At 42.5% G+C, this 235,879-nt stretch overlaps 4 protein-coding genes across 11 annotated transcripts; 2 read left to right on the top strand and 2 right to left on the bottom strand.

Moving 5' to 3' along the window:
- Nucleotides 1–201: 201 nt before the first annotated feature.
- On the top strand, nt 202–55,544 carry TMEM181 (transmembrane protein 181). Of its 2 annotated transcripts, none has more exons than XM_050949707.1 (17): nt 202–358; nt 21,063–21,166; nt 26,156–26,208; nt 28,374–28,464; nt 29,063–29,184; nt 37,061–37,180; nt 39,346–39,426; nt 40,337–40,436; nt 41,791–41,921; nt 44,307–44,398; nt 45,357–45,414; nt 46,341–46,443; nt 46,559–46,610; nt 50,713–50,795; nt 52,242–52,331; nt 53,592–53,658; nt 55,121–55,544. In XM_050949707.1, exons 1-17 carry the CDS (start codon nt 228–230, stop codon nt 55,197–55,199), a joined length of 1,557 nt encoding a protein of 518 aa, XP_050805664.1. In that variant the 5' UTR covers nt 202–227; the 3' UTR covers nt 55,200–55,544. The 2 variants fall into 2 exon arrangements, with proteins under 2 accessions (XP_050805664.1, XP_050805665.1); XM_050949708.1 differs by lacking the exon at nt 202–358 and adding an exon at nt 11,940–12,081.
- Nucleotides 55,545–64,266: 8,722 nt separating this feature from the next.
- DYNLT1 (dynein light chain Tctex-type 1) lies at nt 64,267–75,082 on the bottom strand. 4 transcript variants are annotated; one of them, XM_050949971.1, is made up of 5 exons: nt 74,986–75,082; nt 68,073–68,114; nt 66,336–66,459; nt 65,131–65,208; nt 64,267–64,703 (listed from the first exon to the last, which is right to left on the bottom strand). In XM_050949971.1, exons 2-5 carry the CDS (start codon nt 68,079–68,081, stop codon nt 64,633–64,635), a joined length of 282 nt encoding a protein of 93 aa, XP_050805928.1. In that variant the 5' UTR covers nt 68,082–68,114; nt 74,986–75,082; the 3' UTR covers nt 64,267–64,632. The 4 variants fall into 4 exon arrangements, with proteins under 4 accessions (XP_050805928.1, XP_050805927.1, XP_050805929.1 ...); XM_050949970.1 differs by having other exon boundaries at nt 74,925–75,064; XM_050949972.1 differs by lacking the exon at nt 74,986–75,082 and adding an exon at nt 74,825–74,902.
- Nucleotides 75,083–76,684: 1,602 nt separating this feature from the next.
- Nucleotides 76,685–153,673, top strand: SYTL3 (synaptotagmin like 3). 3 transcript variants are annotated; one of them, XM_050949638.1, is made up of 17 exons: nt 76,685–76,803; nt 77,194–77,418; nt 95,394–95,992; nt 97,751–97,966; nt 107,705–107,769; nt 124,497–124,548; nt 126,549–126,615; nt 127,539–127,611; nt 130,794–130,921; nt 135,496–135,639; nt 138,359–138,537; nt 143,317–143,419; nt 146,299–146,469; nt 146,741–146,855; nt 148,208–148,316; nt 149,721–149,926; nt 153,317–153,673. In XM_050949638.1, exons 3-17 carry the CDS (start codon nt 95,883–95,885, stop codon nt 153,436–153,438), a joined length of 1,860 nt encoding a protein of 619 aa, XP_050805595.1. In that variant the 5' UTR covers nt 76,685–76,803; nt 77,194–77,418; nt 95,394–95,882; the 3' UTR covers nt 153,439–153,673. The 3 variants fall into 3 exon arrangements, with proteins under 3 accessions (XP_050805595.1, XP_050805596.1, XP_050805597.1); XM_050949639.1 differs by lacking the exons at nt 76,685–76,803; nt 77,194–77,418 and adding an exon at nt 94,943–95,190; XM_050949640.1 differs by lacking the exons at nt 76,685–76,803; nt 77,194–77,418 and adding an exon at nt 95,194–95,280.
- A 1,559-nt stretch (nt 153,674–155,232) lies between these two features.
- Nucleotides 155,233–208,948, bottom strand: EZR (ezrin). 2 transcript variants are annotated; one of them, XM_050949664.1, is made up of 14 exons: nt 208,900–208,948; nt 207,229–207,324; nt 185,411–185,494; nt 174,397–174,492; nt 172,444–172,718; nt 171,474–171,557; nt 170,566–170,712; nt 166,878–166,974; nt 161,781–161,944; nt 160,287–160,417; nt 159,367–159,527; nt 158,928–159,020; nt 157,321–157,572; nt 155,233–156,675 (listed from the first exon to the last, which is right to left on the bottom strand). In XM_050949664.1, exons 2-14 carry the CDS (start codon nt 207,238–207,240, stop codon nt 156,511–156,513), a joined length of 1,761 nt encoding a protein of 586 aa, XP_050805621.1. In that variant the 5' UTR covers nt 207,241–207,324; nt 208,900–208,948; the 3' UTR covers nt 155,233–156,510. The 2 variants fall into 2 exon arrangements, with proteins under 2 accessions (XP_050805621.1, XP_050805622.1); XM_050949665.1 differs by lacking the exon at nt 208,900–208,948 and adding an exon at nt 208,131–208,201.
- Nucleotides 208,949–235,879: the final 26,931 nt, after the last annotated feature.

Here is a 235,879-nt window from a genome sequence, read left to right as displayed (position 1 = left end):
ATTCCCGGCTGCCGGGGGTATCGCAGCGCTGTCCCTGTCCCACTGACTCACCTCAGCAGCGCGTGTGAGGAGGTGGTGAGGCGGGAAGCAGAGCGCCCGGCCTCGCAGCTCCTCCCCCCGGCCGGCAGCGCCAGCCACCGCCTCGGCCCCGGAGCCGGAGGGCGCTCGCTCAGGGGGACTGGCTCGCCGGTGTCGCTGGCTGAGCGTGGGGCTGAAGGGGCGGCGGGATGGACGCCGATTACCCCGCCTTCGAGACCCCGCTCTGCGGCGAGCTCAAGCGCTTCTGCCGCACGGTCAAGGAGACCTACAAGGAGATCAGCGAGGACCTGACCCCCTACAAGGATGATCGCTACTACCGGTAAGGGCTGGGGAGCGGCCAGCGCTGCGCCCACCCCCCGCAGGGAAGCACGGAGGGGCTGGGGCCGGGGCCGGGCTCCGGGGGCGGCCAGGCTCTTGCCGAGCTGCTTTGCAGCTGCAGCCCCCCGGGGGTGGGGAGTGTTTGTTCTGCTTAGCGGGGGAACCCGGACGCAAGCCCAAATTGCCTTCAGCTGGTTAAATACGTGCCCGCCCCCCGCCAGCTGGCCTGCCCGGGCGGGGCCTGGAAAGACGTTTGCAGGCAGCTTGGCTAGGAGGAGAGGGGCTGTTAGGAGCGCCAGGCTCTGCCGTGGCTGTGTTATGGCAGGAAGGCTGTCGGGCCTCTACTGCCACATCTGCGTCGGGAGTTGATGGGGCTGGGTGATGTTTAGTCAGGAATCATGGCGGCGGGAACCTCCTAGGCTACGTTGCTTAGTGGCTGTTTGGTCCGGGCAGCTGAAGGAGAAAAGGCCATTTTAAATAGAGCACTGGAAAGTTGGGAGGGGTTTGCAAAGAAGCTCATCCTCTTGCAATTCCATAGGGTGAATAGGCTGACAGGAAAGATGCCGCCTCTCCAGGATCTCTCTGGTTCTACTGTATATGAATGAGTTCCTTCTACCTTCCTTCCAAAAAGGTCCCAGGCCATTTTATTTCCTTGATTGCTGTGGAATAATTTATTTTCCATGACATGGAAGCACCCGATAAAGACCTTTGGTGATTGTGGGGGAAAAAGCATAGGTCAGGTTTCTTCACTGAGCCCAAAATAAATTAATCATCCCCTAATATGGAACCGTCTGCAGTAAGAGTCTATCTACCAGAACCACCCAAGAATTGGCCTTTGTCTAAAACTACCAATGCTGTAATCTCACTAATAAAACCTAAACAGAGATTTCCATAACACAGAAAGATGGATCCAAGCCTCCCAGGATCTTGAGCACTCTGGACAAGGTAAAAGAGGTTCCCTACTATTTGTGAACTAGTCCGTTATCTCTCCTTGAAAAGTGCTTTCTAGGAAAACCTCTGTGCAGAAGTTCCATCACCTGCTTCTCTGCTTTAAGTAGTATAAACTATTATATAATAGCTCTTTCTAGCCTATGCTTATCCCTATTGTATCTGAGCACAGTATGTGACTACATCCATTTAAATATTTGTACACAATGCACCAGATCCTCAGCTGGAGGTAAATCAGCATGGATCCTTTGACTTCAGTGGTACTGCACCCATTTTCACCAGCCAAGGATCAGGCCCATTCTATTTAAATTGTCACTACATCCACAGCAGCAGGAGCTGTTGAAAGCAGTACCAATGTCTGATAACTTGGCACCATCGATGCAGCCTGGCAGGATTTCATATCGCTGCATTTTTCCCCAACAAAACAGTGGCTCGTTGTTCCAAAACTTGGTTGTGGGAAATAATTAGAAATGGGGCAGAGGAAGGGGGGCAAACATGTCAACACTATAATTGTTATGTTAGTGTGTTGTCTGTGGCAATATAGTGCATATATGTAGACTCCAACTGCTGGTTCTGCTAGGTTTTTGGATGTGAGGCTCCTGATGGTCACTGTCTTGCAACATGTGTGATCACTTTTACTTGTGCAGAGTGAATACAATGTGGCTGTAAAAAGCTACCAGGCTGATTTGCAAAGGGGTAGATGAATATAGAATGTATGAGACAATGGGGATTTGGGCCTAGGGATAACAAACGTGATATGAATAGAGCCTGAGAGATGGCTGCATCCATCCAGCAGCTGTGCTGCTTTGTTTTCAGTAGGAAACAACAGCTCTCCAATATAAACTCTCTTTAACCCCGTTTTGACCAACAGTATGTAGTAAGAGGCTTTCAATACTACATGGCAGAGACTATATTGGAATGGCCCAAATGTAGTTGTAGAGTTAATCCTGGGCTGCCATTTTCCAGTGCTATAATCTCCTGACAGTAGCAGCTGTAAATGCTTGCACTGCTTGCTGTAGAACCAGTGGGATGAAAGATGCTATAGCAATGTAAAATGTTATGCTGTTACCTTTGTGGTTGACAGGGATATAGCTTTCTGAATCAAGAATGATGCTCTGGGTTCTGCTGGTATTAGCTCTTCCAGAATAACGCAGCTGTACATTGCCTCTGAGGAAGCTGGGGCTTTAGTTCATTCAGGGCTCCTAGCCACATAAGTCTGCAGATCAAGAATACCTGTCAATTTCAAATCTTCCATGTAGAAATATATTCCACTTGGTAAATATGGAAGGGGAGGCAGCATGGTCCAGTGTACATGGCACTGCACTAAGGACCTGGCTCTGTCACTGACCTACTGTGTGACTTTAGGCAAGTCACTTTACCCCATCTGTGTTTCAGTTTCCCCATCTGTAAAATATGGATAATTATACTTTGTCTCCTTTGCAAAGGATGGTGAGACCTATGGATGACTTGGGCTAAGTATTGTTACATTTATTGCTGAACCACTGGTTTTACATATGCTGTTTTTATCCACTATATATCTAGCAGTCCATTGTGCATGGCACTTTTCTCTTTTAGTTTCTTTAGACACAGCTTGCTTAATGAACTTTCATGAAACTCTTGTCCCCCAGACTAATTGGGGGAGGGGGAGGAAATTCAGAAGTCTTAAGCCTAGGTTTCTATATCATGCTGCATGGGGCTAAAAATGTAAATGTTAGCAAGTTAGTTTTGCCCAACTAATATGTATTTTGATTGTGCAACTGCATGGAGCCACTGACCACTGTGACCTAAGTCACTTGCACCATACTGGGGTGGAGACAAAACAATCAGCCATCTCCCAGGGCAATGAAGTTACAGCTATGTCTAGACTGGAAGCTCTTGAGGGCAAGCAATGCATTTTACTATATGCTTGTAATGCACCATGTACATTCACAACATTATGTATGTGATACTTAATAATATTGTAAATAATATAATTGGTGTCACCTCTCATGGTATTTATAGAGACCTACTATACCTAGGCAGGGGTGGCTGTAGGTATTTTGCCGCCCCAATCAACGCAGGCAAGGTGCCTTTGGCAGCTTGCCTATCGGAGGTCCCCGGTCCTGCGGATTCTGCGGCAGCCTGCGGGAGGTCCGCCGAAGCCACGGGACCAGCAGACTCTCTGCAGGCATGCCGCCAAAGGCAGCCTGCCTGCCGCCCTTGCGGTGACCAGCAGAGTGCCCCCCGCGGCTTGCCGCCCCAAGCATGCACTTGGTGTGCTGGTGCCTGGAGCTGCCCCTGTACCTAGGGCCAGGTTTGCCAGAGAATGCTCAGTGCACTGGGGGAAGGAGGAGAAGATTGGTGGCTTACCATCATGTTTCCTTCCTCTCAATCTTGGAGACTGATGTGAGCCATACTGGCCTCCACACACGTTAGAGCAGCTTTAGGGTTGCTCTAACTGATGCCAATGAATAATGGCTCTCAAGAAGCCATTCCCCCTTCCACCCTGGCATGCTCCTTCTTGACCTTGGAATACCTCTGATGCCAGGTAGGAAGGCAGGAGCATAGCAACTGATGTACAGCTGGTAGTTGAAGATTCCCCTATACTAGGAGGACCCTCTGCTGCTAACTAAAGGCAGCTTTAGGGCTTCCCATAATGCACTGGGGATTTAGTAGAGGCTCTACATTTGTGCCCACTTAGAAAATCTCAACCATTATGTATGTTCAAAGCCAACTAGGAGACTTAGCCTCACAACAGAACTTATGTTAATTTCAGTGGGTGTTGAACAGCTAAATCCCATAGATGGTTTTGAAAATCCCAACTTTCATGACTAAATTTTGGAAGGGAATTTATAAATTAACTTGCACAGCTGTTTGGAGGAAATGGGAGAACCACCGTGCTTCAGATGGTAGTGTAGTGTCCAAATTATGCAACTCCACTGATGTCACAGCAGATCTATAACTAAAAGTAGCATTTGGCTTGATACTGAAAATCAATAATTCTAGGCGACATGCACTCATCATTATTGCCTAACCACCTTAGAAAGAGAAGTTCTGTATGCCAAGTGCTCTCCCGATGCTGAGCTTTGTAATAATACCCAGAGATTAAGATAAATGACCTACAGTGAGACTGCAATATTTTTTTCTCTTTTAAATAAGACATCATTCTGTCCATCAAAAAGCAGTAGGCTCGTATGTGACAGTTGTAGTTCATTCATTATTTTACTTAATGTAAAATGTCTCTTGTATGTGTAATGAAATAAAGAATGAACTATAGTTAGACTTGGACCACTGCTTATTGTTAAGGTTGTGCAACACTTCCCAGTATAAGAACCTATTTTCAGTTGCTTATAACTTGCCAAATATCAACCATTTGGGAAAATCTCAGTCAAAATGATTCAGGTGTTTTTGAGAGTAAGGTTAGGCTCATCTATGACAAAAAGGCTCCCCCTTGGCAAATTTCAAGTCCCTATTCCAAAGTGTGGAGGTGCTAGAACTTCTCAAAGTAAAGGTGACTGGGTTGGGTTCCCAGCTATGTGACATACTTCTTCTGTGACCTTATGGAAATCACTTAATCTGTCTGTGATTTATCCCCTTCTATAAAATAACAATAACATTTCTCTGTCTTTCAGGGGTATTGCAAGTATAAATCAATTAATGTTTGTGTGATACTGAAGGTGTACATAAATGAATCATAAAAGCTAGGACTGTGGAGCTTCTCTTCCCAACACAGTGAAAATGTTCACAGATATTTTAAACATATTGTTCCATCACTTTCTCATCTCCAAGGTAGAAGGACTTGTTGAAAAACCTCAAAGGGAGTGGGAGCTGCTAGGCTGCATATTCCTGACCTAGTTACCTGAAAGTGTTATTTAGCAGTGCCATCCCAACAAAGGCCTATTGTGGGTCAGAAATAGTCTCCTAGATCATTCTGAGTCCTCAGGTCCTTATTCTGTGTTCTGGACTATCTATTTTTGTCCATTAAAATTCACAAAGGTGTTCCCTCGCTTATTTTGTGTTCCCAAATACTTATTCTGGGTAAAATTGAATCACTTCTTTTAATTGTATTCAAAATTATATCAACAGCAGAAGACAACTAAATAATCAACAGTGCCATAAATCATAGTTCTAATTGCCTGTACAAATATCTACATTATTGGTCAAATTCATCCCTGGTATATTTCCGCTGAGTTCAGTAGAGTTACAGTAGGGATGAACTGGGTCCCACATGTCTGTAATAATCTAAATCACACAGGCAGACAACTTAATATATAATGCTATCAATGATAAGGATGACCATAACATAAACACTACACTGTGTAAATAAACTGGCACAGGAAGTACTGGGCTTGTTTAAAAGATGTGATAAGCCTTTATTATACACTAGCTTGTGCTGCCTGAACCATCATGAATTGTTGGTGTAATGCCCGGGGTTCATCCTGAGATGAACTATCCTATGTAGATGATAAACCTCAAAGCCGGGGAGTACTTTGAACTTTATCCTGCATAGACAGCAGGTTGACATTTTATTAATATATTACTAGATACTTGCTATTATTAAAAGCAAAGAGTAGTACGAAACATAGTTTATCAAGTCCCTAAACTCACCCGACCTACCCCCATGCCTCTCTGCTCAGTGGGTCTTTGACAGCCTTTGCCGTCCAGTCTCTCAGAAGACTCAACAGATAAGCATTGACATTTGTGCAAATGATTGTTCATAAAGCAATAGTATATGCAATATTGTTATATTTTTAGTAGTGTGTTTAAAGCAATAGATAGGCTTTAATTTGCAACTACGTGTAATCTGACTAGATTCTCTGTAACATGGCACATTAAAAACATTTTCACCTCCTGTACACCAAAGCTGGTCCCAATGTGACAACAGTGTTGACACTATCTTACTATTGAAAGAGCTATTCAAAACTCATTCAAAAAACAGGATGCTGTCTCTAAGGTGAAGTGATGCTTCCATGAACTAAACACACAATGACTCAAAATATAAGATGTGTCAGTCCTATACCTTAGATCAGAGGTGGGAAAACTATGGCCCGCAGGCCACATCCGGCCTGCAGGACCATCCTGCCCAGCCTCTGAGCTTCCGGCCAGGGATGCTAGCCCCCAGCCTCTCCCCTGCTGTCCCTCGTCCCCTGCAGCCTCAGACTGCTGCACTACCAGTGCTCTGGTCTGCTGCTCCTGCTGGGCAATGCGGCGGTGTGGCTGTGAGCACTTGCTCCTCTGAGTGGCATGGTAAGGGGGCAGGGGATCCCAGGGGGCAGTCAGGGGACAGGGAGCAGGGGGGGTTGAATGGGGTGGAGGTTCTAGGGGGGCGATCAGGGGTTGGATAGGCGTGGGAGTCCTGGGGGGGCCTTCCAGGGGGTGGGGGTGTGGATAGGGGTTGGGGCAGTCAGGGGACAGGGAGCAGGGGGGCTGGATAGGGGTGGGGTTACGGGGGGCGGTTAGGGATGTGAGGTCCCAGGAGGTCAGGGGACAAGGATTGGTGGGGGAGTTGGATGGGTCAGGGGCTATGAGGGGGGCGGGAAGTGGGAGGGGGAGCCTTCGCTACCCGGCCTTCCATACAGTTTCACAACCTCAGTGTGGCCCTCGTCCCAAAAAGTTTGCCCACCCCTGCCTTAGATGAATAGGTTTGATTAAACCTCGAAAACACTTCGCTTTTTGCTTTCTAAATATATCGTTAATTTTAATGCAATAGCTCGTGCCATTAATCCCTAACTTTCACCAGCAATACAAGTGGATGCTACTTGAAAGCTGATAGGCAAAACTCAACAGGTGTGTTCAGTGCCAGTTTGCAGCAGCAGATAAAGATTATACAGAATCTGACTCAAAAGATGGTAGGTAAATCTTATCCTGCCAGTTCTAAGGAATGATGATGATGAAGGCTGCATCACATGACTTGTTCAATATATCTCTGTCCTGACCTTCAAGACTCTCTGTTACTACAGTTCTGTGCCTCTCCTGAAAACACAAAGCCTATGATGTTAGATTGCTGTGTAATTTTGTGATATGGAAAATGTCCCCTCGCAACCAGAATGAGATAATCAAACTCATTTTACTTGTGGCCCCAGCCAGTTTCAAACCCAGATTTTTACAGTAGAAAAGCAAGTGCATTTAATGTACTTCGTCACCTAGCCTGCACTCAGTTACCCTATTTTAAAAAGGGTGTGCATGGGCAACTCTCATTCCCTAGTGTTCTATAGTGCATATGGGAGATCTGGTTTTTACTTCCAGTCCTGGCCACGTTTGCTTAAATGGCAAAACTTCCATTGTTTTCTACAGGATCAGGATTTCACTTGTAGTCTTTAATTTGCTAGCCAGTTAGGGTATATCTACATGGCAAGCAGAAACCCGCAACAGCAAGTCTCAGAGCCTGGTCTACAAACTCAGGCTGGTGCTATTGCACTAAAAATAGCAGTGTAGATGTTTGGACTCCGGCTGGAGTTCAGGCTCTGAAGCTCACCCTCTCTCCTTAAGCTTCAAAACCTGAGCTTCACCAGAGATTGAATGTCTACACTGCTATTTTTAGTGCCATAGTGTGAGGCCAGGTCTGTAGACAGCTCTCTGAGACTTGACGCCATAAGTTTTTGCTTGCTGCGTAGATGTACCCTTAAGGTCTTGGAGTTCTGTCAAGATCCTGGAGAGGTAGGAATGTCTCATATCATTTAAACACAAGTGACTCAATCCTCAGTTGTTCTGTTTGGTGCATCTGGGAAAGAGGACTGCCCGTATAAATGAAACAGGCACATGATTATTTGCAGAATTGGGGCTTTAGTCTGTAAAATCAGTCCTGCCAGATGTAGTAGGAATTCCTGATGTTACTTTGGTACTCGCTTCAATAAAAAAATTTTTTTTAAGAAGCAAAGTAGCTTCAGAAAGGTGTAAGAATAAGGAGTCCTTCTGCTGGCTTAGTTCCTGACAGATCCAAGTGCAGGAGCAATTTCAAAAGCTAGAGGAGGCTTAGTGTGTCTTATATGTGACACTCTTAATTCTGGAGAGGTGGTAGGCTCAGCTTGCATCACTCTGCAGTGCCTCCAGCAGCCAGTTCCTGGAGCGGAATTTAGAGCAGTTACAAGAAGCTCTTTGTCCTGTAGAACAGCTTTGGCAACTTTCTAACATATAGTGCATAGCAGTGTAGGGAGTATGATAAAAAGAGGCATGTGGTGTTTTAAGTAAGTTATATAACATCAAAGTGTGCAGTATGCCAGGTCTTGATCCAATTCCCATTGATGTTACTCCTCTACTTGGGTCTGCCACTGACAAACCATCTAAGCAGTGAGCTCTTAGATATTACTACTGACATGCCTCAGGTGCCTTGTGAGACATGATGCTTAAGCTCAAAGGCCGTTGACTTTCCACTGACTTCACTGAGGCAAGCTCAGGCTCTTAAGCAGCTAAACCTTTTCTAGTGTATTTTATAGATAGCACAGATCTAAATCATCATTGTATTACTCCAGTTGTCAGCTGATGTAACTCCCTAAAAATCAATGAATTTCCACTGGTATGAGCCTGGAGTAACATAATGCTGAGTCAAGCCCTACATATTTAATAATGGCTAAACTATTCTCTTCTAACCTATTTTTAAAATAACATTGGAGCAGAGATAATTAGGAACATACATGTGGAAATATAAATGATTAAGAATTCTGTTTGAGTGAGTACTTTAAACAGCCCTGTTGTTTTATTCTAAAACGTCATTACTCTGTGCAGTTAACAGTTTAAAATAGGATCATGAGCCGGGAGGGGGAAATCTTAGAGGTCAACTAACAGACCAATACACCTTCTCCTGTACTGCAACTGTTTAGTTGCATTCCTTGTGGTTATGTTTACTTAACACGCTTAAGGACTTGTCTGTGCTTACAGTGCTACCTGCATGCTTTAGTGCAGGGGTCGGCAACCTTTCAGAAGTGGTATGCCGAGTCTTCATTTATTCACTCTAACTTAAGGTTTCGCGTGCCAGTCATACATTTTAACCTTTTTTAGTAGGCCTCTTTCTAGAAGTCTATAATATATAACTAAACTATTGTTGTATGTAAAGTAAATAAGGTTTCAAAACGTTGAAGCTAAATTTAATTTTAAATAAAGCTTCAACATTTAAAATGCAGAGCCCCCAGACCAGTGGCCAGGACCCAGATAGTGTGAGTGCCTCTGAAAAATCAGCTCGCATGCCACCTTCAGCACCTGTGCCATAGGTTGCCTACCCCTGCTCTAGTGCTTAGTGAAGATGCTACATATACTGACAGAAAAGCTTCTCCCGTGGTCAGCATAGGCACTCCATCTCCCCCACAGGCGGTAGCTATGTCAATGGGCAAAGCCCTCCTGTCAACATAGCGCTGTTTACGCCAGAAGTTAGGGTGGTATAACTGGATCACTCAAGGGTGTGGATTTTCCACAGCCCTGAGCGACGTAATTATACTGACATATGTTTGCAGTACAAACCATGGCTGAGTATATATAGATATCACTATTAGCCAGGTCTACACTACTAACTTACATTAGTATAACTACATAGCTTAGGGATGTGAACAATTCACACTCCTGGGCCACGCAGTCATAATGACCTAATCCCCTATGTAAACAGCACTAGGTTGATGGGAGGGCTTCTCCTGGAGGTGGATTAACTACACTGAGGAGAGAAGCTCCCTCATGGGCATAGTAGCATCTGTGCTAACACTGTGCAGCTGCATTGCTGCAGCTTTAAGTGTAGGTCTGCTCTCAGCTTTGTTCTGGAGTTACAATTTGAGGCTTGGCCCTGATATACCAGCATAAGTTTGTAGCATAGAACTATGTTGCTTGGGGTGTGGAAAATCTGCAGTGCTGTAAGTGTAGACAACCCCAGCACTTGCTCCTGCTGGTAGGTCAGCATTACTGACAGGATGCTGTTAGCCCCCTGACAGCTGCTAGAAGAGGAGAGTATCCCTTGATCATTAATGCTAATGTATGCAACCCCCACCACCATGCCTGGTACCCCAGGCACACATAGACAGTGGCGGTACCCACCCTGGGACAGGTTGAACTGTGTGTGCTGCCGCTGAGCCCACAGGTTCTGCTCTCAATGCTGGCCTGTCTCTGTGCCCCCCACTCTGCAGCCCCGTTCTGCTGCGTGCCCCGGAGTCCTGCTGCTGCTCACGCTGTGTGGACACCAGAGGCCCAGCCTGGCTGCAGCTCTAGGGGCTGCCACAGTACCAAGGCTGAGTGTGGCCCTGAGGCCATGGCGCGAGTCACAGCAGCTGAGGGCGAGGCGGCGCAAGTCCTGGCGCTGCAGGAGGCTGGAGTCATATCCAGGAGGTTGCTGCGTGTGGGCACATGGTGGGGGCAGGGAAGCAATGGATATGGTTGCGGGTGAACAGGAACTTGCCCTTCTGTGCCTGGAGCCCCTGGGTGCGGGCGGAGCTGCAGCCACACTAGGGTGACCAAATGTCCCAATTTTATAGGGACAGTCCCAATATTTGAGCTTTGTCTTATATAAGTGTTACCCCCACTTGAGCATCGCCAGGTGTCCAGTTTTTGACCAGAATGCCCAGTCGAAAAGTGACCCTGGTGGCTCTAGTCAGCATTGCTGACTGGGCTGTTAAAGGTCCAGTTGGCATGGCTGGTAGGCTCCTTACCTGGCTTTGCATGGCTCCCCAGAAACAGCAACATGTCCCTCCGCTGCCCTGAACACTGGCTCCGCAGCTCCCATTGGCCAGGGACTGTGGCCAATGGGAGCTGCGGGGGTGGTGCCTGCGGGCAGAGATAGCGTGCACCACACGGAGCCGCCCCTATGCCTAGGACCCAAGGGACATGTCACTGCTTCTGGGGAGCCCCCTGAGGGGTAAGCACTGCCTGAAGCCCTCTCCCTGTACCCTCCTGTACCCCAATACCAGCCCTGAGCCCCCTCTCGCACTCTGAACCCCATTCCTGGCCCCACTCTGGAACCCATGCCCCAGCCAGAGCCTTTGCCCCTCCTGCACTCCCAACCCCTTGCCCCAGCCCAGTGAAAATGAATGAGTGGGGTTGGGGAGAGCAAGCGACAGAGGATAAATGGGGGGGGCGCGAGGTGTTCAGTTTTGTGCCATCCTGATTAGAATCATAGATTATTAGGGTTGGAAGGGACTTCAGGAGATCATCTAGCCCAACCCCCTGCTCAAAGCAAGACCAATCCCCAAATGGCCCCCTGAAGGATTGAGCTCACAACCCTGGGTTTAGCAGGCCAGTGCTCAAACCACTGAGCTAGCCCTCCCCCTTAGAAAGTTGGAAACCTACCACCTGCCCATGCCCCTGATTTTTCACACTTATCTGGTCACCCTAGTCCACACTAGGCCTAAGGCGCCGAGTTAAGTGGACCCGGTTTCCTACCCTTTAGTTCAAGTAGTGCCAACACCCGTGTGGCCCTGAGGTGATGGCGTGCGGCTCGCTGATTGCCGCTCACATGGGCGGGCCAGGCCGGCGTCCCATAGTCCGGGGGCGGGGGCGCATGGCTGGATGGCGTGAAGTAATCACGGTGTAGTTTCCTGTCCCCGTCCGCCCCCCGTAGCGCCTCACTACCCCAGCAGGTGCGCACAGAGGACCTGTTCCCCCTCCCCTAGGAATAAGAGTTGGGCAAGAGCCTCGGGGCTGTGGCGCTGTTACGTCTCGCTGTCACGTGACAGATCCCAGCGTGACGTGGCGGTTGGATGACGCATACGGAAGCGCTGCGGCTGGCGCTGATTCTGCCACGGGCGGTTGTGCGGCTGCGGCGGGCGCCCGAGTCTGTTACGGGAGGAGGAGGCACCACCAGTGCGCATGCGGCTCGGAGATGGAGCTGTGAGTGGGGGGCGCGGGGAGGGGGTGTCTCGGGCTCCGGGCTGTGCCCAAGGCGGGGCGGTCCCTCTGCCTCCCCCCCACAGTTCCCCCCTCCTGGTCCTTACACTGGGCGCTGGGTCCAGGTGTTGCCCCCCGCCCCGTGAATGACCCCTCCCCTTGCCGCACCGGTAGGCAGCGTTCCCGAATCTGCGCAGAGCCCGTCCCCCCCAGCACACGGGGGTGGGGGACTCGGGCAGGCCTGTCCTCGGCCTGTGCCCTACGCAGGCCAGAGTAAATGTTCCCCACGGTCCCTTCTGGCCTTGTGCTCTGTGACCCTCCCTGTGGTGTGTCGTTTTCCCCCCCAAGCCAGCCAGCCGGAGCGCGTAGCGGGGAAGCCAGGTGACCAGTCGGCTCCCCGCGGGCTGTGGGGCAGGAAAGGAGTGTAGCCTTGGAAACGCTGCTTTAGCGCATTGCCTGCTTCAGTGCGAGTTCCCTCCTTAATGTGTGTCCCCAGACATCCCTCTGGAGGCTGTTGCGACCTTGGGTGGGGGTGGCTCTTGTTCAGTGGGGCTGTGTGGTTGAGGAGAAGTTTTAGTCCTGTTGGCCTGCTTGACAGGCAGTGAGAGGAGGTGTGATTGGGTGGGAGAAGGAGAAAAGCTGTTGTGTTGGATGATTTAAGTTGTCCCTTTAGCATTGTGTTTTTAAGTGTCTTGAAAGGTGTCCAGAGCCTTGGATGGGTGCCCTTTTGGTGTGGGGCTGTTTTTAGATAGAAATGAAAGGAAAAGGCATAGGAAACATCATCTAAATCAGATCAGGCATTGGACCTAACTTCTAGTTAAATAGTAACTTGATCCTCGAGGTCAGTGTTTCTCAGCCTTTTTGATATCAGGGACTGGCTTGCTGCCTTCCTAAACTGTGTAGTTTCATGTCCCCGTCCACCCCCCCATAGCCCGCTCGAGCCTCGGGGACTGGTGCTGGTCCACGGACTGGTGGCTGAGAAGCACTGTCCAGGTGAACGCGGATCTCTTAGGAAGGCTGCTTTGGTTGAAGGGCCTGCCAAAGTGTTTGAAGATGTATTAGATGTGCAGTTATAGCTTAGTTTGCTGTTAAATTCTAAGGCGGTTCTGATTTTTGTGTTTACCTGCATATGCTGTTTTCTGTGTGCAGACTTTATTCGGGAATTAAGAGTAGAATGTTTGCTACTCTAAGCAAACTTGGAATGTCACAATCATGAATTGTCAGGTTTGTATTAGAGGCGGTATAATGTTTAGCATTACTCGCTCATTTGGAGACAGGTCTTGATTTTGACAGTCATATAACAAACATAGTGTTGAAAGCCTCTTTCCTTTGTTGAAGGATTTTTCATTATGTGTTTCAGGCTAGGTCTATGCTATAAACTTATATTGGTATAACTATCGCTCAGGGATGTGAAAAATCCTACTACCACCGACTCCGCAGCTCCCATTCGCTGGGAATTATGGCTAATGGCAACTGTGGGGTCAGGCAGCATGCAGAGACTCACTGCTCCCCGGCCCGGGACCGCAGAGACATGCCAGCTGCTTCTGGAGTGGTGTGGGGTCAGGACAGTCGGGAGGGGAGCCTGCCTTAGCTCTGCTGCACCTCTGAACTTTTAGCGGCTGGAGATCGCAATCGACTGGCAGAAACTCTGGGATCGACCAGTCAATCACGATCCATTCAGCAGTGCAGAGAAACTACACAATGGTTTGGGGGGAAGGTGAAGAACTCTGTACCCAATTAAAGTTCTAGAAATTATTGTAGACTGTAACTTGTGTTAATTTGAATTTAGCTGAGGAGGAGGAGTTATTTCTACTCTTTTGAAAAATGCTGTAGAATGTTATTGATTTACAAGTGACTAGGATGTCTATTTTTACCCCTTAAAGGAAAAATGGTACCTCCAAAGCTAATGTCTGCTAGCACTATGCTGAGCTAGCTGTAAGTTCAACATTAATTTAAATTCCACAATGTAAACTTCTGAATTGCCACCACCACTTCCTGTCAGCATGTAGGTACTCCTTAGCGTGTTAATACTATTCAGCTACTAACATAGCCTGACTCTACTTGAGCTCCAGCAGCTTTACAGCAAATGTCTTTAGAGCTGGTTGCTAGTGTTTATTATTAGATAATACATGTTTAGAAGGTGCCCCATGACCAAAGGCCTCTGGACCTCCAACTCACAGAATATACAAAATAAGCAGCCAAAGTAAATTACACTTTTGTGGCAATGCAGAAAAGTAATTTTGAGCCCCATAACCTGCAAAGTTTTTCAGATATCCTCCCCTCCACTTGTCTGGCAGGTTGATCTTAATGACAGTTGCCTGTTAGTATACATAATCTGCTGCATTATTATCCATAAATTCACTATAACCATATTACAGTATCTTGGATTTTCCATTGAAATCTGCAACTTGGGACAAGACTTTCAGTGGCTTGGTGACTGGCCGTAGTTGGATAATTATATTTTTTATACTCAAATATTCCCAAAAATTGATCTATTAAGAGAACCTTTGTTGACTGCCCAAACTGTAAGTATCACTCTCTGTTCTAGAAGTTAAAATAGAGTAACACAGAAAAGGAGATATGGTGGAGAGTTGCTGTAGTCTTGTATCTGTCAGTGACCAGATAACAAGGATAGGTTGGCCTGCTGGAAGTAAGTAGGGATCCTTATTAAAATGCCTTCCTCAGACTACTCAAGTTGTGGACACTGATAGAAACTTTACGGCAGGAATAATGTGAGATCACAGCTGCTCTTTCATGGAATTGGAAAGATTATTGGTAATGTTTCCTCCCAAGATGATAGTACCAAATCCACTACTAATTTCATGGTGGGCAGTTTAGGCAAGTATTAAGCACCTCTATACTGACTTTGATATTTACCTTGTTGCCTCAATCTAACTTTATCACATTTATAGGCTCCTTTTTGTCCTTCTCCTTCATTTAACTCTGAGCTACTCTTGGTTGGCCTTAGTTCTTCCTTCAGCCCCAGTGAAAAAACACACCCCTGAGTGCTGCAAATTTCAGCACTGTAAAGTGGCAGTGTAGACGGTGCACCAGTGCTGGGAGCTACTCCTCTCATGGGCATGGGTGGTTTTTTACAGCACTGGGAGAGCTCTCTCTCAGCCCTTTGCCACGACTACACAGCCTCATTATAACGTTGCTAGTGAAGACATATCCATAGTCTCCGTTAGTGACCAAGACTTTAATAACTTCCTTTCCTCCTTCCCAGCCTTTTTTTTTAACTTTGTCTTACTGATAGATACAACCATTTCAAAAGCTGTTTCCTCCTTTGTGATTTTGATGTCCTCATTTAACATGTGATGCCAATCCCTGTTTGATTTATTTTATTATCCTTTATCCACCTGAATGTTTTTGTACATTTATAAAATTCTATTTGTTATTTGCAACATGCCCAGAATCAATGGTGATACCTTTAGTATATGAAACAGCCATTAACTGATCGTGGAATAAGACCAGTTATTCTTAGTTGGGGAGAACTGAAACCCTTAAAAGAAGGAAGGAATGAAAAAGTGATTGAAATGGATAGTCCAAAGTTCATATTTTGTGTACAAAGGCTAAGTGGACTGAGTCTAGAAAAATTAGAAATTCTAAAGTATATTGATTAATAATGTTGCCAGCTAGGACAAGAAAAAAACAATGGAAGAGGACCTGATACAAGTGAATAGAAATGCATAGAGTATCATTGTATGTGGTCAAACTAATTTACCAAACAGCTTCTAACCAAGGCCAGTACGAAAGTGGGTGATGAGGGCAGTTAGGTCCAGGCTCAGCATTCTGCTGAAAAGCCAAGTGTGCATCTCCTATTAGCCCTCCCTGGCTGTTGCTGTGGTGAAAGGCAGCATAGACATGCATGCCTTAGTATTTCCCGCAGTGTGCTGCCACTGGGCTTGAGGATATGCGAGCATCTTTCTTTATAGGGTTTGACTGGGAGGTGTATGATTTTAAAAATAGAGCTCCCCTTCCCTTTCTTGGCCTCAGTGTGTGTCATTTTTACTTGAACACGCAAGTTCCTGGCTGCTCTGAAAGATGGGAATCACCATTCTCGTGAGACTTGGTAGATCTCTGCTCTCCTGGTGGGAGACGGGTTTTGTTCATTGGTCTGCCCTTTATGAAGCATCTAGACAGGTAAAATACTGGCTACAGCTGTACTTTCCTGAACAATTTCAGTTGCGATTGGTGAGAAAGCAGGTATTTCTGAGCTTTGTTCGTGACAGTGTGTAGACTTAGTAGATTGGTATGGGAATACAGAGCATCTCACCTCCAGATCATCTCTCTTAAATCTGACCCAGCCTGGGTTGTCCTGTTCAGTTTGTGGTGAACAGATGCAGTATTACCTAATCCATCTGCTTAAAAATCCTGAGACTTTTAAAAAGTGGATTGTTTGCTTCTGATTTTGCATCTTTAGGACTTCACATTTTTAAACTCTTCTCTGTAACCATAAGAGCAAGAAATTTAGTTTACATTAAAATATCAGCTTTCGTTCTTTTTGTCACAGGAGCCAGGAGCTGGAGCTTTAAAGAAAAACACAAAATATTGTGAGACTTTTGGTAAAATCACGAGAACTGGTAGCAATGTAGGTCTCTGCTTCACAGTTTGATGCTCTTTTTAGATGTATTATCAGAGGCCTATGATTGAGTCTGTATGTTGCTCAGATTTCTTCATCCTGAATTCAAGGCTCTGAACAACTTTTTTCTGCTCTCATTTTCTCCTCATCTCACTCCTTTCACAGAAGTCCCCATTTACATGTTTCCTTTATTTCCACCTTCTGTTCTCATCTTCATGTCTTTTTCTATGCTTCCCCTTTTGCTTAGAACAGTCTTTCTTGTGTTTCAACCCCACTTCACTGAAATACTTCCTTATGTACAGAACATTTATTTTCAAAGCCTTTCAGTGATAACTCACTTGTAACGGAAGTTTAAATTATTTTCAATAAACGTATTGGTGAAAGATGTGAAAACCGCTCACACTGTATGCTTAATGCCCTGTGCTCCCCAAGAGAAGTAGCCCCCTTCTCAGTATTTGCTGTGTCTCACAGTATGTGCAGTGTTCCTCTTTCTCCCCAAGTAGTTTTTTGTCATTTTGTTGTATTTTTAGTACAAGATTGTAAGTTCCTCTCTTCTCAGCAAAGCCCATGTTGCCTTATTCATCTGTAAAATACTTTGTACACCTATGACACCATCTAATAATGAGTGAACATAAAAATTGAGCTATCATTTGTAGAAGTGGTTTCTGCAGGGCAGGGCGAGGAAACGTGCACTGTTGCTGCCTACATTATCCCTGTCCTATGAGTAAATAAAGGACCTACATGTCCTTGGTTGTCAAGCCAGCTCCATGACTATTGTGAGTGAAGAGTCTTGTTATTTTACCTGAGGATTGTGGATACTCAGAAGAATGTAAGTTTTAGCTGCATTTTGCATCCATGTTAAATGCTTTGAAATCTCTGCTGAAATGGAGATAAAAGTATGCATATGAAGAAATGATAAAACAATGTTTTCTGTGATCCTGATATTACCTGCTTCAAGGTATTCTGCAACTGTCTAAGTAGCTACCTGATATGATGCATGTTTATTTCTTTCCCAATACAGTCTAAGAAATATCCAGTGTAGGACATTCCTAATTATGCAAGAAATTCTGGGCAACTTGTAGAACTGAAAGCCCTTGGAAAATTACAAATAGCACAACATTGTGTCGTATCTATTCATATCAATTCAATATACACCCGTATAAACAGCTTTAAACCAGTATAAGTGTGTTCATACAAAAATTTGTTCTGACTTAGCTAAACTGGTCAAGTTAAATCAGTGCAAAAACTGTATGTAGTTTAAATGAGAAACTTAAACAGTTCTAACTTAAAAGGACATTGTCAATTTAAAAACCACACTTGTCTAAGAAACTTGTGACTATTGTTGCAAGTGAAGATTTATGTATCTGAAAGGTCAGAGAAATATTTTTCTTAGGTACTTTTATTGTTTGTGCATTTGACAACTTCCTATGGATAGTTAGTTTTCACTCTTTTCCCTGTATAGTCAGCTAGTCAGTCAGTTTCTCCTGAATAGCAACAGGAGAGACAGACACGCTTAATGGGCTTTGGACTGCCAGTGCAAAGTGCTACCACAAGAATCTCGTAAAGCCAGTTTGTGCAAACTTACAGTGTGGACAGTGACTCATTTGCATCCCTCCTTACACCTGCATCTTTGTTCTAAACCTGACTAATTCTTGATTTTCCCTGTAAGTGAACTAAAACGAGCAGATAAGTTTCAGCCGTTTAAAACATCACATCTCAGAAAGCATTTTATTAAATACAGTATCTGCATTACAGTTGGAATTGCAAGAGTTAAGACATCTTTTCCAGGAAGTGCTTTGTGGACTAATGATGTCCACAGAACACAGTTTGAGTATACTGTATTCCTCATGATTAAAGTGCCTTAATATTCTTAAAATTTATTAAGCCCAAATCTGTGATTCATGTTGCTGTGACATGAACACTTACATACTATTTTGAGTCAAATAGTATTTCCTTAGCATATTGGATCAAATTGTAGAAGTAGTTGCCAGTGCACATATACTGTACATAAGCCTGAGCATCCTTAAGCTGGATGCAGCCCTGAATAGGGCCTGAATTGAAATACACATCTGAATTGCAGATTGAACCCATCTTTCTAATAGGCTGAACACTCCAAACTTTGGGAAAGATCAGATTTGGATCCAGAATCTGAACCTACACATCTAGCAGCATCCAGGTCTGGGGTTTGTCTCATCCCATTATATAGATGAAGTTCCAGGGTCATATTAATACAAAAGAGGTGGCAAGCTGACTATTTACACGTATCTCAGTTAAGCGATACAGGTCATCAGCATCAGCTTTCACTCTTATGGTTAAAAATATGGTATCCTCACAATACCATGTGTGTGTCTGTATATCAGATAGTTGAGCTCAAATATAGAACTTTTTTCTGTCTGGGAGGAGTTGAGGAGGAGACTCTTTCTCACACTTACATCCTAGGATAGCAGAAAATGCTTTTGGTGTGAAAGGAATGGTAACTGCTGTTTAAAGTACTGGAATAAGAAAAACTGGAGAAAGGAGTAAAAAGTGAGGTGGAAAAGTGTGCAGATGATAGTAAACTGCTCAAGATAGTTAAGACCAACGCAGACGGTGAAGAACTTCAAAAAGATCTCACAAAACTAAGTGATTGGGCAACAAAATGGCAAATGAAATTTAATGTGGATAAATGTAAAGTAATGCACATTTGAAAAAATAACCCCAACTATACATAGAATATGATGGGGGCTAATTTAGCTACAGAAAATCAGGAAAAAGATCTTGGCATCATTGTGGATAGTTCTCTAAAGACGTCCAAGCAGTGTGCAGAGGCTGCCAAAAAAGCAAACAGGATTAACAGGTGTGTTGTAAACAAGACACGAGAAGTCATTCTTCCGCTTTACTCTGCGCTGGTTAGGCCTCAACTGGAGTATTGTGTCCAGTTCTGGGCACCGCATTTCAAGAAAGATGTGGAGAAATTGGAGAGGGTCCAGAGAAGAGCAACAAGAATGATTAAAGGTCTTGAGAACATGACCTATGAAGGAAGGCTGAAGGAATTGCGTTTGTTTAGTTTGGAAAAGAGAAGACTGAGAGGGGACATGATAGCAGTTTTCAGGTATCTAAAAGGGTGTCATCAGGAGGAGGGAGAAAACTTGTTCACCTTAGCCTCCAATGATAGAACAAGAAGCAATGGGCTTAAACTGCAGCAAGGGAGATTTAGGTTGGACATTAGGAAAAAGTTCCTAACTGTCAGGGTAGTTAAACACTGGAATAGATTGCCTAGGGAAGTTATGGAATCTCCATCTCTGGAGATATTTAAGAGTAGGTTAGATAAATGTCTATCAGGGATGGTCTAGACAGTATTTGGTCCTGCCATGAGGGCAGGGGACTGGACTCGATGACCTCTCGAGGTCCCTTCCAGTCCTAGAGTCTGAGTCTATGTTAGGAGTCATTGAAAAGGGAATAGAGAATAAGAAGGAAAATATATTATTACCGTTATATAAATCGATGGTACGCTCACATCTTGAATACTGTGTACAGATGTGGTCTCCTCATTTGAAAAAAGCTATATTGGCACTAGAAAAGGTTCAGAGAAATGCAACTAAAATGATTAGGGGTTTGGAACGGGTCCCATAGGAGGAGAGATTAAAGAGGCTAGGACTTTTCAGCTTGGAAAAGAGGAGACTAAGGGGGGATATGGTAGAGGTATATAAAATCATGAGCGATGTGGAGGAAGTAGATAAGGAAAAGTTATTTACTTATTCCCATAATACAAGAACTATGAGTCACCAAATGAAATTAATAGGCAGCAGGTTTAAAACAAATAAAAGGACGTTCTTCTTCACACAGCACACAGTCAACTTGTGGAACTCCTTACCTGAGGAGGTTGTGAAGGTTAGGACTATAACAGCGTTTAAAAGAGAACTGGATAAATTCATGGAGGTTAAATCCATTAATGGCTATTAGCCAGGATGGGGTAAGGAATGGTGTCCCTAGCCTCTGTTTGTCAGAGGGTGGAGATGGATGGCAGGAGAGACATCACTTGATCATTACCTGTTAGGTTCAGTCCCTCTAGGGTACCGGGCATTGACCACCGTCGGTAGAAAGGATACTGGGCTAGATGGACCTTTGGTCTGACCCAGTACGGCGTTGTTATGTTCATGTTCTTTAGTGTGCAGTATTTTCAACCTCTAACCACTTAGAAAAAAATTCATGAGAGTTGGTGACACTGAGTGTGCATGGCTGGAAGGAAACTGTTATGCTTGCTCTGTAAAAGTGCATCGTTGATGGATTCTTCTTGGTATTCCACATTGCCACAGAAATTGTTTTAATTTTTTTTATTATAAGTGAGGACTGGCTGATGCAGTCTCTTTTTACAAGTGCCATTACTGAGTGCTAATTCTGGGCTTTCTTTTGCTTCCTGCAGGTTAGCACCAATGCGATTGTATACACTGTCCAAACGACACTTTGTCTTGGTCTTTGTTGTATTCTTCATTTGTTTTGGTTTGACAGTCTTCATAGGAATTGCAGGTAAGATTATTAATGTCTTTTTTTAAAACTAAGGCTGTTTCTATACCTTAACTTGTGTAAATAACTAAGGGCTGGTCTACACTGGGGTGGGGGATCATCTAAGATATGCAACTTCAGCTACGCTATTCGCTATTCGCGTAGCTGAAGTCCAAGTATCTTAGTTTAATTTACCTGGTCATTCTCACGGTGGCAAGTCGACTGCAGCGGCTCCTCCGTCTACTCCACTTACTCCTCCTGCCGAGGTGGAGTACGGGCATTGATTCGGGAAATGATTTATTGCGTCTAGATGAGACGCAATAATTCGATCCCCGATAGATCGATTACTGTCCGGCAGGTAGAATAGATGTACCCTTATTGTCCACAGATTTGCTCCATTATTAATGAGACTAGTGCCTTGAGATCTCTGGAGCTGTACATAGCTGCAAGTCTGCATCTGGTGTTTACAGGTTTTTTCTTACATATGTATTGAATAGATTTCCTTGCTTAGTTGTACAGTTTCTGTACTGAAGTAGATGCTAATTAAGCAAATGGTACATTTAAGATTAGCTAAATGGAAGATCGATTTGTCTAAGAAACCTTGGTCTGCTGATTACAGGTGGCTAATACCTGCATACATTTGGGATAGAAAAGCAACATATTAAGAGGAAGTATGGTGATTAAAGCACAGGACTGGGTGTTAGAAATCTGGATACCGTTCATGGCTGTGGTATTACTCAAAGTGGCTCTGTGAAAAATGGCATCATGTGGTGTTCCACCTCCCGTCTCAATGACTCCATCTCAAATGTGCTCAGTTTACAAGTAAAAGGAGAGGCTTTCTAGTTGTATGAGTGTGTGTGTAACTGTCAGCCCTGCAACTGCAAATCCAGCTTGAGAATCAAACTGCATTATTTAACTTGTGCAGCTTCAATAGTATAAACAATTTACCACTCATTTATACTAATTCAGCCCTGTTGTCTCAGATTATTCCCTTAGTTACAGCTGTCAAACCTTATTGCCTTCAGTGAGGATTACACAAGTGTAGCAAAGGAAAATAGCTGACTCTAATTAGAATACTGTGAATTGTTCTGATGCACAGGCCAGAAAATAATCCAGTTTATTCTTCCAGAGGTATGTGCCTTCTGCAGAGCTGGCAGTAGTAAATACTTTGCAATAGTAGATGAGTAGACATGAGCAGATCTCTTGAATAAGAAGATGTAGCTTTTTACTTAGAATCACACTTTATGTTCTCTCTGCCTCAGTCTTCCATCTGTAAAATGGTGGGGATAATACTCTGCTTCCCCATAAGAGTGTTGAGAATTAATTAATTGTAATGCATTGGATGGGAGGTGCCATAGAAATGCAAAATATTTTTGATAATACTATAAAGTGGGCAAACAGCTTTTCATTAATAAATAGTAACTGAGTCTCCAGTTTAAAATGTGGCTGAAGATCTATGTTACTCTGTGGGGGCCATGTTATGTTCCAGGATTTTGGAAGTGAGGGTCACTAGTGAAATGGTGGTGGTCTTGAGAGTAGGGTCGGGGGTATCTATATCACAGAATCATAGAATATCGGGATTGGAAGGTACCTCTGGAGGTCATCTAGTCCAACCCCCTGCTCAGAACAGGACCAATCCCCAACTATTATTTTTGCCCCAGATTCCTAAATGGTCTCCTCAAGGGTTGAACTCACAACCCTGGGTTTAGTAGGCCAGTGCTCAAACCACTGAGCTGTCCCTTCCTTTGGCCATTTAAACCTGTAACCAACTCATTGGGCTGCTGCTTGTGTACTAACAGGAGCTGCCTTATCAGCATTTCTAATCAGCATTGCTGGAGTCTGCTGCAGACTATGAGACTGTGTAGGAGAGTGTTCCTTTGAGCTCAGATGTTATGGTGTTATTTTGGTAACATACTAGACAAGAATTCTAAATTCATTCTGTCCATCCTGCAAATGATGAGCATGGAAACATTTTTCTGTTCAGTGCTGCTGAACTTCGCCACACTCAAAAGCTGCTTTAAAAAAATGAACAAAAAATAACAATAGCAAAAATCAACCATAAAATAGAACCGTCTTCGATGCTGTTAGTTTCTCTTAAAATTTCAGAACCAAACTAACTGCCATCATCTTCAAATGTAAGAGAGTGACGTTACTGGGAGGTGCCTGGGGGCAAATTAGGGCAATGCATGGTCCTTACTGTGATTTTATGTAAATGTAGTTTTCAGATTACATCTCTTATGAACTATTAAGCAAGAAATGGGAATGGCTTCACTAGAGCTGTTTCTGACTCAGCTAAATAATTGGGCCATATTCTTCTGTTATGTGTGCTACATTCAATTCTAATTATTTGATTGGGACTTGCAGGCATGTGACAGCTGGCTTTGACTAATAATGGGAAAAGCAGTGCTCTCGTAAAAGCCGTTCAGGCCTAATGAATGATCGTTCTCAGTATGGAATTTTGTCAGTATGGAATTGCATTTACTTGCATGTAGCTCTGATAATGTGGACGCCCTTGTCCCATGTAACTCTGCTGTTGTAAGGAATTCATGGTTCTTTGTACCTTGTTGGAAGTGTGGTCCGACCTTTGATTTTCTTCAGGAATTGGCGGTGCTGTGGGATTCTTATCCTCATGAGATTTCTTTAGCAGCCAGGTATGTTGACAGGACATGGACTCAACTCATCAAATCATTGATTGATTTTTTGCTTTTAAAAGAACTTACTTGACTTTGTGAGGAAAAACATTTGATCTACCTTTTTATTATGCTCACTTGCAGAGTCCATATCATTCTTTAAAAAAGTACATTCTGAGTGTATTTTGGTTTTAAAAACTAAACATCTAGCTGCACATTCCTGAGCAACTGTACAGAAAAAATCTGGTCTGTCTGTAAGAGTTTTTTTTTCTTTTCTTTTAAGAAAGTAAACGTTTCAGTTTGTTTGTTATTTAAGGGAAACTGGGGAGAAAATACTTCGGCGGGGAGAGGTGTTGTAAATTCTTGGTAAGCCCCCAACTATTTTTTCAAAGTGCACCAGAAAAATACTATTCTTGATGATAAGATGCATAGTTCATATGCTGGTCATAACAAACACTTAGCTACTTGTGTGAATACCTACCCTTGAAAAGAGAATATACAGCATTATGGGACCCTAAGATGTGATATAGTTTTTCAGTAGTTGGTAGCACTAGATTTGTTTTACTCCATTATTAACAACCTCATGTTCTCTGTATGGGGGAGGGGCATGCACAGTGTAGTGCTCACCAGTTAAAGTTGTATGGTATTAGTGAATCTCACACACACGTGCGCACACACACACCTGAGCAGACTTAAAGAAGCAAGAGGGGGCGTGGTGGGAGGGACTTGATGGTATGTCTGCTGTCTCTCACTTGTACATTCCATTCCACACATCTAGTGTATATACCTGCAGTACTGGGAGCTGAGCAGGAGCCTTATTGCTATGTGAAAGCAGGTGTTCCTTTAATTAAAGATGTCTGCTGCTCTGATCTTTGTAACCCAGGATCTGGTTCAGATCTCTTGTCTCTAAGAGGCATCCATTCTCCTTCCTGTTGCATGGTTCTTTCATGCTAGTTCTGGGGAGTAAAGAATGCAGAAAAGATGCAAGTTGGCCTATGAAGATGCTGACCTTGTTTTCTGTGCTGGTACAGTTTTTCTGCTCACCTACCTAAGTACTCCTTAATTCTGTAAAGGTTCATTTTCACTGTTTCTGTGAGGCTGAGTGTATAATAGTTTGTTCATTATTCTTTAGTTCCATGACCAGAAGAGCCATTCAGTCTGCTGCTTTAACAAATCAATTTAAATATCACTTGTTGAAAACAACATCCATATCTGCAGTAGAACCTCAATGAAACCATTCATATTTTTTAATATCTATAAGGATCAATTTATGTAAGATTACGTTTATGTCATGGAGGTCATGAAAGTCACGGAATCGGTGATTTCCAGAGACCTCTGTGACATTCTCTGCTTGCTTCAGTGCCAGGGGCTGCGGGACTCTGGAGCTGGCAGCCAGTGGGGCCCTGGCAGGGTTCCAGTGACAGGGGGCCCCCTGCAAGGTTCCAGCGATGGGGGACAGCCTCATGAACAGGGTGGAGGGACTGCCTCAGGTGAGCAGCTGGGGGTTTCCCATTTTCTCTTTGGGAAATATGATCGCCCTGCAGCTTCTAGTTCCCATGGATGCAGAGGGGGAACCCCACAGCTCCCAGCCACCATAGTGGTGGGAGAAACCATGGAACGGCAGCAGCAAAAGTTAGACAGGTCACGGCTTCCATGAATTTTTTTTTATTGCCTTTGACATGTCCGATTTTACTAAAAATCTTAGCCTTAATAATATGTAACCTAGACACAAACATAGGTAATTCCGTTCAACAGGCCAAGATGGTCAAAATCCAGTACTCATTCCACAAAATATCATTACTATAACCACAAGGCATGCAAATGGTGTACTGGGTACTCTAATGCTGTAGGACAACTTAAATAGATCCCCTTTTCCTAATAATGCCTCCTCACTTCTACCTCTGGACCTACCTCTAGGTATTAACCACAGCACCAGTCTTTATTGGACAGTTACAAAAATTTATTAATCAGAAACATAGCAGAGTCAATTTATTAGTCGGGGTGGGCTGTGAATTTTTAATAGGATTGTAAAATAAAAAAATTGTAGTTGGAAGGAAATATCTAGTGTCTTATTTGAATGCATTTGTAGCATGTGGCAGAGTAGAGATCTGGGACTTGGCACTCCTGACTTCTAGTCCCTGTTCTGCTACTTAATTGTTAAGTGACCTTGCATGGCTATCAAGGGACTTGCCCCTCAGTTTACACATCAATAACCTGGTGTAATATTTGCCTGCTTCACTGGGGTATTGCATAACTAATATTTGCAAAGTGCTCTGAATCCTGAGATTAAAGAGACTTCAGACTTGTATAATTTTCTTACTATGATGTCATTATTTATGGCTTTACTTCAGTACAGTCTTCTCTCCTTTTGACTATCATTTAGGTCCTAGTGTAATTGAATCCACTGCAGTAACAGCTACATTGAGTAACATAAAGGTAAGAACTACATTATATTGTTACGTGGCAGGCACTGATGACTTTATTTGGTAAAAAGTATTTTATTAATTTACACACATGCTTAAGAAGTCAGATTTTAAATGGAAAATTATATCTGTGTTGTTGTTGTGCTTTCCAACTTGCACGAGAATTCAGAATTTTCTTGGATTAGTTCTTTATGCTGCCTCATGAGTAAAGCTCTGTGTTTGTCACAGAGGTCATGGATTCCGTGACCTCTGTGACTTTTGCAGTGGCTGGTGGGTCTGGCCCAGGGGCTGCCTGAGGAACTTGAGCAGCCCCTGAACCCCCCAGCAGCAGGAGTTTGGGTGTAGGGGGGCTCAGGGCTGAGGATTGGGGTGCTGGGCAGTGCTTACCTGGGGGTGGCTCCCTTCCCTCAGCTCTTACCTCCATGTGCTGCCTCTGCTGCCAGGCACTGTCCCTGTAGTTCCCTTTGGCTGCGGTTCCTAGCCAATGGGAGCTGTAGAACTGGGGCTTGGGGTGGAGCGGAGGCAGCAAGTGGAGCTCAGGAACCAGGTAGGGAGCCTTCTCTGACGCCCCCCCCCACCCACTGTGCCCCCTGGCCACCACCCGAGCACCCACAATGCCATCCCTGAGCACCCGCTGTACCCCCTGGCCCTCCCCACCCAGCACCTGCTGCGCCGCCCCCCACCCCCAGGCTGTCTCCCTGAGCTCCCTCCCCCCCCCCCCAGTTTTAGTCAGGGGTGTATAGGTCACAGGCCGTGAATTTTTGTTTACGGCCTGTGACCTGTCCGTGACATTACTAATAATACCCGTGACTAAAACAGAGCCTTACTCATGAGTACCCAGCATCGGTTTCTAGTCTCAGTTAGTTCTTCTCCAGACTGGTAAATTAGGGAGACCTGTGATAGGGCAGAGTTGCTCTGCAGCTGACACTGTGGCCAACCAAAGTGTGGGATTTCCTTGAGAACCCATGCATCCCTCTTTAGCCAAGAAAGACAACCACAATGTGCATCCTTAAGGGAGTGAGGTGGAGAGGAAATTGAAAGCAGAGAATTTAAGAAGTCCTCAATGAGGACTAACACCCCCACATCCATTTTCAATTCTGTCAACTGGAAGGAATTTTTTTTTTCTTGGCAGTTGTTCATTGGTAAGTGAAAGGTATGAAATAAACACCAGAGATCTGGTATCCTAAAAGCAACCTTCACATCCTCACTTTCAAGGCTCTGCACTTCTGCTGCATTTTAGCTCTTGTTTTTTTCCTACACCCACTCCAGTTTTACCTTTGGCAGTAGTATGATGGGGGATTGGGGACAGTACTTAAATTGCTTTGAAATAATAAAGTTATGTATTCAATTTGTTGAGTTCTAAATGTTGTACTTGTGCTCTCTATATTTAACTTGCCACCTAATGTGTATTTGGTTTCTGTTCTCTAAAACATTCTTATACACTTATTGTACCCAGATGAGCAGAGGTATGGCAAGGAAAAGCCAACCCTTTCTCTTCTACCACTGCTCCTTGTAAACTGTGAATCTAGACTAGAAGGGACCATTATGATCATCTAGTCTGACCTCCTGTATAAAACACAGGTAGTAAGACTTCCCTAAATTAATTCCTGTTTGAATTAGAGTATATCTTTTAGAAAAACATCCATTCAGAATTTGTCCTACTTCTGCTTGCAGCTCGTACCTATTCATTTCTTGTTTCGTGGTTTTAAAAGGAATATGAAAGTTTTAGAACATCCAAGGGGAAATGGCTGCCATTTTGATACACAAAGTTGAATAAGCCTGACGTAGCAATTTGATGACCAAAACTCTGACTTTTGAAGTGTAGAGCTAGAAATAAACTACTTTTGGTACTTGATTTGAAAGTATAAAACTGTATTTCCTTTCTGTACTTGCATTCTCTTTAACTGTTTGCTGCTGCTTTTATTTCTTTAAATACTTCTGTCTCTTAATTCAAAGTTACACAAACTGTGTGCTGATAAAATGAAATGTATTCAAGGGTGGTGTTCACACTGCCAGCGTTGTACCGACGATTGATCATTTAATGGATTAAAAAAAAAACCCATGCTTTTCTGTCACAAGTGTAGAATGGTAACAGAAGTATTTATTCATTGCATGTCCAAATGGCTAGTGCAGTAGGATGAATGTGAATTACCTCAAATGCTTCTTGTTTTCTTCCAGATGAGGCCATTTAAATTAAATTCAAAACCATTGTCTACTTATAATCAGCAGCTGTGGCTGACATGTATGATTCAGCTGGATCAGCCTGACGGTAAGCACCTTGTCCAAGTTATTATTTCAGAAAACTGATGTTATCCTGGAATTTTATTACAGTAGGTATAACAAATCAATTACTGTTATAGTAGCTGACCTGTATTTCACTTAGCTGTCATGTATATCATCATGTAGTTTTACTTGGATCTAAAATGCATGGAAAAAACCCACCCAGCACAATAAATATGCAGAACTTGACTTGTTAGCTAATAATCTAAGGAAATGGCTGCAGGGAAATTTCAAAGTTGTTTGTTTTTTATACTTTTTGCTAAAGCAGTAGTGTTGTGTGTTTGTCTCTCTTTATCTTCCTCTTTTTGGGATTAGACTAGTTGATGTAACAAGATATTGACTATAGATTAACATTCAGATTCTCAGATCACATTATCAGGTATTGCTAATTGCACTGAATACCACACTGACTTCAATGGGAATTCTTGCCCAAGTCAGGAATGCAAGATTTTTCCTCTCTACTGTAACAATGCATACCTGAATCGGCTTCAGTAAGATGAGTATTGCTGCACCTAGTAACTCTATTTGAGATTTTATTTCTGCATTTGTTTTGGACAACAACTTAATATTTGTCTCTTTAATTACAGAATCCAGCTTCAAAACAAATGTTACTATAACAGTTAAAATACGTGGTGTAGAAGAAAATGGAAGTTCATCCTTCATTAAGAAACAAGTTTACAATCGGACGAGAATGCTGAACTGTGCACAAGTAAGTATTTTTTTGAAACACTGATTGTAAACGTTATCCTTTTAAAACTACTTGTGTGTTGTAGCTGTGGGGGGAGTATCTGATAAGGAGGCCACAGGGAAAAACTTGCAGTAAGAGTTTGTCTACCTTATGCTTGCAGTTGTGCTAGTAATGCTGTTTCTTGGATTTTGCTAGCAAGGTTGTAATATGGCTTCCTCCAGCTGTGTGGCATGACTTCTTTTGAGATCCATAGTAACCAGGCTGTAATATAGAATACTTTTCAGGTTGTCAACAACATGAATGGAACTGAATTACAGGAAAAAAAAAATCCTTTCCACACTGGGAAAATGGTAAAACTCAGCTAGACATGACTGTGTTTAAACGCAGTTGCTGCTGGCACTGTTTTAGTATTAATGTGAACAGATCCTAAATGGAAGCATCAGAATGCTGTAACATAGTCACTGCCTTGAGTCTAAGACACAACATTATTTAAGTGTAGTCATTTAAGGTTTTAAAGTTCTCGCATACCTTTTCTTCAGCATCTAAGATTTGAGTTAGTTTAACTTGAAGAGCCATGAAACTACAGCTCCTCATGAGTGAGACTTTCTTTAGAAGACTGATCTTAATTACACAGTGAGGACCATATATCATAATTAGTGTCCTACCAAATTCACCATCCATTTTGGTCAATTTCATGGTCATAGGATTTTAAAAATCATAAATTTCATGATTTCAGCTATTTAAATCTGAACTGTCATAGTGTTGTAATTGTAGGAGTCCTGACCCAAAAAGGAGTTATTGGGGAGTCTCAAGGTTATTGTAGGGTGGGTTTTGGTACTGCTACCCTTACTTCTGTGCTGCAACTGGTGGCAGCGCTGCCTTCAGAGCTGGGCAGCTGGAGAGCAGTGGCTGAGCCAAACTCTGAAGGCAGAGCCAATCGCCAGCAGCAACACAGAAGTAATCTCAGTATTTAAGCAGATGGAGTAGGTAATACTGCATCTGTTCACCATAAACTGAACAGGACAACTAATTTCACAGAGGTTACCAAACAGTTACAATGATGATCTCTTTCAAATCCGACTCCCAGGCTGGGTCAGATTTGAAAGAGATGATCTGGAGGTGAGATGCTCTGTATTCCCATACCAATCTCCTGAGCTATTAAGTCTCCACACAGTCACAAACAAAGCTCAGAAACACCTGCTTTCTCACCAATGGCAACTGAAATTGTTTAGGAGAGTACAGCTGTAGCCAGTATTTTACCTGGCTAGATGCTTCATAAAGGGCAGACCACTGAACAAAACCCCTGTCTCCCACTAGGAGGGCAGAGATCTACCAAGTCTCATGAGAATGGCACTGCTGCCTGCAGAGCTGGGTCCTCAGTCAGCAGATGCCACTCTCTGACTGCCCAGCTCTGAAGGCAGCATCACAGAAGTAAGGGTGTGTCATAAACAGATAGTTAAGGGTTAATGTGTCTCTTACCTGTAAAGGGTTAACAAACAGGGACCCCAAACACCTGACTAGAGGACCAATCAGAAGACAAGATACTTTCAAATCTCATGGGAGGGAAGCCTTTGTTTGTGGGTTTTGGGTTTGGTTTTGTTCTTTCTGGCTCCTGGACGGGACTAGAGGTGCAACCAGGTTTCTGCTAATCTCCCTGCTACAGTCTCTTATCTATTCAGAATTGTGAGTAAGAAAAGGCGGTCATAGTCTTTTAATTTGTTTTTTTTTTCCATTTACATATGTGTACTTGCTGGAAGTAGCTTAAATTGTGTTTCTGCTGGAGAAAGTTTCTTTTTATTGTTCATAGTTGAAAGACCCTATAACTTTTTACCATCTAAAGTGCAGAGATAAACCTTTTACTTTTTCTTTCTTTCTTATTTAAAGTTTTGCTTTTAAGACCGGTTTAATTTTTTTCTCCTAGTTAAGGTTCAAGGGAATTGGTGGGGAGAAGGGAAGGATAAATTCTCTTTGTGTTATATTCATGCAGCTTGTATTGCCTCTGGGTGAGGTGGAAGGTAACAGTCCTCTCGGTGTGGTGATTCAACAAGTTGAATCAGGCGATCTCCTAGTGTTCCCAGGGCGGGAAGGAGCTGGGAGGAAGAAGGGAGGGGGAAGGGAATGGCTTATTTCCCTTTGTTGAGAGACTCAAGGAATCTGGGTCTTGGGGTCCCCTGGGAAGGTTTTGGGGGGACCAGAGGGTATCAGGCCCAGAATTGGGAATTATACTTGACAGGGTGGCAGTACCATACCAAGCCATCCTTTTGCGCTGCTGCTGACGGTTCACTGCCTTCAGAACTGGGTGCCCGGCCACCAGCTCTGAAGGTACTGCAGATGTAAGGGTGGCAATATCATGCCTCCCTTCTAAAATAACCTTGTGACTCCGCCCCCACCCCTTCACCACAACTCCCTTTTGAGTTAGGGACTCCAATTTGAGAAATGCTGGTCTCCCCCGTGAAATCTGTATAGTATAGGGTAAAAGCACACAAAAGACCAGATTTCGTGGTGGGAGATCAGATTTCATGGTCCGGGATGTGTTTTTTCATGGCCATGAATTTGGTAGGGCCCTGATCATAAGTCAGATATTCTGGACTTGACATTTTTTCCTATCTCTGCTGGATTCATTTTTTTTTTCTTTTTAAAGTCCCCAAGCATTAGTTAGCCTTTAGGCTGACTCAAGACAGTTGAATCTTGCAAGAGGAAGGGGGAAATGGAGTGTGCAATCCTTCATGACTGATGGTGTTTCTTTAAGGATTTCAATATAGAAGGGTTTTAGAGGAGTGTGAGACCCACTCTGTCCTGCCAACCTGTGACCCAAAAATTCCCCCAAATTCTCCTCTGTGCCATCAGGCTATTTGGAAGGCTTAGTGAAATATTTCAAATATTTATAACAGGTGAGTGTGTTAAGAGATGCTCTATCTCTGCTTGGTCACTTTGTCTCACTCATACGTGGGCATTCTGAATGTTTTGAATGTCTTAAGTCAGTCTAGATGCTGCTTCTAGTTTTCTGGCTTGTGATCCCCTCTACAAGATGTAAAAAAGAAAATAATAAAAAGATTAGGTAAAATGTTCAAAAGTGCCTAAATGACTTACGAACCCAAATCCTATTGACATTCAGTGGTTAGGCTCCTAGTCATTTAAGTGCGTATGAAAGTTTCATGCATTATCACAGCAGTATTGTGCACCTTCTTTTTCTCTTGGTTCTGTTGACTCGCTTTGACAGCAACGGAGACTGGAGGACAGTCTGGCATCTTTCAGAGATTCTGTGGCCAGAAGGGACAACTATGATAATCTAGTCTGACCTGCATAACCCAGGGGCTAGTACGTCCCCGAAATAATTCCTGTTTGAACTAGAGCATATCTTTTAGGAGAACATCCAATCTTCATTTAAAATTGCCAGTGATGAAGAATTTTCCACAACCCTTGGTAAAAATTGTTCCAAAGATTTATTTCTCTCTCTCAAGAGTAGTCTCTTCCAAAAACCAGTAGAGTATCTATACTATATACATGTTGAAAGTTAGATTAATCGGGGTCTTACCTCAGTAACATTGAACTCTGGATGACTAGTGTGACAAAGTTCCTCCTCTACCTTGGTGGGTCCTGCGCTTATTGGCAGATTAGTTCACTACAGTGATCTTCCCCACAGTCTGGGTCAACTCCTCCTGTGTCTGGTCAGGAGTTGGGAGGTTTAGGGGGAACCCAGGCCCGCCCTCTACTCTGGGTTCCAGCACAGGGCCCTGTGGATTGCAGCTGTCTATAGTGCCTCCTGTAACAGCTGCATGACAGTTACAACTCCCTGGGCTACTTCCCCATGGCCTCCTCCAAACACCTTCTTTATCCTCACCACAGGACCTTCCTCCTGGTGTCTGAAAACGCTTGTACTCCTTAGTCCTCCAGCAGCACACTCTCAGCTCCTCACACGCGCTTCCTCTCCTCTGGCTCCCCTTGGCCTGACTGCAGTGAGCTCCTTTTTAAACCCAGGTGCCTTGATTAGCCTGCCTTGATTGGCTGCAGGTGTTCTAACCAGCCTGTCTGCCTTAATTTGTTCTAGCAGGTTCCTGATTACTTTAGTGCAGCCCCTGCTCTGGTCACTCAGGGAACAGAAAACTACTCATCCAGTGACCAGTATATTTGCCCTCTACCAGACTCTTGTACCCCACAGTTTGGGTCTGTCACACTAGTCAGGACCAGTGGGAAAGATAATAAATGTCATTCACCTGACCAGTGTCTGAAAATTAGTTTCTTTCTACCTAGACTTTCATTACTAGTTTTGAAAGGAATTGAAGTACCAGTGTTTTCTCTTCCCCTGCATTCTTCCAGTTCCCAGCACTGTCCTGGGAGATATCCACTGAAAAGTTACAGCTGTTGGAGTTAGAAACTTGAACTGGGTGCAAAGGTATATTTGCAGGGCTGTTCCTAGTAATTCTGGGGCCCTGCGCAGCCCCCCCCGTGGGGGGTGTTGGGGCCCCAGGCCTCTGCGGGGGGGATGGGGCTGGCTTGGGGGCAGCGGGGAACCACTCCCCAGCACTCACTGGCAGCGCGGTTAGGGCTGGGTCGCTGCACTTCCTGCCGCTGGTGGGTGCAGGCCCGGCCCTGCTGCAGAGCTCAGAGGAGTGGGGATGGGGCTGAGGCGGGGCTGGGGCAGGGAATGGGCGGAGCAGGGAAGAGCCGGAGGAAGCTGGGGAAGAGCCAGAGAAGCGGCTGGAACAGGATGCAGCTGCACAGGGCATCAGGAAATTTGGTGCCCCAAATTCCTGGTGCCCTATGCAGCTGCATACTTTACATATGGATGAACATGGCCTTGTGTATTTGTACTGCAATCTTGTTGGTTGAAATGGAGACTGCTTACAAATGGGCAGACTTAAGAACATAAACCATGTCCCTTTCTTACTAGGTATAGATAGGGCCCTACCAAATTCACGGTCATGAAAAACGCATTATGGACTGTGAAATCTGGTATCCCACCATGAAATCTGGTCTTTTGTGTGCATTTACCCTATGTTTTAGGTGATAAATCTGAGGAAGTGTCATTGAGATGTCATTAGAGGAAGTTTTGGAACAAATTGATAAACTAAACAGTAATAAGTCACCAGGACCAGATGATATTCACCCAAGAGTTCTGAAGGAACTCAAATGTGAAATTGCACAATTTCTAATTGTAGTCTGTAACCTATCCTTTAAATCAGCTTCAGTACCAAATGACTGGAGGAAAACTAATGTGATGCCAATTCTTAAAAAGAGCTCCAGAAGTGATCCTGGCGATTTACAGGTCGGTAAACCTGACTTCAGTACCGGCAAACTAGTTGAAATCATAGTAAAGAACAAAACTGTCAGACACACATAGATGAACATAATTTGTTGGGGAAGAGTCAACATGATTTTTGTAAAGGAAAATCATGCCTCACCAATCTACTAGAATTCTTTGAGGTGGTCAACAAGCATGTGGATAAGGGGGATCCAGTGGAGATAATGTACTTAAATTTTCTGAAAGACTTTGACAAGGTCCCTCACCAAAGACTCTTCAGTATAGTAAGCTGTCATGGGGTGAGAGGGAAGGTCCTCTCAGGGATTGGTAACTGGTTAAAAGATAGGAAACAAAGGGTAGGAATAAATGGTCAGTTTTCAGAATGAAGAGAGGTAAAATAGTGGTGTCCCTCAGAGGTCTGTACTGGGCCCAGTTCTATTCAATATATTCATAAATGATCTGGTAAAAGTGAGGTGGCAAAATTTGCCGATGATACTAAATTGCTCAAAATTAAGTTCCAGACAGATCGCGAAGAGCTACAAAAGGATCCCTCAAAACTGGGTGACCAGGCAACAAAATGGCAGATGAAATTCAATTTTGAAAATGCAAAAAAATGCAAAAAAATCCCAACTATACATATAAAATGTCTAAGTTAGCTGTTACAACTCAAGAAAGAGATCTTGGAGTCATTATGAATAGTGTTCTGACTCAGTGTGCAGTGCCAGTCAAAAAAGCGAACAGAATGTTGCGAATCATTGAGAAAGAGAGAGATAATAAGACAGAAAATACCATATTGTCTCTATATAAATCCATGGTATGCCCACATCTTGAATACTGCATGCAGAAGTGGTCGCCCCATCTCAAAAAAAATATATTGGAATTGGAAAAGGTTCATAAAAGGGCAACAAAGATGATTAGAGGTATGGAACAGCTGCCATATGAGGAGAGATTAAGACTGTGTGACTTTTCAGCTTGGAAAAGAGATGACTGAAGAGGGATATGATAGAGGTCTATAAAATCATGACTGGTGTGGAGAAAGTAAACAAGGAAGTGTTGTTTATTCCTTCTCATAACACAAGAACTAAGGTCACCAAATGAAATTAATAGGCAGCAGGGTTAAAACAAACAAAAGGAAGTATTTCTTCACACCACACACAGTCAACCCATGAAACTCCTTGCCAGAGGATGTTGTGAAGGTCAAGACTATAATAGGGTTCAAAAAAGAACTAAATAAGTTCATGGAGGATAGGTCCATCAATGGCTGTTAGCTAGGATGGACAGGGATGGTGTCGCTAACCTGTGTTTGCAGGAAGCTTGGAATGTGCTGCAGCGGATGAATCGCTTGTTTACATGTTTTGTTCATTCCCTCTGGGGCCACCTGGCATTGGCCACTGTCGGAAAACAGGATTCTGGGCTAGGTGGACCTTTGGTCTGACCCAGTATGGCCATTATGTTGTTATACTATACAGATTTCAGAGGTAGTAGTTCTGCAAACCTCCCTACAATAACCTTGCGACTCCTGTACAACTCCTTTTTGGGTCAGGACCTCTACAATTACAACACTGTGAAAATTCATATTTAAATAGGCAAAATCATGAAATTTATGATTTTTAAATTCCTCTGACCATGAAATTGACCAAAATGAACCATGAATTTGGTAGGGCCCTAGGTATAGATGATATATTGCACAATTACTTGAAAATTACCACAGCATGGCGAACTAATCTGCTGGATAATCGGGGGGAAATAGTGGATTGAGCAAAGATAGCCTAGGGCAGTTCTGCTGCTGCTGAGTTGTTGGAGCATTTAATTGCTCATGTGTTTACAGTTTTTGGTTTCATAGTTACCAAGGCATATAAATATCCTTCACTGAGTGCTAACCTTCTTTGGAAAATTAGAATTTTTCTGATGTTCTCCTTAGCTCTCTGACACTGAAAGAAAGAATAGCACACAGACAAATCTAAAACTAACGTCACTTTTTTGGGGGCCCCTCCACTCCTCAAAAAACCATTGTTGGTGATTATGTACATTTTTAGTTGGCTATGGAGGATGTGATTTCCTTGTGCTGTATATTAATGTGGGTTAAGAAGTGACCCACATTAACATTTTTAAAAAAGTCGGTATAAAGCTCTCTGATCCTTTGCCTTGATGTCCTCAGCAGAACCTCATACCACTTCAGAGCCAGACAGTTTTTTAGTGTGTTTAATCCATAACTATCTCAAAGTGAAAGATAACACAACAGAAGACATCAAAGATCAGAAATTTATAATATAAAAGAAAAAGCAGCCATTTCTTAAAGAAAGCTTTCAAGTTTTATTCATACATCAAAGAAAAAAAGACCCCTTTTTGTCTTTTGCAGGTCATCTTTAAAAAAAATAAATACAAATTAATGGTACCAGGAGATCTTATACTTAGATACTGAGAAATATAGCTGTATTTTGACTGATGGGCAGTTGACATCCATTGAACTTGTACTTTGAGTGCCGTAAATAAATTCCTTTGGAATCTCTCTCCATCTCCTTATTTGTTTATCCATTATAACTTCTCTGTTAGTCATTTTTTGTAATTGAATTGTTATGAGGTGTAAGCCCTTAAATATAAATTACAGCATAAAGCTCTTATGAGATATTCTGACTCTACTGTGTGTTTTCATAGAAATGTGCCGAAATCATTGTGGTTCACCTTGGCTACCTGACTTACACTCAGTACGAAGTCATTGTTGGTTTTGAGAATCTGAATAAGCTGATGTACCCCATCAAGAATGTGAATTTCACAGTAAGTGAACAGTATCATGCTAGCAAAAAAAAAAAAAATCTTCAGTTTTAATTATTGTTGTGGAAGGCTACTTTAACCTTAGTAAAATGTACGTCATTTCCCTTTTTAAGGTGAAACACTTGCACAGAGAACATGTGGAGGCTAAGGCCCTATCCTCACTGAGATTGTAAACATACTTTATTTGCCATTGTCAAAGTTCTAGCGCAATTTCCCTGACTAGTGTGGAGAAGAACTCTTCTGTCAGAACTGTTACGAACTTGTGCTTACCTAGAGTGGTAGTCTATAGTGCTGTTCTCTAGAAATCTTTATTAGCCCTTGGAAATCCATACTAACACCCAGCTAGCAACAGCTGTTCAAACATGATTACAGCTAGAACAGTTCTGATTAGTGTGGATAAGGAAAGCCTGTTCAGAAGGCCATTCTATATTCTCTTACAAAGCACACCATTGAAAAAAACTTGAATGCACATGTGAAACTCTTGTCTTGTTCTTACAGCTCTGAACTCAAGCACTGCTAAGAAATAACTGTAAAACGGAAAAGCCTCCTGGCTATTATCATACAAATAGGCAATCCAAAAATTGCATTTCTGTTATTCCCATGTTCAACTGATTGCAGTGTTGGGATCTGAGCTCACAAGAAATGTCTTGTTTAGACAAGTTAATGTGTGAATTCAAATCTTACATCCCAAACATATACTGGCCTTTTACAACTGTTATGGTAGGTGTATTGAGATTAGTAGGATTTCTCCAGACTTTCCAGAAGCATATGGGGTTGTATAAGGCCCAACTCCGGGGCTGGAGCTTCAGGCACCAACTTACCAATGTGCCAGGGAGTGCTCACTGCTCAACCCCTGGCTCTGCCACAGGCCCTGCCCCCACTCCACCCCTTCCCACGCCCTCCCCTGCACCTGCCATGCCCTTGCTCCTCTCAGAGCCTCTGCACTCCATGAAACAGCTGATCGGGAGGTGCAGGGAGAGAGGGGGAGGTGCTAATCGGTGGGGCTGCCAGTGGGCGGGAGACGCTGGGAATGGGGTAGAGGAGCGGATGTGCAGGTGCTGACGTATTACTGTGGCTCTTTGACAATGTACATTAGTAAATTCTGGTTTCTTCTCAGGGATGGCCAACTTGAGCCTGCGATAGACTTTATCATCTTGCTTTGCACATGACCTTGAAGGCAGCTTTGCAAAACTTGGCTTGCCCAGAGTGTCTAGTATCCCCACCTGAGATTGCACAGTGTGTAGCGTAGTAGGGCTCTGTACATGTAGTGCAGAATAAATGGTGCCTGATCTAAAGAGCTTGCAGTCCAAATAGTCAAGACAGACAAAGAGGGAAATCAGTGACATACAGAGGTGAAGTGACTTACCCAAAGTCACACAGGGGCCAGAGAATGTTGCTGAGTAGATTTTTGTGCCTAGGCTTGTACATTTGTATAACCGTTTTTATAACCGTTTTCCAAGTCTCCTTTAAAGTCTGATATGTGGACCACAGAATAACTTAAATCCTGATCCTTTGCAAAAGTTTATATAAGCTACATTTTATCCATAATATCTGTTATGGGGGAGGAAATGAAGTTAGTTGCGCGTTTTTAGAACTTGCTTTCCTTTTTCCTGAGGCAAAAACCAGGTGAAGGAGAAATAAATGAGCTAATTAGCAATCGTTAATCTCTTCTTAATTTAGCAAGTTTAGTCAGCTACAAACATGCATAGTCTTCAAAAATAAGGAAGCTTGCAGTGAATTGAGTCAATTGATGAATTTACTGTAAAGCCTTAAACAAAGGGAAGTTAACCTATGTTGGTTTCATCCTCTTTTATTTTTTTGCCTTAGTGTGTGGTTTGTCATGTATGATCACACTTTGAGAATGTATCATTCTTCTTTTATCTTGTAACTTAGTACCAAGCATGAGGAACAGTAGGCTGCTTTAGCTCTATTTTTATTTATTGAAATTTTCATAACAATATCGAGGTTGGAGGAGGCAGCGAGGCATGAATTAGCCTTAATCTTTCTAAGGTGGTGCAGTGGAATTTGCAATGGCTTGGCCATTAAACTTGAAAAAGCCAATGGATTCATCTGTAAGACTTTTATGCAATATTGTGTCTGCAAGTACTAGTAATTTATGTTATGCAAATTCTGTCAGCTTCCTCTTAATATGCTAATTTATCTTGTAGTGGAAAACCTACAACCCATCTTTTTCACAAGTGGAAATCTGGTTCCGGTTTGTCTTTGTAGTTCTTACTTTCATGGTCACTGTGAGTACAGTCTCTTACTTAACTTTTTTGGAGGGCTGGGGATAGGTGTTCAAGTGGCTAATTCAACTGCTACCCAGTCCTGTGTTTGGTATCCTAGCTCTCAACATTAGCAAAGCCTCCTACTGTGCATGTGCAAAACCATTTTAAAAAATACTTATAATTCAGTTTGTGTTTTAAAATTTCTGCCAACAATGGAAAGGTTTTAGTTGAACCTGAATTTTCAAGTCCAGCCGTGTTTGAGTGTTTTTTGGATTGGGTGGTATTGCAAATGGGGAAAATCATATACTTTGTACAGTTCAAAATGGTTGAAAGAATATTGCTCAGACTTTCAAGAAAAAACTCACTTCGGGGTTGAGACCAAGTAATGAAATATTTCTGAAAAACTGGAGTGGAAAATTTCTGACAAGGAATGAAAACACTGGGTTATAATGAAAGTCCTAATGTAATTTTGAATGTAGTGGGTGCTGCTACACACTTTCTAGAAGTGTGTGGGTGTGTGTACACACCTCTTTTATCAAGTAACAATGGAATGTGGTACATGACCTGACCCCTCAGTGAAGTTTGTTGGCTAGCTTAGGCAGATATCGGTATGTTGTTATAGTCTATATAGTAATATCAAACAGTAAGTTGTCAGCATCACACAAATGATGCTGGTTTCCATTTCAGGCTGTCCCAGAAGTTAAATGACTTGCTCAAGGTCACACAAGTATCAGAATGACAAATAGAACCTTGGAGACCTGACTCCCAGTGATAAAATCTTAATCAAAAGGAAGTGTGCTCTGTTGAGTACATTGTTAGTGTATTAGTCTCTGTTAGCTCTGCTAAGGCTAGAAAGGACAAGATAGATGAAGGTTGATGTATGTAATATAGTAACTGGCAGTTGCCAATAAATTTTTTTATTTTTTTGCAGTGTCTGTTTGCACATTCTCTCCGGAAATTTTCCATGAGGGACTGGGGAATTGAACAGAAATGGATGTCCATCCTCCTTCCCCTGTTGCTGCTTTATAATGGTATTTGTGTGTATATATAAAATGCCATTTTTGTAGGGTTCTCTTACAGTCAGCTTGGCCCCTTTAAAATATGTGACTGCTTATAAAAATTCAGCCATGTACTCATTGAATTTCTTTAAAAACATACAAATAAATCCCTTTTTTCAATAGGCCGGACGCCATGATAATCAGATGGATTTCATTTCCTTTCGGTCTTTCAAATAAATGTTGTTCCTGATTGTTTAAAATTCTGAATCAGATAAATGTTGTATTATCTGTTTTAAAGGTGGTAGTATTATCCAGCTTCTGCATTTAACTGAGCATCTCTCTGAAGGCACTGAGATACCAGTGGCTCCTCAATTAAGCATGGAGGCTGCTTTTAGTCTCTAGCTTGTAAACCAAGCCAAATTGCTAGAGAGATCCAAAATAGCATTTGGCCCTGTAATGAGGTGTACTGGCCCTTTTAAGAGAGGGCCCAGAGGACCCTGTTCCAAGGAATTTGAATGAACCAAGGCCCAGGAAGTGGCATGGTGGCAGAAGAGAGGAGACAGTCCCAGGGAATTAGAAGTTGTGTGGGAGGAAAGCACCAGGACACTGTTCCTTTAAGGTCCCAGACCTTGTATTGTAGGGTGAGGCAGGGCTCTTCTCACTTCCAGGCAGTTAGGAGGAGCTCTTCACAGGAGGCCAGTGAATAGACTGCCTTCTCGCTCAGAACAGGGGAAAGATGTTGACAGGAGAAGGAAGCCAGAGCTGGAAAGCTAAAATCTAGGGAGAGACAGTTATGAGAAGCAACCTTGTGAAGAGCAGGCTATGGATGGCAGAAGAGCCAGAGAGAAGTATGAACCTTTGGATTGCAGTGATAGACTTTATTGCTGCGACTGTTTGTGGGCATTAAACCAGCCACAGCTGGAGTCTGTGGGGAGTCTGTAAGTGGTCCTGATGAGAGAGAACAGAGGGGGCTTGCTGCAAAGGGAACTCAGGCCATAAGGGACTGCTCAGGCAGCAGCAGCTGTGTTACATGTCCCCAGAACTTTAACACTAGAACTACACTTAGACCTGACTTTAGGCAACCAGCAAGAAACAGTTGTGGAGTAGGTGCCCTCTAACTAAAGGGGCTAACAAAACACAACTCTACGGGAAATCTTGGGGAAAATCTTAATGTGATTGCTTAGCACAGGGAGGAATACGTGTTGGAGGTGCCTTGTATTTGTTATGAACTTTCAGATTCAGCCAACTTCAGTGCCACTTACTTGTTAAGATTTTGAAAAATCTGCTTGTTTTCTGAAGACCCTCTGGGTATTTTTCCCCCTTTGATTAATGGATAAAATTGAAAAAGAAAATAAAATTCTGTGATTTTTCTTCCATTCTGTTACAGATCCATTTTTCCCCCTCTCATTTTTGGTGAATAGTTGGTTTCCTGGAATGCTTGATGACCTCTTTCAGTCTGTGTTTCTGTGTGCATTGCTGCTGTTCTGGCTCTGTGTCTACCACGGGATACGAGTGCAGGTAAGGAGAGGACAATTACTCAGTACTTGCTGCAGAGATACTAGTATTAATTCAGTTTTGCATTATGTAGTTTTAATTTTTCTCCCTGATTTATGTGGTACACTTCTTCCAAGCTGTTAACAAAATGAAATCATGCCTCATATGAAAGTGTTCACAAAACTCATTCTATACACAGTGTATTGTGACTTTTTATTCTGTCCCATATGCTAAACTCATTTCTTCCATTTTATTTCAGATCAGTTGTTTTATATATTCTAGCTCATTGTTTAATGGAGTCACAGAGTGACAAAGCCTGATGTTGTGTTGTACTGTTTGCATTATGACTTGAATATGTGATTTGTGGTTAGCCATTTGGGTGCTTTTGTCTCTTGTGCTAGGGAAGAGACAGGGCTCTGTTATAGAGCAGTGTTTCTCCACTTCTTTGATACCAAAGATTGGCTTGCTGCCTTCCTTAAACTGTGTCAGGAAGATCTCTGGGACCGGCGTAGAGAATGCTGTCATGTGACTGAGGCTAAAATGATTAGCAGTGAAATACTGAGCTATTCTGGCACAGCCTTATTGGCGTGGTTCACACCTCTCAGCTCTTATTCTAAAGACTAGTTGCAGAGCAACACTGTGGTATTTTCCACTTGATTCATGTTTGGAAAGCTATTTTTTTGCAACCATACATATTATAATCTTAAAAATAAAAAAGGAAGGAGAACTCAAATTCTGGAGCACAATTTTATGGAAAAAAGTGGATTTTGCAGCTGCAGAATCAATGAAGTGCATCAGATCTTGTAATATCCTTACTTTGTTTTAACATGCATGTGATTATAACATAGTTTTTATGCACTCTCTAGTGAGCTTTGGATCTTGCTAAATAAATTGCAGATGCTGCTTTTTTAAAAAACACTTCGGGAGTGAACCCGAAGTATAACTTGTAGCAAATGTCCTTAGGCAGGACACTACTGAGAGTATCAATTCAGGAACAATTGCTTAGAGCAGGGCAGTTACAGCCCAGGGTTGAGGTTCCTTCGCTGCTGAGGGACACCAAACCAGTCAAACAGAGAGGACTTCGGTTTTACCCCACTGGCCAACCAGAAGTCATGCAAGCAATTCCTCAGACACTCCAGTTCCCAGTGTCACCACCAGCGCCACTCCTTGTGGGGATGAATGGTTATGAAAACCAATATCCCAGTAAAAGAAAAAAGGTTCTCCTGATCCCAAAGGACCAAGCTCCAGACCTCGGTCAATATACCAGTCAGATCTTACCCAAAATCACGCTGTTGCCAATCCTTTAGAATCTAAAGGTTTATTCATAAAAAGAAAGAAATGTAGATGAAAGTAAAATTGGTTAAATGGAATTAATTACATACAGTAATGGCAAAGTTCTTGGTTCAGGCTTGTAGCAGTGATGGAATAAATTGCTACCTTAACTAAAGTCTCTGGAGCACATCCACAGCTTGGGTGGGTCATTCAGTCCATTGTTCAGAGCTTCAGTTTGTAGCAAAGTTCTTACCTCTGGAGGAAGCAGGATTGAAGACAAAATGGGGAAGATGCAGCTGCCTTTTATAGTCTCTTGCCATGCGGCTTGTGCTTCCTTTGTTCCAAAAACAAGCTGCCCAGCACATGGCCTGAAAGCCTTAGGGCTGGTCCACACTAGGGGGCGGAAATCGATCTTAGATACGCAACTTCAGCTACGTGAATAACGTAGCTGAAGTCGAATATCTAAGATCGGATTACTCACCCGTCCACACTGCGCGGGATCGATGTTCGCGGCTCTCCGTGTCGATTCCGGAACTCCGTTGGGGTTGATGGAGTTCTGGAATCGATATAAGCGCGCTCGGGGATCGATATATCGCGTCTAGATTAGATGTGATATATCGATCCCCGAGCAATCGATTTTAACCCGCTGATACGGCGGGTAGTCTGGACGTGGCCTTAGTCCTCTCTGTAGGCATATCCCAGCATGCCTTGCTGAGTCATAAGGTGTATCTTCCATTTCTCAATGGGTCAGTTGTATAGCTGATGGTCCTTAATGGGCCATCAAGCAGGCTAGGCAGTGCTGATGCCAAACTGTCTGGGGTGTCACCCAGAAGCACAGCAGAAATTTGAAATACAGATAGTATAGAGCCAATAGTCGTAACTTTAAATACAAAAATGATACATGCATACAGATAGCATAATCATAACCACCAAATCATAACCTTTTCATAGACACCTTGACCTCCTTTGTACAAGATTTGGTGCCACTCTAGGATCTTGGTTGCAACAATGATCTATACCGTCACAGTTCATGTAAATAACATCACATGGCTGTTCCTATTTTAACGTGTTGAGAACTAACATTCTTTCTGAGGTGAATTCACATGTTCTTAACCTGTCTCCTTGTTTCCCCAACAGGGAGAAAGGAAATGCTTAACGTTCTATTTTCCCAAATTCTTTATCGTTGGGCTTCTGTGGTTGGCCTGTGTTACATTAGGAATATGGCAAACGTAAGTAATTTCCCTTTGTACTAAGTTTTAATGAGAAAAAGCTGTTCAGGAAATAGGTGGTTTACAATTAGTGACGTCTGTCTTCTGATGTTTTGATTGTGGTCCAGAAATTGAGCTACACCAGTTCTGTCAGATCTTCCCATTTTGTAAACTGAGACTAAATCTCTAATGGCTGCCCTAATAAAACACAGCCAGTGCATAATGACTCCCTACAATACATTCTCCAGTATTTTGTTCAATTTAGAATAGGATTCTAAGTAGAATTTTTCCTCTTATCAGTCCCTCTGACAGTTGAATAATTTGTGTTGCTCTTTTCTGAATTCCTTCCCATTTGATAAACTAACAAAGATAGAAACATCCTGCTCTCAGACAACTACCCCACCATTTGAGTGATGTGGCTTTCTAAGGCACATTACTCACAATTGTGTCCCTCTTATATAATTTGGGGGGCGGGAGGGGGGCGGAAGTAAACGGTGGGGTGGTTAAGGTGGAAGGCTTGGCAGCTTCAAGAAAATGCTATTAAAATCAGAGACTGCCCTTCTGTCCTATAAGGGATACATACTTGATAATGAGTGAAGAGTCTGATCCTGCATTTTTTCCATTGCTCCAATCAAACTCCAATAAATCTGTGAAACCCAAGTTTTGTAGGAAATTACTATGTTTTAAAGTAACCAAAAATAAACACGGAAAATGAATAAAGAATAGCGGAAAACCCAGAATCCACACATACATGACAAGTAAAATCAATGGGTCAGATCCTCAGCTGGTATAAATCCATGTGTCTCAATTTAAAATCAGTATAACTACCAGTTTACACCAGCTGAGGATCTGGCCCAGTATCCATAATCTCAGTAGAACAAGACTAGAATTCCAATAGTGTCTTTCGTCAATGCATGTTTCTGGTTTAACCTGACACCATTAGAACTGTGATTACTTCCTGATCTTTGATCTTTTCTAGTGTTAATGAACTACATGATCCAACATACCAGTTCAGGGTTGACACAGGTAATTTTCAGGTAAGTTTGAATCAAACTTTTTTGACACTTCGATATGGATTTTGTACGTCTATTCAGGTAAGACTAGGGAAGAAGTGTGTGAAGAGGTCAGTCAGGTATTTAGTATTACATTATATTATATTCTTCAGACTGAAATGTAACGTTTTTTTTGCTGTAAAACTTTAAAGAATGCCAAGTGCTGAAAAGAAGATCCGAAGACTAAAAATATATTATTCAGATTTTTTGTTTGGCTAATGCAAATGTCTTTAAAATGGACTTGTGTGTTTTTATAGAAAGATGCTCCCTCCATTGCGTATTCTGTACTGGAGACATGGAATGTTTCCTTTTGGATGAAGAGGCGTGTGTCTGTAGGCCTACTGCTCTATTAAGAAAGAAGGCCATAGTGTGAATGTTGAGCTGTCACCCCAGGGAAGACCATTTGGACTGTTGCAATTGAGTAGTTAGAAATCACCCAGGGCATCTTGAATCTCATCAGGAATATATTCATTACCTTTCAGAGAGCCAAAAATGAGCTCCTTGTTAGGCCTCCTAGTTCTCCGCATCTTCTATTCTCAGAACATTTGGCCTTCTCAGTAAATCTCCACTTTTCCCTTCTGTAGGAGAAATCAGTTCTGTACAGCCTCCTGTTGCTTCTCAGAGCTGTGTGGCCATTTTCAAAAAACTTCCGAGATTTCAACCATTCAGCTGAAAGAAGTGGCCTTTGCTAATGAAACACCCTCTCCACCCAATCCCAAAATTGACAAAACTACTACAGCCACTTTTGCTACAGACAAGGGAGTATCATGCTTCCTTCCTCCAGCCTAATTGCCCTGAACAAATGGATCATGCTCTTGGAGATGGTTGTTTCTGTCTCTGGGATGGATTTGAAGTAAGAAAGAATAGGATAACTCTTGTTCAGTAAAATATTATATTTTTTTCTGTTACAGGGAATGAAAATCTTCTTCCTTGTGGTGGCAACTGTATATATTTTGTACCTTTTGTTCCTGATAGTGAGGGCATGTTCAGAGCTTCGCAACATGCCTTATGTTGGTAAGCAGTACTTTCTTCATGTTTCCTTCAAATGGGTTTCCCCCCAGGATGGCTAGATATTTGGGGCAGGGGTGTAAGCTCTCAAATGACTGACAATTGTTCTTAATCCTTCCAGATCTCAGGTTAAAATTCTTGACTGCATTGACCTTTGTAGTTCTTGTCATTAGGTAAGACTTCTTTAAAGTACGTATTCTCTGCATTGTAATATTTATAGCTTTGTAAAACTTTCTTAAAGAAAAATTATTCTTGGCAATCAAATTATCAGTAAAATGGTGAACCCTTAGAGCAGGTTATCCATTCACAACTTTCTCTGGGTTCATTCTTAAAAATGCCACTGCATCCAAACTACACATTAAAATCTTGCACACTACTGGCACTCACCAAATAATAAATTCCATCACTCAGTTCCATAATCGATAGATCTTTGTGTTCTTATTTTTCAAAAAAATTCCTACTGATATCCCAATAGAGCAGTGCTGTGGATCTTGGAAAGTGCATGACCTTCTGTTTATAAAATATAAAGAGCCTTTTTTAAAAGCAAATGCACTGACTCAGCTAGGACTGTGATGCACTGTTGCTGTCCAGGCAGACTGTCTGAGACAGATTTCATAATTTGTTTCTCAGAACAGTAGAGCTCAACAAGCTTGTGAGATGGTCACAAGGCTTGCAAACTTTCTTTTGAAAGTCTGCCATTAAATTCTGTCTTTAGCCCAGGAAAGCCAATGGGGCACCAACAATGCCTGTTTTTAAGGGATGCAGGGAATTTAGTTAACCTAGACTCTGGGGCAAATGGCCTCTATAAGAGGGGAAGGAGAAAGGGGAAAAAACATTGATAACCCAAAATGAAGACATTCCACTCTGACCTGTTTAATGTCTTGAATCAATGAGGCCAAGATGAGATTGGTGAACTGGCAGCGAAACTCTTGGGTAAGTAGAATGATGAGTGACTAAAAACCTGCTCTGTATGCCTGCATTAAAAAAATACAATTGTGCTGATCATCTGGGAGAGCTGAGCAATCTGTAAATGCTCAAACTTCTGCTGTGATTTGTGGAGTCCAACACCTGACTCTCCATGACATGAAAATGGTTTCCCTTTTGGAAAAAATTTAGATTGACTTTTTTTATGGCAACCTTAAAACGTTGCTAAAGGGGAATGTGTATAAGAACTATAACCATATGGGATTGATCCATTCAGCTAATGGGATTGATGGTGTCATTATGAACGGTATTTGAAAGCAACAGGCTATTACTCTAAACTTAAGTGGTTTATCTAGAATATTCTTATCAAAGGGAAAACTGTTTCCATCTAGAACAGACTAAACAAATGTGGTTTACAGCATCAACAACTAAGAGGAGACTGAACCTGTTTTGGGACAGATTTGGCGTTAGACCTTGAAAAGAGATGGTATCCACTCTGATTAAATCTGAGGCAGCCAAGGGCTAAATATAGCTCACAGATTTCTATACTATTGCTTGTGGCTGCATTTATTTTCATCTTGGAGATGCAGCTCTCACCGGTGAGAAGACCTGGTATGCATTAGTCTGTGAGGGTCATCAGAACAAGATTGAGCATTTCATGTTTGGACTTACAATATCCTTGAGGTACACCTCCATATTAAAGATGGGGGCAGCTGCAATCTACTTCACTCTTATGTAAATTAGGTAAAACCTTTGGGGTCCTGGCAAGCTGCCAGTGCAGCCCACATTGTGGTTGCCCCTGTAAATCAATTTTTTCTGAAACAGTATTGTGGTCGCTGCCTATAACTGGGAGTGGTTTGCTAATCTGTCCTCTGGTGAGCACCTCTTGCTCTGTAACCTCTTTTCATGAGATATTTAGAGTGAACTGTCCACTACTGCCACCATCACATTGATCAGACTGTAGTTATGGACATGTATCTACCAGAGAGAAGTCCACCCTGCGGAGTTGTCTGCAAGGCAGCATTCACATGTGGAGTTTCATGTGCTGAACATAAGAATGACCATACTGCGTCAGACCAAAGGTCCACCTAGCCCAGTATCCTGTCTTCTGACAGTAGCCAATGCCAGGTGCCCCAGAGGGAATGAACAGCTAATCATCAACTGATTCATTCCCAGCTTCTGGCAAACAGAAGCTAGGGACACCATCCCTGCCCATCCTGGCTAATAGCCATTGATAGACCTATCCTCAGTGAACTTACCTAGTTCTTTTTTGAACCCTGTAGAAGGGTGGGACCAGGGCTCAACCCTCCCTGAGGGCGGAGGGGAGCCACACCGGCTCACCACACTGTCGGCCCGGGTCCTGCCCTTTGCTTCCGGGCTGAGCGACAATGCCCAGTCACTTGGGGGCTCAGGCCCTCTGCCGCAGGGCTGAGCAACAACACACAGTTAGCTGGGAGCTCAAGCCCTCTGCTGCAGGGCTGAGCAACAATACACAGTCAATTAGGGTCCCAGCCCTAGGTTTGGGCGGGGCACCAAACGCAGTGGCAAAGCTCAGGCCCTTTTGGCTCAGGGCTGAGCAATCAGGCAGTCTAGAAGCCCAGGCCCTGGGGCAGGGCGGGGCAACAAGCGACTCAGGGCTCAGGCCCTTCAGGAGGGGCTGAGCAAACAACCAGTCTGAATGGCCTCCTCTGGCTAGAGGAAGGGGGAGTCTGCCAGCCTTGGAAGGGTGGCAGGGGGAATGCAGGCCCTCCCACTCCACTGCGTTCCAGCCCGGGGCCCTAGTAGCGGCTGTCACCACTGACGGTCAGTAGGGATCCTGACCGCAACACACTGACATAGGCTCAAGTGAATCTGCAGCCTGACTGGGGTCGGCTGCCCCCGGACTACTTCCAATCTCCCCCTCACTGGGTACCTGCCATCCGCCGGCGCTGTCCAGTGGGTCCCAGACCATGGGCTCCTCAGGATACCGGGCGTCAGGAACTCCAGGCCATTCCTCTGTGTACCAGGTGTGGGGTGGCTCAGGCAGCGTCTCTAGGTGCCGGGCGTCGGGACTCAGGCAGCTCCTCCGGGTACGGGGCAGGTCAGGCCAGCGCTCCTCTTGGTACCGAGCATGGGGCAGGTCAGGACAGCGCTCCTCCGGGTACCGGGCACGGGGCAGGCTGGGCCCAGCAGGAGCTCGGGCACCAGCGTCTGTCCTCTCCAGCAGCCTCCTTCTAACTGAGGGCCGGGCCTTTATACTTCCTGTCCCGCCCCTTGACTTTCAGAGGGTGGGGACAGGCGGGGTGACTCCGCCCACTGCTGCGCCTGTTCTGGCTTGTCCCTCTCAGGCGCGATGGGCAGTGAGGCCTCCTCACTGCAAACCCTGTTATAGTCTTGGCCTTCACAACATCCTCTGGCAAAGAGTTCCACAGGTTGACTGTGTGTTGTGTGAAGAAATACTTCCATTTGTTTGTTTTAAACCTGCTGCCTATTATTTTCATTTGGTGACCCGTACTTCTTGCATTATAAAGAGGAGCAAATAACACTTCCTTATTTACTTTCTTCACACTAGTCATGATTTTATAGACCTCTATCATATCCCTGCTTAGTCATCTCTTCTCCAAGCTGAAAAGTCCCAGTCTTATTAATCTCTCCTCAGACAAAAGCTGTTCCATACCTCTAATCATTTTTGTTGCCCTTTTCTGAACCTTTTCCAATTCCAAGATATCTTTTTGAGATGGAGTGACCACATCTGTTCACAGTATTCAAGATGTGGGTGTGCCATGGATTTATATAGAGGCAATATGGTATTTTCTGTCTTATCTATCCTTTTCTTAATGATTCCCAACATTCTGTTCACTTTTTTGACTGCCGCTGCATATTGAGTGGATGTTTTCAGACAACTATCCACAATGAATCCAAGATAGCTTTCTGAGTGGTAACAGCTAATTTAGACCCCATTATTTTATATGTATAATTGGGATCCTGACAGAATGTGAAAATCAGAGGTTGGGGTGAGTTGCTAATGTTTTTTTCTAAACTAGGTTCTAATACACACCTTCCATCAATGTAGGGTCAAATCACTGCTGACTTTCCTGGATTGTGCTTTATGGGAAACCCAGGAAAAAATAGGCTAAATTTTCCCATCCTTCAACTGACTGACTTCTAATTCAGAATGATTGTTTTTTGAAATTAAGAGTGTGAAATCAGCATCTTTTAGAGTAAGCAGCTGAATAGATCTGTCACACTAGTCTAAGACAAGGTGCCATTTTTTCTTTTAACTCTGTTCTTACCCCTCTCCCATTACCCACCTCATCAAATGTTGTTACAGTTCAGTGGATATAGCCACAGTGTCTGTCTTGTCTCCCACAGCATTGTTATACTTTATCTACGCTTTGGAGCACGAGTTCTACAGGACAACTTTGTAGCTGAGCTGTCAACTCATTATCAGAATTATATCCTTCCATTGTGGCTTCCAGTCATTTAGGAATATTGGTAACTTATTTCAGTTAAGTGAATGTATGGAGACGATGACTCAGGAGTTGTGCCTTTCACCGCTAGAGCACCAGTTCAAATCCAACCCAGGTTGGTAGTGACTGCAAATTGTTATTTTCTGATGGTTATTCATGTTGACTGCCAAATTAATGTGTTGGTTTCAATCCAACTCTCTGAAGAGCTGTCCACGTCACAAAATCCACAGCCATAATTGGCACTCTTGAATGTGTATGAAGACAGGACAAGTTTTTCCCATATATATGTAGTAGGCTATCCCTTCAGAGCAGGGCCAAGTCAGTTGGAAGGACACTGTGGGGTAATTTACGTGGATGCTGCCTATGCTGACCATATTCTGTAGCTAGCAGATGTCTGCAAATTGGCATAGATATTAAATTCACTTAAACAAAAGTGTCCTGGGCTGCGTAATTGGAGGAGGCAGGAAGTAGTTCTGCAAACTGCCATCTTACATTTTCCAGTTCAGGGCTGAGTTTCCAATACAGAAGGAAAATATTATTGCGGGATCATGGTACAACTGGAGAGTGTTCACGCATATCTTGCTACAGTTCAATCTTGTCTACACTGGCAGTTTTGGGGAAATCTCCCTTTGTTGTGGTACAGCTCCTCTGATGTGGTGACAGCTGGAGTATTATTAAAGACTTGTCACTAGCATGTTTACTACTGTGTTGTTTAGACCCATTCAGTGCAGGTCTAGATAACAGAGAGAGGGCATGTGGGGGCAAGGTTGGGTGGGGAAGGTGGAAGCAAAGCTAGTCTACTCTAGATATTCCCAAAACTGCTGGTTTAGAAACAGCATTTGCACAGTACTAATTTGATAGTCAAGCAGTTGGCTCCATCTCATTCATTATAAAGTACAGTTTTTTAGATACACTAAATTTTACAGATGGGGAAGCCAATTTGCCAGATGTTGCCAGCTGGTGTCTCTGTTGGAACCAGGATTAGACTTGTATTTCTGGATCCGCAACTCAAACACTAGAGTACAGTTCTCTCTAGATTCTGAAACTGGCTGTGGGACCGGAAGTGCCCAATACCCTCTAGAAAATGACTGCTGAACTTTTCTATAACTAGTGGAAACTAAAATAGAGAGCTTTAATGAGGTACCTTAAAAGCAAGGGGAATAGCCCCACCATGTTTTAGTGTTCTATCTGATTGCAGTCACTCCTCCCTTCCACCCAGTTAACTTAATCTAAGACAATGCCAAACTAAACATCAGTGTCCCAAAACTTTAACAGTGCACAGTTAACACTCTTCATACTTTGGAAGTGCTGGGCAAAAGTCATCAAGCTTTCCCAAAAATGTTGTTGCGGGGAGAATCCTACCTAATGTTTGGTTTATTCAAAATTAATATGTACTTAGCTGTATTGTGTAAAATCCTTGACTATTATTACCAGCAGAATTCTTATCATTCTATGGTTTACTCAACTTCTATCTCTACACTTTAGCCTTTGTGTATTCCCCATCAAAGAATGCACTGTATGGTAAGTGACTTACTGTAAAATTTGCCAGATTGCTGCTGAGATCTGGCATGCCAATAGAGCTCATCAAATCTTCACATGTTGGCTGTTTCATTAGCACTTTATTTTGTTCTGTGTATATGAGCAGCTTAAGGTGGCTTCAAATAGCCAGTAACAATAGAAATATGTGTTGATCTAATCCATGAAAATTTTACATTTATTGTATGTGCCTCTTAATATTGTGTAGCTGTAGGATACTCAGTAATAAATATGGCTACTGGATGTCTTCTGCTTTAACCATTGAATGTAAGTATGCTGGGCAGCTAGCATGTACTACATGCATGGGGAGGGCCTTATTTATTGGGGCAGGGCAGTTTGTCACTAAACTGATTTTGGCACTAAGATGAATGGAGCTGCTTCAGGAATCCCATACTTCCATTATAGGAGATGCAACTAGCTAGCTAGCTGGTTGGCTGGGAACAAATATTTGCATCTGTACCTGGGTTAGAAGAATTAAAAAGCATGCAGAAGGTATTGGATCTTGTGGCAAACCATTAGGGCCAGATTTCACTCTGTAAGTCTGCTGACTTCAGTGGAGTTGTCACCTTACACCAGGGATATACTTAGCCCTAAGACTTCACAGGCCTATGCCGGGAAACCTGGAGAGGTGGTATTGTAGACAGCTAGTAGAAAGAGAGTGTGCATCCTTCCATTCCAGCATGAAGTTACAGCAGTACCTTCCTCCTCCCCATGTGAAAGTGAAAAATATATGCCCTAAGTTATAACACCTTAGATAGATGACCAGTATAACACCTTATAACACCTTAGATAATGACCAATTATTAGATTTCATTACTTTTGGAACTTTAGTCATAAATAAGGGAAAGGGACTGAAATGTCACATAAAATCTGCCTATTCTTTTCAACCAGATTCTTTATTGACTAGTATGTTCTAAAATATCAGGTATCAGTAATGTGGACAGGTGAAATTATACCTGGGAAGAAATGATGCTAATACAATATAGAGACTACCCACCTCCTGGGGTTTTTAGACAACTTCAGCTGTTATGAATGCTGACAATCTGTGAGACGGGAGTTGAAGAGTTTAAATCACAGATGTCAATCCATTCCTTGCCAGGGTAAAACACCAGGCTGAATCCCAATTATAACTTCCTTGGAAACTACAAAGTCTCTCTCTTCAGTTCTGGATAAAAGTCTAATCTAAAAGTTTGAAGTCAGGAATGCAATTTTCTGGTTAAATGAAACCATATCTATATTTTTCAGAGTCACAGTTGAAAGACAATCCTGCCTTTTCTATGCTGAATGATTCAGATGATGATGTGATTTATGGGTAAGTAACACAATTGTGAAAAATCTGTTGGTGATTCAGGCGGTGTGGAGTTGCTGTATTTGATATAAAAAGTTTAAGGACCTAGTGGGTTATTCTTAGTGAAAATCCAAACATTCTGACTACAGAATGGAAGACAGCTGTAGCTTGAGTCTTCTATTTTGAGTCACTTTACTCCAAAATATAATTGTAATGAGGTTTCTTACTATCTTGGTTTCTTTTTTTCCTGTTGAAAAAGGGACTGTCATGACACTGATACGAAAAGATACATTCCCTACTTGTAGGTGTGAGGACAGTGGCAGGCTGCCGTAAGAGGGTGTATGTGGATAGCAGGGTTTGGGAAGAGAATACACTGGCAGAAGGGAGTAGATGGGGAAACAAGTGCTGGAGTCTGGTTGGCAGGATGCAGGTTGCAGTAGGAGGGAATAGATTGAGAGCTGGGCCATACTTAAAATGGCCACTGCTGTAGGGCAGGACAATTGCTATTTTAGATACCCAATATTCATTAAAAATATTAATAATCAAATCCAATGCAATTGCCTGAGTTCAGATTCTGAATTTGACAGTAGTATTAGTATTTACATAGCATCTAGAGGCCCAGGCAGGGTCCCGTTGTGCTTGGTGCTGGACAAACACACAGTAAAAAACAGTTCCTACCCTTGAGGGCTTACAGACTTTGTATAAAAATAAAAATAAATAAATAAATACAGGAAAAACAAAAGCCACACAACAGGTAGGTGAAAGAGTGAGGACATGGTAACTTGTTTCACATAGATTAGTTATGTGCAGCTTGTAGTGATAGCTTTTTTGTCTTTGCTTTTGTGTGTGTTTAATTTTGATCAGTAGCAGTAGTCCCAGCTTGCCTCCTCATTAGCTGTTGTCTTTACTGTGACACCTATGGGACTGCTGACAAGTCTACACTTACAGTGGCATGTAAAGTAACACATTGCACACCCAGCTAGCACAGGTATAAGTAGCGGTGTAGATGGTGAGATGTGGCTTATGCAAGTAGAATTCTGTACATGCCTGAACCCCTAGGGGGTATGTACCCTATACGGCTCTCTGCATGCCCAAGCAGTGCCTTCCACATCTACACTTCTATTTTTAGCAGTGTCCCACTGCCTCCCTGCATTACGTGCTGCAGTGACGAAGCCTGTCTTTCACTCTGGCATGTAGCTCCATGGGTTGTGCCTGTATTTTACATGCTGCTGCAAGTGTAGACAAGGCATAGAAGCAAACCTTGAGAGAGAATTTGGAGACTAGGATCATGTATTGCTCACATTTCTTAACTGAAATGCATTCTTTTGGATTAGTGAATCCTTGTGAATGATGATGTACTTGTATCAGTTGTGAATTGATGGCCCAAATTATTGTAGAACTGGTTTAGTATCTTTTCTCTGTTTACATGAAATTAAGTAGCTGGCCATTGTGTTCAGGATGTTTACAAATATCTATTTGTTAACAGGAGTGACTATGAAGAAATGCCACTTCAGAATGGTCAAGCTATTAGAGCCAAGTACAAGGAAGAATCAGACAGTGATTGAGTTCATGTGGAAGAGACTTGCTTATGAAAATGAAAGTGATCTTGAGGTTTTTCCTAGATGACCACTTCCTTGACTTTCTTATGAGTCTGCTTTCAACTGAACACTGTCTCCTTGGGAAGGACTTCCTATTTATTTCTGTTTACAGAGTTAAAACAAAACTGAAGGAAAAATGGAAATGCTTGAAAAGATTGTGGTGGAGGCTTCTAAGAAACCAAATTCGTTCTTTACACTAGGTTTAGAAAATGTCACATACAGGATTTCTGTGGAAAACAGACTGCTAAAACAATGAGGTTTTCAGAGTCTGGTTCCAACTAAGTGTGTCACTGATTATATGCTGATTTAAAATTGCTTCCTTGCTGTCTGTTTTTAGAGGATTATGTACATCATCTTCACTCCTGATGCAGCTTGTGTTAGCTATTGTGTACAGTGTCCACTGGTGATGGTGCCTCTCTTTCTTCTTCCCTTCCTCACCCTGCCCATCTGAGTTGGAGGTACGAAATGGCAGGTATTTCCATTGATATCTGAGAAACCACAAGCTTTATTGCTTCTGCTTTGAAGGGACAGCATTCACAGTTCAGTGGTCAGCTCTGTAATTGACTGGAGTTCATAAAATGGAAGTTTGCCAAATATCTACAGTTATGAATGTGAGACAGGTACAAATATTCCAGTTCTCTTAAGGCCAAAATTTATAATCAGCCGTGCAAAATAATTTGCAAGGGTTTCTTTTAGAATGATCAAAACAAAATAAGATAAAAATAAGTTAAAACGTCTATTTTAAACTGTTGCAAACCTTGGGAAATCCATCTGTGGTGGGGGTGGAGGAGGGAGAAAATTGTTACATTTCCTACAAAGGGTACAATATACAACTTAATATTTTTAACACAAACATTCTTTTAATTGCTAGATCCTTTCCTAAATTAGGATTTTTCATGCAGTCTTCTCATAGCTGTTTAAAAAAAAAGTAGTTTATATTATAAGAACAATCACTTTTGATGCCATGTTGAACAAATGTACAAAAGTGTGTTCTTCAGCATGTTCTGTAGATAGCTCAACCTCTTCATCTTTAGACACACCTAAATAGCTATACTTAAAATGCCTGCTGCTTACAAGTATCTTTCTTTTTTACTGTTCCTTTTCAGGCTATGCTAGAACAGTGTGCTAAAGAACTTCAGAGTATTTACTGGAATATTGCTCATCATGATATTTAAATGTGTGTTTCAGTTTCCCTACCATAGTATAGCTTTGTTTTTAAAGGGAGGCTGTCAATTTCTATTAACTTTTTTAAAAGTTTAGTATTTTCAGGTATGCCACCTATCCCTGGAGTCTTTCTGTGGGTTTTTCTGTGGTTTCTCAAGAACCATTTTCTTACTGTTTCATACAGCAACAGAGAAGATAAATACCCAAACTAACAAATGGGAAACTGACAGCATATAGAGAACAAACAGTGATTTTTGATCTATATGCAAAGACCTGTCTACACTAGGGAATTGAACTGGTTTAATCATAAAACTTCACTGTGTCCACAGTGAACATGCTGAATTGCATTGGGAACCACTGCAGGTTTGTCTTACATTCACATTAGAACTGTCCTAAACCACTTCATCTGCAATAACCTCTGGGTATCTGTTTCACAGTTCAGGAGCAGTGCATTCTGGGAGACTTGACCAGGGTGCTATGGGAGGACTAGTTGAACTACTACAGCTAGTCTGTATTCTCAATGGCATTTAAAATGGTTCTGGCAAAACTAGCGTTTAGTTCTGCTGAAAGGAAGTGGAATACAAAATATATTTAGCATGCTTATGTAAACCATTTTGTGGCTATGAAATTTAACAAACATACTAGGAAGTTGAAATGATATCTAGCACAGTAAATGTCTTTCGTGTAGACCAAAGCCAAGAGAAGGCCAAACTACTGTCATGTGCACAAAGTAAAAAAATAGAACAAACAGATTTCCTCTTGGCATGGTAGGTGTTACAAGTAACAAGATGTGGAAAAATTCTGAGAGGGTTAAGTTGTCTTTGTAAACTGCAGTAGTTGTTGCACCTTTAACAACTCTTTTAGCTAACTTAGCCTTTTTTTAATACACGGTTGTGTTTTTAGATGCTTTTTTAATCCAATGGAAAAACGGACTGGCTTCTCTTTTTCTAAAACAAGAAAGCAAGAATAATCCAGGGCTTGCTTGTACTTGAGTTTGACTTTGTAAAGTCAAGCTCAGGATCCAATCACTGATATTCCCTGTACACCCAAAATTTCCATGGACTTTCATGAGAGTTGGGGGAGTGGGAGGTGGTGACACAAGGATCAGGCCTTTATGTTTATGCAGATTTTTACTTGTGCATTCAAAGCTTTTTGGCACTTTAATACTATTTTATTCCTATTATAAGTCATTTTTTGATTTGCTAAAATATTTTTCCGTGTAGGATATTTGAGTTTTACTAATGCTGCTTACTATAATCCAGGTTGCTTGTGATACAGTATATTAAGTCTGACTTAATTAAATTTTTTTTTATTCCATTAACTAAAGAAAACTTTTTTTTTTTTAATTCATCTTCAAGAAATCATGGTATTTAGAATTTGTGAAATTTTCCTAGGCTGTTTTTTGTCCCTTTATTATTCTTTGTTTTGTTATTACACTGCTTGTTAGAGGAACAAAAATAGGAATAGAATGGGGAAATGTGTACTTTAAAAAAGTTATTTATCTTGTTAATGAATTATTTTGTAGAAATCCTGCATTGAACTGCCTTCCCCCATACATAGAGCCCTGCACAGATACAAAATTTGTATCCATATCCAAGCTGCAAAAATGATCTGTGGATATTCACACCCGCAGATATAAAGCGGATATCTGCAGATTTGCAGGGCTTTAGAAATAAAATTTGGATCCACATCCACCCTCGATCTGCAAAAAATTATCCACAGATGTAGATATCTGCGGATATAAAGCAGTATCTGCGGATTTGCTGGGCTCTACTCCTGCATACCGTATTTTATACTCAAAAAATGTTACGTTGTAACTTAGCAAGTTTTTGGCTAAAGCAGCACAGCATTAACTTCACTACCTACCCAGTAAATAGGCAGAAGCAATAAAGCTGTCTCCCTGGCAAGAGATCACATATTTCATGCTTTGTGGCAATGAATATTGAAAACTGCCCAAAGATACAATTTGGAACCAAAGATTACTCTGAGGAATTCTCCTGGAGCAACAAGATGGATTGTAAATATTTTGTGAGGAGTTTTATTCATGTCTCTACGCAGTGTGGTGTGCTATTATGACCCAAGAATCAAATGAAAGGTGTCTATAAGAAATTCACTTGGCTAGCTGTGTATTTTCCATATGACCAGCGGAAAAGTCAATAAGGGAAGTATATTTTGTAAAGCTGAATTTTTTTCTTCCCAAGAACCACATTTAGGTCAAAGTGCATTGTGCTAGGCTGTTAAAACACAACTAATAAAAACAAGTGGGGTGGATTCCTTCCTCCCGCCCGCCATTTCAAGCTTTCATCTAATAATTCCAGATTAAATCTTTTCAAGAATGATGATTAAAACATAGGAAAATGAGTAATGTATACAAAATAAATCCACAATGTGCTGCTTCTTTTTCCAATACTGAGGATTTTTTACTTGTAAAAATATTTCTTATGCACTATGTGGAAGCCAAATACCACTAGCCCTGGTGTTACCTGCTCAGTTTAGGGCACCCCATCAATATCCTATGAAGGGCTCAAGGTGTGACCCAGTCAGTTTAGGCACCTCCACCCTTTCCCTTCCAAGGGCTCAGGGTGTAAGGCACCTATCCTTACCCACAAGGCTCAGGATGAAACCTGGTCAATTTAAGAGCCCTTTCCCTCAAGGTTAAGGGCTCTATGAGTAACTTTTTCCCAGGGAAAGAGCCTTACACAGTTGTGCTTTAAACATCTATTTATTAGCAACATGCACAGAATATATATACCAAGCAAATCTCTTTTGCCCACCACTCCTACAAATTTCACGCGATGGCCAGTTAGGATTCATTCAGCTGGGGGTTCCCTGCAATGCCTCTGCCTATCAGGGTTGTACAGATGGGTCAGAGTTCCAGCAGCTTGATGTTGAACTGCAGTCTGGAAATGGTTCCCAAAGAGCATTGTTTTTCATTTACAGTAGATAGGTTTAGTACATTTGAAGGAAGGAGCTAGTTTTACCTATCACATTATCCCACCCTCCTCAGTAACAAAATTTTTAACCAATTATACACTGGCATCTATGTGTCCTCCTTGATGCCCATGTTTTTTACATTTTATCTTTCATACCCTAATTGCAATCTTCTCTATTTGTGCAGATAATCAGTGCTTATCTTACTATTTGTTGAGTCTCTTTCTAGATCCTCCCTAATTTCCCAGCATCTTTACAACTTGGTTTTAACCAAGTGGTTATAATGGTTAGGGACATTCCTGAGGTGGGGGTGCTTTAGCAGCAGCAGAACCTCTCTTTCTTTTTTTTCAAGTTTAGTGGTGAACAACCTGAGTTTCACCCAAGGCAGGTCAAGTATGTGGGAGTGTTTATCCGGTCTCAGGCCTATACTGGTGATTCAGGTATTGTTAGCTCCTGAACTCTCATGCACATTGTTGCTGTTGTATTGGCTTTAAGACATCATCAGTGGTAAGGCTGGCTGGGAAACAAATATCCTGTTCTCTATGGCCAAGAAAGGGAAGCATAACCCAGAGGAATACATTAGGGAAGAGAAATCTTTGCTACCTTTGGTTAAGAATGAAAATCCAGTTTAACAGAGAGCATGAACTGCTTTGAGAAGAGTGTTTTGAAATGAAAGGATTCTTGACTGGATAGCTTTCTTGACTCTAAAAGGCAGTTATTGTAATAAGAATTATAAACCTGCTTATTCCCTTTTTGCCATATGTTCTGACTATGCCAGTAATTGCCATACACCACACAAAATCCTCATGCTACTGTAAAACAATGTTTTTTAAAGTTTATAAGTATATGTAAAATGAAGCAACTGTGGTATACCAAAATGGTATAGAATGTGTAAGAAATATTCTGTTAATGAGAAGCTGTAAATATGGTGCTGCTTTGAGAAGGTATGCATGGGATGCATTAGTAGTGTGTTATAAGGAAACTTGTTAATCATCTATTTACACTGGAACTCTTTCTGGTATAGAATACAAAGCAAACCTGATCACTTACCTTCAGCAAAAATTGGGTGCTGATACATGGAAGACTTCATGTGCATTAAATATGTTAATAAATAGTTTTCATACTGTATCTTTACACCTACGTTTAGGTTTCATTTTCCTTCCATTAGGGATGATGATCTAGCACTATTTTTCTTTACAGGTACAAAAGACAGCCTTGTGTGCATATGTGTTAAACTGATACTGTCTTAACAGCAGAAAACTTTAAATATTTCTATTAGTTAACAGTAGGGTATACCAGGAGAGATTCTTTTTTACTATCTAGTATTAGAGATGGTTGTTTATTAGTGCTGTTAGGAAAATAACCAGATACACATGCTAACCAGTGCTCACATGGGGTGTCCTGTTGAGCTGCTTCATGTGGTGTGGACCTGCTTTGACATTACTTTTGATTCTTAATTAAGTTTCTCACCATTAAGATTGCAACTAAACCTTTACAAACATGAGCTGTAACAAGGTCCTCTAAGGAAGCAGAGGAAAAAACTGGGGTGGGGCTAGCTTTTGTCTATCTCAATGTTAACTCTAGAAGCTAATGGCACGTATTTCAAGATGCTTTATTTTAGAAATACTCACCTTTAATGCAAGATATAGTGTATCAATACCATCTCATCAAATGCCTTCCAATCCCCACTGGTCAGGAAAAACAGTTTTAAACTACCTCAGCCTAGTGTCAGCTATATAATGTAGAAAGAAGCCTGGTAGCATGGCTGAGGGTTTCAGGCTTGGAACTGGTTTTTGGTTACTGTGACAGGCATTACTCAGCTGTCAGGCTAGATTACATTCTGATTAAATGCCCTGAGCAGGTATTTGCAAGTACCACACTAACTTGTCAAATGCCTTTTTTTAGTTATCTCTGCTTAAACTAAAATGGTCTAGGCCTCAGTCAAGATTACTAAAGACCTGTGTATGCACAACAGATCAACCTCAAAGCTGATTAGTCTTTATCTACCCCATTAGTTGTGCTTAATCTTACTATTGAAATGTGGGTACAGTATATTATAGATGTTCTTATCTTAAGCACTTTACAGTCTAGGGTCATAATCCTGGAAATACATGTGGTTAATGAGTATTCACAGTTAACTTTATCAATGGGACTAGTCTACTTAAGCATGTGTGTTTGCACAACTCAGTCTTAAATTAGATCCAACATGACAAAGGGAGAGAAGATGTCAATTTGGTCAGCAAATGCATTTCTTCCTCTCCCAATCTCTTACAAATAGGACTGAGAATTGTGTTCCTTTCTATACTGCACACTCAGAAAACACATTACTATGTGGCCACACAAAAAGCTTTACTTAGCCTATAAACATTTAATCAGCATAGGAAGTACTGGAAGTGTATCCTATGCACTTAAGATAAAAAGAACTGCAATATCAATCATAGCATTGAAACTTCAGTTCACTTGAATTCTGAAAACTGAAATGTGATGTTCCCAGAGTGAGAGTACCAGCTTCAGGGTAGACTGTTAAAACAACTAGGTCACAAACCCCAAATTGATCAGAAGTTCAAGGGCAAACTCCAGGCATACCAATAGCCTTAAATAGTCACAGATAAACCAGCCTATCCAAGGACTGTCTTGGCAATGAGGTGAATATCTGTGAGATAGATGGTACTTGAGAAATAGCGAGACTCAGTAATATTCAGGGTACTTCTAGTCCCCAAGGACCAGTCACTTACCTCAGATCAATTGCACCTTAAAGTTCACACCAAGGACAATGCTTGTATATAATTTTATTACAGAGGAAAAAGGAAACTAGTTATTTACAAGGCTAAAGCAAGCAAATATAAGCCAGGTCTATACTACAGACTTACATAGATGACTACATTGCTCAGTGTTGTGAAAACTCCATATCCCTGTGCAATACAGTTATACTAACCCAACCCCTGATGTTACATAGGGCTGGTCTACACTAGGGGAGGGGATCGAGCTAAGATACGCAACTTCAGCTACATGAATAACCTAGCTGAAGTCGAAGTATCTTAGATCGAGTTACCTACCGTCCTCACAGCGCAGGATCGATGTCCACGGCTCCCTGTTGACTCCACTACTGCTGTTCGCATCGGTCGAGTTCCGGAGTCGACAGGAGCGCATTTGGGGATCGATATATTGCATCTAGATGAGACGCAATATATCGATCTCGAAGAAATCGATTGCTACCCGCTGATACGGCCAGTAGTGAAGATGTACCCATAGAAACATAGGAAGCCTGGGTTATGCCTACATTGCACTTAAAAACCAACAGTTGGCCTGTCAGCTGACTTCAGCTAAGAGGCTGCTTATTTGGAGAGGAGACATTAGGGCTCAGGCTTAAGTCTGGGGTCTAGGACCCTGTGAGATGAGAGGGTCCTAGAGCTTAGACTGCAGCACAAGCCAATGTCTACACTACAATTAAACAGCCCCTGAGCCCTGTGACCGTGAGTCAGTTGATGTCTAATTGCAGTGCAGACATACCTTCCATTCCTTTTCTTTGGGGTTCTTATTCCCCCCACCATGTGTGCTCAGTTGGTAACTCAGGAGGCCATGTCCATGATCCATCTTCACAGGGGCAAACAGAATACCAATGTCTCTTTAGGCCATTTGTTGCATTATTCCTCAATCTAGATCAGGGGTAGGCAACCTATGGCACACGTGCCAAAGGCAGCACACAAGCTGATTTTCAGTGGCACTCATTGCCTGGGTCCTGGCCATTGGCCCTGAGGGCTCTGTATTTTAATTTTAAATGAAGCTTCTTAAACATTTTTAAAATGTTATTTACTTTACATACAATATAGAAAGGCCTTCTAACAACATTAAAATGTATTACTGGCACTTTAAACCTTAAATTAGAGGTGAATAAATGAAGACTCAGCACACCACTTCTGAAAGGTTGCTGGCCCCTGATCTAGATATAGGCAGGGGGCTGAACAATTTCTGTAGAAGAGCAGCTCTTCACACTGGTAAATACCCCTCTCCTCCACAGTGACTAACATAGTCAAAGGCTCACATTGCACCTGCTCAATGATTATATTCCATATTGTAATATAGACATTACAAGTACATTTGAGGACACTAGAGCAAGTGAACTAATGGTTAAAAACACGATTCTGTTGTTACTATTTTAGAAGGCAAGATTGACATCTTGAAGAATAATATAGGTGTATGATACACATTTCTTCTGGTTTGTGTCCATTTTTTTCCCCACTGGGAAATGGAAGTTTCACACACACAAACCCCCACACAACCCCAGGTCCCACAAACATTCAGACAGGAAACAGCATTCCCCTTTATTTTTTTCAAGTTTTCTGCCTTCCAAATCTCAGATAGTTAAGGCAGAGGTTTTCAGAGAACCAGACACACTATAATTCCACTTATCTGCATTTGCTTTATCTGAGAATTCTAGTTATCCAACTCCCTTATGTCCCCCATATAACCCAATGTTATTTAATAGCACTTCAATTTAACCCATGTTTCAGATGTCTGCTAGGCCATTTGGATGAGACAGGACTGGACCATATTAGATGCCTCATCTCTCCTTGATCCTGCCTGTTTAACACAGATGGTGCAGAAGAGGCTCACAAAATTACTGAATTACTATATGGAAGAAACGCATTCTTGGGACCAGTGTTAAATGCAGCAGAGATAAGACCAGAGAATCTCTTTAGACTGTGCCTTTGCTCATTTAGTCTTTACCATGGTAGTATTTCAATAGTATTGTCTCAAATAAGATTTTTGCAATTCTGCATACACTTCAGTGTAGGCAGACTGTCTACATCAGAGATTTAGTATACACCCTGAAAACAAGTAGAATTAAAAGCTATTCCTTCAATTTACCCTACCAAAAAAACCCCAAACAAAACAAAACCCACAAAACAGTTGAATTAAATAGAAGAGTCACACAAAGTTATGAACTTCAATAATTTAATGCTAACCAAGAGTACAAAGTGTGAAAATTCTTATTTAAATTAGTTTCAGAGAGTAAAGCTAAAGAAACCTTTACATTGCAGCAGGTTTCAGGGTTGTTTTTTTTTTATTAGCACCTTGGGAAGTCCTTGAAATGCTAAGACAGTCTGGCAACACTGGTGCAATAAAGATCAAATGTATAGTCCTTGTAACAGCATATGACTAGTATTTTCACATTTCTACATTTGAAAGAACTAAAAAAGTTCATAAAAAAGTACATAAAAACAAATGTATTCAAATTTGAACAGATTATGAAATGGAAGTGCTGAAGAAGAAATCAGTAGAAGGCTGAGCAGTTCCAAGGCAATTATATTGCAAGTCCAAAGGCACTGACAATACAGTACATAGTCTTATTCTCCCATCTCACAGTGCAGTTTCCTACAGCAGAAGAGAAAGTATTTAAAACCAAGAAGTTTGTCATTACATACTCCAAGTTACGCATGCTTCCCCATATCATGATCAGACATCTATATTAAAAAACTTAATTAAAAAGTGAAACTTTCAAATCCTTAGACTGAAGCTGTCACAGTAGTTAAACTTTGCATTTTTAAAAAAAAGAAATTAGCTGCTAACTTCACATGTATTGAAATCAAATTAAGAGGCTCATAAGTTTGAGACTTTGCCCCTCCTTTCCCCCAGAGGCAGTTTAATCTGTACCACGCTGCTCCAAAATAGTAGTTTAAGATTAAGTGTCAGTCTTATTTAAAGTAAGGCAACAGAATCTTGACAAGAAAAGCAGGTTCTAGCATGAGAATTTTTATGTAAAGTTGCTATTTTAAGAAAGAAAATTAAGTCACTTCTGTACCATCACTGGTGTTGTCCCAGAAACAAGAGCTTGCTGTATGAAGGCCAGCACCATTTTTTTGCATAATCACACAGGTCACTGTTAACACACAAAAGAAGCTTCCATTAGAGAACCAAACTGACCATTACTATCAACACACTTAGCATTAATGCTAAAAAATAGGCACTGATGTACCATCCCCTATGTCTATGAACTCAAATTCACCACATGCAATATGGTGGGGGAGGGATAGCTCAGTGCTTTTGAGCATTGGCCTCCTAAACCCACAGTTGTGAGTTCAGTCATTGAGAGGGTCACTTAGCGATCTGGGGCAACAATCAGTACTTTGTCCTGCTAGTGAAGGCAGGGGGCTGGACTCGACCTTTCTGGGTCCTTTCCAGCTCTATGAGATATACCTGTCTCCATATATTAATATCCACCACATGAATGCAATTTACTGTAAAAACTTCTTAGCAAAAAGATGCAGACCCCTACAGTTCAAATAGACAACAGAATAAATACAAAAAGCACTAAAAAAATAATCAACATAAGAAAAAGCTAAGGTGCTAACATGGATACTTCAAAGGTGTCCCAAATAAATCAGCTCTGGCCATCACCTACATAAAACCTCAAGACAGGCTAAGATCTTTGGGACAAGGAAAGGCTTCCGCGCCCCCCTCCCCACCCCATTCGTACAGCATCTGGGTCAATAGGGTTATGGTCCAGGACTGGGACTCATAGGCACTATGGTAACACAAATAAAGAAGTCTATAACCTGTAACAGGAAGGATGGTCTTGTGTTTAAGGCAGTGAAATGTGACAAGAGATGGGGATTCTTTCCCAAGTTCTGCCACATATTTTGTGTGGGATGCTGGGCAAGTCACTTAATTTCTATGTCTCACTCCTCCCAACCCCCCTCATGAAGGGGGAACAATATTCCTACCTCCTGGGGGCAAGGGGAACAAAACCAACAGCGTGCAACATACCAGTGCCAGACTCTTTAATCTTCTACAGACTGACACTAGATACTTGGCAAGTAAATAAAGCTGATTTTATAGTTTGACTGTATATTCATAGTTTATAACTAAAATATAATGTATTGTTCTAGTTTAGGAGACAAGTTTCTATGAAAAGTTTTGCATTCATCTTTAAATAAATCTCACTGATTATTGACTATACCAAAAGACTGAAATGTAAGCAAAGCCAATACAGCAGCACAAACTTACCAATATACTTGAAAGGTTTCCCCAGCTTTGTCAGTTGACTTAAAGTTTGTTCTACCACACTTGTAGTCCACTGGTTCACTTTGCTGTGTTGATAGGCATTGCCACCTATTGCACTTTCTATAGCCTAAAAATGACAAAACGTAGAAAGATATGTGGCCACTATCCAGCTTAGACCTTTAATTTTAACTAAGTACTTCATGTTTTTAACACATTGAACATTCAGTTTACGGAGAACCCTAAGTTTAGCACTGAAGATGCCAGAGTCTGTAGTAGTGGTATGTAGTAGAAATACTTTTACCACACATCTACTATTTAAGACCAAAGCTCTCCAAATGATTTGCTCTTTGTTAGCATGGTGATGTCAATGGTTTTACTTAAGCCTTTGATTTTAATTTGATTCCTGCTTTTCTCAAACCCCTACTGCAGAATCCCAAATACGCATTATGAACTACAAATGTTACTTGCATTTGCAACAGAACTAGAGTGACTGGAAACATTTTGATTCACAACCACAGATATTCACATATACACGTGTTTGGTATTGCTGTATGACTGTGCAAAGAGCTGGGTCTGAAAGTAGAATTTCAACTGTTTGTGCTTAACTTTTGAAATAGTCTTGAGAAGAATATTTTTTTTAAAAAATCCTGTTACTTCTGGCTATTGGTGTAGTAAAATAAGACAGACCAAATGGCTGAAGATTTAAGAAACCAAGTATAAAAAAATTCCACTACTTATGGGTACTGATTCTCACTTGTACCCAATGGTGTACATTTTCAAAGTAAGCAGGCACACTTTTTTATGGATGAACAGCAAATGTGTAATTTTAGGTCATGCACTTTTCTTACAGAAGCTTTAGTTTGCTTCCTTAAAAAAAATAAAATCAAAGAACTAATTCACTTAGTGTGTAGAAAAAAAATGTACAGTATATGAATGGGGCCTTCCAAATTCCTAAGAGACAATTCATTGACAGTAACTCCACAGTAACTGCAACTTTGGAGAGTTTATTTGGTTACTGTACAACAAAATGTGTCATAATCCCATCTACTTGCCATTCCATTGAATTTCTACAACAGGAAAGGTGGTTGCCACAAACAAACACCTCTGTAGACAAGATGCAAGTTTCTTAGCAACTTGCAACTACAGGGCATTTATCTCAAATAGACTTTAAAGTGTCTAAATCAAATACGTAGCTCATAGATTATCTTTGAGGAAAAAATCCTGAAAGGTGAGACATTTATAAGTGAAATTTATGTTTGTGCAGAGGGGCTGTGCAAAGCTCTTCACGTCAAGAGTTTTAAATAGAGTTTAAGCCCCTCTGCATACATTTCACCTTATTCATATAATTTCCATTGTTTAGGAATTATATATGAAGAAAGACAGGTTCACACTAGAAGAGGAACACACTCTAAATGAATATATTTTAAGTTCATAACAATATTTAAATAGATTTTTCAAACAGACAACTATTAACTGGTATCAGTCTTACTAGAAAACTGAATGATAACCTAGGTAATATCTATTTCTAATACTAATCAATGTATTGGTTGGAAGATATAGGGGTTTTTTTTGGTTTTGTTTGTTGTTTTTTTTTTTTTTTTTTTTTTTTTACACACACACACACACACACACACACACACACACACACACACTATTGAGAGAAAATAGTACAGCACAAATATAGAGCATACAAGGTTACATTTTCACATAACAACCTGAAGACATTTGGTAACTTCTTACCTCTTTCATGATGTTACTCACTTCTTCAACAACAAAAGAAGTCTACAGAAAAATTCAGAAATAGAATTTTAAATAAATGAATACTTTTAAATGTTTCAGAGCCAGTTTCTAGTTGCGAGTACAAGTCTCACCAGTGGAAATTTAGCTAGTAAGAGTACATTTTTTAGGATAATTTAGACTGAGTCTGTCAGACTTAAATAAAGAGGTACCTAATCTTCCCTGTTTTCATTTAATTAGGCGCCTCACTGGATTTAATCAGTACTTTGCCTACATTGCTAAGAAATACTTTATTTATTTAGCTGACATACTTTACAATAAAATTCAGTATATTAACTCTATTTTGAGCAGTTCTGTTCTTTTTGGAGGACAGTGGCATGATACTATTAGGGTGACCAGACAGCAAGTGAAAAATCAGGATGGAGGTTGCGGGGGTAACAGGCGCCTATATAAGACAAAGTCCCAAACATCAGGACTGTCACTATAAAATCAGGACCCTACTAACTATGCCTATACAATGCAAGAATCAAGACTTTCAACAAGCCAGGAGAGTGAGTTATGACTTCTCGGCAACAGTTAACTCAGTCCTTGAGTACATACATACCCAAATCTAAGACTACAATTGACAGACACAAAGGTTAAAAGCAGACAGCCCAGATGCAACCTTAGGGAGAAGGGGACATGTCCATCCCCACTCCACTTTTACTATTCCCTTCCACACAAGTAGCTGTCTCTTGGCTCCCCACTGCCTTTTAAACATGTTTGCAGTTTTGCTTGGAAGTCCATGTTTTTTATATTGTGGTAGCATCAACGCTCCTATCAGGGCACAAGTAATGCTAGACTCCATATACACATGAAATAACCTCTGCTCCAAACATCTTACAATCTGATGAAGCTTACAATCAGATGTGACTACTGATGGAGAAAACAGAAAAATTGGAAAGAAGATACTTAGGGCATGGCTATACTTGCAGATGTAGAGTGCTCTGAGTTAAACCTGCCTTTGTAAAGTGCAGTAGGGAAAGCGCTGCAAGCTGTCCACTCTGACAGCTGAAAGTAGTGCATTGTGGTAGCTATCTCAGCATGCAAGTGGCTGCAACATGCTTTTCAAATGGGGGTGGGTGGGGTGGAATGTGACAGGGAGTGTGTTGGGTGTATGTGGGGGGAGAGAGTGGGTTTTTGGGGAGCTGAGAGCATGTCAGTTCAGACAGCAGCAGACCCTCACACACACACACAGTCTGCTTTGTCCCAGGGCAGATAAGCATGCCGGCTGTCAGAAACAGAGCATTTAAAAGGGCATATCCACATTCCGGCGGAGATTCCAAAACAAAGACAAAAGTGGCCACTTGACTTAAGGGGATTATGGGATGCTTCTGGAGGCTGATCAGAGCGCAATAATGCAACACCTCATTCACACTGATGCCTGGGCATTTCAGCCACGGCGCACCAAGCGTTAATCTTCTCACCGAGGTGGAGTACCAGGAGCGCTCTAGCCATGGAGTCAGAGTGCACTACATGCCTTGCCAGTGTGAACAGGTAGTGAGCTAGGGCTCCTGGGGCTCCTTTAATACGCTCGAACTCGCAAGTGTAGCCAAGCCCTAAGGGTAATAGTAAAATGATTGAGCTTGGTAAAATTGAAGTTTTGCCTGAGAAAGAACATCAGGATCAAGCTTGCTGAGTGGGCACTAAGAAGGAAAGTGATACAGTCAAACTGGCAATCTGTGTGTGTATATTCAAGTATAACTGTATAATGTGTTTCTCCTTGATGCAGTTCTATTTTAAGTGTCTTTATTCCTTACATGTTACAGTATTAAGTGTTTTATTTTGCAAGGGTCAGGTGGAATATCTTTAGAGACCAAAGAGCCTGTAGTCAACCCTTGATGTGAGATTATGTTTTATGAACAAAGTAAGAGAGATCAGTTCCTCTGTCTTGAATAATTAATAAAATCTTAGGGAAGGAGGGGAAGAAGAAAAGGGGGAATGGTGGCAATGTAATCTTCATTAAAAAATAAGAAAGCAAGCTTTCTGATTGACAGATTCTGCTAACAATGTTGTGTTCAACAGAAAACGGTGCTAAATTTGTACCTTTGTGTATGTGTAATGTCAGTAAGTTACTTCTGCTGTAAAATCCATAATTTTGACCTTCTTGACTTGTGCATTTAGATTCTCAGTCTTATCATTAACTCTTCCATACTGGATTTCCTTGGGCATTTGAAAAAAGAAAAGGTGCTAGAATATTTTCACAAATATGACCATTATGTCAGTCACATTTGTTGACATTGGAGGCTTATAAAATTATATGTTTCTCCCATTTGAACTGGTAAAGGGGAAGACAATTGACAACCTGTGTGTACTAATCGTCACAGAATCACTACTTTTTAAAAAACCAAGTCTTGGTAACAAATACAGTTTACTAAACTGGTGGTCTCTTGGGCACTGCTAACATGTTTGATTGTTTGGTGATTCGAGTATGGTAGTCACAAGTTTTAATACAGTAAACTTAATATGTATGACAATTCCATTTGTTCATTTTTACCTACTGAACTAGTACTGGTAATTACAGGCTGCCCATAACCACAAAGAGAAAAGTTGAGGACTGTCTTCTACTGGACCAACTTCTGTTGGTGAAAGAGACAAGAGTTCTTCTTCTGGTCTGGGAAATGAACACAGTATCACAGCTAAATGCAAGATGGAACATATTGTTTAGCATAAGCAGATAACACATTCTAAGGGACCATTCCAAATGAAGTGGCCTATTAACACCTGAGCAGTCATAGGACAAAAAAAAGTGAGTTGCAGATTGTTGTAGTGAGCCAACACACCCTTCAAGATCAAAGGATTCTACACATGCCTATCACAACATGTGGCGTACCTCATCCAGGGCACTAAATGCCCCAATAACAATATGGGTGAAACCAGACAATCACAACAATTTCAAATGAACTCAAACACAAATGATGAGGGGAAAAAAAACCACTATCACCCATGGGAACACACTTTCACAAAGCTATCAGACCATATCAGACCTTTCAGGCCTTATCCTCAAAGGAAACACATAACACCTTCAAAAGACAAGCCTGGGAGATTAAATTCATAACTTCATTAAGATCATGATTTTTAGTGTCTAGCAAAGACATGGGATTTGTAGCTTATTACAACAATCTGTGACCAACTAACCCCCCTTTTTCATCCTATGACTGCAGATGTATTAATAGGCCTCATCTTGAACGGTCCCTTAAAAAATGTATTAACTACGTACACTAAATCTGTTTCACCTTGTATTTAGCTGTGACACGGTGTACCTTTCCCACACCAGAAATACAGCTCTGTGTAGCTTGAAAGCTTGGCCATGTCTACATCTAAAGTTTTGCAGCGCTGGTTGTTACAGCTGTATTAGTACAGCTGTATAGGGCCAGCGCTGCAGAGTGGCCACACTTACAGCAACCAGCGCTGCAAGTGGTGTTAGATGTGGCCACACTGCAGCGCTGTTGGGCGGCTTCAAGGGGGGTTCCGGGAACGCGAGAGCAAACCGGGAAAGGAGACCCGCTTCGCCGCGGTTTGCTCTCTCGTTCCCGGAGCCACCCAGCAAACCGCAGGGAAGGAGACCTGCTTGCTCTGGGCTCCGGGAACGCGAGAGCAAACCGGGAAAGGAGACCCGCTTCGCCGCGGTTTGCTCTCTCGTTCCCGGAGCCACCCAGCAAACCGCAGGGAAGGAGACCTGCTTGCTCTGGGCTCCGGGAACGAGAGAGCAAACCGGGAAAGGAGACCCGCTTCGCCGCGGTTTGCTCTCTCGTTCCCGGAGCCACCCAGCAAACCGCAGGGAAGGAGACCTGCTTGCTCTGGGCTCCGGGAACGAGAGAGCAAACCGGGAAAGGAGACCCGCTTCGCCGCGGTTTGCTCTCTCGTTCCCGGAGCCACCCAGCAAACCGCAGGGAAGGAGACCTGCTTGCTCTGGGCTCCGGGAACGAGAGAGCAAACCGGGAAAGGAGACCCGCTTCGCCGCGGTTTGCTCTCGCGTTCCCGGAGCCACCCAGCAAACCCCAGGGAAGGAGACCTGCTTGCGCTGGGCTCCGGGAACGAGAGAGCAAACCGGGAAAGGAGACCCGCTTCGCCACGGTTTGCTCTCTCGTTCCCGGAGCCACCCAGCAAACCGCAGGGAAGGAGACCTGCTTGCTCTGGGCTCCGGGAACGAGAGAGCAAACCGGGAAAGGAGACCAGCTTGATTACCAGAGGCTTCCTCCTTCCACGGAGGTCAAGAAAAGCGCTGGTAAGTGTCTACATTGGATTACCAGCGCTGGATCACCAGCGCTGGATCCTCTACACCCGAGACAAAACGGGAGTACGGCCAGCGCTGCAAACAGGGAGTTGCAGCGCTGGTGGTGCCCTGCAGATGTGTACACCTTCAAAGTTGCAGCGCTGTAACTCCCTCACCAGCGCTGCAACTTTCTGATGTAGACAAGCCCCTTGTCTCTTTCACCAACAGAGTTTGGTCGGATAAGAGATTTAAAAGTTTATTAGAGAATATTTAAATAAAGATGATACAAAGAGTTCAAAGCGTCAGTTGTTGGTCATTGGGGGCAACATACAGAGTATAGGGGGATGCTGGTATTTGGGAATTGGTTAGCACATAACATATACAGTCTGTAAGGTCCCCCAATGCGGGGTGTATGGGATCAAGAAGCAGTAGGGAAGCAGTGAAGATACATTGCTCATACAGTGGGTTATAGGCAGTCATGGGTATAAGTAAGCGGGCCGGGTAATGGGGACAGGATGACCCTCGCATGGTGGAATCTAGTTCGGTGGGTTTAGGGGATATGGTTCAGTAGGGGGGGTTTATAGGCCTCCCCCCCCATGGGTGCACAGAGCCACGTCGGCTCACTCTTGGTATTGGCGGTGGCCGGTGATGTGCTCTGTGTAAATGTCCCTAGACCACCTATTACCTCACCTTCCTTGTCCATCTTATTAGCATTTAAGCAGTACATACATTTTGAGTTTGATGAAAACTAGATTTAAGCCCTCAAAATCCATCTGAGCTATTCCTCCTACTGGTATGAGGAACTTTCTCAAGAGTATTCCCTCCACTCTGTACTAATGTGCTTGAAAAAGTCACATCAGGGTATGGAAGGTTAGGGGAAAAAACACGCAACAAAGAGCAAAGTAAATACTTCTGACCTAGCTCCCCACTCCAGGTGGAGAAATGGCAGCCCAAGTTACCAAGCCTTCATCTCTCCTTACAGAGCAGGGTGCTAGCTCCAGGAAATTCTGACACTTTTTTTTTTTTAAAAAAGGACTTGAGCACTAATTTATGCATTAACTGCTTTAATAGACAGCCTTTCATTTACACTTAGACTAATTTAACAAACACAGCTAATTTAACATACTGGGTTTTCTTAATCAGCATTTGTGTACTTGAATTAAAAAAATCAGTAACAAATAGCTTCTGTAAAAATTATTTTGGTAAAAGTTAAATATGTATGGCCTTGGGGGTATGTGCCTGTGAAATATGAAGAAAACATCTTTGTGTGCTGCAAAACTGAGGCACAATTAAGAGGTTTATCTGGCTTAATTCAGCATGCTCTTGCTTTTGTGCTCAAGCCTCTATGCTATGTGACATTTTTCTGCACTTAATTTTAATGCAATAGTTAACTTTCATACAATGAAAGGTGTGTATTGTTCAGTAGTGAGGTCAGGAAAATGTCTACTATGATATTTCTCTATCATAGCCTACAAAAAAATTTTGAAAGAGAAACTTTCAGGATAGAAGAAAACAAGAGGGGCATAGAAGAAGGGTGAAAGATAAGTGGTCACCCAAGATAGAGAAACACAAGAGAGACCTAGGGACAGGATGTGGGAATATTGCTTAGTGAGATATTTCAATGACCACTAATGTACAAAGTTAAAACTTGAATTCTATGTTAGGATTTAGATTAATCAAGCTTCATTTACTTGGTTTGTGATGTTATCAAACCCGCACCGCGGATACGCAGTTCTGGGAGACATTATTCCTTGGTGACAGGCTGATGCAGTGGGTTTTAGCCCACGAAAGCTTATGCCAAAATAAATGCGTTAGTCACTAAGGTGCCACAAGGACTCCTCGTTATTATTCCTTGGATATGTTGTACTCATTGATCAAATGGCATCCTGCTCCTGCAAGTAAACAGCAGCAGCCCCAGCACTGCGCTGCCACATGGAGAAGACAAAGGCTGGGCTCCCCTCCCCCTGCCCGGGATTCACAAGCACGAGGAGGGGGCACCGGGCGTTACTCCCAGGGGCTGCAGCCGCCCCCCCGGGCAATGCAGGAGGCAGAGGAAGCCCGTTCGGAGCTCGGGCACGCTCCGGCCGTTGGGGATTGCGGGGCAGCGCGAGGCTCCCCCTGCCCCCGGACACTCAGCTCGCCCCCACTCCCGGAACATCCCGGGAGATGGCGAGTCTCCTAGCAACCCCCGTGTGTGTCGGGGAGGGGCGGCAGCAATGTTAACGGGGGATTCCTGCGCCCCCAGCAAGCTCCTCGCCGGGATCCCTGCCTCGCTGCCCGAGCCGTTACCTCCTCCCCTGACTGGAACTCGTCCATCTTTCCTCCGGCTCGGACCGCAGCCGCTCACGCCGCCACCCTGTAGCGAACACTCCAACCCCGCCCCGCCCCCTAATAACTCCTCCGCCAACAGAGGACTGCTCGCGCCCCATCGCGCCTGCGCACCCATCCTGCCCACTGACGTCCCAGCCGCTCGAACTGCGCCTGCGCAATACTCTGCTACCTCACATCCCTCTGCGGCTCGGAACGGTGCCTACAGTGCGCCTGCGCGTTCAAACATTCTGTCATCCGACATATTCCTCCGCTATTCTCGAGGGTCTCACTTTGCGCCGGCGCATCCGCCCCCTCCCCGTTTGCAGGTCGTACTGCGCCTGCGTAATCTACCTTGCTCCATTAGCCGCCTGTTCCCGGCTTTAGCAACAGGCAGAGCGGTGCATTCTGGGATACGCCGGTGCCGGGAAAGGCGCAGTTTCGTCCCTACCCAGCCCCCCACAGTCTAATCTCGTGACTGCAGCCAGTCAGCGCTGGGCCCCGCCCAATGTCTCCCTCGTGACAAAGGCGGTAGTTGTCTGTTTCCACGGTAACCTGGACGTCCTCCCGAGTTACCCATGGGCCCGGCAGCGAGTGGGCCTAGCTGGGCTGGGTTTGCCTAGGCGTGGCACGGGACTCGCCGCCCGCTCCTGGGACCTGCTGGCCATGGGCGCAGTCTGGCCGCGCAGCCCCTGTGGGGATGGTGCGTGATCAGCAGGACGCTGCATGGCCGGGCCCCGGTTGCAGGTGTGGGGCGGTAACGTGCGGCCTGTCCTGGGAGATGCTTTCATGCCACGTGGCTCCGCCGGAGTGGTGCCACGGAGAAATTTGGTCGTTCTCTCTAGCGTGCTCGGAGGTGGGGGGCTCCCCAGCCGGCAAGCTGGAGCCCTTAGCCCGGTCCTGTGACTGCTACCCTGGTCCGGAGCAGGGAATAGTAACAGACAGGTGGTAACTTTGCCTTAATGAAAAGTTAAAAAAAAAAATCAGTGAGCACTGCTGGCAAGGTTGGTCTTAGTGAGCTGGTGCCAAGTCGCACCCATGGGAAGAGCTGGCCCCATTGTGACTTAGAATTGTAGATTATCTGGGTTGGGAGAGGCCTCAGGAGGTCATCTAGTTCAACCCCCTGCTCAAAGCAGGGCCAACACCAATTAAATCATCCCCAAACACATCTGTGCTGATTGTTCTCTGGTTTACACCGTAAGCAACTTGGCCCTTTGTGTCTGGCCTCAAATCCTGCCACAGATGCCCAAGTAGATTTTCCCCTAGAAATGTGAGTTTTTATGTTGATAAAGCACATCAGAGGCCTTGGATGGAAGATGCTGAAAGATGATGGAATCACTAACAGATCCAGAGATGTCAACTGGTGATTTCATCTCAAGTCTCCCACTATTTGTTGTTTTTGTTAAAGCAGCAGCTTCTGGGTATGTGATTACATGAGAATCTCAGTTTTCATTAAAAACAAAAACAAAAACAAAAAAAAAACCGGGGGCGGGGATGTGTCTGGTCTTTATGGCTGTTGAGAAAATCTTGAAAACATGACCAGAGTGGATCTTACAGGCTCAAAAAACAAACGACAAAAATAATCCAAAATTTGTCTTAAAAATTGTGAGATTTAAAATAACAAACTCATTTTTTAATGTTTACGGTTGGTTGGCAAGACTACCAATAAGCCTTTATTCCAATAAGAATGTCACTTGGGTAAAGACAAAAGGCCCAGATCCTGCAAATAGTTCCTCATGGGCTTATCTTTACGCACAAGAGCAGTTCTTGTTACTTAAGTGAGACTACTGACATGTTTAAAGTTAAACACATGCTGTTTGAAGCTATTGAGTTAGTAGAGCTATGCATTAAAGAGTCACACAAGCTGATGCATTTTGCCATGTGGATGGCAATGCTTATAGACTTTGTACTGATATATGCCACTTCTCAAAACATCAAAGAAATAAAAAGAACCATGTTGTCTTATTTTATATATAGTGTTTGACCCAGAAATAATTGATCCTTTAAACTAGAGATTTGCTTGACCTGGAAAAAGAGGCTCAATACCCCCTCCAGAATCTGAAGAAGTTTGAATGCAGATACTCAGCGTATCTCTGTAACAGGTTGGACTGGAATCCCCAATCCAGACATCCATGAATTTTGGATTTGCATCTGATTCTAGACTCATACTCGGTGAGTTAGGTTCATTTCTACTTTTAATAGGTGTTCATTCAGGAAAGTTCATAGTGTCTTCTATGTGTCATGCTTTGTGATATGCAGCTGACTGGAAACCAGGGTATCTTGTTTCCAGTAAAGGACCTGCTCAGTTTACCAGTGTTTTTCAGTCTCTCTGAGGAGGTTGTGGTTTGCAATTTTTGCAAATCTATTACTTCAGAAAGCGAAAGCATTCGGAAGTTAAGAAAGCATAGCCCCTGTGCTTCCTGTGGGTGGCTTGTGGGGGCCATAAGCACATTTTGATTAATTCAGCATTGCATTTTCTCACGGTGAAACCTCTTTTTAAAATGTTAAAGAAGATAATAACTTCCGTTTGATCACTAGTCTCTGCTTTGCTCCCACGAACAGCAGTGTTTTGGAGCCTGTTGCAGCAGTAGCAACCATCCCCTGAGCCAGGTCCCTGTTGGCTGCCACGGGGTCACCGTCTACAGATGTTTTACTCCAACTTTGGCCCCTGCAGGAAGGAAGGAAGTGGGGAGAAAATCAGTTTTTTTCAGTAAAGAAGAAGTGAACTCCTCAATCTCCAATGAACAGTTCACTTCCACATCTCTTCCTTCTGTGGCAGCTGAAAAGGTAAGGCATATTTTCAATCTGTTTTATCTAACACAGCAAGGAGGAATGGATTTTTGCTTAAACAATGTTGCTTAATTTTTAAAGGATTTGTGGAAAGACTTGGAGCTGGATCTTGAACTGGAAATGGTTTGTTGTGAAGTAATCACTTTTACTGGATAAACTTGGATAGGATGATATTAATGCTACAAGAGAGAAGTGCAAGCAACATATTTCATTTTACAACACAAAAGACATTGTTATGAGAAAACATTCTATATCTACATGAAAATTAAAATGTTTTTTCATAATTCTGTTTGTCAAGTGAGTTCTGATTGATTAATTTGATTGATATTTGTATGAGAGGCAACTACCATGAAGTCTATTAGCATTTGTGATTTGCATGGTTTTTTTCCCAGGAAATAGCATTACTCTGAGTCTCTATTGTAGATATGCCACGTTTCTCTTTTGAATTAATGGAGCAGATGGTCAAATTATCTCAAATCAGGACCTGACTTTCACAGATCATTTTGTATGTATTTGATTCAGTGTCACTACCAAAACCAAAAAATACATATGGCTATAGGAATTGGAAATGTTATTCATAGATCTCACAATGAAAATATCTGAGTAATTTAAAAAGAAACAAAAACGTTCATGTACAATCATATACTATTATTCCATATATCACCACAATATTTGGGTATTTATTATTATAAATAATAATAAAGAAAGATGATAAAAGTAATACTTTGCCTTTCATCTGAGGATTTCAATTTAGAAAGACCCCAATTTTTACTCCCTACTGAGCTTGTCTGAGTTCAGACTGGTGACCTATTAGCAAAAAGATCTCTGATTTATTGGCAATGCCTTGAGGCATCCAGCCCCCAAACAAGTACTAATTTAAGAGAGAGTCTTTATTATATATTACATGTAAATGAGCAACCTTAAGAGAAGGATAAAGTTGCAAAGTTAAATACTGAAAGATTAAGAAATGCCAGAAATAAAATTACTCATGCAAACTTAATCCTGCCCACTTGTATGTGTATATTATGCTATAACCTGTAATTATGTGACCATATATTATATTTTACTGCATGGCTGGTCATTGGCAAAGGTTGTACTCAGAAATTCCAGATCCACATTGCAGGCCTCTTGTGCTAATAGAGTAATGTAGCAGAACTAAGTTGTTATCTTTTTGGTGGACCAGCCCATAGACAGGAACATGATACACCGTTTGCCAGTGACAAAATGGCAACTATATGTGGTAGAGCAGTGGAATATTGGGAATCAATATTTCTGGATCTGTTCCTGACTTTGTGATCAGAATGTGATTTAGTTGTTAGAGCGATGGGTACAGACAGCATAGTCAAGTTCATAGGGCACATGCGTTCCAAAAAGCATTCTGTCAAAGCGGATGAGACCTAGCTCTATCATATTATAGACATTTGGTCCTCCTGAATTCTGGGCAGCTCTAACTTGTGAAAGCTTCCCTACTGCTACCAATGTGCTGCTCTCCAGCTCAAAATTGCCAGAGCCCAGAGTGCTCCAAAGATTCCGCAATCTGAACCCAGCACCGGCTGTCGCAAAGGAGAGAGCTGTGCACAATGGCCCTGTACCATTCCCTCACACAAGTTTAGGAATGCCCCATGAAAGTCCCCGTGGCCTCAAAACTAATAAATCAAACAAACAAAAACATAACCCTATCTTAATCAAAGTGTTTATACCCTAAAGAGGGAGAGGAACTATGAAGTTCATTAGGAACCTTGCTATTGCTACTGATTTTACACAGAAGGTGCTCAAGCATTGTAATGATGAGTGGCAGTATAAAACTCTAAGCTAGCTAGATGGACTTTACCAGCAGGCATGTATAGAAGGAAGGTATCTGAAGGTTTTGTGAGATTTCCCACCTCCACCCTCCGTGAATCCTGAGGAACAGTCGTTATTAAAAATATCATTTCTTGATTTCTCCTAAGAATAGGTCTGATGCAGGTAACTTCAGTGATTCAAAAGTTCTTCTCTACTGTTACATAGACAGCTGCAGTGGCACAGGAGCCAGCAAACAGAGCTGTAAACCGGGGAGTTTCAGTGGGAGTTCTATTGGAGGAGAAAGTTTTTGTATTTTAGGTATTGTATTTTGTAGTTATATGTGTAGGGGCTGGTAGGGGCAGTGTGCTGGGAGAGAAGCTGAGCCCTGATTAGGGGGCGGGTCTTCTCTGCTTAGGGGTCCTATAAAGGTAGCCAGCCAGTCAGGCAGTGACATAGACAGCTGCAGTGGCACAGGAGCCAGCAAACAGAGCTGTAAATGGGAGTTTACAAGGGGAGTTTGCGGGGGAGACCTAGAGACCTAGGCAGAGGAGCTGACAGATTAGTGAAGGGAGTGGGTGGTGTTCTGCTGGTGTTCTGAGTGCCTGTTTGGGGTTTGTTTTGGTTTGTGTTTCCTGGACTAACAGGTTTTGGGTGGGAAGGCTATGATCAATACAGAGGCAGCAGTGAAAGACAGAATGAGGATGACTGGATGTGGAAGCTGCGGCATGTACATGATCCTGGAGGGGGTACCTGAAAAGAGTTTTGTCTGCATGAAGTGCCGACTGATAGAGCTGAGGAAAGAAAAGATCCGAGGACTGGAGATGCAGGTGGAAACTCTGGTAGAGTTTAGAAGGGGGTCCGAGCAGATGGTGGAGCAAAGATATGAGGAGGCTGAAGGGATAAGCTCACACTTGCAGATGGAAGCAGGACCAAAGAATTCTGAGGGGAGACTGCTGGGTGAGGAAAGTGGACGGTGGAAGCATGTGACTAAGAGAACCAGGCTGAGGAAAAGACAGGCTAGTGAAGGAGAAATAGAGCTCAGGAACAGGTTTGCAGAGTTGGAAAATGAAGAAGGGGCACAGCAGGTGGTTGCTGAAGGTGAGAGGGCAAGGAAGAAGAGAAGAGCAGCTAGTTGTATAGGAAGAGGGGAAGAGTCAGTGGAGACAGCACCAAATATGAGCCCCAGGAGGATATGAGATGGGTTGTGGAGGATTGCAAGGGACAATAGAAATCGAGAGGACTTGCCGCCAGAAGGAACAGGGGATGGACCAGAGAATCACAGTCACCAGGAAAAGGCAGGTCTACGTGATTGGGGACTCCTTACTGAGAATAATAGACAGGCCTGTGACTAGAGCTAATCCGGAGAACAGAAGGGTATGCTGTCTGTCGGGTGCTAAGATACGGGATGTGGACCAGAGGCTGAAAAGGATCCTAACGGGAGCGGGAAAGAATCCACTGATTGTCCTTGTGGGAACAAATGATACAGCTAGATTCTCGCTGGAATGTATCAAGGGAGACTGTGCCAGACTGGAGAAGACGCTTAAGGAAACTAAGGCTCATGTGATCTTCAGTGGGATTCTGCCTGTTCCTAGAGAAGGGCAACAAAGATCTGACAAGATTATGGCAATCAACAGATGGCTCAGGCAGCAGTGCTATAAGGAGGGCTTTGGGATGTACAGCCACTGGGAAGCATTCATGGACAGAGGACTGTTCTCTCGGGATGGACTTCACCTGAATAAGGAGGGAAATAGACTTCTAGGATGGAGGCTGGCACAACTGATTAAGAGAGCTTTCAACTAGGAATTTGGGGGAGATGGTTGGGAGATGTCCAGGTAATCTCCACGCCGGAATTTAACATTGACAGGGAAGAAAACAAAGAGAGGATACAGCCGTGGGCAGGAGAATGGAGATAAGGAGGAAGGGTAGTGTAGATACCAGTCTAACAGGTGATACTGGTGGTAGAATGTCTGTGCCTAACTGGGTAAAGAATGGCAGTGAAGCCAAATGGCAAAAATTAAGATGTTTGTACACTAATGCGAGGAGCCTGGGTAACAAAATGGAGGAACTAGAGCTGCTGGTGCAGGAAGTGAAACTGGATATTCTAGGGATAATAGAAACATGGTGGAATAGTAGTCATGACTGGAGTACAGGTATTGAAGGCTATGTGTTGTTTAGGAAAGACAGAAATAAAGGCAAAGGTGGTGGACTAGCATTGTATATCAATGATGAGGTTAACTGTAAAGAAATAAGAAGTGATGGAATGGATAAGACAGAGTCTGTCTGGACAAAAATCACACTGGGAAAGAAAGCTACTAGAGCCTCCCCTGAGATAGTGCTTGGGGTGTGCTACAGATCGCCGGGATCCGATTTGGATATGGATAGAGACTTCTTTAATGTTTTTAATGAAGTAAACACTAATGGGAATTGTGTGATCATTGGAGACTTTGGGTATGGCTACATTTGGAATTTCAAAGCGCTGCCCCAGCAGCGCTGCGAAGTGTGAGTGTAGTCAGAGCGGCAGCGCTGGGAGAGAGTTCTCCCAGCGCTGCATGTAAACCACATTCCTTACGGGTGTAGCATGCAGCGCTGGGAGCCGCGCTCCCAGCGCTGCTGCCCTGATTACACTGACGCTTTACAGCGCTGTATCTTGCAGCGCTCAAGGGGGTGTTTTTCACACCCCAGTTGCAGCGCTGTAAAGTGTGAGTGTAGCCAAGGCCTTTAACTTTCCAGATATAGACTTGAGGACCAGTGCTAGTAATAATAATAGGGCTCGGATTTTTCTGGATGTGATAGCTGATGAATTCCTTCGCCAAGTAGTTGTTGAACCAACAAGAGGAGATGCCATTTTAGATTTGGTTTTGGTGAATAGTGAGGACCTCATAGAACAAATGGTTGTAGGGGACAACCTTGGTTCAGGTGATCGTGAACTAATTCAGTTCAAACTAGATGGAAGGATGAACAAAAATAGATCTAGGACTAGGGTTTTTGATTTCAAAAGGGCTAAATTTAAAGAATGAAGGAAATTAGTTAGGGAAGTGGATTGGACTGAAGAACTTGTGGATCTAAAGGCGGAGGAGGCCTGGAATTACTTCAAGTCAAAGTTGCAGAAACTATCAGAAGCCTGCATCCCAAGAAAGGGGGGAAAAAATCGTAGGCAGGAGTTGTAGACCAAGCTGGATGAGCAAGCATCTTAGAGAGGTGATTAAGAAAAAGCAGAAAGCCTACAAGGCCTGGAAGATGGGAGGGATTAGCAAGGAAGTGTACCTTATTGAGGTCAGAACATGTAGGGATAAAGTGAGAGAGGCCAAAAACCATGTAGAGTTGGACCTTGCAAAGGGAATTAAAACCAATAGTAAAAGGTTCTATAGCCTTATAAATAAAAAGAAAGAAGAAGTGGTACCGTTAAACACTGAGGATGGAATGGAGGTTAAGAATAATCTAGGCATGGCCCAATATCTAAACAAATACTTTTCCTCAGTCTTTAATGAGGAGCTTAGGGATAATGGTAGGATGACAAATGGGAATGAGGATATGGAGGTAGATATTACCACTTCTGAGGTAGAAGCCAAACTCGAACAGCTTAGTGGGACAAAATCGGAGGGCCCAGATAATCTTCATCCAAGAATATTAAAGGAACTGGCACATGAAATTTCAAGCCCATTAGCAAGAATTTTAAACTTAAAGGTTGTACCGTATGACTGGAAAATTGCTAACATAGTTCCTATTTTTAAGAAAGGGAAAAAAAGTGATCCGAGTCACTATAGGCCTGTTAGTTTCACATCTGTAGTATGTAAGGTCTTGGAAAAAATTTTGAAGGAGAAAGTAGTTAAGGACATTGAGGTCAATGGTAATTCGGACAAAATGCAACATGGTTTTACAAAAGGTAGATTGTGCCAAACCAACCTGATCTCCTTTTTTGAGAAGGTACCGGATTTTTTAGACAAAGGAAACGCAATGGATCTAATTTACCTCGATTTCAGTAAGCATTTGATACGGTTCCACATGGGGAATTATTAGTTAAATTGGAAAAGATGGGGATCAATATGAAAATTGAAAGTTGGATAAGGAATTGGTTGAAGGGGAGACTACAATGGGTCGTACTGGAAAGGTGAACTGTCAGGCTGGAAGGAGGTTACTAGTGGAGTTCCTCAGGCATCGGTTTTGGGACCAATCTTATTTAATCTTTTTATTACTGACCTTGGCACAAAAAGTGGGAATGTGCTAATAAAGTTTACGGATGACACAAAGCTGGGAGGTATTGCTAACACAGAGAAGGACCGGGATATCATACAGGAAGATCTGGATGACCTTGTAAACTGGAGTAATAGTAATAGGATGAAATTTAATAGTGAAAAGTGCAAGGTCGTGCATTTAGGAGTTAATAACAAGAATTTTAGTTATAAACTGGGGACACATCACTTGGAAGTAACAGAGGAGGAGAAGGACCTCGGAGTATTGGTTGATCACAGGATGACTATGAGCCGCCAATGTGATATGGCTGTTAAAGAAGCTAATGCGGTTTTAGGATGCATCAGGCGAGGTATTTCCAGCAAAGATAAGGAGATGTTAGTACCGTTATACAAGGCACTGGTGAGTCCTCATCTGGAATACTGTGTGCAGTTCTGGTCTCCCATGTTTAAGAAGGATGAATTCAAACTGGAAAAGGTACAGAGAAGGGCTACTAGGATGATCCGAGGAATGGAAAACCTATCTTATGAAAGGAGACTCAAAGAGCTTGGCTTGTTTAGCCTAACCAAAAGAAGGTTGAGGGGGGATATGATTGCTCTTTATAAATATATCAGAGGGATAAATATTAGGGAAGGAGAAGAATTATTTAAGCTTAGTACCAATGTGGACACAAGAACAAATGGATATAAACTGGACACTAGGAAGTTTAGACTTGAAATTAGATGAAGGTTTCTAACTATTAGAGGAGTGAAGTTCTGGAGCAGCCTTCCATGGAGAGTAGTGGGGGCAAAAGACATATCTGGCTTCAAGACTAAGCTTGATAAGTTTATGGAGGGGATGGTATGATGGGATAGCCTAATTTTGGCAATTGATCTTTGATTATCAGCAGGTAAGTATGCCCAGTGGTCTGTGATGGGATGTTAGATGGAGTGGGATCTGAGTTACTACAGAGAATTCTTTCCTGGGTGCTGGCTGGTGAGTCTTGCCCACATGCTCAGGGTTTAACTGATCGCCATATTTGGAGTTGGGAAGGAATTTTCCTCCAGGGCAGATTGGCAGAGGCCCTGGAGTTTTTCGCCTTCCTCTGCAGCATGGGGCACGGGTCACTTGCTGGAGGATTCTCTGCAGCTTGAGGTCTTCAAACCACGATTTGAGGACTTCAGTAACTCAGACATAGGTTAGGGGTTTGTTACAGGATTGGGTGGGTGAGATTCTGTGGCCTGCATTGTGCAGGTCAGACTAGATGATCATAATGGTCCCCTCTGACCTTAAAGTCTATGAGTCTAAAAGCAATCACCTGTTCCATCCAGTTTGACCACATCTGCAAAATAATTTCAAGCTCAAGTGATTGTGAGGCATGAGGCTTTGCCCTCATAACGGCACTTTGTTTATCCTATAAACTCCCTAACTGTGATTCTAAATTAGCTTAGAACATTTATAGAAAATTAGGTATGTAACTGTTCTTCCAGGTGGAATTGGCGGTCATAAGGCCAGGTTCAATATCTAGGGCAGCGGTTCTCAAACTGTGGTTTGGGACCCCAAAGTAGGTCATAACCCCATTTTAATGGGGTTGCCAGGGTGGTATTAGACTTGCTGAGGCCTGGGGCTTCAATTTTGGTTTCTCCCACCCAGGGTGGCAGGATTTGGGCAGGCTCAGGCTTTGGTCTCCCCTCCTGGGGTCGTGTAGTAATTTTTGTTGTCAGAAGGGGGTTACAGTACAACAAAGTTTGAGAACGGCTGATCTAGGGGTTCCTTTTTAACAATACAACACAAAACTTGCTCACGCCCCAACCCAATAACCTGGGAAAAGTACACACCATGCCTTGGGCACCTCTACGAGGCAGTACTTCCCCTCTAACAAGCACAAAGCCTGTGGGTAGATTAGATAAGAAACTTTTAATAGAAAGGGGGGAAAGTAACCCAGCATTATCTTGGGGAAAACGCCACAAGCAGGATTCATAAGCATAAGACTATGAGAAAAACGCCCATCCCAGGGTACATTGGGCAGTATATTCAGTCTCAGGTTCTTAAGTCCAACAACCAAAAGTTCCTTTGATGTCCCCCACCCTCGGTCACACTCCACTCACAGTTGTTGTCCGTGGTCAGTGGAGACCCAGCGTTCAGAGATGATTTTGCATAAGTTCACCTTCCACCTTTGCGGGTGCAGGAGGGAGGGAGAAGACAACTTGATTGTTCCTGCAGCCACTTGCTCACTGCTCCACCATACCCTCTGAGATGTCTTGAGGTCCCACCACTTAACACAGCTTTCAGTGCTCAGTGATTTCAGCTCCTAGGAGGGGAGCCTAACTGCTAGTGCAGGCTCAGCAGTTTCTTTCACCAGAGACACTGTCCCATAGCAGATCTAACACTCAGACCTGGTTATCAGTGATTTCAGCTCTACTGATGTGCAACAAAGACTTTTGTAATGAGGTTACCCAGGGCTCATCTCTCTAGGGTGGTGGGGACCTCCACCGCCTCACTAAGTTCGGGAGGAGGTCCAGAAGGGAATTAGTCTGGCTGCAGCAGTCTTCCTCTGTGGCCTTTGTGAGGGCAGAAACAACTCAGTCAGTCATCAGCCTAAGCCCTAGGTCAGGGCAGGGTAATGGTGAGCCCGGGGCTCAGGCAGGGACTGAGCAATAACAGTATATACACAGTGGGCCCAGGCTCTGGGTCGCGGTGGAGCAATGGTGAGTCAGGGGCTCAGGCAGGGACTGAGCAATAACAGTATATACACAGTGGGCCTAGGCCCTGGGTCAGGGTGGGGCAGTAGTGAGTCAGGGGCTCAGGCCCTCAGGCAGGGATTGAGCAACAACAGTATATCAACAGTGAGTCCAGATCCTGGGTCCGAAGGCCTGGGAGAGGGGAGACTACCACCCACAGGTTGGGTGGCAGGGGGGACGCAGGCCCTCCCACTCCATTGCCTCCCAGCCCAGGGCCCCAGCAGCAGCAGAAGACCCGCTGCTGCGTCAGTGGGGATCCTGGCTGCAACATACCTGGCATGCATTCTGGCAGTGTTGCAGACAGACTAGGGTTGGCTGTCCCCAGGCTACTTCCGGACTCCCACTCTTGAGGTTCCTGGGTCAGAGTGGTGTCCTCAGGGGGGTCCAACACTATAGGTTCCTTGGGATCACTGGTGCAGGGTAGGCTTGGCCACTTCTCCGAGTAGCTGGCCTGGGGCAGGCCTGGCCAGCCCTTGGGTCTGCTGGAGCTCGCTGGGGCTTTCCAACTGGGAGGTAGGCCAGAGTCGTCTGGTCTCCCTGGTGGCTACTCTCCCAGTGAATTCTGGGGTCAGGCCTTTATATTTCCCGTGCCATCCCTGACCCTCTGAGGGGCAGGCTCAGAGCTCCCAGGCTATACCCACACTGGTGTCCATAGGGGCTCATCTGTCTCTGGGGTAGTGGGGACCCATACCGCCTCACTAGAACTCTCAATTGAGTCTTAATCAGCTGTGTCAGTACACGGTGGAGAAGGGGCAGGTGAAGTGATCTCTAGGACCTTTAGGCCAGTGTTTTTTAAACCGCAGGTTGCAACCCAACACTGGGTTGCGGAATGTAAGGCATTGGATCGTGATGGCTCTGGTCAGCACCGCTGACTGGGCTGTTAAAAGTCCTGTCATCAGTGCTGCCTGGCTAAGGCAGGCTAGTCCCTACCTGTTCTGACACCACGCTGCAGAAGTGGCCAGCAGCGGGTCTGGCTCCTCCACAGGGGTGGGCCACGGGGCTCTGCGCACTGCCTTCACCCCGAGCACCGGCTCTGCACTTCCATTGGCTGGGAACCAGCCATTGGGAGCCTCGGGGGGAGGAGAGGGAGGATGCCTGCTGGTGACAGCCATGCAGAGCTGCTTGCGTACCTCCACCTGGGAGCTGGACCTGCTGCTGGCATAGGGAGGAAAATGATTCCGGTCCCTTTCTTCTCTGTTTGATTCCCATGCAGACCTAGCCATAGTTTGGTTCTGTATGTTTTAAATATTGTCAGATGTTATAATTTATATCTCGGGAGATCAGAACTGAATGTGCAATTGCCCCATTTTTTTTTTTTTTTATTTTTACTGTGCACGGAATTTGAATAGCAGCAGCAAATCCATTGTTTCTGAATGGTAGTATTCTAAGTACTCATTTTGGGCCATCTCCGAATGTCTTTATTTAAGTGTCTGCTGAGGCTCAGATCCACAAAGATATCTAGGCTCCCAACTTGCATGGAACTCAGTGGAAAAATTAGGAGCCTAAATACCTCTGAGGATCTGGGCCTCAGTCTTTGTTCAGGCTAAACTCCCATGTACTTAAAGGATAATTTAGCCAGAATTTGTCCCATTATTATTTTATATTTGTACAAATACAAATCCTTGAAAATATCACTATTTGTGTACAAATAAATTATTCCGTGAATCTCTAAAAAGGATTCTCTCTGCTCCCCATTACCAGCTTGTTATGTACTGGTCAGAAATTGCTGCTGTCAAAAAGCTGTTTCACAAAATGAGCCTGAAATCTTTAATTCTGTGTGTGGCGTCTTGTAGACCAGGCGGGAAACCCTTTTGTTTTTAAGGATATGGAGGCACTGGGAAATAACATAATTATTCATTTATTTATTTGATAACTGTAGGTGTTGCTGTTATTAGCAGTGTATTAATATTAACCCTCTGAGATGAGTTTTGCTTGGTCCCACTGATAATTACTTCTGTGGAATTTGCTAGTCTCCAAATGACATGCCTCAGAATTTTTACCTTCAGATTTATTGAGGACATTGTAACAATATTAGCTTTTCAAATCAATCCTAGAGAAACAGAAGGCACTGCTCACAGATTCTCTGGGGGCCTGATACTGTGTGGTGCTGCATCCCTCCTGTAGAGTGCCTGCTGACTTAAGTGGGAGTTGAGGGCTCTCAGCACCGCTCAAGAGGGATTCAGTACCTGACAGGATCAGACTCCAAAAGAGAAGAGCCTTAAAGAAATGACTGTAGTGAAAGATCAACTTGAGCAGTGGTAATGCATGTCTTTGAAAATAGCCTATGTTGTGAGAATGCACAATTGCTGTGGCTTTAAATGTGTTTTAGTAACTTCCTGTAAAATGCAATTGATGAGGAAATAAAATATGATATCTTTGCCTCCTCTGTTTCCACCGGAAATTCATGTTATATCTTTTTTTTTTCTTCAACAGTTTTCTATGTGAAAATCTGTCAGTTTTTTGTCATCAGAGAATTTTATCAAAAGAATGCAAAAGGAGGAGCATATACACAGCCACTGTCTGGATATAAAAAGCTGCATCTCCTGCCTTCTTTTGCAATATTAAGTGGATAAAGTTGAACTAGCCTGACAGCATGGGTGATGCGTGGACTGCTGGCTGGGGGAGGTTAGTCCCCAGCCCCGTCCCTTCCACCTAAGGCCCCGCCTCTTCTGCACCCCCCCACCACAGCCACCGGCCCTCATCCCAGGCTAGCTCCCCTCCCCACCCCCCAGCTCCGTAGCATCGGGAGGGCGCTGTGACCCAACCCCTTCCCCAGAGGGAGACTGTACTCCAGCCACGGCAGTGGAGCGGGAAGCAGGAGGGAGGGGCTGGGGGCAGAGCATGGGTGGGGCCATGCCTTGCTGTTTGGGGAGGCACAGCCTCCCCCAGCCTATGATACCTACTGCGCATCCTTGACAGTCTGGATGTAAAATACTCATATAAAACAATAAAATAGCTGTAGATATCTGCAAGTAAATTGGCAATGTGGAGTCTCTGGTACTTAAAACAAAACATACAGATAATGACTCAGATCTTCAGCTGGTGTAAATCAGTGTAATTTCAATGACTTCAATAAAGCTACACTCATCTATACTAGTGAAAGATCTGGCCCTGTATATTTAATACCTGTAGAAATATGTTTGTAGAACATGATAATTTAAAGACACTCCCTCATAAGGGATATTATTGTGAACGTCGGAATTTGGAGATGTGCCTTGGAGGTGAGGGTTGAGAGTATCGCATAGCATGGCTGCGTGCTGCAGTTCACCAGTTATGCTCTCTAGTTTGCTTTGTTAAAGTTTTATTCTTTTCTCATTCATTTGGTTTGCTGTTTAATGAACCTCAAGATAGTTACAATGTGTCAGAAGTGTTGAAAAAAAGGAAATGCAGTGATTTTGAAGTTAACTTCTGTTTTTGCAACTGAAAGCAGAAACAAAGGGAGGCACAAGAGAAGCACGTGGAGCACCAGGCACAGAGGCGTTTGCATATATTTGGTGAGCACAATAGAAGCTTGACTACCTGAAGAAGGGGGAAAAAAGCCAAAAATGAATGTGTTGCAACCTCCAGCCAGTCTGCAATTGTCAGGCAGTGTTGCAGAGAAGTGAAAAAAATACCAGAGATTTGAATTGTATTTAGCAGCCTTCGGGGCAAAGAAAAAAAGTGATAAAGTGAAACCGTCAATCTTTTTGTATGTTGTGGGGGAGAAAACATTGGATATTTATAGCAACTGTGCTTGAAGAAGATGAAAGCATGAAGTTGAGCAAGATACTGACTAAACTTTAGATATGTTGCATGCCAGAAAGGAATGAAACATTTAAGAGATACACATTTCTTTACATGCATGAAAAAAAAATGATGACACCATAGAGCAATATGTCACAAAATTAAGGAAACTCAGTAAAACATGTGACTTTAGTGAGCTGACAGAGTCTCTCATCAGAAATAACACATTGTCTTTAATGCTACTAATAAGTCTAAGAGAGAGACTTCTATGTGAAGGAGACTTAATGTCAGAAAAAACTCTCCAAATATGCAGGGCAGCAGAAACTGTGAAACAACATGCCAAAAAGCTGAATTCACCAGAAAGGGTATTCATATACTAAGTACAAAAGAATATAACCAGAACAGGTCAAATCAAAGAGTGGAACCACCTATGAAAACCGTTGCTAGGGGAACGACTGGTTACACATGCTCATGTGGAAGCTGTAGATCATAGCATGGCCCCAAACAATGTATTGCCTTTAAGATATTGCCATGAATGTGGGGGAAATAGTCATTTTGAAAAATGCTGCAGATCCCAAATGCAGAAAAGTCAAATGCATCCAGTTCCACAAAGGCCTTATTAGAAGGTTGGTACTAACTTATTTATCTGACAATCAAAGGATTATTTAATAGTCACAGATTATTATTCTCTGTATCCAGAAATGTGCACACTGCACAGTACTAATAATAAGTCAGTAATAGCCGGCTTGAAGAGGATCTTCTCTAAACATGGAATTCCAGATGAAGCCTTTAGCAATAATGGGCTGCAATTTTCCAGTGCAGATTTTAGGCAATTTGCCAGAGATTGGGATTTTCATCACAAAACATCAAGTCCAAATTATCCCCAATCAAATGGACTTTAGGAAATGTTTATACAGACAGTAAAGAATCTTATGAAAAAGACTTTTTGACAGTGGGGGTGATTTGTATAAAGTATTATTGGTTACCAAAGTACATCCCTGGAGAATGGCTTTTCTCTAGTTCTGTTGTTAATGGGAAGAAAGATCAGATCTAATTTACCAATTACTGATGACCTGTTGAAATCTCATAACAGTGCAACCATAAAAAAGATGAAATGAAATCAGAAGTGGAAGAAGAAATATTTTGACAAAAGGGCCTGTGATATCCCATCTCTTAACCCAGGTGATCAGACCTCTAATACTTGGGGCCAAAGGGGTGCCATTAAAGAACAGCTGCATCCAAGGTTTTATGTAGTCCAGACAGACCAGATGGACACATTTTGACATAATTGAAGGGATGTATGATTAATCCAAGAAGGTTCCAACACATTGACAACTGATGTGGATTCTGACATTTCCCATGTGACTGATCCTTTATCATCAACTCACAAAAGAGCAAGTGTCAAGGAACAAGGGAACAACTCAGACTCTAATGAAAGGCTGATCCTCAGAAGATCAGAATGTGAGATTAAACATCTGGAAGATGCATAGAGACTTGCTAACCTGCCTGGAGAAAGGGTATTTGAGGAAATTGAGTGGTAAAAACTCACTGGAGAGTGATGTGCTAGTAGTCTGTCCTCTCTAGGTAGTTGACACACTGGATTTATGGAAATGTACTAGATGGTTTTAGAATTTAATGCATGTGTTATTGGATAGTTGTTAGCTGTTATATATGAGTTAATTTGTTTTTCTTTAACAGGGAAGATAGAGATTTGTTTGTAGAAGATTATAATTTAGAGACCATCCCTCATAAGGGACAGTGTTATGAACATAGGAATTTGGTGATGTGCCCTCGAGGCAATGGTTGGGAACACCACAGGGCAGTGTGCAGTTCTTCAGAGATTCTTTCCAGTTGGTTTTAATAAAGTTCTGTTCCTTTATCATTCATTTGGTTTGTTGTTTAATGACCCCCAAGATTGTTATAATACTTAGATTAAACACTCAAGACTTTATCTCAAAACTAATTTTTATTTTATCGCCTTTTAATAATAGAGGTGTGTCAAAACTGGTCTGCTTTTAACTCTCCTGAATAGGTCATACCAACCCAAATATCAACTTTATAACCTAATTTGTAAGAGATGCAAACATTCTGAATGTGATTCAATAACTCTTTTCCTCCTTCAAGTGCTACAGTAATATCCATTATTATTAAAAAAAACCCCACTTTTTCTTTGGTTCAGTTTTTTGAAAGCTATACATGTAGAGCCAGTTTCTGCAGTTTCATCAAGTAAATGCCTTTTGATTTCAGTGGGAGTTTTGTACAAGTAAGTACCACAGAATTTGTCCCATAGATATAAAGCAGTTCTTGCATGTTTTTATTTAAACTTCGTTGTCATAGTTCTTGAGGTTCTCAGAACTGTGAATCATCTTGTTGCCCTCCACCTCCAGCAAGAGGAAGTCTTGCTTGTGGTCGCTGGATGTTAGCTTCCTGACCGTGCCAGCCCTTCAGCCACTCAAGCATTCTACTCTGGGCTATGCCAGCCCTAGTTTAGCAGGTTAGCAGTAGGTGCACCCAAGTCCCTTTGAAGTGTTCCCCTGCAATATCCAGCCCCTGACACTGATTACTCTCAGCAATTTCCAATCCTCTGCACCCAAAGATGCAGCATACGCCAACTTATCAGTTGTACCTTAAACCACTGCTCCTGTAAACCAGACAACACTTGAAAGCACTTATAAAACAGAAGATTTATTAAAGTAAGAAGAGTATCAAGGTAGCTATGTTAGTCTGTGTCCACAAAAATAACAAGGAGTCCGGTGGCACCTTAAAGACTAACAGATTTATTTGGGCTTTCATGGGCAAAAAACCCACTTCTTCAGATGCACGGAGTGGACAAATAAATCTGTTAGTCTTTAAGGTGCCACCGGACTCCTTGTTGTTAAAGTAAGAATAAGGATTTAAGTAGAAATGAGAGAGTGGCAGAAAAAGTGGTTACAATATGAAACAAAATCATAAAATGTGAACTTGGGTCTTCACTTATTAATAGTTACTTTTCTTAGCTAATAAGTAGATTTCACCCCCCAAAGTTTAGTCAGTTGCAGAGCTGACGAGTTTCGGAAGAGCCAGCATTCAAATGCTCCTGAAAGCACTCTTCTTTGCCAGGAGTTTTCCTCAATAAATGGATACAGAGTGCTTTCCCCTACACTCTGGTTATCTCTATGTACAGCACTGCAGTGGCACATCTGGTGAAGACGCTTTATGTCAACGGGGGAAAGCTCTCCTGTCAGCATAAAAAAAACAACCTCCAAGTGCGGCCAAAGCTATGTCGGGGAGAGAAGCTCTCCCCTTGACATAGCGTTGTGGGCATGAGTGCTTATGCCTCCCTAACTTATGTCGCTCAGGGGGGAGTCGTGGATTCCACCCCTACCCCCGCCCGAGTGACATAAATTTTGCTGACATAGGCTATAGTATAGACATTGCTTCTCTTAAAGTAAAGCAATCTTTTGTTTTTATTCATACCCACAGTGATTTCCTGCCTCCTATAATGTTCATTTTCACCTCCAGGTGGTTCCAGTCATTTGCAGTTGTCTTTGATGGTTTTCTATTGATCTGGGGCAGGGATGGGCAAACTTTTTGGCCTGAGGGCCGCATTGGGTTTTGGAAATTTTATGGAGGGCCAGTTAGAGGAGGCTGTGCCTCCCCAAACAGCCAGGCATGGCTCAGCTACCACCCCCTATCCACCTCCCCCACACTTCTTGCCCCCTGACGGCCTCCCCAGGACTCCTGTCCCATCCAACCACCCCTTCTCCCTGTCCCCTGACCATCCCTGGAATACCTGCCCCTTACCAGGGCTGGCTCTACCATTTTTGCCGCCCCAAGCAAAAAAAAAACAGCTCGGACTGCTGTCACCTGAACTGATGAAGTGCAAAAAAAAAAAAAAGTGCTTGGACTGCTGTGCCCGAACTGTCGAAGCGAAAAAAAAGCCGCCCAGACTCTACCACCCTAAAAATGGATGGAATGCTGCCCCTTAGCATGCGCTGTCCCAGACACGGGCTTGCTCCGCTGGTGCCTGGAGCCAGTCCTGTCTCTGACTGCCCCCTGCCACCCCATCCAACCCCCCCTCCTTCCTGACTGCCCCCCTGCCCCCATTCAACCCCCCTTTTCCCCACCCTCTGACCGCCCTGACCCCTATCCACAGCTCCGCCCACGACCACCACCTTGAACTCCCCTGCCCTCTATTCAACCCTCCTTGCTCCTTTACTAAACTGCCTAGAGGACCGGTGGCTGGCAGTGCTACAGCTGTGCTGCCCAGAGCACCAGGACAAGCAGCCGCGCCGCCTGGCTGGAGCCAACCATGCAGCACAGAGCACCGAGTCAGGCTGGGCTCTGCAGCTGCACTGCCTCAGGAGCTCCCAGCGCTGCCGCCCAGAGCATGGTGCAGTGAGCTGAGGCTGCGGAGGAGGGGCTGGGAGCTAGCCTCCCTGGCCAGGAGCTCAGGGGCCAGGCAGGAGGCTCCCACAGGCCACATCCAGCCCGTGGGCTGTAGTTTGCCCACCTCTGTTCTGGGGTGTGGCAAGGGTAGACAATAGAACCTTGCATTACCTCGATGGCTGACTAAGGAGGGGTGATAACTCTCTCTTGCTTGAATGGGTCAGCATATTACCCCTGGTGACTAATTTTTACTCAAAGTCTATAAAGCCTATTTTCCATATAAATACATTATTCCATAAATATTACCTGTACATACGTATTACAATGAGATTATGAGTCTTGACAAATTAGGAGCTTTCTTTAGATACCTTACATACTACTTTTTAATGAATAAGACATGTAAGACACATCTTTGGTGTAGTGAGTTTGTCTGGTCTGAGGTGAGAAAAAAGGGTCTATGTGTCACATTCATCTATATCTCTTTTTGTATTTTCCTGCTTCTTGTATGTTTGCACATAAGTAACTCATCAGTTTGGGATGAGGAACTGTTTGTGCACAGTGCTAGAAATAAAACTGTATCCTCTTGACTTTTTATGTTTGTGTGTGTTTAACAAAGATAGCAGCGCTGCTGTGCACAAAACCTTTTATCTAGCCTCTACAGAAAGAAGCTAGATGTGATTCAGATGGCAGGCCTATTAGCTATTAAAACCTATAAATAATTGGTAGAGCAACCCCTTAGAGTTGTTTCTTTCTCCTTTTATTACAAGTTTTTAATGCTTTGTCACTTCTAGAAGATGATTAGTACAGCTACTAATCAGCTAAGGAGCACATATCATAACCAATATGTCTTCGAGTCATGAGGCCAGCCTCTGAATTTTCTTGGCAGCTACTTTGATTGATTGATTTTTTTTGTATTATCAGCACAACACAAAAATTATTCTTCTCCAAGCTATTAATGCAGATGGCTAAGCATTAATGGAGCATGTGGGTATGTATGATGGTAATGTTGACGGAAGAATGATCTGTCTTATTCAGTACCTCCAGGCTACTCCAGCATATCCGAATCAGTGTGTGAAAGGTATATTTGTATACAATAGAGTTAGATTTTCACAGAGTAATGCCTAGATGCTAGCAGAGAGATGTTGAAGAAGAAATGAGGGAAAATAACACTTTATCTTTGTTTTTCTCTAGGTCCTGAACAAGATACTATTTTTATTCTAGTCACTTCCTACCGTGAAATTTCTGAAGCAAGAGGTCAAGTAAGACAAGCTCCTTTCCTCTCCTTGCCCATTTTCTGTGTGAAGGCTCCCTCAACTTGGTGATTACAAATAAAACCTTACTTTGGGCTATTGTCAGTTTTGGAGCCACTCTCATCAAAAAAAGAACTGTCATATGAAAGGCAGCAGACTGTTGTGATCCTGCTAAATGACCGTGTTCATCGAGGGCAGAGACACTCTGGAAATAATGATTTGCATGGAGATCAACATTCTCATTTTTTTTCTTCAAGAGTATGACACAGTAGAAGTGTATCACCAATGAAATAAGAGCACAGGCACTTAAAAGAACTCATAAACCTCCTGAGTGCTACATTATACTCCAGACAACAGTATTATCTGTCAGCTTGGATACAGTAGAACTGTGTAGTGCCGGGGTCTCCAAAGGAAGTGAAGTGTGGGGAAAATGACCTGTGAACTGAATCTGAACTTCCTTAAGGAATTGGAACGAGAGACAGTTTTACAGGTCCTGTACCGTGACCAGATGGTGAGAAAAGTGGATGAGGAAAGGATAAGGTATTTGCCTTTTTTGTACTATGCCACCATTTCTCTTTGCTTTCCTCTCTAATCTTATTCCTTCTCTTGTCTGCTGTTAACTAGTATCTTTTTTCCAGTTGGGAGAACTAAGAGGTATCCAGTGTGTCATGGCTTTAACATGCTAGTGCAGGGGTTCTCAAACTGGGGGTTGGGACCCCTCAGGGGTCGCGAGGTTATTACACGGGGGGTGTTTGCGAGGTTATTACATGGGGGGGTCGCGAGCTGTCACCCTCCACCCCAAATCCTGCTTTGCCTCCAGCATTTATAATGGTGTTAAATATATAAAAAAGTGTTTTTAATGCATAAGGGGGGTCACAATCAGAGGCTTGCTTTGTGAAAGAGGTCACCAGTACAAAAGGTTGAGAACCCCTGTGCTAGTGGCTCACTATCCATTAAAGCTGAACAAATACCATGCATTGAATAAACTACTGAATGAATTTAGTTTCTAGCATTCCTAAAAAAAAATCAGGCTATCATAAGGTTTACTCCCTCAGTGAAGAGTTTATAGTTAATTCTCTCTCATCACATTCACAGGTGCACATGCATTGTTCCAGTTACAAAGAATGAGTTCAGGTCTTTGACTGATTTATGTCAATTCATCTGTTCCAGGATTCTCACAAGGGATTTTGGGAACCTCTTCCCAATGCTGAGTGAAGCAGTGTCTCATCCCATATAAATGTTATGCCAAGTGCATTGCATTTACTAGTGTGCAATTTCCTGTCATCACCAGAGGGTTTTATTGGCTGAATGAAGAGTTTAAATTTAATTCTCTCTCAGCACCTTCACACAGATACTTGATTTATAAAGGGTGAGGTCAAATCTTTGTCTGGCTTATTTTGTTTCCTGTATACTAAGGCTCCGACAAGGGGTTTTTTTGGAACCTTGCAACCTACTTTGTCAAGCAATAACCCATCCCATAAAAAACATATCATTTGGGTTGCTAATATTTACACCTCCAAGTTTAAAATTCTCTGTGTTTGCACAGTTGAATGTAGGGCCCTGCAGTTTGTTTTCTGCAAGTATTTGCATGATTAAAACTTAAATGTCTGTGGAAAGCAAATGCTAATAGGTTGTCAGCAAAGCTGAAATAAATTCATTTTTAAATTTGAGCAACTACAGTAACCTTTTTGGTATTTACTCAGTTCAACTTTGTATAGTCAGAATAGTCTCCTGCAGAAGCGTTATGACGTAACCAAATAGTGCAGAGAACAGGATTCTTAATGTTACTGATTCCTGTCAGAGAAACACTGAACTAAGGTTATGTCAGGTAAGTGAAAGCAACAATTTTCAATTTTTTTGGTTTAAAATATATTTTTTTTGTAATTTTAAGTCTACACACAATTCAGTTAAATTCACCTTTAGCTGATTCCTGTATTTGATGAAGATGTTTTTGCAATTCTCACTCATGAATCAAATTTGCAAAGGGAACCAAATCCAACTTCTATTTGCATGTGCACAGCTTTGAACACATGATCACTTGCATACATACTTTTTGGCTCCCTATTACGTGTGTATAATTTTGCATGTGCAGAGCACCATTTGTACTAGATTAGAACTCCATTATGCACATGAGCGATACAAGTGATAATACAAAAAAATACTGTATGCAAGTGATTTCAGGCAACGTAAAAATAGAGACCACAATTTCAAGATATGACCCACAGAATATTATCACTATTGGATACAAACATTATCAGCTTGTGATTGTACGTATTTTTATTTGCTTCTTGGGGACAGGAAATTGAAAATGCAGTTGCAGCAGCTTCAGTGGAAGGGGACAAAAAGTGAAAGCCATGAATACCAGGAAAGATCCTGTGCTCGCTGTCAGAAATCCTTGGGCCTGGTGATGAATAGAGGTGCAGTGTGCAATGGATGCAGTCATCGTGTGTGCTCCGAGTGCCGTGTCTGCCTGAATCCCTACCTGTGGAAATGCACCATCTGTTATGCTCATGGGTGAGAAATATGACTAGTTTTGTTAAGCCATCTCTGTTATTTGTGGTGTTGTAAGTAATAATAGAGAAGCAAATAAAATGCTCAAATTGTTATAATGAAGATAGCATTGACAAGAGTTGAAAGCCTGGGGTGAAATCCTCACCCCACTGACGTTGATGGGAATTTTGCCATTGACTTCAGTGGAGCTGAAATTTCATCCCTTGTGTTTAGCAAAATGGACAGGTCACAGAGACTCAAAGATGCATCACTATTTCCTGGGGCTGTGATAGTGTTAGATCTCATAAAGTAGGGCAGGATTTGGTATAGTCGGTTCTTGCATAGAAATTATCTGAAGAAAACTCAGTTACTGCAGTAAGTGACACTGTGATTCCCACAGATGGCTCTCTTCCCTCTGAGTCAGAACTGAACCAGTGCATTCTTTCAGAGTATTGGGCAGGGGTGAAAGTAACTGAAAGGACTTACTGGTACGCTGGAGTCCTGAATAGAGGCATGGCTTCAATCGGAAGAGGCAGGGCCTTTAAATGTTTAAAGGCCCTGGGGCTCCAGCTGTGGCTGGGAGCCTCAGGGCCTTTAAATCACCCCAGAGCTACCAGCTGCAGAGGCGGCTGGGAGCCCCAGGGCTGTGGGGCAAAATAAAGGGCACGGGGCTCCTGCCACTGCGGAGCTCTGGGCCCTTTAAAGCGCTGCTCGAGCCCCGCTACTGGAGCTCTGGCGGTGATTTAAAGGGCCAGGGCTACCCACAGTGGCAGGAGCCCCAGGCCTTTTACATTCCCGCCCGAGCGCGGCAGCTGGGCTCTGGTGATGATTTAAAGGGCTCAGTGCTCCTGCTGCTCCGGGGAGTCCTGGGCTCTTTAAAACGCCACCTGTGGTTAGGTCGTTACACTAATTGAATCTATTTCCCCATGTTAACTTCTCCTCAGACCTTCTATGGGTCATCTCAATTATCACTTCAAAAGTTTTTTTCTCCTGTTGATGATAGCTCATCTCAATTGATTAGACTCTTCCTGTTGGTATGCATACTTCCACCTTTTCATGTTCTCTGTATGTATAAATATCTCCTGTCTGTGTGTTCCATCTGTCAAAGTTAGACTCAGGACTCACAGTTTGTAAGACCACTCTGTTTTATTAGCACAGCGCTCTGCTAATAACACCCAGATAATGTGAGCACCATGCAAGACACAAACTATCTTATTTATACAGATAAAAGGGCGAGCACTTAACAAGATTACAAAGGAAGCAGAATCTGATAAGTTTACCTGGGCTAGGCATGCATATCTTATTTCCTTACTAACTATTACCGATCTTCTGTTAATGTTTTGCCATTAGCACCCTTGTTTATGCCTAATGTTTCTTTTTCTGGCACCTGTATTTCAGCATTTCTTATTTCTGCTTAAAGGTACATACAACATTTCTTTAATCCGTTCTTATTTTTACAATATAATTCATTCTACTCTCACACATTCTATGCATCTGAAGAAGTGGGCTGTAGCCCACGAAAGTTTGTGCTGAAATAAATTTGTTAGTCTCTAAGGTGCCACAAGTACTCCTGTTCTTTTTGCGGTTACAGACTAACATGGCTGCTACTCTGAAACCTGTCATTCTCTGTACTATTATGTTAAATACCTCCACTGAATACACTCTTATTCATAACATCCTGTCTAAGTTGAATACTCCAAACAGGATATTCTGATACATTTCTGCCTTTGATGAGAAACATTCTGATACTTTATCCGCAAAAACAGAGTTGCCTACACACACAAAGAGTTATGAATCCTTCCCCTTTTTACTAAAAAGAAAAGCATTTTGGAGGTGGAGATGATGGTTCTGGAACTCATATAATTCAAAAGCTGCTCTTCCCTCCTCTCCCCTCCACCCCAAAAAACAACCCCATAATTATTTAGCCCCAAATGTGGAGCAAACTGCTTTGCCCGTTTTGTGATAAATGCATTTCAAAATACATTGTTTAAAAATCACAGTTTACATGAAAAGAGATTCATTGTGCAATCTTAAAGTCTGCATTGTCACCTAAGAATCACAAACTGACTTTAAACTGGCAACCATACAGATAGTCAACCCTGTTCAAAGAGCTAGTACAAGACCTATGCACCACTTGAATTCTTATTTAATCTTAAATTTGAGGTTTAACGATTTAAGTGGTGCTCAGCCCTTATACTGACCCTCATAGTGATGAATTTTATTTAAAGTACTCACCCTACGCACACGGATGAATTTCACCTTCGGAACTGCTGGTTTGTTTTCAAAACCATAAGTTTCCTACACACTAATGGACCACATTTTTTCTAATTTGTTTTTTAAGACTGTTATTCAGAGGCTGTTTCAAGTTTTAACATGGAAAAACTCTTTTTATCCTAAAGCAATTAAAATAGAGGCTTATAATAAAAGTGTCATTTCAGCCATATAAGATCACATCATATCACATTGTCAGGGACTCTAACCCAGACGGCAAAGTTCGTTGTCTGACCGCGAGAGAGACAGGCAACACCAGCAAGGTCCAATCAAAAGCTCTTTATTGACAAGTGCACGCATCAATAGAGAGCAGCTCGTCTCCAGAGAGAACCAGCCTGCTCTTTACATCTTAGTATAAGCCTATATAGACAGTTCCGTCGCGTCATAAATTATTCACTGGAGCAACCCACCCCCTTCTTCTAACAACTAGAAACTAGACACCTTTAGTATACATGCATGCCTAAAGTTAGAAATGTAGGAGAGTTAAAAACAAACAAAGAACAAAACGAGGGAGTGAAAACAAGGAGGCTGGGAAACTAGGACTCTTAGCAGTTCTTCGAAGGAGCTGCCCGAACACAGCACATCTGGTACTATGCCAGAAATGCAGCTTCTCTCTTATCTCACTTTTTCCCAGCGCTTGTAAGACATGCTGCTGCTTCTCAGTGTTTTCCACTCAGGGATTACCCACAAACCTCTGTTAGCCTGACTTTGGTCAGGTTGGCATACCTGGTTTTGTCTGCTATATCTTTATTCAGGCCTAACAACATCTCATATCATCACTTATCTTGTTATTTATTCGTGGATGCAGCAAGACACACACACATAAACAGGCCCAAGGAGATCTATTTTTCTGTCTATTGTAGATGCTGAAAAATGATGCATCTTCAGTGAGTGGAGATCTTGAGGAGAGGGCCAGCACGAGGCCCTATCTGCACTTAAGCCTCATTTGAGCTCATCACTTGGGGCCTGATCCAAAGCCCATTGGAATTATTGGGAGTTTTCTTATTGACTTAATGGGCTTTGGTTCAGGACTATAAAGCTGAAGAGATGGATAGGGCTATGTGTGGACCCTCTGGATTGGGGTAGTTCCACTCAGTGCCCTATATTTTATGGGAAGAGGAAAGATGTAGAAATTTAGAGTCTGATTTTCAGAGGTACTGAGCACTCATGCCTTCTGTTGAAGTCAAGAAAAGCATGTTGACCTCTGAAAATCAGCATCTGAATGACTTCTTGCAGAATCTAGGCCAACGGAGGCTCTGTGTGTCTTTGTGATTACAAGTAGAGTGACTGCTAATAAATGATCAAATACAAAACTGGTGTACATTTGATAGGCAGTATAATTTCATTATCTTCATCTTGATTTTTTTTACTCCTGATACTATTATCTAGCTCTCAGTTGCTGTTAAAATGTTTTTTCCCCAACAGAACGTTGGTATCAGCAACATCACTGATGTTCTTCCTTCCCCACCCTGCTCTTTGATACTAGTCTTAGATATTAGATTATCTGTGGAGACAAACTTCATGTATCAAACTGAGCATCAGCAATGACAAAAAGGCTACCATAGAACACCAGTTCTGACATTTCAAAGACAAAATAAATGTATTTCCTGTGTGTTGTATCTAGATGATTCTAGGTATTACTGTGAGTCACACATAAGTGAAAAGATATCAGTCATCATTCTCTGTTCTTGGTCTTGCTCTGATAAGTTCATAAATGTGAGTAGAAACATCTTTTAACTTCTCAAGTGCTCTTTCTCTGTGCATGACTGAGGGCAAATATCTCTAAAGCAGTCCCATTATACCCTTAGTTATGATTTATCACAGGATTGCATACATGTCCCCATTTGCTAGATGAACATTGTCAGCCAAATTCAACTCTTAAGTGCTTAGATCCCACCTGTCCAAAGAAAATAAATGTTTAACTGAGGTCGGTGTTTGGTTTGCTACATCGTGAGTAGAAAGAGAGCAAACTGCAATGTTCCAATTGGGATCTTAACCTCAGAAAGTTTGGGGATGTTCAGATCAGGGATTTTGGGGCTGATCATATTGTTAGTCATGTAATGTATTCAGACTAAATAAATCTGGATTGCATGAATGCTAGAAGTAAAGTAACATTTAAATATGTACATCCTGTGGTAGGTAGGAAGTGGTGAACAAGGATAAAGTTACTTATAATGTTGTTTGTCTTTCTAAATCAGTGGGCCCCAAACTTTTCAGGGTTGTGTCCCCCTTACCCCTGTCCATGTCCCCCATAAAAGCATGATTTTATGGAAAATAAGTCTTGTTCAAGAAATTTTATATAATTTTTTGATTTTGTTGAGATTACAGGTATGGTTGATAAAGGTAACTGTATTGGCATAGAGTCAGGGGGTAGTCATGTTAGTCTGTATCCACGAAAACAACAAGGAGTCCAGTGGCACCTTAAAGACTAACAGATTTATTTGGGCATAAGCTTTCATGAGTAAAAGGCCATGCATCTGAAGAAGTGAGGTCATTTACCCAAATAAATTTGTTAGTCTTTAAGGTGCCACTGGACTCCTTGTTGTATTGGCATAGTATGGATTTAGACTTCTGTAAGGTGTTTGATTTAGTTTCGCATAACATTCTGATTAAAAAATTAGCATTATACAAATCAATTTATCACATATTAAATGGATTAAAAACTGGCTAATCGATAAACCTCAAAAATAATTGTAAATGGGGAATTATCATCCAAAGCAGGTGTTTCTAGTGGGCTCCCACAGGGATCTGTTCTTGGAGTAATGCTATTTTGTATGTTTATCAGTGATCTAGAAGAAAATATTATATCTTTGCTGGCAAAGTGTGCAGTGATATGAAAATAGGTAAAGTGGTAAATAATAATAAGGATAGGTCAAGTATACAGAGCAGTCTAGATCACTTAGTAAGATGAGTTCATTTGAACAACATACAATGCATATAGCTCAGTTACAGTATTGGGGACTCTGTTTTGGAAGCGAGGACTCTGAAATGGACCTAGGGGGTCCTGATGAATAACTAATAGAATATGAGCTTCCTGTGTCTTACTTTGGCTAAACTGGCTAATGCAATTCCTGGATGTATAACCAGGGGAAAATCAAATAGAAAGTTGATATAACTTATGTATACGTACGTTTGCCAGAAGCTGGGAATGAGCGACAGGGGATGGATCACTTGATTATCTATTCTGTTCATTCCCTCTGGAGCATTGGCCACTGTCGGGTAATGGGCTAGCTGGATCTTTGGTCTGAACCAGTATGGCCTTTCTTATGTACAGCACCGATGAGACTGCTACTAGAATAGTCTGTCCAGGTCTGGTCTCCACACTCCAAAAGGGTGCTGAAAAATTGGAAATGTTCAGAAAAGAGCTGCAAGAATGATTTAAGGTCTGAAAAACTTGCCTTACAGTGGAAGACTTAAGAAGTTCACTCTATTTATCTAATTTGTGGTTTATATATAGCTACATGGCGAGAAGTTCTGATAGCATGGGGCTCTTAAATGTGATAAAGGCATAACAATGCCCAGTGGTTGGAAGCTGAAGCTAGATAAATACAGGCTAGAAATAAGGTGCATATTTAGAACAGTGAATGTATTTAACCACTGGATCAAGTTACCCAGTGTTGTGATGGATTCACCACCACTTGACGTCTTTAAGTCTAGATTGGATGTCTTTTTAACAAGTATGCTCTAGTCCAACCACGAGATATAGGCTTGAGGCAGGAATTACTGGGTGAAGATCACTGGCCTGTGGTGTGTAGGTCAGACTAGATTGGGGTGGGGAACCTGCGGCTGGATCTGGCCTCTGCTTCATTTTATCTGGCCCATGGCAAGTCTCCATGCTGCAGGCTGGAAGCCCCGAGCCTTGGCGCCCTTTTCCCCCCACCCTCCACAGGGCTTGAGTCGCCAGCACCAGCTCGCCGGATTGCCAGAAGTCTGGTTGGCTCTGTGCCACTCCCAGCATGTCCCTGTGGCCCCTAGGAGCAGGGGCGATCAGGGAAGCTCTGCACGCTGCCCCCGTCCCCAGCGCTGGCTCTGCAGCTCCCATTGGCCAGGAATCGTGACCAATGGGACCTGTGGAGGAGTGCCTGTGGGCGCAGGCAGCATGCACCATGCAGAGCCCTCTCGCCCCTCTGCCTAGGCGCTGAACATGGCAGCCACTTCTGGGAGCAGAGTGGAGCCCCAGCAGGCAGGGAGCCTGCCTTAGCCCCTCTGTGCCACTGACCAGGAGCCGGCTGAGATAAGCATCACCCACACACCAACCCCAGTGCCCCAAGTCGGAACCCCCTCCTGCACCGTAACTCCCTCCCAGACCCCGCACGCCATACCTTCTCCCACACCCCAACCTCCTGCCCCAACCCTGAGCACGTTCCTGCACTCCAAATCCCTTGGCCTCAGTTTGGAGCCTCTTTCTGAACCCCAGACCCTCATTCCTGGCCCCACACCAGGGCCCGCAACCCCAGTCAGAGCCCTCACCCCTCCCACACCTCAACCCCCTGCCCCAGCTTGTAGCCCCCTCCCACACACTGAACCCTGCATTTCTGTCTCCACCCTGGAGCCTAGGGGAAGCCTCGAGCATCCTCCCTGCCCAGTACAGGGCTGTGTGTGGCCCATGACTGATTTTTTATGTGGGTCAGTGGTCCCTGATAGAAAAAAGGTTCCCCATCCCTGGACTAGATGGTCATAAGGCCTTCTGGCCTTAAAATGTATGAATCTAAGAAAATTTAAACATTACACTTTGAATATTTTTACCTGCTAAAGTTACAAATAATAGAATGAGATTAGAGAAAATATATTTATTTTTGTCTGGTTTTCTTTGATTGCTTTATGCATTTGATTGCACTTTGTATCTGATCCACAGCCCAGTTAAGTTAATGGTAACCTATGTGACTTTGGGAATGTCACTTAGCCTCAGTGTGCCTCAATTCCCCATCTGTAAAATAGGGATAATAGCACTGCCCTACCTCACAGGGATTTTGTGAGAATAAATACATTAAAAATTATCAAGCCCTCCAACACTATGATGATGGAGCCTTATAAGGACCTAAGATGGATAGATAAGACTCTTAGTGGCTTCAGTAGCTTTGCAGTAGGTCTCTCTCTGGGTGAATTCTGTTCTACTGTTTCCCCTCTATAGTCAGTCAGTTTCCCTATTTGTATGGATCATTCACACAACTAGGGAGAGAAAGATGTTTTGGAAAATGCAATATTAAAACCAGAAGCAGTTGTATGATCTGAAACAACTTGAAACCTATTGTTTGGAAGAAAGAAGTTCAGATTTCATGTTGATTGCATCCATTTAAAGCAATCTGAACATTACAGATCAGTATTCCTTTCTCCAGAACTATGGAACCACTGTAACAGGATGCTTACTTTCTTGTAGAAAAAAAGCACTTTCTTAACAAGCAACAGACAGTAGGATGCATAGGTAAAATAAAACTGGATCCTGGCCAGACACTATTAGTTCAGTGTTTGCAAACTGTAATAAATTCTGGGTTGTTTTGCTTTAATAGCCATCTAATAGTGATGAAGACCAAAATGAAAGCCATACATTATTGAAAGCAAGCAGGAAAACAAATTATTTAAGATACAAAGGGATGACTCACTATAGTTAGGCTTAGACGCATTAGCACTGTTCAAAACTTTAGTTAGGCTTGGCAGAATTTGCTTTTTACTTTTTTATAATTTCAATGGATAATATAGGTGTTTATTTTTAAGCATTTTTTCTATTTTTATCTGATTAAATTTTCACAGTCGCACAAAATTATGAGTTTTAAGCATCTTTTTCTTCATTTATAGATTTACATTTTCACAGCTGTGGGAAATTATGGGGGGAGTTCACACAATGGGGGGCAGACAATAATTATTTCTTGATAGTAGACGTTGAGGTTCAAAAAACTAAAGCTTTATAACCGTCAAAATACAAATTGTCTACATCACATGTCAAAATATACAAAGTAAATATCCTCAAATCAAACTTTAATAAGTTCTCAAGCAGTACTTTTCTTACTGTGTCTATCTACAAATTTTGATTATTATTGATGGAAAATACTTTTCTTCAGTTTGTGTGTGTATGGTGAAGTAGATGTTTACCTTCATTTACTGATACAAATCTAATCCTTTCACGCCTAATCATTATATTGGGTTTAAAGCAGTGTCCATTACAGTTGTGTCAGAACCTCTACTGCCAAATTTTCAGATTCCATTGTCTTAAGTTAAATACCAAAATCTGTGGTTAGACAGCTAAATAAATGGCCTGATTTCAAGAGGAGCTGAACATACTCCATTTCCAATAGAGTAAGTGAAAGTTGCAGGTGTTCAGCTCCTCTGAATACAAAGACACTTATTTAGGTGCCTAAAAATAGAACCTAAAACCAAGCTGCAACAAAAGCACACAGCATCCTAAACATTGTACCATATTTTAAAAGGGAATGAGATGAGAACCAGAGTAGCAGCCCAATTGCTGCATTTCCTGGCCTTTGTGAATTTCAGTCAGAATTATATATAGTCTTTTGGTTTTGAATTTTTCTCAAGGATCTGTCCTTATATGCAGTTCATACTCATTAAACATCACCTATTTGATCTCATGATCTGATGCATGCAGGTACTGTGCATGACAGTTGCCACTAGTGGCACTAGCTTCTTGAAAGAGGAGCGGAGTAAGGTTCGGGTTAGGCCAGGGGTCAGCAACCTTTCAAAAGTGCTGTGCCGAGTCTTCATTAATTCGCTCTAAATTAAAGTTTTGCATGCCAGTAATACATTTTAACGTTTGTAGAAGGTCTCTTTCTCTAAGTCTATAATATATAACTAAACTATTGTTGTATGTAAAGTAAATAATGTTTTTAAAATGTTTAAGAAGCTTCATTTAAAATTAAATTAAAATGCAGAGCCCCCGGACTGGTGGCCAGGACCCAGGCAGTGTGAGTGCCACTGAAAATCAGCTCGCATGCCGCCTTCGGCACATGGACCATAGGTTGCCTACCCCTGGGTTAGGCCATGGCACCACCACACTGTCCACATCAATGAGGAGAGAGTGTGTTGCACCTTCTTCTAGGGTTATGACACTGCAGCATGTGCTGCTCTTATTTAGCCATTCTGACTTACACCTCGGAGTGCACACTACAGTATCTTTACGCTATGGCAGTAAACAGCAAGCCAGCCCTAAGGGTCTTATCTGAGGTCACAGAGCGGGTCAGGTGCAGAGCTCCAAATAGAATCAAGGACTCTTGACTTCCAGCGTGTTGCTCTAAACACTAGATAATACTTACGTCAGCACAGAACAGCTCTTACAGGGAGAACAAAGCTGATCCTTTTGCCCTCAAACTCAGGGTCAGATTGTAGCCATCTCCCATTAGTTATACTGTACAATTAAGAAGGTTCACTCTGTAGCCTTTGACCGTTAAACAGATTTTTGTCTTAAGTCCACATGTATATGGTCATGAAAATTCATCTTGGAAATTGTGTAAAAGGTTCATATGTGTGTTGTTTGTTTTTCAGAGACATGAAAGTAAAGACTGGGGAATGGTTCTTTGAGGAACGTGCCAAGAAATTCCCAGCTGAAGGTAATTACTGGAGCAGGCAACAAACTGCTTTGCCGTATATAGTCCTCATCTAAGCAATATACAATATAAAGTCTTGATACGCTACTTTGTTTCATTTTTAGCCCATTTAGTAGGTCTGAAATAAAGACTAGATCTTGTGGTATGTGTCTCTACAGTGGGTGTAAGACAGCAGAATGCCTGCCTTTTTGCCTTAAGCATAAACCAGAAGAAGGCCTTTAAAGGGCAAAGTACTTTGGCTGGGTAATATGAAAATATGATAACCATTTTAATTTGAACAATGTGACTGAAATTGTGAGCACCAAATAAGTATGCACCTTAAGGCGAATAAGAAATACAAAGGTCTGAAATAAATATATATGCAGTAGGGTATGTGGACTGCAAGGCAATGTCTTGCAGCCTTTTAAGTTAATGGCAAAGTTCCCATTGCTTTCAGTGGTGCAGGTTCAAAGCCTATAAAGAGGACAGGATGGAATAGGCAATAAAAAGGAGAAATTTACAAACCTACTGTGAGACAGTGTTCAGCATATACTAATCTATGGGAACCTAAACCACAACCCATTTGGAGCCCAATTATGCCATCCCCCTTGTGTAGTGCCCTCCTATGCCACTGGGGACACAAAGTAGCCAACAGCTGTGTGGAGGTGGCAGATCCATCCCCATCCACAGCACTGGCACCCAAAGCAGGTCAGGTGAGTGAGGAACATACTGCATCACCCAAAGGGCTGCTGCAGTGTGCGCTCTATCCCTGCATTCTGGGGAAAGGATTGTGTTTTATGAGTCATAGTCCTTTCTTGAGCTCCCCTGGGAATCGTGTAGCTTCCCACTTCCCCTAACTGAGACCTGTGTTTAAATGACACAACCTGGGCCAAAGTATCCCTGTTTTATGACTTTAGATGTAGAAGGAGAAGCCAGTAGGCACTGGTCCTTAAAATACCACCTCAGGGAGCTCTGTTTATCTGGGAAAACATTAGCAATATAAGAGAAAAAGGATGTTATACATTAAATAAGCAAGCAGTCTTTGAAACAACAGGCATTCACTGAAAGCTGGCATCAAAACAAAGTGAGAAGCTGAGTAATGATACACTTCCTTGCTAAAAATCAGATAACAGCAGTTATTTATAGACTTCACTGAATCCCCTTCTAGATAGAACACACTTCCCAATTTAATAATGTTGGTTGATTCACCTTCTTACGGGCAGTGGAGTTCCAAAGGTTGTCATATGAGCTCATCTCACTCTCTCTTCAGAGGTGGTTGGTGAGTTTAAAGATGTAAATCTAAACAACCTCTCACAAATACAGAAAAGTGATCTTTTGTTATTCTTCTTCGAGTGCTCGTTCATGTCCATTCCAATCAGGTGTGTGTGAGCGCATGTGCATGTTGGCCGGAAGATTTTTCTCCTAGCAGCATCCATCGGGTCAGCTTGGGTGCCCCCTGGTCGTGCCCTCATGGCGCCTAATATATAGCCCTGCCGACCTGCCACCCCTTCAGTTCCTTCTTACCTCCAATGACCGTGGCTGGAACTTCCCTTAGCTCTTGCTCAGCAAGTTCATTCTTTATCTGCTTTTATATAGTTAGTTCATTAGTGTTATTAGAGTTATTAGTGTGTTAGTATAGAGTTTGTTGCCCCCCGTACTCTGCTTCCTGGAGCCGTGGTATGCCGTGGTCCCCCTGTTTCAAAAATTGTGTGGCCCACGCCAAGCACATGCCAAAGAGTGACCCTCACTTGTCGTGTCTATGGTGCCTGGGGGAGACCCATCAGAAAGATGGTTGTAAGATCTGCTGCGAGTTCTGTACGAAAACTCTTAAGGAAAGAGAACAGTGGCTCAAGGTGATCCTCATGGAGGCAGCTGTATGCCCCCACTCAAACCCAGGCTTGGGAGACCCGACCCCTACTGCGTCGTCCTTGACGCAGAGCGCCCCAGTGCCATCGGCGAGCTCGGTACCAAGAAACGGGGCCCATCTGATAGTAGGCACCGTTCCCACTCGCCAGTGCCTCAGAAGAAGAAGAAGCCGGATGACCATTCTCCTCCAGCCAAGTGACAAGACGTGCGACCCTAGGTGGGTCATTCCTCAGGATCCCCTGCAGGAGCCGAGGGATTTCCTGCCCAAGTGTGGCAGTCAAGTCTGGCCCCTCCTCAATCATTGGCACCTACACAGCAGCTGCAGCTCCTGTCGACGCTGGAACCGTACCAGGCTGCTCGGACCTCTTCCATCTCACAGCACCGTTCTCGCCTGCCAGGGAGGAACCCTCAGTGCCAGCGGATCCGCATCCTCTGGTGCATTCGAAGGGGAAGCTGGCTATGATGTCAAGACGATCTCGCTTGCCATGTCCCTTGGCGCCTACCACTTGGACAGAGAGCTCTCAATGTTAAAGACACTGAGGATCAGCTCCTCCATGGTCTTCAGTGTCTGAGACCTCGGAGTCAGAGTCTGCCTCCTGTTGCTCTGGGAGGAGCAGAAGCTGCAGATCGAGGTCCGGTAGAGACAGGAGAGAGCCCCAGGCATGGCCTCTGCAATGGCAGAACCTGCCTCAGTGGCCCTTCTAGACCCCCTGGGCTTTTCACCAGGGCCAGAGAGGAACCCAGGTCCACTGTCTGTGATGTCTTCCATGGCCTCTACCACCTTCGTGCCACTTTCCGCTGCACATCTGCCCTTGGTGCTTACAGTCCTGACGCCTCTGCCTCGGGCTCCGTCATCGACTCTGGCACCGTGCTTGGCTCCGACCTCGCACTGCCCTTCACGGCGTTGACACACCCATCTTCCACGCCTGCACCATTGTCAACATTGACCTTGATGCAGGCACTGGCGGACCCAGTGCCGATGTCGGCACTGGCCCCCTGCTTCCAGTGGCTCCTATGAGCATGCTCATAGACTCATAGACTCATAGACTCTAGGACTGGAAGGGACCTCGAGAGGTCATCGAGTCCAGTCCCCTGCCCTCATGGCAGGACCAAATACTGTCTAGACCATCCCTGATAGACATTTATCTAACCTACTCTTAAATATCTCCAGAGATGGAGATTCCACAACTTCCCTAGGCAATCTATTCCAGTGTTTAACTACCCTGACAGTTAGGAACTTTTTCCTAATGTCCAACCTAAATCTCCCTTGCTGCAGTTTAAGCCCATTGCTTCTTGTTCTATCATTGGAGGCTAAGGTGAACAAGTTTTCTCCCTCCTCCTGATGACACCCTTTTAGATACCTGAAAACTGCTATCATGTCCCCTCTCAGTCTTCTCTTTTCCAAACTAAACAAACCCAATTCCTTCAGCCTTCCTTCATAGGTCATGTTCTCAAGACCTTTAATCATTCTTGTTGCTCTTCTCTGGACCCTCTCCAATTTCTCCACATCTTTCTTGAAATGCGGTGCCCAGAACTGGACACAATACTCCAGTTGGGGCCTAACCAGCGCAGAGTAAAGCGGAAGAATGACTTCTCGTGTCTTGTTTACAACACACCTGTTAATGCATCCCAGAATCACGTTTGCTTTTTTTGCAACAGTATCACACTGTTGACTCATATTAAGCTTGTGGTCCACTATGACCCCTAGATCTCTTTCTGCCATACTCCTTCCTAGACAGTCTCCTCCCATTCTGTATGTGTGAAACTGATTGTTCCTTCCTAAGTGGAGCACTTTGCATTTATCTTTATTGAACTTCATCCTGTTTACCTCAGACCATTTCTCCAACTTGTCCAGATCATTTTGAATTTTGACCCTGTCCTCCAAAGCAGTTGCAATCCCTCCCAGTTTGGTATCATCTGCAAACTTAATAAGCGTACTTTCTATGCCAACATCTAAATCGTTGATGAAGATATTGAACAGAACCGGTCCCAAAACAGAACCCTGCGGAACCCCACTTGTTATACCTTTCCAGCAGGATTGGGAGCCATTAACAACTACTCTCTGAGTACGGTTATCCAGCCAGTTATGCACCCACCTTATAGTAGCCCCATCTAAATTGTACTTTCCTAGCTTATCTATAAGAATATCATGCGAGACTGTATCAAATGCCTTACTGAAGTCTAGATATATCACATCCACTGCTTCTCCCTTATCCACAAGGCTCGTTATCCTATCAAAGAATGTTATCAGATTAGTTTGACATGATTTGTTCTTTACAAATCCATGCTGGCTATTCCCGATCACCTTACCACCTTCCAAGTGTTTGCAGATGATTTCTTTGATTACCTGCTCCATTATCTTCCCTGGCACAGAAGTTAAACTAACTGGTCTGTAGTTTCCTGGGTTGTTTTTATTTCCCTTTTTATAGATGGGCACTATATTTGCCCCCTTCCAGTCTTCTGGAATCTCCCCCGTCTCCCATGATTTCCCAAAGATAATAGCTAGAGGCTCAGATACCTCTTCTATTAACTCCTTCAGTATTCTAGGATGCATTTCATCAGGCCCTGGTGACTTGCAGGCATCTAACTTTTCTAAGTGATTTTTTACTTGCTCTTTGCTTATTTTCTCTTCTAAATCAACCCTCTTCCCGTAAGCATTCACTATACTAGACATTCCTTCAGACTTCTCAGTGAAGACCGAAACAAAGAAGTCATTAAGCATCTCTGCCATTTCCAAGTCTCCCGTTACTGTTACCCCCTCCTCATTGAGCAGTGGGCCTACCCTGTCCTTAGTCTTCCTCTTGCTTCGAATGTATTGATAAAAAGTCTTCTTGTTTCCCTTTATTCCCATAGCTAGTTTGAGTTCATTTTGTGCTTTTGCTTTTCTAATCTTGCCTCTGCATTCCTGTGTTATTTGCCTATATTCATCCTTCGTGATCTGCCCTAGTTTCCATTTTTTATATGATGCCTTTTTATTTTGTAGGTCACGCAAGATCTCAAGGGTAAGCCAAGGTGGTCTTTTGCCACATTTTCTATCTTTCCTAACCATTGGAATAACTTGCTTTTGGGCCCTTAATAGCGTCCCTTTGAAAAACTGCCAACTTTCCTCAGTTGTTTTTCCCCTCAGTCTTAATTCCCATGGGACCTTGCCTATCAGCTCTCTGAGCTTACCAAAATCCGCCTTCCTGAAATCCATTGTCTCTATTCTGCTGTACTCCCTTCTACCCTTACTTAGAATTGCAAATTCTATGATTTCATGATCACTTTCACCCAAGCTTCCTTCTACTTTCAAATTCTCAACAAGTTCCTCCCTATTTGTTAAAATCAAGTCTAGAACAGCTTCCCCCCTAGTAGCTTTTTCAACTTTCTGAAATAAAAAGTTGTCTGCAATGCAGTCCAGGAACTTATTGGATAGTCTGTGCCCCGCGGTGTTATTGTCCCAACATATATCTGGATAGTTGAAGTCCCCCATCACCACCAAATCTTGGGCTTTGGATGATTTTGTTAGTTGTTTGAAAAAAGCCTCATCCACCTCTTCCGCCTGATTAGGTGGCCTGTAGTAGACTCCCAGCACGACATCACCTGTGTTTTTTACCCCTTTTAGCCTAACCCAGAGACTCTCCACCCTTCCGTCTCCTATGTCCATCTCCACCTCAGTCCAAGTGTGTACATTTTTAATATATAAGGCAACACCTCCTCCCTTTTTCCCCTGTCTATCCTTCCTGAGCAAACTATACCCATCCACACCAACATTCCAGTCGTGTGTATTATCCCACCAAGTTTCAGTAATGCCAATTATGTCATAGTTGTATTTGTTTATTAGCACTTCCAGTTCTTCCTGCTTATTACCCATACTTCTTGCATTTGTATAAAGGCATCTAAGATACTTGTTTGATTTTGCCTCCCAGCTTTGCCCTGACCCTCCTTCCTCTCTGCCATTATAGCCCGTGCTCCCTCCTGCTTCCAACCCATCTCCCAGGTCTTGTTCCCCACTTTCCTGTGGGCTTTGCTCACCTGTCCCCGTCGAACCTAGTTTAAAGCCCTCCTTACCAGGTTAGCCAGTCTGTGCGCGAATAAGGCCTTTCCTCTCTTCGAAAGGTGAACGCCATCTGTTCCTAGCAGTCCTTCCTCAAGTAGCATCCCGTGGTCGAGGAAGCCAAAGCCCTCCTGGCGACACCATCTTCGCAGCCAGGCATTCACCTCCACAATGCATCTGTCTCTGCCCGGACCCCTACCTTCAACAGGAAGAATCGAAGAGAATACCACCTGCGCTCCAAACTCCTTAACCCGTACTCCCAGAGCCCTGTAGTCACTCTTGATCTGCTCAGCATCACACCTCGCAGTATCATTTGTGCCCACATGGATGAGTAGCATGGGATAGTAGTCAGAAGGCCGGATAATCCTCGACAAAGCCTCTGTAACGTCTCGGATACGGGCCCCTGGCAGGCAGCATACCTCCCGGGATGAACGGTCAGGGCGACAGATGGGTGTCTCCGTCCCCCTCAGCAGAGAGTCTCCAACCACCACTACCCTACGTTTCTTATCAGTGGTGGCAGCAGACCTCCCAGCCTTAGGGGTACGAGACTTCACCCCCTTAACTGTTGGGGGTGATTTCTTCTCTGCTGTATCTTTTACCACAACAGGAGGGTTCGCAGCAGCGGTGGAGCACTGCCCGCTGCTAGAAGTAACCAGCTGGCCGTGTCCACCCTGAGCCTCCTCCTCCACTGGTGTGTCAGGTACACCCTGAGGCATCTCCTCTTCCACTGCAGTGTCAGTAGTCCCGTCAACTGGGACAGCACCATCAGCTGTCTCCACATGGATACTGTCCAGGAATTGCTCATGGACATAGATGTTCCTCAGCCAGGCCACCTCCTCCTGTAGCTCTCCCACCTGCTGCCTGAGAGATTCCACCAGTAGGCACCTTTCACATTGGATGCCACCCCCAGCCTGGATATCAGTAAGTGGAAATTGCAAATTACAGTCTTTGCAAGCCCACACCAGAATCTGGGTAAAAGCATCCATGCTTTGGTGCTCTGTCTGGCTACAGGCGCAGGTGGAGGAGATGTAGCTCCCTCCAGTTGGGATGATGGCAGCGCTGATGTGTCTTCGACATCCACAACCCCGGCACCGTCGATGGCACCACTACCTCCAATGCTGCCATGAGAGTCACATGACCACTCAAGGGTAGATGGTAGGGAGCTTCCACTCTTGGCACATGCTTCCTCCTCTTCATCACTGGATGAAGCATTGGTGGGGACAGCCATAGCCCCTGCATCAGAGGACAACAGAGTGCTACAGCAGTTGCTGCGTAGGGCCCCCCAAGGTCTGGGCATCAAGGCTGAGGAGGTGGTGGAGGAGGCTGATCCCATGGTGGACGTCCTAGCACCCTCGGGACTGTCACGTATAGCCTTGCCACTTATAAAGACCATTGTGGACACCACTAAGACCCTGTGGCAGATGCCAGCATCCCTGCCTCCTACTGCCAAACGCAACGAGTGGCAGTATTTTGTTCCCTCCAGAGGGTTCGAGCATTGATACTCTCACCCGTCTCCTGACTCCCTGGTGGTTGATGTGGCTAACCAGCATGAGAGACAGGGCTTCCAAGGACCCTCCCCAAAGAACAGGGATGCTAAACACCTAGACCTTGTGGGTAGAAATTTGGAGCTGCAAACCACTCGACAGGTGGTTTGCAGCTCCGTATTGCTAACCAATGGCCATTGTGAGCGGGTACTCGTACAACACCTGTGCAGCAATGACAAAGTTCATGGAACTCATCCCTTCAGATTCACAAGCGGAGTTCACAGCCTTGGTAGAGGAAGGAAAGCTAGTCTCCCAGGCTTCCCTGCAGGCTGTATTAGACGCTGCAGATGCTGCCACAAGAGTGATGGTGACGGAGGTAGCTATGTGGCGCAGTGCTTGGTTCCAACTCTCAGGGTTACCCTACGAGGTCCAGCAAACCATTCAGGATCTCCCATTTGAGGGCGAGACTCTGTTTTCTGAAAAGACAAACAAGTAGCTGCACAGCCTGAAAGACTCCTGAGCCACCCTCAAATCCTTGGGCCTGAACACCCCCGCCATGCAGCAGAGACACTTCTGCCCACAACCTCCTCAAAGGTTCCAGCAGCAGAGCCGACAGGACGGTTCTTGGAGGAAGAACAGGAGTGGCAGGAGGAGGCAACACCCTTCCTCAACTTAGGGCTCTGGCCAGCCCAAACCGGCCTCTGGCCCTAAACCAGCCTTTTGAAGGTGCGGTTGAGGATGGCACACCGATCACAGACTGGATCTAACCCGCTTTACCTTTTCCTCCCGTCTATCTCCTTTCTACTGTGCATGGTCCCATATCCCCTCAGACCACTGGGTGCTTCACTGGGTGGAGAGGGGGTACTCCATCCAATTCTGTGCCCTCCTGCCCTTCCACCCTCCTTCCCTGTCCCTCTTCAGGGACCCTTATTACGAGCAACTTCTCATTCAGGAAGTGCAGTCACTCCTATCACTAGGGGCAGTGGAGGAGGTTCCTCTGGAGCGCAGGGGTGAGGGCTTCTATGCCTGGTATTTCCTAATACCGAAAGTCAAAGGCAGCTTCAGGCCTATCCTGGATCTGCATGAGCTCGACAAGTCTCTCTGGCCTCCATCATCCCTTCACTAGATCCAGCAGACTGGTATGCTGCCCTCGGCTTGAGGGACACATATTTTCACATCGCAGTCGCTCAGAACCACAGGAAGTTCCTCAAGTTTGTGGTCAGTGGTTCCCACTACCAGTTTACTGTCCTCCCATTCGTCCTGTCAGCATCACCTCGAGTATTCACCAAATGCATGGCAGTTGTTGCTGCTTTTCTGCAGAGACATCAGGTACAGGTATTTCTGTACCTCAGTGACTGGCTGATCAAAGCTCGGGCACATGGCAGCTTGTACATATGTGATATGACACGGCAGACTCAGGCTTCGGCCACTACAGATGTGGCTAGCATCTGTCTATCAACCAGCCAAGGACAGCTTGGACAGGATCGTGACCCTGCCTCACCCTTCTTTCCTCCTGAAGGTTGTGTCGCAGTTCCACATCAATCAGGATATTTTCCTTCCAGTTTTCTACCCTAAACCTCATTCTAACAACAGGGAGCAGAGACTCCACACTCTGGATGTCCGCAGAGCTCTCACTTTCTGCATCAAGAGAACGAAGCCATTCAAGAAGTCGGTCCAGCTCTTCGTGGCAGTTGCGGACAGGATGAAAGACCAGGTGGTTTCGCCGCAGCCCATTTCATCATGGATCGTGGCCTGTATCAGCAAGTGCTACAGCCTGGCAGGGGTTCCCATGCCTTCAATCACAGTGCACTGTACCAGGGCACAGATTTCATAGATGGTGTGCCTGGCTCAAGTTCCCGCCCAGGGAATCTGCAGAGCAGCCATACACACAGGGCCAGCCTTAGGATTGATGGTGCCCTAGGCGAGATTATTAAACTGGTGCCCCTGTGCCTGATCTGCTCTTAGCAACACAAACATAAGCTTACAGTATTGGAAAACTTGCCACATTCACGTTATTAAAACCAGTTTAATTTAATTAAGCACACTGTAATGCTGATGGACTAGCACTAAAGAAGCAGCACTATAGAAAAAATTCTGATGACAGAATGATGCAATTTTTTTTTAATTTATCAAAATTTTATTGGAAATTTATATGAAGAGGTATTGAAACAAAGATTTGTTTTTAATTAAAAGCAATCTTTCTGGCTTTTTTGGCTGCAAAATCAGTAATAATGTCATCGTATGACAAAGACAAAGTCGTGTCTTGTTCGATTGCAAGAATAGCAAGACCAGTTAAGCGTTCCTGACTCATTGTAGAGCGGAGATAGTTTTTAATGAGCTTTAGTTTTGAGAAACGCTGTTCTCCTGACGCTACCGTTAAAGGAATTGTCAGTAGAATACGAGTGGCAATGTACACATTAGGATATATGTCAACAAGTTTACGGGTATGAATAAACTGTACAATGTCCATCACCGATTTTGCATGTGGCAACATTGATGACAGTGTACTCAATTCTTCGTACAGTTCAAGTCCATTTAAATCAAAACTATCACTGTGCTTCAGGAGGCTCTCTAGGTTCTTGCACTTTGTCATTAGTTGCTCTTGTTTTCCTATTTCGTTGAATTTAGTTATGTCATACAAAAATTCCAAACTGTTCATGGTGTACTTGCAAGGTATTAATTAAACCTTTCATCAACAGCAGATACTGCTTTATCCATCACAACATTAAAAAATTCAACCTCAAATTTCTTTTCTGGATCGTCTATGGGCATGATCTGCTGTACAGATTCTTCACAAAGAAGAGTCCCTGGCCTTTTTAACTCATATTAACTATGTATTTACTTTATGAAAGTTGGAGAAAACATTGTGAAAACGTAAAACATTGGCTGCCCAACTTCTGTGCTGGCAAAAGTTATACTGACTCACAGGGAAAAAAAAAAAGCAGGAGAATCTTAGTACAACATATGGTCACTCTATACCAGGGATCGGGTCGGCAACCTTTCAGAAGTGGTGTGCCAAGTTCACTGTAATTTAAGGTTTCTCGTGCCAGTAATACATTTTAATGTTTGTAGAAGGTTTGTCTCTATGTCTATATTATATAAATAAACGATTGTTATTATCTGAGGTCTTGGCCACCGGTCCTGCTCAGGCCACTGCCAACTGAGTAAATGAAACCCCAAACCGGCAGCGGGCTGGTGGCTGGAACCCTAGACAAGGATCCCAGGCCCTGTTCAGCCCGCTGCTGGTCTGGTGTTCTGACCACCAACTCCTGCCAGCCAGGATCCCGGCCGCCAATCCCCCCTCAGCCCGCTACCAGCCTGGGATTCTGCTCACTCAGGCTGGCAGGAGGCAGAGTGGGGCTGGCGGCTGAGCTCCTGACTGGTAAGGGGCCGGCAGCCGGAACCCTGGAGTAGCAGTAGGCTGAGTGCTGCTGGCACCCCAGACTGGCAGCAGACTGAGCCACTCAACCCCCCATTGGCCCTGCTCAGCCCGCCACCAGCCCACTCAGCCCGCTGCCAGCTGAGTGAATGGAACCCCAGGCTGACAGCAGGTTGAGTGGTTCAGCTGGCCTGCTCAGCCCACTGCCAGCCTGGGGTTCCTTGGGGGTCCCCAGGCCAGCAGCAGGTGCTAAGTGGGGCCGATGGCTGGTATCCCAGCTGGCAATAGGGCAGCAGCCGGAACCCCAGAGCAGTGATGGGCTGAGCCGCTCAGCCTGCTGCTGCATACCATCAAAAATCAGCTCACCTGCCACCTTTGACAGGTGTGCCGTAGGTTTCCGACCCCTGCTTTATACACTAGTAAGGAGATGAGCATATTACAGTTGTTGGAGGGCTCTTATCAGGAGTAACAGGCTATCGGAAAGTCAGTCAACATTTTTTGTTTCTCTGATGAAAACTGGCCCACTCCCTGCCTCAAACCAAACCTGTCACTAATAATTGTCAACAACTTAATTTTCTGTTTTTGGCTAAGATATTGATTTTTTTTTAAATAATATTGGAATTGGATTCAGGATTGTTAGCAAGAATTTTTGGCAAACAAAGTTGTTAAATGACAATCTAAATGGCAACACAGTACTGCTTTCATGCTTGGCTCACCCCCCAGCCCGCTGGTCCAACAGCTGCAGTAGAGGAGGAGATAGGTGGAAAACTGGAGGACCCCAAAATCCACCTCTCGGGGTGCAGAGTGGCAACAGCAGCAGCAAACTTTCAGGTCCAATCACACGCCAATGGGCACCACCACCAGCCTTATGGACCATGGTGAAGTTAGCACAGCATCTGATCTCAGGGACAGGGCACCCATTGGAGCCACAGCAGCTCATCCTGCCCTGTGCAGCTCCCCCCGGATGAGATGGATCGCTGGCAGCTGCCAGCCCGGGGGAGAGGCGCTCCCCAGCTAGGGTGGCCAGATCCAGATGTCCTGATTATATAGGGCCAGTCCCGATATTTGGGGCTTTGTCTTATATAGGCACCAATTACCCCCACCTAGAGTGACCAGACAGAAAGTGTGTAAAATCAGGACAGGGATGGGGGGGGGGAGTGGGGGGGTAAAAGGAGCCTATATAAGAAAAAGACCCCAAAATTGGGACTGTCCCTATAAAATAGGGATATCTGCTCACCCTACCCCAATCCCGATTTGTCACACATCTGGCTAACCCCATCCAAACCCTGTGTGACATTCCAATCCTGGCTGCCTGCCGAGGAAGTGAGTTACTTTCACTTTCATTCCTCAGCAAGCAGCCAGCCTCCCCTCCCCCCCCACCTACCCCCAGCACCTCACCCAACCCAGCCCTGACGGAGGGGAGGGAGGAGAGAGAAATGGGTGCTCCTGGGGAGGAGGGAGAAAGGAGGGGGTGCTCCGTGGGGCAGGGGGGAGAAGAATGGATGTTATGGGAGACAACAAAGGATACTGGTTCCAGAGCCACAGAGCCTGCCTCACCTGACCTCAGCCGGGGGGAAAGAGTCACACTCACAAGTGAGCTCCTTTCCCAACCCCCACCCCCTCCCCTTCCCAGAGACCCCAGCAGCCAATCCCGTCCCTCAGACTGTGCTGCATTCGGCTCTCTCTAGGACCCAGCAGCCCTGCTTCTACACTGTCTGGGCTGCCTGCAGAGTGGTGCCCCCAGGCAGTGTGAGGCCCTACACCGTTGCCTATTCTGCCTATGCCTAAGGACGGCCCTGCATACACACTTTCGCCGCACACTATGCAGTCACCTGCCAGGTCAGAGACAATACAGCCTTCAGAAGAGCAGTACTCCAATCAGTGGACAGCTCCAATCCCTCCTTCTGAATTTGGCTTGAGAGTCACCTGATTGAAATGGACATGAACAAGCACTTGAAGAAGAAAAAACGGTTACTCACTTCTCGTAACTGTTGTTCTTCGAGATCTGTTGTTCATGTCCATTCCAATAACCAACCTCCTACCCTTCGGTTGGAGTAGCCGGCAAGAAGGAACTGAAGGGGTGGCAGGTTGGCAGGGATATATATTAAGCACCTTGAGGGTGCAACTCCAGGGGGCGCCGAGGCTGACCCGATGGATGCTGCTAGGGGAAAAATCTTCCAGCCAACATGCACGTGCACGCGCACACACCTGATTGGCATGGACATGAACAACACTTCTCAAAGAACAAGTTACGAGAAGTGAGTAATCATTTTTTCTCAGACATTGGGCCTGGTCCTACAGCGTGCTGAGTGCTCTCAATTCCCAATGCAGTAAACCGTGGTTGATGACATTCATCACCCTTCAGGATCAGGTCTCTGTGGATAGATAACTGCAACACTTCGTTGTGCTTAGTTATGCATCCTCCAAGAGTGTAGGAACAGAGCCCTCTTTTGGCTTGATAGCGTAATGCAAGATTAGCTGTTCACTATATAAAGTTAATTTACTAGCATATACTATGACAGAATTCAGAGTAGCAGCCGTGTTAGTCTGTATCCGCAAAAAGAACAGGAGTACTTGTGGCAATTTAGAGACTAACAAATTTATTTTAGCATAAGCTTTCGTGGGCTACAGCTCACTTCTTCGGATGCATAAAATGCAACACACATAGCATATATTATGGCTAACGTTTTTATTCTTTCCGTGTTATAGGCTTTAAAAAAATGAAATGCTATACTGGTATGCCACTTCTCCTGTCAATATTTTAGCAACTTAAACAACTAACCTTCATAAAAACAATTAGCTGCTTTTACTAAATAGTAAATTACAGTAGAACCTCAGAGTTACAAACGCCTCGGGAATGGAGGTTGTTTGTAGCTCTGAAATGTTTGTTATTCTGAACAAAACATTACGGTTGTTCTTTCAAAAGTTTACAACTGAACGTTGACTCAATACAGCTTTGAAACTTTACTATGCAGGACTAAAACATTGCTTTTAACCATCTTAATTTAAATGAAACAAGCACAGAAACAGGTTTCAGAGCTGTAGCCATGTTAGTCTGTATCAGCAAAAAGAACGAGGAGTATTTGTGGCACCTTAGAGACTAACAAATTTATTTGAGCATAAGCTTTCATGAGCTAAAACCCACTTCATCGGATGCATGCAGTGGAATATACAGTAGGAAAATATATATACACAGAGAACATATATATTCCTACTGTATCTTCCACTGCATGCATCCAGTGAAATGGGTTTTAGCCCACAAAAGCTTATGCTCAAATAAATTTGTTAGTCTCTAAGGTGCCACAAGCACAGAAACAGTTTCTTTACTTTGTCAAATCTTTTATTTAAAACTTTCCCTTTATTTTTTTGAGTAGGTTATGTCTAACGCAGTACTGTACTGTATTTGTTTTTTTGTCTCTGTTGCTGCCTGATTGTGTATTTCCGTTCCAAATGAAGTGTGTGGGTGACTGGTCAGGTTGTAACTCCGGTGTTCTTAACTCTGAAGTTCTACTGTAATAGGCTAAAGAGGCATTTAAAGCTGCAATAAACCAAGATACCGGACATTACTCACTGTAAATTGTCTTTACAGTCAACTGAGCATCAAATTCAGGACCCTTGGTAAACTTTATAACATTTAGAAAAAATTATTATTACCACCAAACCCAACTGTTAAAAGGTGTGACCTCCTCTATTGTTATAGTTAATGATGTCTTCTGCAACAGACCACAATACCCACATTGCTCTTAAAGCAATATTACTAGCGGCATGCTGACATTGCTAACAGTGACTTAGCAATGAGCCAGTTACTTGTTATTTTCCATTTATTAAATGAATTTAGTTTACAACTTTTGTCTGTTTGTGATTTTTATTACTCTAATTGTTCATGATTGATAAAGCATGTATGATTGTTGTTCTTAATGCCTTATGATTGGTCATCTAAGTCATGTGGCATTGTTTCTGCTCCCTGATTGGATGACCCAAGCTTTATACACAGTCTCTTTTTTGTTTGTGAGTCATTGGTATATATTCATAATTGTTCAAATGTATTGTGTGAAAAATGAAAAGACCTTTTCAAAATCACATTGAAAGTGCTTTCATGGGTATTACTTTTCTGCATGTTCATTTGCACTACTTTTCACAGTGCTTATGTTTTATAGGTCATATTTACTTCTGTGCATTGGTCAGCACAAGGCCTATGCACTAATCAGGTCCCATTTATGTCCACTTAGCACCCTAGAGAGGAAGGATGGTTTAGTAGTGGTTAGCCTCGGACTTGGAGACTGGTTCAATTCCCTGCTCTGCCACAGACTTCCTGTGTGACCTTTGGCAAGTCACTTAGATCTGTACCTCAGGCAAGTTCTACACTATAGACCTATGTCAATATAACTCCATTGCTTAGAGGTGTGACATAACTAGTGCCTCTCGGAGAGGTGGATTAATTACACTGATGAGAGAGCTCTCTCCCATTGGTGAAGGAGCATCTTCACTTAAGCGCTGATCCTGCATTTTAAGTGTAGACCTGCCCTCAGTTCCCCATCCTTAAAATGGGGATAATAGTACCTCCCTACCATGCAAGAGTGTGAGGATAAATACATTAAAATGTTGTGAAGTACTCAGATACTATGGTGATGGGGACCATATAAGTATCTTAGATAGATAGGCCCAGTATCTGGGAATAAGATAAGATTACTTTTCTGTATTTATGAGCAGTTTTTCTCAGTCAAGCTGGAAATGCATCTCAAGTGGGGTCCTGCAGGGGTCAGTCTGGGGTCTGGTTCAGTTCAATATCTTCATAAATGATTTAGATAATGGGCATAGAGCATACACTTATAAAATTTGCGGATGATATCAAGCTGGGATGGGTTGCAAATGCTTTGCAGGATAGGATGAATATTCAAAATGATCTGGACAAACTGGAGAAATGTCCTGAAGTAAATAGGCTGAAATTTAATAAGGACAAATGTATTTAGGAAGAAACAATCAATTGCACATGTACAAAATGGGAAATAACTGCCTAGGAAGGAGTACCATGGAAAGGGATCTGGGAGTTGTAGTGGATCACAAGCTAAATATGAGTCAACAGTGTCACAGTTGCAAAAAAGCAAACATCATTCTGGGATGTATTAGCAGGAGTGTTGTAAGCAAGGCATGAGAATTAATTATTCCACACTACTTTGTGCTGATAAGGCCTCAATTGGAATATTGTGTCCAGTTCTGGGCCCAACATTTCAGAAAAGATCTAGACAAATTGGAGAAAGTTCAGAGAAGAGCAACAAAAATGATTAAAGGTCTAGAAAACATGACTTGTGAGGGAAGATTGAAAAACTTGGGTTTGGTTAGTCTGGAGAAGAGAAGATTGAGAGAAGACATGATAACAGTTTCCAAGTACATAAAAGGTTGTTACAAGGAGGAAGGAGAAAAATTGTTCTTGTTAACCTCTGAGGATAGAACAAGAAGCCCTGGGCTTAAATTGCACCAAGAGAGGTTTAGGTTTGGCATTAGGAAAAACTTCTTGTCTGGGTAATTAAGCAATGGAACAAATTGCCTACAGAGATTGTGGAATCTACGCCATTGGAGGGTTTAAAGAACAGATTAGACGATCACCTGTCAGGAATGGTCTAGTTATTACACAGTCCTTCCTTGAGTGCAGGAAACTGGACTAGATGACATCTTGAGGCCCCTTACAGTCCTACACTTCTGTGATTAACATCTTTAGTCTTGCCAAACTACCTCTGAAGAGAGGGTGAGGTAAGCTAATAAAACAGTTTTTGGCTTAGGTGGGATTTAAATGGTGCTTAGGGCTTGTGGTGGCCTGTTGCACAGGGTTTAATTTCATCTATAGTGATTTACATCCTCAGGAGCTTTTATATATTTAGTCTATATTTATATTTAGTCTGAAAGCACTTTGATTCTGAAAAGTGTTATCTAAGTGCTAATTATTATTATTGCTACAAAATGACCTTTACATTATTTTCTTGCTTCATAGGTAGACACGAAACAGCTGGCGCAAAGCTCTTGAAATCTTATCAAAAACTGAGGTAAGACTTGTAGAAGGACAAATTGTCCTAGGGCACTGAGACTACAATACAATGAACTTATTTTCTAATACAAAACAGCTTGCTGCTTAAGTTTTCTGATTACCAAGATGGCAAATCTCAAGATTTAAAAAAGTTTGGAATGCAATTAGTAGTACTATAAAAGGATTGCCACTCTTTTTGGCTTTGTGCATTCTATAGAAAGAGGTTGGAGTACAGTAGAAAGAATCCTACTTTTAGTTGAACAGTTTCCTTGCTTTAATTTATTGGAAATTCAGGGAAGCATACGGTATTTTGCTGTGATCTTTTTCTCCAGTGCTTTTCACATTTACAGGCTCTATTTAAATGATCTGGGTTGAAAATCATTGCAGAAAAAATAGTAGTGGTACAAACATGCAGTAAACTGACTGGAGATTTTGCCTATTGTTATTTTTTAAGTAAATGTAAGACAGGAAGGTCCCTGTTTGTCAAGGTGCACCTAAGTGTATGCAGTATATATTCTGTTAAAGGAATCTTGTTCCTTTAAAAATGAGTAAATAAGAATAGATACAAATCATAGGGCAAACTGAGGCTTTCTGGTGGGGCATAGGTGCATCACCAGAGAACCCGTGGAAGGTCAGATACAATGGTGAGGATGACCATATAAGTACCTAGATAGAACAGAGTAGAACAGGGATTGGCAACCTTTCAGAAGTGGTGTGCCAAATTCACTGTAATTTAAGGTTTTCCATACCTTAACATTTGTAGAAGGTCTCTCTCTCTCTCTCTCTCTCTCTCTCTCTCTCTCTCTCTGTCTATATTATATAAATAAACTATTGTTATGTTTAAAGTAAATAAGGTTTTAAAAATATTTAACAAGCTTCATTTAAAATAAAATTAAAATGCAGATCTTATCAATTTATTGTGATCCTTCCCTGGGATCGTTGTCTGGGGTTCCAGCCACCAACCCCGCTCAGCCCGCTGGCTGGTCTGGGGTCCAGCCGCTGGTCCTGCTCAGCCCGCTGCCGGTCTGGGGTTCCATTTACTCAGCCAGCAGCGGGCTGAGTGGGCCGGTGGCAGGCTGCGCAGAGCCAGCGGAGGGCTGAGTGGCTCAGTCTGCTGCCAGTGTGGGGTGCCAATAGCACTCAGCCTGCTGCTGGTCTAGGGTTCCGGCTGCCGGCCCCTTGACAGTTGGGTCCCAGCTGCCAGCCCCGCTCAGTCTCCTGCAGGCCTCGGTGAGCAGAACCCCAGGCCGGTAGCAGGCTGAGGGGGGCCAGCGGCCGGGACCCCGGCTGGCAACAGGGCAGCAGCCGGAACCCCAGAGCAGCACGTGCCATCAAAAATCGGCTTGCGTTCCACCTTTGGCAAATGTGCCATAGGTTGCCGACCCCGGAGTAGAAGCACAAGGGAAGTGCATTGTCTGCATTGGGGGTTTTGATTGTGTTGGGAGTACAGGATCAAGGGGCAGATAATTGCTCCTGGTCTGGCCTCTTTATGCTGCATGAAGGGGCTGGGCTGGAATAAAAGTCCAAAATTCTAAAAGCCCCAATTCCAGCCAGGGGTGGATCTCTCCTGCACAGGAACCATGGAAGATGGCCATAAGGCTGATTTCTTAGGATCCTCTCACAACCTGTGGCATAGATGGCAGGAAGATGCATGCATGATGGAGTCAGCAGGGGTGTGTCTGGGTGGAGGCAGGGATACAGTATGCACTGGTGATCATAGAGCAGCCCAAGGAGGCTACAGTGACTTAAATAGGCCCTCAGGTCTGTCTAAATTATACTGGCTGGAGCAGCTGAGTATCAGGAGGGTGCAAAGCCACTTTAGCCCCCACTCCTGTTGCTGCAAGTTCTTTGCTGAAACTGTAAGAAGCGTAGTACAGACTCACCCAAGATCTTTAGGTTGCAGGAGAGAGGTGGCTCCTTTGAGGAAAGAGGAGAAACGAAGAAAGAGATTGGGAAAGCTGTAAATATTAGAGTCTTGTGAAAAATACGTTAATTGTTTCTTTTCTCCTAACTTCCTAGTAAAATTTCTGTGGTTCCTCCTACTCCCCCTCCTTTCACTGAAACCACCGGGAGAAACACCGCAATGGTAATGTTTATATATGCAGATATCTAAAAGCTCTTTCAGTGGAAACGGCCAGCCACAGAAGTGTAGCACATAGCAACAACTCATAATATTGTTTAGGAGTTTGTTGCAATATAAATTATGCTTTTATTTCCTTTGTCTTGTTCCTTTTTCTGAGGAGTTGGTCTCTTAGGGACATATTAGATTAGTCACCAATTTTTTAGTGCACATTATGTAGCCATTTGTAATGAAAACTTTGCATGTGTTGTTTGTATAAATGAGCAAAGAGCAGAATGATTTTGATGTTTGCAATTTCATCACAGTTTCTAGCAGGTGGTTTATTAGGACCAGATCCAAAATCCATTGAAATCAATTGGAAGACTACCATTGACTTCATAGGGCTCTGGATTGGGTCCTGGTGCCCTAATTCAGCAGCCCTTCCCTGCTCAGGAGAGTACTTAAGCACATGTTTAATTTTATACACATGCTTAAATCCCATTGATTTTGATGAAAAATTCTGACTAGCTCTACTTCCAATCCTTGTGAGGATCCTCTGAATCCGGACTGCCAGAAGCATTACAGCAGCTCTAAGATTAATAAGACTCTTTCTTACCTTAATTTAAATGCAAACAATATTATAAAAAATTAATTAGCTATGTCATTTGTTTAGATTTATGAAAGCAATTTGGAAATTGCCTGCAGAGTTTTCTGCTGGTAGTTGCAAAAGAACTCAGTTGAAAGAGCCACCTCATTCCCCAGCCAAACACTTTGGTGCTAATATTTACATGTAGTGCAAAAATATGTGCTTATAAATGCTACAGAAATGATAGCTCTGTGCAATCTTACACACATGCTGTTTTTGCAATTTCTAAAGGCGTGTGACATGGGAAGCTTTGAAAACACAGTTCTTTGTTTTCTCCCTTAATATTTTTTTCTCTCAATTGCAGGAAATCAGCCAATCTAAAAGCTTTAATAAGTCTGTGGAAAACTTGTTTCTGTCTCTTGCCACACATATGAAAAGTAAGTGTCCTTCAGTGCTTTGCCATTTAAATTTGAGCCACAAGTGGTTACATGTGAAGGGTCTGTTAGTGACTGCTGCTAGGACCAACAAATAGTTACAAGGCATGTCTAATTTTCCATCAGAATTGCCTCTAATTATTTAACAAGCTGAGCACTCTCTTTTCTTGCTAAGTCACAAAAAGACTATATATTAAGGTGTTTTGTTTTTTTTTAAACAACTGTAATAGTTCAGATATGTGCTGATAAAACCTGAAAATACTACAACAAACTCAACTATTGTGGTGTGGAATATGCCAACTTTCTATTGTGGTAATGGCTGTATTATCCATCTTTCCCAAGTGAACTTGTCACAGATTGCCCTTCTTTGATCACTCTCAGAAGGAAGGTTTTAGTATTGTCTTTCTCTTTCCTATCAGTTTTTTTTTAAAAAACCTCTCCCTTCTCTTTCTCCCTCATTCTAACTTCCTGTCAGTGTATGTGTTTTTAAAAGTCATCCTCACCTGTCAGTTCATCTTTAATCCTGATATCCTTTGTCCTCCTCATTTTCCTCTTTCACTTATTGCTATTCTGTTCTTCAGTAACTTTAGAGGGCAAGTTTAGGCTTTGGATACATATATGGAACAACCTGCACCTACTGGAGGGCAGACTTTGGCCCTATGTGCATAACAAAAGGGAGCAGTAGCCAGAAGAGAACAAGCTCTGACCCTTATGAAGACCAGAGACCCCACAATTAGCATATATTTTTACTAATCTGCTGCCTGCTGCAGAGACTGGGGCAGTTGTAAATGTTGTCCCTCATGGCTAGAGTAGTATCCTTATCCCAAGGATTATAAAATGAGACTAGATCTGAGTAACTTGGCACTAGTCTCTTCCCTCCTCTCTGTCGTCTTTCTTCTTAACCACTCCTTTCTAATGAGGAGTCCTCATTGTTTTTGCTGATACAGACTAACAAGGCTACCACTCTGAATCCTTTCTAATGAGACTTCTCCCTCCTCCCTAGCCAGTCCCCTCTGCTTGTTCTCACCAAATGTAATCCAGTTTGCCCATGTGACCCAAGAACACTGAGAAGCATAACAGCCTGTATATATATAGACACTATGATTGTTAGTGTGGATTGAACCTGGAATATACAACAACAAAAGCACAAGCTGCTACAATTTGAACTAGGGCAGGAATCTCTTTAGCTGTAAGAACGTATAGTAGGCTGTTGTTATCTGTGAAGTCAGCTACCAAAGAAAGACATGATCACTCACCTTAAGCCAGCATGTAACCCAAATACTATGTGCGGAAGCTTGACTTTTCCTTGCTGATCAGGGCAGAGCATGGAGGAAGCGAGGCCAGGGAAGAAAGGGGTGTTCCCTAGAAGGAAGGATTGGCTAGCTAGGAGTCACTGTAGCTAAGAGCTGTAACTCACCACTGCCCCCTGTTGGACCAGAAAGCCACCTCTTCTTGACACTGTGCCCCTTAGTAGTTTCCTTCAAGGCCAGTGATAAATATGTGGGCCAAAATTTTGAGTCATGAGTACCTAAAGTTAGCTTCCTACATCCATATTTTGGCATCTAAATAAAAGTAGGCTTGTTTGCAGCAGTACTGAGCATACACAACTCCTGTATTTTGCAAGAAGTAAAAACGAAGAGCCTGGCTGTGCCCTCAGACACTCCCGTTTAAGCCAATGGGACTCGTGTGTGCATATTTGACAGCACATCTGGAGCCAAAGGATTTGAGTGTAGGATACAAAGCCTTAGTTTCCACAGATTGGATGGCTATAAAGCCTTTCCCTTTTAGGGTGCTAGTTTCAGCTGATTCTCTGTGGCAAAGAGAGAAAGTTGTATAACCTTCTAGTTGTTGGATTCCGTATGTGAAATGAGTTGCTGGTCTTGGTCTAGTTCACAGCACAATCCGCAACTGGCGATAATTGGCACCCTTATTGATTGTCTCAGCAGAGATGCCAAAGAAAGAATGGATGTGAAAATTGAACTAATTTGACTTTAGAAATGATCCCTCCAACAATCCCATTGTTAGAGCAGTGTGGGGCAAGCCTGTGCTGGTGCTGAATCTATTATAAACCCATTCAGCCCATTAGGTCTGTCACTCTGGCCCTTTTTATGAGTGCTGAATTCACTATATATTAAAAAAAAAATCCAGTTACATTTACTGTAGGAGATAACTGGACTGAGCCTCTTTATGAATGTGTCACCTGGCATGTTCACTGCGTACACAGCGCTCAATAAATGTAGGAGGATCGATTGCTCTTAAAAGCAAAACCTATGTCACAATGGCTTTAAATGTCAGACACCCCAGAGTCCCATTGTCCTCAAGTATCTTAACAGACTTTGTGAGTTTTCCATTGCAGCAGCCAGTGTTATACACTACAGAAAGATTTATTTCCCCAGTATATATTAAACATGTGATGGCTGTTGATCTTTTTTGCACCACTTGTACTGCAATATTGACTCTTCATCAGGAGCTATGTAAGATAGTGTTTATAACACACACTGTGTCTGTTGCTGGGACTGCCCATCTTTAATCTTAAGAATCATGAATATGTCCTCTCCTTTCTTCCCCTGAAATAAAGAGAAGCCCTCCTGATTGCACCTCAAGGTGAAAGAAGCAAAGAAGTGTTGCACTAAAGCTCTATAAGTGCACTGGCAGGTTTATTTGGCTAATTGTGTACAGCCCATAAGGATTGATGTATTACCATATTTTGTTGCATTACCTATACTGCAATCTGAATTGCTTGGGAAAAGGACCTTTAATACACTGAGGCCCTAATTTAACCAGGAATTTAAGCACATGCATAAGTTTAAGCAAGTGAGCAATCCTATTGAAGTCAGTGGGGGTACTCACACCTTAAAATCATGCGTGTGGCCTGAATATAAAATGTTTCCACTTTCTTCCATATTTTGTATCCATTTTAATTGACTCCCCATTTTCCTAATTTCCACTGTAGCACTCCCATAAATGATCATAATGGTATTGCATTTGTGAATTTAGGTAGGCAGAATGCAGTTACACAAAATGGGACAGGAACTTGCTTTCCCAGCTGTTTCTTTTTCTCAGGAGATCAATAGTAGATCTGTAATCTAAATGATCTGAAAGGCGTAGGATTATCTTCATACATCTCCAGATTTGTTGACAATGTTCATTATAAATTTGACCCTCTCTCCTTGTATTCGTTTTAGAAATCTCAAAGTCCCAGAATGATATGAGAGCTGACAAAAGTCTCCTAACTACAGATTATGGGCAGGACATGGAACGGAGGAAGGAAAGGAGGAGTCAGTCTGACACTGCCATCGATGCTGCAAACAGGGTATGCAATTCATTATACTTAGTCATTAAAATTTTAAGGGCTGTTTTGTGATTGGAATATGATTAGAAGACTGATAATTGTCATGATACAGTACTGACTTTATTAGATCAGTGGAAGCTAGTTAAGGTTACTTTGAGATGGCCACTGGATCTTCTCCTTTTGTAACTCTTTCAGTAATTCTTTTTTGGCTGAACTTCTCCAGCCTTAGTTTCAGCCCAAAGCTAAGGGCTAGTTTGCATGGAGCCACCTTGCTTCAACAGGGAACACCAGGAGTGCACATGGCTCACAAGCTCTCCTGGGGGTGCTTGGTGCACACTCTGTACCAGCCAATAGGCTACTCCTATTGCTCTCTCAGTCCATCTGCTGGCCCTCCTTCAGCCCCTACTGATAAAGAGGGGACTGAGCTATGGCCCTCCCATACTGTTCCTGGGACTTTTGGGGCAATTTGCTGAGGAGAAAAAGTGTTGGCCATTGTGTGAACTGTTTGGGGAAGGTTTCCTGCAGCTCCTCCATTTGCCCCTTCCCATGCACCTCCATAAGGGCCAAATCACTACCCCTCAGTATTTTTGAAATGTTTGAGCAAAATCCATTCTCCTGTTTTGAAGTTGTGAGAGTGTGGAACAATTTAGTTTATTTTCTGTAAAAAGATGTGTAAGGGTTTGTTTTGTACACGTCTAGCTCCCAAATGGCTGAGCTTTATAAGCTGAAACTTTCTAGGTAGCTGGGCCGCACTGAGTTGCCGCAACTATTTGAATAGCTTAGACTTCACATGCTGTCTTGTTATGTGAGGTGTTTACAAAACTGTTCCTGCTTTAGGGCATGTACTTCTCAGAGCAGGAGGCAGAAGGGGACATTTCCCCCCATGTACAATGTTCTACATCGTGGTGGCTTTTCATATTCCACTAAAGCATCGGGAATTGGCAGGTATCAGTCAGAATGCCAGACTTAATGCACCAGTGATCTGACCTGGTGTGTCGTTTAGAAAATGAAACAAATTATCTGTGATGTTTATTTTTATAGGATGCATTGAAATTATATCATATATATTATGGAAAATATAGATAGGTTAATCACTTCAGTGCTTCCTTTTAGTTCTATACTAGTTGTGTGTGATCAACCACATCCCCAGTGTTTCCTTGTCGATCTGGTTTCACTGGAAAATCATTGCTGCATTTCGCTGCATTGGAAAGCAATAAGGAAGGAGTTAGTATACCGACATTCTTTACACACCCTAACCGTGCTTTCATTGCACATTAAACACACATCCTATTGTGTTTTATGGATGAATGAGGTCTCTATAGTTTGAAATCTCCCTGTGATATGATTGCCAAACAGTATATCTGGATTTTATAATTGGCTATAAATGGTAAAGGTTTTAGGGTGCTAAAGTACATCAGCACTTTATATTAAGGATATAGAAAGATAACATTTTTCTTGATTGTGTTGTCAGAGCTCTGCTCCTGGAGATTAGGAATTCCAGTGCCCCTCTAACTGAAAAACCCAAGCCTCTGCTGAAGTTTTGGCTGATTTGGGTGAAGTTTTGGTTGATCTTCTATTTTGGATGTCATCATTGCAATCTAGATTTTCTAATTCTGGTTGAAGTTTTTACTCACACCTTCTTCCTCACCCCTATTGTATGGCTCTTAGCATTCATGCTGTGATCCCTAAATTTACTTTTAATCTCTGTGAGCTGTTGTGCCCCCCTCTTACTTTTTCCTAGCATTATCTCTAGTTCTGATCTTTGTCTTCCTTCTGATAGTGGTAGAGGCAGTGTTCGTCAGTTCTTACACTTCACTGTGTAGCCTGTTTGTTAATCTTTATCAAATGCCTCATCTGTTATTCCCTCTGTGGTTTCCTATTTTCTTTTTATCTTTGTAAACCAGGTTACCACCTTTCTTTTTTTTCCTCCATCACACTGTTTGTGTTCTCTCTGCCAGATCTCTTAAAGTGATCTTAAACCGCAGTTCTACGCTGAAGAGTGACTGTCAAAATGGCAACTTCTTACTCAACAGGTCTGAACCCTATGTATACTCAGACGTGCCTCCTTGCTTTGATGACATAAAGCAGTAAAAAAATTATTTTTAATCTTGTTAGTTTGTTCCAGTATCTTTCCAGGCATCAAAATTAGGCTGACTGATGAAGACTGAAGCAGAATAGGCACTAATACCTCAGCCTTCTTGTTGTCATCTGTTGTTAGCTCTCCTTCCTCACTAAGTAGAGGACCTTCACTGGCCTTCATCTTTCTCTTGCTCATAATCAGTTTAAAGAACTACTTCTTCTTCTTGCCTTTTATATCCCTTGATAGGTGTAACTCACTTTGTGCCTCAGCGTTTCTGATTTTGTCCCTATATATATGTGCTATTCTAACCTTAGCACTGGTATTAACATTGCCCTACTCATCATCTTTATGATAGTTTTGTATTTAGCACGGTAGAGAAGTATAATGGCTTAGATGGTGTTGTGACATTGCAGTCTATATGATTTTATAAAAAATATGCTAATGAGTGAATATAATGTAACTGGAATATGCTTCATGTAAAAGGTCTCTTGTAAGGTATCATTACAAAGCTTATAATCTACTGAGTGTGATCGTCCTATTTGTATAAATGTATCACTCTTGTATCTGAAACTAGAAATATGAAATATAACTCTGAGGGCCTATTGTAATTATGCAAAGTGTGGGCCATTAATGGTGGTTTGGAATCTTGATGACTCCTATTAACCAGGACAATTGACTGCAGATGGCTGTGTTTTATCTGTAAGCCTTCCCGGATACGTGTGTGCTGGCAAGTGGACAATGAAGTCTTGCAGTGACATGTGATCATGTCTCCTGAACTGGAATCCATCTTTAACCTGGTGTCTTTCTATTGAGAAGGAGGTGGTGGGAACCTAGAGAGGAACAAAAGATTCCCGCCTTATGCAAAAGATATATAAAGGGGTAGAATAGAACAAAGGGGAAGAAGCCATCATGAAGAATCGCCTAGCTACCACCTGAGTTGGTACAAGAGCTGTACCAGGGGAAAGAATTGTTCCCAGGCCTAGAAGGTGTCCAGTCTGAGAAAAAAGCTTACTGAAGCATCTCTGAGGGTGAGATTATCTGTATTCAGTTTAATTAGACATAGATTTGAGTGTTTTATTTTATTGTGCTTGGTGACTTACTTTGTTCTGTCTGTTACTACTTGGAACCACTTAAATCCTACTTTCTGTATTTAATAAAATCACTTTCTACTTATTAATTGACCCAGAGTATGTATTAATACCTGGGGGAGCAAACACTGGGAGTTGGGCATCTGAGTGTTAAATACAAGAACACTTCTGTTAGTTTCTTTCAGGCAAACGTGCAGCTTTGGGGCAAATAATTCTGCCCCTGGGTCTTTGTTGGAGCAGATGGGAATGTCTGGCTCAGCAGGACAGGGTGCTGGGGCCCCGAGCTGGCAGGGAAGGCAGAGGCAGAAGTAGTCTTGGCACATCAGGTGGCAGCTCCCAAGAGGGGTTCTGTGATCCAGCCTGTCACAGGTGTGTAACCTGTTGTTCAGTATGAGGTCTGTTTTCAAATTTATCTCACCATTTCATCTTCATCCATGGCCATTTTTGTAATTCTTTCTACTAGTAGTACAGGAAATCCCTGTGATTATTAAGGTCATTTTATCCCCTCTCTGTGTGCAAATAATTCTCACTAATGTTGTTGGCTCATTGAGGGAGGAGTATTCTCACTAGTCCTTTGGTAATAAACTCCACCAAAGTGTTTCTTCAAACAAATATATATTCCAAAGTGATCTTTTCTTTCTTTCCTACTGCTATTTTCCCACCATGCCCTTGATGAAATGTGTTTCACAGACTGTATTTTCTTGGAAGAACAGAGGCTGATGGATGGGAGATACTGAGGAATCCTACCTCATCTCTTCATTTTGCCCACACAGTCAGAATTTTTATGGGGGAGTGGAATTTAAAGATGTGCTGCTTGGAACTCCCACATTCTGGACTATAGCAAAGTTACGGTTAAACAAACATTGAGTGTTCAGCCTTTCTCTGGAGTCACGGCTAAAGTAAGACTTATCAGTCCATCCTTGTACTGACTCCTTCAAGTTACGTTCATTCTGGTCTTTCTTTACATAGATGGAGACAGGCATATGCCATGTATGCTGCAACCTACAATTTGTAATTTCCTGGAAGAAGAGTTCTTTTGGCAAAGTGCCAGGATTTTGGGGGTTGGGGTGAAGTTGTCCTAATGAGGCCTTTTATTAATACACTGCTACAGTAATTACCTTTAATTGTAGGTGCCATATTAGCAATCATCATATGGTGGAGAATGGCATGTCCACCACACAAGATTATGGATATACTATGGACAGGGTGGAGCAGCAGTGGATCAACCAGTGTGTGTACAAATTACAATTTAGTTATAGACCTGTTCCTTTGTCAAACAGTCTCCCAAAGCAGGCACACCCATATGTGAATTGTAGGTATTGACCATATATTTATGTGGCAGAACACAGGGGGGAGGATGGTGGGAACCACCAGGCACTTGATTTAACAAACAAGTGAATGGAAATTCAATGCTACATCTCTTACAGATAAAAAATATACCAACCCTTCAGCAACTCATCAGTGGGACACGGGACGACAATGAAGCCTTTACCAAAAGGTATTGCAAGCAGGCAGAAGATATTCCAACCAGTCCCATGAGTGACACCGTGTTCTGCGGTGGCAAAAAGCATGTAAGTGTCAACATGAGATGAAGCAGAATAGAACAGTGGTGTAAAATGGACTGAAGTGTAGGAGTTAAAAGCTTGTTCAGTATAGCTTGTGTTATGGATTATGCTCAGAAATAAGAAGAAAATTCTACTTTAGTTCAGATCAAGGAAAGACTGTCTGTCCTTGGCATGGTCCTTATAGCAGTGGTATAAGTTTACTGCAGCATAAATACAGCTGAATGAACTGCAGTTAGCTGAAACATCAGGTTAACTGAAATTTAATTAATGTCCTCTGAGGTGTGCAAACTCAACTGCCTCATTCTCTTCACTGAGGATAGTTTATAGAAAAGGACAAAAACATTAAAGCACAAAGGTGATCATAGTCATTAGGGATGGAAAAGCCTTTCTAAATCATTGACATTTTCTACAAAATATAGTTCCCTGACTGATGACATATCATCATATGCACTTGATCTTAGCCAGAAGGGAGAGAAGAAAACCAATCAGAGGTGAATGCAACAAGGGTTTTAAAGTTTATTTAATTAGCTGTTATGTTAACTGTATGTCACTGAGGGTAAAGCTTTCAGGGCTTGGCTACACTGGAGAGTTGCAGCGCTGGTGAGGGGGTTACAGCGCTGCAACTCAGGATGTGGCCACATTTGCAAAGCACAGCCAGCGCTGCAACTCCCTGGTTGCAGCGCAGGCTGTACACCCGGTCGTGCCTCGGGTGTAGCAATTCCAGCACTGGTGATGCAGCGCTGGTCAGCAAGTGTGGACACCACCAGCGCTTTTATTGGCCTCCAGGGTATAAGGAGGTATCCCAGAATTCCTGTCCACAACAAACCGGAAGAAAGGGGGAGCTCGGAGTTCAGCCAAACTGCTTATTTAAAAAACAAACACAGCTCCTGTTTGCTGAGCGAGCGGAGGCAGGCAGGGGAATTACTTTGGAATGTTCACAGCTGTTTGCTTGAAGAGAGAAACAGCACGCTCACACGGCAGAGGGGGAGGGGGAAGTCCGTGTTGAGCAGATGCTTATCTGGTCTGACGGCTATTTAGGAGTACATAATTTGCATTTAGTGAATAAGAGAGGGGTGGGGGAAGGGGTCAGAACTTTTAAAATGATTGAAGGTAGGCACTGTGTGTCTTCCAGTCCTTAGAACTTGCAAGGCAGGGAGCTGAGAACAGTGTCAACTCCAAAAATCCACTCTCTCTGTCTCCCCCACGCTCCCTGTCACATTCCACCCCACTCCCCTCTTTTGAAAAGCACGTTGCAGCCACTTGAATGCTGGGATAGCTGCCCACAATTCACCACTCCCAACAGCACTGCAAATGCTGCAAATGTGGCCACACTGCAGCGCTGGTAGCGGTCAGTGTGGCCACACTGCAGCGCTGGCCCTACACAGCTGTATGAACACAGCTGTAACTACCAGCTTTGCAGAACTGTAAGTGTAGCCATGGCCTTTGACTTCAGTCAAAGACATTGTTGTGAATTTTGAAATTGTTGCTTGGCAAGCTGCACAAATTAAAAATAACAACTGCAGTGCAGCGAGATACAATCTATTCTAAACATTAGCCTGTGTGATTAGCTGCTCAGGCATGCAAAGTAAGAACTCCTTGGTTGGGGGTGTAGAATAGGGCGGGACTATTTTTTCAAAGGAAGGGATGTCAAATAGTGATGACACAAAGGTGTTAGTGTCAGAAGAGATTGCTGTAATAACAAGATCTTAAGAACACACTTGCTGGTAACAGTACTTAAAGGGAAGCCCTGAAGCACTCACATTAAAGCCTATAGTTAAAAAAGAATGGAGAGGAGAGACCAAAACTGTCTTGAATAAATACATAGTTCAATATGTTGAGAGCTAGATTACCCCGTGCAGTTATGGAGCTGCACTGTGGCACAGAAAGGAGTAAAGCCTCTGTCTTCACCCCACCTTCAGGGCCTGTGTAAGGGCTGGCCACAAGTGCTGTCTGGGCGCTTGGGCGAGCGCAGAGGCTGCACCCCAGAACCTCCCCCCCAAGGAGGGTAAAGAGTGGGCAAGAAGGTATGGAGCCATGGGTCCACCTCCCCTATGCACTGGTACCCAGTGCTGGCTGGCTATGCAGGAAAAGTATGCTATTCCTTTTAAATATGCCACTGGGGAGCCCTAGGGAACATTTAATAAGTGACCCTCTTTGTTTCCTACAACACTTCCTCAGGCTCTTTCTAGGGTTGTGTACTTCAGCACTGCCTCTTACTATGGGCTGCATACTACAGACACGGTCTAGCTGTACATTTTTAGATGTTTGGGACTTTGGCCATTGACATCGGTGGGTGCCAGTCAGTCCAGTATCCATATTGTTCCTATCACATGCTTTTTAAAAAATCCTCTTTTTGGTCACATACTAATTTTTTGGGGAATCAGATAGAGATATGGTCTCATACAGTGAGTGCCTAAAGGATAGTTATGGTCAGTCATGTATGGGGGACAGAGGAAGACACTGCCCTTACCTCATGGAGCTTACTATACAAAGATGGTTAATTCTGTATAGAAAAATGAACTAGTAGAATTTCAACAGAAGTTATTATTTAAGGCCTAGTATGGATAGTGAAGAAATAGCTTTATGCACGTATTGTGTTGTTTCTGAGTTGTTTGCTATAACTTTAGCAGTCAGTTTGGTGCAAAGATATTAAGATTTGAGGGGAAAAAACAATTTTATCTTATTGGATTTGAACTCCCTTTTTTTAATCCTTGTCTTTTCTTAGGGCAGTTTATATAGCATTAACAGCACTTGCACCGAGGCTGGCAATTTTGACACGGCTAATGTCACAGGAGAAATAGAGTTTGCCATCAGATACATCTTTAAAACCTGTACTTTAGAAGTCTGCATCAAGGCCTGCAAGAACCTGGCTTACGGAGAAGAGAAGAAAAAAAAGTGTAACCCGTAAGTGTTTTTGTATCAAAAGAAAAAGCCAAAAACAAGGTGTTTAGTTTTTCAAGATACACGTGTGTGTGTGTCCGACTTGCCACTGTTTACTATACACATATCAATTTATACAGAGGCCCAGATGTCAGACCATTAGCACTTGAGTTGTGCCTGCAAAAAATGCTTGTACACTCATTGTCTAGTGGTTTCAGCATGAAACAGAAAAGTTGGTAGATCTATGTTCTATTCCCGACTGACTCACTGCATGACACCGGGCAAGTTATTTAACATGTCTGTGTTTGTCGTCTTCAGCTATAAAATGAGAATACAAATCTCTGCTTTTGTAAAATGCTATGACAGCTAATGATAATTGCAAAATATAATTTAAATAGTACCTGTGCAAAAAGTACTCATTTCTGTGTATGAAAGATGCCTGTGTATTTTTTTTCAGAGTAGCAGCCGTGTTTGTCTGTATCCGCAAAAAGAACAGAAGTACTTGTGGCACCTTAGAGACTAACAAATTTATTTGAGCATAAGCTTTTGTGGGCTACAGACCCACTTCACCGGATTCAAGTAGTGGAAAATACAGTAGGATGATATATATATATATATATATACACAGAGAACATGAAACAATGGGTGTTGCCATACACACTATAAGGAGAGTAATCAATTAAGGTGAGCCGTTATCAGCAGGAGAGAAAAAGAACTGTGTGTAGTGGTAATGAAAATGGCCCATTTCCAGCAATTGACAAGAAGATGTGAGGAACTGGTGGCGGGGGGAGGAACATGGGGAAATAGTTTTACTTTGTGTCATGGCCCATACACTCCCAGTCTTTATTCAAGCCTAGTTTGATAGTTTCCAATTTGCAAATGAATTCAAATTCAGCAGTCTCTCACTGAAGTCTGTTTTTGAAGGTTTTTGTTGTAATATTGCGACTTTTAGGTCTGTAATCGAGTGGCCAGGGAGGTTAAAGTGTTCTTGAACTGGTTTTTGAATGTTATAATTCTTGACATCTGATTTGTGTCCATTTATTCTTTTATGTAGAGACTGTCCAGTTTGGCCAGTGTACATGGCAGAGGGGCATTGCTGGCACGTGATGGCATATATCACATTGGTAGATGTGCAGGTGAACGAGCCCCTGATGGCATGTCTGATGTGATTAGGTTCTATGATGGTATCTCCTGAATAGATACGTGGACAGAGTTGGCAATGGGCTTTGTTGCAAGGATAGGTTCCTGGGTTAGTGTTTTTGTTGTGTGGTGGGTGGTTGCTGGTGAGTATTTGCTTCAGGTTTGGAGCTTGTGTAAGTGGGGACTGGCCTGTCTCCCAAGATCTGTGAGAGTGAGGGATCATCCTTCATGATAGGTCATAGATCCTTGATGATGTGCTGGAGAGGTTTTAGTTGGGGACTAAAGGTGATGGCTAGTGGCGTTCTGTTACTTTCTTTGTTGGGTCTGTCCTATACTGGGTGACTTCTGGGTACACTTCTGGCTCTGTCAATCTGTTTCTTCACTTCAGCAGGTGGGTATTGTAGTTGTAAGAATGCTTGATAGAGACCTAGATAGAGATCTTTGTCTCTGTCTGAGGGGCTGGAGCAAATACGATTGTATCATAGAGCTTGGCTGTAGACAGTGGATCGAGTGGTGTGGTCTTGGTGAAAGCTGGACGCATGTAGGCATGTAGGTAAGTTTAGCGGTCATTAGGTTTCTGGTATAGGGTGGTGTTTATGTGACCATCGCTTATTAGCACTGTAGTGTCCAGGAAGTGGATCCAGGTTGAGGCTGATGGTGGGGTGGAAATTGTTGAAATCATGATGGAATTCCTCAAGGGCTTCTTTTCCATGGGTCCAGATGATGAAGATGTCATCAGTGTAGCGCAAGTAGAGTAGCGGTTTTAGGGGACAAGAGCTGAGGAAGTGTTGTTCTAAGTCAGCCGTAAAAATGTTGGCATACTGTGGGGCTATGTGGATACCCATAGCAGTGCCGCTGATTTGAAGGTATCTGTTGTCCCCAAATGTGAAATAGTTATGGGTGAGGACAAAGTTACAAAGTTCAGCCTCCAGGTTTGCCATGACGTTATCGGGGATACTGTTCCTGACGGCTTGTAGTCCATCTTTGTGTGGAATGTTGGTGTAGTGGGTCTGTAGCCCACGAAAGCTTATGCTCAAATAAATAAGGTGCCACAAGTACTCCTGGTTTTTTGTGTTTTTTGTTTGCAATGTAGGTGCTAATGTTGGAACGTTTAACTCAGTATCTCCTCTCTGGTTATTGTTTTATTTATGAATGATTCTCTCTGTCTTTCCATGGCAGGAGTCATTCATGGAAATTCATCGGGCAGAATGTCCAGCTGTATGGTTAATGCTGGACCCTACTGTAATACATTGTTTGAGTGTATTTGGATCAGCTGGGCCAACACTAAGCATTCTGGAATTCCAGAGTTATGCTTAGATTCTACCAGAAAGAATTTGGCATTGAGTCTTTTGCAGAGGAGGATCATAAAACTGACCTCTAATAAAAGGATCCTTCTTGGAATGCCAGCTAATGCCATGGCACAGTTAGGGAATATTTAATAAGTGACTGAATAACCCTTGAGTTTCCTGGTGGCGTAACCGGCATACAAATCACCAAAAATCTGAGGCCATGGCTACACTAGAGAGTTGCAGCACTGGTGAGGGGGTTACAGCGCTGCAACTCAGGATATGGCCACACTTGCAAAGCACGGCCAGCGCTGCAACTCCCTGGTTGCAGCGCTGGCTGTAGACCCGGTCGAGCCTTGGGTGTAGCGATTCCAGCGCTGGAGATCCAGCGCTGGTCAGCAAGTGTGGACCCCACCAGCGCTTTTATTGACCTCCGGGGTATAAGGAGGTATCCCAGAATTCCTGTTCACAACAAACCAGAAGAAAGGGGGAGCTCAGAGTTCAGCCAAACTGCTTATTTAAAAAACAAACACAGCTCCCGTATGCTGAGCGAGCGGAGGCAGGCAGGGGAATTACTTTGGAATGTTCACAGCTGTTTGCTTGAAGAGAGAAACAGCACGCTCACACGGCAGAGGGGGAGGGGGAAGTCCATGTTGAGCAGATGCTTATCTGGTCTGACGGCTATTTAGGAGTACATAATTTGCATTTAGTGAATGAGAGAGGGGTGGGGGAAGGGGGTCAGAACTTTTAAAATGATTGAAGGTAGGCACTGTGTGTCTTCCAGTCCTTAGAACTTGCAAGGCAGGGAGCTGAGAACAGTGTCAACTCCAAAAATCCATTCTGTCTGTCTCCTCCACGCTCTCTGTCACATTCCACCCCACCCCCCTCTTTTGAAAAGCACGTTGCAGCCACTTGAATGCTGGGATAGCTGCCCACAATGCACCACTCCCAACAGCGCTGCAAATGCTGCAAATGTGGCCACACTGCAGCGCTGGTAGCTGTCAGTGTGGCCACACTGCAGCGCTGGCCCTACACAGCTGTACGAACACAGCTGTAACTACCAGTGCTGCAGAACTGTAAGTGTAGCCATGGCCTGAGAGTGTGGTGTGGGAAGTTCCATGTAGTAGTGAACATTACATTCTGTATTTGGTGTAGAGAGTGCTGTCTCTCAGCCAGTAGGAAAAAGTACAGGCATTGTTTACAGTTAGAACACTTGACACAGAAGTTGGCTGGGGTAGGTGTTGTTTCTAACTATGCTATGCAACCTGTCAAAACTGTCAGCTTGTTGGCTGGTTTGAGCTATGGCTGGTTGGTTTGCATGACTCCCTGAAAAGCCTTGCTGAAAAGGCTTTTAAAATACACCCAGTACAAAGGGGCTTGGGAAGCACAGGGAAGCAGTGCATTGCTGCTGAAAGCTACAACTGATCTTCAGTTTCCCCAGAATGTAACCCAGACTAGTTTAACAGTGCTAGACTGTTATAAATTAAATATAAAATACTACATTTTTAAAGAATATTCTGGTAGAATTTGTCTCCTTCACCACAGGCCCTACAAGCAGATAATAGCCATAATGCTATTGATCACCTTTGGCTCCGGATTCATACTCCATGGTATAGACCATTGTCTGCCCATAGAATTCTCATTTGGAGAGAATATTGCTTAACATGAGTTACTTACGTGACAGGGGCCCTATGAAATTCACGGTCCATTTGGTCAATTTCACTGTTACAGGATTTTTAAATTATCAATTTTAGCATTTCAGATATTTACATCTGAAATTTCATGGTGCTATAACCATGGCAGTCCTGACCCAAAAGAGGGTTCTGGTGATGGTCGCAAAGCTATTGTAGGGAGGTTGCGGAATTGCCACCCTTACATTTGCATTGCTTCTGATGGAGGCGCTTCTTTCAGAGCTGGGCAGCCGGAGAGCAGTGGGCAGTGCAGACATGAGGGTCACATGGTATGGGAGGTGATCATAACTTTTTGGGTGCGGGAAGAGCCGGCCTTATGGGTGGATGATTGACCAGGGTCCCATGGTCAGGGTGGCACTATCATCCCCCCAGCCCAAGGCCCCTTTAGCAGAGACCAACGATTGAGAGGTCGTGGAAACTGACCTGCCCTCTAACTCTTAGAGATGGTGTTTTTCAGTCCTATCCTGATCAACTGGACAGCATGTGAGGAACACTGCACTGTATCTGTTGATTAAATAAAGGTTGTCAGGCACCATTAACCAGCACTGAGTATACCCTGGAAAAATTCAGAATGTGCCAAGGATTAGAGAGTGGAGAACATGCTGCTTTATTTCCTTCCCTTTCTTTCTCAGTTTGAACTGTCCTAAATTTTGCTCTCTCCCCCCAACCCTCTCTCTAATTGCAAGGTATGCAAAGATTTATTTGCTTCCCGATAAATCTTCTCGGAGTAAACGGAAGACAGCTGTTAGAAAGAACACAGTGGATCCGGCATTCCATGAAACTTTAAAGGTGACTTGTAAACATTTGTGACCTGGAAAGATCTCTCACTTGCATAGCAAAGTCTCCACTTCTGGTGTCCAATCCTACAAGCTCTCTGTTGAGCGGAACTCCCTTTGACTTTGAGAGCCCTGTGCAAGGGTTTTTACAATTGTGCCACACCCTTCAATTCTTGGGGTCAAAGTGAACCTAACTATTAGCTAATGGTGGATGCCAATCAGAATAAAAGCAGCCTCTTGTTCATTTCTGAACAGCTCTATTAATAAGCTGCAAGCTGACAGAAAAAAGGAACATCTGGCTCTGTCCATAGAAAACATAAAGTTGACTGAATTCTGTTGCAGTTTCTGGCTAAAGAGATCGGAAATATGGTAAAAGGAAACTCATATCTTTTTATAGTTACATAGACTAATTGTGTATATTACAAAGGAAAATTAGTACTTTGTACTGTTATCTGTTTGAACTGACAGCTGTTTTGTGAACGCCAAAGGGAGTGTCTCTTTGCAATTTGCTACATGAATCACAGCTATTCCATTAATTCCTATTGTGCTCAAAGGAGCGATCGATCCTATGCATTAGTTTCCTCCTTTTTCTTCCCCACCACAAGTGATGTCTCATTCATCAGTGTTTGGACTTGTTCATTTACAACACATTAATCATCACAGTAGAGAGTAAGAGTGGCTGTAATTTTTCATTTTCAAAGTGCTTTACAGCATTATTTCATGAATCCTTACAGCACCTCTGTGCAGTCCGTAAGTGTTGTTATCCCAATTTGACTGAGGGGGACGCTGAGTTTGAATGACTTGCTAAGGTTGCAGTGAGTTACTGACAGAGCTGGGATTAGAACTCAGCTGTTCTTACCTCTCATCCGGTACTAAGGCCATTCATTATGTGTAACTGAGGGATTGCAATGATGTGCAAGTTAGTAAGAGCCCCAATGGAATCTGATGATGTCTTTTATATGGGAGGGGAAAGATTAATGCCCAGACTCCTCGACTCTAATAAAGCTGTAGTGTTTGTGCCTCCCCTGAGTCCATAGAACCAGCAGGGGTGTGGAGTGGCTGATGGTGGGGGAGGATCTCAACAGGTAGAGGAAAGCCCCAGATTTGGACTCTGAAGTCCCAGATTCTGGCTAGCTTTGTAGAAGATCTCCCGCTCTATGCTTCTCTGCCGTATATCCCCTTTCATGGCAGTATGGCATGGCTAGTGCCCCTTGTCTGCTGGCAGAGATGAGCAGAGGGGAGTCACTGAGGGTGCAGCAGGCGTTAATGTCGCCTAAGGCTTTTCCTACTGATCAACCATAATTTTGGGGTGTCTTCTCCCTTCATGGCTTGCCATGCCAGCTTTGAGCCTCTGAGATGTTTTGCAGAGGAGGGCAAAGGTAGTTATGTAGAGTGGAGAAGTGTCCAGTGTAGCTACTTCCCTTTCTGCATGGCTCCCCTGTGACTTTTTGCACAGATTTATTCCCCTCCACATTGCAAAGTGAGAGAAGGGGGTGAAGCACATGGGCCATTGTTGCTAATTATTGTAGTACAATTACAGAGTAAAATAGGATAGGGTCTTGCTCAGTCTGCAGTGAAGAATAACAGGGTGGGAATGGGAAATATTCTAAACTGTGTGAGGGAACCATGAGACAATATGTTATCTTCAAGACCTCTCGCATGACATGCGATGCAGAAATCAGATTCTGGGCCCAATCCTGCAGCCATTACTCAGCCGAAACTCCCACTGAAGCTCTCTACCAGGACAGGCTCCATGACTTCAGCATGTTCACTTTACCCCTGTACGTGTACTTAAAGGACTGTTCATAAGCCTGTTTCATTTAAACATGTGAGTGAACAGTCCAGTAGTTCTTGTTGTAAGGAGCAGATCAGTGTGTTTTGGCACACTCTGTTTCAGGAAAGATTCAGGGCTGTGTTACCACTGAGGATTGGCCCACTTCTAACACAGTGCACAGGTGGCAAAGAGAGGCATTATGCCTCTGGCAGTGTATCAGCCCTTTCACTTTCTCAAACACCATCCAATCCATAAATCTAAATAGCCCAGGTAATTTCCAATTGGTGGCCTCTACTGTGCTCTTGCTTCTTAAAGACGTGTGCAGTCATACAGGAGACATTGTCCCTACATCTTAAGGAGGCCAGAAAACAGGCTTTGGACCCAAACTTAGATTTGATAACATAAAAAGGGTTTTTACACAGAATGTATTGGGCCTAAATCTCATTTATACTGGGGCTCCTTTACTGTGCCCTGGCCCTGTGAAGGGACTTAAAGCAGCAGTAAATGGACAGTTACCCCACTTTATGTGGCCAGCGCAGTGCAAAGGGGACGTTGAGTAAACGAAGATTAGGCTCACTGTGAAGAGAACTGTTTTCGTGATTCTTAAAAATAATTCAATTTAAACGTTATTTTTCTTCACTTTAAATATTAATCTGCACAGTGCTGCCAGCCCAAGCACAACTGCATTAGGCTAGTGCTGGAAGACTAGAATGTGACATTGGCCTGTCCAGTGTTGCTGTCTCAGCTGAGCAAGGTGCAAAAAGCAAGCAAAGAACAAAGAGCATGAAAAGTTATTTACATTCTTAAATTCAGGTTATTCATCTAAGGTGTTAGCAGCACAGGTAATGACACAGGTGGTCCTGTTTTATTTTTGTAATGTTAAAAGTGAGTGAATACAATGTTTTAGAAGTGAGGGGCCATTACACTGCTAGAGACAAGCATAATGTGGGCAGACAATAAGCAGATTTCCCAGTCTCAGCTCAGATAAAGCTGCTCAATCTAGATCTCCATGCCTTCAGCAAGTCCATTCTTGGGCTTCCTCTGAGCAGAGACCGTGATTGTGTTGTGATTGGGTCTTGCTTTCATTAATCCTGTACTGCTATTTATCTTTTTTCTAGTATAAGATTGAATACTCCCAGCTGGAAACACGACAGCTTCAGATATCTGTGTGGCACTCAGAAACACTCAAGCGAAGGGTGTTCCTTGGAGAAGTGGTTGTTCCATTGGCGTCTTGGAATTTTGAAGACAATTCAACACAGTCATTCAGTTGGTACCAGCTTAAAGTGAAGGTGACTCCTAGACTTTAGGTTATCATTATGATTTTTAATTTTCCAAAAGATCTGTGTTTTAAAAAAATAACATATAGTGAAAGCTGTATCAGGGCCCACCCTTTCTAGATCATGGGGAGGAAGGATGAAATTTTGATGTAGCAGGCCAGTCCTGCCATATCAGCATATGGGCGGGAATGTTCCAGATATAGGTGAACAATGAGAATGAGGAGAAGAGGAGGTGGTCTAGGATGATCATAATAATACAGACTTTGTGTCTCTCTCTTTTCAGTCTGGAAAGCCTGAAGACAACCTGGTTCAGTACAATGGAGAACTCCTGGTGTGTGCAAAACTGATCTTACCATCCCAGTCTGAAAAATGCCAGTATGAAGAGCAGATGAGAGGAGGTACAAAGTATTTCAGCCTTGTGTGAATTACTCTGGCTGAGAAAACAAGGAGACAAACAAAGTATTTGTGTGTGCAAATTTGTGTGTGCATCTGGGTATAAACACTGCCTGCATAGGGGCTTATTCCTGCTTGACTAGATAGCCCCTACATATTGTGGCACGTATTGTGTTGTGATTATGTAAATGGTTAGAAGCCTTTTAAGGTAAAACAAAAACTTGGTAAAATTATTTGAATTCCAGACTTGTCAGTCTCACATTTTCTCCTTTTCCCACCAAAAAAGCAGGTATAAATGTGCTTATTAAAGAGGCTTTGGCATAGTGCACTCAGATGCTCTTGAAGCAAGCTTGTGCCCTCAGACCTCTGGCAGTGCACCTCATTCCTGAGCTGTAGCAGGCCAGTTATTCAACTCCTGGACCCCTCTGGAGTTAGAGACTCAGTTTTGGTAAATCAGGTGATGGGAAAATGTCTGCTAGGCACAAGCACTGCACTCTTCAGCCTGTTTTTGTTCCTCGGTGAAGTTAAGTTTAACTTTTCATTCTAACTGGGATTCAGTGTCTGTAAATGGTGCAGTCACTGCTGAAGGAAGTAAAAACTGTAGTGGGTCGATGATTAGGACAGCTTCACATTCTTTTGCTCACTGGATAATAGTAAGCACTGCAGGGCAGAGCTCCAGAGGTGGCTACATTGGCTGTGTTAGCCTCCTACAGCAGATCTTCTAGACATTGAGGTAGGAAGGAAATAGTGGAAAGAGCAAGTTAGTTGTTAGTTTTATTTCTTTCTGTCCCTTGGATCCCCATCTCCTCTCCCTGTACCCCAGTCACCATTTCCTTCTTGGTTCAATCTTTCTCCTCCCTCATGCTGTCTGTTCCCTCTCTCCTCTGTACACTCACCTGTGTGTTCCTCCTCTGTCAGCCTCTCTTATATACACACACACACACACACACACTCTCTCTCTCTCTGACAGCGGCAAGGTGCATCATATTGTGGGTTGTGCCAACTGTCCCTGCTGCTGGTTCTGCCTCAGAGTAAAACTATGGGGCGTGGATTGCTCCTGGATCTCTGCAGGTGCACTTGGGGGCTTGGTCTTTGAACAGACCCTGCCTGGTAAAGCTTCCTCATCATCATGCCACTGATTTTCCTCCCTCCCTCCATTTTTTTAAATCACATACTGTAAAAGTTTTCAAACCTTTCTTGTTGTCTAAAATATCTCTCCAGTTCAGCAAACACGCTGCACATCCTCACTTCAGGGAAACAATGCTTAGTAACTTTCCTTCCTTCCTTTAGCTCTGTGTTAACTAGCCAACCATTTACCCACACTGGTCGCTAATTATAAGCAATGTTTCTGTTGTAGGGAGAGAAGACCAAGCGTCTGCCGATGGCCAGCTTCACCTTGTGGTGCTTGGAGCCAAGAACTTGCCTGTGATGAGATGTGATGGCACTTTGAACTCGTTTGTTAAAGGGTATGTTTTTGAGATTTAACACTTCAGATTTAGAGTCTTTTAAAACCATCACCACTTATGCATGGAGCTAAACACATACCAGGGAGTAGATCTTTGAGAAAGAGACATTACACCTGAGTATGAAGCCAGATTGTGGAGTCCTTTCTTATGATGGTGAGTGTTTACCTAAGTAGCTCCTGAGATTACAGCACTCACCAGCGTAAGCAAAGTAGTCACAATCTGACCCTTAGGCCCTGTTCAGACAGATTTAGGATTTGTGGTAACTCCACCAGTTATTGGGATTTAATTTCTGCTTTGAATACAGAGGTTTCACAGTTGCAAAAGTGTTTAAATGTTAAGTTCTGAAGCAGTAAAAGGAAACACTTAGGAAATGTGCTTACAAACTACAAGGGAGGAGAGCCACTCCTGTCTTCTTAATTCATGCTTTGAGCTGTGCTGTTGCAAAGTGAATTACAGCACAGTGTAACTCAGTGGGAGAGGTAACCTATTATTCTACTCATTCTAGGCATTTCAGAAGAGTTCTTTTATTACTATGACTATGTCAGAATGTTTGGAACTGATGTAGGTGACAAGTACACATATCTGTTGGAGACCACTCCCATCCTGCCTTTGTCACAGTGACTAGGAAGGGTGCATTCAGTGAAAGCTGTCACTTAGTTTTGTATGTGAAACCCTATTATGTTCAGTCGGCATATCACAGGAACACGTACCCCATGTACACTCAGCTTTACTGTCATTTTGTATTACCTTCCTAATACGTTCTCACTGCGCAAGCTACGATGGAGCTAATCACATTTCCTGCTCCATCACTTCAGGGGTCAGGAAGGAATTTTTCTCCCATTTGCAGCATTGCAGAGTTAGCACTATGGGGTCATTTTACCTTCCTACAATCAAGCATTGTACACAGCAGGATGTTGGATACCTGTAGTGAGGGTGTGTCTCATACCTGATAAGAGCCCCTTACCAGAGGTGGAATGGTCTCTTTAGTTTTGAGAGTGAGATTCTGCTCTTAGGCAGGCATTGTTGGATGGGCTGGGGAAGCAGCTGCTATTGGCAAGCAAAGGCTGCTACGGTGTTCCCTAACAATTGGATCCACAAGCAGAGCCAACGGAGCTCATTCTTACTCCCCATACAGGTTAATGGGAATAGATCCAATAGATCCACTGGCTTCAGTGAGAGGAGAATCAAGCCTACAATTTAAAAAAAAGTGGTGTTAATATACCACCATTTTGCACTTATGCCTCACTTTATCAGTCAAAGCATTCCAATGAGAAGTGTCCTATCTTATTAGACTAAATGCTTTTCCCCTCATGACTGTAAGATACAGGTAGAGAAGAGGTGGGTGAGCTAATATCTTTTAGGTCAGTGACCTCACCCAACATCTATTTTATTCCTTTTTGGAAGTTGTCTCACTCTCCCAGACCAACGTAAGATAAGACAGAAGTCTCCTGTTCTGAAGAAAGAAGCCTGTCCTCAGTGGAAGCACCTGTTTGTCTTTGATGGCGTGACCCCATCTCAGCTCCGGCAATCTTGTCTGGACTTGGCCGTCTGGGACCAGGCATCTTTTGGCTCAAATGACCGGTTCCTGGGGGGAGCCAGGCTTAGCACAAGTAAGTCTTTTATCATTAAAAAATTGAAGACAAAGAAACACTCCAATATTCATTTTACATAACAATAATAATAATTTACAATGCAGTAGCAGTTGGAGCCCCACTCAGGACTGGTGCTGTGCAAATACGCACGCACAAACACCCCTTGGCCCAAAGCACTTACAGTTATAGGCCTTGATCATTCAAATATTTATGCATATGCTTCACCTTATGCCTGTGAAAAGTGCCACTTAAGTCAGTGGGGCTCCATGTGGGCACAGGGGTCTGTTAACTAGGGGCAGGATTTGGGATCAGAGTCTAAGAACACAGACAGCAGACCTATGAAAGGCAGGGGCAACCACCTGCATGTACAAGTGTGATTTAAAAAATAATTACAAATAAGTAAAGTAAGCGCCAGCTCTCTTCATCTGCCTCTCATTCTGTCCAGTCTTCTTTGGCTATTTTCTTACAGATTCAGGATAGAGCTAGGTGTGGAGGACAAGTTTGAGGAAAGAAGGGGGGAGTGGTCCCAATCTTGCAAGCACTTATGCCTTTAACTTTTCTCATGAGTTACTCTCATTCAGTAGAGCAGGTGTAAACTTAAGCATGTGCACATAAGTGTTTGCCCAGTTGGGGCCTTACTGGTAACTTCATCTTAGAAGAGGCAAGGGTAGAACTCTGTTCTTTTTCAGCATTTCAGAAAGCTCTGCCTGGGCTGTCCCAGGCAGCTTGTGGGCCCCTGATTTCATATGCACCCATTGTCAAACACTTTCCTGCTGTCCAACAAAGAATGGGCCTGAGAATTTCCTTTGAATCACTCCCTACTTGGAGTTGCTCTCTGCCTGCGTTAGCTCCTGCCAGGCTTTCCCACAACCGTCCTGCCTTTGACATGCCCACAGACCAAGTCAAACCCTAACCTTTTACAGCTTGGCTAATTAATGCTTTAAAAGCAAAGCCCACCCAGTTAACAGAACTCAGAGCGTCACAACACCGCACTCACTTTCAGTTACCAGCAGCCTAGCAAGCACCCCCTGCTATTTGCATCACTTAGGAAATTGTGCAACTGCTTCATTTCCATTTTAAAATGCAGAGATTTAGTGCATTAAATCTGAACGGCATTCATAAATGCCCTCTGTATTTAGCCCCAGGGTTTATAGGGGTATTTGTTTTTCTGTCCTCATTTTTTTTCAAGCTGCTGCATGAAAGTTGTTGGGGGTGGGGAATAGCTGGAAATTGTGGTGGCCTGGGTGAAGGACATTGGAGGGTCAGGTACCCAGGAAGGCAAGGGCCCTGCTTTGGTGTTGTAGCAGAACCATTTGAGCTGGCAGCTTCCCTTAACGTAACTGGCAGTGAAATGATTAAGTGGCCAGATTTAAATTGTCGTCAGTAGGGGCAGAGTTCAACTTGCTGACAGAATGTGAAATCTTCCCCTTTAGCTCCTGGGAGTGAGCAGCATTTCAGGGTAGCTGCCAGCTCAGGCAGGCAGCCCTACACCAGTTCATGTTCTTCAGAAAGACTTAACCACCAAAGCTCCAAACATCTCTTTACTGAATGAAATCTTAGCTGCTGGGGCCAGGGGCAGGTGCTGCAGCAAATTCCTCAGGGGCAACCGGACAGTTTTCTAAAGGTTACTAGAGCCCAAGTAGCAGTGTTAGCACTGGATAACCTAGCTTTTATCATCGTGCCTGCCAGCCTTAATGATGAGCAAGCCTCTGTCAGATGTGCTGCATCGCTTGGCCCTTTGAGTAACTTTGCTGCTCCACTGCAGTTGATTAAAGGTGCCTCAGGTTCACCTAAACTTTTCCTATGGGGATGAATTCATCTGGCAAAGGCTCGGCCTTGTTGGCTTTGTTCAGTGAGCTGTAGGGTATGTCTACAGGGCAGCTAGGCAAACAAAGACAAAGACTTGCTCTGCTCCAGCTAAGGTGCTAAAAATCGTAGAGGGGCTAGGGTGGTTCATGCAGCAGGCTTGGGCCAGTTGTGCAAACACATACCCAAGGGTTGGGCAGGTTTGGACTTGGGTGACTAGCCTGAGCTACTGCACCTGCCACTACACCCGCACTGCTAATTGTAGTGTGCTGGCTTGAGGAGAGCTAGCCCATGGCTGTCTACCTGTAGCTGCCCAGCAGCTGGAGGCTTGCTTCACCCGTAAGTGTTTTTGAAGGTTTGTTTGCCCATCTGCCAAACACACTGTGCAAACTGAAAAACAGTTATCTACTCAACTGCCTCACACAGCTGCTGTATTTCCATTGTCACCAAATACAGCACCAGCATGCCACTGAATGTAGGTTCACTCTGATGCAGAGTAGTGGAGGCCTGCTCTTAGAGCACCCCTCAGAGCAATTGTACCAAAAGGGCTCATGCTTTGAAGATTTTAAGACACGAGACCAGTGATTCTGCTAAGTAGGACAGTGCAATATACTTCTCTAGCAATGGAATTTGCTGCAGAAGCCACCTCTTCCTTTAAAACTGATCTGTAAGCTCCATGGTTAAAAATATGGGCTGTATGTAAACCAATGCCTGCTCTCCTAACCATTAACAGTTCCATATCTGAGTGGGGGACTCTGAAAATAAGTGACAGTACATGTCCATTCTTAGTTATTTTACTGCTGATTATTTTAGTAGAAATGCCTAGGAAGAGTACTTATCCTAATCTGCCTTCCTGGGTACCAGAAGCTCAAACACCCTAGCTCAGTAGTTCTCAACCAGGGGTATACAGAGGTCTTTCCAAGGCTATGCTGTCATCTAGATATTTGCCTACTTTTACAGCAGGCTACATAAAAAGCACTAGCAAAGTCAGTACAAACAAATTTCAGACACTGACTTGTTTATACTGTTTATGTAAGATATGCTGAAATGCAAGTACAATATTTATATTCCAATTGATTTATAATTACATGGTAAAAATGAGAAAGTAAGCAATTTTTCAGTAAGCGTGCTGAGATACTTACAAAATCAGAAACTAAGTTTTTAAGTGAGGTGAAACTTGGGGTATGCAAGACAGACTCCTGAGAGAGAGGTACAGTAGTCACGAAAGGTTGACAATCTCTGCCCTACCCCACTTCCTCACCGACAGTTTCTGTGATACAGTAGTGTTACAATCTGATAAATTGTGTAATAAACCCAAGCATGGCTATGCTGATTTTAAATTTTCCATATTTACATCAATATACTTCTGTTTAAATGGAGCTGCCACAGCAATCAAAGTCCTTAATGCAGAATTTAAATCCAGATTGCTGCAGAATAAATGGTGTCTTCACTGTACTGAATTAAATAGTTTGACACTTGTGGATCTAAGGATGGAGTTACATAATGAGACACAAAGCATTAGAAGAAATAATGGAGAACAGAGATAGGGCAGAAATGCTCATGTACACCTAACCTTACCCTTTTGTTTCAACTTTCCTGTAGAAGAACCATCTGGCACCTGGGATTCAGACCCCCAATCAAAATGTCAGTGGCAGAAAATACTCAGCAGCCCAAACACTTGGATAGATATTACATTTACGCTGCATTCAGATATGGACACTTAAGTCCTACTAGCACCCATGTGACAAGCATATCTTCCACACGTGAGCAGTCTGAAAGTATTGCCCAAGCATTGTACTCAAGGTTAAGCAGCACAGCATGCTCTCTGATCACTTCTGCCTTCTGGAAAGAAACATACCTTTGAAAAGAGCTCTCCGCACGTAAGCCACTTATCTATACATAAAACAGAACTGTGTAATTAGAATCATTACAAAACTAATAAAATATTAAACTGTTACACTCCAGGAGCATTTAATTAAAAAAAATCCTATGGGTGATTTTTCATCATGAGCAGCCTGGTGAGACTTAGCAGCAGCAGCCAGCTCAAATGTGGTGGTGGTGGTTTGGGGATTAAATGATGCATCGTTATACTATTACAAAAGGAGAAGCAATAATTGCTGAATTGCTTCAACACTTGTTGCCAAAAATGTTACTATGGTCGAAGGCCATCTGTTTGAGTACAGAGGAAACGTCTTCACATTCCCATAGGAAACTATGACACCTGAAGCATTGATGGAGTCTGGCTTGCAAGTTGTTTGCAGTACAGTTACTAAAAAAAAGCAAAAAGATGTCAAGGGGACTGCTGGAGAGAGAAAGAGAGAGAGCACGCGAGCGAGCGAGCATAAGGTATCCTTCCAGATGTTAGTCACTTTGATATCTTGGGTCTGCAAGAGAGTTTGGCACTCAGTAAAGACAAGACAATGTGATATGCATGTTAAGAGAGTCTGACTCAAGACCAAATATTCTATAGAGCAGAGATTCTTCGTTTTTTCCCCCATAGTGTGGCCATGTTTTAATAAAGATGGCGTCATTAACTGTCCATCCTTGTAGCTAACAAGAAGGAAAGCATACTATCTTTTAATGCAAGTTAGCAGGCAGGCAGCAAGTGCTCTATAGAATACTGATGGTCCATGGACTACTGTTTGGAAACACCTGCTCCAGGCTATGGGAATGTGGGGTGGAGGTTTGTAAAGGGTGCAGGGGTTGCTGTTAGTTACTTGCTTGTCTCCCCAACTACAGAGCTCTTAGTCCCAGAGGCTGGGAAGTGCTTGAAGCTGTAGAGCCAGTTCAGGAGGGCTGCAGAAATGTCATTTCTATCACAGAGCCAAGCTCAGGGGCATGCTGAGAAGCTGCCCTAGGACTGGATTAAGGCAGTGCAGGAGGGGAGTGACCACCCTGTTAGTGATGCAGCAAATGGGGCACTCCTCACAACCCATTCCTGATTGAGTGGCAGCCTACTGGAGAGCTGAGAGGTCGGCCTTTTGGCCAAAGCCCTGTCTGCCTTTGGTTACAAAATTTGCATCACTTCAGATGAAGACATGTGAGTACCAGTGGGAGGCCTAGAAAGGTGAGGCTCTTGTGGCTGAAACCATTTTTACTGCTGTGTTAGTTAGCTTCAGCAAGTCTGACCGCAGAAAGCAAGCCTACCTTAGAACAAATAGCAATTTGTTGTGTGAAGTTTTTCCAGTGTAGACGCAGTCTAAGATCAAGAGAAGTACCAGTTTCCTGGTGGATGCATCTTCTCTGCAGTGGGCAGAATTCTGTATCTGAAAGGTCTCATCCCTTTCATTCCTGCCCTCTGATCACACATTACTGCAAAAAGCAGTTGTCTTCCTCTTCCTCGCACCTCACTTAAAGAGAAAGTGTGTCCCCCCCCAGGACATTTCACTGCGAAGCTGCAAATGTAAGAGTTCATATTTCCAAAGTGAGAAATGTAGAGCTGCACTGTAGTTTAGCATACATACAGCACTGCTGGGGTTAAACACCCAACACGACACAAAATACACAACTTCAAATCCTTTGTTATCTTGCAGATCTTTTATTCATATTCATGTGTTGTGAAAAACCCACAACACTTTGATATAAAGGTTTAACGTTACGAGTATAAAGCAGCATTGGAGTTGTAAATGGAGGAGCAGAACCAACAGAGTGATATTCTAACAAATTTTCAAAGATGGGGTGGAGGTAACAGGAAGTCTACAAATGCTCTTTTCATGGACAGAATAAGAGGGAGATATAAACAAACAATCCCTTCATAGTTGGAGTCTGAAATATTAAATCAAATATTTAAAAAAATTAGAAAATTTGTTAGAAAAAATAGGTGCAGTAAGATTGTATGTACTGAATTGTGCATATATCAATTTTATTTGAAGTAAAAATCACTTTACAAATGTTTTATAGCAAGTAATCAGTTTTACACTGCTTCTGTAGCACAGACTAAATATATTGTTTAGGCAAATTTTTACATATGCAATTTATTTTAATACTAAATCTGAAAGGTAACAAAATATACAGAGCAAAACTTTCCCCCTTTTTGAACTAGTGTTACAATCCATATTTATATATAAATACTACACTACAGCTGATCATTAATTAAGCTGGAGTATACAACACATCAACAAGTGTATGAGTCCAACAGAATATTTGCCTACCTATGGAAGGAGGGTATCAAAGAGTGTTCCTATACTGCATTTCGTCTGAGTGATCACTGCAGGAATTTCTCCAATTGAACAGAGCAACAACAAAAAAAACCCGTCACACTTATATGTAGACATAACAGATTTCCAGATGGTTGCTGGTACCATTTTGTAAAATTATAAACAAGGGCCTGCAGGTCTTTGCTGACAAAGCATAATGTAGAATTAGTCAGGTTATATGCTGTACGTAAAGAATGTAAAGATATATGGCACAAAAATTCACCCACAGCATTGTGCTTTCATTTAAAAAGCTGAATCCAGATGTACCACCTATCACAGCATATCATCTTTACGAATAGAAAGATGTAGTATTAAAATAAACCCTGCTTGAAAAAAATGGACGTGACTTGTAGGCCTTTTGGCACTAGGATATGAATGAGCAACAGTTATCAGAATTGCTTGGCTGACAGACTTAATGGGCAGTCACCACCTTTTAATAGTAAAAGCTGGAAGATAAGCTGACAGTGGGAGCCTCTCTAGGTTTAGAGCATTTGTTATTTATATATATTTAGAGGTTATACAGTGACCCCTCAGAAAAGGCAGATTGTATGTTAAGATTTGCCTTTCCCATAGTCTTGCCTTCTTGGCTGTAAAGTGCGCTTACATGGCCTCAAACTCATCGATTCTCTGCTTGGTGTTGCCCTGTCGGATCTGCCTCAGCGTCTTGTACTTGTCACGTCCCTGTCGCATGTTCTCTGTGTGGATCATGTCGTTGTGTGTTCTCTTGTTTTCATCCCTGGCCTGGGCCAGCTCATCTGTCAGGGTCTGCAACATTGAGTACAGGATGTCACAAATCTGGGTCACACATGAAAGACCTGGATCTCAAGAGTTTGACAGAGTCAAGCATTAATAATGTTTTAGAGGCTTTTGACGACATCCTTGGGATGCAGAAAAGTATGAGGAAATGGGTGAACTGGAGGTCTGGACATTTGAGTATTACAGTGTGCTGACTGAACACTAGCTATCTGAAAGAACCAGAAGCATCAGTGCATCCCTACTGTCTGAGTAATAAGAAAAGTCCATATGTATTGCATGAAAATCAATCATGTTAAAGTACAGGCACAGATGGCTTTATGTTCAAGACTTCTTGTAGGGCTTGTCTACATGGAGATTTAGTGCCTGGCAAACCAGAGTGTAAACCTCAAGCACATTAACTGGCCATGTGGACCCTGCTGCTGTGTATGAACAGTCTGCAGTGCACAGAACAGATCCCAGCAGTAGGTCAAAGTGCACTATGAACTTTTAGTGTGCAGTAGCAGAATCCTCACAGCGTGCTGCACACTAAGTTTCCATATAGATGAGCCTTTAATATTTTACATACACCAGTTTGGGAGAGTCGTGCATTTAAACAGGGCTCAATTTTCAGCAACATTAGATTTAAGTTTTCTCCCAATAATTTTGTTTTCTTACCATCAACTGCCTCTGAACACGCTGATTCTTCTCTGCTTCAGTAGTGCGTTTCTCTTCATTGCGATCACCCAAGATGCCTTCACTTGAGAACTCGGCACTGTAGCCTGAATATTCTGTTCCTTCATCATGCAAGTTATCATGGACATGGTAATTCACTGGCTCATAGACAGGGGCTGGTGGTGGAGGTGGGGCAGTCATTACCAAATGTAGCTCTTCTTTTGTCTTCACTAGGTCATCTTGGGCTTCCTTGGCCTTTAAAATTGGAAACAAAAAAAAAATGGGCACAAAAGCAGATATGAGAAGTTTATTTAAACCCAGCTCAATGAACACACTGTAGCACCCAAAGGGGAAGGGACAGAAAGAAAGGGGCATGTTAGAGTGGTTGGATATTTGCTAACCAGAAGACAATGCTTTCAATATTCTCTTCTGTATGGTGAGATTAAAAAAAAAATAATTTTTTATTAGGATTGTGGATGAGGCCAGTATAATTTCGCCAAGCAAGAGTCTTCCTCCAACATAGAATGATGCCTGAAGAACTACTAGTATGGTAGGGGAATGTGGAATCTATATTTATAACATACTGCTTGTCAAATAAAAAGAAGTTGTTGGTCAGCCTTAGCTGGGAAGTCCCTACAATGAGAAATTACATTCCTAAATTGTGGGACTTTAAAGAGGTGTGTAAATTGTAAGAAATTGGGCTTCTTGCTTGCTAAAAACAGTTCTTCCCTCCTCAGGGCTAGCTATGGTCTTGTGGGAAAACTGAACTCAGCTTCCAGAAAATGTATAAGAGGGGGCTGTAATACTGTGGCAAGCTTCAACTTCAAAGGTAGCTGAAAAAAATGGAGAACTGTTGGTAAGACTTTGGGCAGTTTTCACTGAAGTTTTGAAATATCCAGAATATCCCCAGCCAGCTCTAAACTCTTGGATTGCTATCAGATCTCTAATCAGTGTTTAAAAAATGCTAAGAACACACATTTTCCTCTACATGGTAATTATTCTTGAACAAAATGCTGCAGGTTTGTTTTCCTAGAGGTGCGAAATAGCGAAGACAAAATAGAAAACTAAAGAGTGAGAAAATGTTTTCCAGCTATAGTGTTTAACTTATGTTGGCACAAATATTACTACACACTTAAGGATCTTCCAGATTTGCTCTCACTTCTGCTGCATTCCATTATGAATACTTCAGTCCCCCGTGGCAAGAAAAAAAGCGGCACTTTCCAATAGCACAAAGTTATTGGGACCACATTAGTGCTGTTACACTTACTTTGTCCATTTCTCTCTCCTTCATTCAACAGTTTCATACACATACATGTATCCTAAGATGCCCAAATACATTACAATCATGACTCTGTAGTTAAGATTGCATTCTAAGTTGTTATATAGCTCACTGGTTGGAGTTTTGAGAAGAGTCAGATTTGTTGGAGGAGGGAGATTACACATTGCACTTTGGGTTGGAAGTTAATAGTTACATTCATAAATTCAGCATTTCCATTAGGGCTTTACTAAAGATTCTCTTCTGTGGTGTTATACAAGGCTAAGCAGATTGGTACATTTTACTTATTCAAGTTTAAAGCTCTGGATCAATTTAGGAAAGTAGAGAAACTCACCCTGTGTTGCCATTCTTCAACCTCATTCTCTTTACGCTTCCTTGCTTCTTCCAGGAGAGCAATCTTGGCTGTATATTCTGCAAGCTCTGTAGCCTGTTGAATAGCAAGGCTAGAATTATACTTGGAGCTCTTTCAATAATGCGTTTGTGAATGAGAAACATGACCCAAATGTTACATGATTTTGTGAATAGATTCCTCCACTGTGATAAAGACTCCTTTAAGTTATGGGCAATTTGCAGTTATTTGGTAGATCATTTGAAAAGTTTCCCAGTCAAAATTGAGTCCATGATTATGCTACTGCAGTGCGGCCTCTGGCCTAATGGTTCATGTCCTTGTATCCAAGACTTTATTTAAAAATATGCAGTAACAAGCTCACATGAACTGAAATATACAATTCAAGGCTTTATACAGGAAGACTCAAAAAGCCTATGGTTCCTACCAGCTGTTCCTGGCTCTTCATCTGGTCAATAGTTTGCTTCTCCAGCTCTTCTTTGGCTTGGAGAGCAGCCAAGCGCTCGGCCTCCAGACGTTCAGCCTCCTTCTCAGCTCGCCTCCTCTCCTCCTCAAGCTGCATGGCTTTTTGGATCTGATCTGAGAGCTCTGTAAAGGCAGAGGAAAGCAGTAAGTCAATGAGTTTAACTAACCTCTTCACAAAAGGGGATTTGCACCAGTGTGCAAATATTTCACTCCAGTCTTTTATCCACAAACTCCAGCTTGGTTTAGGAACAAGTCTAAATGCAGTTACCTGACACATCATACGCAAGACATCCGTAGCTTGTATTCTACATAATAGTCCCTTTCCAGAATGTAGACACAGAGTTTAATTGTGGGTTTTACTCTATATTGAGGAAAACATGGCAACTCCAAAGCCTTAGAATATCAGTTTATGGAGTAGGACTGGATTGCTGCTTCTGGTCCTCCATATTTCTCTACACATTGGAGGTAGGGAGGACAGACTCCAATTTCACTGATGTCTTGTTAATGAAGCATCAGGTGTCTGGCAGGGGAGTTATGGGAGGGACCATTAAAAGCTACTTGAGTGAGAAATAATTGAGTCAGTCACTGATGGAAGTGGCCATATTACACTTTCCTCCTATGGGAAAGCGACAAAAGTAAAGGTCACTTGACATCTATTTTCTCTATACAATAGCTGGTGATCACTGCACTGAAAAGGAAAGATTTCACTGTCCCTGTATTTATACATGCGCACAGATGCACTGGTAGAAGTCCGTTCTGTGCAGCAGATCAAAGTGTCACAAGATGGAAGCGTTTAGGAGAAGGGCAGCTATCAAGTAGAAGGTAAAGCCCAGTGTGTGGGATCACCTGTACCCTGCCTGCTGACCAGTGCAAGCCCTTTACCTTTCTCAGCCTTCTTGGTTTTTATTTCGTACTCTTGCAGTCTCAACATCAGCTCCTCTTTCTCCCTCAACATCTGCTCCTTCTCTTTTTCAATGGTCTCTCTCTTCTTCTTTTCACTTTCTAACTGTTGCCTGTTAGAGAGAAATAAACAAGTTTAGAATCTAGGAAGGGAGAAGTTTGCTTGCTCCACTGAATTGCATCCATGCTGCAGGAGGCATGGGCATCTCTGTAGAAAGCTCAGTGAAAACTGCTGGTCAATGGCAGTCAAAAACTACATTAGGGGGTCCTTTAGGATGGAGACTGTCTTTGTACAGCACCTAGCACAATGGGTCCTGGCCCATAACCAGGTAATACTACCAAGGAATGGGATAAGTTATATACTTTCCATCTTTCTTTTCCAAGTCAATGCTACATCCTACCCAGGAGCACTGTGTTAAGTGTTGGATACCCCACTGCATAAAGGAGGATTCACATACAGTTGACAAAAACAATCAGATGCAGTGTAGTTGTACTTGTGTCTGTCTCAGGATATTAGAGACAAGGTGGGTGAGAGACAAGCTTTTGAGGACCTGAAGAAGAGCTCTGGATAAGTTTGAAGGCTTGTTGGATCATCTTCTGTTGGTGAAACAACAGATCTCTCCCACCTTGTCTCTCTAAAAAAATGATCAGAGGCATGTAAATACTTCCAGATGTAGAACCATTGAGAAGATTGGTACCATTTAGTGTAGAGCACAGTTAAACAAGAGACCTGCTAGGAGTAACAGGCATAGGCAAATCACATGTTCCTATATATCCTCTCATAATATAAGATAAAAGACAGCAAATTTAAAAACTGACAGAATGGAATACTTTTCCTATAAGACAACCAACCAGCAGACCTACTTGCCTCTAGTAATCGCTGAGGCCAAGATTTAAGCAGCATTCAAGGAAGGGATTAGAAATAAGATAAGAAGAATAAAATCTTGGATTTTAGATTTTGTGGATAAGAAGAATATCTAGAGTTACATTAGATACACAAAAGACTTTAATGGATATAAATACTCATGCTCTAGGACATAAGCCAACAAATGGGGTTAGGAGGAAATTTGTCTATGGGTCAATTATTCTCTAACTGCCACTCTGCAGTTTCTTGTATTTGCCTCACAAGCATCTGGTACTGACTGCTATCAGATAGGATACTGGCATGTGGACTTCATGTCTGAGCCAGTCTGGCAAGTCCTACGTTCTTTTGAATTGTTTCTTCTCCCATTAGTCAATACCCCCTCTATTATCAGTTAGAATCCAGGGCCAGATACTCCCCTCTGGCTTAAGGTGGGATGAGGGCAGTAGCCCTCAGTGTCTGAATAGTTCACCTCCTGCTTTGGTGCAACCCCACCCTATTGGCTCCAGTTCAGCTGTCTCACAACTGAAATGCTTAATCCTGCCAATTTGCTTCCGTTCAGGTCACCCACATTTCCCCTGAGCTCTCACCCTCCTCTATCCAGTTCAGCTCACCTTTCCAACTGTTTCTGGTGTTTCTCCTCACGGGCCTGGGCTTTCATCTGTTGGACCTCAATGGTGTCAGGCTTCCTGCGGCGCATGTACAGCTCATGGTTACCCATGCACAGCTGCAGGATCCTCTTGTTAATTCTTAGACGAGGTGCATAAAACACAAAGTCCTAGGGAAGAGAGGCAGAACAACGGAATTCAGTCCCTGCGGCAGTGGTTTCCTATGGAAGGAGATAAAGCACTTCTAACTTATTGTAAGCAGACCAATCACATGGCCACTGTCCTACTGCAATCCAAAAGACATGCACAGGCATTTATATATGAATAGCAGCTGCATTTTCAATTATATAGTCCCAGTGATTGTAACAACACTCCCATAAATACCTCGATTCAAGAGTGACGGTGGTACAGAAGGAGCTTCCTGAGATTTGCAACACTTGGAAAGTCAATCAGATTTTTTGGGACGATATCTAACCCACCCACCTCTATTTATTACACAAGATATGACAGTGTGTGACTACTGTGTTATTCATTAGTATACAAAGTTGGCGAGGAGGTCTTATGAATGGAAATAAGACTTAAGGAGGCCTGAAAAGTAATAGTATATGATTAATAGTAAAAAAAAACCACACGGGATTTACAGTCTTAGGTCATATCACTGATCCTTCTAATTCAGTGTCTTAGAACCTGCTACTATCTCTTTCTTCAGATAAAGATGAAAAATTGTCAGCACCCTCAGCCAATTGTACCAAGAGATACTTTTCAGGGAGTCGGGATGATTCAGGAGGAAGGGATGGTTAGACGGATGAGAAGACAGATTCTCTCCTGCCCCTTGAAGGTGATTAAGTTTTACACTCTGAAGCAAGATATGTAGCATCTTTATCTTAGCTTGCATAGCTACAAACATTACTATGTCACAGAAAGTCTCCAGTACCAGAGCCACAATAGTTGTATCAATATTTGTTGGGAGTCCCAGCAATGGTATCTCTACATAGGTGCAAAAATATAGAACATGGATAAGTGTAGCTACACGCTCATGGAACCACCACTTTGATAAATACTGTCCATAGCCACTTCTGAAGTGGCCACTGAGACACTGACACTATCAAGCATTCATGCAGCCTTTCCTCCTAGATGATGGGGGAAAAGGAGAGGAGAAACACCTTAATTCCTTCCGCTAGAATGAGGAGTCTCCCATCTTCATTCCTTTTGCTACTGAGCCAAAAATAACTTTGGGAGTTTTTAATAGGAGCAAGATTGCTGCATTCATGACATCTGCATTGTCTTCTTTGCCTCTTGGTGGCATTTTTAAGAAGATTTGCGCTGGGATCAGAGCTCTGAGCATTAGTGAGCTACTCTATCACCCTCCCTAGCTGCCAACACCACACAAGTAATGCTTTGGGTATTGGGTTACATGCAGCACTGATAACCAACAGAACAGGGAAAGGTTTCTGAGTTATCAACCATCATCAAACAATCCATTTATTAGAACAAAACTCATTCTCCCTGTAGGTGAAGCAAACAGGTAAAAGTAAATTCTTCAGTAAGGCTATGCCCAAAGCCATAGAATTCTTCGTCTGTTACTGAGCCAGATAGCTTTTTAAGTATATGATTATAGATTCAGTGAGACTTTGAACTCAAGAAACACTCATTCAATAAATAAAGCATTGCATTTCTGCTATTACAGCATGCTTTGCATAGGGTGATAAGACAGACCAACAGATAAAATGACAAGTGTTTGAACGACAAGTCTCCTGGGAAATGCACTAATTCCTTAGAAATGCCCTCCTTGGAGTGCCTCATAGTTCATATATGAGATGGAATTTTCACAAGAAGAGAGCCAGAGCTGTGCATTTACAGAGAATGGGTCTCAGATGACTGCCACTCCAAACATTTCAATTACACCTGGAGTTCAGAAGGTATTTTGGATCTATGACTAACACTGGAAGTGACTCCAGAAATAATGAAAAATGCTCCTAACTCCAAATTCAGTGAGAACCTGCTGGCAAGGATAAGTTCTCTTCAGTACACGCCCTCCATTATGATTCTGTTCACATACCAACTCTGAAGGATGCAGACTTTGCAGTCAACCAAGATGGTTGGTTTTAGTTTTTCTAACTATTCAGATCACAATGTCTTTGGCATGCTTGAGACGGTCTACAGCTGTAAAATTATTAATTATGCTTCCACTTACGGAAACTGTTCAAAAAAAGCCAAACAGCTATGTGCACTGTATGCAGGTATGTCTAACTCCAAGAAGATAAATACTAAAGTCATGGATGGGAGCCCACATTTGTCGTCTATAGCCTTGTAACTAAGAGGGAAAGAATTCATGTAAGAACACAGGAGTTTTGCAGTGAACATTATAATCAGAGGTACAGAAGAGCTCAGGCCCACCCTGGCTTGAGATGAAGATGTGCATTTTCACTTAGTATGCTGATACCCCCAGCAAAATCTTCCATCTCTATTCAGTATCAGTGGCACACTGACTCAAAAAGAAATCTCCACAGCACTAGGTGCCTTAGGAGTCAGACTCTGTTCCTAGTAAACTTAAAGCCTTGTCAATGTAAAGAGAAAAAATGGCAATCTTATTTTTACTTTGGGGATTCTACTGGTAGGTACCCAGGGCTGGGTTGTTATTTTTGTTGGTTTGGTTTTAAAGCTTGCCCTTGGAAACTCAAAACTTGTGTCCAGAAAAAACAAGACTCTTGCTTCTCTTTTTTGTAGCAAAGTTTGACTACAAGAAGCATCTAGAGCATACAAGGCACTCCAAACCAAAATGGAACAGACATAAAAGGTGTTTTCAATAGTAACACCTTCACTGTATTAGTCTCCTGCAAGTTCCATTTTAAATGCATTCAGATTTGCAGCTGGAGAGTGGGTGGAAAGCTGTGTCCATGAATCACAAACAGGAGATTAACATTTTGTACTCAGCATGAAATATGGCTGAGATCACAAAGGGGCTTTCCTACCAAGAAGTCAAGCATGTACAGGGAGGTGAACCTTCACAGTGGGGCAGTGTTTTGGTGGTTGCCATGAATTACATTATAAAACAGATTTGTTTCTAAGAAAAGGACGGCTTTCACACCAACAGTTTTTTCAATGTTCTACTGTTCGTTATTTAAAGTTAGTTGAGTCACTTGCTTTTAACTCCATAGCTACAATTTTCTCAAAAAAGCCCTACCAAAACCAAACTGACTGTTTCTAAAAGCGGCATTTTCCCCACACCTTATGTTAATAGATGAGCTACTGCAAGAGCATGCCCTTTTCTCAATGCCTTTTTCTCCTGCTCCAACAGCTGACAGGACTATCAGAACACACCTCACCTGTTCCTGTTACTACATTCATGGTTTGATAACTGATAGTGATATTGGTAAATTCACTACAGTTACCTGGGAAAACATGCTCATGGTGTATTTTAAACACAGGTACTGTATTTAAATTACCTCTTTTCAGGTATCCATGTCCTTGCTTCTCCATACCCTAAAAAGCTACAAGCTCATTTAAGAGACACTGCTCCTTTCTTGGAATCAGAATTGCAAGGCGAATTGCCCCCTAAATCTGTCTCCAAACAATTGTGAAGTTTCAGAAGTCAAAATACGCAATGATCTGGTGTGTGATGTGCACTTTTGGAGTGACGCGCTCCTGAGACCCTTAGTAAGAATGCTGTGCATGTTCAGTTTTAGAGTAGCATCACAAGAAGCCTTTAATAGAAAAACAATTATCCAGCAACTCCAGGTGTTCTGAGAAAAGCCCTGGGACAAATTTAAAAAAAACAAAACAAAAAAAAACCACACAAATCAAAAGTTATTTGTCTATGAAGAGGTAACTCAGACATCACCTTTGAAAGTACCTCAGATATGAGTGCGAGATAAAATTGTAGAGAATATTTTTTTTTGATGGGGCAGTGGCGAGTGGTTTGGATGGTGGTATAGACTCAGACTTTAAAGGTCAGAAGGGACCATTATGATCATCTAGTCTGACCTCTCGCACAATTCAGGCCACAGAAACTCACCCACCCACTCCTGAACAAATCCTTAACCTATGTCTGAGTTACTGAAGTCCTCAAATTGTGGTTTGAAGACCTCAAGATGCAGAGAATCCTCCAGCAAGTGACCCATGCCCCATACTGCAGAGGAAAGTGAAAAACCTCCAGGGCCTCTGCCAATCTGCCCTGGAGGAAAATTCCTTCCCAACTCCAAATATGGTGATCAGTTAAACTCTGAGCATGTGGGCAAGATTCACCAGCCAGCACCCAGGAAAGAATGTGGGATATTGCAAGACAAAGAAGGTTTCTATAATCCTTAAGTGCTGTTTTGCACTCCAACCCCCTTAGAACATAACATAAGAACGGCCATACTGGGTCAGACAAAAGAGCCATCTAGCCCAGTATCACATCTTCTGACAGCAGCCAGTGTCAGATGTTTCAGAGGGAATGAACAGAATGAGGCAGTTAGAGTGATCCATTCCATTGTCCAGTCTCAGCTTCTGGCAGTCAACAGTTTAGGGACACCCAGAGTGTGGTGTTGTATCCCTGACCATTTTAGCTAATAGCCATTGATGGACCTATCCTCCATGAACTTATCCAATTTTTTTTTTTAACCCAGTAATACTTTTAGACTTCACAACATCCCCTGGCAACAAGTTCCACAGGTTGACTGCGCATTGTGTGAAAAAAATATTTCCTTACATCAGTTTTAAACCGGTGATGTATTAATTTAATTGGGTGACCCCTGGTTCTTGTGTTTCCACGAAAGGGTAAATAAACACTTTCCCTATTCACCTGCTGCACACCGTTTGTGACTTTATAGACCTTTATCATATTTCCCCCTTAGTCGTCTCCTTTCTAAGATGAACAGTTCCAGTCAGCTGCTGCTTGGGTGCTCCCCAGGGCCAGTGCTGCTTAGGGCCACCCGAGCAGCAGCTGGTGCGGTTAGTTATAGGCAGAAACGTTTGATGAATACTCTGTGGTAGCATATACTGTTTCTGATGCAACGAGCAAGTTTTTATAAGGAGTACAAGAACTGTATTTTATGGCACGGAGACGAAAAGTATTTAACAATCTAAACATGATATGCAAGAGTTCATTCTAGATGTACTTACAGGTGCCTTCTTGTCAATAGGTTTTATAACGAACTTTTTGTCATTGAAAGAGATGTTTCTGATTTCACTCCAGGGGAAGCCAATCTTTGGAGTCAATCTGAAAACAAAGACAGGTTTTAAAAGAAGCCAAGCCACAAACAAAAACAACAAGGTGTGTGATTAATTGATCTTCTTTCCAGAATTTGAAACAATGTGCCATTACTTCACTCCTCTGCAGGAAGGCCCTGAGCCACATGCTCTAAAACAGACTAGACAACTTGAAATACTAAATAAAACAAGAGAAAAACATTTGCTCCTGCCCATGGGAAGATATGTCCCTTAACACCCCTTATCAAACTCAGCGGCTCTCCCTTTCCTAAGTTAAAGTAACCAGCCTAGTGACACTGTGGCCATTAAATGTAAGAGTATGTGCTTGAATTTCAGAAGTGCTCAGTCCCCACAGCTCCATTTGACTATTGCAAGATCTGTTGCGTTCTCAGCACATTTGAATGCCAGGCTCCTTTATTTAGGTATCTAACTATGGATTTAGGCACTAGTTTTTTTAAATCTTGGCTTTTAAAAAAAAAGTAACACTTTTTTTTCCCCATCCTTGCACTGAAGTATATAGGGCACTTCCAAAACTATGAACACTGTCTGGCATGATACAGACTCAGAAGTTTACATCTATTTTCTGACTAATAAAATGTACAATGGAACACATTTTTAATCTTTTAAGGCCCATGTTCTGTAAAGTGTATCCTTATTCAGGTCAGCACTTAAGCAAGTGGCTAAGTCCCATGATCATATGCTTAAAGAAGATTTTCTGAATTGGGGCCTAAATCCATAGCGTACTTATTAGAGACAGTTAAGGGAAGCAGACATCTCTTATATTTCTTCCCCTCCCCCAGATTATTGGAGAGACTGGAGACAAAAAGCTCTGTTTTGTTCTTGCATGAAACCTGCACAAGGGACTTTGCCTAGTAGGCATACAGCAGAACTTTAAACCATGGGCTCTGTCATATGCTAACAGTCCTATGCAGTTCTTTGCCACTGGAAAACAGACCTGCAGTTAAACCACAAACTGGTAGGCTAAAAGTCAATTTTAAACAAACAAGAATTCCTCCCAGTAATACAAAGACTTCAGATTATTCAAACAAAAAAGTCCATATCTTAACTTTTCACTATTTATGCCAATTACTTTTTGAATCTCTGAGCTTGACAAAAATAAGACAAATCAAAAGAGAAATTACTAAATCTAATTGGTTTCTAGTCCATTTCATTTTTAGGTTCTCTTATACCTGCCCAGTACTGCCACATCTGTGTTCAGACACCGTTGGGGTACATGCAGTTGTTTTTAAAAACCAGTTTTCATTAGCATTGGAAAAAGTTATTTTTGCAGTCTGAATTTTGAGCCAAAATCTGCTCAGTAGAGAAAGAAAAGGCCAGTGTAAAATTCTCTTCAGCAAGATGACGTGACAAGCACAAATTTAATTTCTCTGTTCTAATTAAAATATAGAATAGGCAGATTCCATCTTGACAATTTAATGAAGCAAAGTGGAAGTGAAGCAATTAAGCTTGCAGAATTCTAGTGCTTGCTCAAAGGACAGCAGATTCTTACAAGTTCTATAGCACACTGCAGGGAGGAGGTGGGGGGCGGCCCTGTGCATGCGGTAATCCATCATTATGGCTGAATGGAGATATCAAAGTACCAAAAGGAATTTCTAACAAACATTTAAAACCCCCTTTAGTGTATTAGATATATTTAATGTTTTAACAACTCCAGATTACTACTTCTAATAACTTGAGTTTCTTCAAGATTATAAGCACTATACACCAGGAAGGGAGGAAAAGAAGAGGCCTAGAGAAACAAGAGCTTGCAACTTAAGGCAAATTCATCCAAGCCTTGTATCAAATGGTGGAAGCTACCTACCATTTAAACACAGGATTGCAGAAACACTGGGCTCAAGCCTCCTTCCCAGCACCAGCCTTTAAACCAGTGCAAAAATAAAATGAACACCTATGAAAATGTAGCATTTCTTAACCTTTATTCTGTGTGCCTCTGCACCTGTGTGTTACACACAGTAATTTGCTTGCCTAGGTTTTGATTTGGCCATAACTGCTCCAGTCACCAATATATTCTATTAAATGAGCAAACACTAGCATGTAGTATTACAGTACACTTGAGGTGGCACTGATGCCTTGGTGAATAAATTCCAGATGTAGTACTGTATAATGGTAGTCTTCTCTCTCCCCCACCCCACGTTTTAAATACTGCAGCAGAAATCAAGTTTGGGGGGAACTGGTATTCACCCTTAAATATAGGTACTGACATATAGCACAGATTCCTGTATTTAATGAGTAGTAATGTCTTACTCAACAGTAAACAAAACATTTGCAAAATTTTCCCCAACCTCCCCCATCCCAATCCCAAAGCTCTGCCAGTGCATCCAGTCCTGATTTATGTACATCACTGTTTTTCCTAGTTCTAACATTATGTGCTCAAAAGATCCAATTGTGTAGTTGCAAAAAAGCTGAACAAAACAAATCATTTGGCCTAACTTTTGTTTTGTTTTGTAAGTCTTTCTACATAATTCTTTCAGAGGTCACGGCTACATACTGCCTGGTTATGCAGCTCGAAAAACCTGTTTGTGTGACCATGGTTACACAGTGAAACCAGTCATTCAAGAAATAAAGAAAGGTAGTTTCACTCATGTAATATCTCATGTGACACTCCTTGTTTTCTAGGTGACAGCACACATTAACACAGCAAAGAGAAATGCATTCTTTTCCTCTGCAGTCCTAATAGGAGCCCCAAACAGTTCCCATTAACGCTACATCTCAACTGTCATTTTAGACCCAGACTTACTCTCCATCCCCTATGATCCTGTTGCTATCCTTTTATTAGGATTTATATTAAAAATTCAGAGAAATGGAGCCTGTCACTGACGCAGAATCCTTCATTTCAAACTTCCTCATATTTCACCGCACTTTGGGCCTGTGCTTCATTTTTTAAGAATCCAGCAAAGCGAGATACACACAAACAGGACTCATTTCCTTTTAAATTTTATTCTTCAGTCTACTTCTTCCTGCTTCTCAGCCTTCTTTTCCCCTCTCATACTCCATTATTAGCGAGCCCACAACTACTGAAAGGATTGGTTGCAACTACAGACACACTAAAAGAATTTACTCTAATTAGCTCTTATATTATTGGCAACACTCAACCCTGAAAAAGGCAGTTCCTGGGAGTGCATAATGAGAATCTGGTCTATAGATTCTTACACTGCAAACACTACTGTGGTGTCTGATCCCCTAACTTGGACAAGGTTGATATTTCCCTAAAATAATTCTTTAGGGCCTGATTTTACAGCTGTATACGGAAATGGAAGTTAACAGTGCTGGCAGTTTAATACCATGATTTCATGCACTACATTTAGAGAGCTGTTATAAACATAATTTCAAGTTTCCTACATGCTGGTGCATAGCCTAAAAGGAAAGCAGTCACATTGTGAGGGAAAGAAGAGACAAATCAGGATTCACGTAAAGTACAAGCCTTTCTTTGCCTCCCAACACAAGCTTTACCCTGTGGCTATCCAAACTTAGGTGACATTCACCAAGCAAGCACTAAATTTTACTAATTCAAAGTTCCTTGGGCTCCAGCAACAGTCCGTTGCCCTTTGGAGGGATCAGGCACGTACACACACACACTTACTTATCATCCTTCTCATAAATATTCAGGCCCAGTGCATCTACTCCCAGCCACAAGTCCGTTCCTTTCTTATTCTTGATTTCAAAGTAGTTGATTCCATACATCTCCAAGTCTTGGGCAATCTTTAGATATTCCAGCATTGCATTCTCTCTGGTTGAGGTGGGAAGAAAAAAAAAAAAAAAAAAGTATGAATATATACATAAGATAACCAATTCCTTTGAAATTACAAGCCAAAGCTAGTGGAAGAAACACCTGTGCAAGTTGGAAAACAAGAGGAGTTGCTTCTCGGACAGACAGACAGTTTGCTCCTCACTCTAGTTCTGATGCTTGGGCTCAGGAGAAGTCCTGAAAGTGTTTTAGTTTATTATTGAATAGAATAAAAATATTCCTGTTTAGTGAAACCCTAAATCATGACTTCTCAGTAAGCAGCATTCGTCTGTCACGGTGTCGGGTAGTGAACAACCAACAAACATGTTGACAATGCAAGAATGTAACACCTGACTTTCCATTCTATAAGCCTAACTGTATTTTGTTTTAAAGGCACTTTCAATAAGCATTTGACATGAATGTTTTAGAAGAAGGTTGTATCCATTCACTGAGGTCTTCTCCACGTTTGCCAGCATTCATGTCATCTTAACTTTACGAACATCAGAGCACTCAATGCCGACCTACAGGTTGTTAATTGGATTGGAAATGCATTGAGCTTGGCTGCAGTACACTTTATAAAACTGGTTTCCACTTCTACTGAACTTTCACGTTATTCCATGTTGGAATGCAAAATAAGTGTTAACTATTTCCTGGTCCAATTACTTTGGGATTCCATTTTAAAAATACATAATAAAACTGCATGCTTAAGGAGATTAACAGAACAAATCAAGATGACCTAAATACAGCCCAACAGAGGTACTCACTTGAGCATTCCACCATGTTCAGCATGCCAGACCTGAATCCGTTCTTCCCACTGCTCTCTGGAAAGTTTGTGCTGGTCCATTACTCTAATACATGGAAGGAAGTTAGAAGTATTAGGTTACTTGTTCTGCTGCATATAGTTGCAATATTTAACTTTGCTATGCATTTATATTTGTGTCACACTTTTCCCCCAGTCTTGTGATCTGCAGATAAAGCTGTTTTAAGATTACTGCTGTAACATTTCTGAACAAAACTGGTATCCCTCTACAGGAAGTGCATGTGTGCGCTACTGAAATTAACCTCACAAAAAGCCTTTAAATGCCCCCCACCACACCGTCCTCAGCCAGAAACAAATGCCTTTGGGAGAAGGACTAGTTCATAGATAATTGCCCATCTCTCCCCAGCAAGAACTCCTGGCTGTCATTGACTAAGGCCACAGTCTCATGCCACAAGGGCACGAAGGTAGAACACATGACCCCTTGACCAAGTGGAACAGTTTATGGAAAGAAAAATGCACACCACTGAGACAGTTGGTGAAGTGAGTTAAAAAGAGAAAAGTTAATTTCTGCAGCGGGAGAGTGTCTCATTGGGATAATTTGATTTTAAAAATTAACGATGTGCAAACACAACTTCTCCAGGGGCAGAGATGTTCATAATGGCAATCTGCTGTTCCCCACTCAAAACCTGCTAACAGTTGCTAGTGATTAGACTTTGGGGGAGAGGGGGATTCAAACTCTAACTGAAAGAGGTGAAAATATTCCCTTATCTATTTTCTGATGAAAGGAAGTATTGAGTAGTGCTCTCCAGTCATGCGCATGCAGCCTGGATGGAACAGAGAAAAATGAGATGCAGAGTCTTTAACTTTTGAAGTGTCATGCCTTCTGATCATACCATTTTTTGAGGGAGTTCAAATAACTGGAATACATTGGAAGACTCAGGGCAGCTTTACCCTTTTATTTTAAAAGCACTAACCGTTGAGGGATCAGGCGTTCTGAACTGAGGTACCCAGACTTGTGTGATTCTTTACTGTAGTCTCCAAATTTGGCTTGCACAGCATACGAGCCAAGAAGAACTGCTGTTTCAGGTGGGCAGTAGATCTCATCGCTGAGGATCCCTTCCTTCACTTGCAGGAAGAACAGCTTCTGAGTGATGTCCTGGATCAGCTCCTCAGACACATCTTCAGGGAAGAACTTGGCACGGAATTTGAACTGGAGGGGATTTTCCTTTTTGACTTCCTGAGCAGAGACCTGAGACAAAACAAACACACAGACCCAAAAACTGAGCAGATGGCTAACTGACAATAGGAAATGTTACTTTCACAAAGAAAAGGGTTTGGGGGGGGGGGGGGGAAGTGTTCTAGTACAGTTTACAGACAAGATTACTTCAGGAATTTACTGTCAATATGGCCTCAACTCTGCAACAAATTCCTGCACCAGCATGGGATCCCTTTCAAATCCATGGGCACCTGTCCAAGTGCCAGGGTCTGCCCATGAGGCGTTCATTGTAGGATCACTCCTACGATAGCACAAAATTTAACATACAATTAATCCAAAGAGCAACCTGTTTAGTTACAAGAAAAAAGGCAAAGACAGAATCCTTCTAACAGCCCTGTCAACTCCTTTCACTAGATAGTGGGGACAAATGGATACTACCTCGAAGGGAAACATATACCTCAGACTGATCTATACTCCATGCCAGATGGTTCTATTGGGGGGAGGGGGAGAGACAAGAAGGAAAATGAAGATCTGTTTGCATTTTAAGCAACAAGACAGAAGACTATCCCAAACTAAGGCCAATGGAACCGTGGGTGTTCCAAGTGATCAGTCCATTGCTTCAAAGTGCTGGCTCTCCTCCTTACTCCCAGCTGCTAAACAGCATGAAAAACTTGAATACTTTTTATGCATCTTATGTGGAAAAATACTAAAAAAAAAATGTGCTGTAGTTTCCATAAATGTGTCATGACTGAGAAGTGCACAGTCTGACCTACTGGAGAACCCAGTTGCATGGACAACTTCCTGTTCCTATGCTGGGTTTATATAGAAGCAATGAACTGATCAGGGCCCCAGGCAGAGACTAGGACTGGAGTCCTCTGTTAGGGTTCAGCTTCTATTCCAGCAACTGTTCGCTGGTCCCCAGATGGCAGGTTGGAATTTACTAGCTCTTAAGGGCCCAGCGGACCAGGGTTTAAGACCCGCAGTCCCTGATAATATGGGAGCAGAGACTTCCACAATAAACTCTGTATATTCAGGAACACAGGAATACAAGAAATGCCATACTGGGTCAGACCAGTTATCCGTTCAGCTCCTTGTCTGACAGTGACCAGCACCAGACACCCCAGAGAAAGGCAAAAGAGACTTCACAGCTGGCAGATGTGGGATAATCTGCCTGCTCACCAAGGGCTCATCTTAATCCCCAAGACATCTGAACGAAGAGTACATTAAAATTACAGCATAATACTTTCTTAAATCTAGAAATGAACTGTCTATTCTAATGAGCCTGGCAACTAATTCCATACTAGCATGAAAGATTAAGCACCATAAATTAGCAGGTTCCACGAAGAGAATAAAAATAGCTGCTTATTTTGTGGAAAGCCCAGATGTGCTGGGGCTGGACTCAAGGTATACCCTGATTAAGTGATTGCAAACAGCTCTATCACATTTATATATCACAGACTGCCAATATGCATGCACAGGGATGGGAATGAACCTCCAGTTTGCCAGACCATTGTTCACAGGATTCCTGCCACCCTAAGTCAACTGGTTCTCTTAAAAAAAAAAAAAAGGAAAAGAAAAAAAGCCACAAACATGGAGCTGTAAGAAATTAACAGCAGCATCTACAGGACTGACATCAGCAATTGATATCACAGCATGACTCTTACACCAGAAATTAGCCTCTTTTCAATAGTTAACCCAAAACAGCAATTACCTTTTTATCAAGTTTCAGCCAAGTCGGAAATCCTTTGTTGTCCATATACTGAAGACCAAAGTACCATACTTCGCGCAAGCCTATTGTCTTAACCACCTGAAACAAAATTAAGAGTTAATATACCCATAAAATGTCATTTGGACCATCAGCTCCCTCAGTTGAACCCCCACACCCTTACATCTAATTAATGTTCTAACAGGCCTCCCTTCTTCCCATCCACCCAAGGTTGCCAGCTTCAGGACCTCCAGTTGCAGCCCCTGACTGCTGAGCTAGTCCATCCAAGAATCAGATCTCCCAGACAGGGAAGAAAACAAGCCTGGAAAAAAGGAGGTAACGGAGCATTAGCTGCATATTTCAACTCCCAAAAAGGAGGGTGAGAACTGACTGATGGAAGGCACCACAGCAGCCAAACATGGTAGCATTTAATTTCAGAAAGGGTGACTACACAAAAATGAGGAAGTTAGTGAAACAGAAATTAAAAAGGTACAGTGCCAAAAGTGAAATCTCTGCAAGCTACAAGATACCATAATATAGGCTCAACTTAAAAGTATACCCCAAATTAAAAAAACATAGTAAGAAAACCAAAAAAAAAGCCACCGTGGCTAAACAAAGTAAAAAGAAGCAGCGAGAGGCAAAAAGGCCTCCTTTAAAAAGTGGAAGTTAATTCCTAATGAAGAAAATAGAAAGGAGCATAAACTCTGGCAAATGAAGTGTAAAAATATAATTAGGAAGGCCAGAAAAGAATCTGAAGAACAGCTAGCCAACGACTCAAGAAGTAATAGCAAAGATTTTTAAGTACATCAGAAGCAAGAAGCCTGCTAAACAACCAGTGGGGCCATGGGACGATCGAGATGCTAAAGGAGCACTCAAGGATGATATTGCCATTGTGGAGAAACTAAATGAATTCTTTGCATCCGTCTTCACAGCTGAGGATGTGAGGGAGATTCCCAAACCCAAGCCATTCTTTTTAGGTGATGCACACTGAAAAACATATTCCCAACTATACATATAAAAATGATGGGGTCTAAATTAGCTGTTACCACTCAAGAAAGAGACCTTGAGTCATTGTGAATAGTTCCCTGAAAACATCCACTCAATGTGCAGCAGCAGTCAAAAAAGCTAACAGAACGTGGAGAATCATTAAGAGAGAGATAGATAATAAGACAGAAAGTATCATATTGCCTCCATGGTACATCTACATCATGAATACTGTGTGCAGATGTGGTTGCCACATCTTAAAAAAGATATCTTGCAATTGGAAAAGGTTCAGAAAAGAGCAACAAAAATGATTAGGGGTATGAACTGGCTGCCATATGAGGAGAGATTTATAAGACTGGGGCTTTTCAGGCTTGGAAAAGAGACAACTAAGCAGGGATATGATAGAAGTCTATAAAATAATGACTGGTGTGAAGAAAGTAAATAAGGAAGGATTATTTACTCTCTCATATAACACAAGCACTAGGCGTCACCAAATGAAATTAATAGGCAGCAGGTTTAAAAACAAACAAAAGGAATTTCTCTCTCCACACAATGCACAGTCAACCTGTGGGACTCCTTGCCAGAGGATGTTGTAAAGGCCAAGACTGTAACAGGATTCAAAAAAGAACTAGATAAATTCATGGAGGATTGGTCCATCAATGGCTATCAGCCAGGATGGGCAGGGATGGCATCCTTTACATCTGTTTGCCAAAAGCTGGGAATGGGCGATGGGATGGATCACTTGATGATTACCTGTTCTGCTCATTCCCTCTGGGGCACCTGGCATTGGCCACTGTCAAAAGACAGGATACTGGGCTATATGGACCTTGGTCTGATCCAATATGGCTGTTCTTACGAACGAACCCTGTCTGAGGAGTGGAAAACCCCCACAAGAACTGTAGTAAGGTATATGGTTACTGAGAATGTTAGTGTACTCAAAACCATTTGACAGCAAAGAATTTAAAAAATACTTTATAATACATCAAAATAGTATATGAACCTCTCTTAAGGATCAAATTAGTGTTCCATTGTAACTGGTACCTTCTTAAAATCATGTAATCTATGAACTGCAGATATACTTGTTTCTCTGGTCAAAAAGGGTGACACTACAAATGCCAGAAACAGATTTGAGATTTAGACTGGGACAGCGTTTTTATTTTCCTTTCCTTGTTTATGGTACTTGTGATGCCACTCAGGGCACAGAGGCCAAGGTGTTTGCAGCTCAGATTTCTCATGCATGTAGGAAGGTAGTTTCATTAATACTCCACTAATTGCATTTTTATAAAAGTGAAACTCACGCAAACATCTTGTTAAATCTTCAAAGTTCAGATTTTTAAAATGCATTTAGGTGCCTAACTCCTATCTCAGTGGAAGTTATGCTCCCACAAAACTTAAAAATCTGCCCCCAGCAACCAAGGGTGGCTCCAGACCCCAGCACGCCAAGCGCGTGCTTGGGGTGGCAAGCCGTGGGGGGCGCTCTGCCAGTGCTGCAAGGGCAGCAGGCAGGCTGCCCTTAGCAGCTTGCCTGTGGAGGGTCTGCTGGTCCTGCAGCTTTGGTGGACCTCCCGCAGGCGTGCCTGCAGGAGGTCCGCCAAAGCCGCGGGACCAGCGGACCGTCCGCAGGCAAGCCGCAGAGGGCAGCCTGCTTGCCGTGCTTGTGGTGGCAAAATTCCTAGAGCCGTCCCTGCCAGCAACGGAAGACAAAGCCGCCTTTTATATTATATATTTTCATCTCATGAGTTTTGAGATTTGAATCGGGATTTGGCTGAGTCAGGATGGTAATACAGAAAACCTAGATCAAACCACAAAAATCCAGTAACTGGATACATGCATCAACTCACCATTGAGACCTTTAGATACAACTTAAAAAAAAAAAAAAGCGCACTTCCCATGGTCAAGATGGCAAGTAAAGGGTACTGAAGCAACAAATTCTAGAGTCTCATATTTATTCCAGATGGAGTAAGATGCTTGGTAGTCCTATGAGAGCCAACTAACAGCAGCATGCTAACTGAAAGGGGAAGATGAAAAAATAAGGTCACATACTAAAGCTATTTTTATTGCCTACAACAGTGTCACACTGCAGGGCCTAATCCTACTGCTCGTATTTGAGTGGTCTCTTAGCAAAAACCATGGCAGCCAATAGGAATACTCCATGAGTTAGGCAAGCAGAATTTGGCTCATTTTTGCAGTGATGAAGGACTTAAGCCTTGTCCTCAGTGTAATTGACCCAGTTTAAGTTAAAATCATGTTCAACAGAACTATATTTGAATCTACTCTCCAGCAAGGTTACAATTCATTTAAAAAGGCCTTTAAGTTCAAGGGTCATTTGGCTCTTTCCAGATCAAATAAAGCAATTATACTACTAATTTAAAAAGTCAAGACACTACTTTAGCTGATAGCTTACAATATTTAATTTATTTGTAGGACAGGGTTAGTCAATAGGTGGACCATGTGCCAAATCTGGACCATCAGATGCCTTTGAAAGGACACAGAAATTGTAATTACTTTTTTTTTTTTTTAATTTTCTTCTCTGGAGTCTGGACTCTGACTATATCTTGACCAAGAAATTTGTAGCTTAACAAAAAATAGTTGACTACCCCCTGTTGCAGGGGTAACCTAGTTCACCTTGACAAGCTATTACAAATGGTCTACTTGACAGATGCTGCTCCCTTACCTCTGGGGATTTCAAAATGTTAACTCCAGGCATCACAATCAAGATGGGTTTTCACAGATCACAAGAATGTGAAAATACTCTCACTCATACACCATGATGGTCTGTGATTTTAACAAGTCTCATAGAATTAACATTTGCTCACACTTTGCATAGGTACTTAAATTATGTGATGCGATATTTAAAAAATAAGCAGATGGTATGTAGCTTTATAACTTAGTACTTTTAAGATTATTTTGTTTGTATTAAAGGTATTGACTAGACGGGAGATCAGTCACTGATACAGATGGGAGTAAGTTTTGGTTAACTGATGTTTGATCAGTGTGAATGTACAAACAGAATGACACAAACTGGACTAAGGATCTTCAGTTTAATCACAAAAATTGTTTGTTAATTAAGCCAGCAGCTCTCAAAGTAGGTCTTGCCTTCCAAAGTATATTCTCAGAAGTTGTTTAGAGGAGGTGAGTGTGCCACTAACTTGATCCCATTCCATTACCCATAAGTTACTGTGCAGAAACTACTGGCTGTTTTTGAAAGATTGTAGGAATCCAGGATTGTGAAACTCCATGTACTGTAGGAAAAGCATGAAGACTCTGAATATGAGCCTGATCTAAAAGGAAAGGGGTTGGAACATTCATAGGCTTAACTATTTTATTAAAAAAAAAACCCACACCTTCACACAAGCCAGTGAAGTAGTTCCCAATTAAATAAAGGTTCAGAGGTCTGCCATACACACAGTAAGTTTGAAAAACAGAGTTTTCTAGTAATCCGCAGAGCTTGCACTACATGTATTAGAGCCTGCTCATGCAGATTTCAGTCTTACTCTGCTGCTTTCAGGTACACGTAGATTTACATGCTTGTTTGGGCTTGTCTACATAGGGAAGTTGTTTTGAACAGTGGAATAAACAGTCTATCAGTTTCCCCCATATAGGCAAACCCTTCACATTACTGCAAGCAGAAAACCAACTGATGTTCGAAAGCCTGAAAATAGGCTACTGGGGTAATGAATTAGGCCAACTTAAGATGACTATTTGATGTAATACTTCCAGTGCTCTACATTCTAATCGGACAGTAGAGATATTTCCCCTTGTCTTTTGAAATCTGTAAGTTTAACAATATCAAAGTCCTACTTAGAATGTTTACCAAAAAGAAAAACAGTGGTCTATAGCTGTTTCTCTTCTAGAATGTGGTGTATTTACAGACACTTATACAGACAGCCTAACTTGAGAGAATAGCATACATTGTGGCTCCTTTCAGCAGAAGACTACTTAAAGTCCAATTCTGCTCCAGACAGTGATTCTAAACATAGGGGTGGGGAGAAAAATCCATTCTCTCTGTGGATTTCTAGATAAAGTGTGCTGCCTCCCAAAATGAAGAGGCCTTCTGATTGCCAGTCCTGAAAGACTATATCATAGCTGGAGTTATCGGATTCCTTTCATACTCTCACATCACCAGCAGCAAGGGTTCTGCAGCCCAAGTTAGATGTGTTCGATAAAGTGGTGGCTTTTGCCAGACTGGAAATGCTCTTTAATCAAAACACTTCCTAAAACACACACGAAAAAATTTAATGCCAGTCCACAGACTGCGATCTTAAAATGGAAATAAGCTGGTACATTAGTAATGAAAACTGGGTTCACAGTCACCTTTCCTTTTAAAGTCTCCCATTGCTGGGCAAAGGCCCACACATATAATGGACTGACTGAGTAGTGATATTAAATCTCATGCTTCAGGATTTAAGCCAATCTAATTATTAGGGGTTAGGACAAGTAAGTGTGTGTGGGGGGGGGGGAAGGGGGGGAAGATGATCACACATCTGCCTAATGTAGGGTTTCTTGCCCCTTCCCCCAAGGCATCTGTTGCTGGACCCTACTGGAGACAGGATGCTGAACTGGATGGATCCTGGGTCTGGCAAGTCTTACGTTCCTAGTCAGTTTCACTGTTTCTACACACAAAATGCTAAGTCAACAAAATGAAAGAGCAGGAAAATAATCTCTCTCTAATCTTAGCTGTCACTTGCTACAGCATAAGGTAAACCCCCATCACACCACACACACAGTCTGAAGGTTTTAAGAGGATGATATCCCTTTACTGTAGTTTATTATAGATTTTTAAAAAATAAATACTAACTTTCTTTTTCTTAATTCATATAGAAAGCCTGCTTCTAGTCATTGCCTTGTTACAATTGCCCCTTACATTGTGCTGTTGGGGAGTCCTTGAGAGCCAACTTCTGCATGGACTATGGCAAGATGTTGGTAGACTATAGTTTTATTCTGTACAGCAGCTATTGTCACACAGCAGAGTGCCTCAGGAACCAGAAAAGATTCAGGTGTGGGAGTTTTCAAATAAAGATCAGTTTAAATTTCAATCCCACCCCTTCAAAACATAAAAACCCAACAATCTCTCAATGCAGCTTTTCAATTAGACATAGCTGAGTATTGCTGTTCACCTGCAGCCAGAGTTAACTGATTTCTGAGGGGGAACTGATCCCCAACTCTTGTTCTTTTTAATTGTTTAATGAGAGATGCAAAGAGTTGCTGGAACAGAGTATGATGATGGGACATGCGAGACTTTAAATGAGATCTTCTCAAGACCTTGTTCTATATTGGGGTAAATGCTGAGAGGGCTGGGGAGGTCCACATGTCTATGGAGAATGTATGTTAACATAATCCAAAACAGACACACTTATTTTTAATTTCCCTCATTTCAATGTGAGATTTGCAAGACCTTGCTACTTTTCCAGCAACAGACACTGCAAGACCATGTCAGATTAAAGAGTTTTCTGTCCCAGCATACTATTTCATTGGTATTTTATCCCAATCATATGGAAGACTGTTAAAAAGAACAGTGGGCAGGGGTGGGAGAGAAAGGTACTCCTAGGAATCTTGGTAGATGTAGTAAGTCATTGTAAGAGGTAGTAAACACTACTTTGCCACTCTTGTTATTTTTTAAACTTGTTTCAAGCTTATCATTTTTCACATCAAAGTTCAATTGTGGCTAAGAAAACTTGAGACTCTTCTGCCATTTATGCAAAAGCTAGCTATATTTAGTATACCACCACCTTGCTTGATTGTATTCTATGGATATACCATCTTGAAATACAGAGTTAGATACTTGAAGAAGTATCTTAAAACAAATCACTTCTGCCTGAAATATCTGACTTGCATCTATAGCAGGCAACACTAAAGATTGAGGATAAGATTTTTCAGTAGTTCCTAAATCATTTTTGAAAAAGTCAGACTTTGGAACTTTTGAAAGTTAAACTCTGAAAGAAATATATTCTCCTCCTTCCTGCTGCAACCCTCCTCTATTCTCTGGATAGCAAATCAAGCCAGATCTATAGGTAGTTACTGTAGATAGGTCATACAACTAAATGCTGCTTCAATTAAAGTTATTTTATTGGAGATTTGACAAACAGTCTATAGATTTCAAATCTAGCCCAGGTCTGTAGTGATCAAAAGAAATTAAAATTGTGTCATTCTTACAATAAAATGTGATATTGCAAGTTAGTTTTCAAGTACAGCAGTGATTGCAAGTCAGACCAAAACAAAAGCTACTCAGACTATCTTTTCTATAAAAAGGGAATCCGCACAGTTCCCACAAGACTGAGTTGGCTCTGGCCAACTCTTGGCTGAAATGTCATTCAAAGTGTGTTGACAACATTTGTACAAAGAATGCATGCTATTCAGCCAGTTCTGCCTACTTAAACTGAAAGACAGACTACACAGCCTTTTGTTAAAAGGAGCAGTAGAGGAGCAAAGAAAAACTGTTTGACCCAACTCATTCAACATTTTCTAAGAGACGTTAAGCTAATCTTGCCATTTTTGTGTACAGTTTTAGTCTCTTTCCAGGCAATATTAATGCTCTGTTGGCATACAGGAGGAGTCTTTATGATTACAAAGAAGTTCTCCTTCAAGCCAGAGCTGTGAATTCATCTCTCAAATATATAGAAGTACAGCTAGGTCTTTGTGAAAAGCAAGCCTAGGATAAATTAGGCCATTCTTGGCCTATTTCTGTTCTACCCAATCAATAAAAACTCTTGGGTATTACATGCACAAAAAGAAGGTAAGGTTTACAAAAATGCCACTTGCCTCAATCCAATCATTGCCTTGTTCTTGTTCTGAGCCATAGCAGCCCCACCTCCCACTAGTGACATCAGAGATGAGCTCATGCTGTTTCTTTTAAGCATATCCTCGGAGCAACAGCAAGAGAAGACAGTTTGGCTGCCCATGTTCTTCAGTGCCTAAGAACTATGTGTCTTGAAGAACCCACTGACACCAATGGCCAGCCTCTTTGCTTTGTCCTAATGCACAGGTGGATATGCCCTGTAAAAAGCAGTTACACTTAATATGCAAAATGCCTGACTCTTCTGGGGTCCTGTTACTCTGCAGCCAACTTATAACATCTGTCCCTCAGTTTCTTCCTTGCTTCCCCATCTGTACAGAATGGTGATAATACCGGCCTTTGGCAATTGCCTTAAGACTTGAATCAAGAGGTGTTATTGTAGAAGTCCAAGGTATTACTGCAATTCACGTGTGCAATATTTTAACCCAGATATTTAAAAAGATACCTGATACAAGTAAGCGTGTTCATCTTATGTATATAAACAGTAGAACCTCAGAGTAACAAACACATTGGGAATGGATGTTGTAACACTGAACAAAAGGTTATGGTTGTTTTCAAAAGTTTACAATCAAACATTGACTTAATACAACTTTACTGTGCAGAAGAAAAATGCTGCTTTTAACCATCTTAATTTAAATGAAACAAGCACAGAAACAGTTTCCTTACCTGGAGAAATCTATTTTTTTTTAAAACAAACTTCTTTTTAGTAGTCTACATTTAACAACGTACTGTACTTGCTTTTTTATTTCCATCTCCACTGCTGCCTGATTGCGTACTTTCAATTCCAAATGAGCTAATGTGATTGACCAGTCAGTTTGTAACTCTGGTGTTCATAACTGATGTTCTACTGTATAGTCAGTTATTAAAAGAATTCTCCTTAACACAAAACCCTGATACTGTCATGCAGGCCTATTAGGTCAACTTACAATCACTGCAGTAATTACTGTGGAGTTCATATCCACACTACCCTCCTTCTGTCAGTGGTGCACATTCCACCAACCTAAAACAGACAGTGTGGGGAGCCTAGGCAGCACCTGTGCTCTGGTGTGGAGTGTGGAGCCAGGACATTGGGGGCAGCCTGGCTGGGAGGGAGGAGGATTTTCTTGTCAATTTCATAGCTCTAGCCTGGAGCCGTGAAATTGACAAGACAGACAGCCAACAGCTGACATAAGTAAAGCAGCATCTACATGGACACTGTCACCCTAACTATACCAATATAAGCCCTATGCCTCTCATGGAGGTAGAGTTAGGCCTTGTCTACACTACAAAGTTTTGTTGGCAAAAGCTGCCTTTTGCTAACAAAACAGGAGAGACGTACACACTACAAAGCTACTTTTGGTGGCAAAACTCTGCTGTTTTTCCAACAAAATAAAACCACCTCAATGAGAGGCATAAAGCTTTTTGCAGCAAAGTCAAAGTGACAAAGCATCAGAGTAGACACTGCTGTTTGTTTTGTCCACATAAGTGGCTTCCATCAGTATCCCATAATGCCTGCTGTGACCGCTCTGCTCACTGTTTTGATCTCTGCTAGCCTGCAGGCATGAGCATCTCCCCTTTCAAAGCTACCTGAAGTATCTGACAGCTGAGCATGCTGCTCCATTTTGAGAACAAAGAGCAAATAATTAACATGGAATGCTCCTATTCTGCCCTACACTGGTGGGGAAGGGACAGGGGCTGGCGGGGGGAGACACTGCTGTGCTGCTTTGACATCCCTCACACGGAGCTCACAGAGCTGCCTGCTCAGGATGCGGAGCTGAGGAGGCTGTGGGAGAACTCGGAAGGAATCACAGTACCACAGGCAAGCAGGCATAGCGGGCTGCTTCTGGAGAGACTGTTGTGCCACCAGGGTCCAATGTGGGGGAAGTGTCCCTCTCCCTCAGGATAAGTCAGTCAGCCTGCTGTCTCCCCCACCCTAGACACACCGCTCTCCTCTCCCTCCCCACACACTTCAGTTTTCAACAGCTTTTTCAACCTAGTAGGATGTCCCTGGAGAAACCTGCATCACATGATGTTATACATGCCCCATGAGGCATTGTGAACTCTTCCCAAAACACCCTGCAGCCAGCTGCACAGTGGGATAGCTACCAAATGCACTGCTCTGTGTCAATGCAAGAACTGCTAGTGAGGATGCCCTCTGCCAATAGTGTGGACATGCAACAGCGGTTTTAATTAAAGCGCTTTAATTAAAGCGGAATAACTTTTGCTGACAAAACTTTGTGGTGTAGACAAGGCCCCATTATGTTAGTGTAGTAGGGCACTTATATTGGAGGAAGCAAGGCTGTAGTGTGTACAATGATATAGTTAGGTCGACATAAGCTGCCCTATGTTGATCTAATAGTGTACTGTAGCTCAGGGCTCATTCTACAGTATGTCCTTCTACATCATCAGTAGGAAGACAAAAGTCACTAATCTAGACAAGACATACCATCAGCTTAAGGTAAGACATTACCCACATGAAAGAGTTTTAAACAGCTCATTCTTCACAGGACAGCACATCAGCAATGGAAGAAACTAGCAAGGTGGCACAGTGAAACCTTTCTGGCAGACTCTACTATACCTCTGGCACCCAGAGAATGAAACTCAATATAAACAGAAAGATTCATAATCACTTGGAAATGGGCTTCACTAGAGAAATGTGCGCCCCGGGGATACTAATCACCCTCTCTCATATCCTTTGGAATATAAGCCATTACCATTGCCCCTTCATTCCAGGCTGTTATTGTCTTCTTCCCTTTGTAATCTCCTAGCAGGGACAGATGCTCAATATTTAAAGTCTCAGAGTGAGATTAATAATTATTAAATGGCTGAGTAATTTTGTAAGATAATGCAACCTCACAGAAAGTGCACTGAGTTCTAGCAGAGGCTCATTAGGGGGGTGATTATGTTCACAAATTTGTGTTTATTGTGTTCACCATACTGAGAGGACAACCCATGAGGGTCTCTGCTGGAGAGAATAAGGCAAATATCAAGAGCGGTAAAGGCTGGGTGAATGCACTGGTGGATATTTAACAAATAAATGGTATGTTTGTCAGTTATCGCGAACATAAAAAAATAGTGGCCAATTTTTTATTTTTTTTTTTTAAAAAGGATCTTTGCTTTTTTATTGTGGTTAAGTCCAAAGGCAACAGTCAGGCTTTAGAATACCCCATTCTGATAGGCCCTACACAAAGTCAGAAGAGAAATGGTTCATGACTGAAGAAGAACTTACAATCTAAAATGGTTTCACACACATGAAAAACTGACCTGGTCAAATAGCTGTTTGCCTGTAGTGTTGGGCTGGATGGCAAACTCCAGCTCCGCATCCACAGTGGTAACTCGAACATTGAGCTGAAGAGAAAATAAGTACAGTGATTTATAAAAAATATTGAAAAACCATACAACCAGTGTGAACTATATGTATATTTCATAGAACCAGTACTGTACATGTTTTTAAAGCATTATTTCCAGTAAAAAAAATTCTTAAAAAGCATCATAGGCATCTTCACCTCACTGAGGATGAGCATTAACAATGGCTCCAGTCTCTCACTCTCTCTTTATTTTTAAGAGACTATTTACATTTTAGTGTATTCCTAAATTAGAGTTTTGTGTTATCACGTAGACAAAGTTAATTAAGGGCACTGACTTATCCAGATTGCACCACAGGTTGTGTTACTCAGCCTCGAATTGGACTGGACTTCTGGTTAAATGAAAAAGCATTTTAGTGTTGATTGCTTCTGACCACAGCACATGGTGAGCAAGGACTGCACACTGCATTTAAAACACCCTTAATCCTAAAAGAATGTCATAATGACCAAATTAAATTTAGGAGTTTAAATTCAGCTCCCCTTTATGCTAGAACTAGATTTAACATAAGGTTTTAAAGGTAAAAGGCAACTGATTATTCTTCCAAGCCAATCAGTATTAATCCAATAAACATCAATTATGCTTATAACTGATCTACTGAGCATGTAAAAAGGCATTAAGGGAGGTTTAAGAACACTGTGGAACAAATATTTTAATAAATCTGACTGTTTATTTCAAAGGCAAAAGGAGAAAGGTGATCAAGAGTATAAAACAGAAAGGTTAGTACCGTATGCAGAACACTAGAGATATTCTACTAGTAACAAAGAAACAGTCTATTAATTTAAAAAACAAAACAAAAACAGGAAAGCAGCAACCAAGACTGCAGGAAGTATCATAAGGAGCAGCACAGTAATGGCAGCTCAGAAAAGGATTCTCTGAAGGTCTTATACAACAATACTGTCACCTAAAAAGTATTGCACTTTGCACACCTCAGGAAGACTCCTTCCACCACCCCCAGGGTTGCAACATAAATATTAGTAAGGGAGAGGTAATAAACCATGAGAACAAGAACTTGAAACCAGAGACAGTTTTGCTACACAAGATGAGGGAAAGGGGATGCAATGCTCTCCTCTTCCTTCCTTGTTCATAGACTCAGACTTTAAGGTCAGAAGGGACCATTATGATCATCTAGTCTGACCTCCTGCACAATGCAGGCCACAGAATCTCATCCATCCACTTTTATAACAACCCCCTAACTTATGTCTGAGTTATTGAAGTTCTCAAATTACGGTTCCTGGGGTCTGCAGACTATCTAATTTCCAGAGGGGTCCCTGCTGCCATTCAAAATTTTTTTTAGAGGTCCACAAATGAAAAAAAAGTTTGAGAATCACTGTTCCACCATTTGCTTCCTGTATAATTTGCATTTCTAAAATAATGCAAGGATATTTTTATTTACTAGCTACATACTGTACAGCTTGGTGTATTTTTCCTCCTCCTTAGGGTGAAAAGATGGACATGTCATTTTACAAATGCAACACTACAGAAAGCAAAACTAACAGACCACAAACTATAGGTGAGAAACTTGTATACCAGTGACATTTAAAAATATTTTTAGTCTGGGATTAAGAGGTAGAAGAGAAATATCTGTCCTTTTGCACAGTGTTTCAAGTTTAAATAGCTTTCATTACTTAAAATGAATGTAGATACTGGAGACCACCCTTGAAAATTATAATTTATATACGAAACTACACTTACATCAACTGTAAAATATTGCAGCAAAGAGTCCTGTGGCACCTTATAGATTAACAGACGTTTTGGAACATGAGCTTTCAGGGGTGAATACCCACTTCGTCATGCTCCAAAACGTCTGTTAGTCTATAAGGTGCCACAAGATTCTTTGCTGCTTTTACAGATCCAGACTAACATGGTCACCCCTCTGATACTTGTAAAATATTGACAATACTAATTTTAATGTATTTAATTACAAAATGGAACACCTTCGATTTAAAACATAAGACTTCCAGTGAGTTACCTAGGCTCCAAGAGTCATTAAAGTAAGTTATTAGAAAAATCTCTTCCTTCCTTCTTTCCAGTTATTTACCTATTGGAGAATCAACAGTTGCCACACCCCAGAAGCTGTCTGCTAGATGACTCAATGCCTTTAAGGATTTGTTCAGATAAAAGGATACTGTTTAAAAACAGTCAAGCACGAGAGAATTTTGCAGGTTCTAGATTTCTTTTCAACTGAATCTAAACTCTTATAAAACTTCTTTTCCATCCTAGCTTTAGTATTTGCAGAATTCTAGAATGCTTTAAAATGTGAGACAGTACTCAATTTCCACACTTAAAAAAAAATTCCTATCAAAAAGGGAAGGATTTTCCAACTCAACAATGTGTGCTGGGGTACCTAAGGGGAGGTGGAGGAGGGCACTGAAAGCTGAAAAAAAGCTCTATTTAGAAATGGTAAGACCAAGATTTGAAGATCTAACCCCTGCCAATTAAGAAATCTTCTTGCCCACTCCCTGCAACACAGGAAAGTCAGATAATATATTATATACTAATATCTCCTCACACCCTTTAAGGAATGCATACATTCCTAATCCTTACATACAATACAAAGCTGCAGTTCCTTTAGACTCTTTACACTTTTGGCTGAAAGCCACATTATGGGGGTAAAGTACATTTTTTGCAGACATTTTAGGGAGTCTGAAAGGATATTGTCCCTACCACTATAGAACTGAATCCTACTGCCTTCCTATACATGGCATTCCAACTGACATCAAGATACACTTCTTGCTTTAGTAGCAACTAGCGCATCATTACTGTATGAGTGGAGGGAATATTAAGAGTTCTTTAGCTCCCTAGTTCGAAAGAATATCAAAGATTAAGTACTCGAATAGTGAGATATCCTCCTGGTTATACTTAATTTTTAAGACGCTATAGAAACAACACACGATCAACTACTGCTTATAAAGGTCCCACATCTCTCATTTATTTTTAGTTGTTTGAACAGGGGTTAGCTGTAAGAACATAGTTTACATGTTAACAGTTTTGCCCTTTCTGCTCTCTGTTGCAGTGGGCTATACTGTAATGCTAAATATGTATTGGACTGGCTTCCTGGTTCATCCAAATATTAATTTTCCCTAGACTGAGACAATGAAGGGACTCAGACTAGGTTAGTGAACCCTCTCAGTCTGCATTTCAAAAAAGAGTCATGATCAACTAAGGGTAAGTCTATACTACTCGCCGGATCAACGGGTAGTGTTCGATGTATCGAGGATCGATTTATCGCGTCTCGTCTGGACGTGATAAATCGATCCGCTAATCGACGCCGGTACTCCACCTTGGTAGGAGGAGTAAGTGGAGTTGCCACAGTGAGGACAGCCAAGTAAGTCGAACTAAGACACTTCAGCTATGCAAATAGCATAGCTGAAGTCAAAGTTGCGTATCGTAGTTTAAACTCTCCGCTAGCGTAGCCCAGGCCTATGTGGCCAGCAGAGCTAAGGAAGAACTTGGCTCTGGGGCCTGGATCTCTGTCAGTGCCAAAAAGGTCAGACAAGGACTCCTCATTGATCTCTAGAAAGAGAAACATTATGCTTTCAATTGTCCACTGTACTTTCAAGGATCTGTGGCCTTCCTGGTAAGGCTATAGAGTCTTCCATCTAAGAAGTCCCCCCGCATTTCCTGTCTCCCAATAAGCCTTATTCTAAACAAGAACTCTGTGGTCCGTCTAAAAGCTGATTCTGGGATATTCACACGGAGACATGGTACAAGTTTTTGGTCTCTGAGGCAAGGTAACAAAGGAGGTGACTAGAGTCTAAGCCTCCTTGAGACCCTTGGTAGGAGTCAGGGATTACAAGGTTCCCTCCCTCCCCCACCCCGCATAAGGTGAGGTCAATGCCAGAGCTGTAATCAGCAAGGCCCATAAGAAAGTAGTGGCCACAGATGAGAGCCAAAGCAAACAGGCTGACAATCTAAATTGCATAGGTACAGACAACTGGAGAAGATGCTATGGTGGGTGGCACTCTATCAGCAACAGAAACCTCAGTGGAAGAGAGTTAAGGAGGAAGCCCGATGCATAAGAGGCAGACTTCCAAATGGAAGTCATCTCTGCATGGGACAGCACAACAGCTCACCATTTATGATATCACTAGTAAATCTTGGCATTATCCCAAAACTGAAATTTGGCCTTTGGCGAAGAGAAAAACCCACTAATATGGTACAAGCTCAGACAGCTAAAGGGATAATGTATGTACTATACACAGTGTATGAAATATTTACACTTTAGCATATACAAATGCTGAACAGTAAGACGCTGTCTTTCCACATTTAGGCCCCCATTCTGCAAATACGCACATTGAGTAGGTTATTCACATGCACAGAAATAAGTAGGCATTATATGTTACATGTATATGTATATGTATTTATGTTTACAGGATCAGGGCCTTAAACAAATGTATTAAATATTTTGTGTTGTGTTTTCATATATAGAAGTTTAAAAAAAAAAAAACAACAAAAAACCCACACACCTAAAACACATGGCCTGGCCTGTGCAGAGACACACTTGTGCACTCAGAGTGGAAAAGATGAGGAGAATGAACACACCCTATCCCAGAGCCAGAGAGAACTGTGCAAGTGATGAACTATATAATCATCTTATCTCTTAGCTTTTCAGCATGATCATAAAATAAGTTTACATCCAGCCTTGAGTCAAACTGTTCAGGTTTAAGATCACAGTTTTTACAAGCCTCATCTACTGGACTATGGAATACTAAGCCTATGATTTAGGCTTGAACAATGTCTGCTCTGAACAACCTACTTGTTATTGGGACGGAAAAGTGGAAGTATGAAGAAAAGTTTCATTCAGGCCCACCCATAAATAGGCTGTTCTGTTCCTACCTACTTAATCCAATTTCAGATCAGCAGTATCTTTTTAAATAGGGCCCCACCAAATTCATGGTACATTTTGATCAGTGTCATGGTCATAGGAATTTAAAAATCGTAAATTTCACAATCTCAGCTATTTAAATCTGAAATTTCTGTGTTGTAATTGTAGGGGTCCTGACCCAAAAAGGAGTTGTGTGGGGGGGGAAGACAAGGGGTGTTGTGAGGTTATTGGGGTGGGGGGTTCCAGTACTGCTACTCTTACTTCAGAGCTGGGCAGCTGGAAAGCAACGGCTGCTGGCTGGGAGCTAGCTCTGATGACAGAGCTGCTGCCAGCAGCAACACAGAAGTTGTGGTATGGTACTGCCACCTTTACTTCTGCCTGCAGAGCTAGGCCCTTTGTAAGCAGCCGCTGCTCTCTGGCTGCCCAGCTCTGAAGGTAGCAGCGCAGAAATAAGGGTGGCACAGTGTGGTATTGCACTCTCACTTCTGTGCTGCTGCAGGGGGGGGCGGGGAGAGGGGGGCGCTGCCTTCAGCACTTGGCCACAGCTGCAACTCTCCAGCCACCCAGCCTTGAAGGCAGCACAGAAGTAAGGGTGGCAATACCACGATCCCCCTGCAACTCCCTTTTGGGTCAGGATCCACAATTTGTGAAATGCTGGTTTCCCCCATGAAATCTATATAGTATAGGTTAAAGACTAGATTTCATGAGGGGAGACCAGATTTCATGGTCCATGATGCATTTTTTATGGCCATGAATTTCATAGGGCCCTATTTAGAAGTAAATCTTGTAGCAGAAGCTGTGGTAGTTTCAATAGAATCCTTTTGTTTTCCAGGTAACCTGTTAATCATAAGGGTCTTATAAAGCATTCATGTTTTGTTTTTTTTAAAAGCCATATCCTAGGGCAAGATATCATCTTTTAACAGAAGGATGTTACACTCAAGTTCAATTTTAAAAAGGAATTTGTATGAAAAATTCCCATAAATCCTGCAACACAATCAGTGGCATGATCTCTCTCTTCTATTTGCCTATTTCTGGCCACAGTTAATTCCAAGACACCCACCTTAAAACTGGACCAGTTTAACCACTGTACAGGCAATTGTTGTATGCTGTACCCAGAGGGGAGGAGGAAAAAAACCAACCAATCAAAAAATCTACACGAATAGTCATCTTACATCCCGATACATGAGATTCTTTACATTAGTAACACCTGTGATTTTATAAATTACAAAACCATAAAGTTAGGCAACTTATTTCTTTCCTTCAGCAGTAAATTCCATAGGATACAGGGCAATAGTTTAACCACCAGTAAAACATAAGTACATTATACAGAGCAACTCCTTGTTAGATGATGGGAAAGACTTTTCAGTTTTTACTAGGACTGTCAAGCGATTAAAAAAAAACTAATTGTGATTAACTGCTCTGTTAAACAACAGAATACCATTATTTTAAATATTTTGAGATTTTACTACATTTTAAAATATATTAATTTAAATTACAACACAGAATACAAAGTGCACAGTGCTCACTATATTTTTGATTACAAATATCTGCACTGTAAAAAAATTTTCAATTCACCTCATACAAGTACAGTCATGCAATTTCTATCATGAAAGTTGAACTTACAAATGTAGAATTATGTACAAAAAAACCTGCATTCAAAAAATAAAACAAAGTCCACTCAGTCCTACTTCTTGGTCAGCCAATCACTCAGACATACTAGGTTGGTTACAGGAGATAATGCTGCCCACTTCTTGTTTACCATGTCACCTGAAAGTGAGAACAGGCATTTGCATGGCACTGTTGTAGTTGATGTTGCAAGATACTTACGTGCGAGATGTGTTAAAGATTCATGTCCCTTCATGCTTCAACCACCATTCCAGTATACTTGCGTCCCTGCTGATGAAGGGTTTGCTTGATAATGATCCAAAGCAGTACGGACTGATGCATGTTCATTTTCATCATCTGAGTCAGATGCCACCAGCAGAAAGTTGATTTTCTTTTTTGGTGGTTTGGGTTCTATAGTTTCCGCATCAGAGTATTGCTCTTTTAAGACTTCTGAAAGCATGCTCCACACCTCATCCCTCAGATTTTGGAAGGCACTTCAGATTCTTAAATCTTGGGTCAAGTGCTGTAGCTATTTTTAGAAATCTCATCAGTACCTCCTCTGAGTTTTGTCAAATCTGCTGTGAAAGTGTTCTTAAAACAAACACATGCTGGGTCATCCAAGACTGCTATAATAATATATGCAGAATGCAGGTGAAACAGAGCAGGAGACATACAATTCTACCCCAAGGAGTACAATCACAAAATTTAATTGATGCTTTTTTTTTTTTTTTTTCAAATTAGCATCAGCATGGAAGCATGTCCTCTGGAATAGTGGCTGAAGCGTGAAAGGACATACGAATGTTTAGCATATCTGGTATGTAAATAGCTTGCAGCGCCGGTTACAAAAAGTGCCATGCAATCGCCTTTTCTCACTTTCAGGCAACATTGCAAATAAGAAGCAGGCAGCAGTATCTCTTGTCAATGTAAACAAACTTATTTGTCTTAGCAATTGGCTGAATGAGAAGTAGGACTGAGTGGACTCGTAGGCTCTAAAATTTTACACTGTTTTGTTTTTGAGTGCAGTTATGTAACAAAAAAAATCTGCATTTGTAAGTTACTTTCACAATAAAGCGATTGCATTTCAGTACTTGTATGAGGTGAATTGAAAAATACTATTTCTTTTATCATTTTTACAGTGCATATACTTGTAATCAAAAACAATATAAAGTGAGCACTGTGAACTTTGTATTCTGTATTGTAATTGAAATCAATATGGAAAATGTAGAAAAACATCCAAAAATATTTAATAAATTTAAATCGGTTTTCTATTATTTAACAGTGCAATTAATCACGATTAATTTGAGTTAATCATGTGAGTTAACTCTGATTAATTGACAGCCCTAGGTTTTACTCTAAAGTTCTGAATAGTTCAGTCAAATCATCTGTTAACTATCTTCCTTGTGGTCAGAAGTTCTAGTCTTTACTATTCCTTATCCAGTGAGGTTAAGTACTGCTTTCCTTAGCATTTTCTTTTAGTGTTTTAAGCTACATTTAAATCACAGGCAATTAAAAAATATTATGGTTGCAATAAAATGAGTGTGTGCAAGCCATGCAAATGTGCCCCCATTATGCATTACAAACATAAGAAAACTTCTGCTCTTTCAGTAGCAAAATTCTCATCTCTAACACAACATGACAGAAGTCCAATTTCTGCCCTCCCAATACACAAATAATTCCTACGGTCTTTGATATAAGAATTATCTGGGCATAGAACCATACGGTAAAATTGCCCTCTCAGATCTGAACTAGTCTTTAGAGGTGGTAATCTCACTTCAGCCTTAGCAACTAGACCTGCTATTGGTAAATATCTGCTATTACAGTAGTGCTTTCATGTTACAAAATATCAGGAAAGGCACTGAAAGGGGGACTCCCCTCTACTGACATTCATGTATTAATAGTGTTGATTAGTTCAGGACCAAAAGTACAGAAGTAAGAATCAATTTTATCACAAGTCTGAGCTGATATTTTAAATACAGCCCCAGCTTTTGGAAACAAGTTATTATGGAAGAATTTCAGCTTTGATTTTTAAAAATGTAATTTTTAGCCCTCATGGATTAAGAGAAAAAGCTTGAAAATATGAACCTTAAAGGCAAGCAAACCTCAGATTTTTTTTTTAAATCAGCATTGTTAGGCCAATCTTTTGGGTCCAACCCATGATTTTTAAACATTTGGTGATAGCAATAAGAATATGTCCAGTATGGACTGAAAAATGGCTAATAAGATGTGCATCTGCTGGCCTAAAGATAGAGAAAGCTGAGAGTTCACAATATATCAGAGGACTGCAGAAGACTGGGAGCTCATGAACATAGTTTTAAATGTTTTCTTCTTCCACTCCTAAACTGGTGATGCAGAAAGTGACCTACTTAAGCAGGGGTGGGGAACCTACAGCCCGCAGGCTGGATTTGGCCCACTGCTTAATTTCATCCGGTCCACAGCTAGTCTCCGCACCACAGGACAGAAGCACTGAGGCTCAGTCCACCCCTCTGCAGGGCTGGAGCCATGAGCGCTGGCTTGCCAGGCTGTTAAAAGTCCTGCCGGCTCCGTGCAGCTCCTGGAAGTAGCCAGCACGTCCACGCAGCCCCGACAGGCCCTGCACCTAGAGGAAGCTCCACATGCTGCCCCTGCCGCCACAGCTTCCATTGGCCAGGAACTGTGGCCAATGGGAGCTTCACGGGCAGCCTCTGTGGGTGGGGGCACCTCTGCCTAGGAGCCGGACATGGCAGCCACTTCTGGGAGCAGCACAGAGCCATGGCAGGCAGGGAGCCTGCCTTAGTCCCACTGCGCCGCCAACTGGGAGCCGCCTGAGGTAAGCGCCACCCAGACAGAGCTCACACCTCTAACCCCCTGCCCCAGGTCAGAATCCCCTCCTGCAATCTAACCTCCTAGACCCTGCATGCCCATCCCAACCACCTGCCCCCTCCCAAATCCAAACTCCCTCCTGGAGCCTGTACCCCAAATCTCCTCCTGAACCCCCAACCCCCTGCCCCAGCCCCAAGACCCCTCCTGCGCTCCAAACCCTTCATCCTCAGTCCCACCTCCAGAGCTTGCACCACCACTCCCAGGGCTGTGTGTGGCCCATGATTGATTTTTTTCTGTGGGTCAATGGCCCCTGATACAAAAAAGGTTCCCCACCCCTGTACTAAAGAAAAGAGGCCTCACTGTACACACAAGAGTCATACTGATTCAACTAACTAGGTTTAGAAACGGGGAAGTTAAAATTCTGTGCAAATCTGATTGTGTGGACACTTCTGAATAGATTTTTAATTCAATATTATTCGAGAACATCCACACCAGGAGGGGTTACACTAATTTGACTAGACCAGTCTCTAAACACATTTAAATTGGTACAACTTGTGTTCAGATAAGGCCCAATGTTCAGACGTTGCAGAGAGAGAACAGTAGAGGCAGACGCCTGTAGCTGCACAGGACCCCAATGAAGGAAATGGAACTCCACACTGATTTCCAGCCACATATTCTCTTTGTAGGATTAGGTCCTTAGCAGTCTAGATGACCTCTTAAAGTCGCAGATTTTGAAATAAAATGCTATAAAGCATAAAATGCAGCTTAGTGTTAAAACAGCTTTTACGCTATTATCTACTATACTCAGCACTGAGTATTTTCGTTGTGTTTTTCAGGAACGGGTTCCAGACTCCTTGCAACTGTTACACCTTGCAGGGCCAGTTTGTTGGCTTACTAATCCCTCATTAAGGGCCATTAAACTCAAGACATCTTCCTCCTCTCCATCTCCCTTTTCTAAATAGGTCCCCTCTGTCATTATCCTAAAAGGTGACCCACAAGAAGAGGAAAAGTATTTGAGTTTTTGACCCTTTTCTTTTTCTTTACATAATACATAAATGAGACCTGAAAGGTTTATTCTGAAGACGATTTGGGGAAGGAGAGGGGATGGTACATAGGATAAAGATCTTCTCTACTGCAGAGGACACCAATGTTTGGAAAATAAGGACCATCACAAGATTAGAGTATGAAAGCTAAAGCAGTTGAGGAGGCAAAGATTTTTCAAATCAGATTTTAAATCTATGGTTTGTATTTGCATTCTTCAGCAAAGGCTCAGACAACTATCAATTTTAACTACAATGTTTAAGGAAGATTTAAGCTTTTTAAAAAAAAAAAAACCCTAAAAAGTCAAGAACTAGTCAGGGCTAATCCATGATCTATTTGTTTTCATTCTTGGTTTTGTGGCTAAAGAGAAAAGCGTTCTTTTCTACTTAGTTTTCCGTTAGGCTTGTATTTTCACTTCAGTAATGGAATGAAGTCATGTGCTATGGGTGCTCCTTTGAAACATTACTTTATTTCTGAACCAAAGTTCTTCAAAATACATAAAAGGCAGCAAGTCTGATGTTTTTAGTAGCATAAGCTGTTTGATTTAGCATGTGAGCATGTATACCCACTGAAAAATTTCAGAATGGAATTTTAAACCAGTCTTTTTAAATAGTTGTGTTGTAAGTAATAATACCCAATTTTGTGCTTATCCTCTTAAAATAATTAATCTGTAACCCAACATTGCTTGTAGAATAAGAGACTCCTCTTGAAAAAGTCTATTGAGACAGGAGTAGGAGAAGCCGTTTATGGAAACTACCACTCTTTCCAGTCACCCTCTCCTTGATCATCTTTTATTACAGTGTTGTTTGCTCACTAAAGTAATCAGTCTGTCTTAGTATTCAAGTTTTTTGGATTCAGTAGAAAGATCAAGGAAGACATTTGACAGAGAATGTCATACACATCTTTTAAAGTGTTCTGTGCCAGTATAGTACAAAAGAAAGGTCAACAAATTTATAATGCTTGGACTTTAATGTAGATTTTAAAGGTTATATTGCCCTCTGTGACCATACTGTCCCTCCCCCAAAGTTCTATGGCACTGCTGTGGAGGAAATCAGTCTTCTGTGTACCTGTGAGCCAGGAAACAGCCAGCACTACTTTCACCTTTGTCTGCCTATCCTCCCCTTTCCTATAGGAGGATCCCAGTTCAATTTCCTCTGAAAGTGCCAGCCTCCAACTGCCCCAGGTAACAAATAAGTTCAGACTGGCTTAAAACTTTAGCTTGCTGGCAGTTTGGGCTGGGAGAGGGGAAGAAGAGAACTGAAATACACATACCTAGACAGATAACATGGTAAGTAACATGGCTAGACTGGCACTAAAGTTTTAAGTTACAGAATATGGAAATGCTTCTCAGTCATACAGCATACTATGAACTTGTCTTTGCCAGATAGGACTCATCTGTGTCTCTAAAATAAATGACACTATCAGACTGCTATGAGATACCTGCCTCTATACAAGACAGTCATTTCTATGATGCAACATCCGCTTGTTAACACTGAACATTCGATCTCAGATATTAGTTTCTGCTAAATGTTTCTTCTCCCATTACAAGCAAATATGGGCATTAGGTCACATTCACACAAATCTCCGCTCTTTCCCACCCCCCCCCCCCAATCTCCTCTCTCACAACATGCAGTACAATTAAAGTTATTTTTCAGTGTTTACAAAGCAGATTTAGAACACCAAATCACCAATGTTTAGACAGTGGATAAAAATTCAATTTGGACAGGCTGGACTTTGTCACAGACCTTTTGTGCCTTTCATAGCAAGGTGGGAGAAACATGCTGAAAGTAAATACAGCAGCTCAATAGCCTTAGAAAGTTCAGTTTTTTAAAGAGCATATTATGTAGCTTCAGGATTGTCCCATATGTTTGCTATGTCTAATTTACCAGGCTTCAAGGGCAATTTTTCTAACAAGAAAGCTATCAATTTTAATACAGTAACTCATGCCTTCTTAAATACCATTTTAGTACACAGTAGTATCTACCTACTTAAATGATACGAGTTCCTGTACTGGCATCATCCTAGAAACAGATCTAGGAATCAATCTGAAATCTATGCCAAGCTAATTACGTACATTTGGGGAATCTCAGCTAAATAATACTTCAAAGAATGAGGGTCAAGGAATTTGTCATTTTCCAGCTGAGGCATACTTCCCCTTTGCTATATAAATATAATGAAAGCTCTTTTGACAGTTAAAGGAGTCAAAGCAACACGCTCCATGAATTTTAGCTACCATTCTATAGAAGGGTGCAAGAGACAACTATAAAAGAAACACTGTTACAAGCTGTATTATACCTTTACTAGGGTTCTGAATTAAACAGAATTTTTTTTTTTTTTTTTGCTTTCAAATGTCAGTCAGTCACAGGCAGAATACCTGTCATCAGTGCAAGTTAGTGAGGTTTTACTTTATTGAATAAGTGGCAGGTAGGCAGGATTTGGTCCCCTAAACTCTTATTCTCCCTAAAGCATGTTTTTAAAAGAGATTGCACAGTTAATGACAATGTTATTTTCTTACATACAGAAATGAGAGGGTGAGAGATGGGAATATGGCAATGCAAAGTGTTGCCTATAATACAGCCTCCTTTACAGGAGAATTTGTGGTTCTAGGGTGGCTAGCCCAGGGCCCCAATCCTCTATTACCCTACCCTCATGTAATTATTTATGTCCCGGCAGAGTGAGTAAAAAACACCAACAAGTCAGAATGGTCGTTGTCACAGTTCACTGAGCGAGGATACAGATGTCGTTGCCCTGATCCAGCAAGGGCACCCACTTTCAGGCTTCTGGACTCCTAGCCATTGCTCTAAGGTGGAGACCCACCTTTCTCTCTCTCCTGACCATGGTATTTCCATGCGGAACAGTTCCCTGCCTTCACTGTGTTATTCCCAGCAAAAGAGAGCCTGCCTAAACAGACCACCTTCACTACTCTTCTCAGAGATGAAACAAGGTCATTGCTAGTTAGAAGTTACTACACAGTAACACTTTCTAAGCAAGCATATTTTATTAAGGGAAAAGCACTACAGAGAAAACATTAAAATACAATAAAGGAGCCGACACACATGCCAATAAGATTACCAGAGATCATACCCCCATCCATCTACACAAGGGCTCTGGTTGGTGTCAGTCCTTCCAATGCTTCCCTAAGGACTCAAGGTCCTGTCCATTTACTGGACCAGAATGAATCCCCTGGGCCTGTTTAAAACCAGGCTACTTATCCAAAAATCCTTTTTGTCTGTTGGTCCCTGGAGAATCCAGATTGGGTCTTTAAACTGTCCTCCTGCAACAGGTGATCACCAGACGAAAGGTCTCCCCTCTGAGCAAAGTTTCATAGCCTTAAATTGTAGGTGTGGGGTTTCAGTCCCCTCTTGCCCAGTACTTCCTAGCAATTCCACTTCACATATATTGTCCCAAAAAATCAATTGTCTGCACTATATTGGTCAATGTAATCTTTTGAGGTTCACATTATCTCCCAGAGATTAAATTAATCCTTCTTCCTCCTAGCGAAGTTCCATACAAGCCCACAATAGTACACAAACATATGCATTTTCAATACAATTGGCCCAAAGCTATTGAACGTCATTCAGTAAGGTTTAACCCTTAATTCCACAGGGTTTGCCCAAGATAAGTGTAAAACAGTGTCCTACAATAGTTTCCACTGTTGTAACTTCGAGGTGCACAAAAAGGGAGACCTCTGTCTGGAAATTCCAGAATTAGAAGATAAAAATCCCAACAAATCGAGCTGGTCAAACATCACTTTTTCGGGCGGATGGGGGGATAAAGACTCATTCCTGTTCTTCAGCCAGCTATATTAGTAAGGCCAACTTGGCTCTTCAGCCCAAGATAAATAAATGGGCACTGTTTCAGTTTAATGGGACAGTGTCTGGGACAGAAACTCAAAACAGAATCCTCTCTGGCCTATATGGATATTAGAAAATGCCATGCCAGTTTATAAACAAGAATGCAGGTTTTCACTGGTGTCCTTGGCCAAAACATCCTACCCCATTCCACTAACATGCAACAAAACCATGTGATCGTACAGCTGCTGCCCTCTATCTCAGAGGTGGCTGAATTTCAGTGGAGCTTTATGTAAATAGCTCAAGCATTTGGGAACCTTTGGCTGCAAAGTGTTAGATTACATGCATAAACAGATATGACTATGATATCTATGTGATCATTTTAATTGATCCTGCATCAACAGTCTCACGTGCATACTGTCATGAAGCCCTTTCCCTAGGGCTTCCAACGTTGTTGACTTCTGAGCAGCTTCAAACAATTGTCCTTTAAAGAAAAACCTACTTCCCAGAGAAACATTTCTCCTCCTCTCCCAAACATAACCTTCCTGCAACCCCTCCCACACTACATTTGTACCAACCTAACACTTTGAACAACAAACATTCAGTCTGAGATAAGTGACAGGTTTAAGGTCCAATGTCTCAAATTTTCACAGCAAAAAAACAAAAACACATAATGCTTATCTGCTTCAGGGTTGATGTAAGACCCAATATCATGTGAAGTACATTGAGATCCTGGGACAAAAGCACTAAATAAGAGTACTAATTACACACATATGCAAATGTGTAAAGGTCATCAAGTAATTTTAGTCTCAAAATCTGACCTACTTTTAAAATAATCAGGTTTTTTGTTGTGTAGTATGTACAAATGGAAGCATTGAGCTTTTCTCTTTACTAAAAAGTAGCACTCCTCCCCCCCCTTTTTTTTCTTCCGAAGTTTCTAATAAGACAAGACGTTAAACCACCATTTCCCAAATGCGGCCACGGCAGTTTCCTGGGCAGTGTCAGGGGAAGCATCAGCCCCTCCCTTTCTTCCCCGTTACTTCTGCACGCACCATCTCTCTGGAGACAGGTGGGACACACAATGCTTAAGGAGCAAGCTGAGGAGGTAAGGGGGAGGGGGTGAGGAGAAAACCAGTGAGGACAGGTACAAATATACTTCTTATATTACTCGTGAGTACTTTTAAACATTACATTGTTTTGATAGCTAAACCAATCTTGGACAGGATAGTAAAAAATCCATCTTATGAGTGGGAAATTAAGTGCAATAAACATTGTTGCGAACAGCTTGTGAGCGTCAACACATATAAGAGTTTTGTTAGTTTTGGACTCAAGTCCAGTTACGCCAAGTTGATCTCAAGAATTGAAGGAGATAAAAAATTCTTTTATGAAACATGAAGGCATAAGTCCATTGTCCTCCACAGTTAACGGTACATAATGAGGAACAGAGCTGGGTGGGTTTTGGGATGGAGGTATGGAAGGGGAAAAGTTTATCAAGACTATTTTCTCAGGTGTTTAAAAATGAATTCCTCTGACCATACTCACTCCTTTTTAGGGGTTGCCTTCCAGGAAAGGCAGAGACACTAAATTTTAGTGGCATAAATGTAGAGAGAGCCAATCTGAGAAATTTGTAGAAGCTAAATATGAAATCTAATTTCTAGTATTCACAAAACTTGTTTGCAATTGACTAAATCAGGAAACATACCCTGAGACTTATCTGACAAGTCATCGCCACACACGGTTTGGGAGCGGGGGGGAAGCATCCAGAGGTAATGGCCCCACATAAAACAGGAACCAAGACCAAATAAGTCTGAGAAAGTTGCCATCAGCACACAGACATTCCACCAGTGGAAGGCAAGACTAGGTTTGTTAAGTCAGTCATTCATTACACAGGACTTTCTTTTTCTGATCAGAGTTGAGCATTTACTAAAAATCCAAAATATATGCTGGGGGGAAAAAAAAGTAGGAGTCACTAAAAAAACCTCAATACAGCAAACAAAAGTGACTGATGTTTGTATACAGAGTTTCGGTTGTAGATCCTGAAAGAACCATTCTGCATCTGTACAAAAAAATTATCACATTAAGAAAAGTCAAATACCTCTTTTGCCCGTGCGTTCATATCAATCTCACAGTGCCCTTCACTGGCTTCCTCTCACCTTCCAATTCAAGCTTCTCATGTTCCAGGCCCATTTCCTGCCTATAACTACACTCCCTCCCTGTTGCCACCTACACGCTTTCTTCTGCTGCCCCTTACATTTGTGGCTTCCCCTCCCTCTATTTATTGAGAAGAGCTTCACCAAACTACACTTCTGCAAACCCTTCCCTGGCAACTTCTGATGAACTTTGAGTTTAGACTTTCTTCTACTATTTTGTTTTGTTTTTAAGATAAACAAATCTCAGGCAGAGTCTAGGTAAATCCCATCAGAGCAGGATGGTATCTACTTATACTTGCTCAAATAATTTAGGATGTATAATCTAGGGAACCATTGTCTAGAGGAACTTGTACAGTATTTGGTTTGCTAGCAATTGATTGATAATTGCTTCCATCCTAAATGGCTTCCATCCCAGCCTCCAAACACACATGAATTGGGGACTTAAGGTTGTGCACTAAATAGCTTATTTAAAAGTGCGTCTACCTTCAGAACAGTTACACTTTGTACATATTACATGCTTATTGAAAAATCCACAATTTTAGTTTAATTGAGTTGGTATTATTTTGGAGCTGTCATATAGTACTGTTGATAGTTTTGAATTCATCTTATAGCAATTTCTGTAAGATAAAATGTGCATCACAAGATTCAACAGAAATTCCCTCAAATGTAGCTGAAAGTGTTGGAATAGTGGGAAGGGAAAAAAAGCTATTAAAAAATACAAGCCACTAGAGCAGTAGTATTGCCAGTGTCCTGATTTTAAGCAATGAATCTCTTTGTATAAAATGACAAGTGGAACAAAAAAGGTAATGCTCTCTAGACTGGATGTTCTCAAACAGTGGTCTGCAAGCTCCATTCAGGTGGCTCCCAGATAGTTCCCTCTAAAGTGCGCACCTGGGCAGTCGCACACAAGAGAATGAAGGGCCACCCACCTAATTAGTGGAGCTTCACAGGCATGCCTTCACTAATTAGGTGCCTGGACCCTGGAGAAAATGCACATGTACAGTGAGGTGGTGGCCTTGTGGGGAATACGTAGTAGGTGGGAAGGGGCAGTGGGGTGAGAAGCGGGGGTGGGGGGAATTTGGGACGTGCAGGGCTGCGGTGGACAGAGAAAGAGGCAACTTTCCCCAGCTCCAAGACTGTGGTTGCCAAGGAGAGACCCGACCCTCCTTCCCAGCCCCAGCTCGGGGGCTGCTGTGGAGGGGGAGAGAGGGCACATCCATCGCATTAGAAAGGTAAGACAACTGATATTAAAATCTGAGTTGTGTGCTTTTATTTGTAGAACCAAAAAATGTTAATTAAGGGGGGTTTTTTATATAGCACTTTTGCCCAAAGTGCTTTATGATAGTTAGCTAACAGTACAAACAACATTGGAAAGATCATTAAGTGGTCCACCAAGACACTCAGCAAAAAAAATTGAGAACCATTGCTCTAAACTATGTAAATTTGTTTCACTGGTTGTGTTTTTAAGAATTTTTTTAAAAAAGTGTTTAAATTACTGAATTAGAGCTTTTTAATCAATTTAAAAAAGTGACATGAAAAATAAGAGCAATCTATCTCAAAGCCTCCCAATCAATGATGGTATGAAATATGAATAGATACATCATATTTGTTCATACCAGATTATCACATCACTGTAAAGGAGTCAACACTTTATCTACTTTAAACAGAAAACAACATACTAAGTTAGACTCCGTCTAACTTCCCTTTAGGAGTCACTAAATCTTCTGGCCAGAGGGCGTTAGCCTTTTCTGATCTCTCACAATGCAGTTCCAGCTCTGAAGTAACAGCTTTAATTTCTATCCCACAATGCCCTATAAACTGATAAAGATCCTATTTAATGATAGTAAAGAACACAGGGCAGGGCTGGGAAGAGTCCAAACTAATCATCCCTAATTTAAAATTGGAAGACAGAGCAATGTGTTCTAATAAGGTAATCCCAGTATGATTCTTCTATCCTTTTCCAGTAAACATACGAGTTAGATCTACTGAACAGCAGATTAAGCACTGATTATAAAGACTGGGTTTATGCTATATCAGTAGGTGCTGCCACAGATTCATGCCTGCAAATCCTAGCCAATAGGTCACATGGCTCAGAAACCAATCAAAGGAGGTGCTGGCTGCCCTTCCCCAGCTGCTCTCACTAGCACCTGCCAACATTTTGGCTCTTTACCATTTGCTTAGTAGCCAGCAAAAGGAGAGGAACAACATCAACCTCTGTCAGGTATTGCTCCAGTGTCATGCTCAGTTCAGGTAGAATTAAGAACATGGTTGTAAGCAGCTTTTGTTGATTAGATGAAAGAACTTTTCTTCAGCCTACAGTACCTTTCAGCATAAATTAATCAGAGCCCATAAATTCAGGTTATTCCAACTGGATGATTTCATAAAGTTTGTTTTCCAATGTCACTTTGGTAATCTATGAGGGTTATAGGATAGTCTCTGCAGTATGTTACACTTTCTACTGACACTATGATATTTTCAAATTAACTGTAAAAATGTCAATACCAAGATGCAAACTGGAGAAACAGCTGGAGGAGGGAGGAAGACAAATGGATACACTTAATAAAACTCTCAATGGATATGTGTAATTTGTGTGTGCATGCGCATTCCTGTTAAGCAGATTACAAACTGGGTAAACTGTTTATAATGCAATGTGTTCATAATGTAAATTGTTCATAATACAACAACATGTTTTTTTCTAGGGGGCAAAGGCAAAGTTTATAAAAGATCTTCATATGGACACTACTACCTCTCATTAATAGAAAGACAGACATTCTTGCATGAAGAAATGAGAGAGATTGTACTATTTTTACTGAACACTGAATTGTCACTCTATTTTAAAACATTCTGTAGTCCATATACATGTTAACCTTAGACTGTAGTACAATTGTCATTGGCAACATAATTAAACAAATTCTTCATTATGATGGGTGGAACATCAATTGCTAGTCACTGGAAGATAAATCTGTTTACCCTTTTTCCAAAGCAGAGCTATAACTTAAAAAAAAAAGCAACTCCAAAGCCACAGAGCTCAGACTTGCTACAGCTGCACTGCATTTTAAAATAAATTGATGACAGGCCTCTATGGAAGATATACAGTGGAAGTAATGCACTAACTTTGTCCTTTATGGTTAGCGACTTTAAGGTTCTCTCTGACAGCGGACCATAGCACACAGCAAAAGCCTGATCTTAAGTCCATTGAACTCCATGAGCTTTTTGATCAGGCCTCTAGTCTTTTGAGTAATTAATTGTTATATTTGGTATGTCCCCAACTAGCAACAGGTTTTTCCAAGATATTTGTAGCAATGTTAGCAACAGCATTAAAAAAAGTGGCCCAAGCTTGCACAGAAAAAAATTGAGCTATTTCTGCCTATCTTTTAATAAAATCCTATATAGTGCTTCCTGTGAGCTGTTACAAAACACATAATTTGTTTCTGTCTAGTCAACGCTGAGATGAAAGGCCACAGGACTCTTCCTGTTATAGACACACAGTACCTATCCTAGAAGATAACAAAGTTGCAACAATCTTGTTTTAACTGATAACTCTAAAAGTTACATATGGGAGCATAATAAAATACCTCCCTTTTAAGTTACTCAAGGGTTAGTATTTTTCTACCAACATATGAAGATTTTAAAACATAATACAAAATGCATTTGATTTAAAAAACTTCTTATGCTCTCTTTCTAGTCTAAAAATCAAGTTATAGTTTTCCTGACACAACTGAGGTCTGATTTTCAGGTCCTGAGCATCTGCAGTTCCCACGAATTTAAATGCTCAGCACCTTTGAAAAAGCAAGGCCCTTGGCATGCTTGTCCTAGAAGTGACCTACTAGTTTCAATATGCATGCTTAAAATTCACTGAATATCTTCACAGAGAATACAATATAATTTTTAATCAAGCTGTTGACCTCTGCCTCTCATCTCCAATCAAAGTCCATTACTAAATCCCTTTTCAAATATAAATTCTGCTGGAACCAGCACGTTCTTTGGCACATGCGCGCGCGCGCACACACACACAAACTCCTGTTTCTCCTCTTTTGGAATGATTACTTTTCAACAGCAAATGAATCTTTAAAAAACCCAAAACGTTTAAGTCACTACAAAGTAGACCTAGCCTCAGACACTTGTCAGTCCACAGGCTATAAATTAGCTCTTTTATGAAGGGACACACACACACACACACCTACCTTTAAGGCAACCTTGCAAAATTACAAAGATTTACCAACTCAAGTGCAAAGTCTGCTCGCTCATGTTAACCATAAAATCAACAAAATTAATTATATTTTTGCCCACCAAAACAGTTACTTGCCCTTGGGGAGTAGAGTTTTGTGTAGTTGGATTAAGGTACAGTAATATTTTAAATACTAGTTTTAAAAGTTTTAAATTAAAAAAGTCTAAAATCAATATAAGTTTAAATTAAGAACTGGAGGATAGGACTTCAGATTCATGATTCTGTTAACATTACAAATTGTGTCTCTCACTTGAACACATCCTGTCTCCCTCCCTAGCCCCCATCAACATTTGATTTTTACATTGGATGGTTATATGCATGGGCCATCCCTAGAGGGATGCAGGGCCTGGGACAACATCCCCCCCTTTCCCCCAGGCCCCACTCCATGCTTTCCCCTAAGCCCCTGCCCCACCAATTCCTGCTCTGCTCTGCCCTCTTCTGGCTTCTGTCCCCTCCCCCAAATGACACCAGGAGCTAAAGCAGGGTGGGGCTGGGGTCCCTCCTGCTGGTGAGTGCCAGCCCAGGCCCAAACCCTGCTGCTGGCACCAGGGTCCCCATTAACTCCCCAGGCCAGCCTGGCCCCCCCACACCCTAACCCCACCCCCCGGGCCAGCCTAGCGGCCCCCACATGACACACACACACAGTTATATGACTTCATTATGCTGCTATGCCCTCTCAAAAAGATTTGAAATGGGCACGGATCTCTCAAATTATGAGGTCTTAATTTCTATAATCCTTCTCAACACAGAAGGAAATAGAGAAACAAGGCAGGCAAGGTAATATATTTTCTGGAACCAACTTCTATCAGTAAGACAACCAAGTTTCAGAGCAACAGAGCTCTTCTTCAGGTCTACGAAATATACTCAGCTGTTACAGCTAAATATAAGGTGGAACAGATTGTTCAGCATAAATAGTTAATACATATTTCAAGGGACCATTCAAAATGAAGGGGCCCATTAACACCCCTCCAGTCATAGGAGGGAAGGGGAAGCCAGCTGGGGGAAAAAAAAAGGAGGAAGGAGTTATAAACCAGTGTCTCTGTCCAGTCCATTCTTTTTAGTGTCTTATGGTTATAATTTAAGATCCCAGGCTCATCTTTTGAAGGGGTTGTGCAGACTTCCTTTGAGGATGAGGACTGAGACCAGATAGAGTAATCACTTTGTGAAAAGTGTTAAAGGAAACAGTCACCTAAAAAACGGTAAGTTACTAATCTAAAGTAAAACATAAAATGTACATTGAATACCACAAGATACAAGACATGAAATAAAACACTCACCGGTTTGGGCATTTTCAGTTCTTGCAGTGGTTCTGTTGTTCCAGAAACAAATGCTCATGCAGAGGCTTGAACGTGTTTGTTCTTTTCCCAAGAGATCTGATAATAAGCAGAAGAAGAAAAGTTCTGGTTTACTGAGAAGGGGACAAAATAAAGAACTTTAAAACCTCTACTGGGATTCTTAAGTAATCAGGGGGAGTAGCAAGGATGATTCATACATGACCAACAATTACCAAGGCACTCCACTGGTTTAAAAAAAAAAAAACAACCACTCACAAGTGACCTCGCCCAGTGGGAAAAAAAACCAGCAGCAACCAGAGAAGGTCATTAAGCCAGACACACCCATAAGACTAAATATAATTTCAACACCTCTCCTGACTCCTGTGCGGCAAAAGCTTAATAACTTGGGAAAGAAGGAGGAGGAGGCAGAACCTGGAAATTATTATCAGCCCTAGGTTTGCAACACAGCCCGCCCGGGCTGCTGCCAGCAAGCAGGTCGGAAGCAGTCAATACAATTAAGATCCTTGCAAAACAGGTGCTGAAGAGTCCTGCCCGGGGGGGACAGGGCAGCACCTGGCTCCCTTTGCCCTTAAACCACCACCAGGGAAAGAGGGGAGCCCAACAGCTCTTGAGGTCAAGCCGAAGGCGGACTCTAGCCTACAGTCCGCAGACGCTCGCCTGCCTGGCTCCCCCCTCTGCCGCGTGGCGCTGCGGGCAGCACCTGGCCCCGGGAGCCCCACGCCCTAGAGAAGCGGGAAGGCGGCGGCGGCAGGAGGGAGCTCCCGGCGCGCTAAGCCTCGCAACACCTGTTGGCAGCGCTCCCGCGACGGACACAGGCGCGGGGGTGGGAAGCCAAGTGGCGGCTCGGGCTCGGGGGGGACGGGACGGGACGGGACGGGACTCACCTGGCTGTTCTCTGCGGCGGCTGGGCGCACTGGCAGGCGGCCGTCGGGAGCGCTCGGGTCCCTGTGCGCGCCTCTGGCCCCGCCCCGCCGCTCCCACTGCAATATGGCCGAGCGGGGCCCCGCCCCCTGCCGGGGCCGTGCCCCAGCCTCTCTCCCGCTCTCCAGCTGCCTGTGCGCGACCCAGTAGGGGCTGAGAAATTACCGCGGGCGTTTTAGGGCTGGTCCACGCTAAGGGGGGGAAATTGATCTTAGATACGCAACTTCAGCTACGTGAATAACGTGAATAACGTAGCTGAAGTCGACTATCTAAGATCGGATTACTCACCTGCCCACACCACGCGGGATCGATGTCCGCGGCTCTCCGTGTCGATTCCGGAACGCCGTTGGGGTTGATGGAGTTCCGGAATCAATATAAGCGCGCTCGGGGATCGATATATCGCGTCTAGATTAGACACGATATATCGATCCCCGAGCCATCGATTTTAACCCGCCGATACGGCGGGTAGTCTGGACGTGGCCTTAGTGTGCAGCGGTGGACGAGCATTAGCTCCAGGTTTAGGGAGAGAATCAAACAACCTCTAGTAACGAATAACACAGGTACCTGGGGATCTTACCCAGACTTGGGTTTGTTTGGTTTTAGCGCTGTTGGGGTTTGGACAAAAATTCTTTTCCCCACTAGACCCTTCCCACCCCCAGGAGCGGCACCAGGGTTTCTGACGCCCTAGGCAGATGGCCATTTCGCCGCCCCCTGCGGGTCCGGTGGACCTACCACAGTGATACTGGCGGACGGTCCGCTGCTGGAAAGGCTCCGGTGGAGCTGCCGCAGTGATGCCGGCGGGCGGTCCGCTGGTCTAAAGGCTCCGGCGGACCTACCCCAGTCATGCCTGCGGCAAGTCCACCGGAGCCTTTAGACCAGCGCACCGTCCGCCGAAATGACTGCGGCAGCTCTACCGGAGCCTTTCCAGCAGCGGACCGTCCGCCGGCATGACTGTGGTAGGTCCACCAGAGCCGCGTGCCACCCCCCCCCCAGCAAAATAGCGCCCCCCAAAAATTCTGGCGCTCTAGGCCATTGCCTAGGTCGCCTAAATGGTAGCGCCGGCCCTGCCCACCCCCTCATTGTACTCCCCATGAATAATTTGAGGAAGCACTTTCATTGCAACTAGCACTTTGGCATGTGCTTATAATTTTCTCCATTTTCTTCCTTATCATAGAACTGGAAGGGACCTCAAGAAATCATCTAGTCCAGTCCTCTGCCCTCAAGGCAGGACTCAGTATTATCTAGAAGACCATTCCTGACAGGTGTTTGTCCAACCTGCTCTTAAAAATCCCCAACAATGGAGATTCCACAATGTCCAGAGGCAATTTAGTCCAGTTAGGAAGTTTTTGCTAATGTCCAACCTAAACTACCCTTGCTGCAATTTAAGCCCATTGCTTTTTGTCCTATCTTCAGAGGTTAAGAAGAACAATTTTACTCCCTCCTCCTTGTAACAACCTTTTATGTACTTGAAAACTGTTATTATGTCCCCTTTCAATCTTCTCTTCTCCAGACTAAACAAACCCAATTTTTTCAATCTTCCCTCATAGGTCATGTTTTCTAGACCTTTAATGATTTATGTTGCTCTTCTCTGGACTTTCTCCAATTTGTCCACATCTTTCCTGAAATGTGGTGCCCAGAACTGAACACAATACTCCAGTTGAGGCCTAATCAGCGCAGAGTAGAGAGGAGGAATTACTTCTCATGTCTTGCTTACAATACTCCTGGTAATCCATACCAGAATGATGTTTGCTTTTTTTGCAACAGTGTTATACTGTTCACTCATATTTAGCTTGTGATCCACACTGACACCCAGATCCCTTTCCGCAGTACTCCTTCCTAGGCAGTCATATCCCATTTTATATGTGAGCAACTGATTGTTCCTTCCTAAGTGCGAGACAGTATCAAAAGCCTTACTAAAGTCAAGATATACCACATCTACCACTTCCCCCTTATTCACAAGGCTTGTTACCCTGTAAAAGAAAGCTATCAGGTTGGTTTGACATGATTTGTTCTTGACAAATCCATGCTGAATGTTACTTATCACCTCATTATCTTCTAGGTGTTTGCAAATTGATTTCTTAATTATTTGCTCCATTATCTTGCTGGGTACAGAAGTTAAGCTGGCCGGTCTGTAATTCCCCAGGTTGTCCTTCTTTCAGTTTTATAGATGGGCACTATATTTGTCCGTTTCCAGTCTTCTGGAATGTCTCCTGTCTTCCATGACTTTTCAAAGATAATTGCTAATGGCTCAGATATCTCCTCAGTCAGCTCCTTGAGTATTCTAGGATGCATTTCATCAGGCCCTGGTGATTTGAAAACATCTAACTTGTCTACGTAATTTTTGACTTGTTCTTCCTCTATTTTAGACTCTGATCCTACCTCATTTTCACTGGCATTCACTGTTAGACGTCCAATCACCTTTTGTGCTGAAAATTTTCATGCTTATTCTCAGCACAGAGAGGAGGATTTTATGGTTGTCTTTTTGGTAGTTTTCAAATTTTCATGGATGGGGCTGTTTTTGACTAATGTGAAACAAGATGTTTTTTGCACCTTAAGAAAACTTTCTGACACTTTTGATTTCTTTGTCTAGCTCATTTGTGTGTGTATTTGTGTGATATAGTCAGTGATGCAGTGCTAAATTTTACAGTGCATGAGCCCTGCAGAAGTGATACTAAGGTGGTAATTATGTCATACGTGAGAGTCTCCAGTCCAAAATCTATCTTGTGTGTGACGTCATCATAAGATAGAGCACCTATCAGGGCTGCCCCGAGGATTCAGGGGGCCTGGGTCAAAGCAGGGGAGCTGCGGCACTTGTACTCACCCGGTGGCAGTCTGGGTCTTCAGTGGCAGGGGCCCTTCAGTTGCTCCACGTCTTCAGCAGCACTGAAGGGCCCCCTGCCACTGAAATGCCGCTGAAGACCCGGAGTGACTGAAAGGCCCCCCGCCGCCAAAATGTCACTGAAGACCCAGACCACTGCAGGGCCAGGTCTCGCGGGGTCCCTGCGAGGCCCGGGGCCTCAGGAAAATTGCCCCACTTGCCCCCTCCTAGGTGGCCCTGGCACCTATACTAACTTTTTTACCACTTTATTTTATCTAATTGACAGTCTGTGCAGCAACAGTTATGAGACTTCAAACATTAGAAATAAATACATATATCATCACATCAACATAAACCACCTGTAACTCAGTATTTATGTGCCAGACTTTAAGTAGCAAGGCACATCTAAAGCACACATATAGTTAATCAAAAAGACCACTGGTGGGACATGTAAAATACTGGTTTTACAACATTAATATTCTCTGCAAACTTAAAATAAGGGCAAGATTCACTTGTATGCTCCAGCTGCTGTTTGGACACTTCATAAACCCAATTTAAGTGGCTGATCAGACCAAGTTGGCAATGGGTCTCCACTAGACTCCACTTATTCTGGCAGCCCCTAGGCATCCCAGTAGCCCTGATGTACATCCTGCTCACTACAGCTCCCGACATCTCCCACTTGCCCCCAATCCATCACCCCACAGCTTCCCAAAACTCCCTCCATAGTCCAACAAGAACTCACGGCCAACAACTTTCCTGGCCTCTCACCAGTACCTCCCTGGCTTAGTGCTCCACTCCTGTGCCTGGCTAGAGTGGCTCCTTCCAATCCCAGCCACAGTTTGCTCCCATTGTCTGCCATACTCACATAGCATGCACCAAATTTGAGTAATGAATGGCACCGTGACCTGGCATGCGGGGCTGCAGCACCTCTCAGGTTTGTCCCAGGACACTTCCCCTCATCATGGAGGAGCAGCCAGACCAAACCTGAGTAGTGCGGTGACCCTGTGCACCTGGTGAATTTCTGGAGCTCCTCTGTATCCTGGATTTCAGGTGCCAGAATGACATTCCAGACTGCTTTGGCAGCACTAGATCCCTGGATATATTGCAACAATTTATTCACTAAGAGTCTCCTTCTTCCATCCTGAGGTTCGACTAGTCCAAGGGGCAGAGGAGAAAGCTCCATAACCCCGGATGCAATGTTTCCATCTCTCCCAGTTTTATTAGGCAAGGGGGGATGGGTCACTTGATTACCTGTTCTGTTCAGTCCCTCTGAAACACCTGGCATTGACTACTGTTGGAAGACAGGATACTGAGCTAGATGAACCTTTGGTCCGACCCACTATGGCCGTTCTTATGTTCTCTCTTAATCTTTGCTGCTTTTCTTAAAGCCCCAGCTGCTGGAGATATGATTATATGTAATACTTGGTTTGGCTGCAATAACTGGGTCTAATTTTGGTTGTCAGGCTTAGTGCGTGGGTGATGGTGGTGGTGGTCTGTGTTAAACAGGAGGTCAGACTACATGATCTGGTGGTCCCTTCAGGTCTTAAACTCTATGACCTGATAATCTCATCTTTTGTTTTTATTAAATGTTGTTAGGTCTCATGAGTACAGAGAAAAGCTTGAACACATGACCCAAGTGCATCCCAAAGGCTCAGAAACCCGAAGGCAAAATAAAAATAACTCCCTTATTTTTTTTTATATCTCATGATTTTTACACCAATCTAATGAGTTTGGAGGTCTGTCTTTTGATTTTTCAATATGAAGGGTCAGTGATACTGTGCAACTTCCCCTTCCCCCCTTCTCATGTGCAAATATGCTTCTGTCAATAAAGCAGCAGGCAGCTCCTTGAAAGCTCCTGTGCTTCCATCCCAGCTTGCACAGTATCTCCTCCATCAGAACAATGTACAGAGCTGCAGGCAGGCAACCTGTAGGCCCACACTTCTTTCATTTATTCCTGTGATGACACTCAGCTGAGCTACAAGACAGAAGAGCCCCCACAGTCCAGCTGCTGCTGTCATCAGTGTGTGGGTGGAGGGGTCCTCAGGTCAGCCTCACGCAGAGTGTCCTGTTTTCCATTTGGACAGAAAAGTATAGGTGAAACTTTAGAAAAAAATGTAGCGCAATGGTACAGGGCCTGGGCATAAAGGGGTGCCTCCCTCACCACCAATCCATCACCAAGCCTCCACCAGGCAATGGTTGAAGTCCCTACACCAAAGAAAAGGAATCATCACCAATTCAAGAATTGAAAAGGAAAGTGATAAATGACATAAGAGGGTGAAGTACAAGGAGTGAAACAAGAGGTTAATAGTATTTCACATTTATATACCTTTCATGCTGATGCTGAAGGATCCCAAAACACTTTACACTACACACATGCATCGCCACTGAAATGCAGCTATTTCCAGAGGAGCTGAGAGTGGCCGCAACTGGCACACAGCAATGGAGGAGAGGAAACAGTTTAGTTAAGCCATGAAAACTGGCTCTTATGAAAAGGGTCATCAGGCCAAATGTCCATGGAAACCAGATAGGACCTTGGTTTTAAATCATCTGTGGGTGGGTGCTGGACAGACGTTGTTTCAGTATCTTTTGTGGAATCTCCACTCTCTGGTTTCACAAAATGTTCAGGAATCACAAGAACAATTTCCACACGTCTAAGAATCAAGCATGTAAAGTGACATTCCTGGGACAAATTTCTGCCTGGATTTATGTCCTGTTCAGTGGGGTTACATTGAGTGTGACACAGACCGGAATTAGACCCAATTTTGGGTAGACTCTGACAGAAGCTAGAAACAAATATTCCACATATGGCATATTTTAAAAACTCCATACCTGAAACTTTCACAGAAAATTCTAAGTGAACATTTTAAAGTTCAAAAGCATTTTATTCTTTCCAGTATTTTCTATTTTAATGTACCCTTAGTGTGAACCTCTGGTTTCTGGCTGTGCTCAGGAGAAGAAATGCCAAATTCAGCCACTCTTTGTGGCATGTCTGGACACAAGAGAAATAGGTATTTGTAGAAATTCCAGGAAAAGTCAGCATCTGTGAGATTTCTAAACCAAGGCCTCAAGTCCTGCAAGGAGCTGTTGGCAGGCACAGAGCTTCATAGAGGAATGAAGCCCAATTTAGCAGACCCCAAAGGTTCAGATATCATGGGTGAGGGTCAGGCATTGATTTGAATGTTTTGGTTAAATATCCAAACCTAAACCTCTGAATATTTTCAGGTTCACCCATCACTACCTGCCACCTACTCATTCCACAAAGGTAACCATGACAGGAAAAGCAATGTTTCCAGTCAATAGAGGCTTGGGAGTGAGGCTCAGGGAACCAATAGTCAGAACATGAAACTAGGCCTCATTGAGGTCCCACTGCTGCTCAGTAGGACTCTGTGAATATAAAGGTCTGCCCACACTGATCGCTTTGCAGGACTGGGGCCTTTGTGACCTTGGGAAAGTCATTTAACATCTCTGCAGCTCAGTTTGTCTGTAAAAACAGAGTGATAATTAAGGACACAATTTAGTCATGGAGGTAACGGATTCCCTGACTTTACTGGTCCTCCATGACTTCTTCGGCTTCAGCTGTCAGTGGCTGCAGCCCCCACATCCTGAGGCTGCAGCTGTGGCCATGGCAGTGGGGCTCAGGCTCTAGTTGTCATTCCCCCCACCGCCACCTGTTATCAGCTGTCATTCCCCCCCAGTTATTTTTAGTAAAAGTCACAGACAGGTCACAGGCTCCAATTAAATTTTTTTTTATTGCCTGCGACCGGTTCGTGACTTTTGCTAAAAATAACTGTGACAAAATCTTAACCTTAATCATGAGTAAGATGCTAAGATGGAGACTGGAGTACAGGGACACACCTAGGGAGATCCTCTGTTTGCCCTATGATAATGCAAGTGTGTTGAAAGTGGATGGCCACTGCTAAAGAAATTGGGCCAAATTCAGGCATTGTATAAATGGGGCAATGCCTCTGAACATAGTAGAGCTGTGCCCTCTTACACCAGGTCTGTATTTGGTCCCTGGTATTTTGTAGAACCTACCTGGAACCAAACTTCTGTTGGACATAGGCTTGTCCAGTTCCCCTGAGATAAAGAGCTATTCATGTTTCATGCTGAACAGCGCGCTTTATACATCCACAAATAAATCCTCAATTAGTTTTAAACTACACTGTTAAACAGTGAGAGCAAACTTAACACGTTTCATTATTTGGGCTGCATACAGTTCTGCATACACATAACTGCCTTATCTAATCAGCCACTGGTGCCTTCAAAGCGGCAATTCAGAAAAAAGGAGGCCACCAAACCAAATGTATTCTGTGAGGCCTCACTGGAAGAAAATGGAACTGTGCTGATTACTGCTCACCTGATGCTGTTAGGCATGAAGATAATCTAAAGTAAATGGAGTTTTCAATGCCTCCCAATGACACACCTAGTCTGAGGTGCTGTGAAGTAATTAGCTCTGATTCATGGCACAAAAGGTAATCATGAAGTTCTGCAATATGTTGCCTAGCAACTCCTTTAAAAACACTCTGTAAAGTAATTCTTATTATACTGCCTTTAAAAACAGAAGGTGAATTTCACTCTTGTACAGAGAACCAGCACGGGTCCAGGCACCGCTAAGTACAGTTTAAATCCTCAAAATAAGGCTTGTAAATGTAATTAAATAAAAAGTACATTTAAAAGATGGGGGCAGGAGGATATTCAAAAGAACCAGAGTGACCTTGACATGGTATTGGTTAACTAGGAAAGCCAGACACGCAGTGGTTGCCATTAAAAACTCAACATTTGCTCACGGTTGCCACACAGTGGTATTTGAGACAGTGTCTTTTTTTCTATACTGTACTTAAAATAGGAATTGCAGGAATAGGAGCCACGGTGTCTCAGCAACTGTGGGCACAGACTCACTTCTTTAGCTTTGTTTACTTTCTAAAATACAGGTCTGTCGCATCTTACACACATTTAACATGAGCGATTTCAGCTTTACGCAGTTGGCAAAAAAAAAAACAAAACCCCAAAAGAGAAAAATAACAATTTTAATACTGTAACTGTAGTGCGGGCAATTCCGTCTGCCATTCAACTCAATGTAATTTTGACTATACATGGTTTTTGCTTTACGCACTGACTGCGGAACGGAACTCCCGCGTAAGATGAGACTCGCCTGTATCACATTTTAACAAGAGCAATATAACTCAAACAGAAACTGAAACAAAAGTTATGAGCTTGATGCATAAATTACTGGGTGAGGCCTGCATTATGCAGGTCAGATAAGAGGATCAAAATGGTCCCTTCTGCCCTTAAAATCTATAGCTTTTGAATATTTATAGTGCACAAATACTCATGCCAATCCTATACACTAAGGATGGATAAACACATTTCGTTTCATGTTGGCCCACAGAAACATGGGCTTAAAGTTAAGGGCACAAGTTATTGGGTTGGCATTCCAGTTAGACGAAACTGTGGTAAAGTATGGAGAAAGAGAAGGAACAGGAACAAAAGAAATGTCTAATGAAATAATAAATACAATATAGATGGCACTTATTTAGCTTTGGAGCATGGTTTCTATCCTGCATGCATACCCAGTAAGTAGCTCAGGCACAGACTTCCATGGGAGCTGTGGGTATTCACAGCCTCTGAAAATAACCCGCTTTTTATGTGCCCAAATATAGATTTAGGTGCTTTATTTTAGGACTCTTATTTCTCTCCAGAGACTAAGCCACAATGTTATGGTACCCATCCCCGTACAGCCACAGTTTCACCAAAAACTCTCAAGCACCTCACAAAAGCAATTTCAGAGCAATCGGTAATAGGTAAATTGATAACTTTTCAGTAGCTGAAGTTGATGTATCTTAGATCGAGTTACCTCCCATCCTCACGGTGTGGGATCGACAGCCGCGGCTCCCGTCAACTCTGATTCCGCCTCTTGCCCTGGTGGAGTTCCAGAGTTGACAGGGAGTGAGTTCAGGGATCGATTTATCACGTCTAGATGAGACACAATAAATCGAATCCCAATAGATCGATCGCGGCAGGTAGTGTAGACGTACCCTCTGGTGCAAAACCAGTAAGTGACATTACTGTCAAGCCTTATATGTGTTTAACATGTAACATTCATACTGTTGAGGTAATAAATCACTCCTTCATACCAATATGGAAACTGAAAGCTTATGAGCCTGACTCTGCCACCCTTATTTATGTCCTGTAGTATCTGACTCACTGAGTTTTCCTATTTAAACAACATGAGTATGGATGGAAAAATCAGGCCCTATATTCTTTGAGAAACACACTGAAGGTGACATGGATGCAACACAGGTGGCATGCTAGTGGGTTGAGTGAACACAAGCAATGAGTATGGGGCATTTTTTATTTTGTTTTGAGGGCAGGCTGATCTGGTATTAGTGGAGGTAAGTCCACTGCTACCCTAAAAGTAAAGTCAAATGCCCACAAAAGTTGTTTTGCTGCTTCAATAAAAAAAAGTAATTTTCTTTAACAGTACCATTTCCTTTTATTCTTATTTTTATAGGTAATGATGCTTGGGTTTCTAGAATGTTGTCTATTAAAATATAAGATCCTTCTCATTGTTTGTATAAGGATTGTACTTAATACTGTGAATTATATCTTGGTAGCCTTCATGCTTCACATACTATCATATCATACAAAATGTAACCATAACAAACTATATAGAAATAGGTTTCAGAGTGGCAGTTGTGTTAGTCTGTATCAGCAAAAACAACGAGGAGTCCCTCTGGCCCCTTAGAGACTAACAAATTTATTTGGGCATAAGCTTTCATGATGCATCTGAGGAAGTGGGTTCTAGCGCACAAAAGCTTATTCCCAAATAAATAAAAAAAATTAATAAGGTGCCACAAGGACTCCTCGTTGTTTTTATATAGAAATAGTGATCAATAGCACAAGAAATGATACTTTGCTTTTGTGGACTTTTTTCAAAGAAGTGAAATTACTTAATTCAGGCAGCAATGGGCAAAATGTACAAACTGGTCTATTGGTAAAGGAAATAATTTATTGCCTCCTTCATTACTCCATTGTGTAAACACTCAAGTTACATTAAGTACTGGATTTTGGTGGGAACAGCAACAAGCTGAGATGAACAAACATGACACAATGTAAAACAAGAGCTTTTGGTCCACATCCTGTTCTCATTGATCAGCAAGGCATTTCATTACCTAACTTTAAGCACAGGAGTAGTCCTGTTGGCTTCAGTGGGTTCTTGTAACTCACTAGAGTTTAAGAGTCCTATGGAATTCAATTAATTCATATGTTTCACATAGACCGTGCTTAAATATCCTACTGAATTGGAGCTTGAATAAGGTATGGGTCCTGCGGAAATAACAGTATGTGCTCATGAATCTATGCACACATTCAGGTGGGCACAGTTGACATGCAACCTTAACATTGGCATTTCTGACCTTTGAGTGCTTAACTTTTATCCTGAACATTCTTTAAAGTAATTTTTTGTATGGAATGAAACCACAGTCAGTAGAAGGAATTACATTATACACTTTGTGCATTTTTTCTTGAGGGCCAGTGAGACTGCAAACATTTACTAAATAGCATCCTGCACTGCACATCAATACTATTTTTTCTCTACCTTGTAATACAAAATAACTTCTAATTGCATATGGTTTCCCTCAACACTTGGAACTTATGTTTTCATAACCAAAACGTATGATTATCCTAAGCAACAAGATTGCTTTGCAAACACAGCCTCAACCTCTCCAGGTGTATCAACTGCCTGACAGGAAACCTCGCTGCTTCTACCTCTGTTTGTGGCAATTCATTTCACATAAGCCCCCTGATCATTGTTCTAGAAAATTCAAACATACAGGGCCTTCTGAATGTAAAGGTGGAATCTCTCACTGCCTGTATTAATCTTCCTGTACCTTACCAGCTGCTCATTTTTACAGCTTTTGAAACCTCATTTTATGACATGTTGATTATGAAGTGGTGTCTTTACAGTCATGTCCCAACAATAGCACACTCCAAGCCCATAGCAACTAGACCTGGGTTATTCTTAGTAACTAAGCTATTCTTTAACAACTGCATTCTTTCCTAGTCCACAGTTCACCTTTCCTCATCCTTGTAGTTCTACGGTCAAATTCTGCTCTGATGTACATCCTGTGCAACACTCTGACATCAAGGAATGTTGCAAGGGGAGTGTGCCCAGTTCTTTTCAAAAACACTGCACACAAATATTTATTTCTTCATGAGGGGTCAGCCTTTCAGCTGGTGTAAACTGGCATAGCTGCATTGACTTCAATGCTGATACACAACAGATGAAGATTTGGCCCAATGTCCTCTGGCTTTGAAAATTATTAAATTATAATTGCATTCTAGTTGAAATTGTTTGTATCCCATACAGCTGAGATTATGGCATATAAGAGACATAAAATCACACAAATCACCACTACCGTTATCACTGCTGCTAGCTATATGCATATTTGCCCCAGTATAGGTCCTGATCCAACTCCCACTGAAGTGAATGGAAAGGCTGTCTCTGACTTCACTAGGAGGTGGATCCGACTGAGAGTCAGGGACAATTTTCTGGTTACAGGTAAAAGTGAATAGTGGGGGATACGCAAGTTCATATAATTAAATTTCTTGCCTCTAAATTCAAACACCTATGAGATTTTAGTTGACAATTGGAATTGTAACGTGTTAATCAGGATTAGAGGCCCCATTTCTTTTACTATTACAGTACAATCCCAATTTTCTGAATTTCTGCTAATTGAAACTTCTTCTAAGTACTCTAGAGTTTTAATGGAAGCTTCAGTGTTGCATGGCCCCTGTATATCACAGGTCTGAAGCTCTGCTCTTGTAGATCATGGTCCTCTTCAGCATCACTCTAAGCTACTTAGGAGCAATGCTGGCTTGACGCTGCCTAGACAGCAGACCAGAAATCAGGAAATCCCAAATATCCAACCATCTGAAAATGTATTAAGATTATTGTCAAATTGGATTTCACTGTTATTTTTGTTTGGATAGAGTTAGCAAAAGATGCAGGATATGAGACACATGGTTAAACTACATATCAATGAACTGTGCTTTCACCTAAACCCCAGACCTGTGAAGAGCACTGAGAGGTACATCCTGTTACAAAGATCCACTTTGATGCACTGAGGGCCCGTTTAAAGACTATTGAAGTTAATGGAAAGGCTCTCATTGGCTTGAATGGGCTTTTGATCATGCTCTGAATGAGAGAGAATTAATATATTTGCTATGGATTATATGGAAATTAAAATCAACAGACCACATGAAGAAAAATTCCCTTTAACACATTAAATGGTTGTTGCTGGAAAATATATTTTTCTGTATTTTCCTGTATTTTCTTCAGTATAGCTTCCAATGTAGAGTAAATAAGTTTAATCCATGATACATCTCTAAATTGGGTTATGAGAGAATTATAGCCAGAACAGATGTCTGAGGATCAGTAAGAAATAGCAGGAGATCAGCAACCAGAATACATATCTAATTTATGGTAATCCAGTAATTTTGTGTATAATATATAAATTTGTGTATAATTTAACACAAATAACTACTGAAATCCAATGGCAGAGATAGGGCAAAAAGTAGATCACTCTAGGCTCATACATTGTGTTGTGATTCCACTGACTTCAAAGGCATTTAAACCAGAGATGAATTTGGCCTTGTTTTAGTAATTTGCCTGAATCCAGCTAATGAATATTTCATCAAGTCCACTAGTAAGCAGAACATAAGAAGTCCTCTACCCTCTCAAATGTATATTAACATGTAATAACACTAGTACCTGGCAGAAAATATCTATGGCTTTTTTGGCTGTGCGAGGTCCTGAAGGATGCAGATCCTAGTTGCATAGGCAAAAGCTTCAGTGCTCTACAAGATGAAGAGCTCATACACGTGCTCTCGCTTACAATATGTCTACCTGCAATCAGGACAGCACATATAGGTACACCAGAGATAGCTGTTCTAACTAGCTCACTAAAAACAGCAGTTTAACCACAGTAGCATGGGCTAGCTGCTTGAGTATGTACCGAGGGTCTTGAACAGGATTGTACTCAGCTGGCTAGCCCATGCCGCTGAAACTACATTGTTATTTTTAGTGAGCTAGTTCAGTCAAAGCTAGCTCAGGTATTCCTATACATCAGGGGTCGGCAACCTTTCAGAAGTGCTGTGCCGAGTCTTCATTTATTCACTCTAATTTAAGATTTCGTATGCCAGTAATACATTTTAACGTTTTTAGGTCACTTTCCATAAGTCTATAATACATAACTAAATTATAGTTGTAAAGGAAGTAAGGTTTTTAAAAATGTTTAAGAAGCTTAATTTAAAATTAAATTAAAATGCAACACGTCCCCCTGACCGGTGGCCAGGAGCCGGGTAGTGTGAGTGCCACTGAAAGTCAGTTCACATGCCGAAGACAGCACGCCTGCCATAGGTTGCCTATCCCTGTTATACATGCTGCATGTGGGCCTCCTGATTGGAGTGGAGACACACTGTTCTGAGCTGGGTTAAGTCTTGTTATGGGTTGAGTTAAAACCTCATTGAAACAGATGGGTGTGTAAGTACCCATAATTTAAAGTTGCTGTGAGAGATAGTTAAAGTAGCCACACCTAAAACATGGCATAATGGACTCTGCCCAGAAATTAGTGGATGGAGATTTCCACTGACTATTGTTCTGACTAGGGATGTGTGAGCGTGTGTGCATGTGCACGGCTTGGTCTACACTTAAAAATTATTTTGGCAGAGCTATGTAGGACAGGGCATTGAAAAATTCCCAGTGTTGATGCAGTTATGTCAATGGAATAGGGCTTCCAGTGACATAGCTAATGTTCTTCGGGGAGTTGGAATTCCTACACAGACAGAAAAAGTCCTTCAGTCAGTACAGGCTGCATATACCCTAGAGAGCTACGCTGGCATAGCTATGGCACCACAACTGTGCCGGCATAGGCTCTAGTCTATAATACAGACATAGCCTTAGATTGTGGAAAAACAAGTTTGTGTACACAGAAGAAATTGAGAGAGAATTTGAGACCGACAGAAGGTCAGCCTGAACAAGGCTGTATGACCCTAGGAGAAGCTAGAGTGAGAGGCCTTTTAGGGTAAAGAAGCTTGTGGCTATAAACCAAGAAGCTGTCTCCTGTTTTTGGTTCCTCCTGCATTCAGTGAAGCAAGACTTAGTACATTCCCTGTAAATAAACAAGATTGCATCAGAGAAAATATCAGACTCCATCATCAATTTCTACTCCCACCTGGAACCATCTACAAGGCCCTGAACTTTGACTAGTGCTCATATCAAGAAGGGGTAAAAATACCATAGTCCACAATCCTGGGTTACCTGTCCCCCACGGCAGCTGGTCAGTAAAGGGAAGTTACACCAAATCTCAGCTGGAGTATCTTTTACTTGGCTGTCAGGGCAATATTCTCTGATTTAAATGGCTGCAGAAAATATTAGGAATTCCACACTGCCCCTCCTCCAAGGTAGAGTTCTGACTCCACCTGGCCTGCATGTTATTGAGCATTACATCTGGGAACACCACTGATCATGATTCTCACTGATATTAAAGGAAGGAGATAACTCTCCTGGGGGTCCTTATAATGGTCTTGTCATCCAGGGAAGAGCCCAAATACCTGGGACTGTAACCCTGATAAATGATGGCCCATCTGACTGATATTTTGTCAACTAAAGAATCCATTCCTTCATTAGACCATAGTGGACTCTGGTCCAGATTCCCCTCTCACAGCACATTCATGTAACTGCATTAACTTTATTGGCATTACCCTGATTTAATCTGTATAAGTGAGATCAGGAGATAGTCCATTTTGAGCATGCCCAGTGGAGTCTTCTGACACTATTCTTAAGGGCATACTGGTACAGCAAACAGACCAGCTAGAGAGAGGTCTCCTCTCTAAATAGGGTGACCAGATGAGAGGGACATCTGGTTACCCTATCTTTAAAGGAGGGGTTGCAGCAGCTGAAGACCCTGTTCCTCACTGGAGTTGCAAATAGTTTCTGCAACTACAGAGCATAAAAATGCCACAAAGTTTTTATGGACCAGCAGCCAGTAGGGTTACTTTTGGATGAATTAGAGTGCTGACAGAGCCGTCCCTAGGGTACGGCAAATTGGGGTGACCACTCCGGGTCCCATGCTTTGGGGGGCCCGGCGGGCTGGCGCGATTGGCCAGCACAGTCAGTCCCAGAAGTGACAGGTCAGTCCCGGAAGTGATGCATTCGTTACTTCTGCCCCGGGCCCACCCCCCAGGGATGGCCCTAAGTGCTTATATATTTGTCCTACTGTCATTTTAAAATTGCCTAAGTTCTATGCCAACAATAAATCTTAAATGACTTGATTAATAGGACTTTGTAGAAAGCCTACTTCTGTAGACTCATGACTAGTGAGAATTTTCCTATTGCGTGGCCAAATTCAGCAAAGCGGTGCAGGCATGTGTAGCATACACCCTCCTGCCCATTGCACTCAACATGAAGATGCACCGGCTCTCCTCCATAGGGGTGATAGAGCCTGTGTCAGGGCTCTGCTAAGTTGTGTGTGGAACAGTTCCACAGGAGCTATGCTGGCAGGACCCTCTGTGACGAGCTGCTGCATCAGTGGACTTTTTGGCCACTCTGGGCAGGTCCCCTTTTTTGGCTGCCGCAGCCCTCTTTCAGAGCCAAGTTGATCCCTTATGTCTCTATCCCTGAAAGTGAAAATGTGTCTGATTTATGTTGCTGTAACCTGTCCCTGCCTTCCACTCCTCCTTGTGCACTTCCTGCTACTGGGGGTCTTCCACCACACTTTATTGGTGTAAACCATTGGTGAATCTGGCACTTTGTTGTTACAAAGAACATGTTGCCCTATGACTGACTTTGCCCTTTCTATGGGAACAAACAGATTCTCCCTGCTCAAACTAAATTTCTAAGGATATCTCATCAAATCTATGTTTGTAACAGAGATTGCAACAAAACCTTGACCGGTACTCCTGTAACAAGTGCTGTCTGGAAATCTGTTTATGGTCCAGACAAAAACGTCCAATCTTTGCTAACACGGGTTCACCTCCACCAGTTTTAGCAGCATTAGGAACCCTAGTTTAGAAGGAGTCATTCATTGGTTGTTGCTACAATTTTGAGAAACATGCTAATTAGACTTGCCTTTTGCAGGATTAGATGACATGAGGTGATATCCTGGCCCCACTGAAGTCAATGGCAAAATGCTAATTAACTTCGATAGTCAGGCTTTTTCTTATGGTATTAAGAACACTGGTAAGCAGCTGGTGGACTATGGTTCCCAATATTGCTCTTTCCAAGGAGGCTGAAATAGTAGTAGGAATTTTTTCAAAGAATGTTCTTAGTGTAGACAAGGCCTCTCTGTACCTATTGTCCATTCAAGTCTTTATACAGTCCTCATCCCCGAACCCAAGCACCCTCCCATGTCTATGTATCCACCACACTTCTCCCTCTGGAGCTGTATATTTTACACCCTGCGCTTGGCTTCTGTAGTAGAGCTAACTTCCTCTTGGCAGGGAATAAAGGCTCCTCTTCCTACCTCTCTCTGTGGTGTTGTTCCTGAGCCTCTAGTCCCACCCTTTGTTAGTTATACTGCTATTGAGAGAGATGCGGCACTAGGGAGCCCAGCCAGGGCAGCTCTCCCAGCCAGGGGACTGCTGCTGGAGCTGCACTAGATCGGGTACCTCCTCACTTCCCCCCACAGCCCTGATTCTTCGGCAGCCTGGAGAAGCACCTGGCTTCCTTACGAACTCGGCCCCCCAACCAGGGCCTTTCCCCCGCGCGCGTACCGCTCCCAGGACGCCGCCTGTCCCCAGCGCGTTTCGCTCTCCTGGGGAGAGAGGGCGGGGCATAGGAGTGGAACTTCGCCCTGGGTGCGATTGTGCCGTCACCAAGGCGGACGGCCAATGAGCGAACGCGATTAAAATAGCGCATTATAAATAGCAGCGCTTTGCTCAGCGCTCGCAGTGAGCTGGCGGCGATGTGCGTCAGGGGAAGGTGGGTCCCTCTCCCTACCTGGTGGGGGTAGGGTGACCTACTGCTTTTTCTCCTGAAGCTCCCCTGGGCTTCCTTTGTATTCACTCGGAACGTAAGCCTTTAAAATAAGCCATAGCCTGAAGCCGGATGTCATGGCTGATACTGTAAACTATGGCCATAATATTGTGTTACTGTGTGAGTAACCCAGACACAATCACCAGTGGCTAATTATAGCCACATTCCTCATCCGCCGAGTGCTAGTGCTTTTCTCATGGGCAGGATGACTGATTCCAGCTAATTTTAGTATTTTCCCTCTTAAAGAGCTTGGTTTTTAAAAAATCCTCTTAAGGGTAGCCAGTGCCATAGCTTGAAGTAAAAGTCTGTGCCTGGCAATATTTTACTGTGTGAAACCTAAGTCCATAAACATATTAGACTAGGGATGTAAATATCTGTTAAAAAAGTTAACCAGTTAAACGATTAAAATTATATAGTTTAACCAGTTAACCATTAACTGAGGTAGCTCCAGTGGGCCTGATACAGCAGGGGTTGGGGTCCTGAGAGCACAGCTGGGGTTGGGGTCCGGCTGGTCTGGTGTGGCTGGTGTTGGGTCCCTCTGGCTGACTGGCCCAATGTGCCCGGCTGGCACTCAGGTCCCTCCTGCTGGCCTGTCGCCGCCGGGGCTGGGGTCCTTCCAGTCCATGTGGGGCCGCCGGGGTTAATGGTTAAGGTTGGTTAACTGTAATGCTCACCAGTTAACTGGTTAACTTTTTACATCCCTATATTAGACTGTCTATTAATAGTGAAGGAAATGTAGTGATAAGGCTTATTGTATTATTTTATTCCTCTTCTACTCTCCCATTAATTTTAATTCTGATGGCATCAAAAAGTGGTTTCATTTGGATTAATTAAAAAGCCCCTATTCTGCTAGGAGCTGTGAGTGGGTGCACCTCTGTTCCCAGGCAGAACTCATTGCAGAAGTAGGATCATATTGCTCAATCTTCCGGTCCTAAATGTTCAATACATTGACTATTTGTACCAATTTGTTAGCTATCTGGCTATTTAAATCAGCTCTCTTTATGGGTGGAAATACCCATAATCCCTCACCCAAAAAGATCTGAATCTTTTCTCTGATCAGGCTCCACTTATCCAGCGAAATTGCATGTATTCTTATTACTCTTGGTACTAAGGTGGCTACTCCACTATAGTATCAGATCCGGTACAATCTGGCCAATATTTATTTTAAAGGACATTTCTTATGAAGTCAGAAAGAATGCACTTTGTTCCTTGTTTCAGAAATAACCATGCAAAGGCTGGTATACTGTGATCTAATGATTTTATACACTGAACGTAACATTGTTGGGTATTTGCTTTAAATATAACCTTCATCCTATATTTTTCATGCTGTTACTATATATTTAGTGAGTGGTAGGTGATTGCTCTACATCTATCATAATTTAGTTCAGAAATTCCTTTCACGTTCTTTAACCACTCATAAATAGCAATGCCTGCAATCAAATGGTCATGTGATATAACTACACATTGTCTCATAGTTTCCTTGTGCTCCACCTTATCAGTCTGTAACCACCTATTGTCTCTTGTCTTATATTTAGATTATAAGCTCTTTGGGGCATGGACTGTCTTTGTTCTGTGTTTGTACAACACCTAACACAGTCAGGTTCTGGGCCATGACTGGAGCTTCTAGGCACTACCGCAACCTGGGGTGCTGGAACAATTTATATAGTGGGGGTGCCGAGACCCATTGAACCAAACTGTAAACCCTGTATATGATGGAAACCACTTCAAGCCAGGGGGTGTGGCAGCATCCCCAGAACCCCTTGTTCCAGCACCTATGATCACAACACAAATAAATAGTAATAAACTGCATTTCCCAAAAGGTCATGAGCTGAAAATTCATGCTACCATCCCAGCCTGGAACTGCAGCTTTCACTGACTGTTTCTGCATGACAAATTCAAAATTTACAACAAACATAATAAAGTTCCCTTAGCAACCCACCAGTAATTACATTCTATACTAGCCCCTTGGAATTATCCGAAATAATATAAATTGTATAGTTATCCAATTGTTTATTTACTTCCCTCAGACAGCAAATAATTTCTAAACTCGAAAGTCCTCTGAAAAGATATGGAGTCTTTTAAACATTTCTTTTACTCTTCAAAGGGTAACACATGCATGTTTCAGGAGCACTCCAGGACACACCAGAAAACAAAAGAAAGTCTGCTGGCAAGCAAAAAGAACAACCAACCATTCATGTGCATCCCTGTATATATATTGGCAGTGACCTGTCACATGCATTTCTGCTCCCTTATCCACTCAGTTATCAGACGTAATATTTTAAGTCAGCATTTAGACACAAACAAATGATACCTCCCTGATTACAGATTCCTATGTCTCGCCTTCCAGATTTTTTAAAGGAGTAGTCATATTCCTTTCTTTGTACTCTATCTCCTTGTACTCTCCCTGGTACAATGGCAGACAGAGGCTGCCAGTTACCATTGCCCTCCACTTGGGTTGTGACTTGTGAATATTGTTGTTGATTTTTCTGTGAGTTAGTGAATAGCCTCTCTTTGATATCCTAGCTGTGGCCTGTTTCAGCAGTTCAGTGTACATGGCATATTCCCGGTCCAAAAAATAATCCTTTTTCAAGCAAGTTCATTCAAAACATTTAATTAAGTCTTGTAAAAATAATTGCATATCACAGTAACAAAATTTTCTCCTGGATTGAGTTTTCCTATGCTAAATTCGAGTCCGCAACAATACATTTTATTGCCAAGTTATGAACCTTTAAAGTAGGAGTTTATAACAGAAACACTGGCAGACATTAATAGTTGTAATGTGCCAGTGCTATAATAAGCTAATTTATGGGCTGATCCCAAGGGGATTTTTGTTTGAATAAGGTGTTCAGGATCAGACCCTTCAAAACCACTGACATTTTATAAAATGTAGAATAAAATATAGTTATACTATAAATTAATAATGTGTCCCATTGGATCCCTTTGTATACGGAGGGCTCTGTAAATGGTGTGCATGTGTACTGACTTCTCATGCTTCAAGGGTGCCAATTAGTGTTGCTCTGTCCTTGTAACTGCCCTTGTCTCTTAATGGAGATGCTGCCATGCGTGTCGGTGTCATAGCACAGTGTTCTACTTCTTCCTCAACATGGTAACCGCATTTTAAAAATTACTGAGTGTTAGTAACCACAACCACTTCTGGTTCCCAGGTTTTTTTGGGTTTTTTTTTTTAACTGTTTGTTACCTTCCCCATTAACTTCTGCAGTCTATTTTACCAGTAGATATCTGTAGATCTTAGTCCATTCAACACATTTTTATTAAAAAAGAGGAACAAAATAAATGCCCCAAAATTATCAGGGAAAGAGTTTGTATTGTCAAACCTCAAAAAGGGTATTATAAATAATAATGGAGATTTTTTAACCCCACCCACCAATTGTATAAAGTCCTAATTTAAAACATACTCACTTTTCTGGTCTCACATTTATTCTTTTCCGACCTATTGTTGAAGTTAGTCTTGTGTCTCTCTTCATGGGTGCCAATATAAGAACTTAGATCAGACGTTCCCAAACTGTGGTTCGTGTGCCATTGGTGGTAGTGAGCTTCTTGAAAGTGGTATGCAAAAAAGTTAAAAAAAAAAAAAAGAAGGCTGTCCATTTCAAATAAACAGTCATCGCATGCACTGCCTGTAATACACCAGAAAATGCATAAGAAGCCAAATGTAATCTCCTGGCCACTTTCCGCCATAATGGTGAATAACATTCACTGACCATGCCAGAATAGCAGTTGCATTTAGTAATGTGCAGACGGGTAGCTGTACTGTCATTTGATGCACAACAGACTTTCTGCTAGGCCTAGCCTTTAGCTGGCTCCAAGCTATTGCGGTGAACTCATGACGTTTCATATCATGCCACCAGCGCGCCTCTCATCCAAAAAGACACACATGTGCGGGGCCAGTTCAGAACCCCTGCAAAAGCTGCAGCCACAGGCAGCCTAAAGGCCAAAGGTCTCCACATGGATAGCTGCTGCACAGCAGGAGCTCCCTCTGCACTCTCTGCCCTGCAGAAGATGCAACCTGGCCCCTGCGGGGCTCGGAGGCATCGGATGTCTGGGGAATTCCCTCCTGCCTCCACAGTCATAAACAGTAATGGCTGTTTCCAGGGCCGGCGTGGTCATTTAGGCCACTTAGGCAGTCGCCTAGGGCACCAGGATTATGGGGTTGGGGGGCCGGCATTTTGCCAGGGGGGCGGCAGGCAGCTCTGGTGGAGCTGCCACAGCCGTGCCTGCGGAGGATCCGCTGGTCCCGTGGCTCCGGTGGAGCTGCCGCAGCCGTGCTTGGGGAGGTCTACTGGAGTTGCAGGACCAGCGAACCCTCCGCAGGCACGGCTGCGGTAGCTCCACCAGAGCCGCGAGACCCGCGCGTGGGGCTGCGAAATGGCCTGGTGCCTAGGGCGCCAGAAACCCTGGCGCTGGTCCTGGCTGTTTCATTGTGTTTCTTTCTGATTCACTGTTTGGAAACCTGAGATTTTTAAAGAGGATATTATAATTGAACACTTTAGACTTCCTTAGGTATTTATTTTACTAGAGTCTAGATATACTTACACCTACTATGGCCTGAAATACATGTGAAGGAAAAAAAAATAAGAGAAGTGTGCATGTGTTACTTCAAACATCAACTTTTAAAGAAAATGGCACATAAATCAATAAATTTGGGACCCACTTGTCTAGATAAATTAGATCAGACACTAATGCTTTATTGTTGTAGGTCCAGATCTGCAAAGGTATTTGATTTCAGTGGAAATTAGGAGCTTAAATACATTGTGGCTCTGGCTCTAGACCCCAACCTATAATGAGAATGGCTCGGGCAGATCCCTGAACTTGTATTGCAACCTAAACTTGCAAGATCTGGGACCTGATTAGCCATGGGCTAAATTCTGATCATAGTTAAACCCGTACAGCCTATTTGATTTCTGTGGGGTTGCCTGGGTAGAACCCTGGGCAGAATATGGTGCAATGTTTTACTTTTGCACATATCATTTTGGTATGACTTTTTTATGTAGTCAAAAGGGGAGACTTCATCACTCAAAAAGAAGTGAATGTTCATGGGTGCTACTACTAATCAAGGCTTGGCTAAACAGATACAACCACAGATTTTAAATATAGGAATAGAATCCAATTCTACTTCAAGTTACTCTTAACAATGAGCACTTTATTAGCGCTTTTAATCAGCGAATCTCACACTGCTTTACAAAGATTGGTATTATCTTTACCTTGCAGATGGGAAAACTGAGGCAGTTGGAAGTTACTGGAGATGGAGGAATGGAGTGGGAGGGAAGGGTCTGGTTGAGGGCAGATTTGGGAACAGAGTAACCTAATTAGTGGTACAAGCTGCTTAGTGCAAAGTATGCCAGTTAGTGTATGGTAGACTAGTAGTCAAATAGAGTTTGGCTTCTATTATGCAAGAGATTTGCCTCAAGAGGGCAGCTCCTGTTCCATCTTTGCTTCCAAAGGAAATGCTTTTGATGCACAAATATTCTAGTGCCGATTCCACTGTACAAGTTATTGGTACTTTCCAGACCCAAAGATTTGTAAAGAAGAGAAGCCTAATTTCAGTTCTCAGGAAATGAAACTGCACTGAGAACGTTTGGAATACCAGATACTCTGTTTGGTGTGGTGCTTTTCCTTATTTAATTATGTTTAACTGAGGTCTCTACATTCCTCCTAATGCCCCTTAAATCCTTCCCCACAAGGTCTTGAGAATCGCCATGGACAATATTGATGTTTTCAAAAATAATAAAAGTCTAATTCAGCAAACCAAAAAATTAAACCTACTCCCAGAGCAGCGGTGAAGTGAAAAAATGTAATTTTGCTATGGAGCACATTGTGTAGCCTGATCAAAGTTTACCACTGATTGACAAATTTCTTGTCGCAGGCGGCATAACCTCTGTTGCATATGACGCCCCGGGTCAAGGGCAATATGTTTTTAATTTGGAAAAAATCAAGTGATTAACCTCTTCCCTTAAACTTTCATCCAATCAGTATTTCTTTAGGACAGATGATAATACAGGATTTGTAGAGAGGCGTGCATGCTGTAACCTAGAAGGTAGACAGGAATGCTGACTCCAAAATGAAATTGGTAAAATATTTGTAGAAGTTAGTTCTGCAGGTCAATCCTGCCACGAAGGCAAATTTTATCTTATGAAACTGCTACTTACGTTGCAGATAACCATGCAAACAGTGACTTTGGCAGCATTGTAGAAGTAATATTTTCATAAGGGTGAACTGTTCTTGTACAAGTGCTTAAACATACAAATATATCTATAGACGTACATATTGTGTTCAGCTCATTTCTCCTCAGCTGAGCTAAGGTTTATAGTGGGCAAGGAGAAGAGAACTCCTGGCTTCTATTTTAGCTTGGGTTGCCCAGTGTTCCTCTTACTGTATTTCCTAAGAGCATGTTCCATGTTTGTGCTGTTTTGTATGACTTTTCTTTTAGATGCCTTGTCAAGGAACTGGAAGTGCTCACACACCACAAGTTGTTTTAGGAACATACTGTTCTCATGTTAGTATAATACTAAGATCCAAAGTGTTTCCCTTGCAGCATTTCACAAAAATGTACACTGGCACCAACCCCTAATTGTAAGACTGAACCCCCTAATTCCATCAGGTCCAACATCAACAGCTTTTGGGGCACTGGACATGATAGAAGTATCTGTCCTGCTAAGTTAAATGCTTATTATATATTCTGTTTATTATTACTTAACCGATGACATCATACTTGGCCCTGCACAAGATAAGGGAAACTGTTGTCCCTGCTCCAAGGAGTTTGCAATCTAGGGACCTGATCCAAAGTTCATGGAGTCACTAGAAAAGTTTCCACTGACTTTGGTGGGCTTTGGATCATGCCTTAAGAGCCTGACTTTGCTACCCTTACTCACCTTGAAGTAGTTCCCTGCTCCACAAGTAGGCCCATTCATTTCAATAGGACCACTCATGCAGTAAGGCCACAAATGTACCAGCTGATCTCTGTGGTGTCTTATTTGGGGTCAGGTCTGTCCATGCAAATAATCTTGTGGAACCTGGGCCTGTGACACTACGTGGCATATGTAAGAGTGGCAGAATTTTAAATAGTCAATGATTGAACAACAATAAAAGTGGACTGAGAAACGTGGCTGATGGTGCCACTTAACAGCTTTTTGGGAAAGACAGCGGAATTTTACTGGTATGGGTCAGCATCTGTGGACCTCTTTGAAGAAGCAAATTTTAAGAAGTTATTTGAATGAGCTTTGCATAGTGGGATAAGGAGCTAGACATTTCATTGAATAAACAGTAACTGTACACAGAAACTATATAGATTCATAGATTCTAAGGCCAGAAAGGACCATTGTGATCATATAGTTCAGCGGTTTTCAACCTGTGGTCCACAGACCTCTGGGGAGGCAACAGACTATGTCTAAGGGTGTGTGTGAAAGGTTGTTGTTTCTATAGAACAGTGGTTCTCAACTTACGGTCTGCAGACCCTGGGGGGCGGGGTGTCCACAGACTATGTCTAAGATTTCCAAAGGGGTCCAAACTGCCATTTGAAACTTTTTGGGGTCTGCAAAATGAAAAAAGGTTGAAGACCACTGATGTAGTCTGATCTCCTGTACGAAACAGGCCATAGAACACCCCCAAAATAATTCCTGGGGCATAGCTTTGAAAAACTTCCTATCTTGAGTTAAAAATTGCCAATGATGGAGAATCCACTATGACCCTAGGTAAATTGTTCCAGTGGTTAATTCCTCACTGTTCTTTTTTTTTTTTTGCCTTATTTCTAGACTGAATTTGTCTAGCTTAAACTTCCAGCTACTGGATTGTGTTATACCTGTCTCTGCTAAATTGAAGAGACCATTATTGAATATCTGTTCCGCATGTAGGGACTTGTAGACTGTAATCAGGTCACCCCTTAACCATTCTTTGTTAAGGTAAATAGATTGAATTCCTTGAGCCTATCACTATAGACTTTTTTTTCATAATTTTTTAATCATTCTCATAACTCTACTCTGAAGCCTCTCCAATTTTTTCAACATCCTTCCTGAATTGTGAGCACCAGAACTGGACACAGTAGTCCAGCAGCCGTTGCTCTAGTGCCAAATATAGAGGTAAAATTACCTCTGTTCCTACTCAAGGTGCCTGTTTATGCATCCGAGGATTGGATTAGCTCTTTTGGCCAGAGTGTGACACTGGGAGCTCATGTTCAGCTGATTGTCCATCACGACCCCTTAATCTTTTTCAGAATCACTGCTGCCTAGACTGAGTCCCCCAGCCTGTAAGTAAGGCCTACATTCTTTGTTCCTATATGTGTACATTTACATATAACCATATTAAAATACATATTGTTTGTTGGTGCACAGCTTACCAAGTGATCCAGATCACTCTGACTCAGTAACCTGTCCTCTTTATGACTTACCACTCTCCCAATTTTTGTATTATCTGCAAACGTCATCAGAGAAAATTTAATGTTTTCTTTTAGGTCCCTAATAAAAATGTTCAATAGCGTGAGGCCAAGAACCATTCCCTATGGGACCCACTAGAAACACACTCAATGATGTTTCCCCATTTACAATTACATTTTTAGACCTATCATTTAAATCCACTGAATGTGTGCCATGTTAATTTTATATCATTTAATCAAGATGTCATATGGTACCAAGTCAAAGGCTTTACAGAAGTTCAAGTGTATTATATCAACACTATTACCTTTATAACCAAACTTGTAATTTCATTAAATAAAGATACTAAATTAATTTGACAGGATCTATTTGCCACTAATCCACATTGGTTTGTACTAATTATATTTCCCTCCTTTAATTCTTTATTAATCAGGTTCTGTATCAGGCATTTCATTATCTTGCCAGAAGCAATGTCAGACTGACAGGCTTATAATTACCCAGGTGATTCCATTTACCCCCTTTAAATACTGGCACACCATTAGCTTTCTTATAATCTTCTGGAACTTCCACAGTGTTCCAAGATTTATTGAAAATCAACATTAATGGTCCAGTGAACTCCTCAGCCAGCTCTTTTAAAACTCTTGGATGCAAGTTATACAGACCCGCTGATTTAAAAATGTCTGACTCTAGTAGCTGCTATTTAACATCCTCCTGAGATGGAAATGGAATGAAAAGGGTGATATCATTATCATATGATACGATTCTATCATCTTTTTTCCCTCTTCAGGACTCCTTGTCCCAATCTATTCTCCCGACAACCCCAGGTCTGGCTGTTTTGTCCTCTGTGTTCAAATCAGGAAGCTTCCTCCACAATGTTGCTTGGTCCCAGCAGGGAGAACACAATAGAGAGAGAATCTGTGTTCTCAATTCCAGTGCCTGGATCCAGCCCAGGGGAATTGCAGGGAAAGTTCAGCCCAGCTCTGGGCTGTATTATGTTCAGTGATGACCAAATCTTTGGTGTTTTTAGTTGCCAGCTGTAACACATTTCTGAGCATGTGAAAACTGCTGTTTTTCATAGGCTTATAACTTGGCCAAATTTGGGCAGACTTTCACAGGAACAGACTTTCACAGGAACAGTGAAAGATCTGTCCCAGACACAAAGGCCACCCCTTGCCAAATTTCAACTCCTTGCTTCAAAGTATGGGGATGCTAGAGCTTCTAAAATAAAAAGTTGTCAGCATCTTTCATATGGGCAAAACCACATCTATTTCAGTAGCCTCACTCTCAGAAGTAACTGAACTGTTTTGGCTGAAAGTATTTTTTTAAAAAAAGGAGCCTGAGACAGACATGACATGTAGAATTTCAGCCTGAACAGTTAAAGTTTGGCAAAGATATAAGCAACTGAAAACAGGGTCTTAGAATGGGAAGTGTCAGACAACCTTAGTAATATGTGACGCTACCAGCCTAATCTACAGTATATTCATACACAAAATCTCTGTTGTGCATTATTTAAGGTTGCCCCACATCTACTATGCTTGACACAAACCCAAGGAAATAACAGGTTAAGTTGCCTAACAGCATATATCTTTTTCTCCACCTATCACTACCACAACTATTGTACATCATATACTACAAGCAAACTGTAACTCTTTCCCACCCAGGTATGCCAACCTTTCAGAATGCCCTTTACCAAATTACTCCATCCAAATACACCAGGCTACTTCTTAACTGTCCTCTTCTGCATATATCCAAGATTACTGGTTATTTTATGTTTGGGGCAGAGAAAAGGAAATGTAGAAGAATCTGCCTAATGCCTAATCAGTCAATTGAAGATGCGTAATATAGATCATGAAGTCCAGAAAATGTGTGGTAAGTCGATCTGGGAAAATAGTGTTAAAATCCTATTCATTTAAATGTTCAGATGAATTTATTTCAGCCATAATCATGCACTTTTTGTAATAAAGTTCAATGATATTTTATTGACACGTGTTTGTGGAAAGCAAGTTTTTACGTAAATGTCAGTTTTCTTCCTAGAAAGGGTTAGCTTAGAACATTCTCATTCAAACAGAGAAAGCTGGCTGGCTGCCTGCCTGGACAAATTATGTTCCTCTTCTACAATACAGCCATTCAAATGAAGAGAATCAGAAATGGATGCTATACTTTTTTTTTCTTACTTTAAATATAGCATATACAGGTATTGTGATTTTTTCATTATGTGAACTTTCATAGGATTCATTCTGTGGTTATCTTTAAACCAGTACTGTATTTAAATAGGATGGAATTCGGTTTATCTTAAACATTGGGCACTAACTGAACTATTACCTGTTGATAACAGAACACTTATCGTTCCATACTTCAGGATCAAAGAGAATGGATACTCCTGTTATATTGCACTGTGGAAGTTTTATCACAGGAGAATTTTTGCAACATATTATCATCATGACTTTTTTTTCACTAACACAATTTGAAAAGTAT

This window comes from Gopherus flavomarginatus, chromosome 4 (genome assembly GCF_025201925.1).
Source record: "Gopherus flavomarginatus isolate rGopFla2 chromosome 4, rGopFla2.mat.asm, whole genome shotgun sequence".
Taxonomy (NCBI): Eukaryota; Metazoa; Chordata; order Testudines; family Testudinidae; genus Gopherus; species Gopherus flavomarginatus.
The sequence above is the reverse complement of the archived record's forward strand: the minus strand, read 5'-3'. Positions and strand labels throughout refer to the sequence as shown.

Excerpts from the sequence above, each read along its gene's own strand:
- TMEM181 (XM_050949707.1), top strand. The coding sequence starts at position 228 with ATGGACGCCGATTACCCCGCCTTCGAGACCCCGCTCTGCGGCGAGCTC. Across the intron at positions 40,437-41,790 it reads CCTGTTGCTGCTTTATAATG|ATCCATTTTTCCCCCTCTCA; the intron begins GTATTTGTGTGT and ends ATTCTGTTACAG. Across the intron at positions 46,444-46,558 it reads TCGCAACATGCCTTATGTTG|ATCTCAGGTTAAAATTCTTG; the intron begins GTAAGCAGTACT and ends TAATCCTTCCAG.
- DYNLT1 (XM_050949968.1), bottom strand. The coding sequence starts at position 74,640 with ATGGACGAGTTCCAGTCAGGGGAGGAG. Across the intron at positions 66,460-68,072 it reads TGAGTAACATCATGAAAGAG|GCTATAGAAAGTGCAATAGG; the intron begins GTAAGAAGTTAC and ends TGTCATTTTTAG. Across the intron at positions 65,209-66,335 it reads GAAACCTTTCAAGTATATTG|TGACCTGTGTGATTATGCAA; the intron begins GTAAGTTTGTGC and ends GTGTGTTAACAG.
- SYTL3 (XM_050949638.1), top strand. The coding sequence starts at position 95,883 with ATGACCTGTGAACTGAATCTGAACTTCCTTAAGGAATTGGAACGAGAG. Across the intron at positions 95,993-97,750 it reads GTGGATGAGGAAAGGATAAG|GAAATTGAAAATGCAGTTGC; the intron begins GTATTTGCCTTT and ends TCTTGGGGACAG. Across the intron at positions 146,856-148,207 it reads TGAAGAGCAGATGAGAGGAG|GGAGAGAAGACCAAGCGTCT; the intron begins GTACAAAGTATT and ends TTTCTGTTGTAG.
- EZR (XM_050949664.1), bottom strand. Across the intron at positions 174,493-185,410 it reads GCAAACAGCTATTTGACCAG|GTGGTTAAGACAATAGGCTT; the intron begins GTCAGTTTTTCA and ends ATTTTGTTTCAG. Across the intron at positions 156,676-157,320 it reads GTGTTCAGAGGCAGTTGATG|ACCCTGACAGATGAGCTGGC; the intron begins GTAAGAAAACAA and ends TCAATGTTGCAG.